Source organism: Polyodon spathula, chromosome 29 (assembly GCF_017654505.1).
Source record: "Polyodon spathula isolate WHYD16114869_AA chromosome 29, ASM1765450v1, whole genome shotgun sequence".
In the NCBI taxonomy this organism is placed as follows: domain Eukaryota; kingdom Metazoa; phylum Chordata; class Actinopteri; order Acipenseriformes; family Polyodontidae; genus Polyodon; species Polyodon spathula.
The window spans coordinates 6,784,900-7,073,257 of NC_054562.1; the positions used below are offsets into that span (position 1 = coordinate 6,784,900).

At 38.9% G+C, this 288,358-nt stretch overlaps 14 protein-coding genes across 25 annotated transcripts; 10 read left to right on the forward strand and 4 right to left on the reverse strand.

Moving 5' to 3' along the window:
• Positions 1-34,869: 34,869 nt before the first annotated feature.
• LOC121302220 (docking protein 1-like) lies at positions 34,870-48,119 on the reverse strand. The gene is made up of 5 exons (XM_041232051.1): positions 47,964-48,119; positions 46,067-46,342; positions 43,047-43,161; positions 39,777-39,949; positions 34,870-38,008 (listed from the first exon to the last, which is right to left on the reverse strand). Exons 1-5 carry the CDS (start codon positions 48,021-48,023, stop codon positions 37,034-37,036), a joined length of 1,599 nt encoding a protein of 532 aa, XP_041087985.1. The 5' UTR covers positions 48,024-48,119; the 3' UTR covers positions 34,870-37,033.
• Positions 48,120-55,327: 7,208 nt separating this feature from the next.
• Positions 55,328-61,861, reverse strand: LOC121302213 (kazal-type serine protease inhibitor domain-containing protein 1-like). The gene is made up of 4 exons (XM_041232040.1): positions 60,863-61,861; positions 57,806-57,966; positions 57,198-57,345; positions 55,328-56,312 (listed from the first exon to the last, which is right to left on the reverse strand). Exons 1-4 carry the CDS (start codon positions 61,362-61,364, stop codon positions 56,233-56,235), a joined length of 891 nt encoding a protein of 296 aa, XP_041087974.1. The 5' UTR covers positions 61,365-61,861; the 3' UTR covers positions 55,328-56,232.
• Positions 61,862-63,522: 1,661 nt separating this feature from the next.
• On the forward strand, positions 63,523-90,959 carry LOC121302295 (exportin-7-like). 4 transcript variants are annotated; one of them, XM_041232151.1, is made up of 28 exons: positions 63,523-63,575; positions 66,259-66,405; positions 67,150-67,243; positions 67,926-68,092; positions 69,237-69,329; positions 73,340-73,444; positions 74,082-74,247; positions 74,680-74,753; positions 74,967-75,086; positions 75,404-75,550; positions 76,513-76,685; positions 76,976-77,169; positions 77,628-77,733; positions 78,380-78,515; positions 80,103-80,176; positions 81,471-81,551; positions 81,943-82,006; positions 82,419-82,533; positions 83,151-83,257; positions 83,626-83,714; positions 84,739-84,846; positions 85,069-85,151; positions 85,389-85,603; positions 86,180-86,318; positions 86,922-87,082; positions 87,592-87,690; positions 88,819-88,946; positions 89,806-90,959. In XM_041232151.1, the coding sequence occupies exons 1-28, from the start codon at positions 63,558-63,560 to the stop codon at positions 89,897-89,899; spliced, it is 3,297 nt and encodes a 1,098-aa protein (XP_041088085.1). In that variant the 5' UTR covers positions 63,523-63,557; the 3' UTR covers positions 89,900-90,959. The 4 variants fall into 4 exon arrangements, with proteins under 4 accessions (XP_041088085.1, XP_041088086.1, XP_041088087.1 ...); XM_041232152.1 differs by having other exon boundaries at positions 82,419-82,527; XM_041232153.1 differs by having other exon boundaries at positions 78,380-78,497.
• Positions 90,960-92,131: 1,172 nt separating this feature from the next.
• Positions 92,132-95,519, reverse strand: LOC121302298 (protein PBDC1-like). The gene is made up of 6 exons (XM_041232157.1): positions 95,287-95,519; positions 94,838-94,903; positions 94,221-94,280; positions 93,137-93,277; positions 92,923-93,034; positions 92,132-92,413 (listed from the first exon to the last, which is right to left on the reverse strand). The coding sequence occupies exons 1-6, from the start codon at positions 95,314-95,316 to the stop codon at positions 92,307-92,309; spliced, it is 516 nt and encodes a 171-aa protein (XP_041088091.1). The 5' UTR covers positions 95,317-95,519; the 3' UTR covers positions 92,132-92,306.
• Positions 95,520-95,591: 72 nt separating this feature from the next.
• Positions 95,592-111,269, forward strand: LOC121302297. 2 transcript variants are annotated; one of them, XM_041232156.1, is made up of 12 exons: positions 95,592-96,045; positions 97,336-97,468; positions 98,219-98,636; positions 98,972-99,034; positions 99,173-99,255; positions 99,440-99,562; positions 99,705-99,795; positions 99,979-100,112; positions 100,451-100,488; positions 101,031-101,064; positions 101,345-101,397; positions 110,651-111,269. In XM_041232156.1, exons 1-11 carry the CDS (start codon positions 95,789-95,791, stop codon positions 101,381-101,383), a joined length of 1,413 nt encoding a protein of 470 aa, XP_041088090.1. In that variant the 5' UTR covers positions 95,592-95,788; the 3' UTR covers positions 101,384-101,397; positions 110,651-111,269. The 2 variants fall into 2 exon arrangements, with proteins under 2 accessions (XP_041088090.1, XP_041088089.1); XM_041232155.1 differs by lacking the exon at positions 110,651-111,269 and adding an exon at positions 101,585-101,913.
• Positions 111,270-117,447: 6,178 nt separating this feature from the next.
• Positions 117,448-123,634, forward strand: LOC121302179 (fibroblast growth factor 17-like). Its single transcript, XM_041231997.1, has 4 exons — positions 117,448-117,529; positions 121,914-122,132; positions 122,588-122,694; positions 123,322-123,634. Exons 1-4 carry the CDS (start codon positions 117,448-117,450, stop codon positions 123,607-123,609), a joined length of 696 nt encoding a protein of 231 aa, XP_041087931.1. The 3' UTR covers positions 123,610-123,634.
• A 10,984-nt stretch (positions 123,635-134,618) lies between these two features.
• Positions 134,619-158,924, forward strand: LOC121302465 (dematin-like). 4 transcript variants are annotated; one of them, XM_041232458.1, is made up of 17 exons: positions 134,619-134,639; positions 148,654-148,744; positions 149,111-149,170; positions 149,254-149,343; positions 149,801-149,941; positions 150,743-150,787; positions 151,308-151,434; positions 151,691-151,738; positions 152,135-152,284; positions 152,801-152,919; positions 153,832-153,934; positions 154,623-154,687; positions 155,129-155,177; positions 156,218-156,225; positions 156,892-156,957; positions 157,898-157,978; positions 158,564-158,924. In XM_041232458.1, exons 3-17 carry the CDS (start codon positions 149,162-149,164, stop codon positions 158,675-158,677), a joined length of 1,215 nt encoding a protein of 404 aa, XP_041088392.1. In that variant the 5' UTR covers positions 134,619-134,639; positions 148,654-148,744; positions 149,111-149,161; the 3' UTR covers positions 158,678-158,924. The 4 variants fall into 4 exon arrangements, with proteins under 4 accessions (XP_041088392.1, XP_041088391.1, XP_041088393.1 ...); XM_041232457.1 differs by lacking the exon at positions 134,619-134,639 and adding an exon at positions 135,485-135,696; XM_041232459.1 differs by lacking the exon at positions 134,619-134,639 and adding an exon at positions 135,485-135,696 and having other exon boundaries at positions 149,257-149,343.
• A 2,226-nt stretch (positions 158,925-161,150) lies between these two features.
• LOC121302204 (actin filament-associated protein 1-like 2) lies at positions 161,151-178,631 on the forward strand. 3 transcript variants are annotated; one of them, XM_041232025.1, is made up of 16 exons: positions 161,151-161,369; positions 165,909-166,040; positions 167,241-167,324; positions 167,861-167,937; positions 171,248-171,344; positions 171,885-172,105; positions 172,471-172,647; positions 173,197-173,289; positions 173,471-173,558; positions 173,822-174,033; positions 174,617-174,753; positions 175,050-175,170; positions 175,506-175,605; positions 177,120-177,283; positions 177,835-177,921; positions 178,307-178,631. In XM_041232025.1, the coding sequence occupies exons 1-16, from the start codon at positions 161,354-161,356 to the stop codon at positions 178,331-178,333; spliced, it is 1,833 nt and encodes a 610-aa protein (XP_041087959.1). In that variant the 5' UTR covers positions 161,151-161,353; the 3' UTR covers positions 178,334-178,631. The 3 variants fall into 3 exon arrangements, with proteins under 3 accessions (XP_041087959.1, XP_041087960.1, XP_041087961.1); XM_041232026.1 differs by having other exon boundaries at positions 165,912-166,040; XM_041232027.1 differs by having other exon boundaries at positions 165,941-166,040.
• A 2,586-nt stretch (positions 178,632-181,217) lies between these two features.
• LOC121302489 (protein FAM160B2-like) lies at positions 181,218-189,773 on the forward strand. 2 transcript variants are annotated; one of them, XM_041232498.1, is made up of 15 exons: positions 181,218-181,280; positions 182,015-182,178; positions 182,281-182,385; positions 182,523-182,645; positions 184,706-184,902; positions 185,645-185,762; positions 186,231-186,307; positions 186,803-186,995; positions 187,097-187,269; positions 187,790-187,930; positions 188,275-188,365; positions 188,537-188,680; positions 188,804-188,944; positions 189,127-189,227; positions 189,360-189,773. In XM_041232498.1, the coding sequence occupies exons 2-15, from the start codon at positions 182,065-182,067 to the stop codon at positions 189,460-189,462; spliced, it is 1,821 nt and encodes a 606-aa protein (XP_041088432.1). In that variant the 5' UTR covers positions 181,218-181,280; positions 182,015-182,064; the 3' UTR covers positions 189,463-189,773. The 2 variants fall into 2 exon arrangements, with proteins under 2 accessions (XP_041088432.1, XP_041088433.1); XM_041232499.1 differs by lacking the exons at positions 186,231-186,307; positions 186,803-186,995 and adding an exon at positions 183,909-184,163 and having other exon boundaries at positions 189,360-189,772.
• Positions 189,774-189,832: 59 nt separating this feature from the next.
• Positions 189,833-192,989, reverse strand: LOC121302419 (8-oxo-dGDP phosphatase NUDT18-like). The gene is made up of 3 exons (XM_041232378.1): positions 192,699-192,989; positions 191,976-192,189; positions 189,833-191,785 (listed from the first exon to the last, which is right to left on the reverse strand). The coding sequence occupies exons 1-3, from the start codon at positions 192,846-192,848 to the stop codon at positions 191,178-191,180; spliced, it is 972 nt and encodes a 323-aa protein (XP_041088312.1). The 5' UTR covers positions 192,849-192,989; the 3' UTR covers positions 189,833-191,177.
• A 1,225-nt stretch (positions 192,990-194,214) lies between these two features.
• Positions 194,215-221,767, forward strand: LOC121302351 (disintegrin and metalloproteinase domain-containing protein 9-like). 2 transcript variants are annotated; one of them, XM_041232267.1, is made up of 23 exons: positions 194,215-194,621; positions 198,777-198,880; positions 203,345-203,403; positions 204,458-204,536; positions 208,685-208,761; positions 209,915-210,113; positions 210,336-210,401; positions 210,971-211,042; positions 211,981-212,150; positions 212,306-212,387; positions 212,485-212,618; positions 212,703-212,874; positions 213,717-213,809; positions 214,816-215,011; positions 215,465-215,570; positions 215,922-216,105; positions 216,413-216,493; positions 216,817-216,922; positions 217,917-218,058; positions 218,743-218,824; positions 219,320-219,349; positions 220,782-220,852; positions 221,108-221,767. In XM_041232267.1, the coding sequence occupies exons 1-23, from the start codon at positions 194,537-194,539 to the stop codon at positions 221,169-221,171; spliced, it is 2,454 nt and encodes an 817-aa protein (XP_041088201.1). In that variant the 5' UTR covers positions 194,215-194,536; the 3' UTR covers positions 221,172-221,767. The 2 variants fall into 2 exon arrangements, with proteins under 2 accessions (XP_041088201.1, XP_041088202.1); XM_041232268.1 differs by lacking the exon at positions 219,320-219,349.
• A 5,306-nt stretch (positions 221,768-227,073) lies between these two features.
• LOC121302245 (indoleamine 2,3-dioxygenase 2-like) lies at positions 227,074-234,785 on the forward strand. The gene is made up of 10 exons (XM_041232086.1): positions 227,074-227,310; positions 229,115-229,210; positions 229,691-229,810; positions 230,720-230,838; positions 231,443-231,457; positions 231,906-232,005; positions 232,378-232,495; positions 232,743-232,794; positions 233,508-233,656; positions 234,105-234,785. Exons 1-10 carry the CDS (start codon positions 227,089-227,091, stop codon positions 234,458-234,460), a joined length of 1,347 nt encoding a protein of 448 aa, XP_041088020.1. The 5' UTR covers positions 227,074-227,088; the 3' UTR covers positions 234,461-234,785.
• Positions 234,786-236,291: 1,506 nt separating this feature from the next.
• Positions 236,292-238,687, forward strand: LOC121302180 (indoleamine 2,3-dioxygenase 2-like). The gene is given in 6 exon segments (XM_041231998.1): positions 236,292-236,301; positions 236,739-236,843; positions 237,025-237,076; positions 237,652-237,800; positions 238,250-238,428; positions 238,430-238,687. Coding segments are annotated over 6 exon segments (714 nt in total). The 3' UTR covers positions 238,649-238,687.
• A 40,677-nt stretch (positions 238,688-279,364) lies between these two features.
• Positions 279,365-287,301, forward strand: LOC121302201 (stanniocalcin-1-like). The gene is made up of 4 exons (XM_041232022.1): positions 279,365-279,602; positions 283,516-283,658; positions 283,911-284,122; positions 284,708-287,301. The coding sequence occupies exons 1-4, from the start codon at positions 279,488-279,490 to the stop codon at positions 284,973-284,975; spliced, it is 738 nt and encodes a 245-aa protein (XP_041087956.1). The 5' UTR covers positions 279,365-279,487; the 3' UTR covers positions 284,976-287,301.
• Positions 287,302-288,358: the final 1,057 nt, after the last annotated feature.

Genomic DNA, 288,358 nt, shown 5'->3' on the forward strand with positions numbered 1-288,358 from the left:
ACGATAATATAGAGTTGGGTATAATGTACTAGAATTACTAGTACCCTAATAAAACAATAAAAACACCTGTCATTTCTTTCAGTTTTAAAAGGTGTCCTTCAACCCACAGTAGGTACATTTCACCATGGCTGAGCGACTGGGCAGTGAAAAGTCAACACTTTTAATTGATCCCTATTACTGAGAGTTGATAAACTAAACCAACCTCAGCAACCCAGTGCAACCTGGAGAGTTGCATGCCTTGCCCAACAAAACAAGAAGACTGCAGAGGCGAGCGGATTACTTGCATACAGGGCTATCATATACTTTCAAATGTTGTAGAACAAACAGATTTTTTTTTTTATCATATTCTTAAATATATTGTGGAATAAAATGTATTGCAAGGTATGCAATGCATGTGTTAAATACACAGACAACACGCCACTGGCTATCTGTGCTCTGATTGCATGAAAACTTGTACAGTGTATACATGTAAATGTACCTGTATTCTGAAGTGCAGGTAACCAATTGAACAATTAGCGATATGCCTATTGCTGAATATCGTTCTTGTGGAGCCCATGTACTGTATCTGTTGTTGTTATGCATTGGTATGCAGTTGAAAAGCAGGACATTCAAAACCAAGCTATTGCTCATTGTATTATTTTGATTCTTTTGTGTGATGCAAGCTGTAGAGCTCACGTTATACTCAGTAATTCAATCTCTATGGCTTAACTTTTTTTCTTTTTTACTCAGCGGGAAAACAAATACGCATCTTGTCCATGAACACATTTTTCAACAGGGTGTGAGTGATTACAGCTCCTTCCTCTGTGAATAGCAGTGAATGGATGATAAATACTTCACAACTCTAACTATCCTCTAGATGTTTAATAAGTCGCCTAATCAAAGCCATAGCAGTAAGGAGAGGAGCTTGGGTGCATTATGAAATACCATTTATTTCCCCCAAACTTCTTTTTGTTTTTTTCATAACTGCTTCATGTCCATCAAGCATCCTTAACTGCAGGGGCGTCATTTGGTATGGGGCAGGAGGGGCAGTTGCCCCCAACCCCCCAGCCCTTGTGTTGCCCCCCCCCCAGACGATCTATTTGCTCCATTATGTCTTCCACTTTTTGACCCCACCCCCAGATAATATAATCACATATCAGATGATCAAAGTTTTCCTCACAAACAAACACAATTTTCTAAAATAAACAGTTAAACTGTATTTTTACCCTTTGTAAAGCCCATGTAATACTTTTTTTTTATAAATGTCCCTAGCTGCTACTGCTACTGTTAATGATATTTCCACTATTTGTTTAATGTAGCCATAGTGTTAATGTAGCTGAAATATAAGTGACATCGGAAGCTGGCAGCAGGACAATTAGGTTAGCGTTAAAGCATTTGCCCACTTTTAAAGAACAACAGTTTCAGTGAAAACGACGATCGTAACGTTGCACGGTTTTATTACCATAAAATGAGACTCGCTGGAACGACATTTTCGAGTTTGTTATATAAACCAGTGTCGTGCTTTAAAAAAAAAACAGGCATTGCACATTTTGTGTAATATATTTTAAAAATAAGAACGATGTTGATAAATCTAGTAAATTACTGTCTGTTTTTTTTTCTCATTTCTGATGCTATTTGGGACAGAGAATGACCAACGTTGACACAACTCCCTCCCCAGAGTTTGAATTGACCCTCCTGCTTAACTGCTTCTTGAATTGTAATCACAGCTGTGGTACGTTAAAACATCTGTTGCCATACAACTTATAGATGTTCTGCAATATAAAAATAAAAGCACAAAGCATATGCCTCCTTGTTAATGAATGCTATTTCCAGAGCAGACCTATAGATGACTCGGTACACAGACACTCTCATAGAAGGAGCTGATGAATCCTATCTTCATACCCTCCAAAAAGGACATGAATTCAGTGCTGGTTTGCAGACCCAGGACTAGCCAGAGAAACAGAATCAACTGGCATTTCACTGCAAACAGGGTTAGGGTTAGGGTTAGGGTTAGGGTTAGGGTTAGGGTTAGGGTTAGGGTTAGGGTTAGGGTTAGGGTTAGGGTTAGGGTTAGGGTTAGGGTTAGGGTTAGGGTTAGGGTTAGGGTTAGGGTTAGGGTTAGGGTTAGGGTTAGGGTTAGGGTTAGGGTTAGGGTTAGGGTTAGGGTTAGGGTTAGGGTTAGGGTTAGGGTTAGGGTTAGGGTTAGGGTTAGGGTTAGGGTTAGGGGTTAGGGTTAGGGTTAGGGTTAGGGTTAGGGTTAGGGTTAGTTAGGGTTATGTGGCTTAACAATTCTAGAGAGGTGCATCAGAACCCTTGAAAGAGTGAGCGATTGAGGCTGTCCTGCCTTTTATCACAGCTGCATAAATGGTTGTTGTACAACTGCAGCATTCTTTTAATATCACTCCATATTGTAGCACCAAATGTTTTTACACTTCTGGGTGCGTCATCTACGGCATCACAGGGTCCACTTGATATGGATTCTTGATACATTATCAGGATGTTTTCAGTTAAACTAAACAGGACATATCCAGTATATACACATATGCTGAATTATAGAAAGACGGAACCTTTGTGAAAACACTGCATTCATTTTATATACAAGTCTCTTTTTTTAATATACCCCCTTATAATCTGCAGCACCACGGTGGCACCTATTGACTGTACTTTACTCTGACGTTCTATAAGGAATTATGCACTGTAAATACCTTGCATTCTGCCCATCTTTGTATAGATATGACCCTGAGTAAGTCATTTAACCTCCTTGTGATCTGTCTTTCGGGTGAGGCGTTGTTGTAAGTGACTCTGCAGCTGATGCATAGTTCACACACCTTAGTCTTTTATCTGGTAAATCAATTTGTGATGGTGGTCCACTATGAAAGGCGCTATATAAAGATGATTATTATTATTTATCCTGTGCATCGAACACACAACATAATTCCCTACATAGATGTATGGTCTCCTATTAAAACAGATCATTTTGCACAGTTTGAGCAGATGATATGTATAATAATAATAATAATAATAATAATAATAATAATAATAATAATAATAATGAGACATACACACAACATATTAACTTATATTAGGGTCTATTTCCTTTTTCACTGGAAACACATTCAGTCCCTAGGACATGCACAGGCACCAAGCTGCATGTTCTTCAGAACGACATCTTCTATAGCACAGAGTTTATCCGTAAATTTGAGTAGGTAAGTGTAAGATATACAGTGCATAGTGTAGTTTAGTATAATTTTTAAATTAAACAAACTTTTTAAGTAGAATAAATATAACACATTTATACAACGGCCAAGATGAACTATTAAATAAAGACGGCAAATGGCACACTCTGCTGGACAAAGGAGGTATTAAGTTTACAATTAAAACAGCATCGCGCCAGCGTTACGGTAGGTTTAATTTGCCACATTAACGAAAAAACTTTGACTGCAGGGGAAAAAGAAGCAAGCTTATCAATTTGTCATATCGTGAAAGAAGCCTCATTAAAATATTTAATAACGATACTTAGCTGCTCTTTAAGAGACTTTCCTGCACTCTTCGAACGCTACAAAGTGGGCCTACATTCAAAGGTGTCTCAATGGATGCTGATATTTAACAGCTAACAGCTGGAACACTTTATAATTGAGGAATTCAGGATGACAACCAACAGCTTAGTGTTGCAGAACAGTGTGGTGTGTTTTTTTTTTTTTTTTTTTTGTCATTTATTTATATTAACTCATCCGCCTGTCTTATCTCTGTGTAGTAGTTCTATCTTGTATGTTTGGATTATGCTGTAATGCTGAGCAGATACAGATTTCACTGGGAATTGTTCATGGTAAAGAAGAATTCTTGAAAGAAAGCAATCACGACAGACTAGTGTGCATTAACATTGCTCTTATAAGGGTCACACACTCACCATGTAAAGCATGAACACACACACACACACACGCACGCACACGTACATTGAAAGACAGAAACTATAACACAAAAAGACATTTTAAAGGTAGGAAATTGATGTTAAAATGAGAGCTAATATACTGCATTTGTCTGTCCACAGCTAATGCTTAAGATTTAGTTTTATCAGGTAGTAGTGTTAATTTGGGTTCAAGGCCCTTTGCGCTTATATATTGTATGCTATTTTATATGCAATCCACCACTTTCATGTTGTAAATACTGTGGATGGTACAAGCAGTGCATCTTTTACATGAGCGCGCACAAAGCAAAGCGGCTTTAAGCTCTTCAGAGAAAATTGTTGTTCTGGGTATGTTAAAGGATCATTTCAAAGTAACATTGGTAGGAAGAGCAGGCGAGGAAAAACTTGATCAATACTTTCTTGCCATCCTTTGTGCTTTTGAATAGAGGAAATGGACTTTGAGACCAAACCGCAATGGAAATGCAGTCCAGCTATCACTGCAATTTACTATGGTGCACGAAATTTGCAGAATGGAACCACAGTGGCAGAATATTTTGACATACCATTAGTATCACATTGGTTTATCATCCATAACTACTAAATCTTTTGATCGTACTAAAAAGAAATTCAAGTGACAAAGTTTTGACTAGAAGCCTTTTGTTGCCGTACCAGAGCTACTGTATCAGGACTCATGTGTTAGATTTGTTCCAAATCCATTGCCATTGCTTGCATGGTCTACAAATGTATCCAATCGTAATTGGTCTGGCAGCTGGTCTAACAATAACCTAAACTATCTTGCTCTTATTAAAGCAAGCTGAATGTAGCTTTTATAATAATTGCTTGTAAGGTGCAGTTTGACAAGTTAACAATAGGGTACATACAGGGGGCCCTCACTTTTTAACAGAAGGGTGCTTGTATAGCACATAATGTTTAGTTGCTGTTATACTCTGCGTCCTGCATAAAAACGAGGTGCAGATTATATCATATAAGAACCTACCTTACTACCCCGATGCCCTATGCGACTGATCAGAGCAGCTTTCCCTGACTTCTATGGCTGAAAACATAACTACATACCCACGATCATCCTTAACTAAGGCTGTGTTTCTTACGGTTATCATGGACTTCACGATTTCTGTGAAATATACCCATTGCCGTGTAGTTCCCCCATGAATAATCCCATTTCAAAAAGAGGACATTTCACATGTCTGTTGTTATTTCTACATTTATTAATGTTTTTCTTTTGTTTGATAATGGTGAAAATAGACTGTCTTTAAAAGGTGGGCATAAAAAAACGAAATATTCCACAGTTTAGCATTTCCTGTTCTTCAGGTAAGTATTTAAATATTTAGGAGCATTTGTTGTATAAATAGATACATGGTATGTTTAATTGTGAAATATCTAGAACACACTTATTCTTAGCCATTTTTTACAATGAAAAAATACCCCCCTATTCACAACTGAGCAGAGTTTAAACCACCTGCTCTTCCTTCGTATTCAGAAACATCCGACTGATTCTATGGATCTTATAACTGTTTTACCTAACCTTCGTGTTGCCGGTGACACATCGTAAGTTTTTTGGAAAGATCTGAAAATGAACAATCTGGTGTTAACATTGAAGTGTATAGCAAGGCTTTATATACAAGTGGCACTGACACGGCATGCACACTGCAGTTTACTAATTGATGTGCCTCTGTCTGCAACAACCAGTTGCGGAATTGTGTCTGAACAGCAGAGTAAACTGTTTCAAGAGCAAAGCAACACTCCAAGGTGAATTCTTTGGGTTTTCTCAAAGCATTTCAATGCTGTTTTTTTTTTTTTTTTCCCTCATAAACATATTTACTGATGGCTCTTATCAGGAGAGAACAGTCACCTCCTCAATGTTGAGCTACAGTGCCAATAAACATTGTTGGAAAACATGGATTGAGAATTGATTAGGGGTTTGCTACGCATGTGGACTAGCAGAGCTATACTGGTGTTCTTTTCTGAAAAGAGACTAATATTGCAGATAGCAGACTGTTTGGTTCAAATTGCATGTACTGCTAACCACTGATAGAGACGATGCGTCTACAAACTGCCCAACAATGACTGCAAGCTAACGAGATAACAATGCTGTGGACTAGAAGGGAACAGGCTCTAGACTTCAGAGAGATCAAAAGAGATAATCCCACTGGCATCAATGGGGGTCGCAAGGAGATAACAAAAGGCAGATGTATGGACCTTTTGTCTCCAGGAGTGTGAAGAAAGTTCAGAGGTTGTCACACTAGACCACACACACAGACACACACACATTAACACTCACACAATAAATTAAATTACCTTGACCATTGGTTAATGTCAGAGAAAGGGGAGGTGGACCATCTATACAGAAGGGTATTTAATGTCACGCAAGCATTGTAATTTTGAGTTCTGTATGTCCTGTACCTGGGACCAGACTCCCTGCATATTTCAATAAACCTGGCAACTGATTGAAGAAAAGGACTCTGTGCATTCTCTTGAATCTACTTACTCACCATCTATTTTTTAAGTACTTCAAACATAAATGCTGGTGAGGTTTGCGATTTCGCCTTTGAAGTTGCATTATTTATTTATAATAAAATATGTGCAGTACATTTTACACCTTCATTTAAATATTGATTGTCATGTTGCCTTTATCATTTTATTCGTAGATACAGCTTTCTGCGAGTTGGTGGAAGTAATCACTCTGGGATTTTCTCAGTGAAAACGTCAGTAAAGAGCTAAAGGATATAAAATGGCAATTTTGCCTGCAAGCGTGGGTCAAAAATGAATTATTTACTATGGAAGTTGTCTGTTGCCACATTCTTACTGGTCCCATGTGTATCTAACCCTTTATAAACCCACTGTTGCAATTGTTCTCATTTAAAGGCCTTTTTTCACACTTAGCTTCCATATAGCATCTCTTTATGCTAAACAACATACTACATTTATTTTATAAATATATATTCATATACATTTCCAGCAGGTATTTCAATCTAAATGCTGTAAGTATGCTATGGCTAAAAGTTTTGCATCACCTAGAAATTTTTAATTGAGACATAATAATAAAAAAACAACTCTGTAACATAATGTAGATATTTTATTTAAGATAATTTAATCAGAGCAACTACACAATTATATCACAGATGTCTACCAGAAGCCATGTAACACAGTGTTACTTTAATGTGTTTTTCTTTGCACGTTCACAATATTGTTTGTCATTTATTATCACTTAGATTACTATTATGATGCATCATGTATTATGATTTTGTTCATTCACTATCGAAATATTGTTTGATCACGACACAAAGTGTGCGTGAATATTTCATTTGTTTTGTGTTCCTGCCCCTGCATTCACGCTTTGAGTGAATAATCACGCTGAATTTCAGTGCTTGTGGTCGATTTCTAGTGATTGACAGCTGTCTTCAGAGTGGGAACAAAATGCCATCAGAAGTGGTGTTTGAACCCATTTCCACTTTCTAGTAGCACATCGCTAATTTAAACAATCTGGTAATCTGGTATTCTGGGTCAAGGTTGGGGTCAAGATTTAGCTTGGGGCACTTAACTTATAGTATATATATTCCTATGAGCTTAACATGCAGCCTACAGCACTCAGTATTTCCAGGTGGTCTCCCATCCAAGTACTAACCAAGCCCAACATTGCTTTGCTTAAGCATTGCATGGTAAGTTCGAGTTGAAGAGCTTTTTGCCATCAGAGACGTTGCCCAGGTGTCACTACAAGAAAGTAACTCTTCTTGACCCCCAACATATAGTTACGCATTGCTAAGAAAAGAAAAGGAAATGCAAATAGTCATAAAGTATTGATAGAAAGAGAGAAGGGCGTGTGTGAGTGTTTAGCGTTGGTGCAAATGGTTTGGTAACATGCAGTAATATTGGGTTTTTATGATAAGCTGGACTGTTAGTTGCTATTTCAGGTTTTTTGAAACTCCATCTGCTTGTATTTCACCCTGAATTCATTAGAAATAAAGCACCCTTTTCCCTGCTGATCACACTTTGTGCTACTACGCTTCAGCATAGATGTCTTGACCTTAGGGTCTCGAGGAAGTTTCCATTGCATCTCATTTGTTTTTGATACCAATAAACCATTTGTTTGGAGTGTAGCATCTAGGGAACTGTAGGAAAGGATCATTTATTCCTTAATGGATAATGCTATTTTTGTAATAAGACGTGATAAGATGTCTTGACACTGTTTTATCACAATCCAGTGACTGTATCACTAGGCTTTTCATTTATAATATATTATTTTTCTAATGTTCTTTTAAATTATTTTTCGATACTCTCTTCATTATAAATGAATCACCCAATCATTTCCAGCTGTTTATGGATATTTCTGGAATTTCCACATATGCCGTCCTTGAGAAAATGTTGGATCATCCTTGATATCCTGTTTTCCTTTCTTTCTATTTTGGTCGATTTTTTTGGTCCATTATGCCAAATAATTATACTGAAATTGTGACTCTCTCTTTTCGTTTCTGCAAATACACCCTGTGGTAGTTCCATTAAAAGTGACACAACTTTCCATAGTAAATATTGCTTTTGTGGCTGTGCCTTGTAGGCAACATTCCCATCTTTTAGCCTCTTGTCCTTTAAGGATCCCCTACATTACCATCAATGACAGCATCATGGATTTGGTACAGTTATCCTCATACAGTAGCACACTGTGTGAGACTGATTACCAGCAGTTTGTATTATGTGCCCTTTTCTGCAGTTACTGCAGTCTTCAAAACTGTCAGCAAAAACATCTGAGCTTTCAGCAGTATCAGGCAGTCAGCAACTGAAAATGGTCGTTACAGCTGGCTGTTCTTGAAGTTTCAAAGAAGGAACTGATTACATAGTCTTATATTAAAAAACAAGTCAAGCATATAGTTTCAGTTCCTCAGATAAATATTATATTTGCAGGCCAACGCAATCTGCTATTTACCATTTACCTTTGAGGACAAACCAATCTAATACCATTTTAGAAAAACTAATTATCACTTGAGACATGGCTGAACACATTTCTGCATGCTTAAAGTGCATGATACAATTGATCTAATAACGCTAAAACCGAACTCAGGAGGTCATTTTTTATTGAACACACAATTCAATATATTGAGGCGGAAGATCAGCTTCGGTTCTTTACTTAGCGGAGTACAGGGTGGTTTTTTTCTGATTTGATCACGTTTGGGTTAATATTTGAATGTATTTATTTGTCAATTTTCTGTAAGATGACTGAGTGCTCAAGTATTGAAAGTATTTCATTTCAAACTATGAGCCTGCATTGTCTTCTGTTGGAGTCATATTTTATGTCAACGCAAAGGCCACGTGTCTGTACCTAGAGACGAAGGAATTCAAGGACATATTCAATGAATACCATTGTCAGAATGGTACTACCATGGTAATATTTTCACCCTTTGTGGTGCATATTTTCACCCTTACATGCCTTTATGAATATTAGCCTGTATACGTTACCTTTAATGGCAATACACACACTACATGGAACATTGTATTAGAACCTGTCTGCAGGATTGCATTTGGAATCACCCTAGTGTGGGGTATGTTCTCCTAGAATACCCCAGACTCCTTCATTACTCTGAGACAATGTTGCAGTCCAAATTGTTGCATGGTTTGAGGAGAATTATTTAAATTACACAGATATGTGTGTTCTCTAAAATAAAAGGTTCATAGGTCAGTGTTAAGGCTGTGTTGCATTCAGGAGCTGCCCTTCAGTTCTAGATACCTGCCATAGCAAGGAGTGTCTTTATGAAAGTAAGAGTCTATGCCATCTAATGATATTATTTTGCTGGCAGGTGCACTTCTGTGCACTAGAGGGCGCTGGTGCTTACTAATATAAACACTAGTTAGCTGATCTAGCCTGCATTACTCATGTCTATGACAGGCAACTGGAACTGAAGAGCAGCATACAAATATAATATGATATTTAAAATATATATATATATATATATATATATATATATATATATATATATATATATATATATATATATATATATAATATAATTGTAGGTACAAAGTACTGTTATGTAAGACAACACAGAAGCCTCATTGAAACAAGTAAAGGACATGTGTGCCTTGAAGGGGCTGTCAGTGTTAAAGTTAAAAAAAGATTCTGGCAAAGTAATAAATGATTTGACCTCAGCCTCTGATTTTTGCCTATGGTGACAAATTTAGTAGTCGCTCTACTTTTCCAGGAATGTTTTCTATTGCATGCAGTACACAGTACGTGGATAAGGCATTTGTAGCAATTGCTGTACACAGTATGTATGTTTTGTGCATTGACGATTATTATAGGAAACGGTCCAAACAAACGCATATACTTGATCTGGAATAAATAAACTTAGCTTATGATCTTCAATGGCACTGCAGCATCATTGGAAATGCAATGGTTTTCTACTGGTCGTACAAGGGTACAGTAGATACAATGATATAAGGGATTAGTGGAACATACAACCAATTGCATCATATCAATACCGGAGTCCTATAGTTAGTACAGTCCTTTTATAATGCTATAGTCTGGAGCCATAGCTACAAGGTTGTGCTATTTGTGTACTGTCTTATAACGAGAGTGAAAGTCCCAGTGGAATAGTATTATTATTCAGAAATTTAAAGCTCAGGAGGAGCGCTGTATTTGAATGGTCATTTTTGGTCATGCTTTTGTCATTGAATTTCTTTGTGAAATATCACTATATATACAAGCATTATTAATACATACACCACTATGCTACACCATGTTTGTGCAGTGGACGTTAGGGCTAGGGTAAGGGAAATGAAGAATAAAACTGTACGATAGAAATGAAGTCATGATAGAAAGTGTAAAAATAACCACAGTGTTCATGCAAATAAATTCAACTCCTGACCTGGAGAATATTGCTTTTGTGTCCGGGAGAGAATATTTCCCTGGCCCCCAGTTTGGGAGCCTCTGACGTAGAGTGCTCCCTCTTTTCAGGGCGGCCCTTTATACTGGGGCACAGGTTAAAAGGCAGGTTATCATGGCTTTCACTTGCCCCATAATGTCACTTTCATTCTCGTTATAAGATGGAACACAAATACCACACCTGACTATAGCTCCCCTGCATATAACTAAATCAAATCTGAATAACATTTTAGGAAACTTTAAAAATTAAATAAGAACTGTGTTTATATTAGCTCTGTATTCAAACACAATTTATACAACAACCTCAACACATTGTTTAATCATGTCCAGTAATTAAAAGGCAACAGGTACTGACGCAGTGTACAATTCCATTGACACCAGACCTATATTTCTTGCTAAGTCATTAATAATTGTTTTACAGCTTCAGTGATTACTGATGTGTGTCCTCCAGCACTTGCTAGTCTGTTGCTTTGACAGACAAAGTGCTCAATAGTCTGATTTCACATACATCAAGTGCACATTAAACGGAAATGAAAATGTTAACGATCCAACACCTCTTTTGAAGAGAAATTAGAGAGCAGAACTCTTTTTTTATTTTATTTTTTAAAAAACAGTTCAAGCTAACAGCTTCTGAAATTGTTTATTCAGGACAATTACATAGTGCAGAGTGCTACAGAGAAATGAAGCTAAAACAATATCTATAAAAATGTACTATCAGGGAAGAATTCAAGGGAGGAAAGAAATACCCATTTATTTCATAGGTCAATGTTCATGTCAAGGTCTAATAACACTCAAAGGCATCAACCACGTGCATTACTTTACATTTAATTCATACTTGTTTATCACTATCAAGAAAAGCTTTTAAATGCTGTTTTAGCCTGGTCATAGCGTCAACCACTGTCTGGTGATGCATACTAAAATGATATTACATAGTTTTTAAATTGTCTCTGTGCTCAAGGGAACTCTTTCTATGAATCAGTGCTTGCTGTGTGTACTGGCAAAGATAACTCAAACAGCATACATTGGGAAATTGTTTTTCTGAGGTAATTTGATATTTGTCTACATAGCTTGAAACTGTTTCATGTCCTCAGAGAGAGAGAACGAGAGTAAGAAAGAGAGCACTGACTCTGTTGTATATTGCTAAAACTAAATGGAAACCATTCTTAAAGCCCCAACTATATTTTCTTTATTCTGGATAAATAGTGTTATCATTCTCTGAATCTAAGCTGGTCTCTGATTGGCTCACCTGGAGGCATGCTGAGTGAGTCATGCTGTCAGTGGAGAGCAGGTTTGTATCCTGGCTGTGTGAAGTTGCTGATCTTCACTGGTGAATTCACATGGAGCATTGTATTGGCTCTGGCGGTCCCATGGGTTAGAAAGGCACAATCAGCAGGCACCCGGTGAGCCCAAAGCTGACACCAACAGGGTCAACTGGCATGCGCTGTGGAACTCTTAAATGCAAAAAGGGGATTGGCTTGGTTGTGAGATCAGAGGACATGACATGACCTTCAGTTCTCCTCACCTGTTGTGGTGATCACTGCGTTGAGGGAACATGAGTGCACAGTGTAATTGAGGGGAGAAAAACAGGTGTAAATATAATAAAGCACATTTAATTCTTAAAAACAAATCTAAGCAGAGACATCTATACAGAAGCATACAGAACGTCCATAATGGTATATTTAAACAGATTAAAAATATAATTACAGGATCTGATCACTCCTGACAGAACTGCAACGGTGAATAACTAAAGTTATCTTAGTTAATCTAATGTAAAGCTGCTTCTAATCATTGATCTATTGTATATGATAATATCTTTCCTTTGGTTGAAGTGTCTCGCCAAACTGGAAAAACAAAGAGAAACAGCTTGCTCTCCGGCAGCACTGGATGAATAGGTGTGAATAATGGGTCCCCTTGTAATTAGCAACAGCACCGGTAATAGCTTCATTGGTTTCACGGACCACCTCCATATATCCATGGAGTGAATAATGGGCCCCATTCCTGTGTAAATGTGTTGCCGATGGTTCCACAAGATACTTGTCCGCAATCAATTGTCCAGGTGACGTTTGGAAATCCATCAAAGCAATTTAAAATCATACTTCTCAAATGCCTTCCCAGCAAGGAAGTCTTTGCAATAACATAAATTAGCCAGATTGGGATCTTTTTAGGACAAGTAATAATAATAATAATAATAATAATAATAATAATAATAATAATAATAATAATAATAATAATAATATATCTACTAAACATGATTGTGATCATTTTATTTAACATGTAATCAAATAAACTACAAAATGATATTGAAAAAGGCTAACGGAAGCCATAATAGTAGCACAGTATTTCATGTTAGATTTCAAAAAGTCACATTTTTGACCATTACAAAGCGATACGTAATTTTATATGTTAAAGTGACATTATTCAGCAGGTTTCATTCGAATTTAAGAAGCTAGTTAAACGATTACTCCTCTCAGGAGCACGAAGCTCAACAGGAACACATTTCTTTTGCTTGTTTAGTTTCTTTTCTATTCTAGCACTCCTCTTCAAGCTCAGTGTCCTCTTGGTGGATCAACTGCATGAAGTTTGTTTTAAATGCATATGTTTTTTGACGGGTTACATCACACCAAAGCATATTCACTGTGGATTTCAAAATTCGGTGCACACTATGAAGTTGTGAGGATCCAGTACCCAAGCAAGACAGCCGGGACTGTGCCAGACAATTCGATACAGTTGGAAGGTGTGGTGATATTTCATATCCATACCAACTTGCCCTTTAACCTTTTCAATCCTGGATTATTTTTTTTAAATTAAGTGATACAATTCAAAAAGGAACTTCTGTATGGAGTGTGTATATATATATATATATATATATATATATGAGAACAGTATATTAATACACAGTGCTAAGATAAGGACTGAAAGGGTTAAACTGTGCCGTCCTTGTGCTGAACATTATTTTCTTTGTTTGCCACAGAAAATATTTGTTGCTGTGATGCATGATCAACTGAGAGGCATTTTTTGGTAAATCAGCGCTGGCAAGATGTTATGAAAATAGAGGAATAAACAAATCAATACAGATCCAGCAGTCTTCACCTAATGGAAACATTGTGCTCTGCACTAAATGGATGTAATAAAATCAGATGCTTCTTACAGCTGTAGGAGATGGGAGCATGGGCTGAGATCAACGATAAGCACTGCACTCAACAGGAGCAGAAATAGATGAGACGCAGTTTATTTTGCTTATTGCAATGGTTGGGAAGAGATGGGGGCCAGCTGTTAAAGAAAAGGGTCCGTATGTCTTACAGATCAATTTGCATTCAGCTGCGCTGCTAAAGTGTAATCTCATTAAATACCATAAGAACACATCGTATCGAAAGAATGATTCCAAACGGTGCAGGCTCATGCAGTAATAGCCAGTTTACTGAAGTCAGCAATCTCTCCGTCGAAAAGTGGTTTGCTAATGTAACAGAAAAGTGTAATGTATAAAACAGGTAAATTAGTAATCTTAATCCAGTAATTGTACAAATACTGCAGTAATGCATCCATCATGTAAAAACGCTGTCATAAAATCGAAGTAAATATGAACTTCTTAGTCCAGTAGACAAATATTCCTGCCAGTGTCTTTTCCATATCTGATCAAAACAATTAATTAAATAAATAAATAAATGATTGCTTAAACTGACTGAGTATACCGCATTTCATTGTAACCCTGAATTGGTTTTAATAGATAATCACTTGAAGGAGATACAAGACGTGTGTTTACTTGACATGACTTGAGTTTCTTCTTGGTTGTGCATGTGTATGAACAGGAAACATGCTTCGGTTGGAACCAGATTATGCTACAAAAAGATATTCTAGGATCAATGTTGGACAAATTGATTTTTTGAAATGATCGTGTATCTGCTAAACGATCGCAATTATCATATTGGAATTGGTATTAATTGGGACTCTGCTCAAAACATCTCGTTAGCAATATACAGTATAGTACAGTACTGAAATCTCAGGAGACAGCAACTGTAATTTGTCTTTGCTGTATACAGGGTTCAGTATTGCTCAAAGCCACCAACCAGACATGAATGCGCACAGACACCAATGTCACCTTGTGACAGAGAGAATGATTCTTGTTGATAAATCTCCCTCCCAACCTGTGAGGGCACTGTGTAATGGGAACAGAGTGCCCTGGACTGGATGGCCAGATAATTAATTCCCAGGGTTAGATGGAAGGCGGCCACCTAGAAAGGGGGCGGAGCTACGGTACACTCAATCATCAACCCGGAAGGAAAACAATCTAGCAGCTGCGGATTGGAGAAGTGGTTGCACTCGTTAACCAAGGGGTCATGATTGACGGTACAAAAGTGAACATAGCAAAGTGATCTGTTCCGTAGTATGGGTGTTTAAGATCGGGAATATTATTTCAAGATCAACCCATGGATTAAAACTGTTCTCGTTGTTATTATTTACTGTCTTTGTGTCAACAGACCATTGGAATACAAATAAAATACCCTTGCACCTGGATTATTGCTGTCTGTCTGTTTATTGATCACCACTGCTTTCCCGCACCTCCACACTTTTAACCACTTTGCCACACACCTGCAGGGCATTTAACACATTACATCAAAATGAATTACAGTACTGCAGGTAGCAAGTGATTAACTGTGCTCAAATTAACAACAGGTTTTCCAGACCCCAATTAGTACAAATCTTGGACTACATTAGGTAATACAAGATTAGTGCTCATTGGTCTGCAAAAACAGTTAGTTTTTAGTTTAGCACCTGCAAAAAAACTGCCATTCATCATGCATTCAGTTCGAGTGAACCATTGGTTCTTTGGCTTATTTGTAGTTTAATTTTGACTGTACCAGGGAATCTTAGACCCAAGGGAAATTCATTCAGATCATGCTGCAAGATAAAGATGCACTATGTATCACTTCAATGCAGCATAGGTTACCAACAAGAAAAAAAAAAACATATTTTTCCATTTTGATTAGCTTGAGGGCTTTTGCTAATCCAATCTTGCAGGATGGGACCACAGACATGGTGAAAAAGAGATATACAGAAACTTCAATGGCTTTTGTAGCCTGGAAATATAGTTGAGCCGCTAGGTTTATAGTGATTGGATGACTTTTCTAACCACCTGTATCTTTAATAGAGACCTTTCTATTCTGCTCTTCTGCAGTCTACACTATCATGTGGCTTGGCTCTTGACTCTTCATCATCAATATATTTTGGTAATGACAGTAATTATATTTTATTCAAAGGAAATCAAATTCAATGAATATAGTATCAGAACGCTATAAAATTAGTGTAACATTAATATCAATAATAATATTAGTTCAGTTAAAGAGGGACTTGGTACGTTTCTGAAATATCACAACTGTCTTATTCTTAACAAATGTATTCTTTGTGTTTTTTAGAATCATTTTGTTTGTCTTTTTCTGTTGCATGCATCACATCCTGGTGATCAAAACTCAGAAGTTAGAAGCAACCCCAGGGTCTCAATACAATTCTCAAATGAAGTGTCCCTTTAAGATTCACCTGCAAGACTCTGCTCCCGGTGGATTTAAGAGATCAGTAAGAAGAAACACCACATGGGAGGTATGAATTAACAGAGATGTGATATTCACACTGCAAGATATTCCGTGTTGTACAAGTGTTGAGCGTTTCAGCGTTGAATAACATTTTCATAGTGGTTTAAACATAATACCACTTTTGTATGCACTTGATACATAAACAGAATACTCCATGAACGTTCAAGGAGTGCTGTGCTTGTTTCACTCATAAGGATGGTCGCGCACAGCCCATCAGCCCCTTTCCGGGCTTCGTTGGTTCATTGGCAATTACAGTACTCCAAGCACGTTCATGGATGATCCTTTATCTATGGGGTTATGATGTTGTGAACTTAATTTGTGAGCAATGTTGAATAATGACTCAGAGCCAGAACAGACAGTAGAGGTTTAATTATAGTGAACATTGGTGAAAGAGGGGGTTATGGGATCTAAGGGCTAAGCAATAACCATGACTTCCATTCAACTGCCTGATTATTATAATTCAGGGGTATTTTTAGATCAGGTCTGTCCAACCTTTTGTGCCCTTTTAAAGAGGACAAAAATCACTGGCGAGAAAATAAGTAATATTAAATAAAATATAAGCTTTGCCCAATGGAACCTTTAAAAGTAAAAAGTTGACTAAATAGCAACAAAGAAAACGTTTTTACCAGATGAAACTACGAGGTCATTTTGTTGCACGTTTTGTTGCTGTACCGCTGGACTGTTTTTGACAGACTTTGTTAGGTGAGTTATAGGGGTTAGCATCTCCCTGAGCCAGTTCTTTGTAAATGTGAAAATGTGTTCAGTGACTATCCTGACCCAAGTCACACCTTTGCAGTCTGAGCAATCAAGCATCCTGAAGCTAGAGGGCAGCAGCTGGCATATGCAAACACACTGTCGCAATAATTAAAAATGTACAAACTATGAATGATTTCTATCTGTTTTGGCACTGAATCCACCTTTGTCCCTCAATAAAAATCAAAGGCATAATTTAAAAAAAAAACCTCAAGGCATCGTACGGAATTAATTTTGTAAAAATGGCACAATCCAATAGCATCATGAGCATTGATCTGAGGCAACACGCGTTGGAATGAAATAGCGCCATGCTGAATGTATTTCATACAAACATAATAGCAAGCTGTACCTTTTATGCCCAATATATTTCCAGTATGACAAGAAGTAATTGTTCGTTTTTTTGCAGCCCCCATGTTGGCACCACTTTTTTCTTTGTTTATGCCTCCAGATGGTTTGAATATAATGACAGTATCTTGGCGCTGTCCTCCATTTTACATGAGTAGCTTACATAACTACCTCTTGTATTTATGCCATTATGATATTTTCAATTGGCTTCTTCACAGTGTTTTGGCAAAGCATAGTCATGCAGCATGTAGTGATTCTGCGCTAGCAGAATGAGGCACACCTAACATGGATGTATTTCAGCTCCTCCCTTTGGAGTGACTGAATTGAGTCTGTCAGTGAGCAAGTGCAGGAGAAAGAGAGAGAGAAATTCAACCCTTAAGGGGGTAACCTTAGAGATGGGCTCTGAAAGTGGAAACGTTCTCCGATGTGTGAAGAAATACTAATATAATATAATATAATATAATATAATATAATATAAATATGTACAGCTATGGCCAAAAGTTTTGCATCACCTAGAATTTTAAGATTGAGACCTGATTAAAATTTTTTAAATGAACATAATTTGGATTATTTAATAATTTAGATTTAATTTATATTATTATAAGTCTACCTGAAGCCATAATAGTAGCACAATATTTCATGTTAGATTTTCGAAATGTCACATTTTTCAATTTCTGTCAGTTTTCCGTTTAGTATATGGAAAACTACAAAGCGGTCTGCAATTCAATATGTTAACGTAACTTTATTCAGCAGGTTTCATTCGATTTCATGAAGCAAAATGTGTTAATTAGACAGGGTGATAAGCTTTTGGCCATGGCGGTATCATGCTAACTGGAATCTACTTTAGCCTCAAATAAAAGTCAGGAATCTGCTACAGTTATGCCACTCTCAAGCGTGACCGACATTCTCCAGCTTCCAGGATCAAGGGACATTTCATTACCAGCACAATGCCTTTAAAAGCGATCTTCAATCTCTCAAGAGTTATTGCTTTTTGCGGTTTCATGTGTGTGTGCTTTATTTACAGTACATGTTTTTTTATTTTTAAATTACCACACGCTCTGTTGTTTTTATTTCAGGATAATGTGGAAAAGAACACAATTGTCTGTAAACCATCTGAAGGATGCTACATTGTGTGAGTTTGTAAAGGGATCAATAACAATCAAGATTAACTGGATTTGAATTTACTTCAGCAAGCTGACAGATGGACGGGCAGACAGATAGGGGCTTAATGGCCTCTTTACTTTAGGGCTGGGAAATAACTAATTATTTCAACAGTCTCTGGTTGTGATTTAGGAAGTGCATGAAGAACTTGAAGCAGCTGGGCTAGCCATTAGGATAATACTGTGTACCAATTGATGTGCCATGTCTTTGTTCCAATGGGGAATCTGAGAGAGCTAATGGGGACATCTTAGTTATAAATCAATCTATTCTGTCTCTTTCTCACACAAGTACCTTCATCTCCATTAGTCAAAAGTGTGAACATGTGTACTTGTGCTAAACCAATCAGCAGTACAAATCAAATCAAACAGGACACTTATGACACCCCTGGGGCTTCCCTGCACCCCTCAAGTGATATGTTCTGCGCAAGTGACAATCAAACCACCTTGCCTGAATTAAATGGCTCAAAGTGAAACACAAAACATGCTGTCAGCCATGTAAATAAGAAAGTTGTTTCTTACCGTGGATGTTTTGCAATTCCATGAATGTTAGCAGCTTATCAAAAATGGTGACATTTTTTTTTTATTTTTTACCAACATTTTTTGTCCCCAAATTTGAATGTCCAATTATGTACCCATGACTCAGTGACTCCTCATGACAACTCATGAAAACTGAAGGTCAGGTGGCATCCTCCGATACCACCACCACCAAGCCAGTCGCCTCTTTACATTGATGTAGCATTAAGTACATTTCAGTATTTGTCACATTTTATTTAGGAATTAAAGTCTGGTGCATTGTAGTGCTAGGTTGGGTATAAAATGTCCATCCTCTATTTTGTAATATAGAGAATAGTACACACAGTACCTTGTTCTGCTAGGGGACTGAGTAGCAATTTTGTACACAGATTGTGACTCCTGAGTTAGGACTAGGTTTGAGGCTAACTAGTGATTTAATGGGTAACTCAATGAGGGTTTAAAATATCCCAGTTATAATAAATATATTCTGCACATTGTTTAGGTTGTATATCACTTTTGCAACTTTTTTAAAGCACCCCTGCGGTCTCAGTGGAGCCTTCCAAGTGCAGCTGGTACACCAGAGTGTAACCAATAATCTGTCCCCCCTGCAACATGGATCCAAGAAATACATCAGTAACAAGCATCCTTTGTTGCATGGGGCCAAGGTTAATGGTTCCTGAGTTTTAAAACTCCTGCATTTTAAAAAGTTACTGGAATGTGATCACTGAAACAGAAAACAATATGGTATATGGTACAGAGTGCATCAAAACACCAAGACGAATATGTTAATATAACTCTAATATTTCTTTACTGGAACATACTGAAACTATAATATATAGAACTATAGATCTTGAAACTTACAGGAGCTTTTTGGTGTCACTGTATATTTATAGTAACACTGTGCTTTCGTGACTAACGCCACAGGGAGCTTTTCAGTCAAGTCGCTTCTGACCCTCATATTCTGGTTAATGTCTCACAGAGAAGCGTCCTCTCCCCTAGCAAAGTCTATGGAAGACACCAGAGCATTCTCAAAAGAGGCACTATCTTCCAACAAGAAAAAGCATAAAGTAATATGACAAGTCATTCTTTTTAAAGACCTCGAATCCTCCTGGCAAAACTACATATAAACCCACGGTTAAAATGTATTTTTAATTCAATACCAATTAACTTTTTTTATCTTTTTTTTTTTCTGAGTTGATTGTCGGTTCATTTGAGAAAGCCTTATGAACAGTTTTTGTTTCAGGCACGGCCAGCTACTAAAGGGATTAGAAGATTTGACATTTTTAATCATCTTTAGGGGAGAAAATATTCCTTACTAAAGTCAGTCTTAAATCGTGGGATAAAGAGTCATGCTCTCCTTCTTTCAAAAGAAGGTGTGAGTTAGATTACATTGGGTCACCACACACAACATTGCATAGGAAAGCATTGTAAGCGTCTGGTTTAGCATGGTAAACTATAGTACATGCATAGTGTAACCGTGGGCAAAACATTTAAAAAACTGCAAGAATTAAGCAAAGTGGTGGCAGGGAATTAATTTTTAATTTTAGATCAAATCAAACATCAAGCATATTTTAAGAGCTTCCAATTCCAGATCAAATCGTCAGTTGAACAGTTACTATCCTGTTTGTTCTTTGATAATCAATATATCCAATGATTTATAGGATCTATAGTTTAGCTCAACCCATTAAGTCCCTTCTGTGAACCAGAGTTCGCCTCCTCTCCAGCCTTCACCTGCTTTTTGTCGTTGTCTAACAGGGAGGGCAGCTACCCTGCCCAACTGCCCATGGCTTCCCTATGGTCAGCCTCTTCATTTATTTGCAAGCTAATTTCCAGGCAGAGGCACCTCGAAAATTTTAGCCAAAGAATGTAGTGTAAAATATACATAATGTAGTTGTGTTGTCCAGACTTTAATAAGCAATCGATCGCATGAGTTTCCTGACTAAATTACTGTGACAATTTACCATGTTGACATTCAATCAAAACTAATAAACAAGGCATTTGAAATGCAAAGACATGTTGTCCCACAGTGCATTAAGTAAGAGTAGAAGGTTCCATTGATCTTTGCGTACTGCAGTTACCTTGCTACCATATCTACCTAGAATAGTTTTAGACTGCCATTACTGGTGAGATTAACTCCTTGGTGAGATTACTCTCTCCCTGCCATCTCAACGCAATTGTTGATGTTCTCCTTGTTTAAGTGAATAGACATGTCATCATATGAATGTGTCTAGTAGGCCTGAGTAAACAATATACTTGAAGAGAGGCATTATAATGAGATTGAAAACAAAAAACAACCCTGTCTGACTGAACAGATGCACTTGGAACCGTTGGCATGTCACTAAACCAAAATACGAAGTGTTGACCATTAAATTAAATGCAACATAGAATTTAGACTGAATTGCTCACTTTTTTAAATATTCACATTTTGTATTATTAATGTAAATTGGCTGGTGATGTAATGTCTGTTTATGAAATGAAAATGAACCCTTACTATCCGCAGGAAGCAGTTTTGAAATGAAAACCAAAGAACTGTTAGATAACTATAGAGATTCTAAGACACATTGCACACTAAAACATAGCCTGCAGCTTTGATGTACTGAGGTGATTATAAGACTTGAGTAACAAATGTAGCTGGAATCCAATTACTCTGAACTGATGGGGTAATTCGTGTTTGTCTTTATTGCTATGATGGTGACAGCACTATTCAGAGCATTCACAGGCATCGCGGATCATTCTTGACAGCTGTCACTGAGCCCTACCCATCCACATCCAAAATCCAGAGCAGCATAATTATAAATCTCACGTGGTTTGCACTCCACAGGGTTTTTGAAATACAGGGAAAATATGAATTACAGTCACTTTCCCTTTGTGTTTTAGATTGAAATCTTTGTACTGAATATATAAGCACCTCTGCAAATATTTATAAACATGCAGTCATGCAGTGTCAAAAGATACTGGATTGATATATATATAAATATAAATATATATGGAAACCCTTTGCATTGTGTCTCTAATTACTGTGAATACATGCGTGATTATACATAATTATAATGTTATTATGCATAGTTACAATGTGCTTAATGTGTAAATCTGTTTGCATGATATCTATAAGTACACAGAAGTCTCAGGGCTAGGGTTATAGCATGCAATGAAAAGTAGTTAGACTTATAAGACTTCCAGTCAAATCGTTTGCCAAACAATTACAGTTCGGGAGATTGTTGGCTATTCAGCTTTCCTCATTTGTGAAATCACCTCAAGTTTCCTCTGTTTATTTTACAACCATCCTCCTGTCCCCCTGAATGAATGTATCTGTTGTGCTTTTCTAAATCTGCCATACTGTAGTAAACACATCTGGGTCAAGAGCCAAAGAAACAGGTTTGTTTCAGCATAACGCCTTTCCTGGCTTAAAGGGATAAATAGCATAGTGGTGGTGCAATTCACTGTATTTCATCAAAAAAACACCCAGATAGCCACAGTCATCATCGTCATTAAATGTCTGTGCTGCTTATCTGCTGAAACACCCAGCTACTGCATGCATTTCTAACAAAGAGATATTTTCTTTTGTCTGTGGCAGCAACAGTGGTTTTTGCCAGGACTCTACTTAATTAGTTTTCTATCTCTTGAAACCGATTTATAATTTGTTAGCTTGCAGCAAAGAATTTGTTAAATATTTTTTTATCAAACAGTCGTAGAGGGAGCAAAATGCCATTATTGATCTACATAAATAAAACATGTGGGCGATTTAAAAAAAAACTAAACAAAACAGTCCCATCTGTGAAAAATTTAATTTGAAGTAAAAAGTCAAGTTTTGGTATTGAGAAACTAAAAAAAAAACCTGCATCCCAGAAGCTTTTAAAAGTTCATCTTTCTAATTTTCCAGTTCCCTGAAGTATGAAAACTAGTTTTCATTGATCTTTTTCTGTACCTGAAGTTGGCAACTGAAGCATGCCATGTAATACAAATTCATTTCTTTATAAACAGATTGCCCTGGGCCTCTAATCCACAGACCCCAATTTGTTTCAAACTGATTGGCATGTTTCTTCTTTAACTAAGTGAGCTATGTATTCAGGGAGGTAACATGCACGCGACGAAATAAAACGAGAGCCCCCATACAGAAACGTTCAACAAATAGCATCGGAATGTGTATTTCCCCGAAGAACCCCAGCAGAATCATCAGTACACCATAGAATTACTAGCAATGGCTAGTTTTCAGACAGAAGATAGTTATTAAGTCTGCAGTCTGAAGGGTTCTTAAAATTCTGCATTACTATGTGATGACATCATGACCACATGACCGCCTCATGCCTTCCTGTTTGACACTACATTGAGGCAGAATCGACAGGGATTGAGTCACTGAGATCCACTGTTGAGCTCCTGGGTAAAAAAGAGCTGATTGGCTTGACAGTGGGATCAGAGAGGATACTCAAAACCTGTAGGTTGTTACCTTTTTAGACTTACCAGAGCACCAGGATTTCCTATAGCAGACACTGAGTGTTTAAAGAGTAGGTAGCAGGGTTCCAAAAATATAGCGTCACATGTCCCCACGTGCTGCTACAACTGTTTAGATAACGTACCTGTAATGTTTCTTTTCACTGTTAACATCCTGACAACTTTTTACACTTTAAAGCCTGTTTTAAAACTCTTTACAACTTGAAACCAGCAAATGAAAATCATCCCTATTTGACTTGAATCTTTTAAGTCTCAGTCTGCATCCTGTCACAATGGCTCGGGTATATTTTATTGAATATTAACCTCTCTGGCCAGGCTTGGTGGTGTTTGATCACACTTACCCAGGATGGCAATGATTTCAGATAATACGTTTCAGGTCGGTTCCCCAGCAGAATCGCTGAGCCCCTGTCAGATCTCGTAGGGAGTGTCATCAGTCATACTGGCATTGCCATCAGGGAGTCTGTGAAGACACCATCACAAGAGCCTTTTCAGACCGACAAAGGGAGAGATTTGAGGGGAACACGATCTAATGAAAGATTTCAGTAAACCCAGAATGGAATGCAGTGTGACACAGTTTGAATACAATATCTGTATGTACTGCCAGGCAATGAAATGTCCAATTTAATGGAAAGCTATTCCTCTGGGGAAATGCAATGGCTTTATTACAATGTAGACATGCACATTTATTGCTGTAATGCTCGTTGGAAGCTTAGACTACTGAGAGGTGGTGGTTCAAATTAGAGGCAGGCAAGTACCCAAAAATTACAGGTACCTTGTAATCAACTTAGAGAGGAGGGAGGGCCAGCAGGGTAAAACATAGCATTACAGGGTCCCTCAGTACCTCACCAAGCAACATTGAAGAATAAGTAGCTTCAGTTACTTTTTTTATTTTGTTTTACTATTTTGTTGCCTTTGTTTGATGCCAGTCATGCTGAGTGGTTCAGAAGCTGCTCTTTGGTTCTAGTTGCCTATATATTTGCATCCTGAGCCACTCGCAAAAAAAAAATAAATAAATAAAAAGGCATAGTACCACAGTAGCAATTCCTATAGAGGAAAATATACTTGAACTTTGACTCATTCGACTCAATTCAAACATGAAATGTCTCGTTTTCCATCACTCGTCAACACCCACAGTACGGAAACGTTCATTAATGATCAACAAAATGAGACTATGTTAAAAAAGAAATGATGTAATGCTGGTACAGTCGTATCTCAGAGAAACTGGAGATGAAAAGGAAATTAAAACAAGGTGAAGGCAATCATCCAAATGAAGCTGAAGCACTAACGCATAACGACATAGAACGTCTGTACAGCACTGAAACACTATGTTGTTGAACCTCATCTTCTTTAATATTAGCATCACAAGGGTATCCATGTATTATACAAAATAATAGATGGGCCTCTTCAGTGAGTTACAGGAAAACAATTCCATCTCTGGGTTTCTGTAAGTAAATATAAGTCTAAGCACCAACACCATCTAGTGTACAGCACGGTATTGCACCAAAACAATAGAAAACTTGATCCAAAGTGGCATCATTAGCTCTTACCTACTCTTTTACTCTTACTCTACAAAAAACATCTGATCCAGCCTATATTACATTATCTTAGTATCTATGACAGACAAGTAGAACTGAAAAGCAGCTCCTGAACTCATAGTCAAAGCCCCTTAGCACAGATGTATAATAATGATTGCAAACACCATATAAAGTTAAGGGGGCAGAAAAGCATATATTAAAAGTACATTTGACATTAAATAATGCATCTCTGACTTAATATATACATGTACAGTAGAGTGCTTTAACTTGGAGAGACCCGATTGCATGTCCCTTGCAGTTAAACCTGAATCTTTCTCTTCATATACCGGCATGTTTGTATGGTACTGGTATTGACTGCCATTGACACTGGAATGGGAGTTCATAGCTGGTCTTGAGATATCCCCTGTTGTCTGCCAGTTTGGTGCCTCTCTCACTCACACAGGCGAGCTGTCTTCAAAATGAGATTTCACACTGAAGGAAACATAATTTTCTGGTGATATCAAATTTCTCAGTTTCAAAATCCCTTTTTGAAATAGGTGCACAGTAATTTCCTGTGATTTCACAGAGAATGCAGGCAAGTGCCCCTGTTGCCGTGAAATAAAGGAAAGGTCCAACTACTAAAAATGAATTGGAATAAAAATTAACTCTGGGGTTGTCAGGATTTATTAAGTCCAAAAATCCCTGACGTTCCTTTCATGATGTGAGTACATGCCACATGTTGCACACGTACACTGTATGTGCGGATAGAATGCATATTTTCCCTATATACTCCAAGCCGCAGTTACAACAGTTTATGATCGGGTGGCGCTGTGGGCTATGCAAAACTCTCCTATTTAAAAAGCTACTTGAAAGGAGAACTGCTGTATTCAGATTTTTTGTGGTCATAGTAATTCAGATGGTCAGTTGAAAACTATTGCAGAAGTGTTTGCAGCACAGGCAAAACCAACAAACATTTTTAAATGTTTAAAAAGGTCTGTTTGTTCTTTCCAAATTTATTGAAGGTATTGGTTACAGTGTATTAAAGCACCCCGCATTTGCAATGAATTCAAAACAGTAAAAGAAAATTAAGATACAGTATAGCCACATATGGTAAAGTATATGAGACTTTGTAGAAGTTTTTAAGACACCTAACGCACAAAGTAACCAAACATTTTCGCACATAGGTGCCTATTTTTTTTATATCACTGACAGTAAATTAAAATAAATTCTCACACCCAGAGGTGTTCCTGCAGGTAGTTATATAAAGGATATAAATGACAAATCTTGAGGTGTTCTAATACATTTGCACACTGCTGTAAGGTTCTTTTTTTTTTTAATTCACAGTAGTGTTTGTTGTTATGTAGCACAGATTTTTGGTGTAAACGGCCTGTCCCTCACTTGACTGTTTATTTGTTCTGCAAACCACATACCTGAGATTTCTTCTATAATATATCAAAGTCGCATATCCCTGTTACAACAGTTTCAGACACAGCAGATTTATTAGATATTGATAGTGCGCAGATAACAGAAGCTTGGTTGGTAGGTGCTTCTATTCCTTGACTGTACAGATTTTTGAGCTTTCAAAAGGCAGTGCCAAAGATGATTAGACAGGTCCTACCTTCCCTAAATCATCAATCCATCCCTCAAGAACAAATCAGTGACTGTCCTACTCCCTGATGACAGTGTTATGGCAGGTGTTTCTATTATTTTGTGTCCTGTGCTGCTAGCCTATCTTACTCCTTTCCTAATCACAGGCAGTCAGTCCATAGAGAGAAGTGAGGACGGTGATGTTGCTCCACATGCTGCAGCATAGGAGGTGCATTACTTAAACCTGGCTGTGACTAAAAATGCATGCACAGCCATTCACCATCCATACATTAAACACAGCAAGAAAGCACAAGGCATATTTAACAAGAGTACACATATTTAACCCTTCATAGACTTGAGCAGCTTTCTTCTTTGTCTTGGCCTTTGACATTGTGGTGACACAGCAGTTCCACTGTAAGTCTTAAAATCAATTTGCAGTGGCTGAATGTTTTTCATGGTTTTGCTGGAGAGATCGAGTTAGGGCTCGGTTCAAACTCCACTTGAGCCTTTCGAAATCTGTCCTGGTCTTTTGATTTCTAGTTATGTTGTAGACGGCAAACTGACCTGGTTGGCTGACGGCTGGCATCTCAAAAGTAAGTCAGTTACATGGTCGAAGCAGTAGTTGATGTTTTATCGGGATTCAGAAGCCATTGACAACAGTAAAAATACAGTGAAACCTTGTTCTTAAGGAGGGCCAGGGCACCAACAAAATGTGGCCTGAACAGTACTGCTTACTACTTTACTTTTAATGCATACCAGAGGATTTGTCACTGCTGCCTTAAACAGCATTCATTTCTGACCCAGTAGATAACTGACTTGGTCCTATTGTTCATTGCCTGTAGATAACTGACCTTGTCTTTCCACTCTCTTTCTCAGCATCTTTGAGGCTTAAAGGTAAGCACAGCTCTGCACAGCACCTTATTGAACACTTAACATTAACAATGACGGAGCACAGAGCAATTACAGACAGCGGGGGACCCCCTTCCATGGTAGGCGAATATGGTCATGAAAGGCTTTGGAAGACAGGTTAAACTTTCCCACTTTTTTCTGTCACCCTCTCTCTCTCTCTCTTTTTTGTGGTAAAGGGAAGTGTTGGGATGCTGTCCTCGCTGGCTACACCTGTAACTAAGGTGATTCTGTCTAATGTGCTCCCATTCCTAAAGAATGTTGCTGGAAAGGGAGCTTTTGAGGTACGGAAAATGAACATCCCTACCATTGTAAAGATCCAAAACTAAGACATGTCCTGTCATTTAGAAGGTAGGTGTTCATTTTATTAAATAATCCTAATGCGGATATTGATGTGGCCTGGACTTTTACTGTGGAAGGAAGCAAATGCCCTTATTAAGCCCTTATTAAGAAAGTTACTGTAATAAGAATAATACCCTGATTATTTGGCTTTACTGTGGCTTGGGTCCTGCCTTCATGGCAGATTAATATCAGATGGTAATGCACCCTGATCATGGTTCTATTGCTTAATTGCTGAACTGTTTGCACAAACATTTGTAAGTAAGTGCAATACTAATTGTTGAAAATATTCCCTGTATTAATTTTTTAAAAGAAGTAAGATAATAGTATTGATATTGTTTTCCTCGGATCAGTTGAAAATCAATACCTAATTGAGCTAGCACAACCTGAGTGGAATCACTTACTGAACGATCTTGAATGGCAAAGCAGCAGAGGCGCTACAGTGAAATTGCACTGGTCCTGTTCTAAGAGCAATGATATGCACAAGCCAAGCGACAGCGGTATCACATAGCGGTAACCTTTTCATCACTGTATCTCATGTTTGCAATGCAGTATCATATCAGAACCAGACACTATTGGACACGACTGCGTGCTCTTTGATCCATTGCATTTTCATTGCTGGAAATTCTGTGGTTGGCTAATGGTTCAGCTCCAGAATCTGAACAGAATCATCCAGTCTATCAGAAGGTCTGAAATAGATCCCTGGCTGTGACAATTGAAGTTCACGTGACAGGGGATGAAAAACTGTACTGCTTATATTATATCTGTTGATTGATTTTCTTACTGACCTGGTGTTTATATCTCATTCCCATCCATACGATGCTTCAATCCTTATTGCCTAAGTCTAGAAACTGGGAGAGGTGGGACTGGGGAGCTTTGAGATGCACTATAACTGCTACCTATTGAAGTCCCCTCCTAGCCACGACATGCAGACCTGATTTTCCGCTGTGTGGTGGAGCACCTATTCTCACCACCTACTGTTTTCGGTAACACTTTACATTAAGTGTCTCTAATTATTGTGTATTTACATAGTAGTTAATGTGTAAATACATGTGTACTTACACATAATTACAATGTTATTATACATAGTTACAATGTACTTACACAGTTGTAATTAAATATAGTTACAATGTACATTTTTTATGTAGGTTATTTCTGGCTTTAACAAAGTTGAGAGGTTACATTGTAATCTTGATGAATCTCATATTTTATATCACCAGTAAGTAAGCTCCTTCACCTGTTGTCAACAGAATAAATACAGTGCGCAACTTCAGACCCACAATTTGTACACTGATAAAAGGTATTTCAGCTTCTAATTAGTTAGTAACTAGTTAGTAAATAGTAAAAAGTAAATAGGACACTTTGGGAAATATCATGCACTGTCATCTCAATTTTCCTCCTGCAATTCTGGCCAAATTAGTGGCACTTAGTAAATCAGACCCTTGGCTCCTTTCTTTTCTTGTGCGCAGCTGATATGTCCATAAAAAGATACCGCAGGGTAGTAATGTGATGTAATTAAACTGGGCATTGACAGTCAGACACGCAAAAAAAGAAAAAGAGTGCGTGAGAAAGAATTATAAACAAGGGACAAAGTCACTGACAATGCCATTTGTGGCTGCAGGCCGAGGCAACACAGAATCTGAAATATTCTACATTATTTCTAGATAGCGTTGTAACAGCTTTGCAGCTAGCGCCACCCAGGCTAGAGAATAAAACACAACAGCTTTGAAAAGTAACCTCCCCCCTACCCCCCAGTGCACAAAAACACTTGCACAAAACAATGTGTAGCACTGGTGAAGGCATTAGCCATCGTGTGTGTCCTCTCGCCTCTGTTTAATATGGCCTTAGATCCTGTGATTATGTGTTTGAAGTTCTCGTTGGGTTATGCTGTCACCCCCTGGAAGATCCCAGTAAATGAAGTACTGGTTTATAAAGGGCTCTGCGGGCTGACCCAGTACACAGCATGGATCAAAGGAGGGGCAGCATCCACGAGGGCTCATTCATTACCCATGCTGGTCTGAACAATCAGTCCTCTTACGCGCAGCTCATTTAATTTCTCTTCTGGAGGAATGGGTTTCTACATAAAAGCAGGTGTGTGCTGTGAAGTACCCTGGAGATGAACATGATTATTGCTGTAGGAACGCAGGTGATCGATTTTTCCACTGAAAAAGGCTTTGGAAACATCCACGACTATACACTTCTTCTTCTATGAAGAAACTGACTACTTTTTTCTTAAGAAAAAGGTTTGTAACAAATGCGCAACATGCGCCTGGCATATGTTCCGTTCAAATGTATCCCTGTATTAATCTCAGGAATTGTTCATGCCCGTTTCCCTCTCTCTAAAGGACAATACAATTGAAATGTTTCAATTTATTCAGCCCTGTTAACCCTATTTAATTACATTTCCGCTTGGCAAGGATTTCAAATTGAAACCCAAAATTAGCTTCCTAATGCTTTTAAGTGAATACAATTAATAAAGAATAGCGTGTGTGTGTGTGTGTGTGTGTGTGTGTGTGTGTGTGTGTGTGTGTGTGTGTCCTAGATATAATCCCTATTCTACACAGTGGAAGCCCAGGCCATTGTGCCATCCTAAGGGTTAGAGAAACAATAAAACAGCAATCTAACCCTAATGGTATGGCATGTATATGTAGATATGTAGATACTGCTGGTGTCATGACTGTTCCTGACTTTTTCAGTGGACAAGTCTATAACCAGCAGTAGAAACACATGCTTACCCCATCCTGGAAACCTGCGTGTCAATCCTAGATCCAGGTGTGTACAATCAATGCAAATATATGCAGTTTCTTCAGCTGAGAAACAGTGGCTTGAAACCTGGTTCCAGAAGACCTAGTTTGAAGCAACTTTGCTGTACAATGCAGTGGCCTGAAACCTAGTCTCTTGTAACCAAGTTCCAAGCCACGAAGTGGCTTTGTGTTCCCTCAGCTTTAGAGTTAAATATTTAGAGATCCAGTTTTACAAGACATGCATTACTTTACCTTAACCTGTGTCCTGTGTTGTAGACATCGTAATTATATATATTGATTTTTTTTTTTTTTTTTTTTTTTTTTTTTTAATAGACCAAGGATACGACACTGGTTTCATAGACCCTGGTTAGCACTAAATTAGTGCATATCAGAATATGTGAAAATAGCCATAAGAAACATTATTGTTGAAAAATATAGCACTGAAAACATACTACACAGGATCCAAAAGTAATGCATTACAAGGTAACCTTCTTAATATTTATCAGTAACAAGCAGTGTGCTACCTTTTCCACTGTAAAGTATGTTTCACAAATTGATTGCCATTGCTGGTTATGCTGTTGTCTGCTAATGGTTCTGCTAGCTAGGGTTTCTGCAGTGTAATACACAGATATTATAAAGGGTTCGCAATGGAGTTTTATACATTTTCTGCAAGGGAAAATTTCTGTTAGCTTCCACTTTGTGCAAAACGGTACCTGGGGGTATCAGAAATCAATAAGTACAGCTCAATCTTCTATTGATGGATATTCCCATTCCAGGCCTCTCATAGCTTCTTGATGCATTATGCTCAAACCATTTTGTAAATGCGTTCTCTGTGATTTGATTTATGACTAACAATTACATTAGAGTCACAAAATAAATGCCATGCCTCCTGGCCTGATCAATAAGGAATCGTTCAGGCCTTCTGAATGACAAGGAAAACGCAGAACAGGGAAGGAAATGGACTGAAAGGGATGACATCAGTGATACCTACACTACATAATGGGCACCTTAAATCTCTTAACTCATGGAATCGTACAAGACACAGGGAAGACATTCTACAGCCTGATATTATTTATTTCTAAGACATCAACCCTTTTGATTATTTAATTGATTCATTATACTATAGATCAAGAAACAGTGGATTTACAAACCGTTCAACAGCTCTTCATTGACCAGTTCCACATATCTGAGCTTTTTTATTTTTTTCTCTCTGTCGATGTCATTTTGTTCTGTAATTCATGTTCATGTATGGCGTGTTGGTCATTAATTTAATTTGGCAAATTGATATTTGACACTGAAGGCTGTAAATACTTAAAAAGGTAAAGAAGAAACCTCAAGTCAAGCAGCCAAACATTCGCCGTCTGTGTTTGATTGGCTGTTCTGAAGTTCAAAAGAAATAAATAGCAAACTAACTGTTAAACAAACAAACGGGCAGATTGTAAAAAAAAATAAAAAAATAAACACAAACAAGAAAGATTTTGTTATGCATGCAAGAAAAGGTTTGTTTTCAATCCTACTAATCTAGAAATGTATGTACTGTATTTTCCATTTTCAAATTAAGACATTGCTTTTCATTAAAGGGTTTACACAAATCATTTTTATGTTGCAAATCTGGAAATAAACAATGTGCACACATATTTCAACACATTCCTTGTTGGAGTTATTTAAGATTGCTTGAATCTTGACAGTACTTTTTACAGTTGCAATTAGTAGAACCTATTTTCCCAAGCATCTTTTTCTGGCTTTCTGCTCTACGCATTCTGGCAAATAGACCAATAAGCTTGTATTTCTGATTGCTTTGGTCGATGCCAAAATGCTCCATAATAATAATTCACAAGGAATGGATTGTCATTGAGGATCGTTGCGATTCTAATTGAGAGTTTCACTGCGCATCAATCAGTTTCTTTCAAAAGGCTGATTCCATGTAAACATTTTGCAGCAAGCCAGGGGGGTCCATCAGCAGTTCTAATGTTTGCAGTCAGGCTCTCCAGGGAAGGAGCTGGATTCCATCTGGGAGCTCATGTGAACAGAGGCGTCTGATTGGTCAGCAGCAAGCCGGAGCAGCAACTTGCAGCCGTTAAAATGTTTCCTGTTTAAATTGAGTCTGAACGTTGTTTTGCCACCAGGTTATGGATAAGCATTGCTATCTTATTAAAGGTTTACTGAGTACAAGATATAAGCCGGAATGGAAAATTACAGAGAACATAACACTGAGGAAGGCTTTGGCTGTTACGCACCACAAAAGTATGACATTCTAATGCATGCATTTTATTTTACAATCCATCCGTTTAATATATGAAGTTACCTAAATATATTCAAGAGACAGAACAGGGGAAGCCACAGAGAGGGCGTGTTGTGAGCAGAAAGCACACTGAGGGCTGAAAGTGAAGGAGGAGGCCACTTGCTCATCATACTGAAGGAAACGAAGCAAAGAAAAAGCAGCCACCCTGCCCAGAGTTGTTTTGTAAAATTTACCAGTCTCCTGCAGATAGTTATTTAACTCAGCCCGTTTCACAATGTAAACACATACAGTTCTGAAGGCAGCGCAGCTGCTAATATATGTAATGTTACAAGGAGCAGTGTTGCAGAAATATTTTTATAAATGAATAAATAAATATCCAGGGGGACAGAATCTGCAGAGGTACGGTTACAAAGAGGTTTTTTTTTGTTTTTTTTAGGGATTTGTATCAGAATTTATGAATACAATATTGATATTCTTTTGCAAACCAGTTTTTTTTTTTTTTTTTTTTTTTGTGTGTGTGTATTGAAGTCATAAAAAAAACAGAATTTAATAAATAAAGAAATGCAAAGGTTTTTTTTTTTTTTTTTTTTTTTTTTTTCCAAATAAACTTCAACTTCTCGACCGATTTGAATGTGTATACTGTAACATATTCTAGCAAATAATCATCCGGTCTGTGTTAATGAATTCAAAATCGCATAATCGCTTCCTGCAGAAGTCTTTCTGTTAAACATCTGAACATTACCCCAGCGTGAATATAAACAGAGTGCTGAAATACGACAGCAGCTGTGAGGATGGAAGCGCAAACATGCCAGTCAGGGTTCAAACAAATCACAGGAACTCACTCCCAAAACTGGAAAAGCAGACATGTAACACATTAAGCACAGTAGCTTCAAATTACATTTCTGCGGGGTTTATTTTATTTATTTTTTTTACCGTTACCTTACCCGATGATGCTAGCAGTTATTCTTACTTCAACCTCTCAAATAAGCAAGAAACAGCGCCATCTAGTGACCTGACACTTCGGGTCAAGATTTCCTTTGTATTGCTGGGAATCAACTCTGGGGAATCAACACTAGCTGATCGCGCCACACAGTATTTTTGTCATTGCAATAAGAACCAATCAGAATGATTGCAAACAGCGCGACAAGGTCAGAGGACAGGACAAAAAGAAAACATGTAAGAAAAGGAATATTTAAGCTAATTGCTCTTTACTGAGTGGTGGGAAAGCATGCTCAAGCAGTAACTTACCTCTGCCCTGAAGTGAAATCTACAAAAGCAATGCAGTGAATCTGTACTAAGCGGTAGCATATGGTAACACAATGGTAAGGGAGGACTGCCATTGGTACAGTACACTGGTGCCACAGTGATATGAAGTGTTACCCAGTACACACTGCTAATCATTATCCTATCAGTAGCAGACAGACAGCAGACCGCAATGCAGACCAATGTGCAATATCTGCTCCAAATTTATTGGGCTTGCATTGCTTGTAATACTGTAGCAGTTCCAAGTTGTACAGATGAAAGGCACCTGTGTTCTGTTGTGTTCTATTAGGCTCTCCTGCTTTGCAAATGTGTATATTTTGCAATGGCGTGCTTGAGGACAGTTACTGATGTTATAAATGAGCATTGATTTCTACCAGCTCTTATCCAGTCTTTCTACATTTTGATTATTGTTTTTACACTTTTACACTAAATGCATTTGTGAAAATCACTTCTTTATCCCTTTTCACAGACTCGTCCCTTATTGGAATGTATAAACATGCTGCACTGCAAAATACAGACAAAAAAGGCAATTTTCAGATCAACTATTAAAGAGGTACATTGCCCTCTAGAGGAGATTCTGTGGTATTACAGGACAGAGTAATGTAGGACAGGGTGGTCCTTCTTGGCCAATAAAAGTACTAGAAACTGTAAATTACAATGTGTTAAATTGAACTAAGGGGGGACGGGGGAGGGGGGGGGGCAGTTTTTTTTTTATTATCTTGATAGCTCGGAAAACTATTTTTTGAACAATATGTGTTATTTGAAAGAATAACCTTTAGTCTGAATGATTTTTGATGATCAAAATGTATTTTATTCGTAAACTCTTAGCTCTAATCCGATCAATACAGTTTATTCTGACCCATGTGGGTTATATGTGTTTCAGCAGCTTATTAAGAAGCGTGTTATGTGGGAATACATTATTTAGAAATAATAATCCAGGAAATACCAGGAAAGAAATGTCTAAACACTTAAACACTGTGCCCCTTCTAATTATACATGCTAGTGCACACCCGGTAACAAGAATGCATTTTATGTAAGAAAACATGATTTACATGCTAGTATATCAACAGCTCTGTAGCCAGCACGCATAATGCGTTTATAAATTAACAAAGACCTCTCACAACTTCATTCATCAACTGCCAGGTCTACAATAATTTGCACGTCGGTTTGCTTTCCAACCCTCTTATTATTTATTTAACCAAGCAAGGAAAGGCTATCAGCCCGCTTCACCATTGATTAATGGCGCTGTTAACATATACGTGTAACGTTCTTAATAAGCGCTCGTTTATTTTTTGATTATAAATCGTTCTAATTCCGATTTCAATTACTCAAATGCCTGCAGATTTAGTAAACTCTGAGGGATGAACACAAGGTTGTGGCTGTATAATTTAAAAAGGGCTGTACAATCTTTTTTATTTGGATAAGTTATGATTACATTAATACAGGTTTGCTTTCTTAAAGTAAGAAGTACAGTAAAACTTTAAAACATGCCTATGAATCAATACCATAGTCTTTGGTGGCACTGCACAACGCAAATTAAATTTCACACTGTGTACTTTCTTGAAAAAGTCGAGCCACATTTAAGATTTCAAATTATGATTTCGCTGACTGAGGGCAGGAGCATTGTAACAATGACATTTCACAACTGAGGATACATATGATTTATGATTATTTATTTTTTTTTAAACTGAGTTTTCTCTTGCCAGTTAACAGCTAGAATAGAATGTCAGTAAGGGGCAGATTTACAGTATGAAGTGGCACAATGGAAGAGATTAAGATCACAGAGCAGTAGACTGCAATGGTCGACTGCACCTGTATTGAAGAAATCAAGTTTACAATTACCGGAACAACATTTTGGTCTCAAGAACCATTGATCTGAACAGAGACAGATCAGGCTAAATAATTGTTTACTTATTAATAGTCCTACATGCAATAAAAATATAATAAATGGGATCTGAGAAAAATGTCATTTGAAGGTGGCTGTTCTGAGATCCGCCCCTATTTGGATCATGAAAATAGACCCGACAGTTCAGGAAAATCACCCAGCAGACCACATAGGAACAGTAATCATATCATGCTACTTTTTTCTATTGTTAAATTATTTGCATTTTCATCTATTTTCAATAGTTATATACAGTTTAAATGTTAAAACATATTTTTACTGTGCTGTCATTATTACACTCCAGCATGACAATTACATTACATTAAACAGTAGAACTGAAAATATTAATACATTTAGACAAACGTTTGGTCAGGTAGTCTTTCATTTCTATTTCGGAGACTTCAGTGGCCAAGATTTTGCCTTATATCCTTGTATATACTATTTTTTCCATTGTGGGCAACTTGCAGGCAAATTGCCCGCTCCATAGCAATTGTATGAAGGGGGCAACTTTCCCACAGTGAAAAACCAGGACCTATATCTTTAGCCCATATCTCTTTTTTTAAATAGTCATAATTACCATAAGTCTCATCTGTAATACTAGATTGTAACTGTGTAGGTTGTAATGCCCATGCACTGGCAGTTTATATGCTATAACTAAGATGCACTTTCCTGTAAAGACTTTAAATCTGCCTATTGTTTTTTTTTGTGGTAAAACAGCAATAAATGTTTGTGCTTCCTGTGAAGTTGTGTATTACATGTATACATATAACTTTCAGACAGATATTGTTTTGGGAATCAAATAACTGGCTTATACACATGATATAAAGAAGCAGCTTGTGTACAACAAATAGTTTAAAAAAAATAACTTATTGTGAGTTTCAAAGCTTTTGTTTTCACGTTAAAAAGTTAATGGAATTGGAGTGGTTTTGTCTTTTTGATGGTCGGAATAGAGGCTACCCACTATATACAGATAATGATATCACTCCATGCTTTTCTTGGCCATAAGCTTCACCATGACATTATCGTATGTTGTGTCTAGACTCTCATCCTCCCTTATGTTGCCATCTTCACAGTACTCATCATCATAAAAAGCCTTCTTGGGCGGCTTAGGAACTGCATAGTCATCGATGTGTGGGTTATAGGGGTATTCATGGCCAGATGGCTCTGCAGTACCCTGGAGCTTCCAAGCATGGCCTCGTACCTCCTCAGGGTCATCGTACAGGGAGGTTGCAGATGCTACCATTGCACACCCTTCTGGCTCGTCATAGATGTGATCCACCTTATAAGTTGAGCCCTTCCGCCATGACTGCACTGCTCTTTCATCTATAGAGTCGTACAGTGGATCAGCGGCTTGGACATGAGTTGAAATGGATGGCTCCTCTTTTTCAAAAGAGGCTTGGTCTAGGCTGGGCAGGGAAAATGCGCCAAAGCCAGAGGCCATCAGATTCTTGGCAATGGTGTCAAAAGGGACAGCGTATTCGCAATCTGGGTTTTTCAGATCTGCGTGTTTTTTATCAGCTGCTTTGTCTTTTGGTTGGTCCGCAACCGTCCTGGAAATCTGGGAATAGGCCAGGTCCGAAGACAACGGCAGGCTCGGAATGTTCTTGACTGGTGCTTTCCTTGGTTTGGGGTCAAGAGTTAAGCTCTTCACTCCTGAAGGCAAGGTCTCACTTGACATTTCACCTTCCCTGGCTCTGCTAGGAATCTGAGATTCAAACGCTGGCTGGCCTACTGTGCTGTAGAAGCCACAGTCCCCCACAGGCGGAGGCTTAGGGGGTGGTGGGAGGTCTGCTTCGGATGAAGCACAGTGCCAGTTGGGATCTGTGATGGTCGTTTTGTGCATGTTGATGGCGGATTCGATGGCTTGGAAAATGTTGTTCCCCTGTTTGGTTACAAATTCAAAGTTGCCTTCTCCGGAAGCGCACCTGCGCCCTGCTTCGAAGGAGAACGTCACCTGTGAATCAGAAGAGTTAATCAGGGGTTAATCCATGCTATGTGCCATGATTTAAATACATGTGCTTTAAAAATCCATTAAAAATAACTATCTGCAGCAAAAGGACATGAAATAACAGCCACATGTCAATGTATATTGATTATCAGTGTAATTCTATTAACAGCACTTGCTACAATTTATAATTTCTTACTGCATCTTTATGTGTGTGTTGTATTTTCTACTATCATTAATCCTGTGTGTCTTCCTGTATGTGTTGCCAGCCTTTTTGTCTGCCTGAGCTGTTCTTTTTGTCAACATAGACACATGACAAGTTCCCCTGATGGCATCTCTAATGGCATTGTAATGGTTCTGCCCTGCCTGACAGGAGTAAAGAAGTTGAATAATGTGTGTTAAGTAGTCATTGAATGAAAAAGGGGTCTTATAATGTGCTACTCCAACAAAGTATTCAAGGTAAGATGTAACCTGTTGCATTAGATAAAGAATGTGCAGTGGTCTTCAGAGACCACAGTATCTGCACATGGTAAATGAAGCTGTATCCTGTTAGACTGTAGAGTTATCACTTCTGCTAAAAATAAACAGCGTGTTCCACAAGAGTGGAACATATATTTCATATGGGTGTCATAACTGTCCAAACAGGAAGGAGTAATGCTAAGATTGTAATACTGTACATATTGCATGTGAATGAACTCTAACACAGTTAGGTAATAGGCAAGGCAATATCTTTATTGGGCTAATGGCTGTATTAGAAAAGTTTCTCAACTGAAAGGGAGACACAACTGTAATGGAGAGGAGAAACAAAACATCACAGTATATTTTAATCTATTAGGAAAAACCTTTTGCATTTGTTATAACCTTGCTTCCAGAACAGCAGCAAACCTTAAAATACATGCACTGCAGTAAAATGATATGACATTGATATACAGAGGATGCTGAATGATTTTAAGAGGGGGTCCTTACTGGGATATCTTTCTGTGGAGAATACAAAACATTCACCGCAAACCATCATTCAATTTTTGGTTTGTACCACAAGTATATTTTTTAAATAAATAGCAATGCATGTTTTATATTAAATTAATTCAGGGATCATTTAACCATGCAGATCTTTACTTTCATTTTCAACAGACTATGCTTTGACGTGGATTCATTCCAAACCCTGATTATGGCCTCTATGCAAATGTCTTTTTTAAAACCTTGAACTCAATTTGCAGCCTTGGTAGCTGGCATTTCTTGACGAAACCCGATCTCAAGGAAATCATTGTCCAAATAAAAACAACAATACAAATCTGAAATTACAAAACTCACATCGGTGACAGAATTAAATGGAATAACAAAAACGTATCCCACACCAGACACACCCAGTCAAAACAAATGCTGTTCAGTTGTGTTTCAGCCCCCCTGTTTTGATATTAAACTATAGCAGGCGGGGCCAGTATAAAAGGGTAAAAACCCTCAAAGCCTTGTACAGACTATTTACAAACTTTACTTTAAAAACAAGTGCAAAGAGAAAATTATCCCATTGTTAGAGCTGTGAATTAGATCTCAGAAGCAGAACTCAAAATGCTAAGTAAAGCAGTATGTGAAGTCTTAACCAGAGTGGCACAATGCCGGTCCCTGAGGTCCAGAGTCCTCTTGTCTTTGTTCCACCTTGTACCCTAAATTACTGAGACTAACCTCTTTCCAGATTTAATAAGTTTATTATTTAAAGATATCTATAAACCTGTAGGACTGAATTTGTGCGCCCCTGCTTGATGCTGCTTAAAATATTTACCTTGTCCCGTCCGAATCTCCTTAAAAACCTGTAGGGCCACATGAACGTGGCTTCTCTTGATTTCTTGTCTTGGAGAACCAGGCTGTCATCTTCTACTTTCAGGATGTATGTCCCACGTAGTCGGCATCTTTCTGTTGCATCAGTCTTTCGTACAGACACTACGAACTCCTTTGCTGATTACGACAAAAAAACTATTTCAATAAATTGCTTTTAAGAAATGGAATAAATCTGAAATAAGTCAGCCATTTAAATTCATGTGAACTTCAGTTCACTTTCTGATTGGTGTTTCCACCTGCCAAGCTTGACACAACAGCAGCATTAAGTCACTGCAACCATATCTATCATAACCTAGCCTGAAAATAATGCTATGCATTCTGCAATATCTTCTCCAGAGCCTAATTATAAAGTTGACAGTGTTGATTAATGTATAAAAAGTTAAAATTAATTTCTACTCCAACTAAAATTGATGTGTCATTTAACAACAAACATGTAGCTGTCCTTAAAACAAAGAAATCAACGCCGAACTCCCCTCTCTCTTTGTTTGGTTTAGCTGTTATTAATAGCATTCTGGGACAACATTTCTGTTAAGAGGTTTTTTGCACACAGGGTGGATTATACAATATAGATTGGTTGTTTATTTCTACAATGACAGACAGGGTACATTGTTAAACTGCTGGTTGGTCTTTGCAAGCTAGTTTCAACCATGGGCTTGGCTGAGATAACTTAACAAACTCCCTCTCACCTGACCTGAGCCAGAGGCTGTGCATTAGCCTACTGTTTTGTACTGTTTCCTGCATTCTTTTGGAACATGTGTTTGCAACTGTAGTCCAATATTCCTTATAATCACCTGGTACAACGTTCCGTGGCAAAACTATTAGTTACTGGAATGTTTGGAAGCTTCAGAGCAAATCCCTTTTTCCCTAATAAATTCGCTATATGCATTTGTTTTCATTTACCCCCAGAGAAAACCCTTTTGGATATCCTTATAGTACCAGTTTTCCATCACCAGAAAAAACCCAGCACAACCAAAATCAACTACAGCAAATGAAGGCATTGCCAATATGAATGGGTTCATACAATTGCGTTGTATCAAAATGTGAAGCCCCTGTGGTGCCATTCTACCAGGTGCTCACACCATGGTAGCTGCCTTTGTGCAAGCATTGCCATTGTAGTCTCACTATGCTGCACTGAAGATCAGAAAGGAAAGTGAGGTTTGTCACAACTGTGTAAATAATAGTGCTTGAAAACAGTTAACATTTTCTTTTAGATGGGAAGCCACAGAAATCGTTTACCTGGAGTCTTTCTTTTTGAATAAGAAAAGATACCTTCAAATGAAGCTGCTAAATCTGATACCATATAGGGTCCTTCCACAAAAACAGCATTTCCTTCCTGCAAGGCTGAGCGTTATATTGGTACTCCTCTGTGCAGAAAATAGATTCAATAACTTCCATATGCGGTCTCTGCTACTGTGTTTGAGTTGCAAACAGGTGCAAACAAAAAGAAATGACACCACAATATAACTTCGAGATGTGAGAAATCGGTTCTGGTTTCCCCTTTGTTTTCTGGTTGCCTTTTTGTTTCATGTACACCCAGCTGAACAAATGCAATCTGATCTCCAAAATGGTTTTGTAACGCATACTTATAGGCCTTTCTCACAGCAACTATAAATACTCATCTTGCACAAAGAAATAAAAATACCCAAGTCACTCATTTATAAAGTAATAACAAAGGAGGTCTCTAATAATATGCAACCTAGTTTTTACCAAGTATGCAAACATTTCTGCTAGTGCTTTCAACTCATTTGTCGACTTCTCTTACTTGCTTTGGGTTTATGCATAGACTATCCAGATATATGACAATCATTTAGTGGTTTAAGTTTTATTGATGCATTGTCAAATAACTGAGAAGATTATATTTAAAGCAGACAAAGAGAGTTTATCTTTTGCATACACATCTGCAGGCTGCCTTAGTGCTTTCAGGTTGGATATAGAACAGTACATGCGTAAAGCTGCACTCTACAGAACATGCAATTATCAATGTATGATAATTTGCTGGGTGCTGAGATGTGCAGGAAATAATAGCGTATGTGTGAAAACTAATATTATCCTACGGTCAGTTACAGGGCTTAACTGTGGTACCAGCTCTTACAACCACAAAACAGGAACACAACTGAACCACAAAGCTTGTGTCCATTATGTAGGCTCTTAAGAACTAAAATAAGTTGACCTAGTTTGAAGCACGGTCAGAAGGGTGTCATGAAACTGTCAAGAATTGATTTCAACAAAAAAAAAATTGGAAAGCAAAGCATTATATGTACTGTAACATTTTGACTATACCAAAATGTTGTTCTAGCACTTAACACTGCAGGCCCTGCTTTCCCCTGTGCTGTGATTATATATTAGACACGGACAGATTTGATTTATTTAGGTCAAAAACTCACGCAACAATCCCACTGAAGCATCTCTTTTTTCAACCGTCTTTGTATGGAGAAGCTGACATTTCGGGTTTTAATCTTCAAAAGTTTTGTAGGACTAGATGTTTGTCCTTTACCACACGTTTCAATGCACTTTGCATACAGTTTATTTACAATGGTACAGTAAAATTCTAAAAGTGTATAAAAAAATACAATAATTTTCTCACTGAAATGTATTAAGAAAGCGCACGCACCCAAGTAAGTCAGGAATCCTCTTTTCAGGTTTATTGTTCTGCCACATTTAATAAAGAAAGAATAGGATGAAGAGGATTTGAAGGATTTTTTTACCTTATCTCCTTGGTTTCATGAAATATTTAATGAAATTCAATTGAGATGTGCCTCCAGATATATGGCTTAATAACCACAGTGGCTAAGTGGAAGATAGCGCCTCACATTTTAATTTCTACTTACTTTATTATCTATTATCTATCTCTAATTATGTTATTGCATTTTATGGTTTGGCTTTCTTGAGGCCAGTGTAAAAGGGACATTTGAAATAAACTGTGTCGAGCTTGTTTTGTTGTCTGTGTGTTTGTACAATTGGGAGTGTTTGTCAGCCAGCTCAGACTGCAAAGAACCTCTAATGTTCATATCTGAGGGGTGAAATCTCTCCCATGGCGTAGCGGCTACAGCTAATTGGGTTATCCTTGGTAATTATTGTGACGCCCCACCTTTGAAGGTGCTACACCTCCACTGTTTGTTTTCAATCATACTGAAAAGTTGAGAAGTTCTTTTAAGCAAAAACCTACAGCTATATAGAACTACAGATGTATCCGTATTCTGGCTTGTTTCCTTACCGCTTCCTCTAGTGTTGTAGAGGGAGTTTTCCTCCATAGCCACAGCAGGCTGTCTCTTAAGCGACCCCTGCAGACTGCCCCTCTTGCAAGCCAAAGGCTGCTCAGTCCAATTCATCTAATTGATAGAAAAATGACACAGTTAATGCAGTGTGGTCACCACAATGGCAATACATTGAAACAAATACACCATTGCGTAGGATCATTGCAGGTGTCCTTGAGTCAGTGGTGCACAACTCAGACCATGGAGGGCCGGTGAACTCCTGTTTTTTGTTCTAACAATACCCCAAATTAGTTAATTGGACCAATTAAGCTTCTAATAAGATCTAATAAAGTACTTTAGGGTGCAGTTGGAATAAAAACCTTCAGGGACACCAGCCCTCCAGGACCGAGTTGTGCATCACTGCCTTAAGTATATGAAGAGTAAATTGTACAGGTTTACAAAGCAGTTACATACAACAGGCACTGTCTTTTCATTGTGCACAGAATCCTACCCATTATAATCTGTGGCAGGGCAGGGCCCTGCTTGTAGATAGTGTTTGGTTTGTGTGTTGATGGTGGTGGTTGGCAGGGATGGGGTTAATTCCTAACCCTGCCAAAAAACATGTGAGAATGTGGCTGGAGCCTTTATTGAATATTTGATGATTAATTAGGATCCAGCCATATGGGATATAAGGGAAGAAAATCCTTTGTTTGGGAGCATTCGGAAAAGAGAGAGAGTTTTTGTAACAGTCCTGGAGAGTTTTTAGAATTGCATGGAGAGAATGGTACCTGACCAGCATGATACCTGTTTTTTTTTATTGTCTCTATTTATTTTGGCCACTGGGCTGTTTTTGTGTTTGTGGCTCGTTTTCTTTAACCTTTTTATTTAGCTCTGCGGCGGTGTTTTTAGTTTATTTTTGTTTAATAAATGCGCGTCCCGGTGCTTAAACACTCAGCTAGTCTCGTCCTGTCACATAAACGCAATGGATTTCAAACACGAAATCACCTGGGAGTGGAAAATCTGCCTCGTCTGTGCTCTTTTATCAAATCTGCCCCAGGGGCAGAAATCTGGTTTACAAAAAACATTCTGTGTGAGGCTCCCAGTGATGCTGATATAACAGCACACTCTTATGGGTAGGCTCCTATTCCTAGTGTGTAGAGGTGCATACCATTGAGATGTCATTGGTATCACTGTGCTCACGTTCTGTATCTGAAATATACTGAAAATACATTTGATTAATTTTCAGTTTTAATAATGTATTTTTGGGACTGGATATTAAATATATCTGAGCTATATTATGGAAGACTTGCAAGGTATATTTATACCACCATTAGTGTTAAAAGTACATCATATTTAAAAAAATCATCTTTCATGCATTTGTAAGAACGTGGTAGTTATTTGTTTCCAGTTATGTTGGGTGTGATGTTTGCAACTTCTTTCACAATTCTACTTGGCAACTCAACTAAAGGTTTTTCGCGTGCTGATGTCACGACAAGAATGAATCCAAGGGGGTCGACTATTGTGTGTTGTTTATGAATCACTCTGTATCTATTTAAAAAATACATCCTTTATTTGTAAGTGAAGTCATTAGAACAAGTGCATGTCATCTTGAGTTTTGCAAGTCTTGTAATGAATGGCTTAAACGCCCAGAAACCCTGTTTATACAGAACTATTTAATACATTTCACACTCACAACTCAGAAAAGTGCTTCAATTGAATCATAGCTAATGTTATTATTTACGTGGTTTCTGCTCAGTGAATTCTTGTTTGAAGATTTTAATAATGCTTATCCACATATTTCCTATGGTTATACTCTGCTTTTACCAAAGTGTACCCTGGTTTCCCTAGTTTATTAATATGCATTACCACATCTCGTTTGCATTGAATACCTACTCTTTACCATACTTTCACTATGCTGTATTCTACTTTGCTGTGCTTTTACTATGGGAAACTTTTATAGGAGACATATTTTTCTTCTATTGTAATGAATTAAGAGGATCAAAATCTCAGGGTTTATGAATAGTATAATAGTTTATCTACTTTTTCATGTCACTGATGGCTCTAATTTTGAATAAACAGCCATAAGGGATGGATGTCACTGACATGCTTCTTTCCACAGCACTGTGGCAACAATAAACGATATGGCTACTATCCCAGCACCAATCAGAATGTGTGTCACAGATTTTATGCCACTGTTTTATCGTTGGTGTTTTAGGTGGTGGTGGTGGGGGGGTGGGCCCAATTAATTAACAAATATTGGTTCCATTCCTTCAATGTATTATTCAGCCTGATTATTGTTCTTTAATGAATTATAAGATCAACTTTAATTAAGTACAGTGTTCACCAAACTAGGAGTTTACTTAATGGGGCTTTTAGTGTAAATGGGGAATTGTACGTAACAAGACTAAAGATCGGATCCAGATAAAAACACAAATTAAAAAAGGAAACTGGTGGAAAAGAAAAAATGATGCTGCTTTTTTGTGTCGCAGCCCCCCGTACACCAAACTTGTGTGTCCTTCCAAGCACCCTGGTCCAAATCCTTTACCAACAGCATTTTTTTGAAATCCCAACTGAGCAAATGGTGTTAACCGTAGTGTTCTGCTTTCTAACTAGGAGTTTATTTGCGACTGGGGAAATGCTTTTGTCGCACCTAACCAAACTTTGTGTGTCTTTCCAAGCACCATTTCCAAAATCCTTCCACCACAGCACTTTTTTAAACCCAACAGCAATGGTAAGCTTAACGTATCATCTCTGTTATAGCTATAAAAGTGGATTTTCCACTTGGTGTTTTTTTTTTATCACACCGAAAAGGTACAAAAAGCAGGTTACATGGGAAATATGAAGTTATTTTTCAAACTGTACAGGAGCATGCACTTGAAACCGAGATACTGTTGTCTAGCACAAAATAGGAAGAGCTACATTTATTTGTGTGATTGCTGAGCTGAGGTGAAACGGCCAATAAAAATGCCAAAAAGAGAAAGTGAGAAAGTGTTTTTGTCATGTTAGCTGATACAAAAATGTGTTCTTTTTAAATACCTACTGGAAAAGCTACTTCACAGAGAGTCTGTGTCCATTCATCAACCTCGGAGCTATCCGCTGCAAACACAAACAGTTTCTCTGTTGTTTCCACAAGAAAAGGGATGGATTCTTTTGGGCACCCATCCATCTTTACATCCGTCACTCGGATGCAGTCGCTCAGCTTGATCACTTTCTTATTCTCCTGTTTGCGAAGGCTCTTGTCAAACTCAAAGAACTCCATGCGAGAAATAGAGCAGTTGCTTTCTCCATAAACAATCGACCACATTTTTTTCCATTTCTGTGGAAAAATAAGAATGATAATGAAGTCAGCCAAGCTGTATTTAAAATCTGAAGTTTTCCCGTGTTTAATTTAACACTTAAAAACATGGAGTAATTATGTGGAGTCCCTTCCACAGTGTGTGTGCCCTACCTATCTAGAAAGCAAACCTGGTTGACAGTCAAGTTTGTTTACATTTGTTGGTGAGATCTGCTGGCACCCTTCTGCTTCTCCGTGCAGCAGTTGGAGGTTATAAAAGACATAATCAAGCTTTGTTATTACTGTTACCAGGATGTACAATTCATATCGCTCAATGCCCGGGACAGAACAGGATTTGTGTGAGGGACAACAAGTTTTGCCATTATACTTTGCCCATTGGATAAATAGTTCTTTAATTTGTTTATTCTTCCTATGTTCGTTCTGTTGCTAGAAAAACACTCTGGGTATATTTCTACTGAGCTACGGAAGTTTGTAAAAACTGAATTGCAGAAGTCTAGCACCTCCACACACAAAATGGTGTTTACACCCCACACTTCTGATTGGCTAGTTGTGGTAAAAGCTTACCTTCTATTGGTTACAAAGACACACAGAAATGGCTGCCAAAAGAGCCTTTGGTAAGGCACAGACTAATCTTTTAAATGTAAGGTATTATTTATAGTGTTTTTGTAAATTAGCAAATAAGTGATACTGCTTTTCTAAATACATGAACCAGACTCTGTCTACCTCATGCAAAGGCCTGGATATTCTAGGGATAAATCAGTATTTTCACCAGCTTCACTGTGCCAAATTTCAGATTTAAAAAATATGTAGATTTATAAAACCCAGGAATCGAATGGGCCTTGCTCAGTCTTTAGACTATGTTACTAGTTAACTTCCCAACTCAACTGAAACAATTTCCAGACCAATAGATTTACTATTAGCATTCTGTGGAGAGTACAGCACTATTGGTTATTGACTACATTGAAAATGTATCATTTTTTTCTACTCTGGCACCAAAATGATACATCAGCTGTCTTGTCTCAGTACACTGAGGTCAAACTATAAGAAACTTCAATGCATTCACCAGTTATCGTCCAAAACTACTGTCAACTTGAATTTGACAAAAATTCTAACCCAGAATTCACAATGTATTGTCTATAATTTAGCAAACCTTCACATTTTGATTTGGAATGCATGCAGATTTAATTCAATTCAAGCATACTATTTATTTTAGACCTTAGCAATCACAATAAGCCATCCAACCCAAAAATACATAAATACTGGATCCTAAAATAGAATTCACATCAAGATACAGGTCTGTTATCTTCCTTGGCATGACACGTGTATTAAATGTTCTATAACAACAACTATGAATAACTAGGGCAGTGCAAATTCCAGAATAAGGTAATTACTATCTAACTACAGCTTAGTTTTTCTGCATTTCAAAGTGCTTCCAAAAAGCCTATAATTCTGTTTTAAAGGTGCATGTATACTCCAGAGATTCCTGGAATTACCGTACATAGCAGTTAATGGAGTTTTTAGCACATTGTTTCCATATTTGGAACTTTCTTTCAAAGTCATTACATAGTTACAAACTAGTTCAGCGCTATTGTAGGGAGAGCACTTGAAGATAGTAGAGCCATGATGATCGTGTCTTACTTACCTTCCCAAACCTCTGCTGCTGCAAATACAGCATGCCCTGCTTCTTGATCGCCTCTTCCATGTCGAAGCAGTTTGTATCCCCTCTCCCTGGTTCATACACCTGATAAGCACTATGCTATCTGGAACCCGAAGACGACGCCTGGCATTCTAACTTCCTGTCTTCCTCTCTCTCTCTCTCTCTCTCTCTCTCTCTCTCTCTCTCTCTCTCTCTCTCTCTCTCTCTCTCTCTCTCTCTCTCTCTCTCTCATGCTGTATACTGCAACATTTATAGTGAAGTATCACAAGACCCAGTGCTTAAGTCCCACACATTGTCAAAGCTAGTCAAAACACCCATGTTGTGATGTGGTGACTAAACATTTCTTTGTTATGCCTGCACTAGTGGCCTGTAAAGTAGAAAGCACATTAAGTGTCTTTAAGTATTGTGTAATCACAGTCATTACTTAGTGAACACATGTGTACTTACACATAATTACAGTGTTATTATGCATAGTTACCATGTACCTATGGAATTTAGTACAGTACAAGTAGGTCCAGATTCTAAAAAAAAGAAAACTACTCCAAATTGGTGTTAGCAATTTCACTTTCTTATGCTTTTACTATGGCAAACTTGAATTGGCATTGCTATTGTATTTTGCAGAGTGAGAGATTCCTGCTTATTATGTACAGCAGACACTGTGCCTTTTCGTGGAATTGCCTTTTCAGTGGATCAACAAGCTTTTCACACAGTGGAAGATTATTTCAGATGCTGTTCTTTTGCCACTTGTGTCTCTGGCTGCCAGTAACAGCTTTCTGTTCTCACACTTGATATCGATCATTACTTCCTGTTCTGTGTAAAAAACTGAAGTCTTCCCACCACTTAAACAAACTGCAGCCCATTTGTGTTTTTGAATTTATTTTTTCACACATTTAGAAGGTTTGAGTTATAAACACCAGCCCCATATGTTTTTCCTGTACAATGTTGACATACAAACAAGAACATTTAAGCCAATACTCTTGTTAAATTTGCATGGAGAGTTACGAGAGAAAGTTTCATTTTATAAATATCTAGGTATATGGCTTGATGAACATCTTACTTTTAATTACCATATTGATAAATTGGTTTTTAAATTAGGACATAAATTAGGTTTTCTTTTAGGAACAATAAGACTCTACAGTGCTTTCCTTTGACACATAATTGTCATATGTACATACAACTAGGCTGGCTCTCACTTATGAACTGAAGGCTTTTACATTGGTATTTTTTGGTGTTTTAAGTTTTTTAAAGGCTTTAAAGAATGATGTTAAAGAATGACGTGGAATTGTTTCCATCATAGCATAAAGATGAACTCTGATAACCTTTCTTCCTCTGGTTTTAAAGGTCGTAGTTGAGAATTGCTTAGAACCTCCTTCCAATACTTCTCCTTCAGTCCACATTAACAAATAGATATGTCATATGTATTCTGTTCTTTGATCTCTGTGTGCTGCTGATGTTTGAGCTTGAACCACACAGTGTGTTTTCATTGCGTTTGTACTTTGCAATTGTCCTTGTATTGTTTTCCAGGATCACCTTGTAAACAAGGCCTCGGTCTCAATGGGTAAATCTCCTGGTTAAATAAATAAAATGAAGTGTGGCTAGAACAACATCAGACCTTGAAGAGCTCATTGAAACATCACATTTCTAACTGATACAGCACCAAGGAAAAGAGATCCTGAATCCCTATAATAAAAACAAAATGCTCTGTCAACAAGGTCAACAGATTCTGCCTTCTTTCTAATAAGTTGCACAGGAGGTAAAACACCAAGGATTTTGTTTTAAGGATGGGGTCTATTTTTATGATCTAAACAGTGGTGGAGATGAACACTGCCATTTTCAAACTATACTCACCCAGCTGGTGTTTACCCTTGGGGATGCTTATAAACCCACTAATCAATATTACTGTGACAAAATTTAGTGAAATGAGCTTTGTGACAAATAAACTTGGTAATAAAATATGCCACTGGCTATATCATTAAATAAATTGTATTTCAGGGGAAAGTTATTCTACTAGTATAAAATTAGCAAGAAACTGCTTATTTAAGTGGATAAAAACTGTAAGAGATCTGGAGTCCATGCATTCTCCAAGCAAGCATTCCAACCACTGCACAAAACACTTGTTTGCAAAAGTAGTGGGATTGCAACCTCGTATCTCCAGTAAGGGGTCAGGATCTGTTACAGTAGTGCCTCACACAGAAAAGCCAGTAACACACAAGACTGGATCTTCCACCAACTAGGCTGTCTATTGGTAGTTTCATACTGTTTTAGTTCTTTGCTGTGCGCTGCCTTCAAAACAGGACACTTCTTTTTCAAAACGTATTTGGAAAGAACCTCCCTTAAGTAACAAGTCCATCCACTCTTTAAATGTCTTGTTTCACAATCTTGTGGGAAACCCACGCCATCTATTTCTAGGAGGCACACTTCCTTTTGCGCTGATAAAGGTTATCTCAAGCTAAACAACTTCCTGTAACCAGCGCTACCCAGACTGGCTTTATTTAGAAACCGTTCCTTTTATGAGCTCTTAGCAATGTTTACTCAGTGACGGGTCACGATCACACAACACTGCCTTTTACACCTGCAACTGCTTAACACACTGTATATCCATAAACTCCAATGGTAAGCCTTTGCATGTAGTGTCTCTAATTTACTGTGTATTTACATAGCAGTTAGTAAATACCTGTCTACTTAAACATTATTACAATGTTATTATGCATAGTTACAATGTACTTTTTGTAACAGTGGTAACATTTGTGTAAATGCTTTTTGCACGATATAACCCTAACCCTAACCCTATTTGTTTCCTGACACATGGTCTGTGGCAGATCTGCCTGGTGTGTCAACATTTTTTTTTTTTTTTTTTTTTTAAGTGTTTTAGTTTGTTTGTTTTTCTGGCCCGGATTTAAAAATAAATATGTACTAAATCACGTAAAAAACTTCTCATTTTGTTTTGAAAGTCTCTGCCTTCCTGCTTCGTGACTTGCTTGGCCCTGTTATGGACACACTCATATTTTTCTCTTAAGTGTTGAAGCTGGTCCTGTTTCAGTCTTTTAAAGTGTACACAACAATCTGAGGTTTATAATTTTTTCATTATGAATTCGAATTGAGCAACAGGAAAGGTGACTCCTCAAAAATGTAACACAAGGAAAATATTATCTTTCTGAACAACACCTACTAAACAAACACTCATACTTGGTATTTAGAGCCGCAAATATCTATTCTTAATATTTCAGTTTGTCATAAGATTCGTAATAGTGTTACTCTGGGGAAGCCAAAATGTGGGTTTCATATCTTTGGAAGTGCACTGACTGTAGCCCAAATTCATCATCATCATCATCATCATCATCATCATTATTATTTATTATTATTATTATTATTATTATTATTATTATTATTATTATTATTATTATTATTGTTATTATTACTTATAGAATATCATGGAGGGTGATGTCCTATACAAGCTGATACCCAACGCACTACAGTGAAGAGCAGCTGTCCATGAGTGGCTTTCTGACTGCTTGGACCTTGAGCGGGGTCAAATCCAGCTTCTATCTTACACAGAACTCTATACTGTACTTCTTTTATATTACATTTAATACTCCAGCTAATCTTAACACACAGTATTGGTTTTTTTTTTGTTTCTTCATTTTTTGGTAAGCCTATGTTAAGATACAATGAGTTGCTCTTCAGTTCTAATTGCTTGCCAGAGACTATGAAACATAGGCAGCCAAAGCATCTGTTTATTAGGAAGTGCCAGCGCTCACTACTGCACACCAGAAAAAACAAAAGGAAACTTGATCTAAAGTGACAGGACACTAGATGGCTCTTACTTAAGACTTTGGCTGATATAATGTCTACGATGGCCAACGAGAATTGAAGGGCAGCTCCCGAACTCCGGTGAGAGCACCTTAACAGACTTACTGGAGGATTACAATGAGAACCGCTTTAGAATGCAAACATCATGAAACTGTCACTTTTTAAAGATAAGTGCTTGCACCAGGAGGTTCCTGGTTCAAATCTTGGCTAAGCCACTGACTCGCTGTATGTGACCCTGAGCAAGTCACTTAACTTCCTTGTGCTCCCTCGGAGATGTAAAACCGAGGTCCTATTGTAAGCGACTCTGCTACATGGTTTTCACCCTAGTCTCTATAAATCGCTTTGGATAAAAGTGTTTGCTAAATGACTAATTATTATTAATAATAATAATAGGCCTGTGTGTGCATCTTGGACTGCAAGACTCACCCTGCAAACACTGTGGCTATGCCCTTACCAGGGGAGACAGTACGGTTCCCACTAGAATACAGGCATTGTTCACTAAAGATACCCAGATGTTAAGTACATTCAAATTTGTCCCTGCAGATTAAAGCAATAACACTGATGCCAAATGCCAGGTCTGGCTCCTGAGTATGCAATAAACACATGTGGGTTCAAAAAGGGTTTAGTTGCAGATTCAAACAAAACTGCATTTATGATCAGCTAATGTAAATTCCCTAAGTCCATCTTTAACTTTCAAGGAAATATAAAATATTCATGTTTCAAAACAGTGGTGTTGTGTCCCATTTATATATAATTTACATTGTTATCATACCCATATTGAAAATATCAGTAATGTAGGCGTTATCTGCAGCTTGTGTGCTCACAGATTTATACTCTTTGTTTTCAATATCGGCTCTAACATATGCCATTATACAACAAAAGTTGTGGTATATAAAGTGACCTACTGCTTTTTTAACCTAAATATTTTCAATGTGTTACATTATAGATAACTAGCTGTAAAATTAGTACAATTACAGTATGTTATATACCAGCGCTATTTGCCCCAGCTGGGTTTAATGTAATTTTAATTGCCCACTTAACTTTCTGGGAACAAGTCCTCCCATCTGGTTTCCATTGTCTGCACTTATCACAGATTCAGACACACAGTGCTTTAGGGAACCTGGGAAGTGAAATTGGTGTACTTAGGCAGTTATATCACACATACAGGTAATGGCCAGGTATATTCTGAACCAAGCCTTAACCTTTTGGTGCCTATTGTATGCATTTATTATAGGTAGCAGTAGTAGTCGTAGTAGTAGTGGTAGAGTAACACAACTGATACATACTAAACACAAAGCTGTGACAGGTAAAGAGGTTGTGGAACAACGGATAACAGCTGCCATCTGTACCACACACTGTGGTATAACTGGGCTTTACACCACACAAGTACTGAAAAGAGGTTTAGATATTTTGCATTAGCTATTATACAACTGGGTTTTCAGGCCATTCATATATAGGGTCTCGATACAATTTATCTAAACCCTGGCAGATCTAAATACTGTTGTCATTAAAACCCTTAAAATATTAACCTTATTTAATATATTTTTAACGACAATGAACTACAGTTGCATGCACTGTTGATGTTCGATTTAATACCTTGGGCCCTTTCCTAATTATTTGGTATTTAATGGCTAATGGATTCAAGTGTAGGCCATGCCAAGTGCCTCTCCCATGTCTTGCTTCGATTGTGGTCACGTTGTTTCACAACTACCCTGTCGTGGCAACCGTGAGTAGCAAGTAACTGTCAGGACAAGTTATTTTCAAAATGCCCGCTCAAGTGCACTGGGCTTTGAGATCTGCCTATAGGTGAAATTGGGATGTATATTGGGTAAAATTCCATTCACAGTTTAAATTATTTCTTCTCTTTGGTTTGCTCGGGGCCGGAGGTGCTTGGGTTGTGTTTATCTGCTTGCATAGCAGGGTGTTCTTGAACATTATGTCAAGTGCATCCCATGTTATCAGATCAGAGCAAGAACTAATGTGTTTTTGTAACTAGTTATTAGAGGATAGGTTTGTCTTTTCTATATGTGCCCCTATGTTAATAAGCATGTAACCATTGGAGGACCCTGGGGTGTAGGCTGTGTGCTAGTGACTATACATATCAAATGAAAAGGGGACTCCTTTGTAATTCTCTGTACCATGCAGTTTGCCCAGCATATTACACCAAATGTACTTTAATACTATGAAGACTTCTGCTTGAATATAAACTATTCTGCTGAAACACATTTAATGTAAGACTTTGTGAAGCTTCTTATATATAGGTAAAACACCTGCACTGTCCTCTAAATCACTGCATGACTGACCAGGAAAGTATAAGCTGTTTTCAAAGCAAGACCTGCAAACATTGATTTATTTAAAATGGAATAAACCAGATAGCATGTTTTGAAATGATTGCTAAAACAAAAAAATGTACAAAACTCACATTTGAGCCCTATTTAGTGAATGGATGTGCACCGCGTGGAAAATGTATGTTATTATTTTGTCAGCTGCAATAACTTTAATTGCGCTTTACAAAGTCAGCCTGTAAATTAAAAGAATAACAATTAAGCAATTGTGCCCAACGCAGATGGGATTATATGAGCTACTAGACATCTTTAATGCTAGAAAACTTCTGTGGTAGGGTTCCTGTTTCCTCTGGTTCTTCAAAGTCACAACAGTAGACACACTTCAATGCAGTGAGCGAGCACACTGCTTAGTCACAACAGCACCACAGCGCCACCTACCTCACTCCTGGAACTGTCATGCCCAAAATGAACAGGCATCCAGAGCACAAAAAACATTTGCTCAGCATTTGAGTTACGATGCTTGACGAACATTAAATGGTTCCCCTGTAGCAGAAATCACTGGCAATTGGGAAAATATTCTGTCCGTCCTTATGTCTCACTGTACATGTTTCCATAAATCTAGAGGGGAAAAAAAAAAAAAAACTATCCAATTGTGATAACACCATGTAGCATGTTTTCTGAATTGTGTGTGCATGTGGAGGTGTGCCTCTGTCTGTTGTGATGAATCTCCTCCTAGCGGCTAAGCAGTTAATACTGATATCAGCATAAGACCCATACTTGCCTCTTGACAGCAGAGCTTGCTCTGGTAAGACCTTCGTCTTTGAACCCTGTGGTTTGCGGTTCACATCCAGCTCCTGTCTTTCCATTCAATTCAATGATATGCCAATTCATTACACTGTGCATCCATATGGATATATATGAAGGTGCATATAGATATGTTAGTCTATGCTATTCTGTACTTGCTGTTGATATATCACCCTTTTCACCATACTGATGAATCTTGAATTTCCAGCTGTGGTGGGAGTTAACTGACTTGTTAATATGGTATTTCTTGTCTGTTTTACAACATCTAGAGACCGTTTTAGTAATATGCAGGTAAATTACTGCTCTGAGCAATTCCTTGCTAGTTCTAATTTGTTAAAAATTGTTTTGTGTCTTTTTGAAAATGTCCTTGCGCCTTTGCGGTTGTAAGCCCCCTATTTTTTTTTTTTTATTTATTTTTTTTTAATTGTGCACTGTCATCCTGTGAATGGCTGTGTAAATAAATCTCTGACCTCATGCACGAAGCAATTTTAAAAGAATGTGGTCTGTTTTTATCAGTGCGTACCTTGAATGATAAAAGAAAATAAAAAAAAAAAAAAAAATATTGAAACGCGGCGAGAATGGTCCGCACGTTACAAAGCTTCCAGATCGCAAATTACATTAAAGAGACGCTTTTATTTCTGTCAGCTGAAGCCATGAGTAATTGCCGTTTCCATAATGGGAAGCAGATTTTTTTGCTTCTTTCTACTTTTGACAGCATTCCGAGCGTCCGGAAACTTCAGAGCATATTAAAAACATGTGCTGTTGACTGAAAGACAGCGGGTTGCCAGATGTCTATCGGTGCCGACGAGATGACTGGATGTCAAATCCAACATATCAAAAAAGGCGTAAAAAGCGCATTTAGATCAGCTGTATTTTCAGTACAGGGTTGTGGGTTCCAAATATCCCACACGCCAACATTATTTCCCCCACAAAATATATTGGGATGTACTCAACTAATAATCTAAACGATGGGAGATCTAAAAAGCACCACTGTTGTAATCATTAAAATGGTGTCCCTACTGGCGTTGTACGTAGGACACGTTCCCCACAGCAGTACACTAAACAGACTTGTATGTATTGTTTAATTTCTATAGCTGTGGCATACAAAGAGCACAGCTTTAACAAATAGCTTCGAGAATTCATTTTCTAATCTTTTTTCCTGTGCCCTTAACTTTTACAATCTCAGTGCTTCTTATTGCAGTATTACTTAAATGTTATGGGATTATTTCTCATCACCAGATAGCTCTGGCTCTTATATCTGTAAGCTGAGCTAACCTATGTTTCTTCAGTCTATGGCTTTCAACTAGAATGGTGGAGGAATGGTTGGTAGCTGAGTCTCGCTCTTCATTAATAGACTAATAATCATAGTAATCTTCTGTGTGCTCAGAGATGACCGCTTCTGCTGTATTTCCAGGTGAAATAGAAGAAGCAACATCTGGAACAAAAAGAAAACAGAAAATTAGAGCAAGTTCTTTACCTAAGCAATGTACAATTATCCCAGTTGTGAAACATAGTCGGCTGATATACACCACACCTGGTTTCAGACAGTGCTAAAACTGCCTATTTGTTATCATTTAAAGCTACAGTGTCCAACAATCCTGGGCAAATGTTTCCTACATTCTTCCACGGTGTAACCTTCTGTGCACTTTGCTTAATCAAAAACATGTTGGTTTACCAGTTTGTTTACATGATCTAATGACGTTTTAGCGTCACACACTAACGCCTTCTCCCACTTTGAAGCTTGCTGGCCACTGTGAATTAAACAGCCATCACTCGTCACTCATATCAGTTTGGAGCAGCATTGACTGGAATGAGTTTCAACACAAATTTAAATTAGAACAGTTAATATCTGAAGTTGCGTTCAGCCGCAGGGTCGACTCATTGCTGACTGACATCTGTGTCTGCTAAGTTTTATGTTTCATGATTGATTATTTTCTGATGTATTGTGTTTTATGATTGATTATTTACTGACGTATTGTGTTTTATGTTGTTAGCTGTGATGATGGGAGCCTCTTGCCAGGTCGTCATTGTAAATTTGTTTTTAAGTGACTGTGGCAATGTTGCCCCGCCCGTGTGTATTTCTGTGTTGGGGGTTTGGTGTGTGGAGAACGGGTAAGAGAGAGGAGATTAATTACAATTACAATTGCTATTGCGTGTTGGAAGTGCCAGCACAGTACTTGTGTTCTGTTCGTCCACAGTTTGTATGTCTGTCTATTTGCTTCGGCCTGCGTGCCGTTTATTTTGTAACAGTGTTTGCGTTTTGTTCAACCTTTTATTTTCTGTATGTTTATTAAATACACGCAACAGTGAGTTTCTTTACCTTCCTCAAGGACTGCCAGCACAGCCGAGGCTGTTACCGAGCCCAGTCTGTTATGCGCCACACAGTGGTAAGTGCCTGTGTCTTCTTTTCTTATTCTTTCGATCTGCAGCCAGCTTGACACCTCGTACTTCATGGGACCTCCTCTGGACTAGAAACAAAAGTTTGTTTTTGTTTTTTTAAACCAACCACAAGACTTTGAATTCAACGTGAAATTCCTTTTGTCTTAACGGACTCAAAATCAAACCTTCAAAACAACATATTAGTACCTCTCATTGCTGTAACAGCCTTCTCACAACTGTTATTATAGACAAACAGGAGGACAAAATGTCTATTATGTTGTGTGGCAGTATTGTCTAGGTAAAGCCATCGAGTGTTAGGGTTAGTCTAACTTAAGGTTAGTGTAAGGCTAGTCCCTAAACGAGTGTATTAACCACTGTACAAAATGATCAGATCTTTTTAAGTAAGAAAGCTTCATATATCAAATTACTTTAAATGGTAAATTTACAATGTACTTCTATAGAGATTCCATAACTTCCATTGCGAACAAGGACGAAAGCACCAATGGAATACGGAAAATCTGTTTATGCTTCCAAGACACTTTTGTGTACCTGCACAGAGATATGAGGATCATCGCCAGGGAGACTGCTGTCGTCACCATCCTTTCTCCATTCTATCATTGCCATGGGAAACGCAAAGACTTCACACAGGAAGATGATGTCATTGCCCGTCACGTTCACATGGTCCTGGGGTGGATGCGCTATACGGGGCACTTCAGAAACAGGAGTTGGGAAGAAAAAAAGAACAAAATACAACAGTTTGGTTAATGTCTTATGCACCGGACTGACTTCAAAGCAAATGTCCCCTTTTTTTCCAATGCTTCTGAACGTGGCTGGATTGACAGTACTAATGTCCTCTCTCAATAACTGTGAAGTATCCTTAAATTGACCCCACCATATGCTTGGAAGAAAGATTATTGATCTGCAGATTGCACTACGCTTAATTGACTTGATAATCACTATTTTAAATAAGCCAGCAAGCTTCCCAGCAAACTGACTGAGTCAGATACCAGTACACATAATTGGAAACACCTGCAGCATCCTGCACACACTTTTGGGATTAGTGATTCCGGTATAATGTGATGCATACAAATTGCACTTCCCTGTTTGACACACTAAGGCATTGCATGTGCTTGCTTGGTTGGTAGGTGCTTCTGAATCAACACCACTGTGTGCCTTTCTGTGAGCCACATGGTCCCTTAAAGGAACTAGAGGAGGTAATCACTGAGGAATGTATACCTCCAGAATAACATCCTATCATCAATGCTGTTTCTATTGCCCACTTTTGTCCAGCTCCTATAAATGTTTATTATGTGCCCACATTTCAAATGAACACAATCTGTTGTTTTAATCTCATGACCAGAGTCATATTTTTAAAGAGGGAACTAAACAAATCCTGCCTTATTACTGTTGGTTGACTGTGGTCTAGAAATATATTCTTGCACATCTGAATCATTTGTAGCTATAAATTGTTACATTTTTACAGTTCAGAGTCTCCAGAAAGCTTAAAGAGGAAGTGTATCTGCTTGCTAAAACTACCTTAGGTCAATTAAACAAACTGGTAAAACAACAAAGCCTGGTTACTGTGTATGCAGAACTGTGATATAATGCAGTAAACTCTCACCCACGAATCACATTGTATGATGTGGTAGTTTTTCTGTTAGAACACATAAAATAACATCGTTTGCCTGTTTTACCTATAATTTGGATTAAATGTTTTTGAAATTGTGGACTAAAAATAAAGCATACATTGTGCATACACAGTAAATATGAAACGTATGTATTATCGTTTTATATAACTCATGTCGTTCCTGTAATCCAAGCTGCAGTTCCCCGTGGATGCTGTTGTATAAAGTTGCTCCTCTGTAATGATTCAATCTGGATCCGTTCTGATAAGATACATCAGACACATGAGAAAAGGGGCTCTTGCAGCACACAGACAGTGGTAAGCTCACAGGAAATGGCCAAGCGGCATTGCAGAGCTGCATTGTATAACCACACACAAACTGAGCTTAGTTTTATTAGTTTGGTCAGCAACAGGAAATGCCTGGACAGTGTGTTGTGCAAGTGCTGAGCGGAGGTACACTGCAGAACACACTGGACCTCCTCTTTAATGATCTTAATGGTTTACATCATTAAAATGAAGGCCTCGAAGGTAATTTGCAAAGAGACACGAGAGACCCACTCTTATGTACTGTGTAGTGGGTGTGGTTTTTCCAAACCATGGTAGGAGACACAAAGAACCTAATTAAATCATGCAAATGGTGATACAGTATCTCCTTTCTACAGGAATTCCTTTAACTCAAATTAGCCAAATGTTTATTTAATGCTCAGATGTGCAGCTCTGGTCAAAATTTTCGCATCATCCTATAGAATGAACTAATTTTTGCTTCATAAAGTTGAATGAAACCCGCTGAATAATGCTAATATATTGAATGGCATACCGCTTTGCAGTTTTCCATATACATAACGAAACAAGTAAAAATGTGACATTCCGAAATCCAACATGGAATACCGTACTGCTATTATGGCTTCCGGTAGACTTTTGCGATATCATTTTGTAGCTTCTTTGATTACATGATGTTTAAATAAAAGAGCACTTTTTTTTTTTTTCACAGAAACTTCTAAAACAATTGTGAAGAAGAAAAAAAAAATGGATTGGTTAGGCATTGAAAAATGACAACAACAAAATATGAAATTACCAGCAAGTTTGGGAAGTTATGATAATATAACAGTTTCTGTAATCCATCCTACTTATATAGAGAATTAACTTGAATTAATTAATGGAATTGTCATTTGTTATATATATATATATATATATATATATATATATATATATATATATATATATATATATATATATATATATATATATATATATATAGTACACGTAATTAATCTAGTACATATATATCTAATCTTGCCCCAAGGTTTATTATATATGTTTTCTTTTTCATAACAGATGGAGTGTGACCGTGTATTGTTGCTTTCTTCCAGGACCAATGGAATTGAAATTGAATTTAGAGGAGTGCTTTGATTCAAGTAAATACCTATACATCCTATTAGACCAGATGGAATCAATTAGTGACACTAATTCAAATCTGGGTGAAAGTTAAGCACATCTGTTTTTAGTTGTAAAATACTCCACTCCAGTTACACAATAATCCACAAGCTAATCTATACCATCAGGTTTGACTAACATTATTATTATTATTATTATTTTTTTTAAATAAATGCATACATAACCAATTGATCTTTTTGCAACAACAACAAAAAAATCTAGACATTAGGGCTGTTTAAAGTGATATTGTCTTTGTTGTTAATAAGATTTGCTGTATAAATGTGTTTTAACTTTGGGTTAGATACAGCAACTTTTATTTTTTTGCAAATGTTTAAATTAAAATTTTTTGTAAGGGAAAATGCATGTGTAATGGTTAATCAACCTGACATAAATATTCCAAAGATATCGTGTTTTACAGATGCAGCTTGTGTATCTGAAACTATTTTCAGGTGGTGTAAACAAACTGGACAACCAACAAGGTTCTTGATTAAGTAGAGCTCATTGAGAAAGGGTAAAGTTTGCACTCCTATTTAAACAATACCTCTTACCTGTTAAACATGGCCCGGTGCTGATAACGCTCGTCTGCCCGAGTGCCGCTTCTGTAAATTTACAGACGTTCTCGTAGGTCCTGCCGTCTGACCCGCACACCGCCTCCTGAGAGACACACACGCACTGCGGCTCCGGCACCTCCCCGTGCTCCAGGACTGAGATGTTCATCCTGCACTCGAGGTTGTCCCCGCAAAGGCCGTAAAAGCTATTGGTGCTGTCCAAATCACACGGCTGAGCCTCGATATTACCGCACTCTTTGCAACAGCCACAGCGGTCCAATACGAGCCCAGCCCTGCAGTCCACAGCTGCCGGGCACAGATCCAGGGCACACGGGTCGCAATCTGTGGCACCGTCTTGTTCAGTGCTCACTAGAGCAAAGCCATCGCCCTGTCCGGGGTTAGGGAAACTGTCTCCCAGACAGACACAAGCCAGTAAAAACAAGAGTCTGCAATAAACCATTGTGGCCAACTGCCCGCTGTTACTGTCTCTATCTCTTATCATTAGCAAGGGAGTGTATCACGGTGTAACCTACAATCGAAAAGTTATTTAAAAGTCTGTCATCGCTGTGTTGTTATAACTTGTATTTTCTGTTTTCTCTCTCAAATGCTTTTTTTTTTTTTTTACTGTTCAGCAGTTGCTGCAGCTTCTCCCGCTGTTATCTTCGCAACCCAGCTCAGTCTTTGAATGAACACCTCTCTGCTCATTATTCCCCGGCGTTTCTCGCTCCAGGTATTCTCCTTCGCTTCATTTCATGCTGGCGTCTAAAGCAAGTTTAACTGTAGAAAACAGACAGATAGACGGGCGTATGAGGAATGCCAGAAGGGGGTCTTGCAATCACGCCGTGCTGCAGGCGGCAGTGAAGCTAATCCCACACAGATCCGGCTTCAGCTCCTTTGAAGCCGCCGCTCTCCCAGTATCTCTTGAGTTGATACAGGCTGGTATTTTATTTTATTATTTTTTTTAACAGCCGAAATGATTGAGAACAGCCCTCGCTCGCATGCAGCTGCAGCTTAAGCACTTGTATGCCTACAGTCCCTCCCCTCGCTGTTTCAGCCGTCTCGCAACTGTGGCTGCTGCCAGGTAAAGGGTGTGTAGATAATTTAGCCCTCATTTACAACCGCTCAGAGTTTGTGCAGTCAATGGTAAACATTTCTTATTTTTTTCTGTCGGCCTATCTCTTGACTTGACAAGCATATTTCACTTTTAAGAGAATGCGAAATGTCCAAGCAACAAACACTATTATTATTATTATTATTATTATTATTATGTTTTGCTAATATCAATGGATATCGTTATAAAGACGAAACCAAAACAGATTTTACATCTGTAAATTTGCGCAGTGTATTTTTCTTACAGCATTGTGCCACGGGGTGGCAGCAGTAGTTCAGGGATCGAACACTGACCCCATGGGATCAATTAATTGAATACAGTTTAATCCCTTAATCATCCACAGTGTAAATACTGACTTTGGCAGCGAATGGGCTGGAGTTATAATATGAAAAGGAGAAGTCGTGGAAGATAGAATTACCTTTCAAAACGTTATATCTACTAATAACACAATAGACGAAAGCACACTATAATCCCACTTTAGTTTTATTTACCGTTTCGGGTGTAAACTCTGACATACATTATATATATATATATATATATATATATCTATATATATATATATATATATATATAGCTATAATCTATAAATAGATAGATAGATAGATAGATAGATAGATATAGATAGATAGATTAAACTAGTTTAAGTTTGTGTTAATTTTGTTTGCTGAAGATGTTTGTAACTTCTACCAAAAACAACCTTTTGTCCAAGTAGTCTTTCAAACTCACCAACTGCCTTAAAATAAGAGACCAGTTCTGGCGCTCCATGAGTCACATGTGTTGGACTGGCTCCATTATAAAATGCATGCTCCATGAACTACAGATGTATCTACAATGTACCTAACATGCACGCCATTCCATGTATGCACTGCCGTTGACACAGCATGCAATACTGTCCTCAGACAGGTGCAGTAATGGGCTTAAATACACAAATCACCATTGACAAGTGATACGGCTGCACTAACACATTTGTAAATAACAATGCAAACAGAACCAGGCAACCCTTTTGAAGGTTGCATGCAACGGACAACCGTAGTGCGATATAAAGAATACATTAGAGCCTGTTTTTTAAACGTAAAAAGCTATAAACGCGGTTTCTGTTTAGGTTATACCTAATTAAATATTGGATACGGGGTTACAATAAAGTATAAAATATATTTAAGTTAGGAAAAACGTTTAATGCATATATTATGCGCATACATAAAAACTTTATTTTTAAACGCTTTTAAATTGAGTAGAATGGCTGTAACGTTTCTGTCCACCCCATGCTACGGTGCATTAGGACAATCTAAGCAGGTTGTAAGTGCAAGAGATAAGCAGAGCCACCGGTGAAAGCGGAGTGCTCCTGCCTGCTCTGTGCAGCGGAATTGGCGTGCGTTCACTTTAAGAACCGTGTAAACAAAGCGCCGTTGTAGGCTTTGGTGAGAAAGCGGTTGGATCTGCTATTCTGGAACAATACGCAGTTCCCGGTTCCATTGCAAACCACGGCGAACCAGCAGCGCCAACTGCGTAACTGTTTTGTAGAATTTGGGCACTTCCGCGCATGCTCTGTGCCTGGGGGAGTGAGGGGAGCATGAATGGAGCAAAATGGCGGATCATGTGCAGGTAACCCGGGTTTATGTTTTTGGAATTAAGAAAATAGATATTTAACGATGCACTTAGTTCATTTGGGTTTTTTTTTTAAAGAAACGCAGGAGGATGCAATGCTAAAAAATATTTCACAGTGCATTCGGGAAACAGAAATCCGGTGTGGTTTACATGTTTTGTTGTGGGTGCGATTAAGATTACTACAGGGAATGTTGACTTGTGGCCTGTCACATCATGATCCTTGCTTGTTTTCGCTTGAGAGTGAGGGGTTTGAAAGAAAGCAGAGTGTCCCTAAACGAGTTGAAATGTTTAACACGGCTGTGCTGAACTGACTAGGACGTTAAGCCGAGCGAGGAGTCCAGTAATACTGTCAGTACAGCCGGAGCGTTGCTGAAATCGTTTCTGCAAGTAAACAACACCGCATACAGCCAGGTTTGGCCTGCTGGACATTTAGGGTATTCTCGCTCGCTCTCTTTTTTTTTTTTTTTTTTTTTTTTTTTTTTTTTAACTCTTTTCTACTTGTTTTGGATAAGTGATACTGCACGGCTTTCAACTGTTTACGTTATTTTTAAAAAAGAAAGAAAATGCGCCGATGTATGATGATACAGTGTTCAAATTATCTCATTCAGTTTCGGTTCAGAGTGAACTGTTGGAGAACTTGTGGTCTGTCTCTCCCGCCATATACATACAGAATGTAGTATATTGCAAAACGTCGTTGCATCGTAATTAAAACAATTTTTGATTTTGTTTTTGATTTAAGAAATTAATTTTGTAACACATTTTCGCATATAGGAAAGTTACTCATGTCGCTTGAGCTTAATGATGCTGCTAGGCTGTAGCACCTACTATCGCTAGTTTTCGAGTAGTAATGCTTTTAAATATTGGGTTTAAAATAATACAGATGTTATGCAAACGTATGTAAGTGAAAGTATTGTGATCGAGGTAATTAAGTTATACTTCCACAGACAGGTGCTTAAACAGTGATAAAAACAAGATTGCATAATAATACTATGGATTGTATGGTATTGTTAGGTAATACACATTTCATTATGCATTTTGAAAAACGGACAGGTGTATTTCGTACAATACGTGCATTTGTTTCAGAACTAAACGTCTAGTCTTGTTTAGATAAGAATAAATGAGCAGTAAGATAGGAGAAGGCGTGGGTTGTGCTGGCGTCCTTCAACTTTAGCGGGCTGTATCGTTACTGTATAACCATCGCCTTCAAGGGTGTCATTATGCTTGTAAAATGTCTTGAAATTTTATATTTTACAACAATGAAACAAACAAAAAAAACAACAATCTTAAAGTTTTAGGTTGTATTAAATTAATGTATTATGTTAATGCTGTCAGAATTCAACACTTTGTTTAACAACAAGGGTTGTTTTTCTGGGATTGTAACAAACCGTCAACATCAATCATCATGAAGCAGATTTTATCCCCACCATTAGCAAGACAGCGAGTAAGATCAAAAGGTTCCCGGTTAAATAAGGACACTGCAAAACGATGAGAAAATTAAGCATATATTCAGATATTTCAGTAGTGTTAATGCCCATAAATATTATGCAGCCCAGCAGTTACACTAATGTAAACTGAGTAGCAGTTAGGCTAATGCACTACCAAGAAAACCTTCACAAATACAGTAAAACCTGTTTTTGACTGCTCATAGTTTGTCTGTGTTGAAATGTATACCACACAAGTCATTAAAATAAACCTTAGAAGTTATCTAAAGTGATTGGATTAGGTTATTAATGTATTTGTATTTTCTGTCAATAGTCATATGGATTGAAAATCTATTTCCTTTCCCTTATACATACATACATACATATAGTATATGTTGGAGTACTGAACACATGCACATGTTCTTGAAAGAGGCAGTTTGTTTAATTTCGTGGTTTAGTTATTTCTTTTTAAGCAGATACGAGTGTTGGTTGATCGTAGCCTGGGCTGCTTTAGAGGACACATGTCTCCAGACCAAACTTGAGAATTTTATAAGAAACATATATAGTACAGAATTGACATATATAGTTGTAAACATCAGCCAGATATCAGGGAGGCGCATTTGCTAAAATAAATAGGGTTTGCTTTTCATTTATTTGACAAACCGCTGTATTTTGTTGCTTGGAAGATATTTCAGGAACTCTGTCGTTTTAAAGAGCTCCCAAATGTTAGATGCCCTGTCCTATAGTCGAGGCAAAGCTCTTATCTCACATGGGCAGCACACCCTAGTAGTGCAGTTATCTCTTTGGTTTAAAAAGTGAGTCAGTTGCTACAGGGAGCATCCCCACCTTCTCTGGTTTGGAATGCTTTATAGCACACACAGGTTCATATTCAGGTCAGCGCCGTCCCCATTTAAGAGAGAGCCGACCGGGCTGCTTTGGGCTACTTTTAGACTTGTACAATAACTTCTGCAGCATTATAATGGATTTCTATTTTGGTGTACGCTTCAGTTCTCTTACTAAACAGATTAGCTGGGCTCTGAAGCAAGTGAAAAGGGAGTGAGACTAAAATGACAGCATTGTTGCAGGAAAACCAGTTGAATTATTTTTCTGGGAAGACTCTTGCTACAGTATATACTGTTAGAATTATTCTATTCCTCTCTGAAAATGTGCCTTGGACATTTGTGTTTGATTTGCATACCTGCTGTGTGTGTCCACAAGGCTGCTGATCTGTTTCAAGCACACATGTTTCTCTTTTGCAGAGCCTAGCCCAGCTAGAGATCCTGTGCAAGCAACTTTACGAAACAACTGACTCAGCTACGCGACTGCAGGCAGAAAAGGCTCTGGTGGAGTTCACCAACAGCCCCGATTGCCTCAGCAAATGCCAGCTACTGCTAGAAAGAGGAAGTGTAAGTTTTCTTTCTGCCTCGGAAATTTCTCTTCTTTCTTTGTGGAAGCCGCTGGACACTGAAGTCCTCCAGTGGCTTCCACAGTGTATCTGCAGTGCTAACTATCTGAATTTTATTATCTGTGGTATTCCCCCCCCCCCCCATTACCCCTAATAGTTAATTCAATTCGGGTGGATTTCCTGGATCTGTACAGTGCTCTAAATAATCTTAGCAGAACCCAGTTCCACATTTTGTACACCAAAAAATCAGAAATTTGATCATCTGTGTTTTAGTGTCTGATTTAACAACGTCGCGTTTATCTACCAATTCCCCTCAAGCTACTTTTCAACTGCAAGCATTTCACTTTTATGCAGTGTTAATGTTTGCTTGAAGTTTAAAGTTTCCTGCTGCAGATTCTTCACCACATACAGCTATGGCCAAAAGTTTTGTGCAGTATACAGGGAAACCATAAAGTGTTATGTAATTTAATGTGTTTACATAACATTATTCAGCAGGTTTCATTCAAAGAGTGATGCAAAACTTTTGGCCATAGCTGTAGATGTGATAAGTAACTTTTGCCTTGGCTACTGTGTTCTCCGAAGACTCCGCTTACAGAAGTACTTGAAGTTCTCATTCACCATGAGTGTTGATGGTGATCAGACGGTGTAGATGCTCAAGATGGATCTACAGTGGAAGCGAGCGACATGCAGCCCCAGTACTAGAAGCTGGTGCAGTGTGGTGATGATTTATTGTTTTTTCTTGCAGTCATCTTACTCGCAGCTGTTGGCAGCCACTTGTCTTTCCAAACTCATTTCGCGCACAAGTAACCCTCTGCCCCTGGAACACCGCGTTGATATCCGTAAGTAAACAATAAAACATAATGCGTATGCCCTTGCTATTGGGTGTTGAGTTTTTGTCGGCATTTTTGCATATTTTTGACACTGAATGTTATCAGATCTTCAACCAAAATCTAATATTAGATAAAAGGGATCCTGAGTGAACAAATAACAAAATTTTGATACTTGTTTAATTTGTTTATTAAAGAAAGTTATGCAACACCCAATGCCCCCGTGGGAAAAAGTAATTGTCACCTTAGACTCAATAACTGGTTATGCCACCTTTGGCAGCAATAACTGCAACAAGACGCTTCCTGTAGTTATCGATCAGTCTCTCACAGCGCCGTGGAGAAATTTTGGCCCACTCCTTCATGCAGAACTGCTTCAGCTCTGTGACATGTAGGTTTTCGAGCATAAACTGCTTGTTTCAGGTCCTGCCACAACTTCGCAATGGGGTTTAGGTCATCCAGGTGCTTTTTGGCAAACTTGAGATGAGCATTCAAGTTCTTATAGAAGTTGCTCATGCAGCTGTATCGTTCAAGTAATGTACGTTATTGAGTGTGAAACCCAGGACTGGGAGCGGTGCTATGCCTGAATTTTCAATGTGTTGCTTTTCATCTCATATTTCTGCTTTGAAAAGAGCCTGGTTTGAGATGGATCTAATGTTAGCAGCTTGTGTGTCTCTCTCTCTTGCTCTTTTTGCAGGGAATTATGTTCTTAATTATCTTGCAACCAGGCCGAAGTTGGCAGCCTTTGTAACGCAGGCTCTTATCCAGTTGTACGCAAGAATTACCAAGCTGGGCTGGTTCGACTGCCAGAAAGAAGATTACGTCTTCAGGAATGTCATCGTGGACGTGACAAGATTCCTACAGGTAGATGAGTTTTCAACATGGCATTGAAATATGCATTGCAGTTACTTCATCTTAGCTAAGCGAGTCAGACAAAAGGGCATGATTGGAGGCTGAGTGCAAGAACAGAGGGTAGGAAGCACGTTTTTTACACATACAGCTATGACCAAATCTTCCTCATTTTGTTTTCAGCAAAAGGATAAGTTATGAAAGTATATACACCTTTGGCCAAAGGTTTTTCACCTTCATTTTACAACACCATTTCCACGTTTTTGTTTTATTTTAAAGTGTTTAAAGTTAAATTTCAGTTTTCGTTTGCATGTTCGGCTACAAAAAGGCACAAGTAAACCTCATGTTGTTACTTTCTGAAAACCTGTCGGTGGCCACTGTTTGCTTTAAAGAAATGGCAAGGAATGAAAAAAAAAAGTTAAATGCAGTGTCAACTTTATGTACTATTTCGTGAAGAAACGAAACAACGTTTAACTTAAACTGCTGATTGGCATCCTTTTTGTTTTGTAGTTAATTCACTGGGTAAAGGAAGGCCTACACAACATATTCTTTACTCGTGGCATATGTTTTTACTTGAACATGTTGCATAGTGCAGTGTCTTGCTATAAAATAAAGGCACACACACAGAGGGGCCACACCCCCCTGCCCCGCTGCTATGCCGTCTCTGGCTGCATTCTGAGTAATGTAATGGCTTTTTTTACTTTTTGAAAACAAATATTTATATTGAGCAAACATGATAATCCCCAGCGTGTTTGTCCCAGCACTAACAAATACACATTTATAGTTCTACAGCAATAACCAGAGTATACATATAGACATATTTTTTTCTCTCTGCATGCCTGCTTACAAACTGTTGAAAATGAACCTGCCAACGAATAGAAATCTTACACCCAGCAGTCTCTGAGGAGCCACAGAAACTTGCTTCATAAATCTCTGCCCTGTTTAATCCTGTAGGACAGAATCAATATCCATCAACTCTGCTTTTCAGCTCTGGGCCTGGGCCGGTGTATGTTGCATGAGGTGAAGTCCACCAGGCTTGCTTCCCATCATGTCACCTAAGCCATATTGTACTCCAGAGCTGAAAAACAAGTGTATAAAACAAGGTGTCACCCAGCTAATTTATTGTGCATTATTAACAGTGCGCTCTCTGCAATTTCAGGACAGTGTTGAACACTGCATCATAGGAGTAACGATTCTGTCTCAGCTAACTAATGAAATAAACCAAGTAAGTGCTTCAGCGTTCTTCAGTGAAGTAAGTGTCTCATTTTCATTTTCTCTTGTGGTTTTCGTGTGTGCTTGTGTTTGTTGGCCTGCTTTGTGGGTAAGGGCTTTTTAAATTTCTTTTTCCCCCCAGAGAGTACTTGAATAGTCAGTTGCTTTGCAGCTCACTAACTTTCCCGTCATTGCTCAAACTATAAAAGCAGTATCCTGATCAGTGGCGCTATTTCAGTAATGCTGAGAAATTTTACCAAAGCGCATGCAAAAAATTTTTTTTTTAGTATCCGTTTATAGTTCAGTCATCACCTAGCAGATAATAATTCTAACCGCATTATCTTAAAACATAATTTAACTGCCATAATTGGTGACTTTTTATCCCTAGTTCTCTCTATCTCACACACACTTTTCTTTATCGGTCTTTTAAATATAAAGCCTATCACTGTGCTCTCCCACAACAGAAGGAGGAATTGATTGAAGTCATTTTCCAATGGTCAGTTTAATTACATAGCATATAACAGCACCCTCTATCCCTAAAGTTTGAGGGATGGTGCACATTGCTTACTTGATTTTAGTTCCCCAAAATCCAAATGTATTCTCTGTATAGGAATTAGAGAGGAGCTGAACATCACTATCCTCCCCCCCCCACCCCCCCCCCCACCCCACCCACCCCACCCCCCACACTAGATACCTTTGGTGATACCTATGGAAATTGTAAGGTTGGTAAAAAATTAGTATCAGATGGAAAATAACCGTGACCTTTTATGAAAATACAGCATAAGGCAGGCTACCACAAATGTTCTATGAAAAGGGCCAATCAATGATGGAAATAAGACTCCCATTGCATAACAGTTCTGGGTTTACTATGGGCACACCTGAGCTTGTTACCTATGCGCTGTGGCTAATCGAGCCTGTATTGGAGTCTTATTTCTGCCACCGGTAGCGCAAATGGTTCCTTCTATGTAAAGACAGCATGTGACCTGTAGTTTTAAGTTACAATGCACTGTGTCTGCCAATAGTGTTTGGACAAATTGAGAAGTTAAGGACTTTTTCACTAACTTTGCTACATCTAATCGTTGCGTTGTATGAATTGCTGGCTGTGCAAAAAGTGGCGCAACAGTGATATAAAGAAAATTTGAAAAGATGAACATGCATTGCCAGCAGATCCTAAGTCCATGAGGTAATGTGTGTGGTGGCAACATCACTTCTCGTCTAATCATATTTTGTCTGAAATGCGTACGTTACAAATGCGGGTGCAAGCATTTTAATGTAGCGGCTACATTTCCAAAAGATGTAGCACTTAAACATGCAACGTGGTGGCAATGCATTGTGTTTTGGATTTTTTATTTATTTATTTTTAAATCTCCTTCAGACGGCTTACTGTAATGTTTTATATCACAGGGGCTTCCAAATGTATACATTTCTTGCTATACCATCCCATTCAGATGTATATCTGGTATTTTTAAACATCTGTAGGCTTTGAGTCTTCTAATTAAGGGCTGTGCTGTGAGTTTGGAAGAGGTATCAGAGATTTATTCATAACAGGATCGTTTTTCCGCAAGTCTAATGATTTTACGTTATTGGATAGTTGGGATGGCAAGGGTGTGAATTACAGGCTGTCCAAAGATTACCACCAGCCTTTGGCGTATTGTGTCCTATTTTAATGATCTAAACAGTGGCAGATCTACGTGCTGCCTCTATTTTATTACTGCAGACGGGGTCAGTTGTGTGATGGCTAAATCCAAGTAAATATTCCTCCCTTTTTTATTTCATAAACTTACAAAAGTGCTTTTTCCTAGGGGTGGAAAAAAGGATCATTGAATCGGGCCCCATTGTGGAGCTGTGTAATAGACAGAACTGTTCACTGCCTTAGATTTCCTCATTACAGAAAGTCATGTGAGGTTATAAAGGCAGAGTTGAAAGGTCAAAAACATGCATGCAGAATTCATCCTGCCATCTGAAGCAAATAGAACAGACTTTTTTTATTTTAAATATTTTTTTTTTAGACAAGAGAAAGTGGGGCAATTGCCTTCCCCAGTTCTTTTTTTTTTTTTTTTTTTTTGGCTTTGACAGTAATTTTCAAACTGCATTCTGCTGTTTGCTCCAGATGACACCTCAGTAATGAGACTGAGCCCAGGTTCTCTTGTGAGAGTCACTTTGACCTACCTGAATAAAGAGAAAGGCCAAGGTAAGATTTAGATACTTGAATGTGTGTGTTTTTTTTTTTTTTTTTTTTTTTTTTTTAAATCATGCCATTCAGCACACAGATACCTTTTCATGACTTCTCAGCATCTGCACATGGCCTTTTTGTAAATAAAATATGCACACTGTATACAGTGAGTACTGTATGACTAAGGGTGTTGCATTATAAATCAATAAGTAAACTTAAAAAAAAATAAGGTGTCTGTTACAAAAGGTCCAGATTTACACAAGGGGGTACTCACAAGTGGGCTTTCTGTCTGTTTGTTTTTTTTTTAAGTTATGAATTATGAACTATAGTATTGCAGGGCACAATGCATTGTGGCTTGAGGAATCTTTAGAAGATCTAACATAATCACGTTCTGCTACTTTGTCATTTTTCAGAGCAGTCTTCCTAATTCGATTTAGCGGAGAATTACTGCAGCACTTGTGATTAAAAAAAAAAAAAGAAAAAAACGAAAGGACAGTGTCCTGTATTCAGTCGCCCCTGTTATATAAACATTATTTAAAGTGTGTGAATAGCAAATATACAGAGCTAAGGAGATATTGCTGTTGTGTGTGTGTGTGTGTGTGTGTGTGTGTGTTTGTATCTGGAATCTGAGGATTTGAAAAGTCTACCACTACAAGACTAGGATTTCATCCCCACTTACATCATCCCATTAATATGCCTTTTAATTGTTTATGCAGTGTTGCATAATTCACCTTGGAGTAAAACAGTTATTACAGAAGATCTTTTTCTTTCTTTACAAACAGGAGCACATGCTCAGCGTGTGTGCTTCGTGTTTAGCAAGTCATAGCAAGTCAAAAGACCGTTTCTGTTCAGTTGATCTCGACAGTGACAGATCTAAACGCTGCCGTCATTTTAAAATATTATTTTAAAAAAAAAAAAAAAATAATATATATATATATATATATATATATATATATATATATATATATATATATATATATATATAATAATATCTGCTGAAGCGACTGACGTTCAAATTTTAAAGTCTTTGGAGAAAACTTGATAATTGGAAGAAAGAACCTTGGTGAGACTGACAACTCTGGATTACATGGGAAGAATGAATTTACTAATTCGTTGACGGTAGATCAACTGAATAGACCCTATGTTCTGTAATGTTTTTGTTTTAATTCCCCGTGCTTTTGAGTTACCCAGTATGAACTGAAGAATGCATCACTGTACTAGTGCTGTCAACTCTCCATTATCCAGGGTTATGGAAGGACTGGATAAAACTAAAACATGGATAATGCAAAACCTATTTTAAAAAAAAGCACAGTACAGCATACTGTACTTCATAGTTTCTTAAAGTAGTCTGTCATCCTTGAATCTTTAATCGATTTTGGATTTCCTTTTTTTTTTTTTTTCAAGTATTTATCTGTAGTGTGTGTGGAAGTAATTAGTTGTTCAACAATGAGTCATCCTTCTGCTGTAAGTAATCAAGCAGTGTTTGAAGGCAGGGTGCGGGCCTGTACTGTGAGGAATGCAATCCTCCCGGAACGTCTCTTTCCCCTCCTCTTCCCTTTCACTCGACTCAGTTGTCTGTCCTTGGACGCTCTTCACAATGTCACTGTCAGTAAGCAGTGTGTTTGAGTTTACTTGCTGACATGCGTGCAGTCACAGTGGCACAAAGTCACTGATCTAACGATAGAGCCAGCATGTGCCTAAAAAATGAGTAAAGTATAACTGCACGCCTGTGTTTTTATTCCTTTTTTGCAAGCAGAGTTAATCCGCCCATGGAGAATTGAGAGTTGACTGTATAACTAGATGGAGTAATAATAAAATTGGTTGCAAAAACTGGTCAACTTACTGTTGTGCTGGGTTTTATTTTCTCTGTTTTCCAGGCGGACACAACACACCCCCTCACAAAGCATAGGAAGATCGCCTCCTCGTTCAGAGACTCCTCGCTCTTCGATATCTTCACACTGTCATGCAATTTATTAAAACAGGTAAGCGTTGTTAATCTGGGCTCTGCTGAATAAGCGAGGCGTGTGATGGGTTAACATTACCAACTACGACTATCTTGTTATCTCCAAATAGAGCACTGTGTAAAGCACAAGTGTATCCCACAAGTTCAGTAGCACCCCAAGTTAATTTACTTCCATTACAAAATGACTAGTATTTGTTCTTCATTTTACCCCAACAGTAGGAGTAGTACAAAATTTAATGTGGACTCCCTGTATACATCACAATCTAACAGGAGTAGAGCACTGTTTAACCAGGCTTTTATTCTGTGCATACAGGTATAGATTAGATGCCAGTCGGATTACAGTGTGTCATAACAAACAAAACATCATCTTAATATACTACTGATTACAAAAGAAGGTTTAAAGTGTTACTGATTTATAGTCACTCAACTGGATCTGTTGGGTTAAATGGCAACTCTGTAACTTTTTTTTTTTTTCACACCATTTGCAGGGGAAATCGTGTTTAACCTAATTAAAAAAAATCTGTTCAGGGGTAAAAATTATGTTTTATTGGATTTAACACTTAAGCCCCTTGTTGTACAGTAGAACTTGTTAAGTGGAGTGAAAGGGGTATATAATCTGACTGTGGCAGCTTTAATCTTGTGTAATATGATTCCAGGCATCAGGCAAAAACCTGAATTTGAATGACGAGAGCCAGCATGGTCTCCTCATGCAGCTTCTCAAACTGTCCCACAACTGTCTGAACTTTGACTTCATTGGCACTTCAACCGATGAATCATCAGACGACTTGTGCACGGTACAAATTCCAACCAGCTGGAGGTCAGGTGAGGATGAATTCCTTCCGCTCTTCAGTCGTGCTTTGATAGTCAGCAACATGTCATATCCACACTATTAATATAGTTGAAGAAATAACTTTTTGATGTGCTTGTTAAATGCATTATTAATTGTGTACAAAATAAGTAACTTGTTTGACAAATTGACATTGGCAATTTTTTTGCATGTATTGAGCACTCATTTTTCATAGTAAGATTTCTCTACAGTATAGAGACTCCTATAGCATAACAGCTTCGCCCATTCCATGTTAAACTGCAAGCTTGATTAGTCTATAGGTAACAAACTCAGGTGTGTCCTGTTAAACAGCTATGCAATGGGAGTGTTACTTTCATGTTTTTCAAGCAACTGTTTTTAGTCCTTTTTTAATATTTAAAAACAGGTTTAGTGTGTGTGTTTAATTGTTTTTTTTTATTTTATTGCAGCATTTTTGGATTCTTCAACTCTGCAGCTCTTTTTTGATCTGTATCACTCCATTCCTCCCTCGCTTTCACCCCTGGTGAGTTTGCAATAATTCATTATTATTATCCCACCCCAACCGTTCTCATTAGAGCATTGTTCTATTGCTGTAATAAAATAAGTGTGATTTGCTGATATCTTTCTCTGCAAATTATTATTATTTTTTACTTGTATAGATTGTCCCTAACTGAACTTATTTCATTAGTAAATGGATATATTAAAAATGAAAGCTGTTGTTTTTTGCACTTTTCAGGTCTTGTCTTGCTTGGTGCAAATCGCTTCAGTTCGAAGATCCTTGTTCAACAATGCGGAGAGAGCTAAATTCCTGTCGCATCTAGTAGACGGAGTCAAAAGGATTCTGGAAAACCCCCAGGTAAGTCGTGTGTGTAAGGTAGTCTGTAATGGTGACAGAGGTAAAATGAAATTACATGTTTTCTATAACATGTTTCTTTTAAAACACCACATTTAAGCCTGTGTAACAAACTCAAGTGATGGACAGATAATTGTGAAGTGGTTTTGTTAGCTACAGACTCTTCTGTGGACTGGGTAAATGCACGATTCATCAGCTGACCTTGCCTCTATCGGTTCAATTATTTATTTAAAAAAAAATATTATGATAGGTGTTCATCTCGCCATTTTCACGGATGGTCCTGGAAGCTGTTTCCACCCTACAGTAAATTTATTTTTCAGAGCTTGTCGGATCCCAACAATTACCACGAGTTCTGTAGGCTGCTGGCCAGACTGAAAAGCAACTACCAGCTGGGAGAGCTGGTCAAGGTGGAGAACTATCCCGAGGTCATTCGATTAATAGCAAACTTCACAGTGACCAGCTTGCAGGTAGGGGTTCAGTAGCATGAGATCTAGGAAAGAAGGGGAGAACATAAAGCACAAACTTTTGAGTCTAGTGTACAGAAAATATGGCTTCTTGTCGACCTTATTTACATGAATTAATGCGATTTGTGTGACCATTCATTAACCAAGCAGACTTGGTCAGGAAAAATTGAACAAACAGGACTAATTACTAGCACATAATTGCAACTAATCACAATGTCATTTTTTATGTTATAAATTCTTAAACTGTTTGAGATGTAGGAGCACTTCTGAAACTGAATTCTGGCACCCTGGTTCCAAAAATCAACTATAGCATCCTTTGCTGTAGGTCACATGGTCTGATTGCAGCTCGACAATGGCAGTGAGCGTGAATTACAAACTCATGAAATTATTTATTTGGCAGACACCTTTATTCAGGGTGACTTCAGGATTACAAGAAGTTGTTATATCTTCAGTGACATTAGTACTGCAATAGTGCAAGGATAGTGCAGAAGCAGCTGAGGGTCCAGTAACAGGGTGCGTAGATCAGGCAAGTCCAGTGCACAGCAGGAGGGGTAGATCAAAAGATCTGCAAGTGCAGTCTAAACAGCTGGTTCTTGAGTGGGCGGTGGAAAGCAATGAGAGACGGAGCAGTCCTGAAGTTCTCCGGTAGCTGGCTCCACCACAGGGGCTAGGGAAGAGAAGGAGCGGGCACAGGAGGATGGAGAGTGGAGGGAAGGCATGACCAGTCAACCTGTAGAGGAAGAGTCGAGGGGGTGTAAGGAGGCACCAGGTAGCAGCAGAAACTTCACCTGTAGTATTGATTTTTTTAAATATCTAAACCTACCATATCAAAATATAACAGCAAAAAGATCTTCAACAGAAAAAAGGGGGACCAGTGATTTTATTAAAAATATGTATTTCTAGTGCTAAGAGAGTTGGGTTTTAAAATCAGAACTCCTTTTTAAGAAGTTCCTTATTTGTTTCAGCACTGGGAGTTTGCCCCAAACAGCGTGCATTACCTTCTGAGCCTCTGGCAGCGGCTGGCAGCCTCCGTGCCGTACGTGAAAGCAACAGAACCGCACCTGCTCGAGACATACACACCCGAGGTCACTAAAGCATACATCACCTCTCGCCTGGAATCTGTGCACATCATACTACGGTAAGGGGGACACTGGACAGCTTGATGCATCGTTATCATCATTACATGAATGGTGTCTTTTGTATTATTTTTGAGGTTCAACCTGTAAATCCAAAAGCAGATTTAGATAAAATGGTAACTTGATATTGGAGCAGAATGATGCAAACTCCAGAAAATAGTAAAGGAAATGAAAGAAAGCAGTTTAAGTGACTTTGGAAGCTGCTTGGTAACTTCTTTACCTTTTACAAGGAACACATGCTTTATTGATAGACTTCTGTTAATAACGGCTTGGTCGCGGGTGTCTGTTGCAGAGATGGCCTGGAGGATCCCCTGGATGACGCTGGCCTCGTCCAGCAGCAGCTGGATCAGCTGTCCACCATCGGCCGCTGTGAGTATGAGAAGACGTGCGCTCTGCTGGTGCAGCTCTTTGACCAGTCGGCGCAGTCGTATCAGGAGTTACTGCAGTCGAGCAACGCCAGCGCGATGGACATTACAGTGCAAGAAGGTAAGGACAGTGCAAGGCATACTGCATCTGGGTAGTGTCAGTATGTGCATCACGAAGTCTGCAGTTATTCTGGCTGGTTCATATTGTAGTCTCTCAAATACTGTTGCTTTTTCTTTCTGCGTTAAAGGTGCTGTCACCTGAGTTCAGGAACTGATCTTCAGATCTAGTTGACTGCTAGAGATTATTTATTTATTTATTTGGAAGACAATTTACAGGTGTTACAAGGCAGTAAATGTGTTATATAAAAATAAAGATTTTATTTATTTATATACAGCTTGTGGGGTAGAATCAAAGTTGCAGACGTTTGCATGTTTGATGGCTCAGTATTTTAAGCTGTGTTTCTGTTCTCTGGTGCATGCCATTCTTGGGAAGCACTATTGCTTTAAATATCCCGAAGCTAACAGCAGCTAGTCTAAAGTAGTTAATGCTTGTATTGTTTTTTCTCTCAATATGCTCAGGGCGATTGACCTGGTTGGTGTACATCATCGGCGCTGTTATCGGCGGGAGAGTTTCTTTTGCAAGTACAGATGAACAAGATGCAATGGATGGAGAGCTAGTCTGTCGGTAAGTATTCATGAGGCTGAAAAATAGGAACCTGCATACTTTTTTACCCAGAGTAACCAGCTTAAGTCCTCCTCACACTGGATACATGGCACAAGGAACTGCCTCTACTCAAGGAGTAACACCAACAGTAACTACCTCCTCATCCATTGCAGTTTGCACATGCACGTGAGCGAGCGAGAAAGATCAAACCAATCCATTTCACATTTATATAACTATAGTCTGGTGTGAGGAAGGCTTTGGTTTACCTTGTAGAATACAGGCAGGCTGTATTACAATTTCCATGTTAAGACAATAGAAAAATGTGTCAGTTGCAATGTATATATTCATTGGGATTATCAACATATATTAAAGTAGTGCTAAAACAAAGCTTTCGAATTCATTTTCTGTCTCATTTGTGGGACCTTAAACAGATCCCTTTTAACTGTAAAGTGACTAGATACCTGAAATATCTGTGGTAAAGAAAGAAACAAAAGGTACTGATCAGCCATAATAATGCTAATGCTAACCTTGGTTAGCACTGCTTTACCCCTGTTGTCTTGCCATGTGAATTGAACCCACATAGGTGTGCATGGTTTCAAAGCTGCATTCATTACCTGTAACAGAAATAGTGCCCCAGCCCTTACCCTGTGAACGTTTTCATTTCCAGAGTACTGCAGCTGATGAATCTGACAGACTCTCGTCTGGCTCAGGCAGGAAATGAAAAACTGGAACTGGCCATGCTCAGCTTTTTCGAACAGTTCCGGAAAATTTACATCGGAGACCAGGTGCAAAAATCCTCTAAGGTAATTTAGTGCTGTCAGCAGTCTGTGATAAAAAAAGACTGCTGCAAACAGGCAAACTGACAGGCAGTGTAGGAAAGTATGCCTTGTTTCAATCAGAACCTTTATTATTATTATTACGAAGTGGTCATTTAGCAGACGCTTTTATCCAAAGCGACTTAGAGACTAGGGGGTGAACTATACATCATTAACTGCTGCTGCTGCTGCAGAGTCACTTACAATAGGACCTGGGTTTTATGTCTCAACCCTGTAGACCCCCACTCTCCTGGAATAATCCATACATTAGACATGTACAGCTCACCTTCAAACCATGGGATCCGGCTCTGCCTTCGTTAGAAATGCTTTTCTGTTAAAATTGTACTGACGGTACGCTCGCGTCTTATACAACAATAACTAAATCAGCATTTTTTGTATTGGTCTGCATGCTTAGCGGTTATGTGAACCCCTGATTATGGATCAGGAGGATACAAGGCGTTTGGAAAGCCGTATTCTCTGCAGAAAACATGTAGACATAATAAATACTCGTCGCAGTAACTACAGCTGTTACTTTGTGACCTGGTGTTGATGGAGACAAACATGGCGGTCCAGCGAGTTGTAAAATGCACCCCGTGTTTAAACAAGTATCTTTGGAAAAACAAGAAGTTGCCAGACATTTCATTCCCGTAGAAGACACAGACCGAGTGAAAAATCAAGAGGTCATTTTAAACTTTATTAACAGAAAGTTAAGGTTTGTTTTAAGTTTAAAACTTTTTTTTTTTTTTTATTAAACTTGCATGACATAAAGCAATTAGTGTTTGTTTTTATTAGCACTATATTTTCTTACTTTTTCTTCCATGGTAACAAAATGAAGCAGACAATGTCAACTTTGTGCTTAAAATAAACATTTATAATATTAAATGCTTAGTATTGCAAATAAGCCCAAACGAGTGGATGATTAGCTCAAGTTCAAGAGCTTTTGCCTTTGTGCCGCACTGAAAGGGTTTTGTGAGGCTTCTTTTGTAGGTTCAGTGTTTAGGTATTGTTACTATTATTAAAGCTAAGAAAATGGGGAAAGGAAGGAATGTGTGCCAAAATGGAACAACTGCTTTGCTAATCAGTTACAGCTCTTCTAATTATTTGTTTGATTCAGTAGTAACTGAACTTTCTTTTTGCACTTTGTATATTGGAAATATTGTCTGAATATGACTGAACTTTTTAATCGAACTCTTTATACTGTGCAGAGTCCTTGACAATGTGAACTAAAGAGATAAGTGGTTTGAAATATACAGTGTAACGCTAGTGCTCCAGTTTACTTTTTTTTGTCAATTTCGTCGTAGCTTTGTTTGATAACTTTGTCATTGTTGACTGTGCTTGACTTTAAGCAGGTATGTGATTTAAACAGCAGTTACAGGGATGCACAGCAGTTTCACCCATTCCAAATTTTAATACCAGCAACAGTATATAGGTCACAAGCTCATGTGTGTCTTAATGAACTCTTAGTAAAACCAGGAATAAATCAAAGCGCTATGCAATGGTCATCTTCTTTCCATCCCTGAGTTAGCTTTCATCAATGCTGAGTTTGTTTTTGGTGTGTTTTTGTGTTTTCTGCAGCTTTATCGACGTTTGTCTGAGGTTCTGGGGCTGAATGACGAGACGATGGTCCTGAGTGTATTCATTGGGAAAATGTACGTAGGATTTGATCTCACAGGCAAGCAAGCAACCTGCTGCAAAGCGCTGCTTTCATTGATGTATTTGTTATTTCAGAAAGAAGACATCCACTTAGTAGTAAAAATGAGTTTATTGGTTTACGAAAGGTATGCCTGATGGCACATGAACAATTAGCAAACAGTTATGCCCGACATGAACATGGTAACTGACAGATAAAGAATACATTCACATTACAATCTGGCCCATGGCTTTGTCCATTGGAGCTCGATAGCCGCCTCTATGCTGGCCGAGTTGAGATGAATTTCAATACAGTGATTAAGAATGGCTCAGCCAGCGGGCAGGACAAGTGGCACATGGGGCCACCTTCCCCCTAGACAAGGCACGCTGCAGGGTGGAGGCAAGGAGGAGGAGGACCAAACAAAGAAATGTCAAGGGTTTGTGGACAGAGAGACCTGTTTAACTGGTCAAACTGGTGTCGTATGAGATTAATGGGTGGAGTCTCCTTTCAGAAAGACAACAAGTTTCCAATCTATTGCTTTAACTGTAAAACTGAACTTGGCCTGTTTTTTAAAAGTGTAGTTTCTAGGTATAAAGTAAGAAGATCATACCCAATATGTATGGCTCGCATTGTCCTGTGTGATTATGGTAAAGGGGAATTTGTTAATGGTAATTTTATAAGAACATGTATTGAACTCTCTTTTCAGGTATTTAAATGCTACACTTTACATGTCAGGATATGTCAGATCTACACTGTAGCCGAAGGTTTTGAGTCATCTTATAGAATTTAACTAATTTTGTTTCATAAAGTTGAATGAAACCTGCTGAATAATGCTATGTTCTCATATTGAAATTACATACCGTTTTGTAGTTTTCAATGTGCTTAATGAAAAACTGAAAATAATCCTAAAATGTGACATTTTGAAATCTAACCTTGAATACTGTACTACTATTACTGCTTCGGATAAACGTTGGCAGTATATTTCTGTAGTTTTATTTGATTACAGGATGTTAAATCAAAGATCTAAATTATGTTCATAGTGTTTTTTATTTCTCAGTCGTAAAATTCTACTTTTGGCCACAGCTGTATAGCCCTAAAAGAAAATGTTTAAAAACAAAGACAACATATTAAATTGTAACTTAATTATAAGAGCAAGTTACGATACCTTAAATATTTTTAATAAATAATCCCTACAGTGTCTTTGGCATGGATAGCTATGTAAAACCTGCACAGTTTTTGTTTTAAAATGCCTTTATAAATGCTTTTTAAATGTAATTTTTTTTTTTTTTTTTTTTTTTTTTTTTCCCCTGAAGAATCACCAACCTGAAATATTGGGGAAGGTGTGAACCTATCACCTCCAAGACTCTGCAGCTTCTCAATGATCTGTCTATTGGATATCCTTTTTATTTAAAAAAAAAAAAAAAAAAAAAGATACTTCTCTTTTAAATCCATTACTGTCGTCCATGAATTATAAACTGCACAGGGTGTAGTCTGTATACATAAAGACATGGAAAAAGACTTTGTCTCAATATTTGCCTTTCCATTTATTAAGTTAGTTTTTTTTTTTTTTTTCATGCAGCACTGTTGATTGTTAGTAGATTTGGGTGTCCTATATACGAATACATGACGGGCTGAAGGATTCCCTCATGCAAAATGTCTTCGTGAACTTTCTGTTAAGTTTTAGGATCTAGTTGAACTCTTCCCTGTGATTTTTTGGTTCGGGCTTGTTTTGTTTCAGCATGGTATTGCGTTCTGTTTTGCCCTTTTCCTTGACTTTCTTTGCACTTATAGCAGCGTTAGAAAACTAGTGAAACTCAGCGCTGTTCAGTTCATGCTGAATAACCACACAGTAAGTATTGACACGTTTTTGCCATTTTAAATATAGAAGAACTAACAAAAATGCAGTGCTTTACACTGCAAGACTTGCTGTGCTGTTTCAGTGTTTGGCTATTGCAGTGAAAGTATTGACTGAATAATGGGGTACCCAAGCAATTGATTAAAAAAAAAGTTGTAAAATGAAGCAGACTTCTTTTTTCGGGGTGGGGGGGGGTTTAAATTTAAACAATCTATAAATGAGATGTCTCATAGTATACTTGTCTGAATTAATATTTTTAATAGTATTGAATGTCAGATGGATGAGATTTTATTTATAAAAACTGTAATGGTGGGGGGGTCAAAGTGATAATTTCTGTAAACTGTGTTTTCTAACCTGGGTCGAGGTCTTGTCTCGGAGTAACATTTTTTGTTTGTTTTCTTGTCAGAGTGAGCACTTCTCATTTCTGGGCATTAACAATCAATCAAACTTGAGTGACATGCGCTGCCGCACCACCTTCTACACTGCCCTGGGAAGGCTGCTCATGGTGGATTTAGGTAACGGTAACTGACGCTTTATTTACTATTCTTATTCGTTATTGGGTGTTTTAATGAAAGGGTTTTTTTAAACATTATTTTATACTGTATTGTGTATAGGTATGTCATCACTTTCATCCTAATGATGGCTCTAATTTAGATTATTTTATGAAATGTTACCGGTGCCTTGTACCATTTTAAATTGGGATCATCATAGGTCTTGTATTTACATGCAATGCAAGTACAACGTTGCTGTAGTAATATTTTTAATTTTGTTTTTAAAATCGTTTTTTGTTTTTTAACATTGATTTAAATGCAGTCATTCCAGCGTTTTGTTTTTTTCTTTTTTAATCACCCTGTATTATATTTCTTTAAATCACATCATGTTAAATAAATAAATAGATAAATAAATAAACTAATGAAATGTATCTGAACCCAGCCAGTTTATTGTATTTATCTAGTTGGACTTGGCAAAAGCATGCAAATCACCTATAGGGCAGAAAACTCGAGTGCTGTCTGGGATTTGGTAAATGGGTTTTGAATTTCACTAGTGTATCAGAACCCAGTTTATACTGCAGTATTCTCTTCGGTACAGTGTTTCTTAGTGTTTGTTGCTGTCTCTCCTACATGTTCTTGAACTGCAGGAGAAGACGAGGATCAATTTGAACAGTTCATGCTTCCTTTAACGGCAGCGTTTGAAACTGTGGCTCAGATGTTTAGTACCAACACATTCAACGAGCAAGAAGCAAAAGTAAGTGACATCTAAGACAAAGCCAAACTGCATTGTGTTAGGCTGCTCCGACTGTGCAGCATAGCAGATTTGCTTGTTACAAATTATAAAGAAAAATTGCATGGCTACATAATTATAAACCGTGTCTGAGAAAATCAACCAGTGATTTGTCCCAATTCCAGTACATAGTATTCTGTGTAAGAAATACTTTTTTTTTATAGTAGGTCCTGCCTACAGGATTGGTGATTTCTTATAAGGTAGTACATTGTGTGTAGAGCGTCTCTTATTGTATTATCTATCGTCTATATATGATCTCTTGTATTAGACATAATAACATCGCCTGCCCCTCAGTTTAGGCTGATTGCGGATTTGCTTCATTCTTTCTTCAGGGTACATTGGTGGGACTGGTGAGAGATTTGAGAGGAATCGCCTTTGCTTTCAACGCCAAGACCAGCTTCATGATGCTCTTTGACTGGATGTATCCTTCATACTGTTTAATAGTCAAGCAAAATTTCATAACGCAAAACAACCTTAATTCTAGAGAAGCGCTTGTCCGATTTGTGCAAAAATGTACAGCTTTCTTTATCATAAGCTATTAACTCTTCAACTCAAGATGTAAAAAGGAATCTGCATGCCATGTACCAGATTTAGAAACAATTTGAATTGCTGTTTTTAGTCCTGAAATTGCTGTAAAATACTATTAATTAGATCATGCATCAAACTCTTCTTTATTTACGGTGGCTGAATTGGTCTTGTATGTTAACGTTTTTTTATTTGCAATAACAGCAAACACATTATACCAATGTAAAAGTAAACCAGTAATACTGCAAATAAACTCTACCAAACTTAAAGTAAATGTTATCTGTACACATTTTGATCGCCGATGGTTTGCTGCTGTATCATCTTAACAGTTTTGCACTCACAGATGCAAGGGATGTTTGTGTGAAATGCGATTGGATAAAAATGTCACCGGACACACCCCTAAGGGGACTGCAAAAGTAACATTCCACGGCACCAACACCGCCTATACAGCACGCATGCTGACAGGCTGAAAGAAACCCCATAGAATAGACTGTAAACCTTAACGTACGCAAGTATGGCAAGGTACTGTAGGTGCTCTGTCTAGACGTACCTGTGTATGTCCTGGAGCTGAAGAGGTTAAGGGGATCAGAATTTGGTGGGTGGGGGGGGGGGGGGGGTGTTTTTAAGGAACTTTCCATACACAGTGTAGGTGCTCTGTCTACTTGGAGCTGAATGGGTTAACAGAATTGCTGTTAAATGGATGACTGTTCTAAAAAAAAAAAAAAAAAAAAAAAACTTTAGTGGTTATTGCTGTTAATACAAAATTTGTATTTTTTTTTTTAAATATAACACCTTCACTATAATTATGTTTTAGTTATAATACAAGGAGCTAATGTTGAGTTTTGCTCAGCAGAATATCAAGGGACATTGTCTTGCCTCTCTGTCCGTTCACTCAGTTTTCCTTAGCTTCTGCCCTGTAGCTATCCAGCCTACATGCCGATACTGCAAAGAGCAATCGAACTGTGGTACCATGACCCAGCTTGCACTACACCTGTTCTCAAGCTTATGGCAGAGCTGGTTCACAACAGGTAAGTGTGTGTGCAGCTGTACTGAAACTGCTCTTAACTACCCTAGAACAAAGGGGATATAGTAAATGTGAATAGTTCACAGTTTTCCATGTGAATAGTTCAGCAGTTTTCACATCCTGGTGAGATTCTGTCATGGTCATCAGCGTTTTCATCACACTGATGGCTCTGATTTAGCCATGGCGGGATGCATGGTACTGACATCATTGTGTGTTTTGTTTGAAGGTCTCAGAGATTACAGTTTGATGTATCATCTCCCAACGGAATCCTCCTTTTCAGGGAAACCAGCAAGATAATTACTATGTATGGTAAGCCTTTCACTCAAACTCAAACCCGCACACGCTGTTTTAAATGCTGGACGTGTTTGTTTGATAATTGTCAGATATTTGCATTATCTATACACCAAAAAAATGTGTTAGGATTACTAAATTATTTCTGAGGGATCAGCAATCAGATATTTCTTAGTAATTTTTGTATCACAATTGTAAGCATAATGTGTTAACTCTTTCACATAACTATTTTTTTGGAAAATGTATTTTTCTTAGGCAATCGTATTTTAACGCTAGGAGAAGTGCCGAAGGATCAAGTGTATGCACTGAAACTCAAAGGAATCTCTATTTGCTTCTCCATGTTAAAAGCCGTGCTAAGTGGCAATTACGTGAACTTTGGTGTTTTCCGACTTTATGGGGACGACGCACTAGATAACGCCTTACAGACGTTTATTAAGCTCCTCCTATCAATCCCTCACAGTGATTTACTGGTGAGTATGATGTGCGTTTTTTCCCCCTGCTGGAAACACGTCTATGTCACACTTCAGAGTCGTACGTGTGTATTTTGAGACCTGCCTATCCTAGTGGAGGGAGAAACATGGTGAAGCGATTGTCTGCCTTTGTGTCACACAGAACCGTTTATCCAATTGTAATGAATTCTTCAGCACAAGTTAGTATCAGAGTCGGAGTATATGGAGATACATTTTTACTTGTCTAGAGAACTGCTTTCAAGTTGTAATGAAGCAATGGGAATATTACATTTTTACTGTAGTTCATGGTGATTTACTTTATCAATGTCCTGATGGCTCTAATGTTGTATTTACAGCTATTATACAGTGGGGTATGTGTTATCAGTAAAAAAAAAATGTATTATTGTTTTATTATATTTTTTTGAACAGGTGAAATATTGAATAATTTCCGGATTCACTCAACACAGCTATATGTACTTATTTGGTTTAGTAATTCTATCTATTAATAATAGATATAATTTAAAAAATGCATATTTTAAGGCTTTACCAGACAGAGGCAGGTTTTAAAGTGCAATGTGTTGTTCCTTTCCGATCTAGGATTACCCCAAACTCAGCCAGTCCTACTATTCCCTGCTGGAAGTTCTCACCCAGGACCACATGAACTTCATTGCCAGCCTGGAGCCCCATGTAATCATGTACATTCTCTCCTCCATCTCCGAAGGACTCGCGGCACTTGGTAATTACAGTGAATCCCACATACCAGTCACAGGCATGCATGTTAGAAGGAGAGAGAACCAAGGCTTTAGAAACATTGTATTACTATACTTACAGACATCACTGCTCCCCTATAATGGCAATTTATTTATTTTAAATCGTAATTGTGTTTTTTTTTTTGTGGGTCTTTTGAAAAGTACAACACTATAATTAGATGCAAATAAATAAAAATGGCTTTTTCCTTGTACCTAATCACTTGCCAACATTGTAGCAAAACTATGAGAGTGGTATTTTCCTACAGCACAGGATGTAGGCAACAGGAAACAGCAACAGCTTTTACTATCGTGTTGTATTTGAATTAAAGCATTAAACAAACAAAGAAAGGACACTACAATGTTGCTAATGCTAATAAGAGGTAACGATTTTAAAGCCTTTGCACTTGCTTATTCGTAGTGTCAAAACATTTTTGCATGTCAAAGGCTATGTTGTGGTTGACTATTATCTGAATGGAACTGTTCACTTGTTAGCGAACCTCTTTTTCAGGGAATGGACATGGCGAGGAGTCTACATGTTATTGTAATAGAAATACTGTGTTAATCATACTGCTTTCTTTCTTTCTCATTAGACACGATGGTATGCACAGGGTGCTGCTCCAGTTTAGACCATATAGTTACATATTTATTTAAGCAGCTGTCACGCAGCACAAAGAAGAGGTCAACCCCGATGGTACAGGAGAGTGACCGGTTCCTGCTCATCATGCAGCAGCACCCAGAAATGATACAGCAGGTAAGGAGGAAGACAATGCTTTTTTTTTTTTTTTTTTTTTTAATTTATTTGATCTTGTTTTGTCTGAGCCGTCGTTCCCGTATTACTGGAGAAATGAAAAACAAATCTGGTACGCTGAAGAGCGCTGGTGTTCTTAAACCTTTTTATTAATTTTTAAACCAAGAAAATCTTTTTTTTTTTTTTCTTTTGCATTTGGTTGATACAGTTATAACAGTTCTGGCCTTGAATAACTTTTCTTAGTCAGCGCTACAGTTTTTTTTTATTTTGTTTATATATTATAAAAGTGAAGATTTTACCTTAGGAACTAGTGCTAAATGTGAAGTGTTAGTGGGGTTTTTTGGGGGGAGTGGGGGGGTTACTTTGTGCCCTGTGTTCTCTAGACGTAATGACATCTATACCCAGTAAGATGTACTGGAAGTTCGACAAATCCTTAACAGTAACTTGTTTATTTCTTACGTTTTTATATAATACTGAAACTGTGTGCAATTGCATTTTTCTCTCCTTTTCAGATGCTGTCGACTGTACTCAATATTATAATATTTGAGGACTGCAGAAATCAGTGGTCAATGTCTCGTCCATTGCTTGGTTTGATTCTACTAAACGAGAAGGTGATCTATCTATCTCTGCTTTCCTTCGGCAGGTTTGAAACCTGGTTCGCTGTTAAAAGTGCGCTAGCGTATAAATGAAGTGCAGAAACACTGTTTCAACCAGCACAGAAGTATAATTGTTACATGCGTTGTTTTTCCTTGAAGGGATACAATTCCACAGCTGTGGAAGACTTGCACCTGTCCGTAGTGCTGGGGACAATCATTCAAACAGACAAACAAGCACTGCTTGAAATGTCCTGGGTAAAAATGTCCCTGTTCATGTCCGTTCCCCCCCCCCCCCCCCCCCCCCCCCCCCCCCCCCCCCCGAGAGATTTTATATTGTAATATGGAACGAATTCTAGCTGATTGAGAATAATCGACTATTAGAATGTGTTTAAATTCAACATAAAAACAGGATTTCAGTTCTGTGAGGCTGGGGCACTTTTTTTAAATGGACTTATCAGATGTGAATAGCCATCTCAATTCTGTAATTTGTGTTTTTTAATGCTGCCCTAAGCATGCTTTGATCAGTATTTAAGCTTCTGTGTGGACGGCGTAAGGTGTGTTACTTTGGCTAAAAGTGACTGTAGCTAACAAAATGATTCCATCGTGCATGTTTTTTACACCCTCCATTAATCTGCATAGGTCTCAAATCTGAAAGAAACACAAGCAAACATTTCATTTGAAAACATCCAATGCTGTATTGGGGGTTAACGAAAACTGAGGAAATCTGTTACACTTCCTGGGTCATTTCATCTAGGGTCAAATCATGTCAGTAAATGAGGCAAGCTGCTGAAAGCCTGTTTGTCAATAGAGGAAGCAACCAGTGGCTTAATGACAGGATTGAAACTGTTGAAGGGATCGGGAACTTACTTCACCCTCCAGGAAAAATGACCAAGGGCAACACTTACTGAAAGCATGGCTTGAAAACAGAGTTGCACTACAATACTAGCACATCAGTTTTCAAATGAAACTGCAGGTTTCAGAACTGCACACTCAAATGGAAGTGCATAGTGGGTGAGATTTAATGCAATGATTCTGTCAGCTACGAACACTCGAATGTAGAAGCAGATTGAGTTCCCTGTCAAGAAGCATTTTGTACTAACCTTGTGTTTTGTTTTTTTTGTTTGTTTTTGTATGCATTTCTAGTATTTTGCTGATTTGAGAAACAGCATAGTGAACAGCCAGCCTCCAGAAAAGCAGCAAGCCATGCATTTATGTTTTGAAAATCTTATGGAAAGCATTGAACGCAACTTACTGACAAAAAACAGAGACAGGTCTGTACTTATCTTTTTAGTTTATAGAGTTTAAGTAAGTTGCTTCACATTATTATTTGTTTGTAATCAATTGATTCGTTTAGCAATTGCTCAAATACTATGTTGCTTAAATCCTTTTAACTCCTAAGGTGCTTTCTCCTCATTCTAGTTGGCTGTATATGTAACACCAGCCAGTACCACCCAGTGGTCTTTTCTTTTGCTGGCAATACACTGCTGTGCACTAGATGGTGCTGTTGCTTAATTATACCCTGTAAAGACACTTTTTTTTAGCTGAACTTGTGTATATTACAGGTGACTAAAGCAGGCAAGGAGAACTGAAGATCCGCTCCCTTAACACAGACTATTACAAAAAAAAAAAAAAAAGTTTTGAGTTATTGCTAAAATTAATTATTAAAAGGCTGATTGCGACGCGTTGTTGTTCCTGACTTCCTGCCTGATCCCAATTCTAATTCAGCCGATACACCTTGTAAAGGACATTGCCATCTGAATGTTGTGTTTATATAGTAAAATAGGTTTTAAGTGTCGTCTTTGACAATTGAGTAGGTGTAGGAAAACGCATCTATTAAAATATTAGTCCTAGAAATGTACTGATGCATGTTACAAGATTGCTTGTGTAAATCTGTGCAGCTGTTCGTATATCCATCAAGTCGTTGGCAGTATGTCTGAAACTGATTTTTGAGCAAGTTTTTTTTTTTTGTTAAATGTCCTAATTCATTTACCCTGCCAGATGACCATCACTGCCAACTTCCTCCGAGTGGTACGATTGATTGATGTCTCTAATTTAGAGGATGCATTATGTGTTTAGGGGGCACTCTTTCTTCCCGAACCTAAGCCTTATTTTTTTATTTTTTCCCCCCAGGTTTACACAGAACCTTTCAGTATTTAGAAGAGAAGTAAACGACTCCATGAAGAATTCGACCTACGGTGTGAACAGCAACGACATGATGAGCTGACATTCCCCAGACCCTGTCTGTGTAGAGCAGCGCTTCTTTGGTTTGGCTGAGAAGGGACGGGCGTGTTTCCAAAGCGTTCACTTCTGATCTCCAACCCCGCCTTTTTCTCTTAGTCGGGACTTCAGAGGTCAGGGTGCAAAGCTGTGCTCCACTACCCAAGGAGGTGAAACCTCTCTCCCTCCTCCCTTTATCCCTCCCAAAAAAGGGCAGGGTGCTTTTGTTGTTTGGGGTCCACAGACTGAGGTGGAATAGTGCCCTACCGTCGCCTGCCTTGTAAAAAATGTGTACATTTTTTCATAACATTTTGAACAGTGTTTATAATAATTTCAATTTGAAGAAAAAAAGTGTGATTGAAATTTTTACAGTCTAGTAGTTCAACAATGCTTAAATGAGGGGTTGGTTGTGTATGTGTGTGAAGAATATAAAGGTGAATTAAGGTTTGATGTTGGAATTGAGAATGAGTGAAATTGGATAGGGAAATGTGGAGGGGTGAAGGAGGAGGGAGGGATTAAAAAAAATACATTTCAAAACGTTAATCTGTTGTAAATGCCCATGTACCTTTATAGATGAAGTACAGCTGAATTTGTTAGGGAGACCTTCCACTAACTCAGGCCTTGGACCCTCAATTCACATGTCCATCTGTTTTTAACCAGAAACTCAAGAGTTGAGGGTCTTACTAAAGATCTTTCTAACAAGAAGTCACTGGGACTGTTATTTAAATCTTAAATACATTTAAAAATAAATACAAATCACACTTAATTATTGAATGCATAGTTCTGAAAGAGAATTAAGGTAGATCTAAGAGGGAAAGAATTATATTAGCAACTTGTACCATTCTCCCTAACTGCTGCTGCTAATTGTTTGTGAAGACTAGCTCTCCTCCTAACCATGTCAACACTCATGTTTTTGTTTTTCTTCTTGTTCCCTGATGTGAATGTCTGTTTTGGTTGATTGTGTGTTGGTGGATCCATTGAGTGAACAGATAGCTGGCTGACTTGTATGGGTGTCTGCTGCATATAGTGTAAGCATTGTAACTGCAAATAAACGCTGATGGTTTGTACTTAAATGATATTTGTGTGCACTTGTAATTAGGGAAAAGTGGCTTTGCACAGACATACAGAGGGTCCTTTTTATAATCGCATAGTAACTGAAAGGTTAAACATATCTGTATAAAACCGATGCATTCTGAAACAGCTTGGAATGTATAATAAAAAGGTTTGGTGTAAAAAATCAAGACAGTTAAGATTCACTATGTAGAGTGCAACGGACAAGACAGAAGGGTCCCCGTTTTTCTGAAAGACCCTAAACATGTTAATAATTACACTGAAGTTTTGACAAAGTTTTAAACTTTTTTTTTTAATGTATTTTTATTAGGACAACAGAGCTGTGTCACGTTGACAACTGATGTTTGCAGTTGATTTTCTCACTGTTGGATGTATCAGGGTTTGGTGCAGCTGTGTTCTTGATTTTAGTTAGTAATATTATGTAAAGTTAATAACCTCCAGCTGGTAAGTTTTAACACGGCAGCATTCTTTATAGATAATCCATTTTGTATTTGTACTCCTTTTAGAATGTATTCTTTCTTGTTTCACTGTTCTTTTAAATACCACAGTGACCCCTGCTGTAAGTTAGACACTGCCACTTATAAGATATGCAAAGTGCTGTCTTCCTTATAATTTCAATTTCACTGGCTGAGGGCAAGAGCATTAACTACTTTATCAACCGGAGAGACAAAAGAATCATGTTTTTATATTAAGTCTTTGACTTGCATATAACAAAACTGTCATATCTGTTAGTTACAAAGTCTTTGCTCTCAAGCTTGTGATTTTTTTTTCTTTATTGTTGATTTCACCAAATGATGCGTACCTGTACTGTAGCCCAGCCAGCACTGGGCCTTTATAACACACTGCATTAAAAACTGCATAACATGACCGACGAGTCTAGCAGCATGCAAGATCTTAGAGCAGGGGTGTCAGACTCCAGTCCTCGAGGGCCGCAGGGTCTTCATTCTAACTTAAACTCTCACAGATTAAGTAAAGCGGCATAAACTGCTTCTAACAGTAAACTTACTCAGGTGAGACTTATTCATGATGCAGTGAGAAGTGATCATTTCAATAAATATAAAAGGGGAGTTATAAAGCCATGGCTGGGAGTAGGGCTAGAGAGAGTTGAATTTGTTTCTAACAATGTTTTGTTTTCTTCCTAAAAGAAAAAAAAAAAAACACATTTAACTTGGCGTGGTGGTAAATACTTTATGAATATAGCCCACTGATTTGAAAAAGAAATGCAAGCTACTAATTGGCAACTCGGATTTCATGCAAAGCATTGCACCTGCTTCTTTCAGAATTAACTCCTAGAAATGTCTTTGTCAAAAAGGTCACTTGAGAAAAGTTCTCGAGGATGGGGATCAGCTCCGTTTCTGGCTCTTGCTTTTGGAAGCGGACTCGTAGACAACATTGTTGTAGCCCTCTCTGTTCCTGGAGATTTCAACTGCAAAAAACTGGATCCTGGTGGCTGAAAAGAAACTTGCTTTTAATTGCGATTCTTAATTATTCCAGACCAGCTGACCTGCAGTACAACAGGGCAAACAGGTACATGAATACAGCATGTGTTTCTATTTTAGAAAAAAAATCTATCAAAAAACAACAAGGTCTTTGTCAATGTTACGATCACAATTTACTACGCTGGTGTGTAGTAATGCAGAGATTTATAAATATCTTGGACCCCACCAAGGCTTCTGTGTACAGCTATGGCCAGACGTGGGGCAGAGGATGTACGTTACTAACCAACAGAGACAGTTTGCACAGATGTGGAGTTTAAGAATCGTTAATCTGCTTACTGGTTTCTATTCCACAGTTGTTGGCTGTAAATCCTATTCCCTTAGCCACCGTGCTGTATTGTAACTGTATTCCCTGTATGTGTCCTAAACTAATCATAGATCAGCACAGGCCTCTTGCAAAGTCTGCTCAGAAAGTAATGAACTAGATCGCTGAAGCTCCACACACATACAAGTGGCTGCTTACCAAAAATCGTGTTCTCCTCGGTATAATCTTTTTGGCAGTCCAGTCGCAGCAATGTGCCATAGTTGTAGTCTTCTACAATTCCGTCAAACTGGAGACAGAATGGCCTCCACTTCTACAGAAAGCAAATGAAATGCATTTTAAAATCTCTGCACCACGAGTCACGCCCACAAGCTTACTGTACTAGTTGAAAGGTTAGAGATACTGGAAGCTTCACCTGTTTGGCTTCTTCCGATTTGAGATCTTCTGGGTTTAAGACGTTGATATTCATGTCACCGAAGGTCTTCTTGAATTCAGTGAAGATCTGGTCGTCGACTTTTGTGAGCTTAAGGAATTTGGGATCAACTGATGAGATGAGCTGCAAATTAATTGAATCATGCAACTGTATGTAAGTAACAGATGGACAGTTCCACAAATTCAGACGTACATTTCTGATTAATATAATCACAAAGTGGCTTTTTTACTCGGGCACAGTATGTCAAAATAACCATGGTGTCATACGTTCTCTGACTAACTGACTTTTTCATCCACGGTGGGATGGTATCAATATCTGATGTTTGAGGACTTATCTACAACTGTTTATTTATACTTCGATCAGCCCCTTATCAATACACTACAACAGAAGCAGTCTACCCTCCTTGATTGTAACTCATAATACATTTGTATGGCATCTGATGTACACACCTACAATTACTTGGCACAAATGATAAAATATAACTTAACAGAATACATTTTAACAGAAGTTTCAACAGAATTACTTAAGTGCTTAATAAGAAGCAGAAACACTTCAGTAAATCACAATATATCCCTGGATGTCAATTATCATATGGTTGCATTCAGTTTAGTGTGTGTCAGACCATTTACTTATTATATAAATAACTCAATTGCCTTCAAAATGACACCCTAAATGTATTATTAGGATCATTTTGAAATGTTGACTCAGGTTGCCTAATTTGTGAAACTGCCCATATTACAGGTGTCAGAACCCCAATACAGACCCTCGTAACCTATATCACAGCACTTGGAATATAATCGGATACATACCATGTGCAGGTTCCTCATGGTTAGTACAAAACACAGGATGAACAGAGAGCTGTAAAACTGCTTAAGGCACAATCCCACAGTTGATGTGAGCAGGTCACTATTACACCCTCCAAAGACAATTGGCTCCCTAGTTCTCAACAGTTGCCTGCACTGCCCAATACCGTGGGTCTAACTTACACTAAAACACCTGAAGCATTTTACCACATATTGCACGTCTAAAATCATGCCCAATGATAAAATAAATGATTTAAACTTACATTAAAATAGATTTCAGCGTGGTCATATGCCTTCTTAGCCCACATCAGTTCCAGTTGAGGCTGAAAACGGGTCACATTGTTTAAAAATAAATAAATAAAAATAAGATTTTCTTACAACATAAAAAAAAACTCTACTTTTATTCATGATACAGTATTCCTTATCTTCCTTAGCCGCTCTGTGGTGGAACCAACTACCGTCCTCCGTTTCTCACTGCCTTAGAATGCATTAGCAGATCTTTTGATCTACCCCCTCCCTCTCTCCCTATGCACTTGTCTTAGCTGACCTCAGCACCATGCTACTGGGTGCTGAGCAGATGCACTATCATGTCACTGTAGATACAAATTGCCTTAACCTCACATGGTACCGTACAAGTATTTGCACTTACACTAAACTGCACTGTATTTAAATAGTGTTTTTTTGTTTTGTTTTTGTTTTCACTGCAACACCTGTAAGTCGTTCTGGATAAAGGCGTCTGACATCAACTAATAACAAAACTAAAACAACCTCTCGTGTTCTGCATACACCTTGATTTGCATGCACGGTGTCAATGGGTTCTCGTCGTGCATAAATGATAAAGGATGTAATTATAATGCTAATTAAATAAATAAACACTTACATCATTTCCATAGGATTCTGCAGGCAGAGACAGTGCACTGGCTGCAGACACTGCCCCGCCGGCACCCTGCAAATAAAAACATACATTCGTTTGAATATTCCCTTAGGGCAGCTGACCTAAATATTAAGAATCACTGACTGCCAGTATCAAAGATAAACAACCTGTCCTGATGTTTGCGTGTTGGATTTTATAGGATGGAATATACTACGCACTCCATAACATGCTAGCTTGAAGAAAAGAGGATCCTTCTGCACACAGACACGACACGTGGGCTAATCAGCATCCAACATTGTGTTTTAATTAGAAACCAAACGAAAAAATAGGGGGAAAAAAAAAAAAAAAAAAAAAAAAAAAAAAACGGGTTTACGCAAACTTATGTAGAATCATCCATAACCAAAAGCAACAGTATTTTTCATTATTAATAATTCTATTTTATGTGTCTCTCTCACCAAAGTCCCAAGCAGTCCTTCCAAATCCATAGCGTTTAACTTCCTCCTTTCAACTTTCGACGAACTTACAATGTTACTATTTCCGGTGTAACAAAAAATAAATAAATAATAGAAAACAAATCCTGCAATTTAATGTGATCAGACGGTTGTGTATAACTGTAACTCGCTGTGTTTGTAAGCAAACGGTCACATTTGTCAAAGCTAAGCGGGGTTTTTCGTAAATTGTGCACAACAGTGTTAGTAACACCGGACGTGACAAAATAGCAACTACAATTCATTGCAACAGGTGGCGCTGTTCACAGACTCGCTGTCGTGTGGATAACATTGTATCTGACGTGCTAATAATAATATTCATTGATTTCCCTTATTCGCACGGTGAAGCTTACCAATTTGTGCGATAGTCCACCTCAAATTAAAAAAAAAAAAGTTGCAGATGTGTCCTTTTGAATGAGAAAAGAACCGATATTAATTTTAAACTTCTCTCAACAGTGGTATTTCCACAATGGAAAACGTACTCATAGTTGGGCGACAATTTAGCGATTTTAATGAGCTTCAGAATGCAATCAGACAGTTGGAAGCAGAGACCCATGCGAAATTCGTCATTGGTTCAAGCAGGAAGGCTGAGTCGAGAAACAAGACGTTATCCACGAAGAATATCGCTTATCACCCCAAATTCGTCTATACCAGCGTGTCTTTCGCCTGCAAACACTATGGCCAAGCGAGAAAAAGACCAGGGCTCGGGGTTCGGCCAAATCAAAGGTAGGGTTTGGGGTTTTTTTGTTTTGTTTTTTTTTTTTTTTTTTTTTTTAAATATAACTGATTCACAAATACAGTAGCAGGAGCAGGGAGAGCGCATTTTTTCTGGGAACACACACACACACACACACACATAGTTTTGTACTGTGTCATAATTAATCATTTTTATACCTGGCATGTACGGTTAGACATGCTGTTAGTAAGTGCTACTGGCTAGTGGTGCATTCCTACACCATTCAGATCCGGTTTACGCTATCTATCAGTCTTTTCGCGTTTCCTAAGGCTGTTTTAGCAGTTGGTTACTCTGACTGATTGTGCTACTGCTGCTGCTATATAAATGCCCATTCCAAGAAACAGAGCAAAAATGTTAAAAAAAAAAAAAAAAAAAAAAAAAAAAGTAGAACTGTCTTTTTTAATTAACTTTGTTGCATGCTAATAATAACATTTTACAGGTAATACCAACCACTACACACAATACACACATTTTTTAAAGGTCTCGTCTTTTTAAGCCATATCCTGTGTGTTGTAATCTGAGAGCACGATATTTTAACTACAGTTGCTAAAACACAAGTTAAACTATTTGTCGTAATTGTCTCCAGATTGCCTTGAAATGTCTGTTTTTTAAACCGTGTTTTCATGTGGTAGTAAGGTGGCGCATCACTGCCAAACGACCACAAGAGGGCAGCAAAAGATCAACGAGCACCCCTCTATTATAATTGGAATCGTTTTCTACTTCCATTGTTTTTACATTAATGTAGGATACACAGCACTATATAGATTAACAGCTGCATCCTGGTATGTGTGCAGTAGCAGACCCCCTGCTATGAATACAAGGAAAGAATCAACAAATCACAGAGACAATAATAAATGTGAGACCGGGACTAGTGCTAATAACATGTAAGATAATCCATGTTGAGGCATTGATTATACTCCTGCACTCTAATGGGAATGTGTAAAAAAAAAAAAAAAACTTATAATTTGTATTTGTATTGTGTACACATACACACACCCATACAATGCTCAAGATGAGGACAGTTAAACAAATGCCATAGCTGTAATTTGCTTAAATTAATCAATAATGTCAAGGTCAGCCCATTTGCGTAAGAGTGCACTAGATATGGAAGGTTTACACAGCCCTTAATGTGTCTTTGAGAAACCTGCCCATGCTGAGACCGGTTCCACGAATGGAAGCGTACACCAGGCACGGTTCTGAAAACGTTTTTGTTTGCTGAAGCACTGTAACTCCAGGTGTCTTGCACGGTGTATCTCATGTTGGAACGGCTTTGTTTTAAGGTCTTTTAAATTGGATTGCCCTGCCCGTGTGCTGGCCTATGCTGACAGACACAAAGACTGCTTCGTGATCTCCAAATCCTGCCTTACTCACAACCATGACGTCAGCGCAGACGCTTACAACCAGTATCCTGAGGTAAGCATGACGGTTGAAACAGAGGTGTCCAATCGCGACCCTGGAGGGCCGTTCCACTCGAGGTTTGACAGGTAAAAAAATGGTATAATTAATTATGTCAGGGTCTGGGTGGAAGTTTTAATTGGTTCAATTAAATAATTTAGAACAGTGTAGTGTTATTATCAGGTACGCGGTAAAAAGTGGTACGCAGCACAAGGCCCATAACTAAGTAACTTATGCTAAAACAGCAGGGAAGCACCCATTCAAATCTGGTACGTTATGCTATTTTCGGTCTTGTGTAATGTTATATTTTTCCACCATTACGAAAACAGTGTACAAATATTTATCATGTGCAATACATTGGGTCTTGTACATTTTTTTTACTTGTGCAACTTTGCCATAGACTTCTCCTTTTGTCTTGTTATGGACCTGTGTTTGACAACAGGAAAACACCCATCAGTTTGCAATTGATTGCACCTGCACCAAAATCTGATAGCATACTACTTTTAATTTGATAATATACTGCTTTCTAAATTACACGGGTCAAGTTTTGGTACCCGTACCACATTCTGACGATGTACCGCTTTCTGACACTACACCAGGTTGGAACAAAGATAAAGGAGTGGTGGAAGAACCAACTTTAGAAACCCATGGGTTAAAAACGACCATGGACAATATAAACAAACGTGTCTGTCAACAAAGTGCTCTCCGCGACCCAAAAGTTTTTGTAAAATACTGATTCGGTTTTTTTGTTTGTTTGTTTTTGTCTAGTCTCGCCGGCTAAGCCAAACGGAAAAGGAAAAAGCAGAGGAATTACTGCGACTTAATCTTTCTCCAGCTAAAGTGAAGGATTACTTGAATTCATTGACCGGCAAATGCATCACAGCCAAGGATATATATAATTTGAAACTGAAGCTCAGCAGCGTCGACACAAAGAAGGATTCTAGCCTGTCAATTTCACACCCAGATGTGGTCCGACGCGTTATCAAAGACGAAGATTTCGCTTGCGACGCTTATGAGGACAAGTCTGACTGTACTGTCCCAGATGAGAATCGCTGGAGCCCAGCTCTTCCCGGCGTTAACAGCGTCGACGCAATTAACTTTGGAAAATGTAACCAGCAAATTGATAAACCAGCATTCAAGACACAGGCTTCTCAGACCGAAGTACCATGTAAATGTCGCGGTGCAGGTACAGACTATGTAGCTATTGTAAAGTATGCAATACACGTATTTATGTTAGCAGGTTATAAACACACCCCATTAAAAAAAAATAGTTTCCCGCCGTTCGGTGCTAATTAGATTGACCCCAATTAGCGTCCTCGTGTGTTTTTTCGTGCCAGCTGCAGTGTAAGGAACACGCGTTTGCCAAGTTGTGATACAACGTCTGAATTTATCCAGGCTGTTCTCCCTCCGTTTAAATCCCAGTGTTAAAAGTTCAGTTGTGTTATTAACAGAACAGTAATTTGCACGTTGTGTGTGATTTTTTTTTTTAAAAAATAAAAAGCATCGTCTTCTGTTTTGCAGTTAGCTCGAAGACAATGACGTCAAACACCAGCAAAATGGAGAAGCCTCTTTCTCTGATATGGGGTAGGAGGATAGGAATTATTGAGTGAGCCTGGAAAAATGCAACGTGTTTGCTTTGTGTGTGTGTGTGGTGCAAATTTTTCACAATTTTGTGACTTTTTTTTTTTCAGTGATGGTATATTAATGTTCTCAATTCCACAGGGTGCGAATTGAATGACAAAAACAAGACGGCTACCTTTGTATCAGATGACACGAAATATCAACACCAACTGGCATTGAGGACGGTATGATTAAATATATATATATATACTGTTATAACTATTATTTACCATAACGTAACCAGTGACTGTTTTCGCAAAGAGTACGCCAGTATGCCAAATACCCAGGAAACTTGTGTACGTGTTGCATTTAATATTTTATTTTAATGTAGCGTAACATGTTCAAACTACGACTGCTGTTTCGCTGCAGATCTGCTTGGGCGCAGAAGCCAAAGACGAGTTCAATGTGGTCGAAATCGTGCCAGGCGAGGGAGAGGGTGCGGATGCGAAGCCAGTCCCGCTTGCAACTTTGAAGAGTTCGGTCATGCCAACGGTAAGGACTGATTTTTGTGCACTCTTTAAATATGTGCAACCCTGCCCCTATCAATTGCCCTTAGTTCTGTTAAACTGTCGTTTTAATGAAACCTCGCTCTCTCTCTCTCTTCACACACTGTGTTTTTGTTTTGTTTTTGCAGGTGACTATATCCGGAATTGAACTCCCCCCTCAGGTTACATTTAGGCTTAAAGCTGGTTCTGGCCCGGTTTATATCAGTGCACAACATATATGTAAGTGTGTTTGGGATTTGATATGGGAAGTGTGTGTTTTATTTTATACAGATTAATTGAACAGTAGTAAAATCTCGGGGGAGATATATATAAAAATATAAAATTAGTGTGTGTTAGTGCTGGGACAAGTAACCAAATATTGAAATGAATATTTTTTGACGTGTGGTTACTTGCATTTTGCAGTGGAGGAAGATTTATCCTTTGACGAAGAGGATGGTGAAGAGGAGGAGGATGAAGAAGTGGATGAGGAAATTGAGGAAAGTCCTCCCAAACCAGTAAAGAGGGCAGCCTCCAATAAAAAATCAGCACCAACGAAGGTCTGAATGAATTCCTTTGCAAAAGTGGTTTATGCAGCAGCAGGGTTAAAAAAAAAAAAAAAAAAAACTCTACGGTTTGTCACTTTGTCGTCTCGCCCAATAATCGCCTATCTCCACCCCAAGTTATAACTGTGTGGACCCACAAACTTCACAAAGGCTTAGTAGCATGTCTTGTTTTATTCAGCAGTTCTGAAGATTCAATACTTATTTTGCTAGAATTAATCTAATCCGGTGGGAAATCTGTAGGGCTACTTTTGTTCGCAAAATTGTCATGTCTGGAAATCGATGTCTACAGTACATACTGGAGTAATCTGACTAATGGCTTTTTGTTTCCTCAGAGAAAGAACACTGACGAGGAGGAGGATGAGGAGGAAGAGTAAGTATTTGTTGAGGAGGGACGGGGTCTTCATCAAACACAATGTTAACACCTGTTTGGTTTTTACATGCTTTGTGTGTGGTACAAATATTGTATTTGCAGGAGGGAGGAGGTTTGATAAATCTTACTCTGGCGCAGTAATTCATTATAAAGCTTTGCCATTTTGATTCTGGGGTACAAGCACAAAGTATGTGTGTAACTAGGAGAAATGGATTTGTCAGTACCAGGTGTGATCCCACAAAATCGGAGGCAAGTCAGACAGATCTGGTCATAGGTTTAATTTGGTCAAGTTCAGCAGTCTAATGGCAAAGGAGATACCAAGTTTTTAGAAGGGGGCCACCTCTATCTATCAAGTAATTTTTGCAGATATTTTTGCATTCTTGTATACTTTTGGGCACTGTAGTATGTGTGTGTAAGTGTAGGCTTTGATTATTAGACTGTTTTAGTCAAGCTAAATGTAGTTCTGTACATGTGCAGGGATAGAGGTATATTTTATGGTTCCCACTGGCTTGATATGTTGAATTGTTTTTTGCATGATGAAGACTGGCTTCGGAGGAGGAAAGCCCACCTAAAAAGGTAAAGCTTCAAGCAATCTGTGTATAACTGATGCATAGAGAGTCTGAGTCTGCAGTTTAACACTAGTCTTTTGATGCTCCCATAGGAGGTCAAACTTAACTCCACCGACAGCCCGACCTGATTGAACCCCCTGTCTATGTAAACCATATCCTAGCACAATAAGCCTTTTTTTTTTAAATTATTTAATATATGCACTTAAAAACCTTGCATTCTACTTGAATACCAGTTGTAGTAAAGGCATCAGTTTGCGCAGAAGATGACTTATTTTTTAATGTTTTAGGGCAAAGGAAGAGGAAGGAAACCAGCTGCCAAGAAGTAGTTGCAGTTTTTCAGGTACTCGTCTGTCTCTTGCAACAGCAGCATGGGAAGTATACACATTAAAATAAGTAGTTTTCAGAGCTCAAGCAAGGTAGATGCAGTACCTTTTTATTGGCACTGTCAACTACATATAATGGTATACAATATTTACATTTAGTGTCGTTCTAATGATTTGATAAACATATTTCCTTTTATAAAATAGGTACTGAAAATTGCATGGAAGATGACCAGGAACATAACCTCTGTTCTGTAAATTATTCTTCAATGAGGGCCCCCTCCTTGCTGGCTTTTTGTATGTTTTGATTGTTTTCTACAGTCTTGCTATCCAGTAATTCTAACTCCATTTAATATTGTTATACAGCTCTTTTGCTGTGCATGTTTTCCATGTGTTAAGCTGTTAACCAAAAAAGTAATAAAAGTATAATCTTGTTAAATGGGGTGTTTTTGTTTTAATTGCAAACTCCATCTGGAATTCCACAAACATGGATGTTTTACTGGAACTGAACATACATCTCTTCAAATTATATTGTGCTGTTAACGGTACTGAGTTTGTAGTTACGTGACTGTTTTCTGCTGACGTTAATACAAAGTTTACTGTGTTTCATTTAACTTTCCCTGACGTTCCACCTTGGCACTGCAGAGGGCACTGGTGGAATTAATGATTTAATGGGGTGACGATTATGTCTAAGCAATACAGTTTTATCCTTGTCTTACTTGGCTGTTGTCCTATTTTTCTGTGAAAATTGTTGCTTTTTAAAATTTTATTGTCATGTCAAGTATTCACATTGAGGAGGGGTGCAAATGTACTTCTGGTTTTAAGTTGTTAACCATGTAGCAAATACATTGTGCAAGCTGGCATCTTGCATGCCCCATATGCTATATATTATAGTGTGTATATAGCTCTTAAGTTTAGTTATTCAGCAGTTTCTGTATGATTAAATGCATTTTTATTAAGAATATTTTGCATGATGTCACCGATTTTATGTTGCTCAAATTGCCTTAATTCTGAAAGCCCCAAAGGTGAGTTTTAAACCAGTTTCCTTTGTTCCTGTCTCCTCCATTCTACAGAAAGTTATGCTTCTATTCACCATGCCAGTTTGCCTAGTGTAGACTGGCATCAGTCCTTCCTGAACCGGAACCTTGATCTTGGCAAACCCCAGACAAACTCAGTGACACTGTCACATTCTATGTGTAGTATCTTAACTTGTCTGTCTTATCTGGTTTCAGTCTTTCAATTCTTCTCTTGTGGGGGCTGGGACAAAAACAAGTCCCCTGTGGGGTGTGGAATGAAGCAGAGAGGGTGGTCTCTAAACCCGGTCCCCCTTCTCGCTCATACCTGTTATCAGAACAGTGGGCCTGCTGGCTGCTCATGGTGACACCAAATGGGGCTTGATTAAAGGGGAGCGATGGGCTGATGACAGCCGTCTACGTCGTTGTCTCTCCGCTGAAAATCCCCATAAAGATATATAGTCTCCTTTTTTCAGGGTTAAGAAAATAGCATCAGTAGCAAGCTGGTGCTAAAACCAGGGGCTAGCGGACAAGGGTTTATCTTATTGAGTAGACAGCAGAGTTAGTGAGGCTATTTTGTGGTTGCTTGACATGCAATCCAAAATATTAAATTGTATGTATTAAACAGGCATTGATGCAGAAATTTCTGTGTCATGAGGAGCATGCATTTTAAATGAGCAATTTGTGTGAAACTGACATGCTTCTATCTGCAATCTGAGATCGGTCCAGTTTGTTTCCATCAACAGCGAATTGAAATCAAATCCCTTTAGACTGGTACTCGTGACAGACCCAGATAAAACTGCAGCCTGGCAGAACTCAATCGCTCCATGTCGCAGTGCTGGAGGAGGTGACATGCTCTATTTTTAAAGCAAGCCCATGCCTAGTAAATGCAGCCCCTCCCTATGCTGACAGGATATGTTGCTAACCTGATGTTGGTGTTCAAAGTTCACAGTGGGTTTAAGAAAATGCTTTTTTAAATGAGCCCTTTCTGCTTTTGCAACAATTTTGGAATTCTCCAGTAAGTAACCAAATGCATGCTTTTGCCACTACAGACACAAACCAGAAATTGAAGTGTTGTCTGCTCTTTCATGCAAGTCCCTTTGGTAAATTTGTTTTGCAAGCACTTTTTTTTTTAATGCATCCAGTATTGGGCCCTATATACAACGTTGTTTTGATGGAATAATTAATGTTTGATAATCGAGACAAAAACCAAGTTAGTCAAAGTTTGTGGTCTAGATAGTACAATTTTATAAATATCCAAAATTTTTTAATTCTTTAAAAAAAAAAAAAAAAAAAAAAACTTGTGAGTTAAAGCTTTGTGACTAGAACAGTTTTCTTTATGTATTGGTGTTTCCTATATAAGCACGTCACCAGTAATGAATGTACACATCACAAGGGTGTAATTGGCAATAGCATGAGCCACTGGTGGAGTAGTGCCCATCCGCCAGAGGTGCCAGGGTTAGAAGTTATCTTGGAGACATTGTGCACATCCCAGCTCTGCATCTCCGGGGAAACTGAGTCTTCAGTAAGTTAAAATGACTTCTTGATAGAATATATTTTCAGTAGACATCAAAAAAAAACTTGGTAATAAAATGAATAAAACATTTGGTCTAATTGTGTGTTATTTATATATATATAAATTTGGCACTAATCTTGCAATTGAGTGCTTGAAGTTCCGGGTGAATGATCCATTGTCAATACTCAGTGTCGTTTGCGCAAGTACTCTGCAATCTTGCCTGTTTTACGCTCTTGGCTTGTGCTTCCCGTGACAGATTAATCGAGGTTGGTTCCTGTCCTCCTGTGATTATAGGTGACGGTCTGTGGGAGGAGAACGCAGTAAGAAAATAGATTCTGAAATGGGGTTTGAGCTATTAGTGCTCTCCTTTTTAATCGTTAGAATTGTTCACACCAGAGCCTTCCGACACACTTGTGCAGTCATTTAATGTGTAACAGCCAAGGCTTTAAAATTAATTTGTTAACACTCGTTCACCTAACAATCTCACGACTCTAGTATCTGCTGCTATTTTTTCTTCCGTTTCTTGCTTTGACTCAGATGATACTCCGCTGTAGCGACTTTACCTCCTGTGTTGCATATAAAAGGATCCCTTGTGACCCCACATAGTGACCCATGTGCAGTACGGTACAGCAGTGCAAGGCACAGGTGGGGTCTAATTCTCTAACTCAGGAAATTGAAAGAGTCAAATTGAAAGTCTGGAAAACAGAAGATCAGCAAGAGGCGAGGGTGTTTTTTTTTTTTCTATTCAAAGTCGATGCACAGAAGGCAGACTCAGGATACTTTTGTGTTGATAACAATTGTGCTGGCTGTCGGCTATGGCACAAATGGCTGGAGGTTAAAGGGTTAAAAATATAGATCATAAAATAAAGAGTATAATGAAGTGAGTGTTCAATGCAAGCACCTGATGTTTCCTTTCAAAACATGAAAAGAGTTTCGAAGCGCTCTCAAAACCTCCCAGGTTTGGCGCCCTGTCCCTCTCAGTGTGCCCCTGTTGATAAGTTGAACAGCCTGTGCCCTGCAGAGACAGGGCAATTGGAGGGCGTTCACACCTTGTTAAGTTTTACAGCACGTACATTTGTCTGTGCTACACCACTGTTACACTGTGGCTGTTCAGCCTTTGATGTGAACTCTTTGCTCCTCGAAAGATTTTATTAACCACTTAAAGGAATGTCAAACCAAGGTTTTAAAATCCGTGTACTTACTGGTATTAGTTATAGTATCGCTAGTCCCCTTTTTTCTGCTGTAGTAAAATAATTTGTAGTTCTTTGGTTGTATTGTGTGCTTCAGTTTGCAATATGCAGATATAAACACTATAGCAATTGCTGATGCTGATGCTCAGCTACACTTAGACCACGTGAATCAACACCAAAGGTTCCAGAATGCAACAGTTTATAGTGTTGCATTTTAAAATATTCACATAACTTGAATTCATGTAAAAAGCGAAGCACCCAAAGATGCAGGATAAGGTGGGGGACCATTATAAATGCTAATAAGAGGCACGTACCTTTATTTAAAGGATCGGTTTTCACACCTTCAAGCAAGACAAAAGCTTAGAAACAGATAGGGGTCAATCCTGCATATTTGTTTTGAGAATACTACAATAACTAAAATTGGTAATCAAATGTAATACCCAATGTATTACAATAAAAAAAAAAAAAATCTAAACCTCGGCAGACAAAAGCATTTCCAAAGCAAAGGCAGTTCACCGGTCCTGATACAATACCATAGCACTGCAAGGCAGCATCGGATTGCAATGCTTCATTGTTAGGATGCTATTGGCAAGTCAAAAAATTAAATGCAGGATACCGCTGTCTTTTATTTTTTTTTTTTTATATATATATATATATATATATATATATATATATATATATATATCATTATGTTTTGGTATATGTACAGCGCATTGGATAATGGAACGATTGCACAATTTTAAGTTGGTTGATTTAAAAAAAAATAATAATAATAATGCTAAATTATAGTGTGCAAGCAAACAAAGGCCAGTGAGCCGGGTGAGAAAGATCAAGTTACTTTGGGGACCAAGTAAAAAGCAACCAACCAGCCAACGTCTAATTCTGTGGTTTTGCAAGTTATAATTCAGGAAATTGCCCTTTCCTTTGTCGCCAAGTCTGGGAATACCTGAAACTGTTTTCATCAAGCACCTTTCAATGAGAAAAGGCTGGCCCTCCCCTCAGTTTGAAAGTGCCTGTAGAATTAATCCTCTTGAGTGTACCTACATTGTAGCACCTGAATGATCAGCAAAGCTAGTTATTGTCTGCAGCTGTATTCCCTCAGGCTACTCACAGCTGCATAGCCACCTCACACTGCCCAAACCTGTGTTAAATACCAGCAAACAATTAGCCAGGCATCAAAACCATGTCGCTAGGAGCTCATTGTTTTTAACAGGGCTTTGAATAAACCTTGTTGTTTCCTATTCAGATTTACACTTTTGCTCACAGTGTGTGACAGATTGGGGAAAGGTGGAGGACCACTCGGTGGTTGGTTATGTCGAATGCCCTAAACTGGACTTAATTGTCACCTTCCTTTTGCAGTACAGGTGTCTTGTGGATTTGCAGTGTGTATTAGAAAATAACAACATGTCTGCTGGAAGGGTTTAGAAAGGAGCCTTGCAGGGGTTCTTTGCTGTTTTGTTATTTGTTTTCTTATTTATTTGCTTAAAGAAAAACATTATCATGGGTTAAATCTACCCTTAATAGCTGTTCTGTCTTTGATATGAAGGTAATATGTAAGCACTTAAGGGTATTATTATTATTATTATTATTATTATTATTATTATTATTATTATTATTATTATTATTTGTTTAAAATAATAAATAAACGCTTATGCTTGGATTACATTTTATCACTATAACTGCTTTTAAAACTGTAACAAATTACAAAACTATGATTACTGTTTGCAATTGTTTAATGCAAACACATCTAATAAAAATTGCACTTAAAAAAAAAATCCCTTCTGATTATCGTTTTTGTTTCATTTGATTATAAGACAGTTAGCCCCGAAGAAAACTTTAAAAAGCAACAAGGATGTCGCTCAAGAAATCAAACCAGGGAGAAGTTCCTGTTTCGTAACTGGCCAACGTTTATAAACTGTTATTATACTTTATTTAGAAATAAAAACAGAATTACAACAAGTACATTATATTCATACTGATATTTCTCTGAGTTACCAAATATTAATCCTGTACAGCTATAGTGTTCACGTTTACCTTTTCTCTGCTCTCTTGTAATTTTGGTAGTTAAAAAACATCATTTGGGGGATCTGACTCTATAGTGAGAAACACACAAGGGCGCTGGAACTAGGGGTGCTGGGGGTTACAGTTTTGTTCAATGGCTTTCAGCACCCCCACTTTAAAAATTGTTCCAGTGCCACTGGAAACACTCCTTAACATACAGGGAATGAACAGATTCCCACCCCCGCCTCCTCAAAACTATATAGAAGAGGCAAGTATTCTTAATGGACCATTTTAAGGAAATGGATGTTTAAAATAGTTCATCCATCATTATATATACTACTACTGAGAGTCTTAGAAGGACCCTCCATGGTAGTAAATACAGCAATAATAAAATAAAGTTTATTTTAGTATTACTGGATAAGCCGTGCTGGTCCGTACACAGAAATCTATATGAAATCAGAAATCTTTGGAGAAGTGCATTTTTCCGTATGAAACTAATTATTGGAAACTGACCACTAGTCTGATATTGGTGACTCATCAGTGTAACAAATGTATCATTTCCATGGAAGGTTTCAGACTCAGATGCAATGCGTTCTGTGTGTTCTTTGGATGTATTTCATCGTTTCATGTAATCAAAAACGTATACCCAATAATACCTTTACAGTATCCCATTCATATCGTCGGCATGTGTAATAACAGTGTACTCTACCTCCACTATACTAAATTGTCCAACAAGCACAAAGAAAGCAGGGTCAGTTACACTATAGAGGATGGTGTAGATGGGTTTGGCTTTCAGTTGGGTTCTGGGAAGCCTCTTGTGATCTGAATTATGCTGACAAAGGCTTAATGATGTTGCACTGGGATTCCAAATGGCTCCCTGTTCAGTTCATACACACTGCCCACTGGGTTACAGTTCATCTAAAGCTCCAGTTTATCTGGGTCTGGAGGGGATCTGTGTTGGTTTATGTAGATGAGAGGATCCCTGGACCCCTCTTCCTGTGAATGCCCTGCCTGCGTCCATTAACACGGCTGCTGTTTTAATAGGAATGTGACAGTGACCACCAAGGGCTTGGGAAAGCACAGTGATAGACAGCCTGTGTTTATCCCTGCTGTGGAGCCCTCAACTTAAGCTGAACTGCCATCTGACAGATCTGGGAAGAGGAGTGAGAGGGTCTTTTGGTTGCAGTGTTAGTTATGACCTTGCATGACCAACAGTCTCCTAGCAGAATGTGCATGATATCTCATTTAATATTTACTGTATTTGGGAAACACTTAAAAATAGAGATACACTAACAACATGTAGTTACACTGTGGTTACCATCCACTGATATTTCCTGTGTTCCATTACCCGAGAACTCTGTGATTGTAAGGATGGAACTCCATACATTAGCATGTTATTGGCCCAACATTGTAAACAATGTAATGAAAGTATAAGCAGTGTGGTTAATGTACCTGTTAGTGTATCCCAAATTATTTTGAATAATTAGCCCTTTCTCCTCTGGAATGAACTATTTCACCCCAGCTATTAGGAATTATTAAACTGTACAAAACTAGGTGTGAAAGCTTCAGAGTCTTTGCAGATTGATGTTTTATTGCTTTCGCTATGACATGCAACTTTGATATGCTCAATATCTAATCAGGGATGTTGGGTGGAGTCATGGATTACTTTACTAGCATGGGCTGGAGTCAGCTTCTGGCAGCACTTAGTTTCCTGGTCTCGGATATGTACTTGCACATATGCTTATATATATTTAACATGGACAATTTGCCCAGTACTTTACCATGCCTTTGTGTCCTTATAATACACATTTAATATACTTTGCCTTGTTTAACCATATTTTTTTACAACACTATCAAACTCATCCCCTACACTTTACTAAGTTTTTACCACGGTAAACCTTCCATGGTATATTTAATAAGACGACAGTTATGGCTTGCACTGACTGAGTACAAGACAGTCTTTGCTTATTATTATTATTACAAGTAAAGATTGCATTGTCCTAAAAGAGAGAAACCAGAAAAATAAGCGACTGGCCGATTTCCTCTAAGACAGCAGACAGAAAATAAAGGTAGGTTTCGTTTTTTTTTTTTTTTACACAAAAGACCCTTGATCAGAATACACTTATCTTTGCTTGAGGCAAACTCCCGCACAGACACAGCTGCAAAAGTTGGGCAAAAACAACCAAGCACAGCTTACAGTAACTATCTGTAATGGGCTCCCCCTCCACACACATCCACGAGCACCAACGGCCTTGGGCTGCAGGAAAGCATGTCTCATTTACTGTCTGATTGGTGACCTCACGTCGTTTTATCAAGTACTCTTTCTGACACAGCGATGAACTTTAACTATCATGATCTCTTGATTTGTTAAATCGCAGCTGGATTTTTCGTATAGACATTGGGAATAACGCTGAGTAGCTCAAAACACATATTCTTGGTTGCCAGGACTACCATTCAAAATAAACCGGGGATTCCCTGACAACCGTAAAAAAAAAAAAATTATCAAGCCATGGTTATCCTAAAGGGTTTATATTCATTTACTCAACCTCTTAGTCATGTAACAAGTGGTAGATGAGATACATTTTGGGAACATTATTTTAAATCATAAGTGCTTTGCTGTAAGATATAAAGCTAATAACAACATAAGTAAAAACATAAGACAATTTACCAACGAGAGGAGGCTGTTCGACTCATCCGGTTCCAAGTAGCTGATTGATCTTGGAACTTTGTCAAGTTGAGTCTTAAAGGATCCCAAGTGTTTCTGCCTCCACAATGTGACTAAAGTCCATTCCATACCACTCCCTGTGTGAAGAAGTGCCTCCTTCCCTCCTGTCTATCTCCACTTCATTTGCAACTGAGTTAACTATGTCAACTTCTTTTAAGATTTTAAAGACTTCAATCATGTCCTCCCTCAATCTTCTTTCCTTCCAGGCTAAATCATTTTCATGTTTCAGCATGTTTCAACATGTCTTTGTAGCTGGTTGCTGTTCTTTGGACTCTCTCCAGGGCCACAATGTCCCCTTGGTGCTGTGGTGACCGGAACTGGACACATTCTTCTCAGTGCGGTCTCACCATTGCATTATACAACCTTGGATTTGTACTCTACGCTTTAGGTTGTATACCTAAGCATCGTGTTTGCCTTTTTGATGGCTTCCCCACACTGTGTGGCTGGTGACAGCGATGGGTCTGTTACCACACCAAGGTCTTGCTCTTGGTGAGCCTGTTCTAGATCTATCCCCAAATTTGGTATTTGAAGCTTACATTTTTGTGACCGGCGTGTAACACTTTACATTCATTGACATTGAATTTTATTTGCCACGTTTCTGCCCAGTTCTGTATTTGATTTAAATCTGCTTGGATTTCCTAGGTGGCTGTTAGCAGGCCTGCCACTCCCACAAGCTTTGTGTCATCTGCAAATTTGACAAGTTTGCTAATTATCCCCTAATAAGTCATTGATGTCCCTTATTTTTGAAGTGATAAGATAAAAGGCATCGAAACGCTTATGAAAACAAGTGACATTTTCTTCTTCCATTTCCCTCGCCCCTCAATCTAGTTAAATGTCTTTGGCGTGACAAAGGAGATGGCTGCTGGAATGACCTGCTTTGGAACCTGGTGACAGTCTGTGAGTGGAAACAGGAGCTGGACTTTATTTGTTTAGTGTTTAAGTGCTGTCTCTTGGGGTGTCTAGTTACTCTGCTCTCCGTCCTGACCCCTCTGACCTTCCCACACCAGCTAAGCTAAGCCAATTACTTCCATTGCTTTGTGTGCGATCGTGAACGCAACTGTAAGCTTTTGACTCATCAAAAATAACACAAAAAAAAAATACATTTCCGCTACTTAGTATGCAAACCAAAACTAATTTGAATTTGAAAGATGATAATATTCATATTTGATATATCAAACTAGGAAAAAAAAGAAACCATTGCATCATTTATGATAGTTTTGGTCTAGTAAATCTCAAAACATACTTTTCTGTAAATATAATACATGTAAACCTACATTTAAAGTATGTGCAAACACACAGTTTTCCACTCTCCACGTGCCTGTCTATAATAGTTTCTGATATTTGTATTGAATTGGGCTAATCAGTGTCGGATATAAATATGCCATTGTTAAAATATACACGGTTACTGGATTTCTTTCTTGTGTTTTGCATTTACCAATGGGTCATTTTTCTTATAAAGTTTTGGTATGTGGCTCTCTATGTAAAATAAAATCCATAAATGTAATTTGTTCCTCTTTTTGCTTGAAAAAATAAACTTTCAAAAAACAAAGTTGTGGGTCAGTGCAGAACCCTTAGTTTGAGGTCCCAGTGTGTCTTCCTTTTATCTTGTTTGCTTTTGTAATTATATGCCTAAATATCTCTGTCTGATGGGTTTGAGAAAAAGGGGTCTGAAACCCAAGCTGGCCTGATTCTTCTATAAAACGGTCTGTTGCAATAAAAACACTGATTGGGAGTTTAGCTTGGGTTGGTAGATAAAGCACAAGATTAAGGTAGAAAATGAGAGAGAGAGAGAGAGGGAGAGGGAGAGAGAGAGAGAAAGAGGCAGAGGGGGGGATTAAAAGCTAAAAGATGTGCTGAAAGATTGCAGGACAGCCCTCTTTTAGGTCCTTTGGAGGTCAGAGAACAGGTAAGAGTCACCTCAAGGAAGCAGATCATTTCTGTACACAAAGAATCAAGCTAGTCAAGATGCCTAGATGCTAATCAAGATGCCTAGTAAAACATGAGAGCTCCTGGTAATGCATTCTAGGGTTTTTTAAATGACAACATCAGTGTTAATAAATGTAATCTAAATTATAATAGCAATGCAGGTAGTCCAGAAATCAGGTGCACAACATTAATGCATGCAAGTAAGAATCTTAGTCCTAAAAGTATCCCTGTTGTGAAATAAACATTGCTACAAAAATAACAAAAGCTTTTAGCAGGTTGCTAACTTTTATTAACAAGTTTCCCCGAATTGTTTTCTGCTACTACTGCTAGTACCATAAATAACAGAGCACAAAGTTTTCCAGCAGGTACCAAATTCCATATCCACTGAAAGTGGAAGGGTGGATTCTGTGTGTGGTTGAAGTGCAGTTGCTTGGCCTGCAATGCTACAGCACTTTCACTGCTGGTGCTGTTGCTCGTAGAAGGAGGGTCTCTGCATTTACTTTCCGGCGAGAGAAAATGGAAAATCCCTCCGGAAGCTCAGTCTCACTGTTGATCAGGTGTGAAGTCCAGCCAGCAGCGCTCACGGGGGGAGTGTGCAGCTGTTACACTAATGTGTTTGTCTCCCAGTAGGAGGTCCTGTGCTGTAGAGCAAAGAGCTCTTTAAACTGCAGCCTTGCTGGGACAGATCCCATTGTGTTTCTAGTTTCTATTTAGTGTGTAAATAGTTTAATTTCTTTTGGAAACCAGTAAGCAGCGTATTTATTGCAATTTTAAACAATTAAATATTTCTAGTACAGATTTATTCTCCTTTTCAATGTTTTGATTTACTTAAGTTTTATTAAACTCCACATTCTATCTGTGCTCTATGGTAGCAAACTAGTCCCTTAAATCTTCTAACTGATTCATACCATCATTAATCTGTACAAAACCAAGCATGCATCCCTTTAAATACACAATCGTAATACAGTAGTACTACAAAGAAACAGTATTGTTTCATGAGAAGTCTTTTGTCTTATAAAACAGTTCTCAATCGACTGGTTTTTCTCCCTACTTGTAGGGTATTCAGTTATGTTCCCTACAACAGCTCAGGAGAACTGAAGGTCAGTGGGTGTCCACCGATCCAACCACAAGCCAACTACCTCTTTACACCCAGGAGCTCGTCCGGGCCAATGGCACAACCCCGTTGGATCTTCAGTCTTGGCAACTTGGCACAGCCAGGACGCAAACCTGCACTCCTCTGACTGCATGACCTACCTTGCACACCATGCATGTCAAAATGTGTATGGGCTTTTAGGGGTTAAAAAGGTTTTGCTTCTGATGTAGAAAGCTGTCATGCTCCTGCTTATTTAAGTGACCTACTTACCCTGGACCCCCCACCCAACACACCACGGTCTTCGCTCTGCTCATCAAGTGACACAAATGGCAGGTCTTCTTTTGACACTGCACTAAAACTCTGGAACCATTTGAGGGATTCCAGCACAGTCCCCATGCTGAACACCCAGTTGACTTTTGTTCATTTATTGTTGCATGTGAAGAGATGTATTGTGTGTTCTTTGGAAGGTGTGCCTTTTGTACTGATCATTTTGGAACAATTCACTCATATCTTAAGTACACCATTATTGATTTAAAGACATTTCAAAATCAGAACAAAGCTAGAGAAACTGATCATGTTGGGGAAATCTTTAACAGACCTGACAAACTTTATACAATGGGAGGCACAATCATCTAATACAGTCACTGAAAATAGGGTCACCCTTTACATGAAGTGTCACTAATTACTGTGTTCTAGTAAATACATGTGTGCTTACACATAATTACAATGTTATTGTGCATAGTTATAATGTACTTAATGTGTAAATCTTTTTGAATGATATATGTAAGTACACACTTGTATCAGACAAGGGTTAGGTTTTTGTCATTCAAAACAAATTACACATTAAGCACATAGTAACTATGCATACTAACATTGTAATGATGTGTAAGCACACATGTATTTACTCAGTAACTACTCTGCAAATACACAGTAATTAGAGACTCTGAATGCAAGGTGTTACCGAAAATAGAAAAGCAAAGTTTATAATTTGTATTAATAATAAAATCCATTGCACAGTATGATACAGTATGTAAGCACTATAACCTCGTTTATAACATCGATGGCCACATCTTTTCATTTTTCGGGTAAATAAAATAGATGTTTTCGTGTGAATTGTATTGTATTTCACTTTTTTCATAGGCTGTAATTTTAAAACAGTTGAATAAAAAGGCTGATGTCCCCCTTGGGAATAGATTTTACACAGATTTTGGGGGCATAGCAGATAAATGGCTTTTTTGCTGAATGTTCATGGTGAGGTCACGTTTTAGAATGTTCTAGTGTGCTTAGTGCATGCAGTAAATATCAGAGTATTATGTTATAGTACCTGCATTTTTCAAGTCCCATATTTCATTTATACCTAACATTTGAGTTTTTATTGTAAGATGAGAATTATTCATTATATATTTTTTTAATGACCATCTATATATTATGCCTTAAATTGTGTGCTTCAGTCACCTGGATGACAAAAGCTGCCAGAACCATGTTAAGGGTATCTTGAGAAATATGCCTTCTACATGACCTGGGGTCTAACCCTGTTACATCTGTGTCTTTAGCATGTTCATTGCTCAGTGACATTTTGCTCATTAAGAATAACAGATACACAGAATCGCTGGCCCATGCTCTGCACATATTAAACATAGTTACAGCTATTCATATAGTCAATAGGCTGTCTGAAAGCATGGTTACTAGTTCATTAAATATTTCATTAATGTTCAACAACATCTATTTTCAATGATATACAGTAGTCTAGAGTACTTGTAATTGCAAGCTTTTTGCACAAGTCTGCCAGCCTTCTGTTACAGTGTCCTAGGACAAGATTGTACCACAGTGTTCCCCTAGTTAGAATGAGAAAGAGGTGAAGATGGTATGTGGTTTGCATGTCTAACATGAAAAGCTTGCACAGTACAGACAGCAAAATGCAATGTAAGAATAAACAGGACATGTCATTATCTTGGTGTGCTCCAGTATCCTGAATGTTACATAGCATGCAGTCCCAGTTGGTAACAGAAGCACTGCCCCACACCAGTAGGACTGCTGTTTTTAGTTGGTTCCTCCACTGGTTTGCTCCCCTCTCCCTCCACCTCCACCTCCACCTCCAGGTCTTACCTCCTACCAGCTAAGAAAAAAACCCAGGCTTTGAAAACTCAGTGAGAGCCGTGGCAGTGCTTGTGGGTCCCTTGTTGTTGACCCAGGCAAAGCACACAAACAAATTGGCTTGGGAGGGTGGGGGGGGGGCATTCTTTTTATAAATAAATTCTTTCTGGTTGTCCATCATCGACTAAGTGTTGATTATCACTTTGAAGAAGGGCTAGATCACTCCTGATTGGAGATAAAAGGGGTCTTAGTTAAAATTTACAGCTTTGTCAGCTGGGTCAAATGGCCGGCTAGCCTTTTGCAAGAAGGGCTCGCGTAGTACTTTCTGTTCTGCCCATTTTTAACCACTTACCACCGTTCTCTTGTTTTAAAACAAAGTATCTAAGTCTGTGGGAACACAGCCCAGAAGAAATGTTATAGAGCAACGATCAATCACAGCGAGAAAGGAACACACTGTCTAAAGTGCAAAGATAGCATGCACTTGTACTGGGAATGCCAGCCATATGGTAGAATGGTTTTCCTGAGGGTGGTAGGTGCTTCCCCACCTTCATTTGACCCAGTCTGAAATGCAGACAGACATATTAAGTGGAAGTACTTCTGTTATGTAGAACAGATTATGTATTGCAACCTATTTAGAGGAAGAAGAAGAAGAAGAAGAAGAAGAAGAAGAAGAAGAAGAAGAAGAAGAAGAAGAAGAAGGGGAAAAAAATTTAATTGACAGAACTTTACAAAGAAATGATCCTTGGATAACCGATTAAATCATTTAAATGTCTTGTCCTGAAAATGAGCAAAGATCTGTACATTATTAGTTATTTCCTAGACTTGTATTTAGGTTTGTAATGGCAACACAGTAGATTGGAATTGCACAGGGCCCCTGATAGCTGACTGTTACTGATATGATACCATGGTATTGCACTGGTTTGCCAGTGTGTATTGGATTATAACATTGTGGTGCACTTGGTGTCTGAAAATGGTAAAACTTTAGATTGTCTCTAATGCATAGTTACAATGTACTTAATGTGTAAATCTTGTTGCACGATATATGGAAGTAGACTATTGCATCAGAAAAGGGTCAGGGTTTGAGTTAGTATTAGTGGGGTTAAGGTTAGGCTTTGAGTTAGGGATAGGATTAGGGTTAAGGTTTGGATTTGGGTTAGGGTTATATCATGCAGAAAAATGTACACATTCCTTACATTGTAACTATGCATAATAACACTGTAATTGTGTAAGCACACATGAATTTACTAGGTAATGTCTATGTAAATAGACAGTAATTAGCAAAACTTACTGTAAAGTGTTACCCTGAAAATATGAACATGTTACTACTGGGGTTTCAGTATATCAGTGGCAGCCCCATACCATCGTAACTGATGCTATGCTGTTACAGCCCCTGTCTGCAGAACATTGCCTATGTATTACCATTGACGATCAATCGGTTAGGGTATCCCCTGTTGGTCTTTTGGGAATTAAAATACAGGGACTATCATTTTAAAAAGCTGGTTTGCAAATGTTGGGGTAAGGACTGTTTTAGACATCAGCTGTACGAGTCACTTTGAAAAGCAGGGAAGCAACACCATGTCACCTCTGTGCTAGTATTTGGTCACATGGGTATTTATTAGCGGCACTCAAATGAACTTTCTATAGGACTAATTCATGTGGCTCTGAGGTAAACCCTTAAGTCAAGATGAAAAGACATTTGCAAATGCCTTTGCTAGTGCATATCTTTATATATAGAACATAAAACAGTGTCTGATATTCAATGCAATAACCAGTCAGCAAGCCTGAATATAAACGGAACAGCAATTTCATTGCTAGGAAAAGGTTAGTGTTTATCCCGCTATTAGCTGTACCTGGAATTAAGACACAAATTGCTTTTATTTTATTTTTATTCCACAAAGAGTTAGAATAAACAGCTAGGGCCAATATTTTTGCATCACTCTACAGAATTAACTAATTCTGCTTCTTAAATTCGAGTGAAACCTGCTTGAATAATGTTACGTTAACATATGGAATGTAGTTCTCCATTTACTTAAAGAAAAACTGACCATTTAAAAATGTGACATTTCGAAATCTAACATGAAATACTGTACTGCTATTATGGCTTCCAGTATATGTTTGCGATATCATGTTGTAGTTTCTTTGATTGCATGACGGTAAATAAAATATCAAAATTATGTTCATATAGTTTGTTTTTTTCTAAAGTATGTCTCAATCCTAAAATTTTAGGTAATGCAAAACTTACAGACATAGCTGTATATGTACAATAATACTGTTGAGCAACTGCAATGTTAATATTACCAGTGCAATATGTTTTATGTATTTAAATGTTAGCAATGTAAAGGTGGCTACCGGCTACTAGAGTGATTTCCATAAAGGCTTAAGAAGATTAAGCTTGAAGAGGCACCATTAAATATGATCAGGTTGCATGTGTTCAGATCCTGCCTGCACTTTGTAAGCGGGGGATTACAGCTGGATTCTGGGTTTCATGAGGCTGCATTTCTGCACATGACCGATGTGCCGAGACGCGGAGCTCAGCATCTGCAAGCTCTCAGACATCCAAGTTTGCCTGTTCAGGAACTGTGAATTCCACAGTAGTGAGGGAAGCTGCTACAAACACATGCGCACCCCCCTCTCCGCAGCCTCCCGGACATCTCCCACTGCAAAGCTCAGGAAAGTCTACCGTCCCCCACTGTAAAATTCCCCTTCGCCCAATAGCGGCTGTACTTGAAACTCATTATAAATACATTTTAGGCTGAGGGTTTTAAGATCCGCCACTATGATTAAAATACACCTTGTTGTGTTAAGCATCACCTTTTCATGCTTTGTTGTTTTGAAATCTAGTTTTCAAATGTCCGTATTGATATACAGTCTGGTTCTGGGGGATTGCAATGCATTCCTTAGGCATGTAGACAAGCGATGACATTCATGCAAATCAGACAAAACAGCAATGCAACAGTACCATGTATAGAGGACGCTAACATTGGATCTTATTTCTTCTTATTTCTTATTTCTGAGAAGGTAACCAGTAATACAGTATGATTTAAAGACACATTATAGGACAGTAAACTGATTTAAAAAAGTAAATTCAGAGGGTATGCAGTGTTTCTTAGGAAACTGAACGAAAATGAAAGGGATATGCCAAGATGGTGAACCTTGTAAGAGAAGCTTCTGCCTAGGTTTCATTTGCTTTAGTATCACTGTAAAGCAGAAATCATATTTGTATATTTATTTATTTGTCTGATACAGCTTTGGGATTCAGTGATATAAATTGTATTCCACTCTCTCATGTCTAGTGCGGGTATTGTGTTCTGTGGTAGAGGCAGGGAAGACATCAGCTGTGCTGCCTATTTCATTCCTACAAAGATGAAAAGACCTAGTGCATGTTAAAATGCGTCACGTTTTCCAAATGTGAGGGCAATTAGTCATGAAAGGGTAAACGTCAATGGGAAGTATTAATAGGTGAGGCAACGTTGGTTTTGGAGATGAATGTTTAAACAAAGAAAAATTGAGTTTAAGCCAGTGGGATCCAGATGATGCGGAACTCTGACACTATCTAAAGCCTGTGCAGATCAGATATTGGCAGGTGCTCTCCAAATCAAATTGATTTTGCAGTCTGTGTGTGTGCAGACCAGGACTGTAGTGTATGAAACACACTAAGTACGTTCTCACTAAACAGCTTTCACATGTCACACCTTGGCATGTGACTACAGTAGTCATAACAATACAGCATGGAGACATTTCTAGGCAGTTTTGGTCTTCAGCAATATAGAAAGTAACAGGTGAAAATGTTACGTGCTATTGGCCAGCATTACTAGGCATTTACCCATGAAAATATTGGCCTTGCAATAGGAAAAAAAAATAATGAATTTGACTGTTACAAATGACCTTAGTTGTTTCTTACCCTGAAGTTAATGGTTAGGAATTTGTTTGTCATACTATTTATACCTTCACTAGGACCGAAGCCAAAAAACATTAATTCTCATTAACTGTAGAAATACTGAAAGAAACTTGACAAAATCAAGTTTTTTTTTTTTTTTTTTTTTTTTTTTTTTTTTTACAACATTATTGTGTTTAATGGTTATGGATGAATTCTAATGAACTTTATTTAGTAAATCCACCCTTATTAAACTAGACCTTACATTATACAATAGTTTGTTGTGTAAACCTATAATGAAGATTAGGATATAAAATCAGACAATATTGTTTTTTGTTTTTTTTTCTCTATTTTGCTAAAGCAAAGATTTTTAAAAATGTCTGTGTCTATATATAATAAAAAGACTTCTTTGGAGCAGAGGCCCCAGTAGCTACTGTGGATTTAGGTGTAATTAAAGTACTACTGTCCACCCCCCCACCCCCCCCCCCCCCAATAACAAACTAATCAGGAAAACACCTGTTATTTCATTGGGCCATTTTTCTTTTGCGTTACCGTAGCGATACCAAACCAACCAGAGCTTTAACTGCTTTTGTATCAGTGATTATAGGTAGCTATAATGCAAACAAAATGCACTCCAGGAGTTTTTCATGGCGACCTGGCATTGAGAACACTGTTCGGATTAGATACATGATATCTCTCTAGTAATTGTTCCGGTACGTAAAGCATCTCTCTTAATTACATTTTCGGGAGGAAATGCTGAGGTATTTTCGGGTTAATTAGTGCGGTAACAGTGGGGACAATTGTTTGAATGAGGTCCTCAAAGCACTTGGCTTGAGTCAATACCTGTAATATAGGCCAACTGTCAAGCAGCAAATTAGAACAGCTTTACCTACACATGTATTTAATTTGTTGCTAATGTATATGTAACACCATAAGTATTGTACAGATTAGTTATCTTTGTATTTGAACTAAAAGAACCAAACATTACAAACTGAAGGTTTAAAAAAAAATACAAATTAACACATCATTTTACCAGATTTGGACTTGGAAATGAAGCTAATATTTAAATATATATATATATATTATATATATATCATATATATATCTATATAGATATATATATATATATATTATATATATATATATATTGTATATAACACTCACACACACTTTTAAACGCACAGAATAATGTAATTACGTGTTCTATCCCATTAGACCACACACAAACTAAAACGTTCTCTGTGGGATACTGCGGGTTCGCGGTGAGCAGATGAGCGCTGTGTTCAGTGCACTCGAGTCACTGGCTGTCACGTTTGCCGTGGTGTCAACCGAACACCCCCCCCCCCCCCCCCCCCCCCCCCCCCAGGTATCAATATCTTCTGACATATAGATATTTTAATTACGTGTTTTAATGTAGTCTGTTCAGCTGTATGTTGTAATGCATTTTCTTAATATACAAGCTACATGGTGATCATATATACCTATGCATGCACGGTATTCAATACAAAATCGGTTACTTTAAGATATTGTCATGAACCTTTTTTCTTTTTTTAATGTCGAGGATATTCTTAATTAAAGAAATGGATACATAAATATTTCTCACTTTGGGGTTTTTGTAAGGGCAAAAGAGTGTGTAAGTGTTTGCAAAAGAGATGGCTCTGGGCAGGGATTTGCTGCGCAGCCCGTCATTAGCCCCCCACGGGAGCCAGTAGCCAACACTTTAAAACTGATGGCCTTTCCAGGGTGACACCAGTTAGTTCGTTGGCAAATACCCACCCACAAGACCCCCATCCCCACCCCCTCTCGCAAGCCACAGCCTCGTTCCGTTTCAGTTCTCACCTTAGTTTAATAGTGAATCACCGCACCGGGCTAGAGGCAAGGAAACATTTCCCTCGGACTGATCAGGGGGGGAACCCATTGACAGGCTATAGCGATACCGGATGGAATACAGCTAGTGCCATTATTCGTTTAGAGCACTGAAGAATCGTACGCTCTGATTCGGGCGCAAAGCGCAACTGCTAAGGACCATGGACTTGAAAAGTTCTTCGAGTTAAAATAATCCCACTTTTGATGAAAGTGAATGACAGGCGCAGACTGGCTTGTCGTTGCTTGACGGGGCTAGCACTATGTAACCAGTGAATGCACGATTCAATTGACTGGTATACAAAAGAAGTAATAAGTGCCATTACCCTACCATGCGTTTTTATGGATTTATGATATTTGAGAATTTATTGTAATTGCACAGCAACGGCAGGTTGGGTTTAAGCCCAGCCCCGGACGGTTTGGATACATTGTGCACAGTTATTCATGTTATCGAGTTAGTGGAAGTGCTGATTTGGGGTTTCGGTCCAGTTTTGGGATTTGAGAATCACTGCGGGACAGACAGCCGGAAGGACAGCAGTTATGTACGCACACGGCTGCATTTACATGTAAGAGATTTCCTTACTATTTCAGATTCTGCAAAAGAGCACTGCCTGAGACCAAGACCTCTGTATTTGATTTTAATGTAGTCTTTAATTGTTTTTTTTTTTTTTTTTTTTTTTTCTGTAGATCTCTCCATTTCCTTGTGCTGTGGTGCAATGCGCAGGTGAGTTGTGTGAATAAAATCAGCATCCACTGCTTTATAATACCCTAACCTGTGTTGTGTGTTTATGGCTGTCATTGTTATTGTCGCACAATTAATTATTGGTTAATTTTTATTTGCTTGGAATATATTTAACATTTTGTTTATGTGTTTATTTTTGAAAGCATATACATATTCACAGCATCAATTTTAAGATTTTGTTTTTTGTTTTTTGGGGGTTTTTTTTTGGTTTAAGATTCCTTGCTAAAGAATGTCTTACAATTATCAATTAGCATCTCCACGTATTTTTGTTAAATGAGTTCATATTAATAATTAATAACTGGTAACCGATATTATCGAAATAAATGCATGTGTTAATGTACATTTAATTTTCGATTAATTTTAATAGTTTCGATCAAAATCCCTTGTTTCGCTCAATAGGCGCAGCCTCACTTCCACTACGTATATATTGGCATGTGTAATTTTTTAAATTATTTTATATACATTAAAAGCAAAACAAACAAAAAAAAAACTTATTTAGCGCAGTCAGTATTGATTTTATGTTTCCCTTTGCAAAAAAAGGGGGAAAATCACCCGTCTCCTAATTTTAACCAGTATGTGAGGGACCAGGGCGCCGTGACGGACCAGCTGAGCCGTCGGCAGGTCCGGGTGTACCAGCTCTACAGTCGAACCAGCGGGAAACACGTTCAGATCCAAGGCAGAAAGATCAACGCTAATGCTGAAGATGGGAATACGTTCGGTAAGAATCCTAACCACACAACATACATACCGACAGGTGCAACGTGATTCTTGCTGTAGTTCAAAAACTATTATTTTGTGCACTTATATAATAAGCCGTTAGTTGAGACCTCCATCACAGAGCGCTATATATATATAATTTCAGCAGTAAATTGTATATGCGATTAGATTGAAAAGGGGACAATAATAGTTTTATATTTATATATTGACAGTAGCCGATTTTTTTTTTTTTAACCTGATAAACCCTACAAGTCCCAGGCTTAATATAGCGTTAAAGAGAGGCGATATTTAGCTCAGTCACTGCTTGGATAAAAACAAATCAAACCCCAGTATATTTCTGTAAGCCCAGGAGCCCTGATTGCTGTGAAATTACATTCCATTATACGGTATTGGAACATAAATAAACGGAAGTATTTCAAACTAAAATACCAGATTTCTGTGATCATTTTGTTGCAGCGAGACTGTATGTGGAAACCGATACATTTGGCAGCCGGGTTCGGATCAAAGGAGCCGAAAGTGGACACTACCTTTGCATGAACCGCAGAGGAAAACTTGTGGGAAAGGCAAGCCAATCACCTTCTTATCTGCATTAACCCTTTAAAACCCAGACCATGCCTTAAATATGGAATAGACTCAAAACAGGTCTTGTGTGAGCCTAGGAACAAGTGAGAAATATTGGTCTAAGCTTTCTGTCTTTATATAACTGTTTCGATATACCAAGACCCTGCGTTCTGGTTATGGTAAACCATCCACAGAGCTGGCAAACATGTTTTTGAATGGCTCTATAGTTCTGCTATACAGCCACATATAATGTATTAAATAACTCTTGGTCCTGGAATGTATTACGCTTTCTGGGAACTGCCGAATTTAATGTTCCGGCTTTTATTTTAGAATAATAAAATCAAAATCTCCACTTATTTTTATTTTGAACACCATTTCTCAACATCCCCATATAATGCATTTTGTTTTATTGACGTTAATATTACATTACAGTTTGTGTATACAGATTTTTTTTACCAGTTTCTATTGTGGAACATGGGCTGGAGGGTTGTTTTAATTGGTTTTTACCTGTTTCATGGTCCTGAAAATAAGTGCCGATAAGTACCTTTATTTTTTTTAAATGCCGAAAACCAGAACCCCTAATTATAAGCTATACCTTTTTATTAATATTTCCATTCTTTTTTTTTCAGCCATCTGGAAAAAGCAGAGAGTGCCTCTTTACAGAGATTGTCTTGGAAAACAACTACACGGCGTTTCAAAACGCGAAATATGAAGGCTGGTACGTTGCTTTCACGAGAAAGGGGCGGCCGAAGAAAGCATCCCAAACCAGAGAGCACCAGAGGGAGGTCCACTTTATAAAACGGCTCCACAAAGGCCCATTGCCTTTCCCCAACGAGAGACACAAACACTTTGACTTCATCAGCTTTGCTCAGCAGAAACGGGCCAAGCGCAACAGAAAATCACAGACTTTACCTTAACGGTATTCAAAGTGTAAATAGGACTGGTTTGTCTCATAGCTTTTTTAATTTTATTTTATTGTTATTAAAAAAAAAATATTTATTTTTTTATACTTAAATCCTTTTAAGTAACAACATTTTAATTAAAACGAAAAGGTCATTACAGTATGTAAACGTGGAAATTAATGTATATAATTAATATTACTGTATTTGTCAATGCTTCCCAGCGAGAAGGGCACAGCAAAGGAAATATGATCCAGCAATAAATGTGTATATTTGTGCATAAGCTATTCTATGTTTTGTTTTGTTTTTTTTATCTAGGCAAATATTTCTACAGAAAAAAAAGACAGTAAAGAGGCGATTTCATTGAAGAAATTAAAAATCCTTAGTGGTCAAAATAAAGTTAACCCAGGTGAATACTTCACAGTGATTAGGATATAAGGCATTAATGGAAGCCGAGTAAAAGGTTCAGAAATGTAGAAAGCATTTCTTACACATGCATGATACAGCCCACCAAGTAGTAACATGTAAGACACTAGGAACAGTAAAAAAAACATTATAATAATGATCTCCTATTAAATAAGATCCCTGTGGTAGGGCTATTGGCTGATAACATCAAGCCCTCATCTTTCAAAGAGCGAGAACTTGCCGGTCATAGGCAACGCAGCCTTTGTCTGTATCGACCACTGTCCTCCTGACACGTACAAGTGGAGATGACTATTATTCTGGAGTAAACCACAACTGCCTTGTGCTGGGATATCCCATAAAAATAAGATGCAATCCTGGGGGATTCCCTGGTACTGTAAAATGCAGGAATATCCGGGATTGGTTTATCCCGGCAGGGTACTGGTTGATCAATCCCCCTCTTGTCCCAGGTGAATTTAACAACACTAAGTGGTTTTAGGATAAGCACTCAACTCCTGTCCATATTCAGCAGACTCATGTGGGGTCTTTCTACCTCCTGCATGGGAAGTGTTAAGCCTACCAATGCTGTAGCTGGCTTTATCCCAGTCAAAGTGAACATAAAGTTTGGAAACCTGAACCATCTTCTGCATTTTAACTCAAATGAATTTCCTCTTGGTCCAGCATAATAAAAGACTGATGGATTGGTCAAGCTGTTGCGTCATCATGCTTTCCTTTTGTGAAGCAACATTTGGAATCGTAAGAGCAATAGAAAAGTTATTTTGGCCCTTGTCCTCACAGATCATATCGTTAATCCCTGGGATCGGCCGACTTGCCCTTCCCTGTAGTGCAGTAATGTCTTCTTTTGTAGTGAGGTTTCCTAAACTGGACACACTATCTAACTAGAGCATTATATAAATCTTAGCATAACATTCCTAAACTTTTGGCAGTATAACATTCAATATGCTTTTTTAATTGCCTCGCCAAATATTTCTTAAAAGTCTTTTGTTCCTTAAATAAGATATTTTTACCAATTTGAAAATACCTTTAAATTTGATCGAGGCACTTTTGAGTGCTGGGTTTTTAGGGTTTTTTTTCTATCCTGAATCTAAACATTTCGGTTTACGTGATTGGTGTCGCACCATATAATTTCTGTTCTTTAAGAGGCTTTACCAAGATAAATTGCATAACTTGAGCTGCCAAGCGCACTCTGTCCAAAACACACCCCGAGGCTGCTTTTTACTAAGCTGCTATTCTGTGGCACAACACAGAATGAAGCCCCTTTTCACACTGCAGTTGTCGTTCAGTACTTTAACATCATGTAAAACTGCCTGAAAGGGTGTCCAGTTATTTAATACCTCTGGCGATAAGTTGAGAATTTCAGACCTGACACTCGGATGACCACAAACTGTCGTTTTAATGAAACAATAAGCAGTGGGAACATACTCGATTGAAAGAAGTACAGGATGGGTTATTTGTTCTTCTACTGAACCCCGAAAAAATTGGTTTCTGCAGTGGCACCTGCCGAGACTGGTATCGCATACAATGCATTTGAATGTTGATTAGCCTGTTGACAGTACTGAATCGCTCTTGTGTCTTGAGTTCCGGACCCAAGTTGTTAAGCTGCGTGTTAACTGCAAGCTGCAGGCTGCGAGATCAAAGCGCTGGAATAAGACCCGCCGTGTATTAAACTCTAGTGAAAGGATGGAGGCGTTGGGGTGTAGGTAGTAATGATTTTGCTTGGTTTGGGAAATGAGTCAAATTCCTGTGTTTGCTCTGAATGGGAAGGGGGGGGTGTACACCTGTGGGAAAGTAGCGCCTTAAAAACCAATCATCTCAGAATAGCAGAGAACCTACAGCTGTCACTACAAAAAAAAAATCATGTTTGTTTTGTTCTCCTTCTCCACCAACTTCTTTTGTTTCGTCCTTTCTCATTTGTGTGTACAAGGTGTCTTTGAAAAGCCCCACGGGGTGGGGTCGGGGTGGTGTCGGGGCGGGGGGGGGGGGGGGGGGGGGGGGGGGGGTCTTTTGAACCCCACTGATTGACTGGAGGTGTCAAAGTCGTTAAGTGGGATTTGTCGGGTTTAGAACAAATTTGTTTCTGAGCCTTTATCAAAGTTAATGTTTCCTTTTGAGTTAGCCAGCCCAGAGAGATGGCGTACTAGTCCAGCTTAATGTGCTTGCAGAACCAAATTAAGATTAGGTTCCCAGTAACTACTATCGCAACAGTAGACCAAAACGCTCTACACGCAAGTTAAAACAGGGTTTTAATATAGTTTATCCGTATTCGCTCGCCAGGGGAATGCTTAAATAATGCATCATGATGTTAATTAAATCAATTACCAAAAACGTGTTTCAATTAGCCTGTCAATTAATTATTTGACATCCTAATAATCACTTGATGACCCCATTTGGTTACGGTTTATTGTAGACCTACAGTACCAGTCAAAGTTTGAGTGCACTTGCTGGAAACGAGATTTTTTTCATAATTGACAATGTTTTATGTTGCACATGTTTCTGTAAATGCTTGAAAATGAAAACACATGTTACAATATACAAAACAAAACATAAGGAGTATCAAAGCGATGTTCAAGAAAATTGAAAATTGTCTCTAAATCTTGGATTCCTCAAAATAACCACCCTTTGCCTTAATAACAGCCTCACAAACACGAGGCATTCGGTTAACAAGTTTCAGCAGGAAATCACCCGACATGTCTTCCCAGCTCTTCTGCAGCAATTCCCAGAGGGCACTTGTGGGTAGCTTCACTTTGAGTTGATGTTGAAACACCTGTACTTCTAGTAGCATTTAGCTGAGCTTGTATTTCAGGGGCACTTAATCGCTGGTTACGCAGACTTGTGACTCGAATGAACTTGTTCTCTGATTCTAAGGTCACCACCACCCTTGGTCTGCCTGACCTTGTTCGGTCCTCATGAGTGCCAGTTTCTTCAAATCGTTTGATGGTCTTGGCCACAGCAGTTACAGACACTTGCAAAGTTCTTACGATTTGTCTTAAAGATTGACCTTCATTTCTTAAAGTAATTACAGACTTTTTTCTTTGCTTAACTGAGCGTATTTTGCCATTTTCTGCTCCCATACATTCAGGAATGACAAACTTGTGCCTATGCTACCTATACTTACAGTAATCATGGACCCTCACCTGTTAACAATAATTGGTGACAAAAGGTTAATTAGGTAACATGCTAGTTAACTCAGAGAACATCTAACAAAGACACTTTTATACTTAGGCCAGTGTTCTAACACCGTGTTATACACATTTCAGACTTTTAACTGACTTGGGCTTCAGACTGAAATCCCCTTGCTTTGGGTGACCATTTCATTGAAATTAACAAGATTTACATTTTCATTTAAAAATTAATTTTTTTAATGCAATTCACTTAACATTATCAGCTTATGTAAGTACACGTATCATATAATGAAATATTAAATGTTTATGCATAGATAATCATGAAAAACCTGGTTTCAAGCAGGTGTACGCAAACTTTTGACTGGTACTGTATATAATATTAACAATGTAGCTTTTGTTGTTGATGTTGTTGGTTTGTCTTCATATTCAATTACATTCCCTTTGGTTTCGAGTTTTGCTTATTTGAGGATATGTCGGTTGACATTCACATACCTGTCAAGGTCCCGGGATTTTTGCAAGGGATAGTGTCAAGCGAGCGAAGCAGCGCGGAGGAGGGTGCAGGATGGTGTTAACCCCCTCCTGCAGGGAGGGGTCCAGTGAATCTTTTGAAATATAGATGCTCAGAAACTAAACAAGAAAACAACACAAGAGTCTTTTAGAGTAGCCTTAGAGAAGTTGCAGTTCAATTGCAGTTTTGTTTTGTGGTGCTTGTTATATGGCCTAGTGGCAGACTTGCCATCTCTGAAGACTCTCAAGGTGTTTGGATCATCATAACAGCAGCTGTCACTGTTCAGCATGCAGGAAAGCAGGCCTTGAATGGTGTCTTGACCCGAGTCCCGAGTTGTGTTGGGCAACAAAGTTTGCAAACATGGTCTCTGCTCTGACGACCTAAAAAAAAAATACAAAAATGCAGAATTCACCCATGCGATGAAAACACCCTTCCTTAGGAAGGTATATGTTACATATTAAAAAGAACTGCTTGAAAAGGACATGCAAAAGGGGCCAAACAGTTTATGAAAATGCTTGACACAGGGCTAGACGTTTTTTAAAGCAGCGCAGTAAGGATTTGCTACCAGTCTGGAAAGTAGGTGGCAAAATGGTCATGCATAGGCCTTCTGCAGCATAAGGTATCAGCAAAAACGCTACTGCATAAAAAGCTAGTACTAAATTAAGAGTTCTGGTTAACAAAATGCTACCGCATATATATGTTAACTTCGCGCCTTGAATTATGCTTTCAATAGCTGTTTTTTTTTTTTTTTTCTCCAAGCACATTTAATCTTCTTCACTCCGCGAACAGGAGACACACAACGCTTCGCTATTTTGCACATTCGCGCCTGACGCTATAGCAAAATGCATCGTTCATACTAGTGTTGGCAAGTCTCACGAGAAAAAAAAAGCGGCACTGCCTTCCGAAACAAGCCCAAAACAAGCCCGATCGATTTCAGGTGGAGTGGAGGTGTTTATACAAATTCCATTTTTTTTTTTTCAGTAGTTGTAGTTTTTTGGGGTTTGTTTTTTTTAGTACTAGTTTTTCTTGAACTGGTGGGGTATGATTCTAAAATTCTAATGACGTGCATATATATTGACACCAGTCCATCACATAACCCGGAGCTCGAAAAAGCCCAATGACAACTTGGCAACTGTCGATCATACTCACACACGGGTGTCAATCAAACTCAACAGGTCGCGCTAGTCGAGCAGGTGTGGTAGGGAATAGACTGGCCACCAGATGGCGTGTGAGGGAACCAATCTAAAATAGGGAGGAAAAAATAAAAATAAAATCTTTAAATCTTTAAAACGAGAGGGTTCTGGTCAAAACGGGAGACCTGACATGTACGCATTCACTAAATTAAGCGAAGGTATTACACTCTGACGGGGATGTGGTTATACGGAACAAACAGATTCTAGTCATCAAACAATGTCCTAACGCCTAATTTAAAATGATGACAAACTGGGAAACCGTATTATATTACAGAAACGTGGTACAGTAATATTTTTTTTAATCTCTGCTTTTTGTGACTCGGTTCTTTTAGAGAGAAATAAAGATGAAAGGCGTTTAAATTCACCAAGAATCTTAATCCTATAACTCGCACGTTACGACAAAACAACCCAGACCGCAAAGCAAAAAAAAAAAGTAAGTCTGGGTTTAATGAAGCGGCAAACAAACCGTGCAATTATGAGCTCCACAATGAGACCAAGGTGTGACAGAGAACGATTAATATAGCTTCATAGCAGATTATATTTGAGTGAATTTTCTTTGGAAGTTTGGTATACAAAAAAAGTTTAGTGGCGTTTAAAAAAACAAAACAAACATAGGTTTTTAAAAAGTACTGCGTTGGTTTGTCTTTTAATTGTAGTTGCCCTGAACGGGAATTGATATGCGTGAAACAGAGCACAAAAAGGCATGCTTCTGTGATTGTATCGTTAAATCCCTTTACCTGTCTCAAAGGTAAACACAAATGGAAGGACTTTGTTCAATGGGACGACAGACTTTAATGCTAAATAACTTTGTGCGCTAATAATAATAATAATAATAAAATAATAATAATAATAATAATAGGGTTTGAAGGGCATCACTCGATCCCGCAGATCTGAAATGTTTCAGCTGTGTCGGGCCGCTGCGCTTCCCCCCCGCCATTAGGCGGGTTTCTCCACATGCATCATTAAAATAATTGTTGACAATTAGTACAAATCATTTTGGTGCGCAATGGGTGAAACACACACCAGTGTAATTTTCACCATCAGTTGGCACAGCGAGTATGGGACGCTTTGTAGCTCTCCCCGCAGGGAGGTGAGAACCGGGGTTGAAAAGCCCTGACAAGTTTAACAACCTCCCCGCGGGCGGTAATACGGTCTGGCTGGCCGACTGGTAAATCCAGGGTTTAACTGCCCTTAAGAAGTAAATGGTTAGCATGTTGATTACTAGAATATTCACTTTTTTAATAAGGATGAAGTGCCAAAAATCAATGTCACGAAATGATTGTGCTCTTTAAAAAAAACAACACATAACAATAGAATGCAGGGTGTAGGGCCACCGTGGGCGGTCTTGTTTGAGTTTGTGATGAGTCACACAGTGTATACCCAAATGCATTTACTATTAAATTACCTTCGTTGGAAATGCGGTTCTATCTAAACTCTTACCCCGGTTGACCCTGTGCTGTGACCGCTGTGCTTTCCTGCATGTTACCAGGTGAGTTGTGAGTTATTAAAAAGGAAACAGTGCCACCTAGTGTTGAATTACAAAATATCTTTGAAGAGTGAAAGCGGTACAGGTGAGTGTGAATTTCAGGGTATAAAGAACACACAGTAATAACAACAAGCATTCCGAGCCCTTCTGCTCTGGAAACGTGAGTCCAAATCCAGCGATGTAAGATTGATTTCGGTTGAATGTCCTGGTGAGTGCCTCACAGCTAACCGTCTACTTATTAAGATTAATATTATTTGTTAACTATTCCACATATTTATAAGAAAAAAAACAAAAAAAAAAAAAAAAAAAAACATTAAAATTTAATTTACAACACCAGAACAGGTGGATCATCAACTGATCTCATCAGATCTGGGCTTTGTTTTGAAGTTTTAGACAAGGATCTGGTTGTTCAGCAGAGGGCGATGTCTCCTATGGGTTAGAGCTACTGCAAGGTGTTAATGGATTCATTTGAATCTCTCTCTCTCTCTCTCTCTCTCTCTCTCTCTCTCTCTCTCTCTCTCTCTCTCTCTATATATATATATTCTATATATATATATATAATATATATATTTTTTTTTCTTCTTTTTTCTTTTTTTTTTTTTTTTTTTTTTTTTTTTTTCTCCTCCACTCCTCTCCTCTTTGTTCCAACCCTGTTCTAAATTGCTTGAACCAATTAAACCTCCCTCCAGACACTGAAGTAGTTAATTAATCCTACGCTAATCCTATTGGTTCCTCAACCTATGTAGTCCATGCTCACCTTCCAATACTTGTTCAACCTCCCCTTTGTTTTTTTTTTTTTGTTTTTTTTTTTTTTGTTTTTTTTTTTTTATTTTTTCTTTGTTTTTTTTTTTATTTGTTTTTTTTTACAAGGTTCTCGTTTGCAACTGTTTCTCCCTTCTGGGGGTCGGTGGTCCTCCGTCACCTGGCCTTGGTGACCTCTGACCCATGTTGGAGGTTGCACATCAAACGAGGGGGGCTCCTATTAGTCCAGAAGGCAAGATCCTGGGCCAAACTGTCAATCATCCCACACTACACTTTACATCTTACAATGCTGAGCGTCGATCTTTGATCATGGAATTGTCTCCTGTCAAGAAAAAGTAGGAGTTAATTACAGCAGGGAGTAAACACTTTGAAAATGTGTCTCAATAACGTAGCCAAACTGCAGCACAGCATAACAAATAAAAAATAAACTTCCTATCGGCTGCAAAGTTCTGGATCTAACAAGCATGTGCAGAGTTCATTATTATAAGCCAGTCAGGTTAATAGGCAATCAAATATATTTTAAACAGAGTTAATGCATAACCCGTACTGAATCAAACACAGCTTCATCTGTATGCTTTTAATTTATACAACACCTGTAGCACATATTATTGAATAAACATGAATTGTTTTTTAAAATGAGTTAAAAAAATGACAGCAGTAATTTTCTAGTTTGTTTAAATTAAGCTGCTGCTTGTTTTTCGAAAGGAAGTCAAGACTCTCTAGCCCCCCTCTTCTGTGAAAGGCCCTTAAATATTTGGTTATGCATGACTGCAGAGGAGGCTTGAAGTTACAGAACTGAATCTCAGGTAACTGGACAGTCAGGCTGTAGGAACAGCATGTTTTTCATCCGGGCTGGGACCTGGTAGGGCTGGGATTGTCTTCCGATCCATTCCACTTGTGTGCATTTCACGGGCGAGTTCCAGGTAGGTGTGCAGCTTCGTGTTCTTGCTGCGGCTTGTGTTTTCGGGGCTGAGAGAAAACAGGTTACAGTTGATCTCACTGCACAGCTGAACAGGAAACAGAAGCCTAACATCTCGGTGCACTTTGCATTGCACAGTAACCTTTTCACTGAAAGTAGAAATATGAGATGCATAGGTTTGGAAATCAGAAAGACATTTAAACAGTTAATTGGCTTTTAATTGAAAGCCACTCATTTATGTACCAGTTTATTATACTGGGCTGTATCTTATAAGGGTGATCTACACTATGACCTTATTGAGTCTGTTTTTGTGTATAAGAACTTGGGTAGTCTTTACAGCTGTGTCGTTCACGCACAATTTAACTTTAACTTTTAAAGTATTTGATACACAAGTGCTTTAAAGAGCTTTGACTCGAGTTCAGGAGTTGCTCTTTTAGTTTCTCAGATTAGCTAAACGTATATATATATATCTATCACTTATATATATATATGATATATATATATATTATATATATATATATATATCTATCATATCAGGCAATATATATTGTCCTAATAATAGTGGCTCTAGGTCAATATATAACAGGTTATATAGGGTTATATATAACAGGTTATATCACCGAGATCTAGTGTCTAGATCTACTTCTATAAAGAAGATACTTTGCCTGTGCTACATATGTATATCGCAAGCAACCAGACCTGAAGAACAACTTCTGAACTCTTTCCAAAAAATAGGAGTTAATTCAAGAGTGGAGTCAAATCTATGCCTCTATTTTTTTAGTACCAGTACTACTCTCTGTAAACTGTGCATTGTTTGAAAATGACGCATGTAAAAACGGTGATTTAGGCACTGAAAAGAACAGTGAAAGGATGGGTGGCAAGCTTGATGTATTTGGTGCTGTGTTTTTGTATCGCTAATGTTTAATCATGAATAACACAAGTGCCGTTGCTTGAGATTATCAGGGGATTTGCATAACCTGTTCATGGTAATAACATTCTGCACCATAAATCAATGACGAAAAACACAGTCGAGGGAAAGGGAAATTTGTATGAGGCGTGTGAAATTCAGTAGCATGGTACAATGTGTGTCTTTTGGTTTAAAGCCGCAGCTGATGTAGTTTGAACTGCAGACTGCCTGGCACAGGCATGCCTGGGGTATTGCCTCTGTTTCTGTTTATTGGATAAATCTAAGACTCTAAGCATTGTATAGTAGAACACCTCAGCATTTGTCATGTATATCCTTTATATGCCTACCTGAAAGAAAACCTCTGGGTGAGGGAATTTTTATGTGTGAAAATGTTTGACTACTTTGTGCTTTAATTGGGCATCTTAAACAACTTTTAAAAAGTCTCCTATTAAACTCGGCTATTAGGCATTAATTAAATTACTAATTTGCTTATTTTGACAATATTCCAGTATTTCCAATTACAGTGGCTTGATTTAAAATGCACAACAGATCAAAACAGCAGCGACAGCTTGTAATTAGCGCTGCTAGTTAGACCTGTTCTTGAAATTTGGCGTTGTAAGCAGAGCTCTCTTTTACATGCAAATCCCTGACATTCTCCGCATTTAGCATTCACGCCATTTTATTGTATTTGTGTGTGTGTGTGTGTGTGTGTGTGGCTCATTACCTCCTTGCATTTTAACTGCGCTCTGGTTCCGCTGAAAGGTTAGTTCAGTGCCCCGCGCTGATTATTTCACCTCTGCTTGGAAATGTGGTCAATCACTAAGGAATGCGTCATTAAAATTAAAATAAGTACGCAAGGAAGTAGAGCCTAATAATAATAATAATAATAATAACGTTTCCTTAATTACAAAAAAGCATCTAAATACTACAGATGGAATAAAAAAGGAAACCTGTTCATTAGCCACGCAAATCATTAAATCTAGGTTTAAAAGTTATTTGTTTTTTTTTTTTTTTTTTTTAAATGTTTATTATGAAGCTTTACTTAGATCCTACTTTAAACTTTGTGGCGACGGCATTCAAGTTCAGATTTCAACATGAAGGTCAGACAGGGTACGTGTGGGTCCGATGGCAGCGCTTTTTTGCGTCAGTGGCCGCATACATCGGGTACACTAGCCACTACAGGAACCGAGCAGGGGCGAAAAATGGGCTGTAAATCTTGAAACAGCCTCGCCTAAAACATTGTTTATATGAACGTGACTCTAGAAAAAAAAAAAAAAAAAAAAAAAGCAAATATATTTAACGTGCGTATCTTTGAAATAAAAGCAAGTGCACAACGCCTTTATTCTAGAATAGTTCAGTGCATACATACGGTTTAGAATACGCGTTTGTGTTGCGCTTTTTTTTAACGCTCTCTTGCATTGTTAATATTTATTATTTATAATGCAGGCCATCATACATACATGGGACCGAGGGGGCTTGGGATGATAATAAAGGAAGAAAAAAAAAACAGCAGACTTCCTGCCTTCCTGTATGTAAAAAGCGCGTTGGTCACATTAAAAACCCCTTTAATAATAAATCAGTAATCTGCTTAAACTCCCCATCAGCCAGCCCTATGTTCCACCAGCAGTGAAGGGGTTGTCAAGGCAACCGGTGAGTGGATGCTAGTGGAGGCAGGCTCCTAATGGAAGTGCAATGCGCGAATGTCTGACGAGACGCAGGAACGACAAGGTAGCTGCATGCTTTTCATAGACAGCAATACGAATGGCATTCGAATAAAAACTCGAAATAAATGTTTTGCGTAAATCCTGCAACCATTAACCTTGAGTTTTAAGTTACAGTTGATATTTACCCCGTGGCCGTGCTTGGAGGTGAATTTAATCTAGGTCATTATTTATTTTCGTGGAAATCTTTGTAGGCTTACATGTTGTATTTCCATAGACCTTTAATTGAAATAGGCTACTTTATTAATGTATACGTTTACAATACATATGTGGTGTACCTGCCTTTGGTGAAGGAGAGCATTGTACTTTTAATTGGTGTCTCTCTAGTTTTAAAGCATGACATTTGCATAAGTATTTACCGTCGTTTTAAAATCAGCATCTACATATTCTGGCGAAATAATTTCATATCTGTCTATCTATCTATCTATCTATCTATCTATCTATCTAGTCTAGATATCTATATATCTATATATTATATAGATATATATATATATATATCTATATATTATCTACGTATATATATATATATATATATATATATATATCGGAAAAGTTCACACGCTGTTTAACAATTTACTTATAATTTTCTATATATGTCTTATTTTGCATTTAAAACCTGCCTTGTATGGGCTGTGTAATTCTTAGGCTATGAACTGGGACATAACCTTGTTTCACGGACAATTAGAATACGCGTTGAATTGCACAGCTCAAGCCTATGCCAGCAGCAACATATATTGCAATGTCACGTTTTCACAGTACCCCTTGTATATTGAGAATGGATTGGGCCAGTTCTGAGGGAGGCAACGACAGACAGAAGTGCACATTGCCGCTATCAAAATAGGGCAGCCCCGATCCTGCTGGTGTAGTCAGCCCTGATAGCTGCCGGGTGAAACACGCATATTGCCCTGTTGTAACGGAATGGAACGAAGGGTTTGGCGTGCGTGAAAACGCAAAAACAAACGCCGTGCCGTGGGATTTAAAAAGAAAAGGGATTAGGTGTTTTGCTGGATTTTTAAAACGAAGAATATAATTATTGCGTTTTTCAGAGGGCAGTCTGCTGAAAGGTAAAATACAATCATAACAATGTCATAAGATAATAATTGTGAATGGTAATTATGCCTGACATAATAATATGTTTGTAATTATTTATTTTATTTCAAGGGTAGGATCTGCTTCTGCTTGTATCCCCGCGGTTGTGGGATTTGATACAACGTTTTAAGTGAATGCGTGTGTGCGGGCATGGGAATAACGTGTTTGTTTTGTTGTTGGCAGTGGTCAGTATCGACTTAATTGTTTTTTTTTTGTTTTGTTTTGTTTTTTGTTTTGTATTTTTATAAATCCATAGTTCATTCGGTTTTATTTTGCTACACCTTAATTGAAAAATGTTGGTAAAGAAATGAGACGCTCCCTCCCTATGCCTTTTTGTGACAAGTAAACAGGGAATTTGTGATGCACCGTGAGGACAGACTGACAAGGCAGTGGAAATAACTCATTAGCACAAGGCTGTGGGGAATCACGTTCCATAGGTCTTAAACGGCAGGGTTTTTCCACTGTTAAAAGCTAGATTTTTATTGTTAGATTCTAAATAACTTACTTGACTTTTTTTTCTGGCTGTTTGTTTGAAGTTTGTTAGAACCCCAGTTGGATTTTATAAACAAGGGTCGTTTTATTTTTTTTACAGTGAAAGTTAACCGATGCACATAACACACTGCTGATATCGCCACGCCTTTCTCAAGTTTTCCATTTTTGGCCAACTTCCATTAGCTGGAGACTTATTAAGATCAGTTCATATCACAATATATACATATATATATATATATATATATATATATATATATATATATATATATATATATATAATATATACACACACACACACACACACACACACACACACCAATACCAACTTATCCCTTAAAACAGACTTTTAAAACCCCCCCAAAAGTCTTTAAATACCTTCGGCCCTGTGCTTCGTATATATCCTTCCCTCTCCCAATGATGTCTAGCCTTAAGCAGTATCCCCAAGGTGTGGCCCCTGCAATATCCAGGCAAACTGAATAGGGTTATATTTATTTTCCAAAGTACGATTCCCAAAACACCTATAATATACTATAGTGTCATGTAGATCCCACATTTACTTTTGTAATAGGAAAGTGTGAAAAAAACAGTGTAAATTTAAACGTTTGGGGAGCTGAATTTAGGACAGGCTTGCGATCCCCAGCAATGTTATAGTTGCTAATGTTATAATTGTATTCTATCTGCTTTTTGCACATACTGTATGCAATTGAAAACCTCTTGCTGTCTTTTGGGATGTGATTGGACTCTTAGAGTCCAGGCGCATTCTCAGATGTCATCAGTTTTTACCTTGTAAGCCCATGTTATTCACATGCATTAAAAAAAAACGCTTACTCTTTTGGGTTGCTTCCCAGAGTTGCAGGTTACATGTATAACCTCCTGCTGTTGCAGGTAGCCGATAGTGCATACCTATTGAGTTCACAGAGCGACTGGGTGAAGAGAAAACAGGTAGTGTGGCAGCTGTTGAGCCTGCAGCTGAAACAAGAGCATATAAACAAACCGGAAATCCAACAAGGCCTGCTTTCTGATGATGGTGTGTACAGAAAGGTTAACTAGGGAAGAATGTAGACTGTGAGTAGGATCCTGAGTAGACTACTGAAAAGAAGACCGATACTAGATCTTCTTTATGTTGTATTTAAAGGCTAACATGATTATAAACTTTCCAGGTGCATATTAAAACTGAACTGGTAGGTTTTGGAGCAGTGTGAGTAACTCATCCTTGTACTTACATATCTAGTTAGCATCAGGAAGAGGCCCTCAGTACTGCTGAGTGTTCCTTAGCTTCCACCTACACTAATCACACAGTTCATCAGCAAGCCCTTGCTCCCCTGAAAAATTGAACATTTGTGGGATTGAATGCATTAACTTTTGACTTTTATATTAGATCATCAAAATGCATTAAACTGTACTTGGTTTCTATATAATGCACACGTCACTGTGTGCTTGTAGACTTTATTTATGTTCAGTATAAGAAGCTTTTTCTTGGGGATCCACAAGCGGCTCACCTATAGTGGCACAACTGTATGGTGTTAGAGGAGTGCAGGTTCCCGTTAGGGATTCCACAGGGAGTGCCGAATTGGCTCTGCCACTCCTGTGCCTACTGGTCAACCACCCAGCGAGCTCACCTGAGGTCTGGCCTTTGTCCTCCAGGGGCTGGTAGCTTGCCCACATCGTCTGGGATGCTTCTGGGTTAGTCTTCAGTTGTTCTGAGCTGTAAGGTAAGGCCTTTCAGCACAAGGTGTGGTGTAGTTCCATGGAAGCAGCCACTGCGATTCCAGTAAAAGTTTTTTTTTTTTTTTTAATTGCTAATGCAGTTCTACCAAAGCAAAGAGATTCTCTCAGTCTAGAGCTTTTAAAAGAAGTCTCTGGCACTGAGTTTCACTTATTCCAGTTCAGCGGTTTAAGTAGTATCTCACATAAATGGACAGATTTGTGAACTGACTTTTTATTAAATAACTTTAAATGCAAAAAACAAGATAAAATTGGCGAGGTAGAAAAAAAAACATATTTGAAGAGCTTGCTTTAATTTTTTTAATGTGCATGAAATTATAAAATAGCATGGAGATGTTACACTTCATACAAGAGAGACTGTTTCAAGTTATGACACATCGCTCAGCAGGAAAATAATGCCCTGAATTTGGCTGTTTAATTTTACTTTCTTTCACCTAAATTACGCTTGTTGTATAAACAGAATATTCCATGACAATTCATGGAGTTCTGTGGTTATTCTACTCCTTGGGATTGCTGTAAACATCCATTCTCGTGCATGGAATAACATCACTACTCCAAAATATGGTCTATTTTCAGTGTATGCTGTGCAAAAAGTCTGCTCAAAATCTGCATGACTATTTGTTTTTATTGTCAGAGTTGAATACTATAACAATAGGTTTTCTTTTAACGTCTGTGTGCTCTGTCAATGCAACCTGCTGTGATAATTAAACAGGTTCACCCCCCCCCCCCTCCCCTCCCATCTAGAATGTTCCATTAAGACATTTTCAACACTTATTTCTGGACTTGAAAGATAGCGTACAATGTTGGCACAGAGTCAGATTGAAATATACCAAATTGCTTGTCTCAGACTAATTTAATTAAGTGCTGCCTCGTTGCAAAAACTTTCTTTCTTTCTTTCTTTCTTTCTTTCTTTCTTTCTTTCTTTCTTTCTTTCTTTCTTTCTTTCTTTCTTTCTTTCTTATCAGGCATGTCTTAGTTCGTAGTAACACCTGGTTTTGGTTAATAGTCCTCTTTTGATTACAGGTACTTTGTAATTTTTGTGGAGTCTTTTTAACTGGAGTCTACTTGTTACTGAAACCTTCTCTTTAACTAGATTGTTACGATAACTTACTCTAATTTTGTCTAAATGTAATGTATAAAATTACAAAAATGCAAATGTATTTGGTACTGAGTGGGTTAAACTTCAATTCAAACTGACTTCAGTCCCTGTTTTAGTTCTAAAATAATGAACAAGCCCAACTGTGTTTGAAGACTGCATTAAATACTTTCACTGTGTAGTTTGTGTAAATAGGACCCATACAGGGACTGTAGGTAGTTAAACAAAGAACAAGATTTAAATAAATCACGTCATCAGTACAACTAGGCATCAGAGTAACTCGCAAAGTAAGTCTTCTTTCCAGTTACTTCCTTGTCTGGAAGATTACTGGTCGATTTTAAGGATCTTTTTAATTAAAAGTGCACGCATGTTATGCAGCAGAGTAGGTGATGGTGATAAAGAACATGTGTTTTAGGTAAAGAACATGCATCTTGGTTTACAGCGTTATAAAATATGAAAAAAAAAAATGTTTATAATAACCATTTGATTATTTAACTATAGGGCTGTAGGATATATTAAACTATATGAGCATAATTTAGATATTTTATTTAACATCATATAATGAAAGAAACTACAAAGTGATATTGCAAAAGTCTGCCAGAAGTCATAATAGATTTTGGAATGTCACATTTTTCAGTTTGTCTGGTTTTATGGAAAACTACAAAGCGGGATGTAATTCAATATGCATCATTGTTCAGAGGTTTCATTGAACTTTATGAAGCAAAATGAGTCAGTTCTGTAACACTTTATATTAAGGTGCTACTTATTAATATATGCTTAATAACTATGTTATAGAGTGTTAATAAAGCAGATGGGTTATAACCATGCAATAGCCATAGACAGAACTAATTTTATAAAGACGGAAGTTTCTACCCACCTGTTCTACTTTGGGATGTTTAACCATGCAATAGCCATAAATGGAATTACATTTTTATAAAGAGGACTGTTTTTAGCCACTAATTGTACTTTGGGATGTTTAAACATAATTCCATCTATGGCTATTGCATAGTTATAAACCATATATAATGCTTTATTAATACTTTATAACATAGTTATTAAGCATATGTTATATATTTATACCATTTATAAAACATTAATAAACAGCACCATAATATAAAGTGTTACCATTAATTCTACATGATCATGCAAAACGTTTGGCTATAGCTGTATATTCAATGTGAGTCTAATAAGCTCCTTCTTGAATGTCTGAAAAGAGCAAACTGTTCTTGCTTCCGTGTCGCTTCAATATGTGCTAGAGGTCAGGTCAGATTCTGCCCTCTGACCTCTGCAATACCCCACTTCCAGTGTGGTCACCTATTGATAGCTCTTTACCACTTAAAGACTAGCCAGCATTCCTACAATAGGGTGGGGCATGTATTCAAACCATTTACCCCAGCCTTTAATTAACACCTATAAAACTAGACCATTGGATTTAACTACAACACATAAATACGCAGCATAATCTAGGGCGTTGTGTTTAAAATATCCTTACATTCAAGTATAAAATACTTAGAAAGAAGCTAAATATCTCCAACACATAGAAAGGGTCATGGGTTATGTTGCATGTGCCAATGTGAAAATGTTTTTCGAGACCTCGTGCTTTAAATGCCTTTTTAAGATTCAATAAAGTCCCAAATGGGAAGAACTAATGTGCATGCTTTTTTTTTTAATTGATTTTTTAAGCCCAGAGGCAGTATAATGGAATAATGTTGTCTGCAATGTGCCTGGGATCGTTGTGAAAGCAGTGGCTTGTGTGACGGTGCTGTAGGGAAGGAGATTTTTTTTAGGCTGTTTCTTTTTTAAACAGAAGAATATTGCAGAGTTATAAACATATTCTTGAAATGGTTTGTTACCTTTGTCACTATTTGCAGTAGTATTGAGTCTGAAAAGTCCCCAAAGGGAGATTGTAAAACTGGCAAGAAACCCATACTGTATTGATTTAGTGTGTACAGTACTGTACATGGTTTAGCATATTTAAAAACATTGACATACGAGAAATTAACCAGTCACTGTTCTGTCAGGTTTCAGTACATCTTATCCTGTGTACAGATGTCATTATGTTCTGACAGCAAAATTGCAAAAAATCTAAACAGCAGTTCTTGATTAATAGTAGGTTTCTGTGTTGGGTGCTCTTATTATAAGATACATTATTTTATAATAAGTTTTAGTTTGCAGTCCACTCACCCAAGCAGCACAAGATGACATCTCTGTTACAATAAGAGACGCCCTTAGTTTGACGATAAACCTGCAGATATAAACGGTGAAATCTGATTCCATTGCTGTCAAGTCGTAATTATTTATTTCAGCCTGTTAAAATTGATCAGGTTAAAGTTCAGAGTTTATAATGCATAATCCTTTGTAGTGTTTATAGCAGTTGTGTTTGCTGAACATTAGTAACCCTGTCCAGGCACGCTTTCACGCTCAGATTTTAAAGACCTAACTCTAATCAAAAGCCCTGACCCTGGCCTTAACCCTAACCTTACTTACCCGGTAATGCAATCCATTCAACTAACAGTGCACCTGCCTTCTTTGGACCTGAATCTGTAGCGAAACAGAAAAGTGTTCTGTATATAGTGGAAACGTGACATTTCCTCTGTGATTCCCCCAGTTGGGGGTGGCGATCAGCAGCAAAGCGTATTTTCCTGATCGGCTCATAGAGTCATCACTTTTAAGACGGTGCCTCATGCAAGAAATATCAGTGATTTGTGCAGTCTTGGAGAAGGAAGCACCTGCCAACCAATCACCTACACTGAGGTTCACTGATAAAGGCCCAATCCACAACTTCTGTCTACTTGAGCGTTTTTTTAAGGGCAGTCACCTCCAGGACATTAAGCCCAATGTTTGTTATGCAGGTAAAACTCTGGTTACACAAATCTCAGCTCCTGTAAGTCATTTGACCTCATCATGTTACTGGCTGAAGTCACACCAGTAGGAAACAGCTGGACAGTTAATGATAGGAAGGAAGGCGTTGAGAGGGTGGCGGCAATTTCAAGGATGTGCAACACTACCCTAAAGCATGCCTTGCAAACAGAGATTTCTTTAACCTAGTGTAGTACCAGATATCAGGTCTCAAAATGGTAACAAATATGTTTCTTTAAATGCACTTGGAACCTGCTCCGAGAATGACAGTGCATGACAGGGGAGGAATATGGAATTATTTTGCTAGTTACAAGCACTTTAAGAGAAGGTGACAGCAATGAGACACGACACTGCAAGATGCTTTTCATGCGCGCTGCAGCTGATCATTGAAACAGTGTGTGTTCTCAGTACATATCTTGATTACTCAGAGATCATGCCGCGAATAACAGTGAACAACAGGGTTATTGACACGGGCATTGCTTGTCCTTATCTGAAAGTGCAGCCTTCCTACATGGCTCTCTGCTTCTGAGCTTCCTGGGGAGAAGACAGCCTGCCAAGGTGATGTATTTGCAAAAGGAAGGAGGGGACCAATGAGACATGCGTTGCTATGGCAAAGGCAGCTGCTGGCTGTGGGCGTTGGCCTGCCTTGTTTTCCTCAGATAAGGCTTTTCTGTTAGGGTGGGGGAGTGAGCGAGGCTGACTGTTCAAATGTAGGATTTTGTCTTAATTTGAAAAGGTCGCCTCCATGGAAACCAATGTGTGTTGTACAATAAACCTCACATTTTCCACTAGCTAATTCCATTTGCCTTTTTTTTTTTTTTTTTTTTTTCACTGGATTAAGAAGTGGTTGTTACACTCTGAGGCTGGCACACTGACAGAAATGTTATCTTGTTAGTCTGGCTGGCAACAGTGCTGGAGCTTTCGTTTTTTGGTTTGTGAGTTTTTGAAAGGGTTTCAGCTGACTTCAGCCTGGCAGGGTGCAGGACAGGTTCAAATAAACACCTCTGCCCTGAGCCCCACCTCTCCCCTGGTAATCAGATCTGAGACTCTTGAACAAAAAAGACAGAACTCAGCCAACGTACAACAGGGCAGGAACTTTAAATGTACTCCTTAACCCCTCTAAGAACTCAGTATGACACTCCCAATATTTTATATTTCCTCTGGGCTAAGACACATCTGGGATTGCGAGCACAACGTCTGGGTCTGTGAATAATCAGGTGGGACTGATTTAAAGGAGTAATTCCAATCCATTTCTCTTACCTCTTGATAGCAGCAACATGACTGTAGCTACACTGTACTAACCGTTATTTAATACACATTTGCAACAAAATGTAATTATCAGCTAAAAACTGTTAATAAAAAAGAATGGGGTTCCAGCTGCATAATCACAGAATTATATGCTGTGTATATCCACTAAATATTAGAAAATATTAACAAGTGCATTTTGAAGTGTATGGGTTATGCTATTTATTTAGCAGGTGCCTTTATCATTTTTAATTAGGGATAAACACTATATAACATGATAGATTTTAAATATCTTACATCAGCTTTAGACCCCCTGTCCAGATATGTATCACTTTAACGAACAGCACTGTCTGTATTCCTAAGTGGCAAATAGTGGGTGTATCATGTGAGGCAATAGCACTGTGCCAATGGACAACATGGGAGGCTTTAATACTTGCAGAGAGAAGATCATTTTCAAGAGAGGTAGTCATAAAACCTAATTTTATAAACAGATTTGTTTAAACTGCAGTGCCCCACAAATCAATTTTACACTTCCAATAGAATTCCTTGTTGTATGTTTACTGCTTTCTTAGTATTTCCGTTGCAAAACGTGAGCATGGAATTGTAAACGCTTCCCCTTTAAACTGAGCAGCTCAGCTGCAGATAGGCTTATAATACCAACGTAATGAAGACCGAACATGGCATTTTAGTCCCCTGCAGCTCCCGTGTAATTGCTTTGGCTTGCCAAGTACTAATGCAGTGTTATTTATCTCTTCAGAAGTTAAAAAGCACCAAGATACTTCAAGTCTTTCTGTAATAATATTTTTACATGTGTTACAATCTCTTGTAATTATTTCGCTTTATTGAATATGTATTATGGATCGCCATGGCTTTTATTTTGAAAGCCGTAATTAAACAATTATTGATTGATTAGTTGCCCGGAGATTGGAGTCTCACGTCGCTACCCGTTATCATTGGCTCTCTTTGCGAGTCACTGAAGCTCTTCTCATTGTATTTTCTGCATTGATTTTTTGTGGATTATTACCTGTCCGATAATCAATTAAGAAATTGGTTGCTTATTGTGCTGTTATTATCAGGTGGATGCCGAAAGGGAACAAAGGTACTGTAAACCTGTGTTGAATGGCCTTTATTTATTTAAAACCTTTGTTGATACATTTTTCCAGTTGTATTGTTAAGCACGCTGACCAAGATACAGTACACTGATGGAAATTAATTTTTACTGATTATAATCTGGGATTGGGCTGCCTTATTAAATGTAGGGCATGCCAGCTGTAATTCAAGAGTGGGTTAATATTGTGCGTTGGTTTAGGTGGTAATAAATTATCGGCTTCTTGGACATAAGCTCAGAAACTGTCTCTCTGAGCTTAAATTGCATCTCGTTTTCACTTGACTCGGGGTAAAGTGTGTCTGCTTGTTTGAAGGAGAAGTCAGCAAAACTCTGACAACTGACGTGGAGAAACATCGGGCACAAAAAAAAAAAAAAAACTCCCACTGCCAAAGAATCTTTATTCTTTGCAGCTACGGGAAAAACACAAAAGCCAGCTTAACACAGGCGCTGATAAATCCTGCCTGGTTGTTTGGAAGCGGTTTTAAAAAGACAGCGGGCTCGGAGAGCATTCACGAGGCACAGAGTGCCTCCGCAGGCATGGTGGTCTGTGATTTATCTCAAAGAGAAATAACATTGCACAAAAACAGGTCCTTTGCTTGGAGGGATTGTGTTTTTAAATCACCCCCTGTTTCAAGTTGTTATTCGCAATCTGCAAATACAACAACATTTTTATACCTCGGCTGAACATGTGTAGAAGGCAACTGGAGTGAAAACTCCACACTTAACGGATAAAGGGACCTCTGTGGTCTTGACAAGCTAGCGTGTTTTATAGACTTACTCAACTCATCCTATTAAAATGTATGCTTTATCTATTAAAAGTATTCTTTTATCTCCTATATAGACCAGCATGGCTTTTGAAATCTGGGAATGAAAAGTACAGTCACATCACCCCCTCCCCTCCACTAAAACTAACTACATTCTTTGTACCTGTAACTAGTTAATTAACTTGTTTTTCTAAGTAATAAGTAACTTGCTACAATTTTCTTACTATAACTTAAATAACGTAATGGATTACTTTTTAAACAACCTTTCCCAAGTGTAGTTTTAGCTGGAGGGACTTTGAACCCTGATTGGCCTCTATCAATCAATCAATCAATCAATCTTTATTTTATATAGCGCCTTTCATAGTGGACCACCATCACAAAGCGCTTTACAAGATGCAGTAAATACAAGAACATCCATAATACTTTAAATACAGAGAAATGCATAATACATGATATACAGTAAAAAAACAATGCATAATACAGTAAATACAGTGGAAAGTGCAGAATACATGATAGCAGCATAATACATGAAATAGTGCATTAAATACAGTGGAAAGAGCAGAATACGTGATAGCAGCATAATACATGAAATAGTGCATTAAATACAGTGGAAAGTGCAGAATACATAGTCATGCATCATTTGTTCAGTAAATTATTTTCTAATTCAAAAACCTTTTGTAAAAGTTTACTAACATCATTGCAAATTATAAATCAAAGCATTACAGCGCAGAGAGAACTAGGGTAAAGCACAGTCAAGTAAGGCTAAAGCACAGTACACTTCTCAAACACGTTAAATCTTTACACTGGAAAGGTGTGGAGGGGGATCACAAATTCTGAATCTGATGAGGGGGAATGAAAGCCTGCAGGTAAGTACAGCTGTTACGAGGTAGATCTGTGCTTGTTAACCCAAAGCAGTGTTTGTTTGTGTGGTTGCTTCGTGCTCCCTGCGGAACACAGTCAAACCCACTGAGTCAGCCCTTGAATTGAGACACACACGAAGGCAGAACAGACACAGGCAGGAGATCTGAATGTTCTGCTTCATTATTTACACACTCCAGCCACCAGGCTCCAAATCACACTCGGAAATCTCAATCCCACAGTGACTGGCTGATGTTTGATCTTCTGAAAAATTTTCTGACAAAGAAAGAAAAATCCTTCATTCTACAATACGCGGTTCCTGAATTCTGTGATTTTTCTGAAGCCTTTTGTGTGAGTGTGTTTTTTTAAATTCCGCTTTAATAAAGGATTACATTTATTTGCACAGACGTCACTGCAGATGGCATTGTTCAAGCAGGAAAGATGCTAAACCATTGTCACTTTGCACTTTGTAATCAAATATATATGTGTGTGTGTGTGTGTGTGTGTGTGTGTGTGTGTGTGTGTGTGTGTGTGTGTGTGTGTGTGTGTGATGTAAATGTTGACAGAAGAAAAATGATCTGTTGCTGCAGTACTTCGGTTTCTCACTTGAGAAGAGTAAGCTGAAACTCATCGCCATACTTTTTTCTGCACATTGATTATAGCTTGGGTATAAATAGAGTGTTTCTCAAGGACGTATGTTATACAATACTACCTTCATGTCAGGTGTTGAATTCAGTCATGCTTCATGATGGATAACGCCTGCACAACACAGATTGTCTTCTCTTTCTGAAAGTGACGCTGCGTTTCCGGCTATATATCAGTATTTGTATGAGATACAAGTGTCAGACACAAGGATTGCAATGTAATTATGGCAGGATTGATCATTATAGGCACAAAGGCATTATTATTATTATTATTATTATTATTATTATTATTATTATTATTATTATTATTTTAAATAAAAACCACAGTAAGGAAAATGTTATCCAAGGGTAGATGCTTAACAGACTAGCTAATCCGAGCTCTGATAATCTGAATTGATCTATAATCTGAACCATGCAATCACAACATGCTGGTAGCTCTCCCGAAGGATTTATATTAATAATCTATTACAGCAGGTCTGGAGGAACACCTGGTTTAAAATGAAGTGCATTCTCCTATCCCTGTCAATCTGCCTGCAGAGTCGGATGCTTCAAATTGGTCAGTGAGTTGTGACTGGGTTTAACATGTAACCCTACTGATAGTACCCCGAGGAGATTGCCAACACTGTGGGTAATGTGATTTGCAATCCAAACTGCCCGTCCGTTCCGGAAATGAAAACCTGATTTCCAGTTCGAGGGATCACTGGTTGTCATGGCAACGGCAGTAACGCGGGCCGCAGCCAATTGCCGTCAGACGCATTGGGATGAGAGCAGTCTGTCGTCACAAATTCTGATTGCATTTCATTGTTCTAATGGGAGGCTGTGTTTGCTAACCTCACAACAGCTGCGTGGTGTATATCGGAATGCATTTTACAACACACAAACACATGCCTGTCCTGGTTTACAGCACTGTTATCAGTTTGACTGACAGCATAATAATACATTATATGGCCTTTTTCAGTCAAAACAACCTGGACATAATAATGGAAACACCTGCCATTTGTAATTAAGGCATACTTATCCGTTTCTGTAAATAGGCAATTGGTTGAATACAAATGGCATCCCTGATGTAATATATAACAGCTGCATCTCCCTGTTGCAAATAAGTTTTTATTACAATAGCATGACTGTAGATTTGCTTGACTTTCATTAAAGGCACTGCCGTGATTCCTAAAATGACTTATTTGAAAGATAGTTGATTGATTATTATGTTTTTATTTATCATAATTTAATTACTGTAGAACAGTTGCTTGTGTAAGTTAAAGGAATGGTTTGTACCCTCTGAATTGGTAACTGTGTATCCCATGTTATGTGTTCTTTATCAGCGTTTATCACTGCAATCATTGGTAGTTGGCATGTTTAATAAAGTCGCCAGCACATTTGATCTTTGGGACTGTGTGATAAACAGCACTTTCATCTTGAATGAATTGTGACTTAACCCCAAGTGAATTTGACTCTTTTTTTACACTTTGGCTGATACCTGATGCATAGTTACTGAAGCAGTAAATGCAATGTCTAACTTTAGAGGGGGCTGTTTGGTCCAGTGGTTAAAGAAACAGGCTTGTAACCAGGAGGTCCCCGGTTCAAATCCCTGCTCAGCCACTGATTCCTTGAGTGACCCTGAGCAAGTCACTTAACCAGTTTGTGCTCAGTCTTTCAGGTGAGATGTTGTTGTAAGTGACTCTGCAGCTGATGCATAGTTCACACACCCTATAACATTATTATTGATGACACATGACTTTGCACCCCTCAGACTGTATTATGTGTGTTTAATGGTCTGCGTGGACCCCAGCTCACCCCCATTCTCCACGATGTTACAAATGCGTACATTTGGCACCTTTATCCATGGCAATTTACAGGTGTTACAAGGCAGTAAAAGGTTGCAATGCGAGCGTAATATTTAAATAGAGTGTTGTTTACAGTAAGTGCAAATAATGCTACTAAAATACAATATGGACTTGGATGCAACAAGTTAAGAGTACAGCAAGTTAAGAGTACAGCAAGTTATATCTACAATGACATAGTAGCGTATTAGCTGAGGATCTAGTGATGTGGTGCTCAGGTCAGGCAAGCCCAGTAGAGAATAGGAGCAGCAGACCAAGAGATCTGCAAGTGCAGTCTAAAAATATCCTATTCCATTTTAGAATCAAGTCACTTCGTTGTCCAAAGAACTGCACATCCAGTGAGGATTCAAGAGACTGAGCTTTACTGAAATGATCTACCTTGAACTACCAGGTGTGTACAATGTGGAATCCATTATCCAGCGATCTGCAGTAGCAATGCGGTACACGGGGCACAAATCCTGTTGCACACCAGTTTGAGCCCGTCCAGATTGGACTGTCATTTTAATTAGGTCCAACATATACAGCTGTGGCCAAAAGTTTTGCATCACCCTATAGAACTAATTTTCCTTCATAAAGCCAAAATAAACCTGCTGGATAATGTTACGTTAACATATTAAATGACATACCACTTTGTAGTTTTTGAAAACATTTCCAGTTTTGTGTAATATTTCAGTGTGTTTTAAGGGTAAACAAGGAAGAAAACTAGGTTCGTTTGAAGCAGCTGTTAAACCCATTCTCTTTTTCACTTGTCTTATAGAATAACTGGTACGAGGCATTACGCGTACAGAAAATTGCTAGAACTGAAGTCATGCAAAAGGTAAGCTAGCACAGAGCGATGTTACAGCAGTTACCCACATTCGTCGGCTGGATGTAAAAGTTCACAGTGTTTGTTTTCCCATGCAGCAGCAGCAGCAGTGCCACACCTCCCCAGGGAGTGTGTGCTCCTCCCGGGGGCCCAGTGTGCCGGGCTCCCCCGCAGCAACCATCGTGGTGAGAGCAACCTTCTTCATTCACCCCTCCAGGGAGCTTCGTTTCCATCACACACAGCATCACACACACACACTGCTTACAGCCACGGGGCGTAGCAGAGTGAGCCATCAGAGTGCTTCACTTCAGTTCGGATTCTCTGGAACACTTTGCGTTTTCAACAGTCCTCATTTCGTTGACATGTAGATAAGATCAGAATGCTATTTGGAAAAATATTAAGTAAAATAATCCTACAGGGGAGAGATTTTGCAGGACATATATAATATCTGTTCATCATGTTGTCATTTTCCATCTTTAAGTGGCAAGTTTACACAATTAAAATCAACAATTGGCTGGTTTGACTTGTGGGTTCACTTTATCAACCTACATCTACATTCAAGTCTGCATTTCAATTGGAATCATCTATATTGTGTGTTCGGTATGTATATGCAAAGTAACTGCTCTTTGTTTTATTTTCCAGGCGAGAATGGATAACCAAGTTTTGGGGTACAAGGACTTGGCCGCCATCCCCAAAGACAAAGCGATATTAGACATCGAGCGCCCCGATTTAATGATCTACGAACCCCATTTTAATTACTCAGACCAACCCAGAAGTAGAGAGGTTGGGCTTTTCCCTTAAATTGTATTGTTGCATTGTTTTAATTACCAGCATTTACTTATCTATGATCTGTTATGATGGTGCTGCGATCAATGCCGGGATATTTGGGATATAATGGAAATTACCTTTTTGTTATAAAATACTCAATGTGTGGTATTTGCTTAGCGGTCTGGTCTTTGCTACTTTGGAAGCAGCCTTTTGTTCGTGCATAAGCAAAAATGAATACTTCTTCACTTCAACCACAAGTAGTGCATAGCACTGTTTGATTGAAAACACAGACCAGGAAACCTGTCATTCTTTTTCAAATGTTTGAGCCTTTTCAGATTTTCCTGTAAATCCTTCATTGTAAGTCCCTTTAAAAAAAATAAAATAGGTGTATGGTATATCTCATGAACCCACTCTAAAAGCTGGAACTGCTCAATCCACTGTGCAGTAGGAGTTTAAATTACATTTGCAGTATTTGTAAACTGCATGAAGTGTGGCTGAATAACATACCCCAGGTTTGCTGCAGTATTATGCTATTGTAAGTAACTAGGGCTATTATTAGAAACAAAGGCACAGTGTATTCTTTACTTTTAAATGCGCAAACTGTTGGCTTTGTCTATTAACATAAATATGCCCCCTACTGTCAGGTATAGTTCAGGTTAATAATGGCTTGCTGTGCGTTCTGCATGTTTGGAGCAAATGCACTGTGCTGTTTTATTAATAAGTACGAGTCCTTCAACTTTTGCACACAGATTTCGTTTTATAATTAAACACTACTGAAAAAGGTTGTGTGTAAAATAATCTTTCTTTCCCTTCTAGCGATCCATGTCTCCACGATCGATATCACCCCCACTTTCCCCAGAGGTAAGAAAAACAAGAGCAGGAGTGGGTGAGACTAATGAAACTTACGAAACCGCTAACATTTCATCAAGCTCCTCTTTCACTAACTTACTAAGCCGTTTAAATCTTTAGAGAACTACAGCAGTCCTTGGATGACAATTGCTGTAGTCCCAGTTCTTTAGTTTATTATATGATTCATATCAAGATATCATATCAAGATTCATACAGCCTCATAAATCATCACCATGGTTGATTGTTGCAGAAACTTTGAAGTTTACCAGTTTTTCCACATCCCTTTACTTTGTAATACTTGAACAGAGACACTTTCTGCCCTTGCCATTGCATACTATAGTAATAGTTAATGTGATGAATGGCTGTACCTGTATCCTTTTCTACCCCTCATAGCGATTATAAACAAGTAAACGAGAAGATGACCTCTTTCTAGTTTTCAATGCTGATGTTTGCAGTCGTTCTCGGAGTGGTGCGTATTGCTCTCTGCGGGTGTTCTTGAATCTACGCTTCCAAAGAATCTTTCTCTTCCTAGAATTTCACCTGCAAGGAGCGGGGAGAGTGGGGAGACCAGAGATCTCCAGGAAGCGTCTCCGTGGCTTCTGCAGCTCACAGCCGTCGCAGCTCCAGCGCAGCAGGCATGCAGCACTTTCACAGACCAGGTAGAGCATTCTCAGAGCTGCAACCCCCCCCCGAAACGAGCCCCACCTGCAGCTGTGTAGCTGTCTGTTGCTTCACTACTGGGTTCTCCCACCTCGCCTGGACCAGGGAGGAATGCACAACCCCTTCTATGAGTTGCCTTTGATGGAAAGCACCTGAAATACAATTTGATTAAATTATTCAATACTATTTGTGTCACTTCTTTCGAAATTAGTGCACTTAAACTGGACTGACCCTACTTCCTTTTTTTCTTCTCAGATAACGGTGCAAATATCTACAAGAAACCCCCGATCTACAAAAAAGGAGGTACAGTGTATTGCAATTAAAACTTGGTACTGGTTTAAAATGTCAGCTATCTTAATGGATGTATTTTTTTTCATTGGAGGGTTAGATTCAGTTTGTATCAGTCAAGAAATATTAAAATCTACATATAACTAAAGTATACTTATTTCTCTTGTATACAAACATATGATGGTTTTTGAAGAAAAAATAAGCACTTGATATATATTTTTAATTCACTTACAATTTCTGATTGCTATCAGTACATGTTAAATGTCCTGTCTTAGATGGAAAGTGTGTGTGCATCATTTTAGAATGAATTTGCAAAACAGTATTAAAAACTAGCCATATTTCCATAAATGAACTGTGAAATAAATCTGCTTTTGTTTGGTTTGTGTGGTTTTTGTGTGGCTGTGCTTTCAGAACCCTCCACGGCAATCCCTCTCAGTAAACACATAGACGATCTCATCATTGAATCATCCAAGTTCCCGGCCGCCCAGCCTCCTGACCCCAACAAGCCTTCCAAGATTGAGACCGACTACTGGCCCTGCCCTCCCTCCCTCGCAGCTGTGGGTAAGAAGAGCTAGATTCAGTCATCTACTCCTTCTGGAAAGAGAATCGATATGAAAAAATACAAACGCCTGCATAAAATCGTTACCTAAAGCTGAAGGAACACAAAGCCACCTTTTCATGAACAGTGGCTTGAAACCTCGTTCCAGGAGGCTGGGAGACCTATTTTGAGGCTTTGCTGTATTAAACCTCAAGTCTCCCCTGGTGTGCCATGTGGTGGCCTGAAACTTAGTCTCCTGAAACTAGCTTTAGAATTCTGATCGACAAAAGATGAATCCCTGCAATATATTTTGCCTTATAACTCCATATTAAAGGACTTGCTTTAAATGAATAGGAATCCCAATGCATTTCCAGGGTTTGCTGAGAGATTGAATACTGTAGCTCGGACGTGTCTTTTAAGCTGTTAGTAAAATCTGAAGTGGAAGATTCTTAGGGGGTGATATGTATGCTGCTGGCATATCTTGTTAACCATCACAATGTGGGTAATGTGCTTCGGAATGAGTCCCTTTCTTTCTGCAGAGACAGAGTGGAGGAAACGGGCGGCTACTAAAAAAACAGGTGAGGAAGAGGAGGAGGAGTATGATGATGGAGATCTGTCAGAGGAAGTACAGCGACTTCAGAGACAAGAGCTGAACAAGGTACACACAGAGCTGATAGGCAGTGGCGCTGGAAGAGGGCTTATAGTGGGGGTGCTGAAAGCCATTGAGCAAAACTGAGACTCCCGGGTGGAAGCCATGCATTCAGTTGCTCTGATGTTAAAACATGTTAATACAACGAAGCAGCATCAACACCTATTTTTCTATTTAAGTGAGACTAGAATTGCTGCAACCACCATTCTTAGTACAGCATGCTTACCAGAAAACCCCTAGAGCAAGCAAATCGAAAGCAGAGTATGCTGTTCTAAGCCACTTTAATTCTGCAATATGGAAATGTTTACTTGTAAAAACAGGTTGAACTGGAGTATTTTATTTACAATAGTCGTTGTAGACAAGGACAGTCAGAAGCACCAAAGGCTGACCTGTGCTCCGGGGTCATGGTGAAAATGTATTCATGAGGGAACGAGCATCTGTCACATCCAGAATGTCACTTAGTTCGTGTGCTGGTAGTATTGCTCCACAAAGCGGCACCCCCAGTAATTGCAACTACTAACCAACTCTGGCGGGATTGAAACTGCGTTTTATAAACTATCCCGCCTCTGTTAGTCTATTATCGTTTGGGACTGCAAGGCAATGTAAAAAGGTGCAGTGCATGCACGCACAGGATGCGCAAGATTCACAAGAATAGCAGGGTTTATCATTACTCCAGCAGGCGCACAGCACCCCCTGTGCTTCCAGCCAGGGGGTGCAGCCGCTCCTCTAGTTCCCATGCCCTGTTGCTAGGACAACCAGCTGGTGCTGCAGCCTGGAGTAATTCAACAGTGTTCCTTTGCTGGTGGCACATGTAAAAGTTTGACATGATAGATTTGCATTGTGCAGTTAGTTAGTTTCACCCGACTGGCGAGGCACATCCCTGGAGACACATTTAAAAAAAAAAAAAAAAAACTCTTTCAGATCCAATCCAACCTGGGGAAATTGATCCTGAAGGAAGAAATTGAAAAATCGATACCCATTCGGCGGAAAACTCGCTCCCTGCCCGACAGGACCCAGATGCATAGTGAGTGTTTCATGAAGTTTCTGTGGACTCCAGCACAATGTTCTTGTGTCTTTGTGAGTGTGCTGTTTGGACAGTCATTGGTCTGAAAACTGGAAAACAGATTGGATAAAATAGTCCATAATCTTCTGTACCTTTCCTGAGACAATGTCAACCAGACTCTAAAAGGAATAACCTTGGGTTTTTATTAAGTTATGACAAGTTTCAATATATATAGATACAATACAATGAATAATTATTTTAAAATGTCAGTATGTAACAATATAAATAATCCACCCTGGTTAGTTGTAATTATCAGAGTTTTAATAATTTAGTACTGTATTGCCATTATTTGCTATTGCGTTTTTGTATTGTGTTTATGATCATTTAGCACCACCTGCTGGAACATTTGTGTAGTACAAGATTTTTAATAATACAGCAAAAAGTTTAGCATCACCTAGAATTTTAGGATTGAGACATAATTTTAAAAAAGTTTAGCATCACCTAGAATTTTAGGATTGAGACATAATTTTAAAAACAAAACTTATATAAACATTATTTTGATCTTTTATTTAACATGTAATCAAAGAAACTACACAATGATATTGCAAAAGTCTACCGGAAGACACAATAGTAGTACAGTAGTATTTCATGTTAGAGTTCAAAATGTCCCATTTTTCAATTTTTGTCAATTCATGTCTTTTATATGCAGTTCCCTCTTCAAGCACCTTCAAATCAGCCTCTCTCCCAGTCTGCAGCCAGAACAGCCTCACCAGGGTATGACAGTTAAAGACTTTGACTATTGCATTGCATTATTAACAGGTAGCTAGGGGGTGCACCCAGAGTACTAGAAGAGAACAGGCTTGTGAGTGGGGAAATCCATTAGAGGCGTTAAGTCATGATACCCATGTGTTAAATGCTGCCAATGTTCTATTGTTTGCTGGTGGAGTAGCAAGGAGATTCATATCATGTGTTTCTACTAGTAATACTGACGACAATGTAAGACATGCACTTACCTCTTGAATGACTTAATGTTTGAACAGGATGGTTTGCAGTTCGCACTCAGCCCGTGTCTTTCCATTTAATTCAATGGGCAGAGATGCCAATTCATTCAATTCCCATGCATTGGAATGTATAGAGTGGCATGTATTGGTCACTGGTTGATGATCTGTATGTCTGTACCTGTATCTGACACTGTCTGCCACCCCCCCCCCCCAGCTCCAGTCTGCAGAGTTTTCATCGCCAGAAAGTAATAACGGGGCACAAGGTATGGTAGCTGTTTGTTGATTCCTTGCTGTGGGTTACTGTCTGTACTGTTGTTTCTCAAGAGACCGTCTTCTCATGAGTAAGGCTGTTTTTTTTTTACAGCTAGCTCGGAGTTCATGAATTTGCCATGTAATCAGTAGTTCCCTGTGAAAGTTCCCATTTCTGAAAGAATAGTGTAAATATTTGTTTTTAAATAAATACAGCAGACGTTTGCCTTATTAAGGCACTACCTGTTACACTGCATTTAGGAACCTGGCAGCCGGTTTAGTTTGCTTCCGGTAAACGATTGAACACCCTCTTGCAGCTGCAACATTTCTTTAAAATGTCTTCGATCAAAAAGACACCAGCTGCATCAAAGATGGGAAATATTTCTGCTAAAGACCACTCCGTCCAGCAGAAGAAGAGGACATTTCACATGTCTGTTGTTATTTTTACATTTATTTTAGTTGAAAATAGAATAAAAGGTGGACAAGCAATTAAATATTTAGGAATATTTGTTGTATAATAACGCTAGAGAAAATGATCCATTTTGAATGTGAGATCACTATTTTTTCTGCTTTAATAAATATGTTTAATTGTGAAATATCTTGGAATACCTATTTTATAAAAAAAAAAAACATGAAATGCTTTGAATTAAGGCTGTTTTTCACAGTGAAAACAATACAGCCCAAGTTATGAGTTGTTTGCATATCGAACTATAGGAGACAGACCACCATATTTTCAAAGTTCATTTACTCCACTCTATGATTTAGGAGAAATTTCAACATTAATGTTATACACCTTTAATTATACAGTTCAGTTTTGTAAAATAAACAGGTGACTTTCTTATTTTGTAAAACAGAAGATAATTAAACATAATATAGCTATTTATTTTCATATCTACTTTGAGCGTCATCCATTTAAAATCACAATTTTATATGCCAAAATACGTAAACTATAACTCTTTTATAATCTGTAACATAAAAATTGCTGTTGTTCACAAATTTGATGGAAAAGGCATAATTATTTCCTTTTTTTCTTTTTTTGCGTTTATTTTTACAGGTCTTCAGGTAAGCCTGTCTTTGTTTTATTTATGTATTTTTTTAACAACATGCTTTTAAATAATGAAGGTAAGAAATTTTCACTCCAAACAGTAATACATTTATACTGTACAAGCCTAACAGTCTGCATGGGCACCTATAGCTGTGACCAAACGTTTTGCAAACGTTTTGCATCACCTAGAATTTTACCTAGAATGTCATGTCTCAATTTTAGGATTGAAAATCCTAACTCTGTACTGTGTATATATATGATATAATATATATATATCTATATATATATATATTATAGATATTATAATATAGTATATATTCGATAAAAGTATAAAGTTTTATTTTTCAAAAGTGAATTAGTTTTTCATTAAGTATATGGAAAACTACAAAGCGGGATGTAATTCAATATGTTAACGTAACATTATTCAGCAGGTTTCATTCGACTTTATGAAGCAACATTAGTTAATTATATAGGGGGATGCTAAACTTTTGGCCAGAGCTGTACAACAGAACTGCTATGCGTTTTCATTTACAATAACCCAATGCATAACCCTGCCTCGTTATTAAAACGGGCCACTGAACATTGTGATTAACACATAAACAAGTTTTCTTAATTACCTGTTCGGCACTGCAATGTGAATCTAGTTGATGTGGCTTTCTGTTTAATGTTGTGTGTCTCTGTAGAATGGTGATGCACAAAGGGGAAGGATGGACAGAGGAAACTCACTGCCAAGTATGCTTGAACAGAAGGTACTGTCACTAAACCCAGAGCCTGAAATTTATTGACGATCTGAAGAAATTAAGATGGCATTCCAGTTTTGTCAATGCTGTCTTTTGTCAAATTGGCTGTAGCTAATGAAACACTTTCATAAACACGTACCTGTTCTGCGCATTCATGGTCCCCGATGTGCGGTTTTGAAAAGTAAAATACGTTATAGCAATCCTGGATTTTCAGATGTCAGTGAGCTACTGGCCTCTGGAGGACAAAGGCCAGCCCTACAGGTGTCTGCTCCGAGCTCACTAGGCGCCTGGCCAGCAGGGTCCGCTGTAGCGCGATGAGGAGAAACAGTCTCTGCTGGTTTTGCTTACCTAACCCACGGGCGCCAGAGCCAATGTGATGCTCCCTTCAGAGTCCCCAGCGAAGACTGGCGACTCTGCACAGCCAGGACGCGAACCTGCGCTGTGTGACTCAACCTGCCCAACTCACCTGTGCTTTTACCAGGTGAGCCACTCGGGGACCCTAAACAAGGATATTTTGACATGCCAGGTAGGATTAATGGAATTATTTCATTAGCTAGAAACACTAAGGTCCCCCAGAGTTTCCTGAGATTGAAGTATCTTGTCCAGAAATCTCCCAGCTTTGCATGGGCATTGTCACTATTTGATGTGTTTCATTTTATTTTCACAAAACCACGAACACACTTGACATACAGCTGACACCATCAGTACATGTTGCCTTAAATCTTTTCAGTAAGTGGACAGTATTAATATGCATACCTGAGCACTCCTTTAAATAAATCACAAACTGTTTCTTTTTAATTAGGACGTATCCAATAATTGCACTGATAGCTTCGGTTATTCTTGATAGAATTCAAATTGGCCTTGTTATCATTAAATCTTGAAGCAATAAAGAAATGTTCTGTAACTTTGCCAGATGTGTAACTGCTTGTTATTTCTGCTCTTTTTCCAGATCTATCCTTATGAAATGTTAATTGTAACCCACAGAGGACGTAGAAAACTCCCCCTGGGAGTCGACAGAACAAGACTCGAGGTAGGAGACCTGGATACAGGGGAACTCTCACGGAACACCTTACACTTGATGAATGTTTCAGTGTCTTACTTGGAGATAAAACCGTCCGAAAGAAATCAGAGCTGACAGATTGGCTCTTGACTAAGTGTTAAGAGCTGTAGTTTGTGTTTTTATAATAATAATCTTTATATGGCACCTTTCATAGTGGACCACCATCACAAAGCACTTTACAAGATACAAGGCTAGGGTGTGTGAACTGTGCATCAGCTGCAGAGTCACTTACAGCAATGTGTCACCCTGAAGACAGAGCACAAGGAGGTTACGTGACTTGCTCAGGGTCACACAGTGAGTCAGTGGCTGAGCTGGGATTTGAACCTGGGACCTCCTGATTAGAAGCCCATTCCTTTAACCACTGGACCACATAGGCTTGAAGTCCTTTATGCAGAAAATAATGGACTTGGAGTGCACAGTTAATAACCGGCATTCTCACTGCCACTCGGACCTTGAGCGAAGTCATTGGACCTTACAGCACCCTGTTGTATATTTTTGATCATTTCTGGGTCTATTATAACATGTGTTGTGGTTTTCGTTTTTTCTTTTATGTAGAGGCATCTGTCACCGGAGGACTTTGAGCACTTGTTTGGAATGGACATCAAAGAATTTGACAGGCTGTCACTCTGGAAACGGAACGACTTGAAGAAAAAAGTGTCACTTTTTTAATCGAGAAAAAAACAAAACAAAACAATATCTTCACAAAACAGGACAGGAAATCCTTGGCTGGCCTGTTACTATGCTATATCATATCATGTGATTGAATGAGTCCTGACAATGAAATATTTATGTAGAAAAAGGAATGAAAGCACCCATAGACACAGACCTGCTCAGGGTCACAGCCACTCTATATCTTAAATCTCTAACTGCAGCTATGAGTATGAATGTACCAATAAAGGCCGTTTCCTGCTCCTGACAGAGTTTGCTTAATGTTTGTTCCATTTCACCATCACAGGTGTAGCATTTCAGGCTGGGCGAGCTTGCCCTGATTAACCCCACTTGCCCTTTTAAATTACAATATATGCAATTGGAAGAGATATTTCGTATTTTTGTAACATGGCACACTATTTATAAGACCTTCACAAGGCTACACTGTATAACCACGTGCACAGCGATTTCATAGCATATATTTATTTATAACTTTATTTTGTTAAATGCATTGTCACCACATTGCGCTGGGTTGCTCCTCAGTAGTACATAGTAAACCTGTTGGTGTACCATGTTCCCAGTTAACATTAGAAAGTTTCTGGACCACAAACGTGCCTACATCAATGCAGAATTTCCAGAACTATGTTCCATATTCCTTTACATCCAGCATTAAACACCAGGTGGCGATGAAGAGCAAGCAGGCAAGCAAAGGAAACCACACCTTGAGGTGGGAAGGTAAACGTCAACTTGAACCTTGCAAAGCTGCATTGCATAGTCGTTGGCAAGGCTTGAGTCCAGAATCTCTCTGTGGCTGTTCACTGCTTAATGCTTTACGCTGTCCATAGGCTCCAAGCTGCAGTCTTCACAGACCACCAGGCAGACTCTCCAAAGGTAACAGCTGGAACTCTTTTCAACAGGAGTGTAATTAAAATGATTTTGTCTGACACTGCTGTTGTAAGGCACTCTAGTTGTACGCCATGCATTACACTGTAGTGACTGCCAGCCAAGCATCACTGCAGTAGCAAGCCTGTATCGTTTTTTTATTTGTATTTATACAATGACAAATCATTTCAAGAGTTTATTTCTGAAAGTGAGACTGAAGACCTGTAGAAGTGTTTAGCAATTAGAAAGACTGCTTGGGGAGCTACTGTAATTTTAGAATGCTATTAGAAACTGAATTGGTTGGGTTGCTATTGTCTGATGCTGGTTTATTATATTCTTAAATAAAGATTCAGACTGTTTTCCCTAACAGGGCTGAAGTTGGAAAGTGGTGATATATTTAAATACCTTTATCACTCTTAAGTCTTTACAAGTTATGAGAAATGTCAGCAGTAAAAAAGCAATGGATTTGTCCTTGCTTTCAGCGCCCTTACCCGATTTCTGTTCATTATCTTCATCTTGGAACATCAGACAGCATGCAATACAAGGGGACGCTAACTCCTGCATCCTGCTTTTGGGGTTAAATGCCACCCTAGTCTATTGGAGAAGTTTACATAATGTAGACATCCATAGTGCGAGCACAATAGAAGATGGTTCATATAACATTACATATGTGATATGTGCTACTAATATTAAACATGCTCTTCTTTAATAGGGACAGGGCCTATTACAGGTACAGGAATGGACAAATAATTAGAAACAGCTGCCATAACACTGTCAATTAGGTGGAAGGCCACCATTCTTTGATGATCAGCTTTAGGTAAAGTGGATGTATGAATCTTCAGTAAAGGACTTTTGGGACACCTGTCAATCAAACGCCTACCATCTGCCGTCTTAAAAGTCTGTTTAATTTATAGTTTTGTCCCATGAGCCTGAAACTTGCAACGGATAAAAGGGAACTCCAGAGATGGGAATACGACTCCTATTGCATAGCGGTATCACCCATTCCAGGTTTTACTACACGCTTGATTAGCCACAGTGCATAGGCAACAAGCTCAATGTGTCTTATTAAACTCATAGTAAAACCAGAAATGCATGCAATGGGAGTCTTATTTCCACCCCTGCAATGCACACATTTGCAATGCAGGTGTTTCCAGTTCCAGTGCCTGCTAATTGCACGAGGTAACTGATACAGGAGAATTAACTGATTATAGGCAACAACTGTTATTAGAGATGTATTTTATTTTAAACCATGAATTGTGGAATAAATTGCATTAAATGCAGTTAGTAAAAAATATGTTTTGTAATTTTCAATATTGTATCTTAAAGCAATCCAGTTAGGGAAATAATTACATTTTACAAAACAGAAATGTAATTAAACAAATGGTAGTTTTTGGACATATGGGTACTGTTATTATTATTATTATTATTATTATTATTATTATTATAGCTCCTCACGTGACGGTGCTGCTATTTTATGTACTATAATACCCGCATCATATCATTTGTAAGCGTCTTGCTTTCCTTTAGATGGCACTATGCTGGAGATTTTCGTTTTTTTTTTTTTTTTACCCAAAATGTCCCCCCTGAAATATGTTGTTTCAGGGGTCTGTGCGCACAGTACTGTACCCATTCTGAAGCCAGGCGAAGGGGGTGTTCTGTTCACGTTGCGGTCTGTAGCTGGTCTGCTTGACTGCAGTTCATTCAGACGCTAAGCAGACCTGCCAGCAGCAAGGAACGCAGGGTATGCGAAATACTGTTCCAGTATGTGACATCTGGAAGAGACACGGTGTTGCATATTCTTGAATCATATCAACAATGGACAAACAAAAAGGTAAACTTTTGCTACTTTTTTTTTTTTTGGAAAGTTTTGCTGCTAAATACCCAACGGAAAAGGGTTACAAGTTCCGAGAAAGTCTCAAATAGAATTGACAAAGAGCGACACATTATTTAGTTTTTGTTTTGTTTTGTTTTGTGTTTGTTGTCAGAAAGAATGATTCTGCAACTATGACATTTAGACTTTGCGTGCTTGCATTTAGTGGACGTCCTTTGCATTATTATTATTACTGTATTTTCCAGGTTTACTGGATTCACTGGCCCAAAACAGTAATTGCCAAAATAAACACACAGAAAAATAAATAAAATACTGGTAATGAGACACTACTCGTCATTTCGAGAGCTACTTAAGGCTGATGTGATATAACCTAAAGATAAACACCGTACGATAAAACTAGCAATGTTTGAGACTTTATTTAAAGGATATACAATTAGCCCCTTCTTTTAAAACGCACTTCATTATACAGTATTTTGTTAACACACATACGGGCAGTGCATATCTAGCAAGTTGTTGTGTAACATAGCGCGTTTCAGCCTCGCTGTTTTTGGTAAACAACTACATAAACAGTGCGGTGTTTTTGTCCTGAAAGATCATTAGACATTCCTGGAAGAGACTGATATCGGTGTACTGTGCAGACGTTATCTTGCAGGATTTTGTTTTCAGACCACACATGCTGTTATATATTATAAAGCTATGTTATTCTGGCACGGCGCTCAACCCCTTTCTCAGAAGCTTCTGTTGCAGCCCGCAGCTCTGTGTCTTACGGAGTGGAGTCGGGTTTGCAGCTGTATCATTGTGATGGAATGTATGTAATAGCTTCAGAGCAGCAATCGGAAATACCCCCCCCCCCCCCATCCCCAGAGAGGCTGAACCCGCAGAAATGTTTATGTTAAACTAATGGAAGTCTCAACGGATTCGTATCTTTTCAGAAAACGATCCACCGTCCCGTTGCGAACCCGCTTTGAAAACGAAATGACATCACTGTTCGTGCATTCTTTAAATTACTAAGTTTACATAGTCTGTCTGCAGGGCCCACATACACTATATATATATATATATATATATATATATATATATAGATATATAGATAGATAGGTAGATAGATAGGTAGATAGGTAGATAGGTAGGTAGATAGGTAACCACTTATCCTATTGTTATGAAACTCGCTGAGGACTTTAGTCTAACTTATTGAAGCATCAGTATATGGATGTGTCTGGACATCTCTCTGTTCAGGCTTACATTCTTACACAGTATGCAGGTCCCAGTGTTTGTGTTTACAGACGGCCGGTGGGTTTTGTCTTTGTTATCCACGGTAATAGTGTGGGAAGTCAGACGGTACTACACATGTCTGTAGCCAGCTTGCACCAGGTGGTAGTCAATCAGTGTCTGACTTAAACACAGTGAGTGGGAGGGGAGTGATCCAAGTTCCAACGAACTTCATTAAAACAGGAATGCAATTCTGAGTGCCTGTGATCACAACTCGCAAGTGGCTTCAACAACCAAAAGAATGCGTACAAGAAAGTGCGAGGCCTTAGAAGAGAAATGGCATTGGTTTGAATGTGTACACTGTTGCTTGGTTTGTTAGGTTCTTGACGAACTCCTCCTGATAATGTCAACTCTGCTTATTGTCATCATTTGTGCTCTCAGTTGCATTGAAGTGATATTAAGCAGGTTTGACTGTATATGATGGTAGCAGAGTGTGTAAAGCATAGAGAGTATGGTATGTCGGTATAATTTGCATGGCAGGGGTCGAGCTGAACAGATTCCTTATAGCAATGTTATGGAAGCCATTGTTGACAAGAGTTTCACCGCGGATGCAGAAGAGGGCTATGGTGGAAAGAATAAAAAACTGTAGACCCTTCCCTGTGCTGAGAGCAAACTGAGTGGGCTTTTCAAACATTTCCAAAATGTGAAAAATGTCCTCCTTAAATCGTAGCTTTGTTAATTACTGAATTTTTTTTTCTTCATTATTTTTATTTTGTTTTGAAGGAAAAAAAAAAAGGCTGCACATAGCACGTGCCTTGGACGGCACTGAATGAATTCTCTGTAAATTGTTTTGAAAGACACTGCAACTCAGCTGGGTGCATAAACACAGCCATGGGCAAGGTCACATTTCTGAATATTATAAAACAAGATGATAGTTCAGGTTTTTTTTCAAGCGTTGCTTTTTTTTTTTTTTTTTTTTTTTTAATATCATTACCAGATTAAAGTTGGATTACTTGACCACTAACTGGATTACATAGATTAAAAAACAAAACAAAACAAAAAAAACCTGATGTTCTTTTGTGTTTTTGCTTTAATAGCGCTGTATTAATTAATGTTAATAATTTGTTTTGTAGCTTCCTCATCCACATTACTGTCTTGCAGCAGTATGCTATATTTACACTATATAGATCACTACTAGTACACCTCTTCAACCTGCCTGGGAAATAACCAGATTATTCAAGTGACACCATTGAGTTTTTAATCCAAACTTCAGTGTGCATCCTTTCATATGAAAGAAAAATAACAATTTCAATTTTTCAAAAGTAGGAACAAAAAGGCCAAAAGCGTGCTTGAATTGTTAAATTTTTTAACACAAACAGCCCATTTCTCTGTTGCTAAAAGTGAGCTCATTGCAATGGGAGACCTTGATAAAGATGCTGAATGTGTCCCTCGGCCCCTGTGCATACCTGCATCTTTTAAAGTTAGCATCTTGTTTTGTGCATTCCTATGGTGCTCTTTAATACTAGGGGTGAGCAACCAGAGCTAATCATAAGGCAGCTTGGATAATAACATCAAGGCCAAGATATAGTTTTACCATCTCAGCACATATGGACCCCCCCCCCCCCGCAGAGACATGTTCAAATGTGCATTTCCACTTTTCAGAAGTAAAGAGGACAACTGGATCTAAATTGTAATCCGGATTAACACCTCTGTCCAGTCTGCCACACGGTCAATGTGATGTGCCACTGAGGAGAGGCAGTTTTAAAAATAAGCCCGCCAGCAGCCCAAAATCACGGCCCTGTGTGCAGAAGGATTCGGAGTACAGGAGCCCCTGTGAGAATGTTCCAGTCTCCCTCTTGTTTGTGGTTTTGAGTCTCCATATTAGGCTGTTTTGGGTTGATGAGGGTATGCCTGTAACTTAGTGAGTCACTGGAGCTACTTCAGCTGTTTTGCTGCAGAACTGCATGAATTATGCTAAAACAATTGAGTAGTGTGCAAGATACTCTGGTGTTAGTGGTCTGAGGGCTTCATTCAGAGTGAGACTTGGGCGTTCTTTTCATAGAGAAATTAAAGGCCATTGAACGTGATAAGAAGTCACTTGTTTTAGTACAATGTCTGTGTATCTGTGCTGGGGCAGAATGGATTATTTTACTAAATAATATATACAGGGGCAGCAGCACAATGCTTGTCTGATACACACTCTCCCAGTTAACCCTCCTCTGATCGCTGTTTACTGTGATAACATAAGTGGGATTGTGCTGTTTGTGTTGACAGGAGGTTAACCATTTACTGCAGATTGTCATTGTTCCTGTTTCAAATATCTTTTTTTTTTTTAAATCTATTTTCATTACCAATTACTCAAATTCATCAGAAGACAGGCCTTGTTTACATTCTGAAAAGATTCATCTTTAACTATAAAATGCTCAGTGGTGATAGATGTAGTCATACTGTTTGAATATTATAAAATTCAAAGAACACATGCAGACTAGAAGTCTTTTTTAATGTAGTATTGAAATTAGGTTTGGCTCACAGTCTTATACAATGAGATTTTGTGTGGAGACCCTGTTGATAAAGTGAAATTATCCCATGAGTGTGTTGTTTAAGATGCAGGGACACCAGCTAAAAACCCCTTAAAACCTGGGGCAAGTTTCACAAAACAAGATTCTAGCATTTAGCAGGCTGCCAGCTAGCAAGATATCTTCTTTCTGTCTGTGTCACAAAATATTTAAAGACAGAACATAGTTTTGTTGAAATCATCTTGACTAAATATATTTTTTAATCTAAATGATTACATTATTTAAAAAATGATCCTTTCAATTAATTTTCTTCTATATAACTGAATTGGATTTTGAAACCGGCTCCTATCTGCCACCTTGTCATTCTAGAAGTGAAACCGGCTCCTATCTGCCACCTTGTCATTCTAAAAGTGAAACCAGCCTCTATCTGTCACCTTGTCATTCTAGAAGTGAAACCGGCCCCTATCTGCCACCTTGTCATTCTAAAAGTGAAACCAGCCTCTATCTGTCACCTTGTCATTCTAGAAGTGAAACCGGCTCCTATCTGCCACCTTGTCATTCTAGTGAAACCAGCCTGACCTTGTCATTCTAGAAGTGAAACCGGCCCCTATCTGCCACCTTGTCATTCTAGAAGTGAAACCGGCTCCTATCTGCCACCTTGTCATTCTAGAAGTGAAACCGGCCCCTATCTGCCACCTTGTCATTCTAAAAGCCCTACACTGTTGCAGTGTTCTGATAAACAGTGTTTGATGAGGATCACAAGTTGTCTCTTACACTATTGCCACTTCTCGCTTGACTTCGTTCTTGTTTCCAGTAGAATTAAACCAGCTCATCTCTGACCTGCAGTCCTTTCTGCTGGTGTTGGACCGTGAGAATCTGAGCTACATTGCTCAAGCCAAAAAGAAGTCCATCTCAGATCTGCTTTCCAAACTGCAGGATCAGTCTAGTAAGTGTCTAAAAGTGATGTCATGTTCAGAGCTGAAAAGCGTTTTTTCATAAAATGGTATAAGATATTGACAGTGAGCAGTTATCTCATGTTTAACCCTATAAGATTCATTCACTCTTCTTTTTTTCATTGTTCCTTTTTGTATAGTGGATTCTGTTGCTTTAGCACAAGCAGTGATAATTTGAGCTTTGCCTAATTTGTATGCAATATACACTGCATGGTCACTTTATTAGGAACTGTACCTAGTTGCAGTTTGGGCCTTTGTGTTTGCCCCGATCAAAGCCTTAACACAACATGGTATAGACTCCACAAGGTGGAAGTTAATCCATTCAGTCTAATTTTTCAGAAATGTGGAGCAGTAGGCAGAGGATTGTGATGATGAATTTGGCGTCAAGTTGCTCGAGTGTACGTAGCCTTCACAATCAGGGTGAAAGTGCAGCATTTTTGAGGGGACTGGACTCACAACTTTGCTTAAATACAGCGTTCGTTTTTTTCTTCACGAGTAATCACGGGAACCTGGGTATATCAGGAGGGCATGCCCCACACAAAGGCGATGCCAAAACTAGTAGGGTAGACAGGTCCCAACACAATAGCCAGGCAGTGTTTTGTTGAATATACCGTATATCAAATACATATTTGTCTGTCTGCTTTGCTACAGGAATCTGTTTGTTGGGCGGACAGTGGCGTCCATAAATTACTCAAATCATTCAGCTGCTGGAGCAAATTAATAACACCATTAAGTTTGTCTAAAATAATAAAAAAAATCTAGAGATTGAAGGGCAGAAGAAAATCTGAATTCCCAGTGGCTTCAAAGCCCGCTCTTCTGCAGCAATCGCAGTTCCAGAAGCTAAAAGATGCAGCAGATAGCAGGTCCCTCAATGCTTATAAAAGTCAGACTGAAGCCAGGTTTCCTCATGTCTGGGGGAGCAGGAGGATGATCAATCATTTCTCGACAGTGAATTACTTTAATCGCTGGACACAGGTCCTGCTTGAATTACAGTGCAGCTCTGGCTGAATCACTGCACTCCAGTATAGAAAAAGAATCCTAATGTATTTGGCATATTGCAATTCACTCACACACACACACACACACACACACTCTCGGTTTGCTTTTGGAACGAAATGTGCTTTGCCTGGATTCTTGGTGCAAATGGAAACAGTCTTAATCCCATGCTGTGCTGGGTCTGTCTTCTGTTGCAGCTGAGGATGCAGAGTACATGATAATGAACTGTCCCTCTGGTGCTACAAACAGTGACCTCAGCGAAGCTCAGGTGCCAGACAGCGGTAAGACAATTGTTTCCATTCACATTTTCCCTTTAGAATTTAGTTTCAAGAACTGATAAGGTAAGATCAGACTGTAGTACAGCATAGGGTTGATTTTTGACATGTGTAAAAAAACGAGTGTGTCGATTACGCAAAGCAGTGGTTCTGCCAGGGAACTCACTTTATCCTCAGATCAAACCACGGAAACATCAAGCATATTATAGGTGCTTCCAGTACCAGATTAAATTGTCAATACAGTAGCTAGTTTGTTATTTGCCCCTCGATATACAATATGTCCCATGGCTTTATGGATAGAACTGAAGTTCATGGTTCGATACCTATTTGAAATGATTCCACGAACGAAGGCAGTGGCTGAACCCTTTGTCTCCTTTTCATGTTAAAATCTTTCCCAGTTCTTTGGGTAAGTATCAAGGGATGGATGGAAAAGCTTAAGTGGGCCACATTTCCTGTGCAAATCGACATGTTTATCTTACAGCCCAGGAAACATTTGGTAAAAAATAAAAGGGCTTATTGCTAATGTATATTTTCTCATACAGGAAGCAATCTTCTGAGCACGTTAGACAGTGAACATTCAGAACCCTCTTCCTCACCAGCTGAGTGGCTCCTGAGAGTGGTGAGTTGGAATCAACAGTAGTTATCTTTTGATAACTGGCAGCTGTGTTTAAGTCATGGCAAAGAAAGACATCGATGGATGCTATTGACTTTGAGTGCGTGTTCTCCAAGAATGGCACAATGCTTTACATAGGTCTTGCTGTTCTTTGCTGTACCTCTGGCTAGCCTGTGCCCATCCATTAGTATTGTTTGGTGGCGAACTCAGTTAGTTTTGCATGTAAACTAACATGATGTGATGAATTCATATTCACATTGCATATTAAATCTTTTCTTAACATTACCGAACAGGCAAGCACTCTTATGTGCCCAGGTTCAGACACACTGGGGGCTTGTTTAAAGAGTTTTACCTTTTAGTGATGTTTGCAATCATTCAGAGTTATTGCAGTTACTAAAATTCGGTTCGATTTTGACAGTGGGTTCAGGAGCTGCTCTTCAGCTAGATGCCTGTCAGGCAGTAAAGATGCAGGCTTGATCTTAGACGCAGTATTGGAGTAACTGCAGGAAGAACCACGCAGAGTGATTTCAGACATCTCAAGAGGGACATCTGAAGCTACTTTGTTTTCAATGTTTAACTCTGAGAAAGAGAGACCAGGGGGTTTGTTCTTGGGAATGGTTGAAACCCAATCAAACCTAGAGGTGCACCATAATTAGAAGGCATCTGTAAAAGGATATAAATGCCGAGTAGCCAACAGTTGTTCAAACAGCATATGCAGTACAAAGTTGCGCGGCTGCGGTAGTGAAAGGACGGGAGTGAGCTGCGGTTTAGGGAGGTGTACCCACAGCCCTCAGCGAGGAGAATGAGTGCACAAGCACTGGGCCAGAGTGCACGCACTCACAATATACTGATACCGAGAAAATACTAGAATTTAGAACATTATCCAGCTGTATTATCCACCAAAAATATCCCCTTCAGTCTTAATGTTTTTTTGTTTGATTTTAGGAATGTTAAATCCACGGGGTACAAAAAGATTCCCTGCCAAGACTTTTCATTATAGTTTAGGAAACTTAACAAGATATAGGCAGTGACCCAAGTGTTAGTTACTAGTACATTCAAATAAGTGCCTCTTTTCAATCTCGTACAGTAAAGTCCCCTTTTAAAGTTTATTGAGGTGTGGTGAAGCCCAGTGAAAGCAGCATCCAGGTAATTAAGAAAGTACACTTACTGCACCTGTTTCTGAGGATCAATGTGAATGAAAATATTTAAAATAATTATTGCCATAATCAATTGAAAATACAGCTAAGGCTAAGGCAGCAACATGAATGATGATTTATTTCTGTCAGGCCCAAGCTGAAAAAGGAGCTACAGCACAGTCATTCTATTTCCAGGGAACACACACAGCAACGCACAGTAAAATCCCCTTGTTCAACATCCAACCTCTTCTCTGAAAGCTTATACAGATTTGACGATGCCCCCTGAGCGGTTTGAGTAGAAGGGATTTGTCTGCATGTGTAGACAATCCCTAGGAGACAGAAAAGAAAAAAAAAACAACAGAAATCTGTTTGTGTTAAGATGCTGACATGTAGTTGATAAGGTACTGAAGACTCTGCCAAAGCATCCCACAGTCACATATTACTCCAGCTTTCAAGGGGAGAAGCATTTCAAAACGCCATTATGTTTGAGAAAGGGAGTGCAGTGTTTATATGAGAGTTCGTGAGCACTCTGTCAGCACGCTGCGATTCTCTGAGACTGGCCTGCGGAAAGGAAGTCACATTACATACTCTAATTATTTATGTCTCCATAAATAATGGCAGAACACCCACACACTGGGGAAACTATCAAAAACACAATCCAGCACTGTTCCTCGGGATCTCAGAGATAATCTCACATGGACTGGGACGCGGCTGGTAATTGCTGCTAGGGTTGGGCAGGATGGTGGCAGAAATCAACAGCACTGTTTATAGAGATGTGCTCAAGATGTGTGAGAATAAAAACAAATATGCACCTCTCATTTTTACTTCATGAGCAACTCAAATATTCTTGTAGTCATTCACTTTGTATACCTTTTTTCTGTTTCAATCCCATCCTGGTGACTTTTTAAAAAAAGTTTATTTTGAGCTCCCACACATGCCTTCTCCCTTTAACCCTTTCAGCCAGTGCATTGTAGTCTGGAAGTTTAAAGAATTGTCTTTAAATTGTAGTAGTTTTATTATTGGTAAGTTTGGCTAATTGTTGGTGAATATAACAGCAAACATCTCATATTTTAAATCCACAAGTTTTAATAGAGTAGGGGAGGGAGGGGTCGAGGGTGACGCTGAGGTTCTTGGTGCACGAGGAGGGAGAGAGGGTGGTGGATTCAAGAGGAATAGAGATTTCAGTTTCACAAGCTTTCTGCAAGGCAATACTGCGCACTTAGCATTTAAGTTTCCATACTGCTCTGTGTTTTAAAATGCTTGCCTATTGTATTTAATGTGAAATCCAAAACTTTTTTTTTGTTTTTTAAACTGAGGTGTAATACAGAACTAGTATATTTTCAGCTGGAGCCCGCATTCTGGTTTGGGTTTAGAGCTTTGACAAGGTTGTTTTTTCTTCTTTTTTTAGCTAAACTTTTGGAAGTAAGAAATCTTTGCCATGGGAATATCGCTTGTTTACAGTCAGTGCGATAGGAAAGAAAACAGTATTTATAGATGGTTTTATTTGGATTTTCATTAGCAGAGAACAACAGAAGCCCTAAAAGAAAGACTAAACTGTTATTCGCATGTCTTTTGAAGCCAAAACAGCGGTAACTTTGAATTCCTCGAGGTAGCTTTTACAAATTCCAGCAACATTCTCAAGAGAATCTAGAGACATTGTCCTATATTCCATATTCCAACGGCGAATGTTTTTCTCATTTTAGACAGCATGCTAAATGACCTTTGGAAATGATAGTAGTTTTCCACATTCCAGTAAATCAGCATGTTGTGTGGAAGCTTAAGGGATTCAGGTGATGTGTGTTGGCTCATGAACAGCGCTGAAAAGTAGCTTTCAGTTCATTACCTATATAAGGGTCTATTGAAGGCTCGTTCCTGTAAATGCATATGCTGTCCCAATGTTTTGTGCTTCAATGGTGTACAACTTGACCTGCTTTTTGGTTGTTTTTTTCTGTGTTAGTCTGGATCATAACTATACCAGAACTGTAACAAACTGTAAAATGCATAGCAATAGCCTTTGTAATGCATAGTGAAATAAAAAGGTAAAAATATACTAGATTTATTTCACCTTAACATTTCTTTTATTCCAATATTGTAATCTAAAAAAAGAATATATTTCTTATATCTTGTGTCTTTTGCATTATTATGTTCTAAATCTAATGCTATTTTTTTGTATTCTCCAGAATGCTGTGCCTGCTGTCCCCTGCTATCCCTTGGAAACTCAAGACAATGACTGTTATGAAGAGGCGGAGCCTTTTAACCCAGCGAGTCAGTCTACAGGTGCACTGCGCTGTCCTGCACATGAATGAACCGCTCAGCCAAGGGACTGAATCATTTAAGTGCCCTCGAATAAGCCACAAGACATTTTAGAGCATTTTACAGCACTCAATGGCGTCAGCCTATTTCTTAGGAAAGGCTGCAATCCAGGGTGCCGTAAAAATGCTCTAAAACATAAATCCCTGGCTTAACCTGGAAAGCAGACAGACGTTTTGGCCAGGGGTTTTAACAGCACTAGCCAAAATGCTCCTCTACTTTATATAAGTTTTTGCTCATATAGAGACGACTTCCCAACGTTTAGGCTAACGTTGGTCAAGGGAAAATTTGTTTGAAAAGTGGCGATACTTGCAGGCCTTTTGATGCCATGATAACTGCACATATTTAAATCTATTAGCTTGTATGTGATGTCGTTTTTCACGCAGTTAATGATGTAACAGCCTACTACTGTTTAACCCTTTGGGCATTACGGTGTTGAGCCTGTTTATCCATTGTAATCTGAGCTCTAAACTGAACAGGTCCCTCTGCTCTTTGTGCCTCTCTCAGAGTGCGTGGACTCGGACAGCAGTCATTACGAGTCATATGGGGAGGAGGAAGGGGAGGAGGAGGACTACATGAAGGACCGTGCTCATTACATCCAGTGCTCCTCCTCTCTGAGCCTCCTGCGGCCCGTGCCTGAGTCCCGCATCTGCGGCTTCCTCTGGAGGAAGAAGTGGCTCGGGCAGTGGAGCAAGCAGCTCTTCATTGTCCGGAACCACCTGCTGCTGGTAAAGCACTGCACAATCACGCACCCATGTCAGGAGTGGCCAGTCCTGGTCCGGGAGAGCCCCAATCCTGCAGGTTTTCTAGGTGTCTTTACATCATCAGTGGCTAAAGATCTGGAACACCTGTTCATCTTGACTAATTAAGCCAGTAATTGGTGCAGTTAAGTAACTGAGAACTCGGTTGAAACAAAAACCAAAAGACCCTGCAGCTCTCCAGGACCAGCGTTGGAGTCCCCTGCTCTAGACTGTGCTTCTTCTTTGTGAGCTTGGCACAGTCAATATGTGTCGAGGTGTAAACGCTAGAGATTAGCTCACTTCGTGTGCACATTTACAAACCGGCTCTGTCTAACAGTGTGCTTGCTCCCCAGTGCTACAAGTGTGCGAAGGACCTGCAGCCCCTCCTGGAGCTCAACCTGCGAGGCTGCCAGCTGGTTTACAAGTCCAAGCACAACAAGAAGATGCAGCATGAGCTGAAGGTCACGGCTGGATCTGACTGCGTGGTGATGGGCTTCCAGAGCTACAAGCAGGCTGAGGAGTGGAGGAAGGTTTGGAGGTGTTTACAGTATAACTGTCCCATCACAACGGAGAGGCACAGGGGGCAACTGTGCGGTTAAAGACCATTTGTGCTCCTGTACAAGGATTAGTGTACACCTTCCATGGATTGTAGACATACGTAATACCAGACCTGCTGCGTATGCCTACGATCTCAAACTGGAGTTTTAGGGATGCTTTCGTTTTTGAACCACCAGGGACAGAGGTCCTAGAAGTGATGGCTAATAATAAACGATTTACTTACATCTGGATATGCTTTAAGTGGTTTAATTATCTAAAGTAGGATATTGTTGGAACGAATACCTGGGCCAGATTGGCACTCACACTGCATTCCTACTACAGTATATAGTTAGAGTAATTGCGTCCTAAAACTGGACTAACGTATGTAGTTTGCCCTCTGCTGGGCTGATACGGTAGTGCAGAATGAAAATGTGTTTTCCAGCAGATCACTTGCATGCTTTCAGACAGACATGCTTTCTAGACATAGCTGGAAGGAGGACGGAGGAGCCTAAACTTTGCTTGCTGGTTTGTTTTTGTATCAGATCATTGAAGAAGTCCGCGGTTCCTCCTGCAATGAAAAAGAAGCACATGGTTCTTCCTGTTTACTAAAATCAGACAAGCGTGATTCTTGCAGGGTAAGTCACGTGCTATTGATGTTTGATGAAACTCTTAACGAGAGAATATTCTATAGTGGTATCAGTTTACTCATAGTATTGTAGCTGCATGTGAACTACCGTTTTTTTTGCATTGACAATTTATCATTGAAAATGAAGGAGTGAGGTCCAGTAGTAGCATTCCAGTGTTCTTCTCTTACAGGCAAGTGGAGTTCTGCACACAGATTCAGAGGATGAAAGGAATTCAGCTCAGCCTACTGCTTTCAACAGCACAGAAATCACACACAAGGGTGAGAATGTGAGCTGGTCAGGGGGAGGGCGGGAAGTGTAACATGCAGGGGAACTCCTATCAACTTGGCTGATGGCGCTTATCCTTTAGCACATCTGCAAGAGTCCTAGATGAAGGTCATGTGCTTTTTCCCTTCTGTGATTTTTCAGTTGCTGGGGGTTACACCTCTAGAGAATGCTAGAGGATATTTACCATAACGTACTGGAATGTCTTGACCTGTAAACCCTTGACAACTCTGTTTCGTGGCTTTGATTTCGTTTTCAGGTTTTCTCAACGTCCTGATGAACTGCCAGTGGCAGAGCCTCTGGTGCCACATTGAGAATGACCTCCTGCAAATGTCCCGGGACGCCGTGTGTGAGGAGAGCCCTCAGTACTGCATCCACCTGTCAGGGTGCGAGATCAGGCCCGGCCCAGACACGTCCCAGGGGTACAGGATCACAGTGTCGCAGCACGGCACTGACATGGCTGTTCTAGAGGTACAGTGGGCCCCATTCTCAAAACGAGAACCCCTGCTTTGGTATGTCTAAACAGTCAAGTGGAGGTCTGTTTTATGTCAGCCGTGGTCCGTGGTACACTTAAAAGGACCACACAGAGAGAATGATGACCAATAAAATTCTCAGCAGTCTCAAGATCCATTTATGTTTGGCTATTGATCGCATTTCCCAGACTTTATTTGTGTTTGTTGTCCTGTCCCAGTGCTGCTGGTCCACTTCTTTTGTTACAAGAAATAGGAGCTCACTTACTGCCATAGGAAACTGTGCGTGGGGTCCGAGAAGTGCCAGTTACCTGTAACGCAAAATATGAGCACCATGGCCAGATTGATGTGCCTCACAGGAGTCGAAGTGAAAATGAAGTTTTCAAAATAAAGATGTCAACAGCAAGGAGAGGCGAGACATGCTTTAAAGACCTTGGCTAGTCCCACAGTCAGCATTGCGTTATGACAGTTCTGATATATCATTGCATCGGGGGTGAGAGGCCCTATGTCTTCAGCATCTGTGACTCCTGTTTTATAACGCGCTCTCTTCTGTGCCAGTGAATATGTTCCCTCTTTTCTGCCAGGCTAGCTCCGCAGAGCACAAAGAGTGCTGGTTTCATCTCCTGCAGGCTGGGAGTCTAATCCAGTCAGAATCAGGTTTGCTCTATGAACCAACAAACACAGAGCTTCCAGGTCACTCCAGATCTACACATTCATTCAGGTAATGCATGCATGCATGCATGTAGGTGTGCATGTGTGCATGTATGTATGTATGTATGTGTGCATGTGTATGTGTGCATGGATGGAAAAACACCCATTGCATAGAAGTTTGATCATTCCACCAGTTTTATAAGACTCATCTGAGTTTGTTACCGATACACTGGGGCTAATCAAGCTTGTAGTAAAACCTGGAATGGGTGAAACTGCTATGCAATAGGAATCTCACTTCAATCATGATATGTATGTATTTGAAAGATTGCTTTTCTCTATGAAATTGAGCTGTATTTTTTCCTTCAGCGAACTAACGGGGCGCAGGTTTCCAGCTCCCAACATGTACATCGATGACCCGTTTCATCAGCTGCACGGAGCAAGCCATGCAGACCCAGTATACTCCAACACTGGCGTCTTAGAGCACATGGTATTCCATATTAACGCATGCATTTTTTGTTACATTGGATCCTATTCACAAAGCTTTAAAGAATGCCTTTGTAAATGCTATTGATGAAACCGTTCTAAACTGTTTTTAAGTAAAACTTTAAAACATTCTTTGAACAAGCCCTATTGTTTTATTTTTTTACTGTTATACAAATTGGACCCCATTCACAAACGTTCCTTAAAAACAGTCCTTAAAGCAGTCTTTCAAATTTTGGGAATAGAGCCCATTGCTGTATAGTATAATGCATTTCAACCAGCAACATTTAGCGTAGTTGAGGTAACTATACTAAAGTACTCAGTAATGTTATTTCTGTTCAGTTCCAGAACTCCAGAAATGATACCCAAACAGCTGTATTGCATTCCAAAGGTTCAAACTGGTACGGCAACAATGAAGTGTTTGCCAAACACGCTTCTCAAAGTAAGTATCTTCGGTCTATTGTTCAATCTGTTCAGAGCTGGAAAGTTCCCGAATGTGTTATCTAATGAGATTAAAACCGTTTCAAACTGGTGCTCTTAATACTGCAGTGTGCTGGAGCTAAACAACTATGTTATGCTTTCAATTAAAAGTGAGTTCCCAAACATTCTTAGAGGAATGCTGGAGGCATCCTGACCCAACCCGAAATTTAGATTTTGACCCCTTTAGTGAGAGAGGTTGTTCACTTGTACCGGTAGAAGTACAGCTGCATCCATTGTGTTCGGTGTCATTTCTTTGACGTTTGAGAAACCGCTCCATAATTGCTGTGCTCAGCTGTACACCGATTGCAAACACAGCATAACCCTACCTCTGTATTCATGTAATTGCCTATTTCATTCTTACATTCACCTCCTTTGCTTGTATAATGGTACTGTATTGTTAGCGAGGGAACTGGCAGATGACAGTGTTGCATTCAAAATAACGCCCAAGCACCTCACAGCAGCATTCGTGTCAATTAACTGATCTCCCGGTCTGGGTAGCAGTGCTTTGTCAGGTTCGTTTTGGAGAGAATTTTCTGTGCTACAGCCCCCTGAAGCCATCTCACGGCCCCTAGTTTGGGAACCCCTGTCATAGTATACTGAAATGAGACCAAAAAGTGTTTTGTGCTTCCATTGGAAAACATGTTATTTGCACAAAATTCTTGGCAGCACTATGATATAGTATTATTATTTTTATATGGGTAGTTATATTTTGGAAAATAAACTATTCTACATCTGTTTTTGATTGTGCATGTATTTGAATTACGGTTGGATGTGATTTTTGCTTGTTTATAGAAACATTTTTGCATGAGTTATATTGTAGAGTGAAAAAGCCATTGTATCATTGGAAATTAATATAGCAATTTCATAGACTCTTGAAGCTGCAATGTAACATATTATTTAAAATATATGTATTTTAAGATATTTCATAAGGTTGTCATGTTATTGATGCATTAATGGAGTGCCTTTGAAAATTTTTTTGATGTGTGGTTCTAGAAATGACCACAAGGGGGTGCAACTGGCATTTCTGCCCCCGTTGCAACTGGTGGTAAATGGAACTCTCTATACAAAATCAAAGTTAGAAATGGGAATTTTCAGCTGCACCCCCCTAGTTGTCCTGTTTCAAACTGTCTCACTTTTTAGGGGTTTAAAAGTTGTACACAAATCCTGAATAGTATTTATACTAAAAGCATGGCTTGAAACTCACTGGCCCTGCACTCAGTCTTGGGTTTTTTGAACTACCTTAAATATATTAGATGAATGATACTATAAATAAAATACTCCTTCCTATAGCTGCTTGAAGAAGTTCTATGAACCAATTGCCTCAGGTGTGGCCTATTCCTGCTGTGATGAGGAATGTGATCAGTTTTTTCAAACTCCTAGTCCTTTCAATAATATAACTAAAGCAGGGAAGTTCTAAAACCCAGGACTAGTGCGAGCACTAAGAAGTAATCTATTAAACACTTATTTTTTTGACAGAAGCCTTGCCTAAGCTGGAGGAGAAGGTCCAGAAGCTGGACGTAGCCTGCAGAACCAAAGCACGGATGAAAGCGGGGTCTGAATTGAACCTTCTGTCTCTGGGGAAGGCTGTGAAACACACCTCCTTCAGACAGTCGCTGGCTTTCAGCTCCACAGGGTCAGAGGTATTGAACACAGAAAACAATTCAAATACTACTATAGAATCGCTCTGTCAGTCCTGCTAGTGAAAACCACACAGACCTTATTAACCCCTGAGATTTGGGGATGTTGTGGTGAAAATAATCAAGGCATTTTTTTTTTTTCATGAGAGATCTGAAGGATTGCAATGGTAGCGATTTATAGGAGAGAGTCTTAGCAAGCACAGTGTTTTGTAAAATCAGCTTTTATATTGTAGACACACAGTTGTTGTTTAGAAATGTGCTTATCTTGTAATACGGGTCTGAAGGGTTATATTCTCAGAAAGCCAGATGCTCCAGCCCCTAATGAGGAGTCTTTTACAACCCAAATGCTGGCCTGAGTGTGTTGCTCCTTCCTTGAATCAATATCACTTCATAAAAACAAATCCCAGCAATTCAGATATCATTTTATTGGCACAAACCTGATTTCCTTAATTAGTTTTAATTCATAACATTTTCAATAGTGCATCTATTAAAAAAGGGTTTAATTTGAACAGCATGGCTGACCGTTAGTAATATCGTTGGTTGTGTTTTTACAGGGAAGCTTTCTGAGTCCCTTACTGAGACGAACAGTCTCGGCAAAAAGCTCGCTGAAGAGAACCACCTCTTCCATTCTCAGAAGAAAGGTTTGCATTTCACTTGATTCAGTAACGCTTTTTCATGTTGCGGTTTAATGACCTGCTTTTTCCTTTTGAAAATAATCTCAACACAAGGTTGTACGATCAGTTTTTAGAGAGCCGGGGGCCTACTTTAATTATCTACAGTCGTCAGTCTTAATAACGTCACCTTAACAATTCTAAGCTTGATTGACGTTGTATGTAGTAATGTTAGTAATCAATAGATCACTCCTGATGAACCCCTAGCTGGATTAATACAGAGTTAAAGAGTGGCGGTATTTAGCTCCGCCACAGTTTAGATCATTAAAATAGCCCCTCTGGATATTAAAGCTAAATATTTAGATTGATCTGTTTTATAACTCTGTTGTGTTTTGTTTTTGTTTTGTTTTTATAGGAATGGGAAACAAAGGCTCCTGTTTAGTTCAGCCCTCCCTTCTATCTTCACCTCTTTCTACTGATTGCCCTAGCGAGAGAAAGAATATATTGCAGGAATATATTATTACTGTGCGTGTGGATCATGCATTTGTTTTGTTTTTTTGTACTTTTTTAAAAATAATAATTAAACATTTAACTTTGTATTATATTGGTATTTTCACATAATGCTGTATCTGTTTTGAAGCAATGGATTCCTTTCACGAGAGTGACCTGTAATTGCTTTTATTAACGTGTAACAGTAAAGACAAATACTGTATTTACACCTTAAATAAAATCACTAACCATTTCAAGAGGACTTGAATGTTTCTTTTCTATGGAAAGTGTAAATGTAATGTCTCCCTGTCTGATGGCCACACTGGTACCAAACATTTATTCAGATCCATTTCTGCCGTGCAGCATAAATTTTCTTTGTCATACACGTCCATTTACCATACAGGTCTCAAATGTGTAGTTTTGAAAGAAACACATGTGTTTATATTTCTAAAACATGATATCTGGTCCTACATTAGGTTATCTCAGTTTGCAAGCCTTGCTTTCACATTGTCCAGCACCCCTAATGACTGACACGCTTTGCAGCCAGTAAGATGCTTTGACCCCAAAGACACTGTTGGGGTGAAATTATCTCAGAAGTAAAGCAGTATCTTACTTCTTGGAAGGCAAGACATGCTAACAAACCTTCCCCAGAGTCATGCAGCTGAACTAGCAGAACTCAACAAAGGCATTATCCAGCGTGTGGACACCTACCTTGTACCACAGTATGGAAGCTAAGAGCACTGGGGACACCTTTCATGTTTAAAGTTCCAGTTTACTGGGGTAATTTATCCAAGGGCAAAGCCTTCTTCATCACCAGTCAAATCCTTGTTAGTCCTCTTTGATAATTGTGATGGAGCAGGGGGAGGATAAAGGAAAATGTAGTCTTGAGGTTAAAAAGGGTAGCAGGACTACATCTCCCATAATGCCTTGGGGGCTGATTGGCTATTGAGCCAATAATGAGAGACACCTGCCTGTGATCAAGCAGGACTGTTTATATAAGCAGGACTGAACTAGTTAGAGGCAGTCTGTCTGCCTCTGGCTGAGAAGTGTATGTGGGCAGGCTTGGTTTTATAAAAGGACTTTTCTAAGTTTAGCCAGCGCTCCTTGGTGTAATTAGATTTTTTTTTTTTTTTGCATGAATAAATATACACTTTTCTACTTGGGGGGTGAAAACTGGAATATAGAAACTAATTTCAATATTGAAGACATTGAGACTCCAAGTGTTTATCAATGGATTTACTGGCGTTTCTGTTAGTATTTGTAAATATCCATATATATATATATATATATATATATATATATATATATATATATATATATATAAAATTACACACACACATTAATTGAGCTCCCTTCTAAATTAACTTATTTTTTTAGTTTTTGTATTGACTTTGAAACCTGGTTTAAATCAATTAGCAACACATAGTTTATCACAGAGCTCAAAATTGGATACGTTAACATAAGGCCACACACAAATTGGGAAAGTGTGTTTCCACATAACTGATAATGGAACGGTGTATGCCCGCTTCCAGGACTAATGCATTTGTTGTGACGGTCATACCAGTAACTCGTGAAATGGTACATTTCTAAATACGAAAGCTGGGAGGATCCATTATTAAAAAGCCAAACACGTTTTACTGTTGTTGAAATTAGAGACTTTGGACTAGAGTTCACCATATAGCCACGACGGAGGCACTAATGTTTGACAACATTCCCAAATTCTTGCCTGCACAAGACACTCCCACACCCGAAACCATCCTCTACGAACAAACAGCCGTGCCAGCTGACACAACACGGACTGGCAGATTGTTTTCGTGGTTTATGTGTATTAAATCGTGGCGTCGGAACCGTATAAATGTATTTAAAAATATTACTTCAGCAAAGTTAAAAAAAACGCCGTCGACCGACGATGGAGGTGTTCAGCAAACTGACATCTCTTTTCCAGCAGGCGCTGGAGACGGTAAGTGAAAAAAGGGAGTTGAGAGTTCGCTGCGCCCGCAAGAAAATACACTTTTGTCCCCGGCTTTAACATGGCCTGGTGGTAGTAAGTCACGTAAAAATAAGTGCGGTTCTTTATTTTTTAAATTCAGTATGCAAATTAAAAATTGTAATTGGTATCCTGTGTTTACATAGTTTAATGTATTACACGGTCATATATTTGCTGATGAATGTCTCCGATTTCTCAGTTCCAAGAATCAACAGGTAGTTTTTTCATAGACGAACAAGCACAGGTAGCTAGCTTTCCTTGCGCTAAGTTATATATGAAGCTGGAACTAAGTACTGAAAGTAAAAGGCTTTTTAGTATTTGTTTTTTTTAATTGTACAATTCCCCAGAACTGTCATTTAAAAAGTTACATCTTTTTTAGGTTGCATAGGTCCAGGAGACATAGGCAAGTACACCGATTCTCGACATTCCTGACCCTACATATTTCAAATACCGTAGTCTACAGACCGTATTTACGTGGAAAACGCCTTTGGCAAATTTACAGATGTAGTTGGGTCTAGTACCCATATTTTAGTGTGCGAATTGCTCATTTCAAAAGGACAGTACTCTATACATATTATATAATGTCACTGTCTCACCTTGGTTAACATGGCAAAAACAAATCTATTTCACCATGTTGGTAGTATTCAAGGGTTTCCCATATGATCAATTTCTTATCTGTCGCGTTGGTATTATTATTATTATTATTATTATTATTATTATTATTATTATTATTATATTAATATTGTTTATATTAACATATATATATATATATATATATATATATTATATATATAATATTATATAGAGCACTCAGTTAAAGAGGATGAGTCCTGCTCTCCTGGAGTCAGTAATTTACACGATTCCTTTGTGGAACACTGGAAAGGAATTACAAACTATTACATAGAAACCTCTGGTAAGCACCCAGTCAGTCTTTGCTGCTGCTTCAAGTTTGTCTATTCCATTCTTCATTGACAGATGTCGAGCAGATTGAAATAGGGTGCTGTATAATTCATTCATTTCAGTATGTTGTAAAATGTGCATTCATGTATATAGAGCTTACACTCAATACAAACCCTGATCATTCACACACATTTTGGGATGGTTTCATAGACCCACATTATCCCTGCACAACTTTAACTAATAACATTGGGTAGCCCTAATTAGTGGTAATCAGGGTCTGTGAAACCTTAATGTTGCATTAAGCAAATTCACTTCATGCTGTCAAGGAGTTTTTTGAGTTTGAAAACTGTAATCCACCAATGATTTTGTAGTTTGTCTTTTCAGATTCCCAATAAATGCTCGCTTCTAATATGTAGATTCATGTGAAACATTATACCATCTATAAAAATAATGTGAATGCAAATAATAAATAAAATGAATTGTTTTTTGGCGTATATAATTTCACGTGGTATTTACTATTTTTTTCTTTATCTCAACTGTTTCCCATCACTGCCCACCATTGTAAGCATTGGCGTTAAGTGTATTTCTGTGTAACCTTTATTACAATAATAAAAAAAGAGTAAAACATCAGCTGTGACAAAGTCTAGGCAAGCATGATAAAGCACAGAAGAGCACGGTTCAGCTTGTGGTGGGGGGAAGTTGTGCAAGTCTACCAGGGTTAAACCTCAAATGGAAATGATCTTTCAGATGAAACAACCCCGGCTAAGCAGACAGACATCCCATGGCGCCTGAAACAGATGCTGGATATTTTGATTTATGAGGAGCAACATCAGGAGGAAACAGGCCCTTGCATGGAGTATCTGTTGCAGCACAAGCTCCTGGAGACTCTCGGTACATTAGGCAAAGCACAGGTACCACCCCTAGTTATGAACTGGAAATGTTCTGCTTACTAAATTAATCTCGCAAGTAACAAACTAAAAACAGATCCCCTGTTTTATTTATTTTTTCCCCAGTATCCTCCAGGAATGAACCAGCAGGTCCTCATATTCTTCACAAAGCTCTTGGGACAGATTCAGCAGCCAATGCTTCATATCATCAATGTGTACAGACCGACACAGGTATGCAAAGCAATAATCAGCAGCTTCTCATTAATTTATTGCACCATTCCTGTTTCAGAAAGTAAAGTAAAGAAAGTGTCTGGAGGTGATAAAAACACACGTCATTCTGATTTTATTTTTTGCTTCTTTTTAAACAGAAGCTAATTCGACAGTGTGGCATTCTTCCAGGATCACAGTTGGAGAAAGAGGAAGTCCAGTTTCTATATGTGATTTGCAATAAACTGAAACAGGATCCGTACCTCCTTAATTACATTCTTGAGGTATTTTATTTATTTATTTTAATACTTTCTTTCGGTCTTGGCCAGTTTAGTGCCATAAAAGCAGCCACTAAAATCGAATTCCTGAGTCCATGCACCCGCTGTTCTTGTTCGTTCCCGCATAATGGAACGTGCAAAGGCAGTTAATGTGGTCGAGTAACTGCAGCTCTTAAGCTTGTAACGAAAAACTAATATATATTGTGGTTTATAATACATAGTCATTCATGTCCAAACAGTAATTAAGAATTTAACGTGGTTCCTTTTACCAATATTCGAGTTGCACAAATTATTTAAATATTGTCTTTATACAAAATAGTGTCACGCTAGTCATTACAGAAGTGAAGGTAGAGCTCAGTGAGCTTTCCCTCTGGGAGCGCGTCAGCCACTCCTTCAAGATCACAGGGGGGACATGGAGCGCATCTTGGTGTCTCTCCTGTGCCTAATTTATATGCCTTCATGAAGCTGTGAGCTTGGCGTTTTGTCAACTGGTTCTTGTTAACTTGCTCATTGTATTCAACAGCAGTATTTCCTCTAGTAAGCAGGGCATATGTTCTTGAGCTCAACCACAGTGCACTCCCTTCAGACAGACAGACAGACAGACTCTCGCTTCGCATTCACCTCAAATATCAAACCGCAACTTGGTTCTTCTCCTAAACCCCCAAATCAGCGTTCTTAAATAGTTGTTTTGTTGCTACACAGATTTATTTTGCAATTTATGTCTGGTAAATTCAGTTTCCAGTGTATTGCTCTATTTAGAAACTGTGTCCATGTATAACCCCACTACAAGAAGACATTGCACAAGGTACAGAGAAGGGAAACCAAATGGCATGAGCTATGAGGGCAGGGTAAAATAATGAAAATCGACCTAGAAAATCAAAACAGGTTAAGATGGGATTTAAGTTAATAAATGGCCTACTTAAATTTCACCCAAGGAAGTGCTCCAAACTTAGCCAAGAGATCAGGATGAGAGTGCACGATAAACGCATGGAACAAACACTAGGAACACTGAGCAACAATTACATTCTAACCCAAGAACCTAGATTTCATTAGATGGAACATATCAAACGTGTGCCTACAAGTTCATTCATTTTGGTTTAAGACCTTGATGGCCCATGGTATACTAGCAAGATACAAACCTTGCTAAATCCAACTGCTCTTCCCATTCCCAGCATGGCTTATGTCCTGATGTCCTTATGTCAGTCCTGCACCAGCATTGTCTGAGCATACGAGGTGCCTGCATTGCAATCCTTTACATCGTCTTTCCAGGCCAAGAGTGAAGTCAGCAAGCAAAGGCACAATTCTACCTCAGGGGACGAAGAGGGTCGGCACAGTGCAGCTAAGCCCAGTACAGCTGCATCTTCTTCATTGAGTCTGTTGAGTGATTGTACAGCACTGGGTAGCAGGGCTGCTGGACATGCAGGCCCCTCCTCTGGTACACAAGAGAGACCAGCCTCTTCCTCCCTAGCACACAAAGCAGACACCAACCTGGTCCAAGCCTTAATCAACTTAAGCAAAAGTCAGGCATGTACAGCAAGTATAACTATTATTTGTTTATTTAGCAAATGCCTTTATCCAAGGCGACTTACAGAGACTAGGGTGTGTGAACTATGCATCAGCTGCAGAGTCACTTACAACAATGTCTCACCCGAAAGACTGCGCACAAGGAGGTTAAGTGACTTGGGACTTGAACCGGGGACCTCCTGGTTAAAAGCCCTTTTCTTTAACCACTGGACCACACAGCCTCATGCCAGCTCTGCTATTCTGCAGTCTGATGTAACTCCAGTTAAATTACAAGGTTTTTGTACAATTCATAAATACATTTGGATAACGTAGCTTGATGTATGTGTACAGAATAAATACGAGATACTGTAAAAAAATAAAAAACAACAAAACTACTGCCAAAAAATAAGCATCGATCTATATCGATCTTGATGTTTGTTATTATCATATGTACTAGGCAGATAGTTAGATTGGATCTCAATCAAATTAAATGCATCATAATTGTGATGTTGAATTAGACTAGCATTAATTTAATCCAAAACATGTCTGGTTCTGTTTTTCAGAAAAGCAAAATTGCACTAAAATCCTCTGAAGCCCTGCTGCTATTGGTCGGTATACCAAAGCAAGAGACAGCCAGTTACCTGACTGAGAGCACTGCACTTTGCCAGCTGGTCACAGACAGGCTCTGTGAGCTCTACAGCCAGGTCCCTACCTCTATAGACCCTGCGGATGTGGAGACAGTTGAGAGGGTTTCCTGGAGGTACGTGCAGCAGCCTTTAAGCTTCACTTCAAAGGCCAATCAAACAATCTACTGTATGTTTCAAAGAACAGAACCCAGGGATAGAAATGACTCTCTTTGGATAGTAGTTTGATCCATTTCTGGTTTTACTATGAGTTTAATAAGACACAACTGAGCTTGTTAACTATAAACAGGTTGCTAATGAAGCACATGTTAAAACCTGGGATGGTTTAATGCAATAAGAGGCTTATTTCCATTCCTGGAGACTGTACAATTGTAACTTATAATTAAAAAAAGAAAACTGAATATCACTCCGAATGACTCCCATTCCACAGCACGGAATCCGTCGCTGGCTTTACTGTGATCTCAGTTACACCTGAGAGCATGTCCGCTAGGATATCTGCAAACAAGCTGTGTTGTGACTAGTTAAGCTCATAGCCTGAAATTGCCAGTGCAGTGGGAGTTTGAGTTTATGTCACTGTTAGACAATATGTGCTATTCAGTGTTTTGCATGTGCTCTACTTGTTGCATAGTTCTGTGATAGACTAGTTGTTATGCTTTAATGTTTAATATATGTGCTTTCAAGTAGTTTGGTGTGGCAATTATTGAGCTGTCTGAAATTAGATACCAAAAACCGCAAATTGGCGTTAGAGGTTCACCTAAACATTTGAAAAGAGAACAATTCAGATGATTTTGTGGAACCGCTGTTCTGAATTGTGCATTGTTGTTGTTTTATTCTTATGCTGTGTTTGAAATGTTTCAGAGGCCAGTTTTCAAAACGTTGCGCAGAAGACCCTGCTGTGTATCCAGGGAGAGAGCACCTTGAGGCGTTTTTACTGTGGGTAGATTACTGTGATCACCTTCTCAAAGAAGCTCATAGGGTAAGCCAAGATTTTGTTTTTCTGTGCTTACAAAATGGAAATGCAGCGTACTATTTGTACAATACTGGGCTGCTTAATCTGTAACAAACCAGTCTTCTGAACAGTTAATGGATGCAGAATCTTAAAATCCTGTTTACACATTAAAAAATTAATTCTTTCAGGGATGGAAACAAGACTCCTATTGCATTGCAGTTTCACCAATTTTACGTTCTAATGCTTGTTTGATAAGCCCCAGTGTACAGGTAGAAAGCTCAGGTGTGTCTTAAGTTAAAACTAAAACCAGGAATGGAGCAAACTGGTATGCAATGGAAGTGTTATTTCTGTCCCTGTATTTTCAGACTTAGTCATCAGTAGAAATTATATATATATATATATATATATATATATATATATATAATTTGGTCAACAATTATTGAACACATTTAAAAAATGGAATGCAGTAATTGTTGGTTTCTTTTTTTTCATCAGTTACTTGCTTCAAGTTTGGCAAAAGCAATACATCAAAGATGGCTTATTGCAGTAATACAGCCACAACTTCTGCAAATGTAAGGCACTTATGTTGTTTTCTGTTTCTGATCAAAGTAATACCTTTGATCATACACATCTCACCAATTTCTAGTATTTCTTTAGCCTTTATTTCTTCGGTTTTTATTGACTCTTCTAGGGGTGTGTCTAGCATGAGTTTAAACGTATTGTGTTTAACCAGTCTCAGACATATGCAAACATATGGTGTTTGTGAAGCAGTAAGAGTAAACGGCAAGCCAATTTATTTCATATTCTGTATTTCTACGCACTCTTTTCCATGTACAGTTAGTAGCTGGACGCATGGAGTCTTCTACACATTGTAATAATTTATAAAAAAGTGATAGAGGGCTTCTCGTGATGACATGTCATTTTAAATGATCTTTATGTAAATTCATTTTATGCATAGCAGAGATCCTTTTGTTCAAGGTCTTTTGCCCGATGAAGGGGCATGCATGGTCTTGAAAGCTTATATATACCTGCATTTACCAACTTCAGCATTGTACTTTCCGTTCCAGGTCAGAAATTGGGGTGCTGATCACCACAATGCTATTAACCTTGGTAGTGCGTCAGATCTCGTCTCCCATGATGTTAGAAGAGGTGGTTTTCTTTTTATTAGGAGATCAGAGAGCGCCTGAGCTTCCCATGGACAGTGAAAGCCATGTATTACGATATCATCTCATAGAGCACTGTGACCACATATCTGAGGAGGTGGGGCGTATGTTTCTATATATGTGCCTCGGCATGATCAAGCATTATAAAAGCCATGTAACTACTAGTTAATGCATTTCTTTATTTTTGATTTTACTCAGATCAGTGTTGCAACACTGAGGTTATTTGAGCAATTGCTGCAGAAGCCCCATGAGCACATCATCTTCAACCTGGTTCTGAGAAACCTGGAGCTGAGGAGCTATATTGCAGCTAGCAGCGCATGTGGACTGGAAGACAGGCATGCTGTGGCTCATGAACAGCTGGATGATACAGAGTAGGTGCTTCCCGCTGCTCACGTTCTCATATACATCAGGTCCTGGGGTGATCCTGAGGGCATTCTCATCATCACTTAAAATAGCACTGTTGAATCCCTCTAATAGTCACATAAATGGTAGTATACATATTAAATATTGATAGAAATATTTATAAAAGTACACAATCCAGTTCTATTATGATATTTGTATGGAAGTTATTACAATTTAAACATCTCTTATAAATTGCATTCTCTTGTGTGATACAGTGGGCTGCCACAGGGTGTCACTGTTGCTAAAAAGAAGTCCAGAAAAGCACATCTAAATTTCATGAAATTTTGTCTGATAGATAAACTAACCACGTTACTATTTGTTTGTATTGTTTTGGGGTGGGAAATATTTCAAGATAGGTTAGCAAACCCTAAATGGTAATATTTCTTTATGGAAACAGAGCTTTCCGTGAGATTGTTTGCAGCCGGTAAGAATTTTCTTTGTAAGCAAACTGTTTTCCCTGGTAACAGCTAAACTTCAAATTACTCGCAGGGAGTTGGAAGAGGACCCCTTTTTCACAGACATGTACCCTGAGAGTGGCTTCCAGGGCTCCGAACAACTGCTGTCTTTACCCCCCAGAGAAACAGCAGTGCGGCCCGCTGGAAACACAGGGGTCAATGACATTGTAAATAGGTAAGAAGTTTACTTTGTGATTTTTATAATTTTTTTCATAGTCTGCACCTCCTGCGAACTGGTGTACTAGACTTTCTCAGGGTGTCGGACACTTGGGCACAACTCCAGTTAATACATTCTTGCATTTGTGGCTTACAAGAGTTAAAAAGTCAATTTTTTTAGTGTAGTATAAGTACAGTTTTACACATTTGTTTGCAGTGTAAACTCAAGTTAACAGACTGTCCTTAGGAATGTGTTTACCTTATACCTTCTCAGTTTATTAGTGAAATAAAATGAGGCCAGCACTAGTAAGGATGAGAAAAGTCGACTGCAGCCTGTTTAAAATTGTTTCCTTCATATTCCAGCTTTCTCTGTCTTGTTCCACAAGAAGCAAAAACTTCTCAAAATGTACTTGAGTCAGGATATGATACCTACGTGCGTGATGCTCACACACTGGTAGGTCTATACCAGTAACTCTTCCAAAGCTGTTTTTATAAAATGCCTTTTAATTCAAATTTATATTTTTGTAAAAAAAAAAAAAAAAAAAAAAAAAAAAAAGCATTAGAAAGAATTACCTGTCCTTCTTTGCACATTCTTGTAATAATGTATGTTTCACTGTCTGTCCAGTTTCAAGATTGCACTTCCTACTCACGAGAATGGGGCTGGCCACAAGAGGTGAGTCCACTAGAGTCATCCACGCCTGCCTCCGACTTCTACGAAGGCCACTTCTTGAAAGTTCTGTTTGACAGACTCGCAAGGATACTTGATCAGGTACCCTAGCACTGGCCTTTCACTGCATGACTGTGTATTCTGATGTACTTTTAATACTTGTTGCCACTGTAAATACTGTGTCGGATACAAATATATATTTAAAATTATTTCTTTATTTTGCAGCCTTATGAATTGAATCTCCAGATTACATCAGTTGTATCAAAGCTTGCTGTATTTTCACATCCTCACTTGCATGAGTATCTCTTGGACCCCTATATTAACTTGGCACCGGGAAGCAGATCTCTGTTTTCAGTACTTGTGAGGGTAAGTATGATCAGCTGATGATGATTAGAATGATAACAGTAAAGTGCTGCCAAGTATGGGACAGATGGCAAACTGGTGATGCAACATTGCATTAGGATGTGGCAATAAAGTAGGTGCAAATAACGTTGAAACAAAAGGCTGGGCAGTGGGCCATTCTGCTAACAATCAAACTGTATTTGCAGGTAATCGGAGACCTAATGCAGAGAATTCAGCACATACCCAACTTCACTGGAAAGTTGCTGCTTGTCAGAGAACAGCTAATAGGACTGGAGCCTGAAGCAATGTAAGTCCAACGTGCAAACATCGTAGAAGAGGGAAGAGTTGATCACGTTTTCTGTTGTCTCTTTATTTATGACGGTAATAGAGACAACAATCTTCAATGGCTAAATTGTCTCTCTTTTTGTTCTCCACTTAGGACGGATCACCTGACACTGTTAAAGGGGGTTACAGTCCTGGAGGAGTTCTGCAAGGAATTGGCAGCGATAGCTTTTGTCAAATACCCTGTGGAAGAACAATAAGGCACAGCATAGTGTGTATGAGGTATACAGGAATTTCATATACTTCTACAAGAAAACAAGTATACAGGAAAAATAAAATAGTACTGCAGGTTTGCATTGACTATGCAAGACTGTGTACAAATTACAGGAGAGTTGTTTTACTGGTCCAATTGCTCTAGTCATTGTCCATGTCTGTTGAAAACTTTGTTGTAGATAAGCCATGCTGATGTATGACACTGCTGTTGTTTTATTTTTTTCTTGTTTTAAGTATTTTATGATATTTATGTAATCGCAGTATTCTCTCTGTGTGTGTGTGTGTGTGTGTGTGTGTGTGTGTGTGTGTATATATATATATATATATATATATATATATATATATATATATATATAAATATGTGTGATTTATTTTCTGTTGTCTGCGGTTGTAGAATATGTCCATTAATATTTTAAGATTTGTGCTATTATTTGTGAAAAAATTATGCATAGTATGCCATGTGAACCTGTTTTATGTTTGTCATACTACTTTGACATTTTATGTTCCTTTATTGGAGAATGTAACTTCTTTATTTAAATAATTGCCCTTTTAGTTTGGAAAGAAGCCATTGATACTACACAGCAACATACCAGCATTTGGACTTGCAGTCTTAAGACACAGTATGTGCTGAATAAGTGTTAACTTATCGACTCACGAGGTTTGGTACCGTGTATGAAAGCATGTTTTATGGGAATTAAATCTCAAAAGAAAGTCATATAGTCCAGATTTATCACGTGCAGTGCATTATTCTAAATTAAATACATTTACAGGAAAAGATTTTAACAAGAAATCAAGGCTATACTAATGGATCATTTCCAGAAGATGTACTCTGATATGTGCCCTGCAAGTGCATTTTCTTCCAATGGAAAAGCTAGGGGTTTGTGGTCCCTGGCCTTTGATGCATTAGTGGTTAGAAAACAGTTTTTTACTTTGGAGTCATGGGCAGCATTTAGCACACTAATGCTTTCACAAACACATGTTGTTCAAACCCACATATCCCCAATTAGATGGGACTGACATCTATAAAGGTTTGGTGAAGCTTTTAATATGCTTGTGTAATCCAGAAGTGTCACTTCAATTTTTTTCGCCCCATATCAAGCTTATAAAGGTGTTTACAACGTTTACTCCCACCACCTCGGACGTGACTGGTAAATCTAAAGACATAACAAAAAAAAAAAAAAGATATAAAATGGAGGAACCCTGTTTCAAAGTGTTGCTTTCGCTCAGTTTCTGTATGTGATTTCCGCTGTGAGAAGCAGTCACCATTCTTGATGAGAACAGTCTTCTGCAAACTAGTGGGTTTCACTTTAGTGAGAATTGCATGCAAACAGGCTGAATAATGAGTACACATGGATCAGACATGATGTTGGTGAGTAAAATGTCTTTGCATTCCTCTTTTTAGCACAGATTTTCAATCAAAGGGTGCTTTACAATTTTAGCTTGCATCTAAGCATGGTGACAGTGGACAGTGGAAATACACTATTGCTCCTAAACATTAACCACATCTGAGATTATTAACAGTACATTATAATAAGGCAAAGCCCAGCAAACAACCCTGTTCCCCAGCTCTTCGTTAAATAGAAATCACTTCATTTTTTACAGACAGTACAGTGCAAAGTTTAATGGAAGTTAGTGGCTCAGTTCTTGCATGCTTTATCTGTGTTTTCACTGCCGTAGATCTCGAGTCGGTAGTATTTCAGTTTTAAAATAAGGCATGAATAGGAACAACAGAAAGCGAAGCCAGTCTTTGCAGGATCTTGTCTTTCAGACTGTCATTGCCTACCTTCCACCAGCGGAACTTGTCACTGTTCAGTACTGGAGGAAGCCCATCGCTTGCACCACTGGTAGAATTGTGTTCGATAGACAGCAGTGTATTAAAACAGATCCCGTCCGTATTTCCTGGGTTTTTTCCGTGATGCTGCAGTCCTAAAATACCCTGGGTTTTAATCTTTACTTGCGAGAGCTGCATGCATTCCTTCACTAGCCTATAAACAGCCGCTTCGACCGTATGTGATCTCACAGAGGGAGGGGTACCAGATACTGTGACTGGAAGGTGTTGCCCTGCGGCAAGCAATAACCACAAGTTGTTACTGGACTCTGAATATGTTACCATGGCATTTTGGTAGACGACTGGGCACGGTAGTTCCACAGGCAGGGTGTGAGGAAACCAAGGGCCCTCTCTGTACTTAACGCCAGCCTCAATGAGATGCAGGATGTCCTTGGCTCTCAGAGGAAGGGGAGAAACTCTGTCCCACCACTGGGCCTGAAGGGATTCTGAGTCAGCTTCTGCTGTAGTCTTTATACTGCCGCCTAGTGGGGGTGGCAATAATGAAGAAACAGTTGAGAGATACACTACAACATTTCCAATTGAACATAGAGCCAGTAGAAAATCTACTGGTAGCAGCCTCTTTGGGGTTCTTTAGTAACAATAAAAAAAAAAAATTAAAAAAAATTCAAACTGATGCTGATTTTGTTTTAGTACTCAAATCAGCCTGCTGACCTGTCACTTCTGCGAGAAATGTAAATCTGATCCAACTGGGACCACTTTCCTCCACAAGCAGCAGGGTGACAGGGTCACACTCCAATCCAGTCTCTTCCTTCACCTCTCTCCTCATCCCATCTACAATGGTCTCGTTCTCTTCCATTCTTCCAGCTGGTAGATACCACATCTTATAGCAGTCTCTCTTTGCCTCCTGCATCATCAGGACCTCGTTCTGTAATTGAGAAAAACAAATGACGATTACACGGTCCTGTTTTCTGCCTCGGAGGATTGGAAAATCCCAGAAAACTATTAAAAAAAAAAGAGATGCACGTAAAAAACTTGTTGTTATGGTAGATGTTACTGCTTGTAGAATTGGGCTGCTGCCTGTTGCTAGACAAAACTAACTTTCAATATAACAACCCCATTTTACTTTCTCTAAACTTAAGTCCAATGCATTATAAATACAGTATTTCACTTTCTTCACCCCTGATGTTAAACAACTGGGTTTCTAACTGGCAGTAGAATTTGTATTTGACTCTTGTCACGTATTATTATTTCTATTGTGTTTGATAATGTGGGTGCAGTTATTTTGTGTGTTTGTAAGTTTGTAAACACGGACACGCCCCTCTGAAAGGCGTATGATGTTCTGAGTTTGGTAAACGTGTGTGGGTGAACTAGTTTGTCTTGATGGCAGTGACATTTTGGTCCTACACCGGCGGTGAACGTGTGATAATAGCTCACCTTATCATTGAAGATGACTGCGCTCACAATATAGCAGACCGTTTTCCTTATAGCGACTGATCGAACCGTTTCAGGAGATGAATCAAAGCCGGATATCTGGACCGCCTCGCCATTTAAAATCTTGTCCACCTGTTCTTCAGCAGAGCCCATCACTATGAGTGTAGAATACAACAGGACGTATATTATGAGTATATTATGTATTGCAACGGAAGACGTTTACCAATGCACGATTAACCCACAGGCATGACGCTTAAAATACTACAGGTGTCGACCGATGTCTTAAATACACAACATCAAAATGTTACACGTTTAAAGCGATCTCTAGTGTTAAACACGTCGCTTGCAACAAAGCGTATGCTTGCGTACACTGTCTTGCAGCCACGGCTCATACGTCATTTGTATCTCCGTCGCAAATAATTTCACAGACAGTAATAAAATAAATAATATTTTATTTACAAGCTGGTGAGTTTAGATTCCTACTGGCTTTAATTAGAAAAAAAATAACCGCATGCCTGGAAATGACATAAGATTGATTAGCACATAGCTTTTACTCGTGTGTAATTCTTCACGGAGTGCAGTGCCAGAGGAGGCGCTGCTACGCGTTCCCAGCGAGTGGCTCGATCGGCTGTTATTTCCATAGGGAATGTCGTACAAGCCACACTAAAGATCCAAAGAAAACTGTTTCTGTCACAATACGAGCGTTATACACAATGCAAGTCGTATGTTGTGATAACTTGTTCGATGATGCAATTTCTCGATTTCACAATGTTTGCATTCCGATGTAATATTTTATGCATTCATTAAAAAGTGAGGTTGATACGTAAGTATTAAATTATAAATATATAGATATTATACTAATATATATATATATATATATAATATATATATATATATAGAGAGAGAGAGAGAGAGAGAGAGAGAGAGAGAGAGAGAGATAGAGATATAGATATATATATATATATATATATATATATATATATATATATATATAGATAGATAGATAGATAGATAGATAGATAGATAGATAGATAGATAGAAATAACTTTAAATAATATAGATACCGCATTTACTATGATTTACGACACCTGTCGATTTAAAGGACTCGAAGGTCGTGTTTGTTAATGTAATTTGCAATCTGCATGACGCCTTGTTTTCTAGCACTGTACTCGTGGCTTGGCTGTTTACCAACACAAAGTGGTCAAAAAAGCAAAATGTGGCATTTTGTAAACACTGTGTAAATGGAGGTCATTCACGTAACTGATGAATTTCATAGGCACATTATTATTATTATTATTATTATTATTATTATTATTATTATTATTATTATTATTATTGGCCGAGGTCCTGTTTGGGGATGGTAAAGTCAGATCTGACAAACTGTGACATGTCAGGCTCTCCTGGATCTGATTTTATTTATTTCATTTGATTTTATTTATTTTTTTTTTTTTTTTTTTTTTTAAAATACATTTTTGAAAAAGCTGACGGTGACAGCACGCATGCCCAGTTTTGGAAATTATACAGACTCCTGATTTCAACGGGGAGGCGCTAGCCAGCCTGGAGCTGCTCTCACAAAACACGGAGGAGTCGGCTTTTTAAAACAAACAAACAACAATTATAACCGCACAGCGTTTGCTTTTCAAACAATACGCAAGAAGATTTAGAAACTTTACAAAAAAACAACCCATAACGATGAAGAAAACGGTTCGATAAGATCTGGATAAGCGTTGTAATATGTGGAATAGACAACGCCAACGCCTGGATCTGGGAAAGATAATTACTGGGAAGGAATCGGCGTTGTTAGCACTGAGCAGCGGCGTTTATTTTAAATTTTCACGAACATGGGTACAACAGTGTTAACGCAACGAGGTGCTGTGAAGTTATTTGCCTTTTGTGTTTTGCTCTCTAGCGCGATTGCAAGTGAAAGTAAGTAAGGTGTTTGAACGGGCATGCTTTGATTGACTAACAAGTCTTTTCCAATGACTGTGTTTAATAGCACTGTTTTATCATTTGCAGTTGTAGCCTGCACATTGTCAAACCAGCGTGTTTTTGTACTAATAGCTGCTTCGATTTCAATAGATATGCATAAGATAGCTTCGTTTGAATTAGTACAAAACATGCTGGCTGGCTGTATTTACAGCTGTAAATAATGGATAGTCACGATTACAGTCTTTTCGAACAATTGGACCGGACTGTTCTGCTCCCAGCCCATTGCGTTGAACCATATCCCTAGCGTAGTATGATACAGTTTATTATGCTTTCTATTTGAAAAGGTGTCACATTTGGACCACGAACAAGCAGAAGTATAGCGCAGCACATTTTTTTTTTTTTAATAAACCGCTTTCTCTGAGTCACGCTTTCCTATTATGTTCTAAAGAAATCCGGGCTTATTTGGAAAATGCTTATTTTAAAATACTGCGAAGAAGCAGGCGTAACTCACCCTATTTACCGTAGTTTAGAACTTGGCTAGAACTGACCTAACAAAATTCACGTGATGAGGGTACACATGTCTTAATGTTAATGTCAATGTTATTCTAATAATGAGGGATTGTAGTTAACTAATATTTATGCAAAATAGTATCGTGTGCTGTGTCAGTATTGCTGTTGATCGCAAGGTTTCAGCTGTGTCTCAAACCCCGTTTCTATGAACAGGCTGTTCCAATGCTTACCCTGCCTTTAATCTGCAAGCTCGGCTCGAATCAGTACAGATCTCCTGTTCAGAACGGGAAAAGACGTCAAAATTCTTTCAAAGCTGAGATACAGAATAAAATTAACATCTTGGGGCAATGTGAAATAATAATAATAATAATAATACTTGATGCTTAATACATTTTGTTAACGACCGATCTTCGTTTTACACATTTAATCTGTAAACGGTATACAATTTATATAATTTATCAACTTCAAATTAGCCCTACGCGTGATACTTCCTAGTTTTTTTTTCTTCAGAGTCGTGTTTGTTGATTCTCTTGGCACTTGTACTGCAAAAACGAGCATAGACGCAGAGGCCGTGGCCATCTGTAATACACACTTAATTAAAAACACATTTTGGCTAAAGTTAGTTTTAACTCATATCGACCTGGAACATTAAAAAATGCAGAATTAGCCACTTGTTTTCTTCTTCTTAAAATAAGCATTATTCTGATTGTTTTCAGTCGTAGGCCTGAAAAGCCCTACAATCGTTATCGCAGCTGTTGGAGAACCACAGGAAGGTAATTTATTTTTTAGGAAGTGTAAAGACTAGTAAGTGCTTGGTTGCGACGTTTCTGTACCTCAAACTGCCAACCTTTGGGGGTTTCATTTACAGCATTATCAAGTTATCGAAACTATGAGAATCCTGGGCACTTTGAGGAACCTGTATGTCATCCTTACATCTGTACGTGTACTATGTATAGCTGATGCATTCTGCAGGGATGGAAATAAGACCGTTCCAGGTTTTACTGCAAGCTTGATTAATGACTGTAATGCGCTCCTCGACTCCTAGAGATATTTCAGATTTTTAATACGTTCAGTTCTCTGTTGTACAAACATTTTTATATGGCGCTGCAGTGCACTCAGTGAACTTTACAGATTTTTAGTAAAAATTAGCCTTTGCACAATGACATGATGATAATATTGTTAACACAGCTGGAGAACAGAGTGCCCCTCTTCTGGAACAATGCTGGACAAAAACAGTGTTTTATTGTTTTAAAATCAGAATGGTCAGTCTTTTTTTTTCCAGAAGCTTATGTCCTAATCCCCTTTTGCTGTAAACTAGTGTTAACCTTGTCAGTAACAAACTCATCATTTTATTATGCCTTTAAAAGTATATGAGGGCTTTTTGTATTTGTTTTACAGTGTAAGACCAGTTCAGCTGCACAGGTAAAGAAAGAAATGGACTGAAGTTGTAAAACAAACCAGTCTGTCAACAAGTAGACTGCACACCAAAGTAATTGAACACCAAAGAGCAGAAACAAAAAAAAAACAAACATTGTGGGACTGCACCCTGTTGTCACTCGGTTCGCTTGTAAAGAACTAGCAGTAATACATCGCTGGAGGTTTCTGTGAGAGGAAGTGCCATTGTGGACTATTGTGGACTTTACTGCCTAGTGATAAACCGCTCAAAGCAAAAACTTCCTGTTATGTAGAGAAACAGTGAATCTGTAACCACTGCCACTAAAAAAAAACAAAAAAACTTAGTATTTGTCAAACTGCAGTATCAGCTGCACAGCATGTGGAATATGTATTCTGCTCATCGCATTTCCATGGTAGCGTGCTGAATAGAACACCAGTCAATGGCACGCATGGGTGAAAATCCCATTCACACAAATTAAGTTCAGTGTGCACATCTGTGGCCCCGTCTTCCGGGAGAATTCTATCTTTACAGCTGTGGCCAAAAGTTTAGCATCCCACCGCTTTGTAGTTTTCCATATAGGCCACCTAACGAAAAACTGACAAATTAAAAAAAAAAAAAAAAGTGACATTTTGAAATCTAACGTTAAATACCCTACTGCTGTTATGGCTTCCGGTAGACTTTTGTTATATCATTTTGTAGTTTATTTGGTTACATGATGTTAAGTAAAAGATCTAAATTATGTTCTTATAGTTTTTATTTGTGTGTCTCGATTGTAAAATTGTAGGTGATGCAAACTTGTGGCTGTAGCCTACATACTTTTAGTATTATGCATACTGTTGTCATATGTACTGAGCATCAAAAGAAACGTATCGCTCCTTTTTGAGCACCAAAAGAAATGTATCACTTCTGTTTGAGCATCAAAAGAAACATCACTTATGTTTGGATAAAACTCACTAGATGTGATCGGAAAATGACAAACTGTTTTAGAGCAGGTGCAGTGACTTTTTATTGTACTGATTAACTAATTGACATCACAAAGATACTGCAAAATGATCTGTCGATCTTGGGCAGGTGTTGTGACTCTTGCTCTCCCAGTTGGTGGCCTGTCATTGACAGTGTGTCTAGTTATACGGTCTCGCCAGATTTGAAATTGCTGGCTATGAGTACCCAAGATGGCGAGCCACAGTACACTACCATAGTCCAGCCATCAGCATGCTGATTGCACGAAAGCGCTGCTGTCTTCAGACGTGGCATATTGATTTGTGTTTTTTCTGTGATTTTTCTTTATCGTTTTTATTCAAGCTTGTAATTCAACAGCTGAAATCACTCCATATCCAGCGTCCAATCAGCTGTCTCACTAATTAGGTGATTAAGTGCTTCAGTCACAGTCATTCAAGCGTGTCGTGGTCAGGGATGAATGAACTAGTGATTAAAAAGAAACCAAAAACGTTTTGTCAGTGTCCATCATTTATATACCCTATTTTTTCGAAAATAAATGTGTGAGGAGTTTCTTTAGATGCTTGGTATACTATAGAAGCACAAGGTTCAAGTATGACCTTCGTTGTTTCACAGTTAACGAGTAATTGAGTTAACGGATCCAGCGCCGGTCGTGGTTTTCAAATCCGTGATATTGATTAGATTATTGAACTTTTCAACAAGCTGTGTGACACAGATGCAGCTCTGACCTAATGTGTTGGAAACAAAGCAATTGACCAATCCATTTTACTGTAGTAATCAGATTGTAATTCAGATCATTTTGCTGTGTTGTGCAGACAGTCAATGGGGTGTGGCTGCTAGATTTAACAGAGAACATCCTAATCAGCAGAATATATGATAGTGTCTTTTATGCCTGACTTATGGATATGTATGTATGTATGCAATATGCAGTAGTATAAGAAGTCTTTCTCAATGTCTTCAGTTCAACATTGAGTTGAAACACTTGTAACAGAAGTGTCTTTTTGTAACACTAGATAGATTACCGTTGTGTTTTTTTTTTTATGGTTTTGGATGAGTCTGTACATGGACAAAATGTAAAACACCTGCCATAACACTGTCAATAATGTGACCTGCTTGTCCATTCCTCAGTGATTACTGCCTCGCACTCAACTGGGGAAAGTTTGGATTGGAGATCTACAGCAGAATAGAGTCATCACTTTTGAGACATCCATGTAAAATCTGTGCAGTCGTGGATACAGAAGCATACGTTTTGTCTGTACACTGACTGTTGTTTTTCTTTTCATTAACAGGTTCGGCTTTTTACCAAACCTCGCAGCTCTCTTCGTATGAAGTAACTGTTCCAAAGTTAATAGGAAAATCAAAACGGGACCTTGACAATGCTGTCTCCAAAAAGGTACGATATTACATTACAACTCCTACATCACTGCACACCTGCATACAGGTGCAAGAGAACTCCACTCAAAACAGCAAAGAGCTCTAGTAGTGTAGGAAAGAGAACCACTCAAAATATGAGAGTGCTGGGGCTCCCGAGTGGCACACCCAGTAAAGGCACTCTGCCCGGAGTGCAGGATGCACCCTGTAGCTTTCAGATATCCGGTTTGATTCCAAGCTGTGCCACTGCTGACCGTGGACGGGAGTTCCCAGGGGGTGGCGCTTGATTGGCCAAGCGCTGCCCCGGCAGGGCACGGGTTAGGTCGGCTGGGGAGTCCTTTACACAATCCAGAACTGCACAGCCCTCCAACGTTCTCGATATTGCTGCTCGCCGGTCTTGCAGAGTGTAGGGGAAGAGGATGGCTGAATGCACTTGTTTCGGAGGACGCGGGTGCTCGTCTTCATCGCTCCTGAGTTAGTTGGGGGGGGTGAGCCAGGTTGTATAATAATTGGACATTCCAAAATGGGAGAAAATTGTAAAATGAATAAAAATAATTGTTAAATAAAAAATAAATAAATAAATAAATAAAAATCTGAGTGCTGTAGTAGGATAGGAAAGAGAACCCCATTCAAAACAGCAGCCCAGTACTATCTAACTTACCAATATTTTGCCCTTCTTGGACTACCTTACCTAACATTTAGCCAACAGTTTCAAACACCCTAATTTCCGCTAATCTTGGAATAGCTAATTCTGCCTTAATTCAGGCAAACGGAGAATAGTGCTAGGGTCCTTGAAACCCTCCATTAAACTGTTCCACTAGTTATGCTAAAATAGTCATCCTATAAAGTTAATACTGAACTACGTGCTCAAAAGAACAGGGATTAAGGGATAAGCATTAAAAATTTTGCATACAGCCTGTGCTTCAGTGCAAAGCATTTTGCCGAGGTTACAATCGTGTGCATTTCCAGTAGGATGCAAACAGCTTTTTTTAGGTTTTGCTACAAGCTGCAGGACAGATATACTTTGGACTGTTCTCTTATCAATGACATGTCCTCCTTCCTACGAGCGCATGTGAATTATCCTGGAGACATCCCATTGTGCAGTAAATCTAGTGTCCAGCATGGCCTGGCAGACTGACAAAATGCAGTGCTCATCACAGCCAAGTCTATAAAAAATGAAATGAAGTTTCAGGGCAACAAAGATGAGCTTTAAAATGTCTAGGCCTGTGCTAGATTGGAATATCCAACTGTTTTCTTTTTTATTTAAGTACACAATAAATGTGTTTATTTTGGTGTAAGGTAAAATGCTGACGTGATTCAAAGTCCCGTTTTAGTATAAAGTGACTTGTGTCTGTTTACTACAGCATGTTCCATGACAATGTCAAGTTTTGCATTGCATGAGACATCAGTGTCGTTCTACTGGCAAGAGCTTCTGTGTATTAGAATAGACCACCCCCTAAAAAATGGTGGGCTTGCCATTAGTCTAAACATGCCCTTTACAGTTCATAGGCTTGCCTTGGTGCTCTACCTGAACGAGTACATCTTGTATCTTGTTTACAGACCAGTTGGTTAACATTCTCCACGGGTGGTTGCCAGGCTTGCCCCTGTTAGTACTGGGCTTGCAGCAGTACTGTGCTGTTAGGTTCAACCTGAAACATTCGTTAATCCACATAGGGCAGAGTTAGTTTGTTTGCAGTTGTGTGTTTATTTAGAATAGTCTCACAATATTGTTTGTGCACAATGGCCTTTTCTGAAGCAAGTGCAAAGGAACAGTTTCAGAAAGGAACACTATTAGATGTCAAACTAGCAGGACGCTACTGGGAATAATAATAATGTAATTATTTTTATATAGCGCCTTTCATAGTGGACCACCATCACAAAGCGCTTTAGAGGTAGGCTGTGAACTGTGCATTATATGCAGGGTCACTTGCAATAGGACATTGATTTAACATCTCGTCCACAGGATGGAGCACAAGGAGGTTAAGTGACTTGCTCAGGATCACACAGTGAGTCAGTGGGAGAGGTGGGATATAAACCGGTGATCTGGTTACAAGCCCTGGACTTTAACCACTGGACCACACTGCCTCCTTGTTGGAACAGCCAACAGCTTTCTTGTTGCCTCCTAGTTTTATATCCTTGATTTACTCTCTCTGAGAACGTGCCCTTCCCTGTGCACCTGATTCAGAATTGGGTCCATAAACAGCTGACCGCATACCAGAGGACAGAGACTAGCAAATGAAATGTCTTTCGCTGCCAGAAATTGTGACGTCTTTTAGGTTGAGGTTCCAAAACCTCCCAGTGTGTCCTTAAAGGCTGCAAGTCTCTCAATAGAACGTGTTTAACCTTTCTTTGTCAATAGTGCTTTAAACTATCCTAGCCATTTCCTGTTTTATTCTCTAGCAACAGGAAGTGCCAACACACATTTTACTGACGTGAGTCAGTTTGTATGAGTCTAAATTACGTAACAAACATATATCTAATTTGTAGTTCAATTAAAATAAATTGCAGTCCTTGCTTGATTCTGTGTGCTTAGGTGTTGGTTTGTCAATTTTTCTTTTTATGATACTGAAACCAAATATGTCCTTTTGCACCCTTGGCGTGGGTCCATAAATGCATTTGCTTGTGTACCAGATCACTCTTAAAGCATTAAAATCTAATCTATTTGCAAATCGCACGGTGTGGGAAACAGTGGAGATTACTGATGGGAGTAACTGGCTGTGTGATGTTAAAAAGCTACATCGGCATTTCGGGTTATCCTTTTGTCACATTAAGAGACCCGTCCTGTTACACCAGCGGCACTGCCTGCTCTCCTCGCTATGTCAAGTGCTTGTTTTCACCACAGAATAGGGGGCATTTAAAAGTAGTTTGCAGTTTGCTGTGGGCTGCTTTTTAAAGAAGCCATCCGTCAAGCACAGCTGCTGCAGCAGTGTGGCGACTCTAGAAAACCAAGAAGTGATAATGGAAATAACTTTCACGCTGGCAAAGTAAAATGGGAACACATGATTACATTGCACTTTTACCTTTTGGTTTAGCTAGGGTGTGCGGCTTTTAATTGTTTTTTAATTTTTTTTTTTTTTTTTCCAGTATTTAGTGGTGTTTTGCATTGATTCAGAGTGGTTCTTGAGTCTCAATCTGCCATTTCCTGTGCATGCATTTGAGCTTGTCTGCAGAATCCTAAATGCTTGGACCGAACAGCCTTCCTTACTCTGTTCTAATCACGTGACAGTGTGACCTTTCAGCTCCGCCAGTCCCACTCAGCAGAGACAGTAGGTGGGGCTGGCAGAAGTGACAAGTCACATTGTCACACAATTGAATGGAATTAGGAAGTTTGTTTAATCCTGGTATTTAGGATTCTCCAGACAAGCTTAAATATTGCAAACATCTTAGAACAGTATTGTGTGTAAAGAGAAATCAAGTCCAAAATAGTTAAGTTCCAGACTGTGCTTGGACCCTTTACTATAAAGGTGGTTTAGATAATCTAACCTGTGTTCTATGTCTCTGGAAGACAACAAGGACTGAAGAGCAGCTGAACTCTGTCACCTTAACACAGACTGATCAAACCAGTGCGTGCACACACAGAGGTGCCTCATACTCGAGTAATAATCACACAGGACCTGAAAGGTTAACAGTCTTTGCAGACAATTGAATTGATCGGATGAAACCTGCTTATTCTTTTGGCTAACTATTAAAATCTGGCGAGACAGTATACAAAGTATCTTTCTGTCTGTGTCAAGCTTGCATTTTAAAGTCATGGAGGAGATGTTAGAAAAGTCATTCAAAGACTCCGATTGCAGCCCCCGTGAATCCTGATCTGGAGATGTGAAGGTCTTCACATTCCTGGGCTTCGTTCTGCCAGCATACCGTGACGGTGGCAGATGGTAACTTGGCATCCGCTCCCCGAACCCCCACACCCCTCTACGGGGATTAATGCCTTTTCCTGTTGGTGTGTGCCTGAACTCACTCCAGGTATTGGCACGAGAGGAAAGTGAGAAAGCCTGCTAATTTGGCAACGCTGAAGGTGTCATTTCATCAGGTTTTTTTTTTTATCTACCTCCCCGCTTGTCGGTCCGCACTTACTCCCTGTTTTGTCCAGTTTTAGTTTGATCCCCGTGCTCTGCCACCCTGCTTCATTCAAACACTGGAGCAGGTGACTTTCAAAATGAAATTCTTTTGGAGGAGTGCTCATACTGGGCTGCACTTCTCAATAGGGTTTCAAAGTTAAACTAAACGGTACGAAGCAGCCAGCGAACATGTTAATAAAGTTAGTAAAAATAAGGCGGAGATGGATTTTAAAAGCTTGTTCGCGAAACCTTTCACTCCACAAGCCTGTCAAATACTGCAGATCAGCTGCAATGCAGCCTCCCCGCGTCTCACAACTGTTACAATTCAAGACACTTGAGAGAAGGTGTTGGAACACGTCAGCCGGTTTTGACTTGAACTTCAGGTGGTCAAACTTGGTGGTGATGCTTTTGATTCTGCTTTGCAGGTGTCGTACGTCATACAAGCAGAAGGGAGGGATCACGTTGTCCACCTGGAAAAGAACGAGTAAGTACCAGTGATTTATTTGTATTACTCCATGCAAAATGCAACCAATGTTCAACACTGCGGTAGAAACATGAGAACGTGAGCATGACTCTGATATCCAGTTCTGAATCTAATCAAGCATTGCTTTATCAAGTTTTAGAAGTTTGTTCATATCATTTTGTGCCCATTTCAATTTATTTTTCATGATGTTGTTTTATTATTTATTGTTTTAGTGCCTTTGGATCTTGCATGAAAGGTTATTCTGATTATTATTAAAATGCTTCTGTGGCTTAACCCTGCATGGTGCAGGTTGAACAAACCACCTCCTTGGCACTGAAAGAGTTAAGATCTGCCCTTTAGATAAATAATGCCTGTGTTGCCAGCATATGCATAATTTAATAGACGCTGTGTTGTTTTTTCTTTGAGAAGCCAGTATATGCAGGGTTGACAGGAAGTTAATGTGTTGGGTGGGGAAATGGAGCAGCCTTTTTAGTCAGCATTTCTGTCTTGGCCACCCCAGATTGATTTTAGCATGAACCTTTCTTTTTTATATTTATGTGGTGATTAACATGGAGCCACTTTGCCTAACTCATGACTGGTGTACATATAAATTCATGCCTGTGACTCCTGTAGCTTTATTGTAGTGTGGACAGTTGCAGTTACTCGCATACTGTGTTTTCTGCAAATATTGAGGAGTTTTTACATGACTTCAGGAGCTTCTCTTCAGGTCTGGTTTCCTGCCACAAATGCATTTGCAATCATAGTTACATTGGCTGAAGTGTCATTATAGACTTGAGAGCCAGCACTCTCGTGTACAGCAATACAAAAGGAGATTTGATCTAAAGGAGCCCTGCGCTTGATTGTGCCTGGGCTTATTAATGCTTATTAAGATGCTTCTGCTGATTCAGCCTGTGTTACACGTATCTCTGAATTAAAAAAAATATATGAAATATAAAAAAAACAAACAATGCCATTTGAAGCTACTTAAGATGTTGGACTTGCTTTTGCCAAGTGCTTTGCTCTTAAGTTAATTAAGTTAATTGCTTTTGCCAAGTGCTTTGCTCTTGTTTTGCAGGCAGTTTCTCCCAAAGGACTTCACTGTGTTTACCTACTCCGACGAGGGGACCTTGATCTCCAAGCAGCCTGAGATGCAGGTAGGGTTTCAGGGTGTGCCCTGCTCATATCCACTCAATACACTCTTTCACTTTCCGCATGCTGATTCCGCTGCCTCTGCAGTGCTCTCTATTCTAAGAGTGGGGCGCACAGAAATAGGAAGGAAGTGAATCATTTGCATGCCTGTCTGCTGAGTGGGCTGTCATTGAAGTTTCAAAGGGTTTGCTGCCTCTTCCACTCGCCTGTGTGGAATCATTTTAGATAAACTGAAGAACGCTGCCATCTGGCGGTGTACGTTATCGGTTTATTGGCAACGTTGGACACAATCAGTAAATTTTTTTTTTGCAGTTAAGTTTGCTCTTATTACGATTGATCATTGGCTGGTTTGTGCAAAAGAAAAAAACAACAGCTGTGACACACGGAGAAGCCAGTGGCATGTTGATGGGATGTGCGTCAAGCAGTACAAACATGAGGAAGGGGGGCGCGGTCCGAGAAGTTTAAGGACCGCTGAGCAAGACCATTCATTGGTGAACTACAGCCCCTGATATGATTAGATACAGGGAAGGAAAAGCAGCTTTTCATCTATAGCGTTGTTTGAAGTATTTGCATATTAGAAATGAAGTATAAAAAAAACAAATAACCTATATAAAAAATAAAAAGGAACCAGCGATAGCATTGCTAGTGCTACTAACATGGACTTTAAATCCTTGGTTGGCTCTCTTTTAAAGGAAGGTCATGTTACAGATCAGAGGAGGCATTTTGTGTTGTACTCTGTGGGGGGGGGATTTAATTTAGGTCACAGTGGCATGCTGTTTATAAAACACACTTTTCAATATGCAGCCCCCAGAAAGATTTGGCACAACACTTTTATCGCTTCCCACCTTCGAACAGACCCAGACCTGTGTCCATAGTTACAAAGCATTTAACACTGCGTCGCCAAAAAATAAGAACAAAACCTTGTGTTGAAATGCATCTTATAAATAACTCTGAACTCTGCAGGCTAACTTAAGAACTCCAAAATGCACCTGCTTGCATTCTTTCTGTAACATTAGCAGTCTGTTGTTTTACAAAAAGAGGATATTGCCGTGGAGGAGAGAGTCTGCCAGACTGCCATATAGGGGAATGCAAACGAACTGGACAATCAACCAGAGCTGTGCTTTTTGATAATCGAGTGCACAGAATGCAGAAATGATAGAAGTAAACGGACCGTTGCATTTTAGCGTAATAGAAGATTGTGGGGCACCGGAGCTTTCTGTCCGTCACACTCTGCGTGATTTAATGAAATTGTAGAAATATTTCCAATAGGCGATTGTGAAGGCAATCATGAGCTTGCACTGGTTCTGTGTGCCGAGACAAGAGGGCACGGCTCCAACAGATGGCTATTGACTCAGACTGTACAAGGCTCATTGAGCTGACAATAGGGCTATTGAAGTATCTTCATTTAATATATTTAATGCGTTTTGAAAAGACTGCAGGGAAAGTCTGTATTCTAGGGAGAAGCAAGTACAGTCAAAATGCAGCAGAATGTGTGTTTTAAACATGCAACGTTTAATGAATGGAAGCCCGCTGATGCAGTGTCTCAGTATTCAGTGGTTGCAACAATGTAGTCGGCTCTCTGGTCAACTCTCTTTTTTTTTTTCTCCATTTTATTCAATGGCTCTAACTCCCTGGTGTTGTTGGACAGCTCTGTGTTCTAGCATTGCTGATGTGCTAATCTGAAGTGTACATGTCAGGGCAAACTGTATACACATGATCAGTTTAAAAAAAAAAAAAAAAAAAAATATATATATATATATATATATATATATATATATATATATATATATATATATATATTTGAGTCAAAGTTTTTTGCTACAGTAAAGCCACCTGCATTTGGTTATATACTAAGATAGCAGCCTTTTTTTATTCAAAAATGTATTTTAAAATCAGAGCGCTGTTCTGGTAAGTGATTTTAGTAAACCTCCACCCACCCTTAAGTCTCAAGCTGGCACTTCCCTTGTTATTTGTAAAAGTCCTAGATAAGTAGGGACAAGTTAATCCTGCTTGGGAAATGGTATAATAAAATAAATAAAGTTATTGAAGACAGGTTATTTTCAAGTGCTAATTTTAGTTCAAACATTTATCTTGGCATTGCAAGTGCAAGCTAGTCTCTCTGTGTCTCTCTCTCTCTCCCCCTCCTTTGACTGGAAACACTGCCTCTTTATGATAAAGACATTTAAAGACTTGGGCGTGTGTCTGACCCACTGTGTAATTTCACAATGCTGCATGTCAGCTACATTGTACAACATGCTGCCAAGCTCCTCTTACACATACACAGTAAACAGACTTTGCAAGAACTAGCCAAATTAAAAAATTAAAAAAATTAAAAAAAAAAAAACTAATGTGGGAAGAATATCCGGAATTCACTGAAAGGAAAGCAAACGGAGAGCAGAAAGCCTCAACGAGTCTGGTGTTCCTTTTCCCCCTACAAAAAATATTTCTGGCATTGTGTTGCAGGGTTTTAGAAAAACTCCTACAGTGTACAGCACAGCACCTCCTCAATCTCTTGAGTGCCTCAATCACATGCATGCTTTAGATTCTGTAATTGGGATTACACACGACCTGTGATTAAACATTCTATGTATATAACCTTTCCATTTTTATCGCATAGAAGAGAATGAAGTTTTTGATCTGTTGTCGTATTCATTTTTTAAATTTGGAATTGGCAATTTTATTTTTTCTCGTTTGCTTCCCAATTTGGAAAGCCCAATTATTTTTTTCAACCCGGCTCACCGCTGCCACCCCCGCGCTGACTCGGGGGAGACTAAGAGACACGCTGTCCTCTGAAACGTGCGCCTGTGATTAAGAAGCAATGCTATAAAAAAATGTTTCAGATTCAATGTGCCATTGATTGTTGGCACTGAGAAAAAAAATAAAAATAAATTGAAATGTTGAAACGCTTGTCATTGAATTATATACCTTTCTTGTATTACTATATCAGTTTTTTTTTTTTTTTAATAGTTCTGGATCGTTGATAGATGAAATGGTAGTCATATCAGTCCAGAGATGATGGACAAAGAGAAGTTGCGGTGATCCCCTTTATTGGACTAACTAAACAGTGGTTAATCGCAGGCTTTCAAGACCTCGCAGTGAAAGTAGAAAAGAGCAATTCATCATATCATTTGACAGGGATAAGAACCTTGTATAAAGGTATGTCTCGTACTGATGCTGTGCAGAGTGAGGGATCCTGAAGCATGGGGGCTTGCATTTCATCATCCCTCCAGTCAGAAACCACAGAGAAATGGCCACAACCCAAGGCCCTTTGCCCTGTTAGTCACCATACCTCCTGATCGCCTTCTTAGGACCTTGTCATTGCTTAAAGACTTATGACACAGTGGCCCTTCAGTTCAACATGCTGTCTGGGATATACAGAACCCCTGACTCAACGAATTACCAGGCCAACCTTAAAATAAACTATATGTACCGGTATATGTGTATAATGAAGAAGGAAAGTAATTAATAAATTAAAAACTCACTTTTATTAATTGACTGTTTCGTCTTCTGCCTTCTTTAGATAGCAAGGTGAGTTTTCAGTTTATCAATTACTTTTTTTTGGGTCCTGATTCTCTTTGGATATAGAGCCTTTGGCTGTTTCTTAATTCTCACCTCCCTCTCTACTCTGTGTGTGTGTTGTCAGCTTGTGTATTTTTATACTATATTTTTAATAACCAAAATATAAACATTATTGCCAATGTTAATGGGATGTTTATATCTGATCACAGAGATGGCAATAGACTCCCATTGCATAGCAGTGGGATTCACTCCTGGTTTCATTGTGAGTTTAAGATGCTGCTTTTCCACTCTGGCTAATGAAGCTTGTAGTAAACCCTGAAGTGGGTGGCACTGCTATTCAGTAGGAATCTAGACTTATATCCATTCCTGCGACCTTATCAGGGTCTACTGTATAATGAAAAATATATATTTGGGTAGAGTGGGGTAAAATGCGTGTATTTTTGTTTCGTTCTTCCCAATTTTTCAGCTAATAGCTGTATCCCTTATAAAGTGCGTGTGGTTTTCTTACCTCTTTTTGAATGGCTAGGGCCGTTTTGCAGGCTTCGTACTGCAGCAGGAACGAGATGCAATCGCTCCATGGGAAACGGTCTATGAAACGAAATGGTTCCCAGCTGCTGTCTTTTGTTTCTTTCAGCACCATTGTCATTACCAGGGTTATGTGGAGGATATTCCCAACTCCATGGTGGCCCTGAGCACCTGCTCTGGACTCAGGTAAGAGCTGCACTGAGGTCAGAGGGGAGAGGAAGCGGACCAGAGGTTTAAAGGAAGGTGTTATGGTTATCTGGGAAGCTTTGTGTACAGATCCCGAACGGTGACGCACACCTGGGATTCCTTGTTCGTTTGCACTAGAACACATGAGAAACTCTACAGAAATGTGCAAACGCATCAGCCAATAATACCCTCTACTTTCGAGAGCACGCCTGGTCAATCCCTGTGTGGCAAACTTTTAAGATTACTTAAGACGGTTCCCTAGCTAAAACTCTGAAAAATTAGCAAGGGGTTTCCCATTTTAGAAATAAATAAGTGTTCATTTTTACCGTATTTTGTAATTTTCTACATGTGTTTTTTTTTTTTCATGAATACATACGTTTTGCTATTCACCCCCACCCCCCACCAATATAAAATAAAAAATATATAGTTATTTGTTTTAATTACACGGCACCGTTGATGTCAAGGCCCAAGCTATGTCAGAACCACCTACCTGAAACTTGGCACGTGCGTTTGGTACAAATTACCAGGCTTTCCAAAGTCAAATGGCTGAGAGATTGTTTCACACAAGATGATTTAAATCCCTATAAGGTCAGATTTATAAGGTACTCATATAATTAGACAAGCGTTTGAGACTCGGTCAGTGCAGTGAATTAAATAGCGTATTGAATTGTCGCTGGCACTGGGCCCAGATATCACAACGTTACCTGGAAACACATGATAGCCTGTCTCACTTCCTGCTAATAACTGTACTGGGTGTGAAGTATTTCCTTATCCAAACAGCAGGAGGAAGACCATACAGCCTGTGCTTTTCCATGCTAAACTCCCAGAGCATCTTCTTGCGCATTCATTAATAGTGTTTCAAATTCTCAATAATGCTCCATCGTTTCAAAGTCTGGCTCTTCCTCTTGACCTCTCCACTTGCCTTGCGTTAAGATGGCCTGGACAAATAACAGTTTTTAAAGCTGGTTTCAAGGGCTCTCTTGAGTTTAGGACTTGATCGGATACCCCCCCGTCCCTTTAGTCCACTTGGTATGACCTTGTTCAGCTGTAATCAGTGCAGTAAATTGGACTAACTGGATGCCTAGGTGTTTTGCTTTTTGTATTTTGCGTGTGTGATTCAGCAATTCCATTTTCTGTATGTTTCCTTGCGCAGGGGGATGCTGCAAACCGCCAATGCCAGCTATGGAATAGAGCCCTTGGAGTCTTCCTCTGCCTTTCAGCACCTTATCTATCGCCTTGAAAACATCAAGTCCCAACCTTCAGCTTGTGGAGTGGCGGACACACACCCAGAGACAGAAGACGCGCAGCACACAGCCCGCTTTGATCTGCCAAGCATGACCCAGCTACTGAGAGTAAGAGTCTTCTAGGAATATGAAGGTTACACTGACCAAATATACAGCGCCTGGATAGAGGGTAGGCTTGCCCTTCACTCCCAGTAGAATAACCCTGACTAAGATCTGATGAGTTGATTATAGCGAATATTACATTTGTCATAATTACTGTTGTACAAACTAAAGCTAAAGTTGCTTGAGAAAGTAATTAAGTAATTTTATTATTTTATTTTTTTCCTTAAGAGAAAAAGAGATGTGTTGCCTCAGACACGGTACGTGGAGCTATTTCTGGTTGTGGATAATGAGCGGGTAAGTGTCTCCAAGTCTTCTCTTTTTTATTTTATTTATTTATTCAGGCGTTTGGTATGAGAAGGTGATCCATATTTTATAATGTTTGGCGAACAAAACAGGCACTGAATTTTATAACAAACAGTTTACCCCAAAACACTCCACCCACTAAATAGAGCGCGCTGACTTGTGAATGACCTTGTATGAGAGAAAACAACATTGGTAGAGTTTTTGGGAACGAGATAAAGGCTGTTCGTCCCATCAAGGCTTATCTCTTCCTAGCAAACTATTTGTGTGTACTATAAGGTGGTCTGATTTATATACCACTACTAGACGTGTGGGAGTTTCAGCTTCACACTGATTTGACACTTCACACTGATCACATTTGACAGACATCACATTACTCTTTGAAATGTTACCTATGGGTATAGCCAATGTGCAGGATGCAGTGGATCAGTGAAAAAACCAATCTTCTCAAACCCAGTGAGATGCTGGCTCAGCTAATAGTGTTGCGATCCGGCATCGAGACGCTGTTCTGCTTGCTCACTGCAGTGTTTCTTTTTTTCTGTCTTCCCTTTTCTTTTCTCCAGTTTGATTTTTCGAACAGGAACCAGACTGCCGTGCGCGAGGAAATGGTTCAGCTTGCCAACTACATGGACAGTGTGAGTCCAGCACTGCAGAGCTGCCAGAGTCCAGCATGCTCCGAATATGACAGAGCCAAGACTGTACAAAAATAATGCTAACACTTGCATAAACGGAATACATTCACAGAGCACAGGCATGGAAAAGACTCTGATTGCTTAGCAGTTTGATCCATTCCTGGTTGTGAGTTTTTAATAAGCTACATTATACTACAGCTATGGCCAGAAGTTTTGTAGCGCCCTATAGAATTAACTAATTTTGCTTCATGAAGTCGAATGAAACCTGCTGAATAATGTTACGGTAACATGTTGAATTACACACGGCTTTGTAGTTTCCATGTACTTAAGGAAGAAAATGACACAAATTGAAAAATGTGACATTTCAGAATCTAACATGAAATACTGTACTACTAATTTGGCTTCTGGTAGACTTTTTTGCGGTATCATTTTATAGTTTGATTTACAGTAAAATGTCTAAATGATGTTCATATTTAATTGTCTCAGTCGTAACATTCTAGGTGATGCAAAACTTTTGGCTATAGCTCTATATACCGTGGCTAATAAGCGTGTAGTAAAACATGGAATGGGTGAAACTGCTATGGAATAGGAGTTCTGTCCCTGGAGTGCTGTATTTATTTCACTCATGAGCAAGCAACCCAGGATTGGCAGTGCATCAGTTATTCAACCATCCTTGTGCAGTAGCTACAGTACTCCATAGCATCCTCCTATGTATTTCTTAAAACAAACCCTCTTTCAAATGTGTTATGCAAGGAACGCCTCATAAAATGCTGTCTTTGCTGTTGAAAGCCAGTCTGCATTTGGAAGCAGTTTTCCTTCCCTTTTTTTTTTTTTTTTTTTTTTTAACACTATTTCTAAATGGTAGATCTCAGGGCTTGGCCAGACTGCAAGTGGGGGTTTAGTAGACTCTCAAATCCATGTGTCTCCTGTCCTGTTTTTAGATGTACATTGCCTTAAACATACGCATTGTACTGGTGGGGCTGGAGATCTGGAATCAGCAGAATAAAATCAACATCGATGGGAGTGCGGGGGAGGTGCTGGGGCGCTTCGTTCAGTGGAGGGAGAAGGAGCTTGCGGGGCGCAGGAGACACGACAGCGCCCAGTTAATCCTGTGAGTTACAATCCTGTGTGGCTCAGATCCATAAGAACGCAGAGGGTCCAAAGTGTATCGCAGAATCCCGCGGAAGGGTTGCCAGAGGTTTGGTACAGTCTGAGTGTGGAGCACTAAGCTGTCCGCGGTTTATTCTCTCTCCCCTCCGCTTCTAGAAAGAAGAGTTTCGGAGGCACGGCGGGAATGGCGTTTGTCGGGACTGTGTGTTCAAGGAGTCACGGCGGAGGGATTAATGCGGTAAGGCATCCCTCGGATTTCTTGCGTAGTGTTTTTTAATTTTTCTGGCGAGTTAAGAAGTGTGCTAACTACTTCCGTGCGCTTCTTTCCCATGCAGTTTCCACACAACAACGTCCCGATGTTTGCGTCTATCGTTGCCCACGAGCTGGGGCACAACCTGGGAATGAACCATGATGACGGGAGAGACTGTCACTGTGGCGTGTCTGCCTGTGTCATGAACTCCGGAGCCACGTGAGTACAAACAAACACAGGTCTGAGCGAAGCTCAGTGGGGCGTTTCACTCTGAGCTTCTGAATGCTCTTTTGTGTGTCCCAGTGGCTCGAGGAACTTCAGTACCTGCAGCTCTGACGACTTTGAGAAGCTGATTGTGAACAACGGGGGGAGCTGCCTGCTGAACCTGCCCCACCCCGATGAGGCCTACAGCCCCCCCTTCTGCGGGAACAAGCTGGTGGACATGGGGGAGGAGTGTGACTGTGGGTCACCCAAGGTAGGCATGGCAACCAGCACAACCTGTCACAACCATTTGGTCCAGTCGGAGATAACAGGAAGGTAGGCATGGCAACCAGCACAGCCTGTCCCAACCTTTTGGTCCAATCGGAGATAACAGGCCCAGTTGCCTCTCTGTTTTTCAACCTAAACCCAGCTTGTTTCTTGCTAGTCTTACAATAACGTTGCTGTTTTTTTCTTCTTATTGGCCCTATATCTGTGGTGGGAATATCGTTGAATGTTTAATTTGCTTCAGCCTCCAGGGTGAACCTTGTAAAAGAGATGCGCATCTCAAAGTGCATATTCTGGGGAGCTTTTCACTGCAACATTTTACAAAGGGGCCAACTAGTGGCAGCAATTGCAACTAGAATGGAAGTTTCTGGGGAAGCTTCTTCATCTGCCTTGTAAAACACGAGGATTGACGCTGTTTGCCTATTCAACTGGTCACTTTAAAAGTGTAGTACAAGTGAATTCAAAGGCCATAATCAAGTTTTTTTTTTTTTTAAAGAAATTATAAGCTGTCAAAAGTCACTTGTCCATTTGACCTTGAACCAGAGGTCAAAGTCCAAGACATTATTAGAAAGCTCTTAGTTGCTTTCCTATAGGTGTCCAATAGTACATATAAGCCTTTCTGCAGTATTTATGGAGATAGAAGCTGTTAAAACAGTCTAAGGGGCCACCTAGTGGCAGCATTTGCAATTACAGTAGTTTTTTTTTTTAACGTGGAAGTTGATCTGTAGGGAGCTGGGCTGAGGAAATACAGCACTGTCAGCTTATGAACCATGCACTGTAGCCCTCCACCAAAAGATTTGCCTTGATGATTTCTGTTTTCTTCTCCTGTAGGAATGTGAAAAGGATTCTTGCTGTGAAGCAAAGACATGCAAGCTGAAGCGAGGGGCTGAGTGTGCTTATGGAGTCTGCTGTAAAAATTGTCGGGTAAGAGAACTAGTATGCAAGCCAAAAGCCAGGCTGCCCTGTCCCTGTCACTGGGACAAGAAAGAAGAATCGGAGCACATGCGCTACTTGCACCGGCATGCCCAATTGAAAACCACTCCAGTAACAGTTCTGACCAGTGCTGGTTGTTACTGGCATTTCTAACAGAGTGTAGATTTTGTTGGTTTTAACGCAACTGCTGGGGATTTCCGTGCTGCGCTGAATTGTTGGTCAACAATATATCTGTGTGTTTCGTTTGGCTTGGAGCCCCTTCAGGTTGGGATCGTGTCTGGTGGGACCGGCATGGGCTTGGCTCTTGTCTGTACTTGCAGGGAATGCCAGCGGGGCTGTAGGGTATGAAGCAGCGATGGAGGCTTCATGAGCACAGAGCTCTACTCATGACCCAGTATGATGTTGGTAGAAAACCAGTGCCTGGCTTATTTATTGACATTCAGAGAATCATAAGCCTACTTATAAGTGATCAGGTATCTGTTAAGGGTGGGTGTTATCTTAAATTGTTCATGTTTTGTCTCCTCACCATTATGAAGGTGTATACGCATTAACAAGTTCACAAGCTTTCATAGAAACATGCAAACATTAGTAGAAGAATATGTATAAAAACCACTATGTAATCACAGTTTACTCACTATTGCAAAACCCAGTAGCCCAAACTGATCTGTAGTCTGAACCATGAAACATGAACAGTGTTATCACAATGAAATCCATGCTGATTACAGCAGTGGAAACTGCAGTATCAATTTGATGGGAAGAGTGTGAAACATTGAAGTAGAACTATCAAAAAGACTAGGGAAGACATTTAATATGGTACATAGTGAGAGTTTAATGCATGTGATACATAAACGAAAGGTAAAGACACAGTTATGCATTTCCACAGATGCATTTATTTTGCTGCTTGAATCACATGTTGGAAGGTGCAGGTGTACGCCCTCTGTAGTGGCAGTGAGTGGAGCTCTGCCAGTTTCTCATGTCGTTTCCCTGCCTGTCCCAGTTCATGCCCGGGGGGACTGTGTGTCGAGGAAGCAGCAACGAGTGTGATCTCCCGGAGTATTGCAGCGGGACGTCCCAGCTTTGCCAGCCTGACGTCTTCGTGCAGGATGGGCACCCCTGCAAAAACAGCAAAGCCTACTGTTACAATGGGGTGTGCCAGCACTACGACGGGCAGTGCCAGGCTATCTTCGGACCAAGTAAGCAAATGGAAATACTTCATTGGTGGTTTTTACCATGTCTTTAAGATGACAGGCAGTTAGTTCTGAACTCCTGCAACACAACATTTAAAAAGAAATGTAAAGTTTGAATAATTGCACTCGATGATTACAAATATCATAAAAGGGAATTGCAAAAAATGATGTAATTCTGAAGAACATTGAGCTCCAGGGTTCATCAAGTGTACAAGGTCTACAAAGTGTACAATACGTCTCCAAGTAAATTCAAGCAGTGCATTGCTGCTAATGGGAGCCTTTGTGATGTTTGTGTATCAGAATTGCACCGTAGGATAACAGGATAATCCAAAATGATTAACAGAGACATTGCACTCATTATTAACAAGTGACAGATTTTAAAGCACAATCTGTTGCTGTTGGTTTATAAGTTGTGTTTTTTTTTTTTTTTTTTTTATGTTATGTTATTTAACCCCACAGAAGCCAAGGCTGCTCCTCAAGTCTGCTTCAAAGATGTCAATCTGAAGGGAGACAGATTTGGAAACTGTGGTTTCCAGGGTAATGGCTATAAGAGGTGTGAAAGCAGGTGAGTCTGACTAAGTCCACAATCCAAACAGTTGTACATTGGGGAGCGATACAGGCTGTGATATTTGTAGCTGCATCACCACCTAGTGGCCAAATGTTAAAACTGCACCTTTTTAAAAAATTGTCCAATCCTGAATTCTGTGAAGCTGTGCATGAACTAGCGTGATATCTCAGAGACAAGACCTGATATCCGCTGTTATGATTTGGTATACTACTAAAGCAGTTTTGACTTCCCTAGGTCTGCACACAGGTCTGCATTGTTGAGAGAGTTTAAACCGGGGCAGGTTTTACACTTGGTGGCCTTCGGCTCTTACTTCCATACGTTATTGTTTTGCTCCTTGTCTGTTTCCAGAAACGCGATGTGTGGCAAGCTGCAGTGTGAGAATGTGGAAACCCTCCCAGTGTTTGGCATCCAGCCTTCTATCATCCAGACCCCCATTGGCAACACCAAGTGCTGGGGAGTGGATTTCCTGCTGGGCTCCGATGTGCCGGACCCTGGCATGGTGAACGAAGGAACCAGGTGTGAAGAAGGCAAGGTACAGTGCAGTCCCCAGACAGCCCCGGAGCAGAACACAGTTCTTATTGCCTTGGAGAGAGAGCGTGCTGTGTGTAGAGAAGGGGATGCTCCTGATACAAGCTGCTGTGTTTCAATAAAAGGGGCTGCATTGCCTTTCTGTTCATTTCACTTGCCAATCTGATGTCCTGGCCATATACGAATCCTTTACTGTTGCATTCATTTATTTTAAAAATTCAGTGTATAATTGTACAGGGAAATACTTGTACAGTATTTAATAATGGAAATCAAATTCTGAAACACTTTTTTTTTTTTTCCCCCCCCCGAAGGTTTGCTTGAATTACCAATGCGTGGACGCGTCCATTCTTAAATACGACTGCGACATGGAGAAGAAGTGCCATGCGCACGGGGTAAAGAACTTGGTTCACGAGAACTAATACACTAACATTGAAGCTGGTTGTTAAACACTGCTTTTGTTACATTGTATTAAATGCATTGCAGGAGTAATGTACAAATTCCTGACTAAGTCAATTTAATCCCTGTTATAAACAGTACTAGTTCTGTTCAACTGGGATTTTATCTTGCAAAAAATAAATCCAAAAGGTATGCTGAATATCAAGTAATGGGCCACACAAATGACCAAGGCAGTCGGTCAAGATGGTCGGCTATACGTGTGTAAACGGTGTGTTTGGAATAACCCATGTCCTAAATCCCCCTTGTTGTTCCCTGTTAGGTCTGTAACAGCAATAAGAATTGCCATTGTGAGGCAGGCTGGGCTCCCCCATTTTGTGAAAGCAAGGGGTATGGCGGTAGTGTTGACAGTGGGCCCGCTTACAATGGTAAGTAACAACACAGTGAAGAACTTCAAATCATTCTGAACTGTACTATACTCAGAATGTATACCAAGTACTCTCTCAATATTGTGCGTTACAGCCAGAACACAACTTTTATGTTACTGAGTGCATCTCTTCTCTATGTAGAATTCCACATATAAAAAATAAAGAAGGTTAAACTCAATTTGTTTAACAGTTTTAAACGGTTAACCTTTTGTTTATAGAGTGAGACACATTTTCAGTGAAAAGTTAGACTTCAGTTAGTTTTTATTTCAAGTTTTGCATGGATTTTAGAATATAGCATTACAGTGGTGCACAATGCATCATGCGACTAACAGGATATTTAGGATTTCCATTCGGGATTCTTATTTTCATTTACCATTTTAAATATTTAAACTTTTACTTAAGAATATTTAATGCAGTGCGCTGCTTTTATGCGGAGCAAAAAGGCTGGGACAAAATGATTGATTGATTTATTTCCCTGCAGTTCAGTGAACACAAGCAGCAGAATGAGCACAGGTTAGAAAGCAGTGCATTTACGTGACGGCTAGATGTAGGTTTGTTTTTTTTAAATAATGCTGGCTCAAAAAAAAGTCAACACAAATGTGTCTTCATAATGTGCAAGTTATTTAGTTAGTATTTGTTTCATGTTAGAAAGCGGTTTTAGTTAATGCTGGCTTTGAAGGTGATGCTTGGTATAGCATCAGAGAGATGTAATATAAACATTTATAAAGAAAAGAAAACTGACAAAGGGGGAAAATGCAGACTTCATAAATATCGTATTTGTTGTGCTGCTTAGTAATATTAGTAGCGCCACAGCTTGGGAACCACTGTTCTAGTTTGATGTAAAACCTTTGGCCATAGCTGTATATAGAATCCTTCCTTGGTGTGGCGTGCTCTGTGAATCCGTATATAAAGCTCACGTATATAAAGTAGGTACAGCTGGTGTTTTTTTTCTGGACTGTCTGCATGAAGGCTGGCACTTCTCTCTCCCCTCCAGACAAGGAGCACTCGCTGCGGGACGGGCTGCTCGTCTTCTTCCTCCTCATCCTTCCTCTCTCGCTGCTCGGCTTGTTCGCCTTCTTCAGGAGGAATGAGCTGAAGAGGCAATTCTGCAGGAAGAAGAGATCCCAGACCTACGAGTGAGTGGAGCGCTGTGTGTGTGTGTGTGTGTGTGTGTGTGTTAGAAACATGATCATGTTCATTTCAATAATGTCACATTGAAGTCATGTCGAGGGGTGAAGTAACACAGTGGTGCTTTTCTACACAACACACAAGTTTGGGAATGAACTACGCAGTGACTGATTTATCCACAAGTGCTGGAACTTGGTTTGGAAATTCTTTAGTCCAGTTTTTATTGATACTATCAAATCAGGGGCTATAATGCATGGATGGAAATTGGACGCCCATTGCATAGCAGTTCCACCGCTCCAGGTTTTAATAAAGCTTCATTAGCCGCAGTGTATAGGTAACAAGCTCACTTAAACTCATAGTAAAAGCAGGAATGGAAAAAAAAAATGCTATGCAATGGGAGTCTGATGTCCAGCCCTGTACTTGAGTTGCCTGTGTGTCTTTCCTTGCGTAGGTATGTCACATTTACACATTTACTTCTATCTTGTCACGTTGGGATTGCTCAGAGTATTCTTCAACAACAGAAGGTGGGGATTGTGGATAAAACCATATTTACCTGCTACCTTCTCTATCACAACCACGGACTGCTCTGACGTAGACCATGCCTGTCTATTGGATCGTGACGCAGACATTTGGTAATGATGTACGCATTTAGCAGTGAGATTGATTGGGTTTTCATGTATTTTTTTCGTAAGGTCTGACGGCAGGGCTCAGCCAGCAGCAGCAGGCAGAGGACAGACCCCACGAAGTGCCTCCAACAATATAGTTAAAGGAGGGGTAAGTGGTAGTGGGAACACGCATAGCTTCCTTTTAACCTGTCAGTCAATTATTAACTCCATGCCTTAGTATTGTTCTGAGAATCACACAACCTCACTCCTAACCTTATTTTAGCAGGGCAATTTGTATATACTACATTCAGTGTAGACTACATAGTATTGAATTCTCCAGCTAATGGCATGTCTACAGTGTGCACTGCAGGGTTTGTTCTGTAGTGCAGACAAACCCTTGTCCAGTTCTAATACAGTAGTTCAGAAAAGGTTTGTATGAAAAACAGTGACTAAGGATTGGAGACATGTGAACCTCAGCAGTGTATTCAAGTATTGCTAGCTCCCACGCCCTTCACAGAGCTGCTTACTCTTTATTTGTTCCTGTTTTATTTTTAATATTACCTGACTCTGTCTACGGGTCAGTTATCCATATTTCGATAAATCAGGCTTGCGTTTCATGATCACTAAGGCTCCATTTTCTCTTTCTTTTATTTTTTGTATAAAGCACCAGGTTCAGTTATTACCACCAGAAGAGGTAATGAGAATGAACTGTATTCAATGTGGGGGGATGTGGACTGGCTGGGAGTTGCTCTGTGTCGGCAGCGTACCGCTTCATTGCATCAGAACTGAAATCTACAAAGCTCTTCAGAAACTGTGAACACATTAGCTGAGTGGGCATTGATCCAGTATCGAAGCGATACAGTGCTCAAATGCACATTTTTCAGTTCCTATCTTCCTTAAAAAGGATGTTTTTAAAAAAATATATATATATAATATATATTTTAAGGGGTGGGGTTCTAATTTTGGGGAAATCAGTTTTATTTTGATGAAGCTAAAATGTGAATCTCACAAAAAAGAAAAAAAAAAAAAAAAAAGGCAATTGAGCCATTAGCCTCAAATTGACTGGGTTATAAGCATTTGATTTTTCCACGTTGCAGAATGCACGTCCCATTTCCTTTTTGTGGAATCCGCATAACGTTATTCTGAAGTAATAACGAGGCACCCACATGAAAACTTATTCCAATAAAAAATGTTTTTACAGCAACACAATTTGCAATAACTAACGTCAAGCCGCAGTTTCTCTCCACCAGTAAAACGTGCATGACTTCTGAAGCAGCCCCTGGCTTGTGTAGTAGATGTCTGATGCAGTTTCCTTGTCGAGCTTTGTGGTTTATGAAACGCTGGCTTATATACTGCAGCTAGAATTCCCTTGCATGCTCAATAGTCTGTCTAGTAACATTAGTGTACAACAATGAAAGTGTCTTTGGGATCAAGTGCAGTATCTATCGCCATACCAAACTGCTAAAGTAAAGCATATCTGCTTTGTAATACTGCTTTACTGCAAAGCACCATCCAATGGCAAAACTGTCTGCTGATTGTATTGTAATAATGGCTAGAGCTGGAGGATGACTTGGCTTGCTATTGTACTTGTCGACTTTAATTAGACTGAATTGTAAATGGAGGGGAATGATCCAAAAACGCCTTGTCTTGGAGTAAGTTAAAACATACGGTCTGCTCGGCCAGAGGCCTCCTCTGCTTACTGGAAGAGACTGTAGGCAGGGCTAGAAGCCTGGTTTCATTTTGACTGTCCTGGTGAGATAAAAGTTAACGAGTCACTTTAAAATGTGTACAATTTTACTGTAACTTCGAGCCAGAGGAAGCACTGTATTACACCAGTATGACAGTTCCTCATGTAGGGATATAGTTAATAATTTGACATTGAATAACTTTGATTTAGTATCACAGATTTCACACTTTATTGTTTTGACAGATTCTAAACAAACCAAAATGCTTGGTTTAATTGACTGATGGGCACAGTAACTCAAATTTGTTCTGTTAATAATATTGGGTGCAATGCTGTGATTTGGGCTCTACGGTGAAGGCAATGCATGTACAGTGCGTTTGTAAAGACCCAACTCCCTTTTATCATGTGTGCTGTTTTTTTTTTTTTTTTCCCCCCCACACAGGTTGTGCAAACAATTCGGACGGCAGCTGTGCCATCGTATGCAGTGAGGGATCCTCACACAACCCCGTTAAGGTCTGTGCGCCTCCATTCTCTGTGTATTGAGCACGCAGTGCCGCACACACATGTTGTCTTGCAGTAAGAGCTGCGCTGTGTAAAGCACAAGTTAATCACTTTTTAAAAAATACGTTTACTCATCATCCGCTTTTGAAATACCCTCCAGGGGCCCTGGAGATTCCACATGGAGCATGACATTGGGGGGGGTATTGGTCCACACAATCATTTGGGGGAAGAGACCCACTCAGTGTTGTGGTTTTTTCTTTTTTCCAGACCTCCTCCTCCTCCTGTCAAGCAGCCAGTGCCTCAGAGACCTGCCCCTCCACCACCGGTCTAGCCTGCAGGTTTGGTGCCACCAACTTGACTATGTGTTCATACCTGAAAGAGTGACCAAACGAAGTATCCAAACGAACTGCTGTTTTATAACTACCACCCACACTGCTGCAGCACTCTTCTCAGAAGATCTCGAGGAACGGGGAATGCAATACCTCCAGCCAAAGGATTTCTCTGTGTTGTGTGTTGTTTTTTTTTTTTTTTTTAAATCATGCTCGGAGTCCTAGGAATGTACAGGTAGCACATGGGCAAATTTAAATACGATAGAGATGCAAGTTTTTATTATTATTATTATTATTATGATGATGTTTTATTTAATGCTGTGTCAGGACACACGTAGTGTAAACCTGTTGATTTTACTTCTGAAACTTTTTGGAGAAATGCAGTTTGCTTTTCAACAGGATGGACTTTGCTTCAGTCCAGCTCTGAACTCAGAACCACTCTTTCTTTCCCAAGTTTGTTCTCCCCAATTTCCCTGCAGTACTGGAGGGATCTGCTGGGTCAGGGGTGTCTCACCTTGCAGTAGAGCTAATTTAGATCTTGCAATACATGGGATGATCAGGGTATTGCGACATGCCACTGAAGTGCAATAAGGCAGAATATATCTGCTTGGCAGATGTCAAAACAAATTATATATAATCGAAGCAGTAACTTTCTCTAGTTCTCTTGGCTGTTTCACAGTTCTTGGGTGATGTTTTGGATCATGTCGTAGCATTTTTCTTGCACACTATCTGCCTTCCTGCCCCCCCCCCCCCATGTATTGTACAATAGTGGATTTTATTAATCGCTGATTCACTTGTAAACACTCCACCTGCAAAACCACAAGGTGAAGTTTTAACATGCAATGCGATTTTCTTTTAAAAGGCAAGACGACGACTCCTCACAAGATCCGCCAATGAAGTAGATAAACGGATTAACGGACTATTTCGTTTTTATTTATGGGGTCCTGTATCAATAATGAATGAGTTTGTACATGTAGTGTATAAGTCCATTTCTCATTTGTGCAATTGATATGGTTACTAAAGGGTAACATCTCAAAAGGTGCTGACAACGCTTTTAAAAAAGAAATGAAATGTAAAATGAATGGTTTGATTTTGAATAAACTTGTAAAACACAATTTAAAACTGTATATGCTAAATGGGTTTATATTTAATGTTTATTTTGCATAAGCAAAGCCTGTCCATTCTAAGTGGAGAACAGATTGAGTTAAGTAATAACAGCGATGATGTTAATGTAACTGGCCTACTGTACTGTTCAGTCACACAAAGACTTTTTAGCAGTAGTCTCAAAAAACTTCTTACCTTCAGGAAAGCAGCTGCAACTGATGTTAGGAGCTGGTACGATTCTGAAACAAAGAAAATGACTTTGTAGATTACAACTGAAAGCCAAGAACCACATACTGGGGCAGCTGACAGTTCTACAGTGCCTATACCATGCCATACTGTACTTGGAAATGACATGAACATCAGGGTGCAAGCCTTTCTCTTACCAGCATGTTCTCAAGCAACAGGCAGGAGTTACAAACCAAGCATAGTGCAGGGGAGGTGTTGGCATATAAGTGAGCTTACATTTCTCCAAAAATAAATAAAAACATGTGAACGGTCTCCAGTATTGAAGCAGAATATATATATTTTATTCTGTACCATGGATGTGTCACTTTGGGGGAAACCCATCTTTTTCTAGTCTCAGTAAATCACCCCTGTGAGGTAGCGAGTTAAGAGAACTGGCCTGAAACAATTGTTACGTTTCTACACCTCCCTTGACAAAGGCAAACTTAAAAATACAACACAAAAAGTTACCGTGCGTGCAGGGCTACAAACAGAGCAGACATTCCACCAAGGACAAACTTCGGTTTCAGGCTCTAGCTGCAGTATTGATACGACTGCTTGGTGTTTAGTATTCAACCTCCAAATCTATCTTATACGGCAAACCAAGAGAGAAAAAAAAAAAGAGTCTTTTGTACTTTTACCAGAATTTTTACATGAGCATCAGGATTGATGCAAAAAAACAACCAAGGACATGACCTTGGGATCCTCATAGCTAGTTACGGCCATGCATGTGTGATACTGAATCAGTTCTATTGCTTCCAAATGATTGCAGATGTTGGCTTGAACATGCTTGAAACTACTTGCCTGAATAAACAGCATGTGACCTTACTGTGGTTTACAAGTGCTTCCATGTTTCAACACCCATTCCCAGAAGGCAACGTACTCTTACAATTAACATAAATTTCTATTGTGCAATATGTGCTGTCTGGAAATAACTGAAACTACATATCGGTGGTAGAATAAGTGTGGAGATAAAGTAGCTGTATCCATGGAGTTACTTGACATAAAACGGGCTTCGTACGTTTTAAGATCATAATTATTAAAATCATATTAATGACCAAACATCAGCACTTCCAGTACATATTTTAATGCATGTCTGCATCAGAATCTATTTGTAGTATCTACAGTTACAATCACAAGTATACACCTATCTCTCAGACAGCACTCAGAACGCTCTATATGAACTGCTTAGCTACTATTCCAGACAGAATAAGAGACTTTAGGGTTATTAAATATTGCCTTAGAGAAAGGATCCTAATATTAAAATTGAAATGTGTATCATACTGTAAAGCTATAACTATTTGCGAACCTTTTATTATGCGCTTTTCACATATTGAAAAAAAAAAAAAAAAAAAGCAAACATTTTTGGCACAGATGTCATATTCCACTAACAATACATAGTGTGTATATTGCAACAGGTCGCCTACATCCCTGGGCAAAATAGGTTCTATGGGTGTGATTCGCCAAATATTTATGGCTTTACAGTAACCATGCAGAGAGGTGCATGCACTTTATATCTGGTTATACAGTCCATTGTAAGAGACAACATGGTTGTTTTATGCAGAGATGTTACGTTAATTTTACTCGTAATCCTTTTCAACTGGTTTCTCAACCCCTGATTAACACTAATCTTGGACTACTGTGCCTAAAATAACAATAGTGCTAATCAGGGTCTGTGAAACCAGACCTGCGAGGTGTATAGATTTTAGCTGCTTTAAAAAATAAATAAAATAAATCTACATTATTTCCTACCTATATAACGTTAAATTGCTCCATTTGAATATATCTTTGTTTCACAGAACAGCGTTTCTGGTAATTTGAATGCAAAGTGAAACAGTAAATCAATGACTACTAACTTCAAAACAAGTTGCTGTTTTTTTACTTTTTTTTTTTTTTTTTTTTTTACAAAAGCAAATATAATCTTGAATGAGTTTGATTTGTTTTATATAACTATTTTGTTAAATGTGTAATGCTTTGCACTTATTATTATTATTATTATTATTATTATTATTGGTGTTTTTGCCTTTTGTTTAATTTCCAGGTGTGTAGTCTTAAAGGTCCACACATTTTTATTTACGGGGTCCAAATAAACAGGTATATTAAAAAAACTTTGTACATGTCTTGTTATTATGTTAATAAATAAATAAATAAATAAATAAATAAATAAATAAAAGGTGACTCCCACCCCCCCAGTTGTTGAAACTTTAAGAATTCCTAATCCTCTGCTAATAAGTCACTGCGGTTCTTTGATTCCCATTTTATTAATCAAAGTGCCCTGCTTTCAACTTAAATACTAATGTTAGAGAAAGAGAAGTTCCCCTATAGCTCTAGACAGATACGCAGTACAGCAAATTATATATATCACATTTATGAGGCTTGATGACTGTACTTCTGGTTCATTATTGTATAATAGAGTAAAAAACCCAATCACGTGGTTTACTGTTTGTATTGTACAATGTCTCCCAGTTCCCGTTTTACACAAAGGAAGCTGGCATTTCTCAAGTCATGTCCTTCAGCAGTCCGCTGTTACCATGTGTTCAGATTGTGTCCTCCCCTCTTATCAGCAGCAATTAGAACAACCACAAACCAGTCTAGTCTGTTCTCGTAAACAATGCATCTGGGGAAAAACCAGCAGGATATTTTGGGCAACTGACAACACAGGCCGTCAATTCATAAAAGATAAACGGAATTATTGCTCAAAAGTACCAGTAAAATCCTGGGCAGTAATAATTAAAACTGAAGTGGACGGCAAAAAGAAAAGGCACTCTCCCTGTAAGACTTTAGCATTTCAGATTACTTGGCAGTAAACATGGTAATAGATGGTTAACAGCTGCTTATACACGGTAAGTACTTGTGTAATTAGTTACATCAGGTCACAGGATCACTCCCATGTAATTGCAAAGCAATGAACTGGAACCACTGGTAATTCAGTTATTACAATGTAATTACATGACCACTCATGCCCTGTACTCAAAGTACTCCTGAATTTTATGCAGATTTCTGTCTATAATTTTTCCCGAAGGAATTGGAGACATGCACACATACCCACCCCTCTGCAAAATATAAAAAATAAAGCCTAGAACGCCAAGGAAGTAGTGACAATGTTACTGAAGGCAATGAGAGGAAGGCTAAAGGATTGCCTTGGCTCTGTGCTCCAAGTATGTTCCTGCTCATCAGAACATGCATGGCACTGCAGCACAGATACATTGCAGATGTGCTTCAGCCACTACACACAGCCAGTCTGCAGACACGCTCGGGGATTACTCAAAACATTCCCATTCTTAGTTCTGCATTACAATTGTACATTTCAACCCATAGTTCTGCATTACCAGCGACTGCAACCATATCACATGCACTTTATGTCGTGTTAAGAGCCAAAATGGAAAGTCCAGACCTAGGAATACCCCATACAAGCATGCTATGAATCTTGAGTTTACATACGTTTCGCAAACTGGGAAAAAAAAAGGAAGTGAAAACAGAAGTCTGCCAGCGCCTTTTTGAAACAAATTGCCACACAATCTAAGAATGCAAGCAGATTCATAAAAATCATAAGACTTCGGGGAACATCTCCCATGTGATCATACTTGTAACCAACACTGAACAATTAATATACAGGGCAGGACTCTGTCCTGGGGTTCAGAACTTCCTGGGTCAATTGCAACATACCTAAATTTAGTCCTCTTGATGTGTCTAACTAGTGGATTAAGCAGGTTTACTACTAGAAGCTGTAAGAAAGAAACAGTTTACATACCAATCACGTCAATAACATACTTAATTGAGAATACTTCGGAAACCCAGGTCTGGGTGCAGAGCTAGCGTGAGTTTCAAGCTCTGTATAGATTAGCCAACTAGGTTGTCAGCTCTGTCTAAAGTTTTCCCATCTAATGCAAAACAGCATAAGAAACACTTAAAAATGTATTTGCAGAGCTCTAAAATGCAGCTCCAAGGTCAACTGTCAAGCAGGAAAGCACCCTATCAATAACCTCCCCCATATAAAATGCTCATTCACAACAGTGTTAGGAATGTCAGTAGCGCACCTTATCGGACTCATTATTGTGCTGCACCTGTAACCAGTTCCTGCTGTCACATTGCCGGTTTTACGATGGTGTTGGCTTGCAGGCTTCAAGGCAATCCTGTGCTGCAGCTGTGTTGGACAGCTAAGACACCACACCTGTTCTACAGGATTATATCTATACAGTCAAAAACCTCACATTAAAACACATGTAGATTAGGGTGTAGAGCACTGCAGGGCTACAGGTTTGTGTTTCTGAGAGGTCTTAAAGCCACCAAAATGGGATGACAAAATTAAACAAGAAAAGTACATTTAATATATCACACCCACACCAAGTTTTAACTGAGTTATCGTTTAGAGGGGAATGGCACTTATTCTCAGGGTTAGCCAGGTTGGTAAGAAACACCAGTAAATTCACAGGAAATACATTTCAACATCATAATAATAGAACACTAAAGAAGAAGAAATGAAACCAACAAAAAGGATGTGAATTAAAAACAATATATAATAATAATAATAATAATTAAGTGAAAGCAACCAGAAGGAACTAATACACGTAGTTTATTAGTTTTCATTATCCAATGGGCGCTGGCTATGCTGGGCTAGTGCAGGACAGCCCACATACTTCGAATACAAATCACAGTCTGACAATGAGAACTCTTTCCAGGCGAGGGACTGCAGGCTCACTGCACTTCAAAGACACCATGGACCAAGACTTGCACAGGCTGGTGCGAACCCAGGGAATCGACCTGCAGCAGTTCTGCGTGTCTGAGGAATATGGATTTGTTCTTTCAGATCCGCTGGTAAGAAAAAAATAAATAAACACTTTACAAATTACAGTATGTCTAGGGCTTCTGATTCTCAGTGTTTTACACAGACTTTTCTACTCTGCTTTAAAATCAATTGATACCTGTTAAGCCATTTGTGTTTGAGAAACGCATTTTAGTACAAGTTATTTAATTTACTTAAAAGGATAGTAGAAAAGTTTGGGGTAAAACACCGAAAACCAGAAGCTCTAAGTATGCAATATGACAATCTCTGTCAATTGTGTTCATACAACAAACTGATAAATGATAAGTTTAAAACGACTGCATTAAAATGATTTGTATTTACTGCAGTAATGAAATAAAACGTATTTGTTTAAATCATTGGATTTAGTACATTGAAGAAACCGAGAAAGACGTTTTCTTTTTCTCATGACTACACATTCCATTGGCTGTTTTTAAGGATAAAGGACTGTAGATTTAGATTGAAGATGTGTTTTGCATTTTTGCACTGCAGCATGTGAAAGGTGTTATTGTTTTCCTTTGCTAATAATGGAATGGACATATGTACATAATTGTAAAATAAATGTCAGAAGTCTTACCAAAGATTTAACAAACATGAATCTGAATTCTAAAGTGCTGTACCTTACCATATTAGGTTAAAGAAAGACATGCAAGTGGAAATACGTCAACTGGAATTATTTGTTTAGCTAATACACCTTTAAAAGAAATCATGAGTCAAATCTGAATTTCTAGCAAATATCGCTATCCTGACAGCAGCATGACGGCACAGATGTTTCTCGCCATCATTAGCTGTAAACCTGTCAGCTTCCACTTTGGTCCTCATGCAATAGCAACAAATACACAAGCTACCTTTATAAAGGTTTAACATAGTATTGGAAAGCATGATAAAGCATATACAAAAATCACGGCTAGCCATGAAGGCATAGTATAATCATGGAAAAACTGCAACATTCCTATGCAAATGTAATGCCCTCCTCTGTGCTCTCCACACTTTGCATTTCTTCCTTTGCTGTTTAATCTTTAGACAACTGCATTAAAAACATAATAGGGGCGCTTTTGGAAAGCAAGCTGGGTCATTCGCATTTGAACTAAGTAAATAGACCTGTGTCAAACTACCACAAAACTATTCAGCCCTCCAGCCCAATACAGTCGCTTTCACAAGCACTGAAGCCGCTGATAACCTCTGAACTCCTCTTTGCAAATTAAACTGGATGAGAGACCAGCACTGAAAGGACATGCTTACTTTAATTATTCTACAAGAACGCAGGGATGGAAATCAGACTTCCGTTGCATAGCAGTTTAATCCGTTCCTGGGTTATCTATGAATTTAACAAGACACAATTGAGCTTGTTACCTATACCCTGTGGCTAATCAAGCCTGCATTAAAACCTGGAATGGATTAAACTGCTGTGCAATAGGAGTCTTATTTCAATCCCTGAGAACAGCACAAAAACAAACCCCAAATGTTTCTCCAAATTTGTGAAAAAGTCAAAACAGGACGTGTCTTATTGATATGATGGCCATGTTTAGACAAGGACTGTACAGCGGATGGCTCTTAGGCTGTCTATTTTATTTCTTTGCTGCTATTAAGTTAACTTCTTAGCTTAAATATTATCACTACGACTCTTTCACACTGCTCTGGTTTTGACCATTTGCACCATCTCCGTCATTCCAAACACCTCACCGCAAACGTTAAAAGGGTGCCTGGTATCCTGAGCAAGCAAACAAATGAGGAGACACAAATAAAAGGAAGGTTCTGATTACAGGCTTGTTGCTAGCTTGGTGTTTATTAATCTAACTTGCTTTCCTTCCTTCACAGACCGACCTGCCTGAGTATTACCAGCCCTGGATGGAAATAGCCAAGCATCTGCCCGGCTTAATTGAAAACCATCAGATTCACTCCAGAGTCAACGAGGTACAGTAGGACTCCAAACTAGATCATCGAATCAGCTTTTTCTTAGTTTAAATAGTTTTTTGACCGTTTTTCGAACTACTGTGGCAACTGGACACACTACATTTTGAAACAGAAAACCATTGAGTGTGAACCAATCAAATCATACCTGAAGAGAATTTACAGGCCTGAATTCATTATGAGAATATTTTCGGTTTCACCTCCTCTTATCCACTCCATCACAAAATGAAACGTCAACTACCGAGTTGACCTGCTCACAAACATTGTGGATTGCAGAAGCAGAGCAATTCAGAATATTTTTTTAACTAGGCACCTACAAGGATCCCACACTCCATAACTGTCCAAACATAATTTCATCATATAACTAAATAAATCAATAAATAAATAAAAGTCTTTAAGATGCCAAGCTAAGCCATAAGAACACCATAAGCCCCCTAAAAAGGGTGAAGTCATAATAATAAACTCTTCTAATGTCCTTCACAGATGCCTCTACTGAGCACTGACCATCTACAGGGCCACAGAGAGTGGAGGCTGGCCCACCTTGCACTGGGCTTCATCACGATGGGCTACGTTTGGCAGGAGGGGGTGAAACACCCAAGCAAGGTGAGTTCTTACCCCCCCTAGCACCAAAAGAGCACTCCACTGTGTGAACAAACAGGACAGGTTGTGTTGTATTCCTAGGCCTTTCACGTGCACCTCATAGTGATTTTGTTGGATTTTTACTGATACAATAATTAGTTCTTATTTTCTTTAATCATTATTTTTATTGTTTTATGTAAAACAGATATGTAACACATACGGTAAATGGTAATTCAACACTCTACCACAACATACCCGATTACAGTCACACCAAAATAAAATAGACCATCATCACTCGTTGTAAGGCTTATGCCCCCCCCCTTTTTTTTTTTTTTTTTTTTTTTACCAACAATTTATATGTAATCATCATTTTAGGACCAAGAGATATCAAATTGCAACAACTTCTATACATATTAGTTTATAAGTTGATAGTAATATTTACTACGTCTGGACGATTCCTGCTGTCAGTGTAGAACAGTGACAGTGTGGTCCAGTGGTTAAAGAAACAGGCTTGTAACCAGAAGGTCCCCGTTTCAAATCCAAGCTCAGCCACTAACTCCCTATGTGACCATGAGCAAGTCCTTGTGCTCAGTCTTTCGGGTGAGGCGTTGTTGTAAGTGACTCTGCAGCTGACGCATAGTTCACACACCCTAGTCTCCTAGCTAAAGCTCTTTGTGATGGTGGTCCACTATACTATATGGTCAGCATCTTGCTGGCTTACCACCCCCACCCACAAAATCGCACAAAATTGCCCCACCCAAACTGGCTATGTAGGTTTTACAAATATTGTAAGAATGTGTTTTCAAATACATACACACACATTATACTCAGTTTTATTCCAATACATAAATACACATACAGATTACAGAAAAGCTATTATTAAAATACAACAAGTTAAGCTCATTCCAACAATCCCTGGGTCATTTACGACAGGCCCTCCCAAGGAGCCTGGCTGTACCCTACTGTGAGATCTCGGAGCTTCTCGGCCTCCCTCCCATACTGGTCTACGCAGACTCGGTCCTGGCAAACTGGAAGAGGAAGGATCCCAATGGGTGGGTGACAAGCCTGACATGCTTTGCATGCATCTAGCACACAGCAGTGTTCTGCCAGCAAAGCAAAAGGACTACTGAGCCAAAGGGGCGTAGCATGAGATGGCACCAGCTCTTCTATAGAGAGACTTTGGCTGAACTAGCCTGTTAAATCATTTGTCGTGTTTTGCTCACTCTGGGTAACAAGCCCAGGAGTGATGCAGCTGGTGTCTTTTTCAATGAAGACATTGTAAAGAAATCATGCAGCTCTATGAACGTGTCTAATAATTTATTAGAAGCCAACTAAACCGGCTGCCAGGTTCCTAAATGCAGTGCAACAGGTAGTTCGTCAAATCAGGCAAACGTTTGCAATATTTATTTGTGTTAAAAATAAATATGTATATTTACACAATTCTTTCAGAAACGGGAATTTCCCAGGGGAACTACATATTACAGAGCAATTGTTTTATGTCATGGAAATGGTGGAAAAAAAAAACCACAGTCTTACTAATGGTTAGTTAATAATGTAGCGATGTGTTTGTTCATGCTGTGCAAACCTGCGTTTGCTATTTTAACGTGTCTCCTTTGTTTCGTTCTCTTCTTTCTATCTGAACATCTGAAATCGAAGACCTGTGGAAATAGGGTAAGCTTCAAACACTGACGATGAACATTAGTGCATTTTACTTGCCATACCATTGATGGGATAGGAATTCTGCTACAAACAGCTTCAAAGCCTTTTTCGGAGTAGTTCAGCAGCACACATGTATTTCTTATGAATGCTGCATGGGGATGTGTAATCCTGCTTGTGCACACTTGTTTAGATACGGCATTCATCAGAACAACTAATAAAAAACTGAATCAGGTAGATTTTTTTTGTAAAGCATAGACTTAGGGGGAAAGTTATGCTTTGCAATGACGTAAATCAAACTGCGATTCAAAAATGGAACACCACCTGTTAATTTGACAGAACTAGAACAGCTCAGTTGCTTATTTCAAGTCCTCTTACGCACTCTCAAAGTGTTTTTCATTTTGTTACATTAACATACATATATTTTTTTCTATAAATAATACATTCTGTGTTTTCATCCTAGGAATTTAGATACAATATTCACATTCCCGGGAGGTGACTGTGCCAGAGGATTTTTTTTAGTTTCTCTGATTGTCGAGATGGCTGCAGCCACGGGTATAAAGGTACGCTTGAATTTTGTTACAACACAGGAACCTTATTTGCACACAGCTCTAGCAGCGTCATTGGGAGCTTTTACCACCTTGTGTAAGGTGGAGCACAGAAAGTAGACGATTTTATTACAATGTGTAAATTAAAACAAAGGGATTAGGAATATATTGAAAGATGGACAACTCTTGATGCTGCAAAGGCAAAGTAATGCTTGTCTTTTAAACACTGCAGAGTGATCTAGATGAAAGATGTTTAAACTGCAACCCGCTTTAGGGTTTGGGGTTGGATAACATTATAATGAAGATGCAGAGATTTACTGTATTCGGAGTAATGCAGTTAGTTAACCTCTGCCTTACTGTATTCATGCAATTATAATTTGGTTTCAGGCTATAGCCACAGCACTGAACTCCATGCCCTTGCACGCTACCAGCTCCTTGCATGAGGCTCTGCTAGATATAGCGAAGTCTCTCAACAAGATGAGAGAAGCGTTCAAACTAATGCACGGTAGGTGCAGTTCACATGTTCGTACGCTTGTTAAACAAAAAAAAAATGTTCCTCGGAATAAAGTGTGATGTTAAACTATGCAACCGTTAAGTCATACAAAAATAAAATTCAATCAGATTCTGGACGTGATACTAACCTACTTTTTTTTTGGTTAGAAAAAAAAAAAAAAGGTTTCACTTTAATCATCCGGCAGTCCGTCACTTCAAATCTCAAATCAAGAATTGTACTTCAACATTTTATTTTTCAGAGAATGTAGACCCAGGAGACTTCTATGGGCAACTAAGAACATTTTTGCATGGGTAAGCAGTGGTTTGCGTCTAAAAATGAACAGCCTTTTCTTTTACGTTACGTCAGTGTTGAACCAATCTGCAAATTCCCCCACCCCCAAATTTAACCGTCTGTTTTCTACTTATTTAAAAGTAGGCAAATTACCTTGTTTGGCACCTGGCCCAGAAACCCAGAGCACTGCTGCCCTGTCTGCACTGCCCACAGTAAATAACATGCAATGAACACACTGTCCGGTATACTGAACTTTGAAATAGCAAAAAGATCAAGCATACATCAAACTCACATGTGTGACTATCTGTAGTTCTTTACCTTAACCCAGCCAGCCCTTAGTCCTACATATCTCCCCTCTACAACTTTATCACTCATTTTATATATATATATATATATATATATATATATATATATATATATATATATACACACACAGATACAGTTTTTATATCAAAAAGATAACACCCATTATTGACATTTTAGGTTTGCTCCCGGAGCCATAGCACAGCTCCCAGATTGCATTCTTTAGACGGTACTGTGGCAGCTCATTGTGTACTAAAGTGACAGTGACAGAGGGGTGGGGCACCGTGTAGAGTGACAGAGGGGTGGGGCACCGTGTACAGTGACAGAGGGGTGGGGCACCGTGTACAGTGACAAAGGGGTGGGGCCGTGTAGAGTGACAGAGGGGTAGGGCTGTGTATGCGAGGTGTGAAATTGTTCCTGCTTCTTCCAGCTGGAGAGACAACCTGCTGTTGCCTGAAGGCATGCTGTACGAGGGGGTATGGGAGGAGCCGAAGCACTACTATGGGGGCAGTGCTGCACAGAGCTCAGCGATCCAGTGCTTCGATGAGTTTTTGGGGATACGGCACGGGTTTGACTATGGTACGATTGTGCTTCTGCTCATGTATCATAATACACAACCTCTAATACGAAACAAAACTACAGTACAACAGCGGACAGATGTAGCCTTGAATAACTCTCTCATATCCAATGCTGTTGGCATTTTATCAGATCACATTTTGGAATCTGTCTTGTACTCATTTCAACCCAAATGGCAGATCTAAGGAAATGTGTAATTAAGGCTTAAATATAATCCTTTCCAATCACCTTACTACCTGTTATATAAACAGAATACCTCATAACTAGTTTAATAACATTATTTGACACACGTTTCGAAAAAGTATTTCTCAATGTCATCAATTAAAAAAAAAAAAAAAGTTTTGATTTCAAACTAGCAGCCTTGTTAAAAAAACAAAGCCAGACATCACAGAAGTAGTTCAAATCAGTGGTCCTTTAACCCCGGCATTCTCCCATTCATTCTTGGTTTCAGATGCTCCATACCTCTATAGGATGAGGGACTACATGCCCCCGGCCCACAGGGCCCTGATTCAGACTATAGCTGCTGGGCCCTCGGCCCGCCACCACATCATAGCCACTGGGAGCACTGAACTGTGCCACGCCTACAACAAATGTGTCACTGCGCTAGTGGAACTGAGAAACTACCACATTAACACCGTGGTCAAGTACATAACGATCCCAGCCAACAAAGGAAAAGTGACCAGCGGCTGCATCTTTCAGATCCACTCCTCAGCTGTAGCTGCAAGAGGGACGGGAGGCACGGGTCTCATGTGTTTCCTGAAATCAGTCAGAGATACAACCCGAAGGGTGTTAATCAATGACATTTAGACTGCTAGCGACTGCATCCTACTGGCAATAACCTTCCTATAAAACTACCACCCCAGTCTTTGTCAAGACTTTGTTAATTAGTTTTTAAATACAGGAGTGTGTTTAAGACAGTGTCATTCCAGCAATGTGCGCCGATAATGCTCGATTACCTTTAATCAAAACTCTTCATTGAAAACAGGTTTGCATTCAGTCTAAGCCTGATTAATAAGCCTTGTTAATATGTACACTATAGGTGCTTTTCTGCACTTTGTTCTGGTGTCCCAAAACATGTGGTATCCTGCTTGTAGCTTGTTCAGAATACTGCCGCCAGAATTCTGACTAAAACCAGGAAAAGCGAACATATTACCCCTGTTTTGTCCTCTTTACACTGGCTCCCTGTGCAGTATATAATTGATTTTCAGATTTTGTTGTTATGGATTAGCACCTCATTATTTGCAGGAGTTACTGACCCGTATCTTCCAAACCACACTCTGAGATCACAGGATGCCGGGCTGCTGGTTATTCCTAGGGTCAACAAAAGCAACAGGGGAGGAGGGAGGGCTTTTTCTTGTAGAGCTCTGAAATTATGGAATGCCCTGCCTTCGTTTGTCAGGGAAGCTGGGAATGTTACAGTTTTCAAGTCAAGATGAAAAACACACTTTGATAAAATGGCTTTCTTATTTTAGTGGGTTTTAGTGTAAATTGCTGCTTTTGTATTATTATTATTATTATTATTATTATTATTATTATTATTATTATTATTATTATTATTATTATAATATATTGTTATTTAAATGGTCTGACTGTGGCAGTTGTATGTGTGAGATGCTATACAATTGTATAGTGGTTTGTTCTTTTTTCCTGCTATGTACTGTACAGTGGTTTGCTTAAAAAGCACTATAGAAATGTAATAAATAATAAATAATTACTTGTCATGTAACAGTCATGTTTTTACCTGCAACTGTGGCATCACACATGTCCCCTTAGCGTGAGAGTAAGCAGGCTGGCAGTAATCACGTCTCATAATAAAAGGTGTAGTCTGGAGCAAATCTTATTTATTAATAAGCAATTAATGATCCACAATACCAAGTGGATTTCTTTTTTAATATTCATATTTAGTACAGGCTGCTACTGACATATCCAGAAAACCGGGCAGTTTCAAAACAGAAAATTACTAATATTGTAAAATACAGGCCCTGGGTAGGCCCAGGCAGACGCAATATAGCTCGGTAACACTGGCAACCTGCACAGGACAACAACGAGAAACAGCAATGACGGCATTTGTTGCTCAATTACAAAGATGATCTTCAGCTGGTTTTATAATGACAAGCCAACCCTATTTTTGTAGCTGTGGACCTGAAAAAGAAAAGGCATGAGCCCTAGAGAGTTGACATAGCGAGTTATTTCAAGAAGTGTTTGTTTTTAAGTCAGAATAAAGTTTCACATCTCGGATCATTTTCAGGAATTAAACGGCATTAGTCATAAAAACTGAATCTCCCGCTCCCTCTCAGTTCCGTGGTCATTTTTATGCTCTCTATGTGAATCAATCAGTTTTTTTTTTTTTATACACAAATTACTTACACATCATCTCATTTCTACAATATCTTGAAATAAAACCCTCTCTACAGCAGTTACTGCACAGTGTTATACTTCATACTTATAAGGTTATATTACAGTACACAACAGCGACACACACAGAGGGTAGGTACAAAGCTTTCAGTATTTTCAGCTGCTTTGTTTATGGTGAATTGGTTATATTTTTGAAGGCTTATTTTGCATAAAAAACATCAATGTGTACCAATCTGTACAGATTTTAAAAGTATTTATTCATGGTCACTCAAAATTCTGCTGAATGAATACTGGTTACGTTAACATATTGAATTACATACCACTTTGTAGTTTCCCATTCACTTAAACTGACAAATTGGGAAAAAAAAAAAAATCGAAATTTAACATGAATACGATTGTTTCTCCAAGGGCTTCTGGGCGAATTCTGAAATTTCCATTTTTTAAGGTACTGGCCTGGATCCAATTGGGTGAATCTAGATTGGCCCAGAAACTGAAACAGATGATTGGGCAAAAGCTGTTGTTTCAACTGTTTTCACTGAATTTCGGGACTAGACAAGGCGAATCTAGTTTAGTTCCAAAGGTTCAACGCCGATGCTGGTCCAATCAGCTTTTCTCTCTTGGATTCCTAATGTTCTTCAGAACTAGGCATGTATTTGACGTTATGGCATAGACTGTTATTATTTTCTTTCAAAGTAACAATCAAAGCTTGTTGCTCTTGCGGTGGCTGCAGTGATCAATCCTGTGCTTGCATGTGATGACCGGAGCCTCAAGAGGGCGCTAGAGGACCTGGCCAGCTCTATCCAGATCATGACCGAAGCTCTCAAGCAAATGCATGGTAACTGTCTATTCTATTCTGATCTCACACACACACACACACAGTAACAATACTGTCATTTTATATGATAGCATTTTTCAATCAAATAAAATAACTGCTGGAATACAATAAAACATAATGTGGGTTTTGCATGCAAATGCTGCACATTCCTCTCTAAAGATGTCTCTCATCTTTATTCCAGCTCATGTTGATCCTGCAACATTTTACGGAATGATTCGTATCTTCCTATCTGGGTAGGTTGCGCAATATTTTTGATTTGGTTAAAGTCTCACAACAGACTTGAACAAAAAACACACAGCATTGAGGTGTTTGCAAGAAAAACCACTCCGGAAAAAGACAAAAAATGTACGACAGGGATGGCAATAAGACTCCTATTGCATAGCAGTTTCACCCATTCCAGGTAGTACAACAAGCTTGATTAGTTATAGTGCAGAGGTAACAAACTCAGATGTGTTTTATTAGCCCCTGAAGGTGCACACGAAATTGAACGGTTGTTCAAAACGGTTTCTTCATTTGAGAGCGACTCCCAAGTATCACAAGGAGGAAACCAAATTTTGGATGACCAAATCTAACCAGTCTGTAAAAAAAAACCCTGTTTCACGCACACCATTGCAAAAATAAGAAAGGCCACATCATTTTTATTTGTGGGACACATCTGGCCCTTGTACTAAAGGGTTATACTTGTACTAAATCCAGGAATGGATCAAACTGCTATGCAACGGGAGTCTTATTTCCAGCCCAGACCTTTAAAGCTTCGGTGACTCACAAAAGAATTCTCCAGTGGCAATGTCCTTCTTGTCTCTATCAGCTGGAGGGATAACTCCTCCATGCCGGAGGGGCTGGTGTACGAAGGCGTGCAGGAAGACGCCTTGCACTATTCGGGGGGCAGTGCAGCTCAGAGCAGCGTCCTGCACTATTTCGACGAGTTACTGGGGGCGAGACACAGCAAGGACAGCGGTAAGTCATAGCACTTCTGTACCTCCCTATTTACACATCTGTTCTGGGATTCATTACGAGCTTAAAGCTTTTGTTTTTGCTTACAGCCCTCTAGTTGCTTACAATAGCTCTGAATGGTTCTTTTTAGACGATTTCAGGCAAGTTCAAAAGTCGCTCTTTAGTTCTAGTTGCCCGTCATAGGTAGACAGACACACGTAGCACAGCGATTTCAATCACGCTTCCTTATGTTATGCTTATATAACGACACATGGGCTGATCTAGCCTTCCTTAGAGCAGAAGAGCCACTCCTTAACTCATAGTCAAACACAGCATAATCAAAAACACACAAGAGCCTCACACAATGACTGCAGTCATCAGAAGGAAATGAAGACAAACCTGTGATACAGAGCGTGCTTGCACCTGGAACTGCTCAAGTTGCTGAGCCCTCTTTCATTCCTGTATACCCCCAGCTGCTTTCCTGAACAGGATGCGAGACTACATGCCTTCCTCCCACAAGCAGCTGGTGCTGGACATCTCCACAGGGCCGTCACTGCGGCACTACGTCCTGGACTCTGGGAACCCGGAACTGAGGGGTGCTTTCAATGGCTGCGTGGCTCAGCTCGTGGCCCTCCGAAACTATCACATCATGTTAAGTCGTGGTAAGCCGATTCATCACCCTCCCGGCAGCCCGGGCGAGGGAGAGGAGGAGCAGAGCCGATCCCTCCACCGAGATCCTCACTCGAGCCCCCTCCTTGCTGGAGGAACGAGGGACCGGGGGCTCTGGGGTCATGAGCTTCCTGAAGAGCATCCGGGACACCACCAAAGTGGCCACGATACCATGGGATGGAAACGAGACTCCCACTGCATAGCAGTTTGATCTATTCCTGGTTTTACTATGAGTTTAATAATGACACGCCTGAACTTGTTACAGTACCTCTACACTGGGGCTAATCAAGCACATATTAAAAACTTGAAAACGGGTGAAATTGCTATGCAATAGGAGTCTCATTTTGGATCCCTGAGACTGGGTTGAGAGCTCAAAATCTCATTGCAGTACAGGATATATTGAGCCCATCCACGTTTATTTTCTTGCTACTTCTATTTCCCACCTACGGTATTTCAAACCATTTCAAATAAGACTCTTATTGTCTTCAAGCACAACACATTGCATCACAGGTCATCTTTCTTGCCATTCCTGTTCCTTTGGAAACCGCAGTCTCACAAAGCAATTCCATTAAAGGCCAGATGAATAACCAATGTGGCCCTATTCACCCTAGGCGGATAGAGGGCAGTGACTATTCCACAAATTACAATGGCTGGCTGATCTCCTGAATCAATACAAGAGGACTGGAAAGGGAAGGCCATACTTTATTGAGAGATTCAATCTAAACTCATTCTGCATTCAGAAACTCAAACACACAGTACAATGCCACAATTGTATGTCCTTGCATCTGAATCCAACTGCCCACATTTGGAGGTTCAAGGGATCTCCAAAAAGTAAATATGAAACAGCTTATTCTATGAATCACTACTTAAGTGACTGAGTTCATATCTCCTTGGCCATTAGGATGTGTTTGTTCACAGGATCAAATAATCACAGTCTTAATAAAGCACAGACTGGTCCTAATATACTACTTTCGTCCCACAAGGGATCTTGTGTCAGTTACTAGCATCTCCCATACAGGAACAAAAAAATCACTTTGTATACCCCACATAGAGGAATGCTATACACATTCCAACTCTCCACATACACTTTCTAAAGCTGGTCTTTGACTGTTGCTTAACTGCATTGCGTTGTTTATGATAATCAGACATCCTCCTCATTTCAATGCAGAATGGGTGTGGTTAAGGGCTTAGGGTTCAGGTTCGTGCACACCCTGTTCCAATTCTCCACACTGATTTTTAATTAATGAATAATTTTGAGCCTTGCTGTTGGTGGAAGTCAGCACCGTTCTCATGAAGAACGTATCTCAGTGTGCACCTGAGAACTGCAATGCTGGGCAGTGGAAACAGCTAGAGACGCCCACTAGACTGGGTTCAGGTCACTCAAATGTGTTTCACCTATATATAGGGACTGGGAGCCCTCCAAGGAAGAAACGTGCTGCAGAGTAGGAAGTGGTGCTCAGTGGCTCTTCCCATTCAGCGAAGCCTCAGCCAAGATCTCGCCCCAGCAGCACTCTTTTGAGCCTGGATACATTCCCCCTGGCAAAACCAGCAGCTCCCCTCCCTGCCTGTCCCCGATCAGGCCTAACTGATTAAATAAAGGACTTTGTTCGATTTCCTGACGTTGAAATAAAACCCCTTACAAATGACTGGAGAGCTGTGGCGAGAAGGCATAATTCAAAATCAGTATTGCCACAGGAGTTTCTTTAAGCAAGCTATATACAGGCAGTGGGTGAAAGAGCACAGATTGGCTCTGCATGTCCTTTAGTCCTGAAATCAATGCCTGGTGCGAGGATGCACTGTGCATGTCATTCCTTTATCTAAAGCCGACGGGGCTTGTCTTCATGAGCAGTGAAGTCTGCAACGGATCAACCATTTCTGAAGGTCTGTTAGAAAAATACGTGCGTCACAATACTTGCAAAGGAACGACTACTGAATCAATAGTCAATTAAAAAAGTAATCAGGCATCTGCGTAATTGTCACCAGAACATTTGTAAAATACAACGAAGCAAAATATTTCAATGCATGCATTTCTGTTTTCTCATACAGACCTTCAAAGTGGATGGCTGTGACATATAATCAACAGCACGTACAGAATGGCACACAATAAGAAACGGCTATGAACAGTTTTAGGGAAACTGGATAAGTGGTATTCAACCCTTTCATGCATGGCAACCTCATATGGGGACAGAGAAGGAAAAAAAAAAAACCCTCTCCTAGTCTTTACATGGAGACATATGGAAGATATATATTTGTATGAGCTTAGCATGCAGCCTACAGCACTCAGTATTCCCAGGTGGTCTCCCATCCAAGTACTAACCAAGCCCAACATTGCTTTGCTTAAGCATTGCATGGTAAGTTCGATTTGAAGAGCTTTTTGCCGTCAGAGACGTTGCCCATGGGTTACTACAAGGAAGTAGCTCTTCCTGATCCCCATATGGAAGATCAAATTGCACGACAGCTTCACATGAGAGTGGTCAAGTATACTAACATTACTGATTTCCTGTATGTGGGATAGCTTGTGTTCAACATAGCTAGATTAGAGGTGTAAATGCAACATACAGAAGGCTAGGATGTACAGACAGAGAGAGAGAGACATGCATCCTATTAATCTGATACTCCCAATAACGTGAATACCAAGTTTCATAACAATTGGATGAGCTGTTTTACATATAAGGAGAGGTGCAAAGTGTACATCCATACAGAATCTATCTCCACTGTACCCTGGTTGCTACAGGTCTACGACAAAGCCTTCTTGTAAAAACGTCTAAATTCATTACAAAATTGTATTTTTGGTATCATTTAAACTTAAGATAAGCAAAAATACACTGGCAAGACAACAACAACCCATTAGTATAGGGTCACCATTCCAATTAATCTGATCATTCGCTTTGATAAAATTCAAAGATCTGTTTGAGCGAAATCAATTGGACACACACTGTTATTCACTGGGCAGTTACTCTTTTTAAATGGAAGTGATAATTTAGACTTTACGGGAGAGTTAAATGACTGTTTAGGGACTCGTTTCTGAAACAGGATTGAGTCCAGAGCTCAACGGCTCCAAGCCATTTCATTTTCTTGTTTCTTTTTTTTTTTTTTTTTTTTTTTTTTACATTCTGCACCTGGTTCAGATTTAGGTTGAAAACCCAGTTGGCTTGAAACGGTGCCCAAACCAAGGCTCTACCCGCAGTATCATACAATATATGGTTTCCTGGAACCCGGTTTTTAGTGTTATGAGAAACACAATTATAAAACGTTGACTACGGTGCAAAACATTTTATCTTTTGTTATTTGAAACAGTTGAATCAAATAAAACTGTACCGTGATCTTAAAAATAAAGCACCCAGATTTATAGAAGCGACTAGGTAACTGTGGGTTTAGCCCAGTGACTGGGTGGGATATTTTTTTATTTGTACTAGGGATGTGCTTTTGGTACATTTTTGTGAAACGTTTAAAATGCTATGCAGGTGTCAGCATTTAAACCGTATCTACACAGACACTATTATCCTGACAGCCCTAGTTAGTATTTTCTAAGCAAAGAAACCCTAAAATAAGCAAATAACGTTTTTAACATTGCAGCCATAACTAGAAACAAAAACACACACGTACACACCAAAGTATATATTGAAATTAGGACTGTCACTCGATTCAAATTTTTGATCGGTTCATTTATGGGCATTAGTTGATCGGTAGATTCATACGTGCAATAAAGTAAACTAAACTTGTCTATCTACCCATCTATTTATCTTCAAAAGAACAAAACTAATAATTATAATTAAAAAAAACACACACACATCTTACACATGTTACAGAATCTATCAAATGCAGGTTCCAATATTATTTACTATTATTATTTATTTATTAGTGGACACCCAGTTCAGTGCAAGTGGAAGACAATGCAAGTACTGGTACAATTGGGCGCCGCCTAGTCCAGTATAGTCGAGAGTTGTGAGGTTTACAGATGCTGTCTGAACAGGTATTTCTTGAAGAGGCGTTAGAAAGTAGTCAGGGACTAAGCAGTCCTGATATCCATGGGTAGGTTGTTCCATTACTGAGGGGCGAGGGTGAAGAAGAAGCGTGATCTGGAAGCAGGGGAGGGGGGGGGGGGGGGGGGGGGAGAAATAATATAGTCTGGAGAAAGGAGGGAGCAGACAGATCGAGGCAGCAATAGACGACTACAAGAGTTTTGAATTGGATGCGAGCAGTGATAGGGAGCCAGTGGAGGGAGCAGAGCAGCGGTGTAGCGCGGGAGAAAAGAGGAAGGGAAAAGACAAGGCGAGCAGCAGAGTTTTGGATGAGCTGCAGCGGATGGATAGCAGAGGCAGGGAGGCCGGCCAGGAGGGAGTTGCAGTAGTAAGTGTGCTGTTAAATTAAAGCCTATACATAATTTATTTACACTTATGCGTTCTCTGAATTAATATTGAAAAATAAATAAATTCCTTTTAAAATCATGTTATACGTATTCACGAGGAAGTAAGGGCTAAATAAATGTCGGTCGTCATCAGCGAAAAAAAAACGCTTGTCATTAGCTTTAACCCATGGACTGGATACCATGCCACGCCCACTACAGCATGAACACAGAGTGCACCAATGAAGTGCCAGATCGGCCGAGAATAAAACCCAGGAGGTCCCCGGTTCAAATCCCAGCTCAGCCACTGACTCACTGTGTGACCCTGAGCAAGTCGCTTTTTCAGCACCTCTTTGTGCTCCATCTTCCGTTGTTGTGAGTGACTCTGCAGCTGACGCATAGTTCACACACCCCAGCCACGCATAGTTCACACACCCCAGCCACGCATAGTTCACACACCCCAGCCTCGTATATTGTAAAGCGCTTTGCAACTAAACAAATCAATAATATAAAGATGGATTAAATGGTTTTATGCAATATAAAGCGCTTTGTTTTTTTACTGCATAATATGGGAAAGAGTGAAACCCCCCCCCCCCCCCCCCCCCCCCCCCCCCCCCAGGAACCATGCTTAATGAAAGTATCTTGTTCACCCTTTCCAGGAATTCACCAGCAGTAAAGACGGGAGGATGTGTTTGGCACTAACACACTTGCCAGAGCTTGACATTCCTCGAATCCCTGACCACGCCTCTGTGGTTAAACCTTTTAATTTCATTGCCAGCCGCTTCACAGCGTTACTCTAGGAACAGTACCGAAACAAAACCAGCCAAAAGACTTCAGGAGTGTAGCAGTATGACTATTGATAGAATTTGGTTAATTCCTCAAAAGGGGCAATAGTTAATAAAAGTCTCAAACCATTCCCTGAGGTAAAATTACTCTTATCCTTTTAACCCCAAGACATTTCTCCTCTGAGTCCTGTAATAGATAGCCTCTTCAGGTAGGAATGTGTACTACAGCATGCTTGCAAACATCTCTAACAGAGAAAACACACTAGTTTACAATCCAGTTTGGCCAGCTCCCAGATTGCCAGGGAGCAATAACAGCAGGACATGGGGAGGAGGAGGTATCGATGGAACAGGGGAGGTATGGGTGGAACCTCATAGAATAGGACATCTAGGAGGAAATTAAGCAAAAGGATGTCAAGTTGTGTTGTTTAGGAATGTTCTAGTTTTACTAGGAACGCTAAAAGAAGCATCACTTCTTGACTTTATAAATAAGTCAGCTTATGGTTATGCACTGACTTGTGTACAGTGTCCATTTATTTCATCGTTAATATCAAGTCCATACACACGTGTTCTTGCTCACATGCATGTTGCAATTCATAAAAGAGGAACAGCACTGTTGGACTCAATGGCTTTTCCGATTGGTTACAAAGATTCTATATACCGGTACGTCAAACACCAACCCGATTCAAATTCTGATTCTTTTTAGTTTTCTGTTCCTTTTATAATGCTTTCAATCATTCAGAGTGGTTCTTTTTTTTTTTTTTTTTTGCAATTATTTAAATATTAGCACAAAATGAAACTGCATGTATCATGAAAAAGTATTTATTTCCGCACAATGTACACATAACAATGTGTGCGACAGGCACAACAAATCCCCAGATTCTTAAACTCTCAATAATTGGTGGTAAAGGATTTTGTTCCCAAGTTTATTTGCAAATTGGAATTTTTTTTAGCTCTATTTAAAAATGCAACATACAGTACGATCTTCTACTAATAAGAGTATATGGAAATATCCGATTTTAATGAACCCAGCCCTCCCTATATTAAATTCAACTTGTGATGCGATGTGTCTAAAATAAACCACTTTCATCCAGCTACACCAAGACACAGTGTCTAGCCAGACCCAACACAGGGATCGCTTCCAAACCCTCATTTATGGAGACTATCAGCCAAAAAATACATGTGCATCACTTAGCAAACCAGGTTGGCATACTGTTCTCGTTCTCTACTCTCCAACTGCAGTCTTTAAATTGAAAGCTCTATAAAATGTAATTACCCTGAACCGAGACTTGTAACCCTGCCGAATATATTGCGTGTCTTACATGCAACTTCCAAATTCCTCTTGCATTATGAAAATGTTGATTTTCACAGAGCTAGAAATAATTTCTACTCTAATATACCATGCCATAGATTATTTGCATGCTTACTGTTTAATGGAAACTTTATTTTTATTTTTAAAAACACCTGTTTTTGGTTTGCGTCTCAAAAGGTCTAAAATACTCTCCGAATTCCTTCTGCATTTTTTTTTATTTTTTTATTCAAAGCTATAAAAGATAGTAAACTGGCTTTTATAGATTTCAATTGGAAACATACAATAGACCATAAAACAAGTAAATCTAGGAATCTCATTATTGGAAATATCAATGTCTTTTTTTTGGCCTACCTACAGTGTTAAAGTAAATGGGAGTTTTTCTTTTTTTTTTAATGATAAGTTGACATTTAAAAATGGAGATTTCAAAAAGGACCTTTTTGACTTGACAGGCCCCTTCAATGTGCTTTGAATAACAATCCTTTTTTTAAATCTTTCAAATTAGGAATATTCCAGAGTAACCATAGGATTTAATGAAGGAAAGGGGGCTCTAGCTCCCACACAGAGTATGCATTTATGTTTCTTTTCAGCAGGGAGAAAGGCTGCTGCAGTTTATTTTGCCCGAGCCAGCTTTGGTGGAGAGTAACTTTACAGTAAGCATCTGCACCTGTACCATAAATACAACTCCATACCCCAGCTCATAAAACCCAACTTCAGCCAGCTTTGTATACCTGTAAACAGTGAGACAGCACATTATTACACTACCTTAGAAACAGGGATGTTAGTTTTTCAGAATAGCAAAAACCAAAATCCACTGTTGAAGAAAATTACAATCCACAGTTTTCTCCTTTATTCCACATCAAACAGATCCCTAGAGCATCCCTGCTCTCAAGTAGGGTTTGCCAGTGTTTACTTATCCTATTTTCAGTTGTTTATTCTTATATGACGGACACTATTATTTTTTGGTTTTGTGGATGTTTTCGTTACCGGTTAAAACCTCAAATCAGAAACCCATGTTGAAAGCATTCCCTTCACAGGGTCACTGAAACTTAACACACAGTAAAAGCAAAGTTCCATCTCCAGAAAGCCATGCTGCTTTTCTCTTTTTGATGAACAGTAAGGCTACGAGCTAAAACAGCATTCTAAACTGTTCAGAGTTCAAATGAAACTGAAATCATGCAATCCAATAAACTTGTCACTCCTGGTTCCACTCTGTCAGCTTCATTCACTTTAACAAAAAAGTGAAATGTTAAAAAGGGAAAGTTGCATGGCTTAAATAACTTTCCCTTTTACATTTCACTTCTGTATCACTTTTGCATGATCCAAATAAAAAGAAAAGTAATCTGTAACTCATCAAAAAGCCCTTTAAAAAGATACTGAAACTTATTTTCTAAGCCAAGACCATGGATACACATTTGTGTTCTATTTTATGTACAGTATAGAATGCTTGTTAGGTAGATTTGGCGGTCATTTCATTCTATTTGGTCACACACAGTATACTGTAACAGTTAGCTATTGCAAAGCATTGAAATGTCACTACAGCTACAGATAGTAGGAACACGTCTAACTTCACTGACGTGACGGAAAGCAGAATGCACAGGTACTGTAGCCACACTGTGGAACACAGTTCAATAAGGAATTCTATTCTTAGTGCAAAAGCATTAAGATGAGGCTTTTTTTCAGAATAAGATTTTAGTTTAGGGATCAAGCGAGAAACAGTCTATAAACATGTTATTGATGCTGCTATCCCCAATTATAGAACAGCATTAGAAATAAGACTATTATACACTTTTGCCATTGTGTTTTTTTTTTTTTTTGTTGTTGTTGTTTCTAACCGGTTATAATGGATTGCCTTATCTTTTCAGGTCTTTCTTTGCATGTCTGTCTAGCTTATTCTGTGGGGCTGCTATGTTTTTGAAATACAGTTATTATACACTTTCGCCATTGCTTTATTTGAACTTCTTGGTTATTGTTTAGAACCCCTTATAAACGGATCCCTAAACTAAAGTGTCACCAAACATTTCATCCCTTTTCCAGCACTCACTGGAGAGTTATTTAAAGAATGCTTTTTCAAAAAACTCTACATAAAAATGCTTCATGGTTTCTTTGAAGACCAAGTAGCTTCTGATCACATGATTTTTTTTTTTTATGGTTCCCTTTTTAAAGGATGTACATTTGATTGCAATCAAATCAGAGTTATTTAGTCAAATATTGTGTTGAAGTGATTTGACTATAATTTTGACTAAGAGCCAGTCCTTACTACTAGTAGCCTGCAATGCATGCTAGATCAGCCAACGGTGTCTAAGCTAAGCCCCTTTTAGTGCACTGCAGTGTATTGCTGGAAAAACACCAAGAAAATTCATAATGACTGTAAGCAGCGTAAAAAAGTAAAGCCTTCTTCATCTCATGCATGTGGTAACTGTAAACCAAAACCTGGTTTGTGTGATACAAGCATTTAAACTGTTAATAAGCCTGACCCTGCGTCGGGATGCATATCATGTTGGTTATCTGCATATCACTTGTTGCTTGGCTGTCAGTAAGGAACCTCTGCAGCACCTTTATGTCACAATAGAGTTCTTTAGATTCTCTTCCATTACCACGCGCTTGAAACTGTAAAGGGTTTAAATGGGAAGTCCACAAAAGGAAAGTCACACGAGGTGGTGTGCTGCAAGCTATATTTAGCGTCAGTAGCTTTGCATGGGGCTAATTAAAATAATTTTTACAGATTGCATTCTTGATCCATACCCAATAGTACAATTAAACATGTGAAAGCACATCAACGTTGGCAAAGACCTCTGCAGAGTGCTTGGCGAAACAGCAGGTCAAAATGCTCAAGTTCACTACTGTGCCAATGAGTTGTCAAGCATATTCCATGTTAATTTAGTCTGGAAGGGGGCCAGTTATTCCACATTACTTTCTTTGCAAGTGCTGTTTTTAGCAACATTCATCACATTTGGTAGGAAATGTTCCAGCACAAAGTTAAAGATCTTCACATCCGCTCGAAATAGAACAAGCGCACGTGTGCTTACTGTACAGCACGCTGAAAATCACTCCTGCTTTGCTTCCTTCCCAAACATGCTTTTATTCCTGTTTTTTTAGGTCCCCCAACAAACTTCTGTCAAAATAACTGGAAAAATATACAGAAGGGGATTATTCCTAAATGGATAGGAGATATATTTACAATATGCCTTTTCTACATGGTGTATATGAGTCATCCTTCTGCCATTCACATTCAAATCCAGTAACCGGACATAGCACAGTTTCAATAAACAAAAGTCACAAAGACTCCCCTTGACTGCACAGTGGTCTGTCATCCTTAAACACAGGAAAGTTACTTAATTCAGGGATTCCTCGGTTTAAGCCCTGCCAAATAAATACATTGAAAAGTGACATTCCATGCTTTTCAAACGCCCCCTTTAAATGTATAGCGCTACCTCCTGTGACTGCCGGCAATGGGAATAAATATTAGAAAATGAATGATAGATCAAAAGTTTTGTTGAATTTGAAAAACAGTTATGCTAAACACCGTTCTGTAAATTAATTAAGGGGAGCATTTATTTGGCAGGTATTGGGGACGTTGGAGAAAATATTTCTCCATGTGTTGTGGCCCTCCTCCGAAACTATCTTACGGCACCCCAGCTTGGGGACTCCTGACCTAGCTTACCCACGCGTGACAGAGTGTGAAGGTCAGATGGACACATATAAAGCACCGTTCTCATATACTGAGTTTTCACAAGGCGGTACATCACAAATCAACAATGTTCTGCTTCGCTTTAAGTTTTGAAACTGCCTTTTCTTGTCGCATCTATTCTTCCGGACATGTGTACATGGTTAAATGATGCTACCCATTTCAATTGTACTGGCTTACTGACATGCACCACAGTAATTCTTCTCACTGCCGCCACACTTTGAATATTTCTTTCAACGTTGTGAAGGATTTTCATTTAATCAAGCACTTCATTGCGCACGCAATGTTTCAACGCCTTCACAATTTAAAAAAGAGACACATGTTTCTGGTCAATATCAACTTACAGGATACAGTTAAAGTTACACATGGTTAACATAGAGTTTGCTTTTCAAGTGTAACAGATCTAAGTGTTTGGTGTCACCCTATAAAGATTGATCAATCAATCTATTTTATATAGCACCTTTCATAGCGGACCACCATCACAAAGCGCTTTACAAGATGCAGTAATAAAGAAAATCCATAATACTTTAAATACAGAGAAATGAATAATACATGGTATACAGTTAAAAAAAAAAAAAAGCGTAATACAATAAAGTAATTCACAAATCTTACAACTTGCTAATTTTATTTTAAGTGATGCCCGGTTTCTGTAATTTATTTAGTATCTGTCATTATCGGTGAATAAAAAGCACTTGTATCTACTTTGAAAGTGTTTTTAAAACAGATGCCCTTTCTTCTTAGATGAACATTTTCATTAACCACATGGGTGCACTTGTGCTAAAGTTGTTTGTTAGAATACCACGATGTTCCATAATTCCATGACATCCCTTGGAATCGTTGTATTTTTTTTTTTTTTTACTGAGTTCCATTTAGTCATAAGGAATCTGCATGCAATTGCAACAAAAGACAACTTAAAAAAACAAAAAACACATCAGATGTGGATCGTATGGAAATCACTTCCTCTTCTGTCATTTCTTCTTCTTGTTGTATAAACAGTCAAACCACAAGCTTAGATGCACATACGCTGTTGGCACGAACATTTCCTTTTAAATTAAAAAAAAAACAGTATGATGATGTCCAAGCAGGAAGTTTAGAACAAAGTATGGAAAAAGAGGCGCAAAAATAAATAAATAAATACGAATCTAAACAAAATAAACCCCCAACTAGACACTAGTACACCCCCAACGATGCTGTCAATGATCTTTTGTAATATGGAAATACGACGCCAGTGGCAATAAAACAACAAATAAATCCTTCAACGCAAACATATTTGTTCCTGCCAATCAAGCTTAATATTTCTAAATAAAGATATCCGTTTTGTAGCCTGTGTGTATGTGTGACTAGCTTTCAAGCCGAAAACATCTCCAAGCTAATAAAATCACTGTGTGTGCGTACTTGATTTGCAATGCCTGTTGCACCACTATAGAAAAGTATGACAAAGCCAAGCAGTGAGTAGCAAACGTGAATCTCAAGTGTGTTTGTAGTATGACTCTCTACATTTTTGCTCAATAATTCCCATGCCTTTTACCGTTTCCAACAAAAGCAACTTCTGAAAAGACTCCTCAAGGCTGATTCTCTGAGGTGGTTGAAGTACACCAGCGTGGCGCTATGCAATGAAGCCCTGGCACAACAATGGTATCCCCACCCCCCTTCATAAAAACAGAAGGAAGTGTTTTCAGGGGCAATTTTTATTGGAATAGTTGGTACGCATGACATGATCTAAGTGGATGTATCAGGGCAGAGGCTGGGTACGAACCGGCGACCCTGAGCACAGCAAATGAGTCTTAACCACAATGCAGCAGAGCCGGGCTCGTTTGCATTTGTGGTTTTAGAGCTTTTAACCTCATCTGACCATAGAATGCCTTACAGCAGTGTATCACCCAACACTACCCATTAAACTGAAACCACTATAGAGGACCACTGCGCAGAACATGCACAACAGGATATGACGACGGTCCTCTATCCTTACACGTTCAGTCTCCGAATCTAGCTTCTCTAGTTTGGGGATTTGTAACTTCTTACAAAACAATATTTATTGTAGTCCTAATTTTGATGGTTTATGGAAATCCAGTACTATGCAGAGTTTAAAGTAATACATCGAAGCCTTACAAGAGGCAATGCAAAAAGCTTCACAAGTACAGTAATGCATCGTGGGTTTGTGTGCGTATATGAATGTATAACTATCGATGCAGGGTAATGCACCTGGGGGTACAGTGCAGTTTCCCCATGTGTTATCGAACACTGTACAATGCAAAGCAATTAAAAAAAAGGTGTAGGTCACACATGAAAACGGCCTATTCACAAACATTCCAGGATGTAGTGGTTATCTTTTGGAAGGAAGCTGGCAGACATGTACAGGCTATACACTGCTTATCAGATGCTTTAAAACAAAAGAGGCTTAATATTAACCTGAACAAAGAACAGCCACTTATCAAGCACAATAGCAAGATACACCCTCTGTAATAGCTGCCCACACATAAGCAGAGCTATCAGCAAGAAGCAGATAGCTTCCACAGCACTAAACAGGAGTGTTAAATGTGTACTTTTTGAAAGAAAGGCCTGTTACAACTAACACCCATTTTCATTACAAAACACGAGGGCTTGGTAAAAGAAGGCTGTCCGTGTGCTTGCCAAGTCAGTCACACGGGGGCAAGCAGATGGTTGGTTAAAGACAGGGTAGGCGGTGTTGAAGTGCTGGGGACAACTCCCCTTTCCCGATGAAATGAACAAGGAATTGAAAGAATACCTCAAAGTGAGCCTTGATTTCTTTAAGCCAGTGTAGTACCAGATATACATTTGGAGACCTGCATAGTATAGCCTTTTGTATACAGTGTAACATGTGTGCTATATGACCGTAGATGTGTACGTGTGCAGCCGCCACAGGGATCATAAAGCTATTTTTCATGAGGCTTGCCTGGGGTCATAGAAGGCTGCTGTGTGCTAGATTGGTTCGCTTTACTTGCTCATTCTCAAGGCATCTCATGGGCAACCCAAACCACCAACAGACACTGGTTAAACTGGAATAAAGTGGTGTCTTTAAACATTAGGTCTGTAATAAGGCACATTTGTATAAAATTCAAACCCAGAAAAAAAGCTGGAGATTGCAAACGCCAGGGACTGGACATTATCCCTGGTTTGCGTTTACTTTTCATTTGCCATTAAAACAGTTTTATTTTTCTATTTAAAATGTTTAGTGCATACCTGACTACTGCGCTTACATATTTTAAAACACAGCCTTCAGCAGCATAAGAACCCTGCAAATATATGTTAGGATATTTACAGGATTAAGGCAGTAATGTTCCTAGTGAAAGATGACTTCATTGTTTAATGTACTAGAAATTCCCCCCTTGCTACAGTATGCTAAATGACTTCATGCATCACAGCTTAAATTTAATGTGTTTATATGACTGGCTGGTTAAGGTAAGACTATCATAATGTCGATACGCTGTAGATAAAAGACGAGCAATTACCCATCAAATAAGGTAAACTAACAGTATCGGATTAAATTGCATGCAGATTCTTTATTGCAAAACACAAAGACCTCCCTGTACAAAAGAAACTGCTCTCTGTGTAGAATTCTGTGAAGAGTCGTAATTCTCTACAGCTGTACTATTGGAATCAGTCTTGATGCTGGGCAAAGAGATTCAAAAAACCCTTACCAGACTTGACTAAGCACTTTGTGCAACACTCAAACGTTGAGGCGTCCTAAAAAAAGAAATCATGAGATTACATTCAGGGACAGAGGCCCTTTTGAAATGTACACATGCAATATGCTCTACAAAAGGAGTAATGGACTAAAATGACTTTTAAATGAATTACTAAAATTATTATTTAACAATAAGAACCGTCTGGTTAAAGAATTCTTTTTTTTTTTTTTTTTTTTGAAAGCTCTAGATTCTATCTGAATGTTCGGCAGTCATCCACAGTGTGGAAGTGCCTTGGAATGCAGCTTCCTGAGTGGTGGATGAAAATTCTGAAATATCTTATGGCGAGTATTTAACAATATGGATGTTACAAATCGCGCAAACTAAATCAACAAATCAGTTACAGATTTGTCAAAATGTCTAGTTAAAAAAAAAAAAAAAAAATAGTTAAGTAAAAAATATTATTAAATTAATTTGATCAAACTAGCTAGTCTCTTCACGTGGATTCTATAAGTTGTGTGTAGATTTTATCAATGTATAGGAGATGCCCATCCTGCCTTGTACTGTACAAGACGCTCTCACTCTTCACATTTACTTATTGTATAATCTATTTTTTTTTGGGGGGGGGGGGGGGGGGGGGGGGGGCAAGCTAATCATGCTAGTAATTTCACAAACACGATCAAATGAAAAGGCCGTTACCCACACCTGCCGAATCATTGCTTTCAAACCCGCTGCGGGGTAAATCAAGCAGAACTAACGTTGTTTTTTCACACCAGAAACCATTACAGGTTAATGGGGATTGTCATGGAAACCAATTCACTTTCTGCAGCGTACAAAAACCCAGTAAAACGACGCTACTGTAGATAAACTCCCGGTTTTCCAAATAAGCCTTGTGTGGGAAACACATAAAACTGTCCAAACACACTGAAACAGCTCAATCGAATTAGTGAGTTTTATTAAGACATGCGCGAGAAGTCTACAATGGCTGTCCCCTCTGTCACTGATGCAAGGGACACTCATGCATTGATATTGTCAGAAGTGATAGAATTATGAATTTTACAACTCTAAACTATGAACTGTAAAGGCATCGATCACTGCCTGACAACAGCCAAGAACAGAGAAAGAAATCACAATCATCCCAGAAAAAAAGCCATGGAAAATAGTTTTGAGAAGCAGGATTAACCCTGATTGTATTGATATAAATGGGTGTTTTGACTCCCCACTGGAAATACAGCCTAACGTTTATAGCTCCATACAGTCTGTCACAGTTATATACACAGTATAGAAAGAACGCCCTGCTGTAGGGTTACAGAAGCATTGCTGTGGATCACGTCCACCAACAGTACTGAACGTGCACCCTGGTGGCAATGGCTACTTCCAAGACAATAAAGCAACCACTCACTTGGGTCACATGACAGAAGCCTGTATAACCTGCATTGTACTGATAAGCTGATATTTACTTTGTATCAGTACCTGGTTCAATACAATGTGTCGAGCCAGCACTGCAATGTATGCAGCTTCACTCACCACATGAGCACTCCTGATGCTAGCTTTCCTGCAATAGTGTGGCTCTGATCTGGGAGCACCAACAATGCCCCCTAAAAAGGAAAACTCATAAACCAGTTTCAGATGACTGAGATTTCCAGTAGGAGTCACATTATGGAGGTGCAGCATGCCTGCCTCCATCTCCACAATCAATCGGTGATGAGGATCATTAGAAATTAAATGCTCTGCGGTCATCACACATGCAATCAATGCACAGACTCCTACATCAAGCAAAGGATGTGTTCCTCAATGAAGATACATGATCAAAGAGCGTGCTCTCCAACAGACAAAGATTTAAAGGCTAGGTTTATTACAGGATCAGTATTGATTCCTTGTAGAAGCCCCTGGCATAGAGAGATGACTGCCAGGCTGTGAGATCAATCAATCAACTGATATTTACATTGCAAGACAATGGCCCCTTAGAATAGGTACTCAATGCGTGCCCATCTAATAGAGAGTGAAATCATTTCGGTAAATCTTGACTGTCAGTTCGCTTGCGATGCAGATCTCATACGTGCTCGTTTCATGTTATAACGAACACAGAATTGTATTTATTTATTTATTTTAATCTACAGGTCAGCACAGCTACAGTCAACAATGTGTAGAAGCGCTAGAGGACATTTGTAAGCAATTTAACAGACACCTGATGGGGATGTGCGCGTTAAGAACACGTGGACGGAAACGATCTGCTACTCATTCCAAATGCACTGGCGGAGTCTGTCCGTCACACTACACTGGCTGCACATTATTAGTTCTTTTAGAAATCGGATAAGCTGTGCTGGTCCAGGTACGAGAAGTACAGGACAAAGGTTTTTATGGCCGATACAAAACAACAATGGTCACTTCTTCAGTTGAGACGGAGAAACGGAAGAAAAGAGCTGAGAGAACATAAAAGCCACTTTCTCCCCCCACCACCACCTCCAGCTTACAACTCCTCACCTGAAGACCTTTGTGATTTTCGAAAGCTTGTGTATTTTATATTCAACTAATCCTATTAAAGAAAGATATCTTACAAATCTCCAAACTTTTATCACAGACCCTTCTAGACTTGTAGAGCTTATGGATTGAATCTAGGTGTTGTCCGATAAACTGCTGATATTAAATACAAAACTTCAAAAAAGCATAATTAATAACAACACACAGTACATGGTATACTATTAGTTAAGTGTGTGTTAAAAGCTGGGCAGTGCGATAAACATATGTACAGATGCAATCAAACAATAATTACAATTAATTATGATTGCATTGCACTGCAGTCATGCATTTGATCAAAACTGTCAGGAGACAGCCTGGAAAAAAACAAAAACAAAACAAAAAACCTTTTATTAAAGATTGTGAAAAAAATGTGGACCATTTACTTGTTGGCATCTGTGTTTCATATTATTATTATGACCCATTAAATGAAAAGGCAATAAAATACAAGAACTTGACCTTAAATAATTACTATACACAAGAAACGTGGGTGGCGGGTAGTCACGTATTTGATATTCAAGCATGAAAACGCAACAAGCTAAATTCCGTGGGGAAACTGAGATCTCTGCTGCCAGTAAAACATAAAAAAGGGGATTATAACTCAGCTTCGTGACGCACTAGTTCTATGCAACTATTACACAAATAAGAACGTGTGTGGTTGGTTGGTTTGTTTGTGTCTGCAGTGCAGGCTACCAAATTAAAAAGACCACGTAGAGCAATAATACGTTTCTCAGGGTACAAATATTTGAGACAAACTTACCGGATGCAACCCTTTTTGTCTCTCCTGGATCAGAGCTCTGAGATTTGGTTATCAGCTACTAGATGGTTTAAAGATCGTGTTATGATTTCAATTGAAAAGTACCTGGTTGGTAAAAACTGTTGTTTACTGTGTGGTGCGAATCAATCTACAGCTTTGTTCTGGCGTTTTCCTATCTGATCAATACTCATTGAAACCACGTGAGTTTATTCACCGTCACTAATGATCGTCGTGCATGATGTATAGTCCAATGTCTTAGGGACTACTTAGACTCTATTATTATTATTATTATTATTATTATTATTATTAATAACAATAATAATAATAATAAGGGGCTTGTTACCAGGAGGTTCCAGGTTCAAACCCAGCTCAGCCACTGGCTCACTGTGTGCCACCCTGAACAAATCACTTCACCTTCTTGTGCTCTGTCCTTCAGATGAAGCCTAAAACCGAGGTCCTATTGTAAGTGACTCTGCAGCAACAGTTGTGATACATAGTTCACCCCCTAGTCTCTGTAAGTCACTTTGGATAAAAGCGTCTTCTAAATAAATAAATAATAAATCAAGGGAACATTTCCGTTAAACTAATTCTATGACCTAGCAGTAGATGAATTAAAATGTGTTTGGCACCCTAGAAGACAAAGCAATGCATCTTTGTTTTAAAAGCCAGCCCAGCTAGCCTGTTATCAACAGTATATATAACAATGAATGCCCCCATTCACAAGACAGAATGAGCACGATTGACTGATGTTATTCAAGTGTGTATACTGTAATTCATTGTAAACTTTTCCACACGTACCCTCCCTATTATTTCAATTATAACCCTGGTTTGGCAAGAGTCCCAGTTCATGGAACAATACCTGTCATGTTTGGGTGCTATTATCTGTCTGTCAACAAACCACATACAAATGAAGAATTCTTTAAAAAAAAAAAAAAAAAAGACAAGAGCCTGTTCATGGAGGATTAAGCCTGAAAATGAAGGTTTACCATTGCTATGTAGGATGATTTAAATGTCAAGAGGAAGGACTGCCTTCATGCACAGATTAATCATCTCATTTGAATGAATCTGAAGGCGTAAGATTAAAGCCATTAAGTTTGTGTACAGGCGATTGCACTAATGTTTCTAAATTAGGTAAAATGAAAAATTCATTCCAGTAGATAAAGAATCCCTGTGGCATCAACAGAGCTCTCCAACATGTATATTCCACAATATACATAACTATATCATGCAGGGATGGAAATAAGACCCCTATTGCATAGCAGGTTCACCCATTCCAGGTTTTAGTAGGAACTTGGTTAGCCCCAGTGTCAAATGGGAATAAAGAGTAAGTAGTGGGGTTCTGAAAAATACAGGGTTATACACCCCCACGTGCTGCTACACTGTTTACATAATGTACCTGTCATTTTTCTTTTCATTGTGAACATTGACAACTTTTTATACTTATAAAACTTTAAAAGTCTGTTTCAAAGCTCTTTTCAAAATGTCCGCTCTAGTGCACTGGGGTTTGAGATCTGTCCTCTAAATCACTGCTGTGGTCTGGCTTGTCTGTTCCGTACCACAGCATGGATCGTTACTACTGTGATGCCTGTTTGACAACATGGACAATAATCCTCACACTATCGGTGCACTAGAGCGGACAATGACTTTCGACAGACCCTCTGAAACACACTGGTCAGATACCTCTGTCAATGTTTAGGCTGCCAATGCAGGCGAGTGGTTTTAATCCCCTTGGTTGTAAAACACACATGTCAATGGCACAGCATGTTTTAAAACACTCTGCCTTAAGGGTGATGCCTTTGATGTCGGGGGTGGTCCAAGCTCTTCATTCCAAACACGCTACACAGAGGACTCACAAAAACACAATGTAGAGCAATAAATCACTTATTACATTTACCAAAGAGTCTATCCAGGCTGCAGAGATTTCATTATTTTACCCTGTCCTCATAGCTTATGGCATTCAGTCCTGGGATCAGCCTAGTTGCCCTGCTCTCTACCTTCGAGTGCAAATTATTTTGTAATGAGGGGACCAAAATAAAAAACACAGCGTAGTATTTGAAATGTTTGCAGATATCCCGAAGAAATAAAATATTCTGAAAACAATATAAGAAGCACCAGCAATAATGTTAATTAGAATGCAAGAAAATAGATGTTAATGTCCACATCTACAGCAATTCCAGTAAACCTGATGCAATGTGAACATAAAATTTCCCTGCCTTTAACTTCTAACATCTTTAATAACAGGAGAGGCCTCATGCTAGTGACATCCTGTATATTTTAATGTGTGGGCTGAGAATACAACAGTAATAGCAAGTTGCAATCTGTATTCAGCTGATAGGTGAAAAGACAATATACTGTTGCTATTAGCATAGCCATAATGCAAGGAAATACTTTTCTTTATTTTTTATTGAGGCAGCAAAACATGTACTCATCTTTGTGTTTAAATATTATTTGTTCATTCAAATTATAAAAGGCTAGTTATTAGAAGGGTTGCATTTGAGTGGGAAATCTTAAGTCGTCATCAAGGCTTGCAAATTAGCTGCATGGAGTGTGAGTAAACTGTGCAATACAAATGAAATCCGGGGAGAACAGATTCACATTGAAAATACACTGCGTGAGGTTATGATCTTACATTGCTCAACTACAAATGACAGAAGCAGTTTCAAAACAGCATCTCCGGGGAGCATTAGTCAGTCTAGTCAAAGGCCAGCTACGTGACAAACAAACTACAGTACTCAAATATTATGTTTTTGTTGAGGCGTTTTGACTAGGAATTCAGGACCTGATCTTCAGATCTACTCCCCTGCCTCTAATATAGGCTGGATTAAGACAACTGTCTTTCTATTAGACAGCGCCATCTAATGCACAGCAGTGTATTACCAGCAACACAAAAGGAAACTTGATCCAAAGTGGCAGTTGCATATATTTTACGGTAGGCAACTTGAACTGAAGAATACACCTCCTGAAACCTTTTAAGGAGCAGTATAGCTGTTGAGTCAAACATAGATTTGTTTTGGAGATCAGCCGTCTATCGGGTCAACAGCTCAGTCTGAAGGAAAGACATTATAAATTCCAAAGCAGCATAGTGTTAGTGTATTAGAGGGAGGGCTTCCTCCACCTGCTAACAATATATTCCAGAACTTATTTTAACGTGACACTGGCTGTACCACCACCATCATCATCATCATCATTTTCTGGCAATATAAATTGGCTCTCTTGGTTAATTTCTAGTAATGCACTTCTGGATGCTTCCTCGTTCCTTTTTGTTGCTTTGCATGTTACAGTTATTAGTTTTCCAAAAAGTAAACATACGAAGCTAATACATCAATCAATCAATCTGTATTCCTTATACAGCGCTTTTAGTGATAAATTGCCTCAAAGTGCTTTACAGGTAAAAAGAAATGAATAATATACAAATTCAGATCAATAGTAAAACAGATGATAAAATACCCCTTTACATGAAAAATGATGCACATACACTGAAAGTATTATTATTATTATTATTATTATTATTATTATTATAAATAGACAGGCAACAAAGAAAAGTAGGCACACTGAAAACAGAGTTCGAAGAAATGTTATTCAAACAAGCTGATCCACCTGGTGTGTCATGTGATGACCATGCAACAGATCAAAGCATGTGCACCACGGTAAGGGTCCTGCTGTATCGATGCTATACTTTCTAGCACAGCAACTTCTCGTACCCCTTAAAACTCCAGTTTAAAAAATAAATAAAATAGTGCCTGAAGCGGATATGTTCCTAGGATTTGAGAAACATAGAGGACTCCGTTGGAAAATAGGTGGAGAGTCACAGAGTGGTGAGGGTATGGAATGGGTTATCTAGCCATGTTGTTGATACTGAACCATTAGGATCCATGAAGACCCGAATGGCTAAGTTTTTAGATGAATCAGCTACTAGAAACTGGGTGACCACTGATGGGTCAATTTTCTTATGTTCTTATAATAATAATAGCAAACCAATAATACCCTCTTCCTGAACATTAGCATGCCTACTTTAACAGCACAGACATTCTCTTTGCAGTGCAGAGTCCAGAAGTAATACTGACTTGCACAGTGAGAAAGATCAATGACAGTTCAGTGGTTAATCAAATAACAGAAGTCGACTGCAGGGAAAGAGGTTTCCGAATGCAATCCTTCTGTGCTTTTAACACAAACCATTTAGAAGGACTTCAAAAAGGCCACTGTCAGGAAGGCTCTTGCTCGCTTTGTTTCCTTCCTTGGTATTCCTACCCGGTTGTAATCACGGGTGCCTTGTCATCTTTTATTGTGAAATTAATCTCACAGGGCAATGTTACAGGAAACATGAACAAATGCATCCAGCTGGTTAATTTGTAATTAACCTTCAGGAAGTTGGAGGTTGTTTCACCTCCCCCCCTCCCCCAAGATAAAAGATTATTGTTTCTGATTTATTGGAGACGCAACACTTGCTGTACCAGCAAGACGCAAAGGGACAAAATTGAAACTCTTTGAAAGGACATCTGACACCTGAAAGAGACAACCAATATCAGAAAGCATGCCCTTGAATCTTGACTTAGGGGTACGTATTTGCTGAGTTTGTAACTTTTATGCATCACCTTGTCGTCTCGGCCACATCACACCTAAAAACAAGACGAGCAATTTCAGTGCATTTTACCTGGTTAAATAAATAAACTTATCTTGCTATTCTGCTGTTCTGTTTTTTTTTTTTTTTTTTTTTAATTATTTGTGGTCTCTCGGAGGACCACACACCATTTTAATTAGATGAGACCAGGAACTGAAAAGCCCAGGCTTGAATTAAACTGAGAACAGATTTTTTTTTTTAAGTGTTGGCTCTGATAAGACTTTGAGAGTCTGGAAGCTGCTTCCAGACCCCAGCATGGTGAGAACTCCATCCATCGTTGGGAAACTACCAAGCATGAACACGCAACCACTCCCCCCACCAAACCAGCTGATCACGAAATCCCTGAGTTTTGTTGGGATTCTTCACTGACAAACAGCTTTGTGTTGGCGTACGCTAGACCTTATAAGAAGCTGTTCGTGTTGCTGTGCCGTGACACGTTCCCACTCTATCTCATAAAAAAATAATTTGACACAAGACTGGCTGTCCCTTATTTCCCATAATACCCGGGAACAGGGTAGAAGTGTTATTAATCATTTTGTGCACGTCTGTAGATTGAGAACATGCAAAAAAAAATAAATAAATAAATAAAAATACAAAAAATAAAATGGTTTTTGTGTAGATAACTATCTTGATATTTGGGTACCAGAACAGTCACCATATGTCTGTTCAAAGTAGACACGTGTTTATTAAGAAAAACAAACACAGGCTTTGCAGGTAGATTAAATCATTCTTTTAAATTTTCTATCTAGCTGAGTATGCGTCACACCAAAAAGCTTCTACATTATAAGAGACACAGTACTTGTAAAAAGACGTGTTTCTAAATCTGTTCGATGGAGTTTATTATACTTCTCTGGACTTGATTTCAAGATAGTTCCATTTTCCAAATAATTTGACTGTGTGGGCAAAATTGGACTTTTTGTAACCCTGTCGCAGAGAGTGACCCATTTCAATTTGCTTATCTCGATCTCAATAACCCAATGTCCTTCTGAGTTCTAGTTTCTAAAAAAGATAGGCAAATCACGATTTGCTCAAAATGTCAAGTCTTACGTGTTTAGAGTGAGACTCACTTTAGCATAAACACAGTTATAAGGCAATTACCCAAATCTCACACCTACAGTTATGGTCAGCGGTTTTGCATCACCTAGAATTTTAGGATTGAACCGATTGTAAAAACTATATGAACATAATTTAGATCTTTTATTTAACATCATGCAATCAAATAAATTACAAAATGAAATCGCAAGAGTCTACCGGAATCCATAATAGTAGCACAGTATTTCATGTTAAATTTCTAAATGCCATGGTTTGTCAATTGTTGTCAGTTTTTCGTTAAGTATATGGAAAACTACAAAGCGGCGTGTAATTTAATATATCAATGTAACATTATTCAGCCAGTTTCAGTCGACTTTATGAAACAAAATAATTTAACCTTTGGCCATAGCTGTAGGATAGTCCCCATTATCAGTCTAACTTGTTCCTATTAAACAGTTACCGGGATCATCTGTTTGGTGCGCTGCAATCAGGATTAAGTTAGTATAGATTTGCAGGATTTCTTAGTCCGCATTTTAGTTCTAACTAAATCACTGGTATGCTGCAATTGATCCAATAGGTCCATGAGTCTAGTCACTACTAATACAGAGGGTCTTTAATGATCCCACCCCATAAATCTGTACAAGTGTTGTATTCGACTTTGTTCAGCTGAAAGACGGGTTAAGATTTCAACAAACAAAAATAAAAGGATGGTTCTCATGCCTTCAGATATCTATAAATACAAATACTTTTTATATGTCCTGGGAAAAGAAATATTATCAACTTACTGGGAAGCTGGCTCTAACTTCAGAGCAAAAAAAAAAAACACACCACACGCTAATAAATCACAGTAAGGAGTTTTGACTTTGTTTTGGGTAAAAAATAAATTTAACGAATGTGAATTTTTAAAAAGGGGTTACTTTAAATTGTCTGTGCAGACACACAGAACAGGATCAAACCTGGTTCTATATTATCATACTCTGAACAGTACGATATTTTGTAGGTAATGACTTTAAAGCTTAGGTTAAAAAAACAAAAAAACAAAAAAAAAACAAACAGAAGTTCTTTTATATAGTTCATTTTATTAATAATGATAAAGGACTCGGGTTTATGTTTAAATCAGGTAAACTTCGAAAAAATCTGAAGGCCCTTTTATTATTATTATTATTACCTCACCCAATTTCTGCTCAAATATTCCCCTTTCTCTGTATCAAAGATATGAAAATAATGCTTTATGAATATCAACTGAATCAAGTTGTGCATAACAACAGGCCCTGTGCCAAGCTGATGGTGGCACCACGAGACCGGGCCCTGCTGCTGCCAGCCACACGTATCACAGAAGCGACAGGATGGTCCAACAAATTTTTTGTGAAGTGTTGTCAAAAACAATGGAGTGAGACCTGGGAATATGCGGAGTGACTCTGCGTTCTGCAAGTGCTCACGCTAATGGGTGACGACATTTTCCAGGCAGGCCGGCCTTGGCACCTCCCTGCATTCTTCAATTCTAGACTGAACGATCCATGCACCTCACAAAGGCAACTCTGTTTCCAATTTAGCACTTCAGTTCCAGGGACTCAAGAACTGGCCACGTCACCCAACAGTCATCTATACTTCATCTGTTGCCATGGTAGCCAATTCTGTTTTTGACCCCTTGGCGCCACCAATAAACACAATCTATCACACTGGAATCAATCAGGGAGGAATAAAAAAGTTACTGATTTACACTAGCTGCTGACCCTAGTGTACACGCTATTGTACTGAACACGAGTAACATGACACAGGGATGAGTTAAGAATGTCTAACATGACAATGCATGTTTCTTGATAGTAGACTATTAGTAGTAGCTCTCACATGTGCAGTTTTTAAAGTAACACGCTTTTTAAATCTTGTACCTTAGTACATTTAAGAAAGCTTGTACATGTTGGGAATTTCCTTGGTCATTTCAGCTGGACAAATTTTTTTTAAAAAAATTTAAAAAGGAACCAGCTGCTTCCCCTACAAATAACATGTGATGCAGTCAGTGACCTGCATTGACCCTGAAGTGGTAGCGCAGGCAGTGCTGAAAGCAAGGAATGCAAACTGAGAGCTTTCTTTACCCATGAACTGCACTGTATAGAATAATATTTGCTATAAGATTTCTGTCTTTCAAAATTAAAACACATGACATCTACAAAGAAAGTGCACGGTATATGGAATTAATTTGTTTCCCCTTTAAAGCACAAAAAATAAAATATACAAATGAGGGAGCACTGTCAATAAAACTGCTTTGGAATTGGCCAAGGTTTAGGGTTAATTATTATTAAGCTCACATTGTCAAATAAGGCCAATACAGCCTTCAGACTACACTCTCAAAATGTACATCAACTGGAGCCTTCCGACTGGAAGCTTTTATCAAACTCCCATTGAAGACTCAGTCCTACTGCCTCTCATATCCACTAAGGCTGTCTGCTGCTGCTGAAGGTATAGGTTTATCAATACCAAGGGAAGGAGGAGATCGAAGCATAGAAACTGTTCAGTTTGATTATTTCAAGGTAAACAAGAAGAAAGATAAAGCGCCCCGAGTCGTCGGTGTGGGATTATGTCCTAATGATCATGTTTGTTGAACTGCAGGAGTGAGACAGCGGCTGCTGCATTTTATTAGCCAGATCTTGTTCTAAGGGCAGCCTCAAAAGACCAGACGCGTTTCTAACTATTACTAAAAGCTTATTCAGGCGTTTTGCACGTTGCTTTTTAAAAAAAATAAATAATATTAATTCGGAAATTAAAATGTTATAAATCCTTGTCAAAATATCAACCTGCAAGGGAAATTGTCTTAATGACGAATTGTTTTTGGAAGTTTTTCAAAATGGTCCTTTAAACGATTTAAATACCATAATACAACGCACCTATTGTGTGCCTTCCCACGCTGACATTTTGGTAGCAGAATTGTGTGTTATTTTATCATAAAATGAAAGATGCCATCTATAGATGTAGAAGAGAAACATTTGAGAGTGACAAACTCTAAGCAAAATGCTTCCAAACTGTGGCAAAGTGTCCCAGTGGAAACTCTGCTCTCACTCCCCCAGATACAATAATCCAAGGGGGTTAAACCCTATCAATGGGAAGGCTTATCCATCTTTGGGGATGAGTACGGTAGTGTGCAATCTCAGGACGACTTGGACCATAGAGGGCATTGTGTACCACTGTGGCGTGTAATTCTCCTAGAAATGCCTTGTGCTTAAGTAACAAACTTTGACGGCAGAATACAAACCTTCTTGCCAATTCTTTTCAGCTATCCTTATAACAAGAGCCCAGTCCCCACGCAGACAGAGGGTAAATGTAGCTCACTGGTGGGCTAGCCAGCACACCCATACTCAGCCAAAAATTGCTGTGGGATCCCTATTGCTGCTTCCAAAGAACAGCACCTCCAACAATACAACGCCCCAAACTGCTGTTGGTAAATGGAGCCCTTCCATTGAACTGACACTGCCAATGAAACCTTGCAAAGAAACAGCCTTTATGCTACAGCGTCTGCTGCCTGCGAGGGGCTGAACTCCTTTATTTTACAATTGCTCTGTTTCCATGGACACAGATGAGTAATGCTTTCCTCTCGTCTGACTCGGCGAAAAACCAGACAAGCCAGCATTTTACTGTTCTGTCTTTCAAAAGTAAACCAGCGTCAAACTGGGGTACGGCGTTCTATCTATTCCTTTAATGAGGCCTAATCTGCAGTAGCATCCATTCCTAATGAAGTGACAGCCTAGCCTAAAACAATCATGACCTCACTCCTTATCTGCAAAGAATTACATTTCATATAGATATTCACAGACCCCGACACTAGCCAAACTTAAAAAAAAAAAAAATCAATTGTGCTGGACTCCCAAATTACACAAGCGCTTGCATATTGGTTAATGCTACTGTCAATGGAATTATATACGATGTATTTTATTATCTGCAAAGCCGAGTGCCGGAAATAGCCAAGACCTGTGGATTTTGGACCATATTTGAACACCCTCAAATGTTTTATTGCACTTGTAATATGATGCCTACCCCTGATCCCCCACTTCACCCCCTCATCCTACACCATCTCCCCCAATTTTCAAAGCTCTATTCTGTTAATTACTAAATGTTATTAGTCACGCAAGCATATGTAGAGATCTCGGTTAGCGCAGGCAGGCGTCTTACACAGGGCGAGGCAATCCACACACAGGCGGAGGGCGGGCACGAACCCGAGACCTCTCGCACTAAAGCATAGTGTCGATACCGCTATACAAAAGAGCCAGCTCCTTTGCAAGGAGCCCTGCCACTGCCTTCCCCAGTGCACACTACACTGATTGATTTAAAAAAATAAAAAATAGAGAAATAAACATATAACCTCTTGCTGAATTTAATTTATATTTTAGCCTTCTATGCATCAGAAAGTTAACATACGGTACATTAACACATACCACTAATAAACCTCGCTGCCTGTCAAATTAGTTTGCATTCCACAATGGTAGTGTTCCTCTAGAGTTCCTGGAGCAATATGAGATTTTGAATCTACAGTACCAGCTTTGAAAGCAGCGCTTCCTTTTCTATGTTAGTTTACCTGTGGGTTTATAAAGAAACAACTTTTTGGGATGCTTTACCTTTAAGTTCCAACTATTTGTGTCCATTTCAAGCAGGAAAAAAAGGCATTCAATTAGCATGCACATTGGGGGGGAAAAAAGAAAAGGGCAATGCTTTGTTTGGATTAACTGAGTGGCTGTGTGTCACAGAATAATATCCCTTATCAGTTTGACCCTCAGCACTTGGTGAGGTACAATCCCACAGGCGCACTGAGCAGGATGTTTGCTGGAGTGTTATTGGAGCTCATTAAAATGCAGGAGCACTGTACAGGATATGTGAAGAAGGTAATGCATGGGCAGAGACCAAGCAGTCATTTCCCTTCACACACCGAGCAACATCTGTCTGTCAAGCTCATGGCACGAGTCAATCAAGAAATAATCCCATTACCATAGGGTGAATACTATGTAATATACACATTATCCAATGTTATTTCTTTGTGTACTCTCTGTTGCCGTTGTAATCTAGTTTTAAAATATGTATCTGCCAACTTAATCTCCTGCAGTACAAAACGGACAAATTGCAAATCATGAGGCTGAATAATAAAATGTAGCAAGTTCAAATTAAACATTAAAAAAAAGGACGTCCGCCGTTTACAGCGGGTTTTTGGCTCATCGTTCAAAAACGATAGGTTATAAATCATAACAGTGGTTTCCTGAAATAGAAATGTAACCAATACTGAATTAGTATTTGTCTCCTAAAGACCCGAACGCTGAATATTGTATACCAAAGCTGCTCACCAACCCTGTGATGCAGTCATGACTCCGCCCCTGTGATATCAAAAGCACTGCGGACACAGATCTCAGAGTCATTTCTCCTTCAAGCCTGCTGCAATCATGGACACAGTGACCTTGAAGGTTAATGGTTGCATTTCTATTTCAGGGAACCAGGGTTATGATAATAGCCTAACGTTCCCTTTTAAGCACAAAATGTAACCATTACCGAATGGGTCAGTATACCCAAGCTGTCTCAAGGGCAAGATTAATGGATGACCAAAATGCTACAAGGCTAATAAGAGGCTGCCTTGTGCGTTAACATCCCTATATAGGGCGTCCATCAAACAGGAAACAGGAGCTGTTGCCGGATATTTAACACCGGGTCGGTACTATTTCAGAACCGGTTCAGTACGGTTTAGACAAGGCTCTCCGATCAGGTCAATCCTTTTAGTCCCTTGGGGGAGGAGTCATGACTGTGTCACAGGGTTGGTAAGCAGCTTTGGTATACAATATTCAGCATTCGGGTCTTTAGGAGGTAAATACCCATTTCGGTAATGGTTACACTTCGTACTTGAAAAGGGAACTTACTGTTTGGTGACAAAAGGGTCCAAACTCCAATTCTGGTACAGATCATGAGGGAAACACGTATATGTACACTGGAATCATGTAACAACAATAACTAATGCATGGGAGGGGAATACTGGCACAGCCATGTGTAGCAGTGGCTGTACTTTAATGCATGCAGTTCTCATTGCAATATCCAAGTAAATGGTTTATCGATCTCATTTCAGTATTTTAATAGAATATGCTGCTGTGAGTGCACCATTATATTGGAAACTCAAAGTGGAAGAAAGCAATTTGATTCTAGAGGTAAAAGGGTTTAACTGATAAAAACAAATCTTGTTGCCTCATTAAAAAATGAGAATTACTAAAAGACTGGACGTGACACTATGTGTTGGTCACCATCATGCTGTTGCAGCACACAAGTTTCCCACAGAAATTCAAGTGTGCAGTTCTGTGAACTCTGGGCTGCCAACGCATACTTTATTTACAACATAACTGAAAAATGTGGCACGCTATCAAAGCCAAAACCAGAACACTTCAGCTCTGCACATGGTTTTCATGAAAGGAACATGCAAATTCCTAAAAGCGCTCCCGGCTCTTCGCCCGTGTCCTCACGGGAACACCACCTGCACTATTGCCATAACGAATCTGAAAGCAATCCCATAGCCTGACTCTGGTGAGTATCCTATGGACAGCAGCGCCACTGAAGGCATCTCAAAGCTCAAAAGGGCTCTTTTTCCAAGCGCCTCCATTAACACTTACTTTACCTTATTCAAGCAAATGCAAAACAAAAAACTCACGTCGCTATGGCTGCTACTTTAAAAGTGCGTGAAGCTAACCAAATAAAATACGTTTTTTTTATTATTTTCTCCCAAGCACATCAGAAAAGAGCATTCAGATTTGCCGATCATGCACAAGAGGATCCCTCCCCCATGCATAACGCAATCGAACTAAAACTTTGGAAATGATGCTGAATGTAATTTTATTTGAAAGGTAATTTTATTTAAATGTACACAGGGACATTTTAAGCGATCCACCATATTACACGATTCTTTGCCTAATTTGTACAGGAGAATCTTTCTTTTACAAAGAACACACACAGTGTGGAAATGGGGGGGGGGGGTATCTATAAGCAAGAACTTTAGATTAATGTGATTCCAGAACACATATATATATATATATATATATATATATATATATATATATATATATATATATATATATATATAACAGAAGGCTGTGGGGATCCATGTATGCACTTGAGAAATGGCAAACCATTTGTGGCTAGTTCGTAGTTACCCTGACAGTGTTTTGAGCTGGTCTACCACTGAAACTTTGCACCACAGCAGAACTGGAGCCCTCAATTGCAGTATTTCTCTGATCATTTTACATTTCAATGAAGAAAGGTCTTAATTGAGGTATTACTGTAACCGCCAAAGTAATTTTGAAAATGTGTTTTTTTGGAACTGGAATAAGTACTGTGTAATGTTATGCTTCAAGCCATTGCTTCAGGTTACCGATCTCTATTGAGGCATTTAAACTCTAGTAATTGAAAACATTTGTCTTCAGAAACGGATGTGGGCTTTGTTCCAGACATATTCTTCACATTCTTGTACGAGATAGGAATCCAGATGTTCCGCATCTGGCACCAGATAGTTAAGAAAGGGTCAAAAATGAAGGGGAAAAAAAGGGAAAAAGAAAAAAACCTCTTTTCACACTATAGACAATGTGCAAACAAACAATCAGCTGAAAATTGTGTCTGATAAATCTAACTACAGTTGAGTATAAGCTAATATTGACAGAAAACAAAATGCTTTATAGAGAGCGTGGGGACAAGCAATAACATTCTAAATTGTCCCCATTTAGTTTAATTCAGCAGATGTTTCCAAAGGGGCCAAGGCATGGGATATTTCATGCATCAAGCTCCCTGCAAGAATATCGTCATGCTGGTGGCACCATTAACTCACTATTGCCTGTATTAGAGTTTAACGTCACATTGGTATGGTGCTTCTGGGCATTTGATTAACGGGTTATGAAGTAAAGCACAGGGTGTAGTTTAGTCAAATTAGACAATTGTCTCCTTCCTTTATAAAAGCTTAACCCTACATACTTGGAGCTTTCTCTCTAATGGAGCGATCACAAAAGGTTTGGATTTTATTTATTTTTTGCTTGAGAAAAGGGTATGCATTGGATTAAGATGCAACTCCCACAATAATGTCAACCTTCATTCAGCAGCAGCTACCAACAGCATTCAAGCCAGGGCAATTTGAGCCCCCCCCCATCATTTTACATTGAGAATCATTCAGCACTTCCAGGGTTAACAGCTTCTTCTCTGCAGTGAAGACGAGCACTTTCTTTCGGTGCCAACACCACTGCAGCTCGTAATCAGGGGGCTTGTCTTGCACATTTGCAGGAGAAAGGCTCATAGCAGGTCAGGGTCTTCAGGTCAATCAATTTTGACAAAGAACAGAGGTTGCCTGTCATCAAAGGTGCTTGCCCAGTCTATCTGAAATTGAGAATCTAGTGGCGCATGATGACTCCTATCAACTCTGCTCCTGTTCTGCTGGGCACAGGGAATCACTTGCTTTCGCACACCCCATTACATTGCTTGCCTTGGCATTGTGGTCGTTCAGGTCCGTTGCATTGCTGTAGTCTGCACAGTGAACTCTTGTAATGGGATTTGTGTGCTACAAGCATTAGTTGCTCCATTGATTTCCAGCTTACAAAAACAGATTCTCCCTTTTTTTTTTTTTTTTAAGCTAGTCTTTCTTTTTGGCAACATGAGACTGTCCTTTGATTTTATGACTATTTTAAAAAGTATTTTATTAAACATGCTCTTAATATCACTCCTCTATGTCACCCTCCAAGCATCACCACATTGAAATGTTTAATGTAAGTCAATGAGGAAAGCTCCTGCTAAAATTACTTCAGTAATATATCCCACTCTGGTTAATATCATTTATCAGTTTCACGACTGATTTCCAACCTCAATTCATATCACAAAGATGGAAGACTAGAATGTTGTTGTACAGTACTAAAATGTGACGATAAAGTAGCACAAAATCGGAACTTGGTAGTCTTCATGAATTGTAATCAAAGCAATAGTACCATGGTATATTTTGAGTTCTGCAGAAAAAAAAAAAAGTATGTGTGTCAATACTGTGTTTTAATGTAAAATGTTTCCCCCTTTTTTTTTTAAGCAAATTCTTGATAGTCACACCTACTGCTCAGAATTGATATTAAAACAGTTTGTACAATGTATCAGTTAAACAAGATCGAAGCGCACACACCAGTACAATTTTCCATTGCCAAGCGTAGCAAAGGTTATTTTTAATAAGAATGTTGATTAGGATGTGTTAGAAGTAGATCAGCAAACATGTCTGCCTTCAAAAGCATTATTTACAACAGTGTCAGTCATCACAAAAACCACTTGAAAGTTTCAGTGAATCAGTTGCCATGCATCAGTAGCTGAATCCTGGCAATATGTTGTCAGCTGTAGGTTCTTGATGAAAGAGCACACAGGCCCACTGGGGCTTTAATAAATGTGGGCGGAAGGACAGATTGACGGGATGTATCACCACGTGTCGTGTAATCGGATTTTCTCTGGCTGTGTTACAGGGGGAGAAAAACGCAGCTTCAATGTTTTTCTTGGGCAGCACCATACGAAATCCTTCAGTCACCACTGTGGAGAATGCTTCGGCAGTCCTGAGCTGTCATTCCTGCAATTAGTCACATGCAAGTTTGAGTGTAGTTTTACCCGTCATTCATAGGGTGGACAAGCAGACAGCTACCCCAGCCAGTTGAAATGCAGTAAAATTAGAACGTAGCTTAAAATGTCAAGTGAATTGCTTTTTTTATTTTCCCTTACTATTTCATTCTATCACTCTGAATGATTCTGTAGCTTCAGTAAATTCAGGGACGGAAATAAGACTCCTATTGCATAGCAGTTTCACCCATTCCAGGTAGTACTAAGAGCTTGATTAGCCGTGGTGTACAGGTAACAAGCTCAGGTGTGTCTGCTTAAACTGAGGAAAACCAGGAATGGATCCAACTGCTATGCAATGAGATCTTTATTTCCATCCCTGAGTATTGAGCTTGTATTATTTTATTTGTCCGGAGAATCACTGAACAGCCTTTCCCATTCAAATCATCTCAACTCTGCTGGCCCCGCCCACTTTGCACAAATCTACAGACAGAGTTAAAAGGTCACATAGTCGCATGATTTGTTTGTTTTGACTGAAGGCTTGGTTATTCATTTGGGTCACCAACTCTCCCAGACAATCATTACTCCACAGGAAATACCTTGACTATCACTGCTTAAAGAGCAAGTCATTCTCATTTATTTATTTTTATATTTCCATTAATATTGAATGGTGTTTGGTATTATTCTGGGTGGTTCTTTTGCTCCAATATTCAGTTCATATATTACGTGTAAAAATTAACAGAATCAGAATAGCACTAATCTTGACTTGGATCTGGTTCTAATCAGCGCAAGCAAGTCTGGTATTAATTGGAATTGCAGAAGCCACTGGGGGAGAACGCTAGTATAGCAAGCTGATTAAACATCAGCTCTTGTCAGTGCTGACACTGGGAAGGGACCCTGCAGATAGATGCTTGAGACTACAGTCTGACCTGCACTGAATCTGTGGGAGAGGAGCTTGCACATAAAGCAATTGCAAAGTAAATGAAGAAATGTGCTGGAGCAAGTCCAGGCAGATTTAACTCAAAAAGGACGTCAGCAAACTGCAGTCGTTGAGCAACTCATAAAGGTCTGTAATTGCAGGGGAGGGGGCGAATGTTTGACATTTGAGCAGTAAAGCACATAAAAGCCGACATTTTTATTTGTAATCAACGCAGGTAACATAAGTTTGCAGGAAAACAATACACTTGCCAAAATTCCTCCCAATCCTACACTCTTCACACGGCGCTTCACCGTAAAAATAAATCCTTTAAACTGCGTGGTGAGACAGCGAACAAATATGTGCGTTAAAAACATTAAAAAATAAAAAGGTCATATAACTGAATTCTGCTTCCTAGTGCTTGCATTGTTGTACTGGTCTTTGCCTTTGTCCTGTTCTGATATTATAAACTGTCGCTTCCTGATGTTACTTCTTGTTTAAAAAAAAAGTAATATCTTCAGCACAACAATATAGCAGTATTTCTGGAACCTAGTCTGAGCTACAAACTGCTAACTCGTGCAACTACAGAACCTAAAATGCTTTTCATTGGTTTCAGAAAAGTGGGACTTAAGTAGGGCACTGATGTCTTCAAGTGTAGCCCTGTTGCACTTAGACAAGGAATTGAGCGGTTGTTCAAATGGTTTTATCATAAAATACATTTAAAATTACATTTTTAAAAATTTCAAATTAAAATACGCCCCCACTTGTTGCTTCAGCTGTTTAAATAACGCGCCTGTAACTTTTTATTAACATCCTGACAACTTTTGACACTTAGAACTTTAAAGTCTGTTTCAAAGCTCTTTTCAAAATGTCTGCTCTAGTGCACTGGGGTTTGAGATCCTCTAAAAATCCCATGGAGGAAGAGTGATTAATAAATAAATAAATAGCATAAGTGCTCTGGCATTTCTGTTCTGTACCACATCATGGATCATTATTGCTGTCGTGCCTGTTTGACAATGTGGGCAATAATCCTTACACTAGAGCGGACATGTCAGGATGTTAATGAAAATAAAATGACAGGTATGTTATTTAAACAGAGGACGTGCAATGCTTTATTTTTGTAACACTGAGATTTTTCTCAATGACCAGTCTGCTGATGCGATACGATTCATTCTGCGTTGTGACATTATTAGCAGACCCCTGTGACGCAGAAAAGAAGTTGATCAGGAGAAGACGTTTCTTTAAGAGGGGAGGGGGAGAGAATAATAATGCATTAACTATACTGAACTTATTTTCTACAATCGGGCATGTACAGATATAAAACAACCCTGTGACACCTTTAAAAGAGTGTAGTGTCATTATGGGCCACCAGGAGGACACCAATTCAATGTAACAAGGCCAGGGTGTTTAAATTGTTCAGAAAGGATGCAGGATTTTTCCCTCAATAATTCATGGAGTTTCACATTTTTTTCTCATCCCCTGTAAGAATCTTTATTTTGCATTAATTCTAAAAATCCTCCTGGTTGTACGTTTCCATTCACAATAAAGCTCTCAAAATGTGCAGTTTTGCGAAAAACACTTGATATAGAAAACAGTACTATTTTTTATTTATTTTTTTTATCTTGGCAGAGCACCCCCAGATGGACAACTGCAGTAACTGTGGGTTTTCTGATTGGGTTCTGAACTGCTTTTGTACAGTATGGTTTGGACTTGTCTAGAACAGATCGCCTGACCAGTCTCAACCATACAAGAAAAGATCACACAATGAAAATGGCTTTTGTTAATACAGCAGACTCTGGCTAAGAGGACACCCCTTGGAATCAAGCAAAGTGTTCTCTAAGACCATTGAGCGAAATATACCAAGGCCAATCGTGAAATGAATCAATAAATACAAATGTACGTATTAAGTCATGATGCATGTGCAACAACATGTAAAAAGTAAGAGAGAAGCAATAGACAAGGGTATGTTAATAAACTAGAATAATAAAACGTCAAACTAAATGTGCCATCAGCCGTGCAGCCACCTCAGAGGATAACGCAGCTCTGGGCAGCTTACAGGCAAGCCCGCAGACACCGGGCCAGGCTACAGGGGTGCAGTGAGACGAGGACACCCTGGCCGATCTAAGCCCACGATCTTCCCTGAGCCGAAGTGTTCTCTTTGGTGTTCCTGTAGGCGGAGACTACTGTATCAAACCAACTATACTTTTTCTAAAACCAAGCTCGTCACCTGCAAGCAGGAATTCCACAAGCACAGAATGTGTCTCACTCTAGTGGTCGGCAGTGGCATTGCTACTTGTTCAAATACACCGTGCAGCAGTCCTATCTCACCTCATGTATTAGCTGGTGTTTTTGCTGTGTACACTACACAGCGAGATGCATATTCTACAGGGGTTGGACTCAAAACTGGAAACGGCTATGTAGCACACACTTACCTAAACGGACTGTCCATTCCAGTACTGATTAATTGCATCCCTGACATGTACTTGTGCACTATATAAAAGCTGCATCTCCCTGTTGCAAGACAGTTACAATGCTTGGATAGAGAACTGACTGTAGGTGCTTGGCTGGCAGGTGCTTTCATATTCAGGAGTGTGCAAATGACTGATGCTTCACAAGGACCAGTCTTCTTTAAGAGGCTCCCATTGCCAACACATTCAGACTCATTTCATTAAGCCTGGGGAAGGTTTCAAAGATGACACATTAATACTGAGAGAACAGTGTCAAACCTCAAGGCACTACATTAAAGTGTAGAATTGATTTCAGCTGGATCAAAAACTTCCAATAGTTGTTATTTTGTTATTTTTTATTTATTTATTTATATTTATTTTTAATGCATCTTCTCATTCCTCCAGGCCAGTTTTGTCTTGCCGAAGTTTTGCCCGCAATTCAGGTTTGCGATAATCAGCAGCTCACTGGCTGCGGTGAGCAGCAGATTTCATTTAGTTTGTGACGCACCTATGGGTTATAAAACCTGCACGGCCTTGGATTCTAATGGAAGAGGGTTTCCTATTAAACACCAAGCATAACCTTTATAACCCACCCCCAGAAACGTGCCCATAAAGAGCTACAACATACCCCTACCTGCTTTATATTTCCAACAACTGCCTGACTCATCCACAGTATACACCTATTCATTTCGTAGAGAAATGGTCTGTGTAATGGGTTTTTTTCCTGTTCAATGTTTAATCAATTCCTGCACTCGTTGCTCTTTATATAAGACAAGCCATTTGGTTTTATTGCTAACTTCTTCCTTGCTTCATTACATTCCCCTTCTGACAAATGGCACTGGCACATCTTCTTGGTTATCCAGTACCACTGTATTACCTATATATAAAAAAAGCACCTACATAAAATGTAAAGATACCCAAACAAGGTGATACCCAAAAGGAGGATGTTGCATTACACGTTATTTAAGATCCTTATTACTTCCAATGTAGTTTTTATTGTACTCAAAACACAGCAGGGTCTACTGCACTCAAGAACTGTCTCCTTGTTATATCTGTATTGATCAAATATCTTTTAATATTTTAGGTATCACTGGACAAATGAACCTGCACCTCAGTCCTATAAAATATATAGCAGCTGCGTTTAGATCCAACTGTATCGATTTGTGAAGTACAACACCGGTCGTCTTATTCAGGTACCTCACACCTTGAAAGGGAGGACCGAATGTTGAAATACATTCCTGCCCAGAGCAGGCTGACCGTGATATGATATAACCCGTCAAAAACATACAGATTTTAAAAACAAACGTCATGCTCTATGAAAGTTCTCAATTTTGAAACATACACTACTGCCAAAAAATAAATAAACACCCACTAAAAATCTCAATCAAGGTAAATACAGCTGTTACATCGATAAACTAAACCCCCCTTTAAAATAAACACTGATCAATTCTGAGAAATATAATACTGGATTCCTGTCTGTAGATGTATTTTTTCAAGTCAGTTTAAAAACCAAAACTACCTTAGATTATTAATTATACAAACATACACACACACTATATATCTCTATATCTATATCTATATGTGTGTGTGCGTGTGTGTGTACTTGTTTTAGATGACGATATACCCCAGGCTTGGGCAACAAGCTTCTCCGTGCTTTGATAATCTTGAAGCAGTTATGTGCCCCTAAAGGCATATCAAATATTAATAATATGGCTGTCAGTGCTAGCAATCAAGAAGTTTCTTTACCAAATGTATTATTTATTTCGGAGTTTTGTCTAAGCGAGGGCAGCAAACCGTCGTCACGGTTGCGTTTGTACTTGGTTTTGCAGCTGCTGTTTAAAAGCCGTAGCTAAACTCTCTATATAAAAAACACTTAGATAAAGCACATTATTACTCCTTGAGAAACCCAGATGCCGTACAGCTCTGTTTTAATGGTACGCTATTCTGCAGGGCGAGTGTGTGAGCGTGTATTTGCCCTGAAACAATTTTCCACAGAACAGTGGTTGAATAGAAACAAACAAGCTATTAAACGGTTTCAGTGTTTCAGATTCTTAACCAAAACAAGATGCGTGTGTTGTATTTTTAACCCGCAATCAAACGTTTGCTCCGGGCTGCGACACGGCTGCATGGGGATCACTATAAAGAAGCCACAATAAAATTTTCCATGATGTGTGGCACCGCTAACTTGACCAAGATAAAAGTGCAATAGTACAAACAGAATTCCAAATCTAAACTTCACAAATGCCCTGCGTGGGTTTTCATATATACTGTACGTCATAGTTCAAAAGCTAATGTCTATCATTCTATATCTACAGATTAATTTGCTTTGAACGATTTTCGATTTAGAGCTGGCACTGTCTGCTCAGTGGAATATCGCTGGAAAAACGCTATAGGGGCTAAATCTTTGACTACATAGATGGGAAATCAATAGAGCGTATTCAACAGAATGCCCACGCAGCCAAATTCAACTGTTTAAGACTTTATCACTTTTAACCATAACCTTATATATATATATATATATATATATATATATATATATATATATATATATATATATATATATATTGCTTTTATTTTTCTAAAACGTAAATGCAGCAATTGTCATCGCTGTTTTCATTTATAAAACTAAAACAGCTTAACTTATAAATAATATTTTCTAACAATTATACGACCGATGGCGTTGCGGAGATCAGGAAACCGGTCAAGGATGAGTGTCGGTCTTCACAGCGTGAATTGATTCCTGATTGTGCGCATATTTGGAGCGCGTCGTCTGTTTCCAGAGCTGGGTCATAGCTAGATGCGTATCAGAAGCACAAGAAAGCGAAATTAAAATAATTCGTATTAACTGCTTAGTCTCTTCCAGATGTCGAGTCGTTTAAGGTCTCTTGTTGTGTAAATCCCAAAGTAGGTCGATTGTTTGATCCCATATGAGCTCAAATGAAACGCGTACAGTAACATATTATGACCACTCTAAGAATGTCCATGGGATCGATTTATCGCTGACAACAGCCCAAAACAACAGGCGAAAAACAAACTCATTGTTCATTAGGAAACTATTATTTTCAAATATGTATTGCACTGGAGCACATATTATTATATCATTTGTAAAGACAAAGCAATTCCATTGTAGCTAACTGCACACTTTCCTTGGCGTGTCTTTTACGCACGACGCCCACGAGTTAATAGTTTCTGAATATCTTTCCTCAAATCAACAATTTGTCATTATATCCTACCTGCGTCTAGAAAGGATATGCCCTTCTTTAATATGCATAGGTCTGCTATCGATTAAAAAAAAACGGTTCTGGGTGCCCCTTTTAACATAAGAGTAGTCAATTAAAAATTGCACATTATTCTCTGCCGAAAGCTATGCCCAGTGCAACAAAATGACGTTCTGTAACTGCAATGTAATACCGTCATGGGGTAATTAATTGTAAACGGAAAGTGTGAGATGATGTTATATTACACACTGTAGAGATGTACAGAGCCTTAGGTTAATAGTTCTCATTGTCTAGTTCTAAGAATAGATTCTCCAGAATCGATCTGCTTTGATAATAATCGCCGAGACAGCGTGCAACAAAACAAGCTTGCAGATCAGATATGTGTTCACCTAAACTGCAGTCAACAGGTATAACATAGGGATGACACACACCTCGCGTTAATATAGTGTTGCACATGTTGTAAAAAATGTATCGGTTCTGATAAATTTAGGGGTCCATTTTGGGTCCCCCTTTATAAGACACATGTAGACGAACATTTTTTTTAACCAAATATAAATATACACAAGCACGTGTAGACAGTATAGGCACCATCCTTATACAAATGCATTGATGTAAATGTGTTTATACATTCACAGGTTTCACGCGTAAGAAAAGAATGAAACCAGAAGCACCCTCCTCTTTTACCGAGCAGCCTAGAGTCCTGCACGGATCTTTCTTGGGGCAGCAGCGAGAGAAGACACCTGCAGCATTGCACACGATCGCAGCCATGATCTGCACAGCGTGAAACTCTGCCGGCCAGGCCTTCGTCATTTTCATTGAGCCTGCCCGTTTCATTACCGCATGCCCTGCGTGTAACTCTGCAGAGACAAGCGCTCTTCATAGTTATAGGAACAGACTTTCAAATTCACTAGGCTTATACTGTATTCTGTGTCAGACGGTTCCTTTCAGTGGTTCCCCCTTTCTCCCTTCTTCCATCAACAGGGGACGTGAGTTGAATGTGAAGACAATCTTTAACGTTAGGAACGAGCACTTGGGCATCCTTTGTTTTTAACCACATGCGTGCCAAATTATAGACAGACATAATGCAGATTATATTGTGTGGGCTGCTCCTATATTATTATTTGGTCATTAATTACAGTAAAACAAGTAGTTAAAATAATAATCCCAATTCCAACACTGTTTTGTGAAAGGAAAAATAGTTAAGGAACTTTGCACTCGAGTCAATTATGCATACAACATGCCGTTCATACCTAGGATCAGCGGAACAGCAAAGGTTCCGTTTTGTATTTGAACGCCTGGAATCCTGTTTTTTGGCACAATTTCTGGTTAAAAAACAAACAAACAAACAAACAAAACCCATGATCCACTCACGTTTAACGCCTCGGGCAATTCATAACAATGTACAATTATTTAAAAAAGAGTACATATTTGTAGTGTAGTATTGTGCCATTTGCAAGTCATGTTATTTCATTATTCCCCCCCAAAAGATGAATCATATTTTAAATGACATTGCTTGTAGTACTTGTATAAATGCTTTCAGTTTTTCATTGTTGGTCTCTTGAATAGCATCACTGGTCGTATTTGCATAGCATATATATAGTATATATATATATATATATATATATATATATATATATATATATATATATATATATATATATATATATATATATATATATATATATATATAAAAGAAACAAAAAGAACACAGAACTGTTTTATGCAAGTACAAAGTCCCCTTAACTAAATATTCAAATACTATCTAAAACTGTGACCTTTTTATAAAGTAATCTGATCACCGATTATATTTTTGGTTTCTATTGCAGACAAAAGGGTTAATTTTCTTTACAAAAGCTTAACTTCAAAAAAAAAAAAAAAAATGTTGGAAGGGCAGTTTAATTTAGTGGAAAATATTCATTCAATGAAACACTGCTCTTGAGTTTGTGAATGGACGTTTGTGAGACACAAAGATTTGATTGGACGGAGCGGCTGGCTCCTGATTTGCTCCAGATTACCACCGAGATAAGGAATCCCTATATAAACTGTACGTGCGGTGGCTGCAGTATGCAAGAGCAAAAAGGCTGCAATTGGGACGAATAAAAGCGTTGAAGTCTATCAAAGAAAAATAAATCAATAAAAGCAAAAGAAAATTACATCAACCTTTGTCAGAAAAAAGGGAAAAATCTTGAACGTGCTTCACAAACAATGCTGCACAAGACGGGCATCCTCCTCCTCCTGGTATTTTTTACCTCTGCATATGAAATAGACCAGAACGAGTCTTTAATGCCACGGAGGACACGGGACTCTATTCACAGCTCAAGTAAGCGGCTGCCTTTTTCTTTAAAACGCGTTTGCGATTTAAAAACGGTAAAATCAGTGTTTGTTAAACTACACAGAATAAAGAATCGGTGGAGTTGTTTACTTTATATTAACGCAGTACACTGTTTAAATATTATTGTATTGGAATTGCTTTGACTAATACTTTGTAATGGTAATTTCATACGTACCGGTATTCCCTAGAGTCAGGGAGAAGATTACAATTCAGAGCATAGGGACAGCTGTAGATACCTACGTGCAGTTAGGCGTACACTTTGACAGTATTGATGAGCTTGGTCAAAACCGTGGCTTAATTGATGAGTGAGTATTTGCACAATACGCGTGTAGCAAACAGATGGACGGAATGAAATGCATTGCTGTACAATACGTTAATAGGTATATTTGTATAATGAAATGCATATGGGGGATTGAAGCGTGGTGATTATTGTGAATTAAGAAATGTTATCAGTTAGTATTGAATTATAAAATCAATATTTTACAATATATATCTCAGAGAGATTTAACAAACGGTGCAAAAGCAGAGCTTGGGAGCAGTTTTGTATACAGCAATAGCCTTTGTTCTCCTCCCAATATAGACGTGCTGCAGTGTGTTCTAAATGATCTGCCTTCACAGGCACAGCACTCATGCAGGACTGGTCTGCAGTTGATCACTTTCAGAAACTCTTGCTAGCAGAGCACAGCTTGACTAGCTGTCAGGGTCATCACTGCCAGCCTGAGAGCAGTCTGGGAGGTCAGCACCAGTCGGTACCCACAGCCCAGTGCCAAAGCAGGGAGAAAACACAAGCCCTGCTCTAACCAGGAGGGAGTATAAAAGCATATAATGATAGTGTAGCCTGTGGTACACTGATACATTATTAACCCATTCTACCTAATCTGTACAGCACTGTATTTGCAGATTGAAAAAGGAGTATGTTTCACTGTGGGGGGTACTTATCTAGTCTCAGCTTTAGGAGCTGTGGGAACTACTGATCTGTGTTGGATTGTGTTGGAATTGAATATTTTTAGAGCTATAGCTTAATGCAACTGAATGATGCACATAAAAAAAAGACTTGAACATTACAATCCAGTACCCATGGCTCTGAACTTAAAAAAAAAATATAAAATAAAATAATAAAAAATAATATTATTATTATTATTATTAATATTATTATTATTAATAATAATAATAATAATAATGCTACCCCATTTTTGCAATAATGTGCACATTTAAACTGATTTAAACAGTCATTCCCTTTGGCAATGAGTTTCAGCAGCTTATTGAACTTGAAAATTAGCATTATCATTTTTAATTGTATTTATTAACAGACGGTATTTTTTTATTATTATTATTATTTATTTATTTACGAGGGTTCAAATTAAAACGCCAGTCTATTGAAGTGAAATCCTGTGTCTTTTGAAACTGCTGCTTTGTCAGACTGTGCCCGGTATTTGCAGAACTGCCTCTTGTACTTAGTTGCTATGGAAACAATGTTTCAGCATGCTTTTATAACAATAGAGGAAAACCGAACTGTTACGTCACGTTAGCTAAAAACTCATTTTCTTGTCGGCAATGCTGCGTCACTGTTTTACGCAAGTTCATTTCCAAAAGGCAAATTGTCTGGCAACTTATAATTTAGTCACAAACAGATCAGTTCAGAGTTTTTTTTTTTTTTTTTTTTGCTGGTTTTTACACTAGTTAAACGATTCGATTCCCTTTTAAAAAAAAAAAAGGCTTTGCAAATAAGGTCCGACACATTATAAAGTTGCTAAGCAAGTTTCATCACAATAGGACAAGTAGTTCTCTAGATACAGTGCTGCCTTTTAGAACGCTGCATTCAAGAACCATTTGAGAGACCTTGCCGTTTGTGGCCCTCTTATAACAAGCATACTAGTGTTAGTGTAATGGCATTATGGGGCAAATGGGAGCCTTAACCGTACCGACTTATAGCCTGTTCCACAGTATAAAGGACCACCTTATAAAGAGGGAGCACTGTATATCCAAAACCCCTGTAAAAATACAGTCGTGCACATTTAATCTCACTGATTAACAGTGTTGGGTATTTCGGTTCTCTGTTAGTTAGATTAGTGACTTGCCAACAAGGGCAAAAACGTTACTGGTATTATTATTATGTTTCACCAAGACATTACACCTAGTACTGGAGCCAACTTCAACAAAGAAACGATCAGCCACACACAGTCATACTCTTGTTCTCCAGAGCCACCCATAGAGCCCTTTCTCTGACACGCTTTACAGCACGTTTGCTTCCGCATTGTTTAATGACGTCCGTTTATGTTCTTTCAATATATACCTGCCTACCTTTTACTGCAAAATATTAAATTTGTACAAAAGTAATACAGTATATGCTATGAGTTAACAGTAAAAAAAAAAAAAAAAAAAAAAAAATGATGTGATTTACAAATGTGTCCACATCCCAGCTGTGCTGATAGAGGCCATTCCTTTTAATGTGCTTTCGTACACATTCTTGCTGTGGCACAGGGTTAGTAAGAAGAGTCGGTGCCAGACTGACTCCAGGGTGAATGAGGTAATTGTTTGTTTATTAAGCAGACTCCTTTATTCAAGGTAGAGAGTCTGGCTCTGGTACAGTGGTTGAGATCTGGTGACTGGTTTGCAGCCAGACTCTTTACACTGGGCACACGCCAGTCATCCTGCTACACCATCAAAGAGAGATCTTTAAAGCCCTCAGTATGAATACCATGAAAGCCTAAAACACACACAAAAGCACCATTAATAGATATTTTATTTGCTTTCTATTGATTTAGTGATCTCAAAACTGATTGCAAATCTTTAAAATGTATACCCAAGCTTTTCTGTTTACACTCAATGTGGGTCAAGCAGTAGCCTTAAAATAAGAGTTGTTAATTCCGTGGGTTGATTTTTTATTTTTTTTTCAAACCTCTGCTAAAATGAATGACGCAACAATATTCTTCATTGTCTATTGATTTTGCTTTTCGCTTACATTTCTCCTGAGCCCCCAACCTGCCGGGCTAGTCAACGCACATCGGAGACATTGACACCCATTATTCTGGGTAATCATCCAGATCTTATTTATGATTCATTAAGGATCACATCTCTTTATTTTGAGGGGGGGTTCTCTCCAGCACCACACAATAGAGGTCTATACCTTGAACAAGCCCTTCTTTCAAGAGCGTTCCAATCGTTTTGTTCTGTAATCCAAGAAATACTTGTGTTATTGTTAAACAAGCCTTTATCTTTATGCCATTTTAAGCCAGTATGATAATTCAGTGCAGTTAGTGGAAACCCAACCTAAAAGTCATCTCAGGTGATGTCATGATGGAACTATGCCTTGGAACAACAGGAACGGCCCTAAATTAGTAGTTAAACTTGGATCAGACACTGATACCACGCCTTCTTTCCTGCTTTCCAAACAAACTTAATGCAGAAGTCTGAACTCTTAATTACACATCACTCGCCATTTTTTTTTTGCTTAACCACAAAGCTCCTGTTTCTTTGTTAACTATGTCGGCGAACAATCAGAGCCACTGAGTTTCAAACCCGACTCGTTTCAAAATTGAAGGGCGTTGTACGATGCCTTAAGGGCACTTAGAACACCATTTTAGCTATCCAGTGTAACCTAGACCCTCTTAATCCACAATTCGATTGCTTTTAGTTTATAATATATAGCAGACCCTGATATTGATGTGATACAGCCATCGAAAAAACATCTCATCATGTGGCTTGCAAAGGATAGTTTGCATTAACTGGAAATCACTTCAAGATTAGCACTGCTGTTTTATTATTCTTCTTCACACAGCACAGGATGCCATAAGCAGCAAGCTGATATTTACCCCAGCCTCTTTTACCTTTTGCAGGGTGGATATACGCTTGTATTGCACAGAGCCTTATACGATATTCTAAATGTAATCTTTCTTTGTAGCTGAAGTGGTCCGATGCTTGAACAGTGCCCTCCAAGTGGGCTGTGGTGCTTTCGCCTGCCTGGAGAACTCTACCTGCGACACAGACGGCATGCATGACATCTGCAAGTCCTTCCTCTACAACGCTGCTAAATTCAACACTCAGGTAACCCGGGCCATTTGCTTCAGTTCCATTTCCTAAACTATTACGATGAACCATCTTTAAACTTGAACACACTGTAACCGGTTTGCATGACTTGAATATTGCAGTATGAAAGAAATGGCATCACAGGGTTGATTTGGAAGTTTCATTTATTATTTGTTTATTTAACAGATGCCTTTATCCAAGGTGTCCAGACCCAGCGAGTGTTTTGTTGTTGCTGTGTTATTTTAAGTGTGGCTGTGTTGCGCTCGACAGGGCAAGGTCTTTGTGAAGGAGAGCTTAAAGTGCATTGCTCACGGCATCACGTCCAAGGTGTTCCTTACTATCCGGAGGTGCTCCACCTTCCAGAGGATGATCTCAGAGGTGCAGGAGGAGTGCTACAGCAAACTGGACATCTGCAGCGTCGCCAAGCTCAACACCGAGGCCATCACTGAGGTCATTCAGCTGCCCAACCACTTCACCAACAGGTGAGCTGGCCTCCGCCTCATTACAGTTCTGCACTGCATTGGTTGATCAAAAGTCCCTCCTGTCCCCTCTTCAGTATTCCCGACTGTGTCTTCCGTATCGTTTGTTTCCACAATGGCGCACTGCACTGTACTTTGCATGCAGATATGAGAGCTTACTGTTGTTGCTGGGGAAACGGTGATTTTCAAAAAAAACTTTTGTCCACCAGGTGGCGCTACGGGCTAGACTACAAATTCTGTATTATAATTTAAAATCCACACTCTGCTTTCAATCTACCAACTCTGCTTTTGCTCTGTCATTTGCTACAGTGTTAGTAAAAAGAAATAGAGCCTGGTATAAATCCCATACAACGTTTGGCACACATCATATGGTATAATTTAGTCCAGCAGCGATCGGTCATTTCTTAGACTCACAGTTGAATGATATTGAAATGCTTTATCAATTTCTTTTAAGAGTATCCGCCCTCTGGATGTGTTATTAATTATGTAAAAACCCAGCATGGAATGCAGCGACACTGTAATAGGAGTGGTCTGTAGACATGCATTGGGACTTGCCTGCTAAGCGCTCGGGTGTCTTTTTGTTGACAGATACTACAGCAAGCTGCTTCGCAGCCTCATGGAGTGTGATGACGACACTGTGAGCATCATCAGGAACGCTCTGATGTCCAAGATGGGGCCGGACATGGCCAGCCTCTTCCAGCTGCTGCAGAGTGACCGCTGCTCCACCCCCCAGACGAGGGCGGAGTTCAACAGGAGACGTCCCTCCGAGTCCCAGAGACTCAAAATCTACTTCAAGAACCTGCGTGATGAGCGGCCCTCCGCAGTCATGAGACGCACCTCTGGAGAAAGCGCTTAAGACCTTAAACCTTTTACCAAAGCAGATCCGTGACCAAATACAGCTAGTCAAAAAAAAAAAAAAAAAGTTATATATAGTTTATAGTCAACTTAATAAGACTGCATATTCCCTCAATTATGATAGCTAATTAAAATACAATTTTTTTCATTAAAAAAAAAACAACCCATCAGCTTATATACTTACTCATTGTTCAGATCACTTTGCTGTCAATTTATATATATATTAGCTGAAGATGCCATTTTATTATGTTGGTATTCATTCTGTTTATCAAATAGATTTTTTTTCTTGCTTGCACTTGACCAATTCAGAAATACCGGCACCAATCTCAGACTAACATTTTGAAAAGTCTAGATCGAGGTCTTTACTCTTAATTGCATGTCTGAGATTTTAAATCTAAGTTCTTACGCAGCCTCTACAGAAACTGACAATATTTTTTTTGACTAGCTGTATAACAAGGACAATAGGCCCTTGACTACACTATTTAAACATTTCCATTAATAAATTAATTTGGCAACAACTAAGCAGCTTTAATTACACTGTAATTACATGAAACTATTTATGCAGTAACCACGTCATATTTCAAAAGATGTTAGCCACTTGTAAAACCTCTCATCTTGGAATTACACATTTGGATAACGCATGTTCAATTACAGTGTAATTAATGTACAGAATCATCATTATCAGAATATTTAACACTATTCAAAATGTAGACATTTCCCTATGCAGCAAAAGTTGGAAAAAAAGTTACTCAACACTTATTTCTTGAAACATATAACTATTTAAAACCATTATTTGTGATAATTTATTTTCCTACTTACTAATTCTATTTTATTTAATATATTCTGTTATTTTATGAAGATGCAGTGGTTATAACTTGTGTATGCTAGAGCTAGACACATAGGTTTAGTTGTCTAGTTTGGAAATGGATGGGTTAGCTGTGGTTTCCAATGGGATATGTAGATATTCCCAGCGTCATCGACTGACGGAACTCATGTTCTAGGCTCTATGCTGGCCGTAGAAGAACATGCATACCATGCTAGTGAACCTTGGCTACGCTCAGTTAGCGATAGGAGGGACCATATTTAAACAGACTTAAAAAGTAGGTGGAGGAGGATCATGATTGTATTACGGAAATGAGACGAGTCCTGAAATTCATGGCGTGGGTGCATTTTATTGGGAGCAAGTGAACATCACAAAAAAACAGTTTCTCATTCCGAGACCCCCTACTCCAAAAACGACCAGTATGATAGATTAAAAGTTGTGAAAATAACTTAAAATGATTAATCATTATTCTACACTTGTGGGTGATCCAAAACGTATATAAGAATTAAAAAAAAAGGTTGCCAGTTACAACAACAGATGAATAAAGAACTCATCGCAGCAAAGGCAAAAACAAGACAATTTAACACTGTTAAATACGGGTTGGGCAGAAGTCCCAGCTGTTTTTGATTGCAGGAGTTACCGATACAATGGGCTGGTTTGGAACTGGCAGACAGCGGTCCGATCATGATCATAGAAGGAAGGAAAATGAGTCCCAAAACAGGTTACTTTTCATGCACGAGATTCAGGTACATTGCAGTGTATCTTAACACTAACTGCAACACTATGTACAGTATTGAAATGATACACTGTAAAGACAGGTATCTAGGGCTGTACCAGTAAGTGCACTGCCGTGCTGCATCTTCACCAGGCTGCTACTGTTTTATGAATCTACCCAATGCCTGATCTCCATGCAGCTGTATGGGTGTTGGTACATGGAGATTGAGAAAAAGTTTGAGATTTGCCTGTTTCCACGGGCAAACAAAAGTTCAACTTGCTTTGTGCACAGTAAGGCTATAAAATTGATTAAAAAAGAGAATTCAGAATATAGTAATACACCATATTTTCTAATAAAACTGTGCATATTATACATACAGTCCGCATCACATCTAAACTTTACAAGTACTACTACATCATACTAAAATGACCACCATAAAATTAATTCTAAATTCTCAAGACTGCTTGAATTGATATATGCCAACATACAAGTTATTTTTGCTGTAATAAAACTGGATATGCAGAAACTGATTGAAAATATATATAAGGTTTTATGCATTTATGAAATGAGTAAAATCATACAAAATGTATAGATGCTGCTAAAACTGCTGTCTGAAATTTAGTAGGTCCCACTGTACACCCCTTTGCAAGGTGGTCTAAGATTATTTTTTCTCAGCACAGTTATTATAGTCTTATTTTATGCAGATATTGCAACTTAAAAGCTTAAACCCTTTCAAAAGACTTTGACAATTGGACAATCACCCCCAGATAATTATTTTCAGGCTAATAAGATTGGAATGCTTTACCCTTTAATGTGTCTTCTTGCATAGCATAGACTGACACACTGTGGTGAAAAGCTGTAATTGTCGTTTATTGAAAATGACACACACAGTGGATACATATTGCAATTGCAGCAAACCTAATTTTCTGCACACCTCTATCTCTTTGTTGTTTGAAAGGGTTTAAGTATAATTGAGAATGCATGAAGTTCCATGCAGATTTAAAAAACAATAGGGCATTTACACTTTCCTATCAAGACTTGAAATTCAACACTTATCCCAAGTAGGGGATCATTTGAATATTTCCATATCTTTGTAGACCAAATATTTGTATTTATACGAATCAATTATTTAAAATCAAACAAATGAATAATTAATCAATCAAATTGATCAAACGACAATGACATTTTTGGAGATTTGTTGATGTAAACAAGCATGATTGAATTTTGTGATTTATTTGCACTTTAGTATTTTCTGTTTTTTCCTCATGCCGTTGGTTTGCAGCTGTGTATTTAAAATCCTTTAAAGAAAGACATTCATTGTAGGATGATGTTTGGCCGACTTACAGATTAAACAAATGAGCATATCTGGCATATGTCATTATATTTATTTTTGTTGTTGTTGTCTGGTTGTTTAAGGGTATGACAAACAAATCAAAAGATGCATAGCAACGCAAAAAAGAAATGGGTCATGCTATGTGCTTATTTTTATATTAAAAAAAAAAAAAAAGATATGTATTTCATGGCTTTCAGGCATGTTTCTTGAGGAATTTCAAATAAAACAATGAAACTAATATCCCAGTTTGTAATGTCATTTGTTAACTTATTAAAAAAAGGTACAAGTCAGCTCCTTTCAAACTAAATACACAATCCGTGGGTCACAGTACAGCTGGGTCACAGAATAATGAAATGATCATTATAGAGCAATTAGTTAGACTTCCCATATTGTTCTGTAATATTAGCAATCATTCTGAGTGGGTCTTGGTTCTGTTCCTTCAATACCGAGTTAGTATAATTTTAGATTTCTGTAGACCAAGAGTAGGTGGAGCTTTGCAGGGTCACACTGATT

Coding starts and splice junctions, on each gene's coding strand:
- LOC121302220 (XM_041232051.1), bottom strand. CDS start 48,023: ATGGAAGAGGCGATCAAGAAGCAGGGCATGCTGTATTTGCAGCAGCAG. Junction 39,950..43,046: donor CTACAACACTAGAGGAAGCG/GTAAGGAAACAA, acceptor TGTCGTAATCAG/CAAAGGAGTTCGTAGTGTCT. Junction 38,009..39,776: donor GGAGATTCGGACGGGACAAG/GTAAATATTTTA, acceptor TCTGATTCACAG/GTGACGTTCTCCTTCGAAGC.
- LOC121302213 (XM_041232040.1), bottom strand. CDS start 61,364: ATGATAAGAGATAGAGACAGTAACAGCGGGCAGTTGGCCACAATGGTT. Junction 57,346..57,805: donor ATCCTCATATCTCTGTGCAG/GTACACAAAAGT, acceptor TTTTGTTTCTAG/TCCAGAGGAGGTCCCATGAA. Junction 56,313..57,197: donor GCTGGCAGTCCTTGAGGAAG/GTAAAGAAACTC, acceptor TTTTTGTTCCAG/ATGTTGCTTCTTCTATTTCA.
- LOC121302295 (XM_041232151.1), top strand. Junction 77,734..78,379: donor GATGGAGAGCTAGTCTGTCG/GTAAGTATTCAT, acceptor TTTCATTTCCAG/AGTACTGCAGCTGATGAATC. Junction 82,534..83,150: donor CATGGTGGATTTAGGTAACG/GTAACTGACGCT, acceptor CTTGAACTGCAG/GAGAAGACGAGGATCAATTT.
- LOC121302298 (XM_041232157.1), bottom strand. CDS start 95,316: ATGGATTTGGAAGGACTGCTTGGGACTTTG. Junction 94,904..95,286: donor AAGGACTGCTTGGGACTTTG/GTGAGAGAGACA, acceptor TTTTATTTGCAG/GGTGCCGGCGGGGCAGTGTC. Junction 92,414..92,922: donor CGAGGAGAACACGATTTTTG/GTAAGCAGCCAC, acceptor GTTTCTTTTCAG/CCACCAGGATCCAGTTTTTT.
- LOC121302297 (XM_041232156.1), top strand. CDS start 95,789: ATGGAAAACGTACTCATAGTTGGGCGACAATTTAGCGATTTTAATGAG. Junction 98,637..98,971: donor ATGTAAATGTCGCGGTGCAG/GTACAGACTATG, acceptor TCTGTTTTGCAG/TTAGCTCGAAGACAATGACG. Junction 99,035..99,172: donor GCCTCTTTCTCTGATATGGG/GTAGGAGGATAG, acceptor TCAATTCCACAG/GGTGCGAATTGAATGACAAA.
- LOC121302179 (XM_041231997.1), top strand. CDS start 117,448: ATGTGCCGAGACGCGGAGCTCAGCATCTGCAAGCTCTCAGACATCCAA. Junction 122,133..122,587: donor TGAAGATGGGAATACGTTCG/GTAAGAATCCTA, acceptor ATTTTGTTGCAG/CGAGACTGTATGTGGAAACC. Junction 122,695..123,321: donor GAGGAAAACTTGTGGGAAAG/GCAAGCCAATCA, acceptor TTTTTTTTTCAG/CCATCTGGAAAAAGCAGAGA.
- LOC121302465 (XM_041232458.1), top strand. Junction 149,344..149,800: donor CCCCCGCAGCAACCATCGTG/GTGAGAGCAACC, acceptor TTTATTTTCCAG/GCGAGAATGGATAACCAAGT. Junction 154,688..155,128: donor GCCAGAACAGCCTCACCAGG/GTATGACAGTTA, acceptor CCCCCCCCCCAG/CTCCAGTCTGCAGAGTTTTC.
- LOC121302204 (XM_041232025.1), top strand. Junction 167,938..171,247: donor CTGAGTGGCTCCTGAGAGTG/GTGAGTTGGAAT, acceptor TGTATTCTCCAG/AATGCTGTGCCTGCTGTCCC. Junction 177,284..177,834: donor TCAGCTCCACAGGGTCAGAG/GTATTGAACACA, acceptor GTGTTTTTACAG/GGAAGCTTTCTGAGTCCCTT.
- LOC121302489 (XM_041232498.1), top strand. CDS start 182,065: ATGCTGGATATTTTGATTTATGAGGAGCAACATCAGGAGGAAACAGGC. Junction 185,763..186,230: donor TTCTCAAAGAAGCTCATAGG/GTAAGCCAAGAT, acceptor TTTTTTCATCAG/TTACTTGCTTCAAGTTTGGC. Junction 189,228..189,359: donor GGACTGGAGCCTGAAGCAAT/GTAAGTCCAACG, acceptor TTCTCCACTTAG/GACGGATCACCTGACACTGT.
- LOC121302419 (XM_041232378.1), bottom strand. CDS start 192,848: ATGGGCTCTGCTGAAGAACAGGTGGACAAGATTTTAAATGGCGAGGCG. Junction 192,190..192,698: donor CAGTCATCTTCAATGATAAG/GTGAGCTATTAT, acceptor TCTCAATTACAG/AACGAGGTCCTGATGATGCA. Junction 191,786..191,975: donor ATTTCTCGCAGAAGTGACAG/GTCAGCAGGCTG, acceptor CACCCCCACTAG/GCGGCAGTATAAAGACTACA.
- LOC121302351 (XM_041232267.1), top strand. CDS start 194,537: ATGGGTACAACAGTGTTAACGCAACGAGGTGCTGTGAAGTTATTTGCC. Junction 211,043..211,980: donor TTGCCAACTACATGGACAGT/GTGAGTCCAGCA, acceptor TCCTGTTTTTAG/ATGTACATTGCCTTAAACAT. Junction 215,012..215,464: donor CCAGGCTATCTTCGGACCAA/GTAAGCAAATGG, acceptor TTAACCCCACAG/AAGCCAAGGCTGCTCCTCAA.
- LOC121302245 (XM_041232086.1), top strand. CDS start 227,089: ATGGGCGCTGGCTATGCTGGGCTAGTGCAGGACAGCCCACATACTTCG. Junction 229,811..230,719: donor GGGTGAAACACCCAAGCAAG/GTGAGTTCTTAC, acceptor CATTTACGACAG/GCCCTCCCAAGGAGCCTGGC. Junction 232,006..232,377: donor CTGCAGCCACGGGTATAAAG/GTACGCTTGAAT, acceptor ATTTGGTTTCAG/GCTATAGCCACAGCACTGAA.
- LOC121302201 (XM_041232022.1), top strand. CDS start 279,488: ATGCTGCACAAGACGGGCATCCTCCTCCTCCTGGTATTTTTTACCTCT. Junction 283,659..283,910: donor CTGCTAAATTCAACACTCAG/GTAACCCGGGCC, acceptor TGCGCTCGACAG/GGCAAGGTCTTTGTGAAGGA. Junction 284,123..284,707: donor CCCAACCACTTCACCAACAG/GTGAGCTGGCCT, acceptor TTTTGTTGACAG/ATACTACAGCAAGCTGCTTC.